Here is a 288,358-nt window from a genome sequence, read left to right as displayed (position 1 = left end):
ACACGATAAGAACCACACAGAATCAGAAGGAAACAAAGTCATGACTCAGCACTTTTCCCCCCTCCTACCCGACGGCCGGAGGGAGTTTCCTGTTTGACCTGAGGATATCTGTGGGGTCTGGGACGCCTGCCCAGTGTCTGCTTGAAGATCTAATATCGTGTGGGCTCAGGGTGGGCAGCCACTGAGATTCAGAAAAATAGTAGCTAGCCTCTGTGTCCCAGCCCCCCTCCGGCCCTCTGGGTACCTAAAGCTGATGAGCAGATCTACCTTCCAAACTTAATTACAGTGCCAGCTTCTCCTTCCTGAATTCCAAGTAGTTTGGCAAAGGGAGGGAACCTAAAGTATACTGAGCATTTGTACATAGGTCTATGTACAAATATAGATGTGTATCAGATTAGCCTCTTTATCTCCCTGTGAGATAAGAAATATTAATCTATTTTATAATGCCATTTGCAGCAACATGGATGCAACTAGAGATGGCCATACTAAGTGAAGAAAGTCAAAAAGAGAAAGGCAAATATCGTATGACATCACTTATATGTGGAATCTAAAATATGACACAAATGAACCAATCTACAAAACAGAAACAGACCCACAGACACAGAGAACAGACTTGTGGTTACCAAGGTGGGAGGGGGGTGGGGAGGGATGGAGTGGGAGGTTGAGGTCAGCAGATGTAAACTTTTGTATACAGAATGGATAAACAACAAGGTCCTACTGTATAGCACAGGGAACTATATTCAATAGTCTATGACATACAGAGTGAAGTAAGTCAGAAAGAGAAAAATAAATACCGTATGCTAACACATATATATGGAATCTAAAAAAAAAAATTGGTTCTGAAGAACCTAGGGGCAGGACAGAAATAAAGACGCAGACATAGAGAATGGACTTGAGGACACGGGGAGGGGGAAGGGGAAGCTGGGACGAAGTGAGAGAGTGACATGGACTTATATATACACTACCAAATGTAAAATAGATACCTAGTGGGAAGCAGCCGCATAGCACAGGGAGATCAGCTCGGTGCTTTGTGACCACCTAGAGGGGTGGGATAGGGAGGGTGGGAGGGAGAGGCAAGAGGGAGGAGATGTGGGGATATATGTACATGTATAGCTGATTCACTGTTATAAAGCAGAAACTAAACTAACACACCATTGTAAAGCAATTATACTCCAACAAAGATGTTAAAAAAACAGTCTATGACAAACCATAATGTAAAAGAATATTTAAAAAAAAGATTGTCAGGACTTCCCTGGCGGTCCAGTGGTTAAGAGTCCACGCTTCCACTGTAGGGTGCCCGGGTTCAATCCCTGGTCGGGAAACTAAGATCCCACAAGCCTCACAGCACGGCCAAAATAAAAAATAATAAAAATTAAAAAACAAACAAAAAAACTCTCCATGGAACACTCAGAAAAATGTCACGCCCCAAACCCACACCCCGCATCACCTTCCTTGTCACTGACCTGCCTCTCCAGCAGGGGAATGATGATGTGAGTGAAGCACCGTCAGGGCACAAAATACAGTCATTTCCCAGAGACACCAAAAAACTTAGTAATTAAGATAAATAACATCTTATTGAAATATTTTTAAATAAAAATGAATACCAAAAGAGCCATGAGTCTTTGGCCCTTCGTATTTGGGCCACAGCTAGCCAGGGAGAAGAGCTACCTGTCCCCGCCTCTTCAGTGTAAGTGGAGCCCCCGTGACAGAACGCCGAACTCCATTCTTGAGATAAAGGAACTACCGTTTTTCCCACGACATTATTACTATCAAGCTGTTACCAATAGTCAGCAAGTCTGGGCTGAATGCTGGCTGTCTTGCACATGTGGTCCTGGGTGCAGAGGGCTCAGTAATGAACAGGGGAGGTGAGGCCGGCCGGCTGCAGGGGAACAGAAGTGGGAGTAACAGTCCACGGGGCTCGGCTACAAGCAGCCACGTGCAAAGGAGGGGGGATGGCGGGTGCCCGTGGAAGACACCTAGCCCGCCCAAAGGCATCAGGAAAGGCGTCCGGGGAAAGTGACATCTCAGTTACCAAATGGCAGGGGCAGTAACATGCCTCCTCTGGCACCAGGCAGACGAGGACCGTGTGTCCAGAGAGGCTGCTGTTTACTGAGTACTTATATTAGTTGACAAATCACAAGCATCGCGGCACTGAAAGCTCAGGCCATCCCACAAGACAGCTGTGCTTCTCTCTCGAACACTCCCATCTAATCCATCAACAAATTCTGCTTGTTCTACCTTCAAAATACATAGTCCAACCACCTCTTGAAAGGTCCATCCCGACACCCAGGCTGAGCCCCCAAATGGCCACCTGGCGTTCTCCTTTGCCCCCTTACTCATCTCTCAGGACTGGTTCCAGAGCCGTCCTGCCAAAGCGTAAATCTCATCACGCCCAAACCTTCCAACTGCTTCTCGCTCTTACTCAGAGTAAAGTCCAGTAAGTCAGTACTTCTGCTGGCATGACTTACAGGAACTCAGGAGACCCACAGAGAATTATTTCCAGACAATACCCAACCCTCATTTCTGCACCATCTTGGTTCCTAGTAGACACCCCTATAAAAATACCACTGTCATCCACTCCAATTTACTGACTAACAGAGGCTGGGACCACGCCCCCTCAAGTAGTCTCATGGCACTTAGTGAAGGCTACTGCCTCCCAGGGTCCGAGCAGTAGGGTGAGGCCAGCCTGCAGTACTGACCCCAACCATGCCCCCCAGGGCCCTGGATCCAACGAGCTGAACAAATCTCACAAACCATCAGGGTCTGCCTTAGAGAAATCCAAGTGGGTTTTTCCTTAACTTTCTGTGTTGCTCTTTCAACTTGGCCCAAGGCATTAATCCAGGTACAGAAGGAGGATGTCTAGGGCATTCTATCAGCCATAACAACCCTGACCAATGAGTTTAGACCGACCTAACTGGCTTTCAAGGATGAGGTCGTATCACTGACTGCTTCAGCTAAAATCAGGGGCAGATTCCACACCACCTTTTCTAATCGGATGCTTTCCACTGTAGGAGAAACTGCTCACAGGGGCACATAAATAAGAAGCCAACATCCCTCCATGGCGCTCCCTTGAGAACCAAGGTACCGCCGCCTTGGGGGAGGGCTCCACAGCTGTCCGAGTGTTATGTGATCTCCGGATAGTATTTTCTTAAATACTTGCAGGCCTCCCAGGACCACTCCTAGGGGTCAGGTCCCTGTGTCTTCCTAAGAAAGGCAGATTAACCCCTGGCTTCCAGACTAGACATACAGTACTGGGAGCACACGCCATGCCCCTGGAGAGAAGTTCACGATTGTTGGGGCCATTCAATGAGACCCACACCCCGAGTTTCTGTGACAAGACGGACAACGCCAATGACGCAGCATCTGAGCCAGCTGGTAGGTCTGTGGGTCCCAGTTCAGTCTGAAAAATTGAGTCCAGTCCTTGCTTTTAGGAAGGGCATCCCCTGCAACCTGTCCTGTTTGGATACACCACCCAAGCAGCGGTATCCATTCAGCCGGCAAAACAGTGGAGCCGTGGCTACGGAGAGGGCGGGGGTGGGGTCATCCAGTGGCGTCAGCAGGATGCTTTTGTTTCTGCATGTGAGGGCCCCCCACTGCCGCTTCCAGTAGGTTTCTCAGTAAAGAGTGAGCACTCATGGTCAAAGTCACCTGGAGGAGGATGGCAGACCCAATCAGTCTCAAATTTGATTCCCTCCCGACAGTGTAAAGGAGCTGCACTAGGCCATTTTCCTTTTTGAGAAAGGCTCCGAAAACGATCATTGATGTCCCTCAAGCCCCCGCAAGTCCTGAAGTCCACGGTCCCCGCCCCAGGTGCCTGGGAGGTGCTGTCCCTCTACTGGCGCAAAATCGGTGTGGCCGGCCTGGCACCTATAACTTCACCTCTGGTCTAAATGTTCCCCTCCTCTCACCAAGACCTTTCTCTGGGAGGGTCAAGTGCAAGACGAACAGGGCATGTTTTTATGTTCTTTTTAATTAAATTATTTTATTTATTTATTTTTGGCTGCGTTGGGTCTTCGTTGCTGTGAGTGGGCTTTCTCTAGTTGCGGCGAGCAGGGGCTACGTTTCGTTGTGGTGCGCGGGCTTCTCATTGAGGTGGCTTCTCTTGTTGCGGAGCACGGGCTCTAGGCACGCAGGCTTCAGTAGCTGTGGCACGTGGGCTCGGTAGCTGTGGCTCGTGGGCTCTAGAGTGCAGGCTCAGTAGTTGTGGCGCACGGGCTTAGTTGCTCCGCGGCATGCGGGACCTTCCCAGACCAGGGCTCGAACTCGTGTCCCCTGCATTGGCAGGAGGATTCCTAACCACTGCGCCACCAGGGAAGTCCAGGGCATGTTTATAAAATGGACAGCGAACACATTTATTAGCATGAGCTGCCGTAAAAAAATACCACAGACTGGGGGGCTTATACAACAGACATTTATTTTCTCCTAGTTCTGGAAGCTGGGAAGTCAGATCAAGATGCCAGGGTTGGTTTCTAGCGAGGCCTCTCTTCTAGGCTTGCAGACAGATGCCTTTTCAATATGTCTTTACATGGCCTTTCCTCTGTGCTTGTGCAGAGAGAGAGAGAGGTCTGGTGTCTCTTCCTCTTCTTATAAGACATCAGTCCTATTGGATTAGGACCCACCCTTATGACCTCATTTACCTCATTCAACTCCCTCAAGGCCATATCTAAAAATATATTGACACCAGGGGTTAGAACTTCAGCATATGAACCGTGGGGAGGAGGACACCATTCAGTCCACCACAGCCCTTAGTCCCCAGACAGGCCACGGTAGGAGTAATTGGGAAAAAGGGTCCTCAAGCATGTGGTCATTATCTTCATGATCTAGGGCCACGTTAACCCAAAGAGAGAATCCACGTGGCTGAACCAGAAGGAAGTTCAAGGCCTCCCTTTGCCTGGGCTTCCCCCAGAGAGTGCACCTCCAGGCCAGCCAAAGCTACCTTTAGGTGAAAGAAAGGAGCATCATACCCAGCTTTCATAAGGGCAGAATCCCCAAATGTTCAAAATAGGTCTCAATACCTACTGAGACACAGTCCCCTGGGGTGCTTTGCTACATGCCTTATGAGCAAAGGCACTGGCTCTCTGTTTTAGACCCTTCTTCCAGAAGGTCTGTCCAGCAAACAGCCTTGGAGGGTAGAGGCAATCTCTCGCTCCAGATCCAGGGGCAGCTGTGTTAACTTTTCGGGGTAATAACATTTCCCTCCAGGGCAAGAGGCACGCAGGCTTGTTGTCCACTATTAAAGATTCGGGGCTCCTTAAACTTGGGGTTCCTTTCACGGATGCGACCCCTACACGCACAGCTTCCACCCGCCCCTCACCACGCTGCTCTGTGGGGAAGGCTCGCGGGACTCTGACCAACCGCTACTGCCATGAGTGGCCATGTCCTTGGTCTCTGACCCAGCGGGTTCATGCCTTCTGCCAGCATCACTAAAACGATGGAGGCTAAGTCCTCAGTTTGCAAGTAGGAGAACCCCTTCCCAGGTCTTAATGATCACCCCACCTTGTTCATCCTGATCATTGCCCTGGAGGCCGCCGAGAGAAGACAGTTCCTTCCTGGGGACTGCCTGATCCAGCGACCGGACCCTCTCCCTCAGGCATGTGGGCCAGGAACAGGTGAGGGCGTAGAGTCCCATATTGTTTCCAGTCAATTTTGCAGGAAGCTGTTTCCATGCTTAGCCACACTGGATGCCTGTGAGTGGCGTAGAGCTCGAAGTTCCATCAAATACTTGACTGTCAGTGCCTTTTGCGATAAAAGGCTCACCATTGTCAGGATGCAAATGGTCCAGAAAGCCAAACACAGACGCAGGGCTGTCTCACGGGCTGTGGGGCGCTGGCAGAGGCCGCGCTCAGAATCGGATGACATCGTAACCCAAAAATGTGTCAATGGCACTGACAGCCCTGAGAGGTTCCAGGGTGCAGCGTGGTCCATCTGCCAGGGGCGATCAAGAGCCGTGTCCCACGTGCTGTGGTCCCTGTTTTGTGAGGACGGTTGAAGTCTGGGAGACTGAAGGATAGCTCTGGAAAAGGTTCAGCGAGGCTGACAGGGAGTCCTCGCACCAAAGGGGCCCATCCCAGGCATCCCAGGCACAGGCCTTAGAACCCCTGGGAGCAGCCCCGGGCAGCGTGTCCCCTGTGTGATGCGGAGGTGGGGTCAGAGGTCAGCCGACGGAGCTGGGTCCCACCACACTCTGCAAGAAACCCTACGAGGTGTGTCCTCATGGTTCCCCCACCAGCTGTGATTAACAAGGATTCCAGAGTAAATCACATTAATGAGGAACAAAGGGACTAAGATTCTGAAAGAGAAGAATGGAACAGCAAAAATAAAGCGTACATTCAATACGTATGTACGTACTGTGAATACATGACAGGGAAAGGACTACACAGCGTGCCACAGAGTGTCGCATCTGTAATGTGAAAATATTTATACTTTAAAAAGACTCTAGGAGGACCTAAAAGCCATCTTTTAAGCCCTGCAGAGAAAGCCATGCTAATCTGTATATAAGTTTTTTCGGTGTGATTTACCATATTTTTATTTTCTCCATAACCAAAAGCAGCCTGAGGGACTTCTTTTCTGTCTGTGGGACTCAGATGAGTAGGAGGAGGGAGTAGGGGAGCCCCCTCCCCTTGTCACAGGCCAGTGGGAAAAGGCCTCTCTTTGGCGGCCTGGGTTCAGGATGTGAGAGGAGGAGAAAGGGGGGCGTGGGGTGCAGCAGGCCCAGAGCCAGCAGCTACATCACAACGTCTCATCACCTACCTACCTACCTACCTACCTACACGTCAATTCTTCTAAAGATGGATTCGGATATAATTTACCCCCATGTGAAATATACATGGTGTTAGTTTATTCACAGAGCTATGGTCTGAGTTTAGGATAATCCCATCTCTCCAAATATCAAAACCCATTAGCAGTCTTTTCTCCAACTAGTCACTGATCCAGCCTGAGAAAACCACCAGTTTACCTTCTTTCTCTAGACCTGCCCATTTTGGACAGTGCACATAATGAGATCACGCAGTACGTGGCCTTTTGTGCCCAGCTTCACTCACGCAGCTCGGCGCGTTCGTGGTTCATCCATGGTGTAGGGCAGTGGTCCCCAACATTTTCGGCACCAGGGACCGGTTTGTGGAAGACAATTTTTCCACCGACAGGGGACGGGGGGATGGTTCAGGCAGTAATGCGAGCGGTGGGGAGCGGAGTGGGGGCGGCAGATGAAGCTTCACTCGCGCGCGCCCGCCGCTCATCTCCTGCTGTGCGGCCCGGCTCCTAACAGGCCGAGGATCGGTACCGGTCTGCGGCCCAGGGGCTGGCGACCCCTGGTGTAGGAGGTATCAGCACGTCATTCTGTTTTATGGCCAAATAATATCCACTGTACACCACACTTGGATACACCACGTGGTGTGTATCCATTCATTAATTAATGCACACTTGGGTTGTTTTCATGTTTCGGCTATTATGAATAATGCTGCTGTGTACCTTTGTGTACAAGTTTATGTATGGATGTGTGCTTTCAATTTTCTTGGGCACGTACAAGAGGAAACATATAGTAACTCTGTTTAATATCTTGATGAACTGTCAAACTGCTTTTCTTACCAGCTGCACCAGTTTACATTCCCACTAGCAATCTAGGAGGGTTCCATTTTTTCCATCTCTTGGCCAACACTTGTTATTGTTGTCTTTTGGTTATAGTTATCCTAGTGGGTTTGAAGTGGTATTCCTTTGTGGGTTTTTTTTTTTTTTGGCCTTGCGGCATGGCACGTGAAGTCTTAGTTCCATGACCAGGGATCGAACCCACGGCCCCTGCAGTGGAAGCGCCGAGTCTTAACCACTAGATCGCCAGGGAAGTCCCTTTCTTTGTGGTTTTGATTCGCTTTTCCCTAATGGGATGCTAATGATGTCCAACATCTTTTCACGTGCTTATTGGCCATTTGTATATCTTCTCTAGAGAAATAGCTATTCAAATCCTTTGCCCATTTAAAAAATTCTGTCCATTTAAAAAATTCTGTAACACCTCTTTGTTGACTTGGAAGAGTTCTTTATATATTCTGGATACCACTTTCCCATCAGATATGTGATTTCTAAATGCTTTCTCCCATTTTGTGGGTTATCTTCTCACTTTCTTGGTATATCATTTGCAGCACAAAAGTTTAAATGTTGATATAGTCAAATTCACCTATTTTTTCTTTGGTTGCTTATGCTTTTGGTGTCATATCTGAAGAGCCACTGACTAATCCAAGGTCACAGAAATTTACTCTCATGTTTTCTTCTAAAACTGTAATAGCTTTAGCTCTGACATTTAGGCCTATGATCTATTTTGAGTTAGTTTTGTGTGATATAAGGAAGGGGTTGGATTTCACTCTTCGGCATGTGGATATCCATTTTTCCGGCACCATTCGTTGAAAAGACCCTTCTCACCCTAGTCTCACCCTATTGAACTCTATGTCAATTTTGAGCAAAAATAATCCTGTTTCTCTCTGACCACAGCCTGAGGGGAGGACAGTCAGGCTCATTAACGCAGTCCCCTCATATTCCAGAATTTCTAGTACCTGGTATTTTGTGAGACAAACCTCCTCCAAACGCATTTGTTGACTAAACTAACACAAGATGCATACTTAACCTTGCTGAACTACCTAAGAACTTGAACTGCTTCTGCTTGCTATTAATACTCAGTGCTGTGAAGGAGGCTACTGGTTTCTATTGAAACTCGATCCTGGAGTATTTGTCTGGGAAGCGGGGGGACTGATTTTCCTGTTTTACCCATGACCTCTCCCAATAAATGCATTTATTAATTTCCATGAATTGTTGTGGCTGCTGGGAGGTGAGGAGCAGCTGCCAGTGGTGGCTCAAAAGCCCAGGCTGCCAGCAGAGGCCACAGAGACCCTGGACTCACTGCTTCCCGACTCTGGCATGGCCTTGGCCCCTCCAGTTCATGCCCTAACTCAGCCTTCCATCCGACTTGCAGAGAGAATCGTGGGCACATTTTAAGTTCTCCTGGCCAGTCCTATGACAGCACCTCAAAAATATCACATGAAGTTTTGGCCCTCAAGGTGGACCAGCTCAAGCTACTTGGCCCACTGGAGGCACTCAAACCGTATTGTAGAAGATATTCAAGATTTAATGCAGAGCCTACGTTTGTTTGTTCCACGGGACTCCAGAAAAAAATCACTATTGAAGTGGTCTTCAAGGAGCCCAGAAACAACCTCAAATAAGGGGTTGTAATTACTTCAGAGAAGTCAAGCTCTAATTCAACATGAGTGTCCTTTCAGGCTGGTGTTCCTCCTTCTAATAGGTGCACCACCGTCAGAGCCACGGTGTTCCAGGGAAAAGCACATGCATGGGAACATTCTCAAGTCCTGGCGGGACCCAGAAGAATGGGGTTCAGCCTCCTCACCCGCCAGCATGACCAACATGTCTGCTCCTCTGCTAGGAAGAGATATGGAAAGGCCTGGAATCCCAGGATCTTTTTCTTTTTTTAATGAATTTATTTATTTTTATTGAAGTATAGTTGATTTACAATGCTGTGTTAGTTTCAGGTGTACACCACAGTGATTCAGTTCTACATACATTTTTTTTCCAGATTCTTTTCCCTTATAGGTTATTACAAACTACTGAGTACAGTTCCGTGTGTTATACAGTAGGTCCTTGTTGGTTATCTATTTTATATATAATAGTCTAGAATCCCAGGATCTTAACAGGAAGAGGCCTTCAAGATGCATGACTCTCTCTTATTTACAGATGAGGGAACCGAGACCCAGAAAATCAAGGGATTTGGCCTGTGTCACGCAGGGAACTGAGGCTTCAGAGAAAGACTGTAAAGTACTGGCACGTGGTAATGTTCTGGGTCCAGGATCACTGGTGTAAGACAGTTTTCCATTCAAAATCTGACGCTTCAGACACGTCACTCTCTTGCCCAAACTATTAAGCTGAGATGTGGATAATTAACAGCAAGTGTTGGCTAAAAGATGGAGGTGGAGGCGGGCAGTTACTAGAGCCTCAAAGAAACCCAATCTAAATATAATTCCCCACTGCAGCACTGGGACACAAAACACATCCTCTTGTACCTTTTTCTCTGCATGAAATGTGTTACAATGAGAGGTCAGCTGACCTTTGTTCCTTGGATTATGTTGAGATTGTACAAAGAGCCTCCCAGTTTGTATTTCACAGGGCCCAGGTGCTGGCCATCCCTGAACCCGGGTCCCCAGACCTTACTGTCCAATGCAGCAATTATGTTCTCTCTCTCTGCAGCTGCACTCGGAAGAGTGCTTTTGTGGCCCACCAGGAATTTCCTGTGATAGAATATCAGAAAGTCACTGGTGGCTCGGAGGAGGTGACCTCACAGGGCAAAAGCTCCCTGTTTTCTACAATAAACATTCTCAGCGTGGCCATGCCGGAGACTTCCTACACAGACCCCACACCTACGAGCCACTTGTCATCTTGACACCAAACAGCCGGAGAAAGAAATAGAACCATTTCTAAGAGATTATCTTTTTGGAAAGTGAACTGGCCTCTGGGTTCCGAGTACATCAGCAGCATCATAAAAACCAGTGACAAAAAAGCTTAAAATCCAGAAAGGATTTTAAGAGAACATAGGGTTTTTAAAATTTATTTATTTTTGGCTGCGTTGGGTCTTCGTTGCTGCACGCAGGCTTTCTCTAGTTGCGGCGAGCGGGGGCTGCTCTTCACTGCAGTGCGCGGGCTTCTCCTTGCGGTGGCTTCTCTTGTTGCAGAGCACGGGCTCTAGGCACGCAGGCTTCAGTAGTTGTAGCTCACGGGCTCAGTAGTTGTGGCTCGTGGGCTCTAGAGCGCAGGCTCAGTATTTGTAGCGCACGGGCTTAGTTGCTCCGCGGCACATGGGATCTTCCCGGACCAGGGCTCGAACCTGTGTCCCCAGCATTGGCAGGTGGATTCTTAACCACTGTGCCACCAGGGAAGTCCGAACAAAGGGCTTTTATAAAGCAAATAGTTTGCGGTCCGTCAAATGACTCTAAGCTCCTTTAGCATCTTAAGGGAGAGGAGCAGGGCCGCTTGCTGTGCTCCACGGGAGACCTGGGAGCATGGTGTGGGGGGAGGCCGAGGCCTCTGTACACGAGGCTTTATGTCTCCAGCCCTATCTCAACAGCCAGCATGCAGAAGAGTCACTAAGAATGAAGCCAGGACCACGAGGGGATGAACCATCAGGGCGGGCATCCACGGAAGACACAGGCCATCCTCTACGGATTGGGAGACAGTGGTCCAGGGCAGGGGCAGCCAGCATACTTGCTGCAGCTTCCTCTGTGGTCCAGACGCCTACCACCAACGGAGGCGGCACCGCAGGCCAGAGGGTGGTGTTTCCTCTTCTCTCTTCCAAAGACTGCTCTCCTCACCTCGATTAGCCTTTGTGTGTGAAAGTGTCATGGATCCTCATCCGCAAAACCTCACGCTTAGAGGCTGCGCGGAGCGCCGTTTGTAAGTAAGGAAACCGCGACGCACTGACTAGTTGTCTAGCACGAGAGAAGAGGGACCCGTCAACGCTGAAGGTTAGCTTCAGCCCTTCTGAGGGTCTTTGTAATGAGCCACGCGCTTGGCAAGGACTCCTGAGAACACACCTGCCTGTCCCTCCCCCTAGCTTGTAGCTTGGACTCCCGCTACCACTTGCTTCCAGTGGTTAATGTTTCCCATCCGTACAGTTAATCCCCTCGGTAGCTAATAAGCTCCTGTCCTTCTTGTAAAATAGGACTTGATGGTTCGATTAGGCTTGTGTTTTCCTGGTCTCTGTGGCTCGCTCTCCCTCTCTCTCTCTCTCTCTCTCTCTCACACACACACACACACACACACACACACACCCAGAGTCCTTCCCGTCTTTCCGTAAGAAGGTGACAGCATCTGGGGCAGCTGTCCTCACCCGCGTCCTGGAGCTCCTGTCCAGAGCATCCCCCGAACCCAGGCCCCTCAGGTCAAGTGGGAAGCCAGTGTGGCCAACGGCAAGCACGGGCACGAATCTTTACTGCACCCCTTTGTCTTGGTGTGGCTGCGTGCTCACAGTCCTCCTAAAGGGTCCCAGGTGTCAGACAAGAGCTCCGAGCCCCTCTCTTCTCCTCCTTCGGTGTGACTGGAATTACAGGCAGGCCATTGTAGCAAAGGGTGGGCCCCTCACACACCTTGTCTGAGGCACGATGCAGTTTGCCTTTGACGTCACTTCCGCTGACCCCATCTGAGGACTGGACGCACGACTCCTTTCCAGACCACAGTGTGGGTGACCCGGGCTCCCCGCCCCCCTAGTCCAGCGTGCTCTGGTCAAGCTTCCATTTTTTGCAGGGGGGCACACCCGCCCGAGGAAGGTGGTTCCAGGGACCTGGTCTAGGGAAAGGATGTTGCAGGTACCATACAGGAAGGGATTTCATTTAGTTATTTATATTTTAGACCGCGCTGCGAGGCATGCGGGATCTTAGTTCCCTGACCGACGGGGGATCGAACCCGCGCCCACTGCAGCGGGAGTGCGAAGTCTTAACCACTGGACCGCCAGGGAAGGCCCCGGGAGGGGATTTCAGGTTCCAGCCTTATCCAAACAGGCGCTGAATCAGAGATGTCTTAGAGCTGGGTCCCTGCATCCAGCAACGCCCCGTCACTCCCCACCGCCGGCCCAGACAGCACGGTCCCTGCTGAAGGAGCAAAGCGCATATTCTGAGGCTTGGGGAACGGGGTAAAGAGGTACGCCTGGCTCCCCGCTCCTGAGGAGCTACTGCGGCCACGTGTGGCGGCAGCTTCCGCAGCCCGGGCTGCGTTTTCTTGTTACTCAGTATCACTCCACGCGGGATGCCTGGGCTCCCCCTCGACTCGCCCACTGTTCAGCTTCCTCCTCGTCAATCCCCAACCCACGGCTGAACCACCGCAAAATACCGTTTACAGACACATTTGTGTAGCTGTAATAAATTGGCGCTGACTTCTTCTCTATAGAATATTCAGGAAGGACGTATACAGTGGGTCCCAGACAGAGACCCAGGCCTGGCGGACGGCACTACGAACTGGGAACGAAGACGTCTGGGTCCCGGCGCTGCCAGCCCCTCCCCCGTGGTGACGGAGAACGGGGCGCATCCTCTCCCCGGACCTCCACCTGCTCCTGCATCTGTACACCAGCACTATATGATCAGAGGGCCTCAGAGGCCCTCAGGCTCTGAAATTTCAGCTCAGTAATATGGTTTCTGAGCGCTTACCTGGTACCAGGCCTAAGACAGCCCAAACCCCTATGCCCGTGACCTTAGCCTAATGGGGAAGCCAGACAGCAAACGCATAAATACAAACAATAAACTTACAAGTGTCTGCATCACTACAGAGGAACACTCAGAGTGCTCTCAAGGTACACAGTCCGGTCTGGGTACCGTGATGGCAGGAACTTTTGCGAACACCCAATGGCATCCAGCTACTCGTGAAGAGAAGGTACAGAAAACGCAAGGGTTGCATTTCAGCGGGGAAATACGGGAGGCCGGAGGGCATCACCAAGAGGCAGAACTTGAAGAAGAAAAGACAAATGCAAAGGAGCCCGTTTAGCCCAGTTCTCACTCCCTGTGCCCTCAGGGTCCGGTCAGTCCTGGTGAATCCACAGCAGCCGCCATTTCAAGGCGTTTCCATCAGCAAGAGAAGCTGACCCGGGCGGATGCCGGCAGAGACGTGTGCAGTGAACCGCTCAGTGGAGACCCGGGTTCAGAAAACGGCAGGAACAAAGGCAAGCCGGGCAGCAGGAGGCAAACCAAAACCACAGCCAAGACCCACACCCCGCGGCGCGGGGGGCTGCCCAGAGGCGGCCTGTTTTGTCCACATCTTAGCAGCAACCGGCTGTGCAGCCTTGAGCATGTCGCTTAACCTCTCTGCGCCTCAGTTCCTCGTATGTGAAATCAACCTAAAACACCGTATTTCAACAAGCCTAAAATGTTGTCAACTGTAAGATGTGCTATTTTACGAGCCACTAAGAAGGAGAAAAACGCTGCCGGTTAAACTATAATGCAGCGCTTTCTCACCACTCCAATTTTTTATTTTACATTTGGTAAAAAATCCTTCTTAGATCTTCTCAGATGCAGGTTTTTACCATGGCAGTCTTATACGTACATAAAAAGGAAAAATAATTTAGGATACTTCCAGACCTTTCTCAATTTGGAGCCCAGATCTCCTTCCGAACGGCCTGTTGGTCTGGTCATTGTCACCCCAGGCACCAGCCACCGGCAGCATTTCTGCAAAGCGTTTCTTTTTTTGTTGTTTTTGGGGTTTTTTTTGGTTTTTAAGTAGTTAGTTATTTATTTTTTGGCTGCATGGGTCTTCGTTGCTGTGCGCGGGCTTTCTCTAGTTGCATTGAGCGGGGGCTACTCTCCGTTGCGGTGCACTGGCCTCTCACCGCAGTGGCTTCTCTTGTTGCGGAGCATAGGCTCTAGGCATGCGGGCTTCAGTAGTTGTGGTACGTGGGCTCAGTAGTTGTGGTACGTGGGCTCAGTAGTTGTGGCTCACGGGCTCTAGAGTGCAGGCACAATAGTTGTGGCACATGGGATTAGTTCCTCCGTGGCATGTGGGATCTTCCCGGACCGGGGATGGAACCCGTGTCCCCTGCACGGGCAGGTGGATTCCTAAGCACTGCGCCACCAGGGAAGCCCCTCTGCAAAGCATTTCTGCACCATCTTCTCCTGGACTTGCGTCAAGCCTCAGACACCCCTCCTCCGAGTGTTGCTTTCTTGACCTCCCCCGGGGGTGCTGAGCTTTCAGGGCACAGACACGGTCCTTTCCAAGTGACCCTCAACACGTTTGTTGCCTGAGACAGCGAGGTTTGTGTACCCTCCACACCACCAGGAAGACAAGCAAGCGTGTGCAGCAAGACAGGCCTGGTGACCACGCCGGATTCCAGACGCTGGGCGGGCTGTGCCTCAGGTCCCAGGAAGGACAGACGTTCCTGCCTGGGGCCCAGCAGGTGGTCACGACCTGGAGTTCATTTCTATAGGGAACCTAGTTGCAGTACATTGTCAGCACTCAATAAACATCAGTTCTTTTCTGCTTTGAATAAACACTTGTAGCCATAGGGAACTATACTCAATATTTTGTAATAACCTCTAAGGAAAAAGAATCTGAAAAAGAATTGTATATATATATATACACACACACACATATAACTGACTCACTTTGCTGTACACCTGAAACTAACACAACATTGTAAATCAACTATATTTCAATTTTAAAAAAAAGAAATGCTTGTAGCAAATTATGAATGCTTTACAAAGATGAGCCTTTTCCTCTGAGTTTTGCAGGTTGAGCAGTGTGGCCGGAAGACAAGGTACGATGAGCTGACTGCTCTACCATTTGCGTGCTTTCAAAGAAATCTGAGATCGGGGTGGGAGCTACCAGGAGACGGACGGGGAAGTGAACCTGGTTTCCTCAGCCCTGCAGGTAGCCCGTGTCCTCGGGATGAAGCTCAACGTGCATGACCGGCAGCCAGCACTCAGAACGGCTCAAAGAAGCCCCAGCAAGGAAGGGACGTTCCTTGTGGTTCAGTGCAGGTGCCTAAATAACTGTTTTTTCCTACTTTTTCCATCTCTAATTATTTAAGCTTAACTCGGTGATTACCCCGTGTTCTTGGGAGCCCAGAACGGCCTCGCTGGTTCTCTTTTGTGTGATGTCGGGGCTTGGGAACACTGAATTCTATCTCGGACCGTGACAGCTCACACACCTTTCCCACGTGTGAGAGTGGGGCGGGGGATGGGAAGGGCTCTCCCCGGGGAGGGGCCGTCGGAGGAGCGAGTGGAACAAAGGCCAGTCCCCACTGCATGAATGACCGGGGCGGGGGGGGCGGCGGGAGGCAGCTGATGGGTTGCTCTGCCCAACTGGAAAGGCCTTTATTTCACAATCCTTCGTGAAAAATATAAGACCTTTAACCCTTCACCACCATCGGTCCCTCCCCCTTGCGTTTGCTTCGGTGTTTCTAAGGGAAATACCTGAAGAATATGTGAAATCCTGACTTGGCAAGTCATCGGCTACAGGGACCAAAGCTCTTCGGGTTTTACCTGTAAGAGGAGAATAAGCAGCGCTGGCAGGCGCCCAGGAAAAGGAAGCGGAGGAGGGGCACTTGCCTTCCCTCTGCATTTGCAGGCCAGGATGTCAGGCTTCTAGTGTTCCAGCACCATTTCTGGCTTACAGTGTGGCTTTGAGCCTAAAAATACGCGTATTTTGTATTTTGACAAATACCATCCAGCTGCACCCTCAAAGGCTGTGTCCAAATGCAGTCCCATTAAGGAGGAAAAGAGGCTCACCGGCCCCGGATCCTTTGGCTTTTATCTCATCATTGGTGAGGTGGTGCAGATTTCACGCGCTTATGAACTACTTCTCTGAATTTCTTGTTTCTCTGTCAGGTTGTTTGAGCCGTCCTCATCTGTATCTTACAACAGCAGCTTAGAGGGGGAGTATCTGCTGGGATGGAAGGGGGACCAGGCACTGGTAGAAAAGGTCCCCTGAATTCTCCAGTGCAGTCGGGCCCCACAGAAACTGGGAAACTCTCTCCAAGGATCCCGCTCCTGAAACCTGGAGGTGGAGAAGCCAGAGCTCCGAGGAGCTACCACAGGTCTCACCCTCCCCAAAGGGCTGAGCTGCCAGTGCTGGCAGAGCTCCCCGTAGCTGGTAAGGCTGGAGTCTGAATTTATAGATTTCTTTGTTTATTCTAAAGAAAAGAAGCAGGAAGTTCATTTTTACCAGTGACCTTGACTAGAAGTCTTTGATGATGAGGTTTCACGGGTTAAAGGTTCATCATGGCTTATTTATGTCACTTCTTTAATGGATGGACTTCTTGAAATAAACTACGCATACACAGGCGCGCGCGCCTGTAGTTCAAAGCCAAAGTTCTTCAATTTAATATACCTATTTTTATTGTAGCTCCATCCCAAGCTATAATACAAATAATGTCATATCACTTTCAAATATTTGCCTGGACTTTTAGAACAATCATTGTTCTAGTCTTTCTAAAATATTTTAGACCTTAATAGAGAAATTTAAAGATATTCCTTCTCCACAATCATTCATCAAATACAACTTTATACGTTGTATATAACATTTTTTGTTATGTTCTTTGTTTTCTCTTTGTTTAAAGAGCAAAATGTTATTCCAGGGGAGGAAAAGAACTTTATTGCAAAAAACGATTTACAGCTGTGGTTCTAAATGCACCCTGAAGTATAAGAAACCTGGGGGAATGGCTCCACCTAGTGCCCTAGGTGCGGTACTGCAACACGCAAGCTCCATAAACGGTACCAGTGCTTCTCAAACTTGACCGTGTACAGAAATTATCCGTGACCTTGTTAAAACGCAGATTCTTACTCAGGTGAGAGGTGAGGACTGAAACTCTGTATTGCTAACAAGCTCCCTGGGGATACAAATGCTGCTCGGGTCATGGAATTTCCATGAATTTGATGATAAGTCTAGTTGTCTAAATAGAAGGTTGTAATTAGATGTAAAGACCCTTTTAGATGTTAAAAGTTCGTAAGTCAGACTTGTTTTCCCCCTTTTCTACAAGGGGCACTATATTAGTTGGGCTGGTGATGTTGATTACTAATTGCAGAAAAACCAATTGCCCTACGTGAATTCCCTTTAATGTTCAACCCTTATTTTGTAAGTACAACATCTAAGAACATGCTCACGTATTCCCTTGCCCACTACCTTACTGTGAACAGTTCTAAGAGCAGCCTTTCCATGTCCTATTTCATCTCCCTGGCAGCTGGCACTGGCTAAATTACAGCAGGTGCCCAGCCCGCTGGTCTAGGGAGGTGAGTTCTCCAGGTGAGAGACTGAAGCAGGTGGGCATGCAATGACAGGTGGCAGACGCAGGGAGCCCCGGCTGTGTGTGCTCCGAGATTCTGCTGCATGAGGAGAGAAATCTGTGTTATGGGGACCCTCTTCCCTGAAGCCGTCCATGCAATCTCTTCACACAATAACAAGTGCTCCCGCTTCTTGGACCCCCATTGTGCCCAGACTTGCCGATGACGTACACCTTCCCTCTCACACCCAGCACCACAGCCATCTGAGGAGGGACCTTGCCATCTCACAAGATGGACCTTGCCATCTCACAAGAGAAGCTGCTGAAGCTTTGAGCTTTAACAGCCCTCCTGGGTCAGCAGCCCACTCAGGACACACACGCAGGACCATCTCATTCAAAATCTCTTCCTTTAAACCACTTTGCCACCACAGGTAATGCTAGTTCCTGAGCGCACACCTCCTGGGGCGTCTCTTTCTTAAATAGTCTGCAGCTGGTTTTCAAATGTGTATGTTAATATAAAGTCTCAGAAAGTGAGAGTTTATCTCTTCTGTGTCCTTAACACGCTAGGCGGTGCTATTAATGTGCTATAAATGTCGTTTTTGGAAACCTGGCAAGCCACTTCACAGGTTTCTGGGGGAGCTAAGTGTAAATCAGTGTAAAACCATTGTTACTACTTTGGCTTTGATTTCCTCCTCCTCCTCCTGTCACCGGCGGCCACCAAGGAAGAACTTGGGTTTGCCGTGCCCAGAGGCAGCTTCCGCTTCCTTTAAAATTAAAGGTGAACTAAAGTCTTGGGAGCAGGTTACCTGCAGCACCTACTGCTCTGGGATTCAGTTTCTCCTTCACTTGCTTCCCCATTCCCTTCTACTGGTGCGTGTAAGGTGATCACTCTGCCTTTCTGACTTTAGTAGCCCCAGTGCCTGGTGTTGGGCCTGCTGTGTGAGCACTTCGGGTTTGCTGAATTTATAAACCATGAATAATTAACAATCCTAATTAAGTGGGACCAAGATCACACCTGGAAATTCCCACGAAGTGCTCACATGTGGTCAGTAGGTGGCAGTCTTGCCTCATTTCTGATGGCTAAGGGGCGCGCGCATGCGTGTGTGTGTGTGTGTGTGTGTGTGTGTGTCTCTAGTTGAAAGCCTGTGCTTCCTCACTTGTAGAAAAAAGGAGAATTCTCTTTCCAATTCTTTATAGAGTTGGAAAGAGTCTTCTGCAGGTCCCTCACTCCATTTGTCAAAGCAGAGGACCTGGGCTTCCCTGGTGGCGCAGTGGTTAAGAATCCGTCGGCCAATGCAGGGGACATAGGTTCAAGCCCTGGTCTGGGAAGATCCCACATGCCACAGAGCAACTAAGCCCATGCACCACAACTATCGAGCCCGTGTGCTGCAACTCCTGAAGCCCGTGCACCTAGAGCCAGTGCTCCGCAACAAGAAAAGCCACTGCAATGAGAAGCCCGTGCACTGCAAGGAAGAGTAGCCCCCGCTCGCCGCAACTAGAGAAAGTCCACATGCAGCAAAGAAGGCCCAACGCAGCCAAAAACAAATAAATAAAATTAAAATTTAAATAAATAAATATGCACCCAACATAGGAGCACCGCAATACATAAGGCAAATGCTAACAGCTATAAAAAAGGAAACCGAAAGTAACACAACAATACTGGGGGACTTTAACACCTCACTTACACCAATGGACAGATCATCCAGACAGAAAATTAACAAGGAAACGCAAGCTTTAAATGACACAATAGACCAGACAGATTTAATTGATATTTATAGGACAGTCCATCTGAAAACAGCAGATTACACTTTCTTCTCAAGTGCACACGGCGCAGTGGTTGAGAATCTGCCTGCCGATGCAGGGGACACGGGTTTGTGCCCCGGTCCGGGAAGATCCCACATGCCGCGGAGCGGCTGGGCCCGTGAGCCATGGCCGCTGAGCCTGCGCGTCCGGAGCCTGTGCTCCACAATGGGAGAGGCCACAACAGTGAGAGGCCCGCGTACCGCAAAAAAAAAAAAAAAAAATTACAGACCAATATCACTGATAACCATAGATGCAGAAATCCTCAACAAAATACTAGCAAACAGAATCCAACAGCACATTAAAAGGATCGTACACCATGATCAAGTGGGATTTATCCCAGGGATGCAAGGATATATGCAAATCAATCAATGTGATACACCATATTAACAAACTGAAGGATAAAAACCATATGATCATCTCAAAATGTCCTTTCTCAGCAGATCCTGATTAAAATAATAAAGTTTAGCATGCCTTTCTTTTCATCGACAAGATACTGACCACAGACTGTATGAAAATCTTAAGGCGGAAAGGAAATAACATTTATGGAACAGCCACCACATACTAGGTGGACCACATAAGATGCTTAATTCACGAACACTCAGTGGCACTTCTGTGTCAGGCGCAGTGGTAAGTGCTTCACAGATACTGAAGTCTTTCAATCCCCATCATCACTGGATGCGTTAGGATCTGTCATTATCCCCCTTTTTTCAGATGGTGAAACCGAGGCTCTGAGAGGTTAAATAACGGTCACACAGCTAGTACCGGCCTCTGAGCCCAGGGGAACTCTCCTGGCAATTCTGCAAATTGGCCTCCGTGCCTGGAGCCTCTCCCTGGTAACCCAGTGAGCCCCCAACCACAGGAGAGGGTGTTGCAGTTAAAGGATGCACCCCAGGTCATCCGGCTGCCATCGGGGCCTGAAGCAGCACTGAAGTTTACACGTGCAAGACCATGCCACGCCTGGCACACTGTTTGCAGCAAAGCCTCCCAGACGCGGCCACCAGAATCTGCACTAACTAAAGTCTGGGAGCATGCTTCGTTCTCTGACACACGCGGAGCTGGGTCCCTCTGCTGCTGGCTGGCGTTTTCTCCGCCCTCGCAGAGACGCTCCACGTTCCAAAGAATAAAGTAACATTCAAAAAGGAAAATAAACCGAGGAAATCCAGTTACTACTTCCAGGCATGAAAAGATCTTTCCCAATGCATATCAACTCAAGCTTCTCTGGTCTTGGACCCACACAGGCCACGTACACTGAAAACAGGCTGAAGCCACACACCAGGAAAGGACTGGAATCCAGACGGAGGGCGTCTGGCTTTTCTACTTTGATCTCCAGGTGATGTGAACTCTTCATCCTTGGAAATGACCAGCAGCACCGGGCACTGTTACATGATTCAGCTTGAGTCTCCCTGCTATGCAGTGATTTTAGGACTGGCTTCATAAAGCAGAATGGACGGATTCTGTGGAACGTGCCTGTTTTGGCCAAGAATGATCTGCACGCTTATTCGATTCAGCCCAGGATACAGCTGTTTGTGACTAAGGCCCTGCGCCCTGAGGGTGACACGTCACCAGGCAGCTGCTTCCTGTTTTCACTCTTCCCTTTATCATTCTATCCGGACTTCCTTTCACCTGCAGGCCCCCAAGACGACCAACTTCAGCGAGTCTGACGTCTGCCATCTCCCACCTCCTTTTCCACCCTCACTGCTCCTCAGGGTAGCTGAGTCATTTACGTGGCACGGGGACCCTCGTAAGGGCCTCACGAGTACATCCTGGGACTGCAAGGCGAGGAGACCCCGTCATCCACCTTCACGCAACTAACTGCCCCCTCATTTCCCGTGAAGAACTGTCTGTCGAGGTGACCCCGGCCCCTCCAACACAACTGCAAAGTGAACCACAAAGCAGAACCTCTAGCAGCACGTCCGGGGGGCAGTAACCCACCCAGAGCGAGGCTGGCACTCTGCACAGAAAATGAGCGGTCTCTCAGGCTTGTCTCCTGCTTCAGGCCGGACACAGGACAGGATGTGTTTAAATGTAAGGAAGTTCATTTCTGTGCAAATAGGTTGAGGTCAAAGCAGCTTTCCTCAGCACCAAGGCAACACCTCAATCGTCATGGTATTTGAGCTTGTAATATACAAAGATTATGGGTCACTGCACTTTACAGTTGGGAAAGGTGAAGTGACTTGCCTAATGGATCCTATAGCAATGGCTTAAGAATAGGGCGTAGTTTTCCCTAACGGAAAGTGCCTTTGAAACAGTATTAGATGTAACAATAAGAAGTAAGGTCACTGCCTTTATTTGCAATCTATGCCTTTTTTTTTTTTTTTAATTTATTTTACTTATTTTTGGCTGAGTTGGGTCTTCGTTGCTGCGCGTGGGTTTTCTCTAGTTGCGGCGAGCGGGGGCTACTCTTCGTTGTGGTGTGCAGGCTTCTCACTGCAGTGGCTTCTCTTGTGGAGCACAGGCTCTATGCACGCAGGCTTCAGCAGTTGTGGCACGTGGGCTCAGTAGTTGCGGCACGTGGGCTCAGCAGTGGTGGCTCGTGGGCTCAGTAGTTGTGGCTTGCGGGCTCTAGAGTGCAGGCTCGGTAGTTGTGGCACATGGGCTTAGTTGCTCCATGGCATGTGGGATCTTCCCGGACCAGGGCTCGAACCCGTGTCCCCTGCACTGGTAGGTGGATTCTTCACCACTGCGCCACCAGGGAAGCCCCCCGCAGGCTATGCCTTTTTGATTCAAAAAAAGAAAAGAGACTCCAAACAAACTAAACAGTGGTAGTAGGTCAGGGATGGGCAACAGTAAGAGAACATGGACTTCTACTTTTTAGACTTCAATATTACATAACTTCAAAACAAGCATGGACTACTTTTATAATGATAGAAAGTTTTTTGGGACTTTTCCCCGTGATTTTAAAAAATGAAAATGTATTCTATTCCTGAGTCTTAGTCACTGTAATCGTCAATAAAAACACGTTTTCTCTGCACCTTGGAATTCTTCTTTGCTACCATCTCTCTTCTTCTATATACAATATTCAAATAAAACTTTTTAGATACCTAGCATAGGAAATGTAAGATGGCTTTATGGCCAAAATGTTTAGAAAAAGAGGCACAGAAAAAAGTAGATGGTTTCTGGTGCTTTATCATCACTCTCCCTCAAAAACACCTGTCACTTGTGTCTCTGAAAAATAAAAACATGTTTTTAAACTGTTGCCCATCCTCTGAAATTCACAGGTGACTATCCGAGAAGATAGGGCTAGTAGTGATTCTTATAAGTTCTGGGTACTAAGAAATGGTTTAATAACAAGCCAAACTAAATAATCCTGGATAAAAACTGAAATACACTCTTCGTACTTAAATTACTTTATAAACGGAATCTTAGCTCAGCTATATTTGCGGTAGATAAGGTAACAAAATAATGCACTGTTTAGGTTTTTAAATTTTTTTATTTTCATAAAATAAACAAGCAGGAATCATTTTATTTCTACTGTTGAAGAATTATCATGAATTATTCAAGATTTAATTGCATCAGGATAAACTAAGCTTTCACGTGCTTAGATACAACAGACTTACTGACCGCTGAACCGTTAAAATTAACTGAGTTTAACTGTCACATGACCAGTTGTTTTATGGCTTATATAATCACTGACCATTTTTCCAAAAGCATTTAAAATGACTGAAAAACAGAGGTTTCCAAAGTCTATCAGCAAAATCATATCAATTGGAATTAGGACATTTACCTTCTTCGAGGAAAAAGTGATACTGGCTTGACCCTTTCTGTCCTCTGGGTTGAGAAAGTGGATTCCCTCGGAGTTCTGGTCTCAGTTCTGCAAACATTGAACTGCTCAGCACCTACTCACCAGTCTTAACCCTTCAACTCACGCCGCGCATCTCAAGCACCCCAAGCCGTAGGCTTGCTGTCTTGACACTGGGCAGCAGTGCCCCCTCGCGGCTACCGCGTAAGAGGCTCACCAGTCCACTAGCAGCCCTCTGACCCTGACCGAGCAGCCAACAAAGCAATCCCATCCCACTTGCACGTTCACTCTGATTTGCAACAGTGAGACAAGACCTGGATGGGAAGATGATGGAAGACTCAGCCGGAAACTGACTAAGAGTTACACTCTTCCTTGGGCAGAGAACCAGGGAGCTCAGAACGGAGACAGAAGCACACAGAGCCACCAGATCCTCTATGCAGTCCTTGCTTACTGTATTTTTATTTTCATTTAGATAAGAGAGAGAGAGACGATTACACAGAAAACACCAACATCTGCAGAATTACAAATTAAGCAAATGCAACGGGAAACACACGTGTTTCGGTCCCTTTCTGGTGCTCTTTTACCATCTGCTCTCTTGGAAGGAACTCAGGAGCTGTAGTACTTGAGGAGATTCTCATCCGTAGGTTTGAGGATTTTCTTATCTGCCATATTCACTACCCACCCCGGAGCAAGACCAAAGAAAATCTGCCTTGGATCTTTCCGAGTGCTGAGCATTTGGAAGAGTTCGTCTTTCGTGATATCAGGTAAGATATAACCATACTTCTTGGCGAGCTCCAGTCTCGCTTCAGGAAATTCAGCAGGATCCGCCAAGTAACCACGATTCCTTGCATCAGTGTAATAGGTTACCAGTGCCTCAGGGGGGAGCATTCGCTTGGGAATGGGTTGTCCACGGAGAAAGAATGGAATAGGTTTGCACAGTATTTCTAAAAAAAATGTTTAAATAGAAAGAGAGAGATGCAAATACTGCCTATATACATAATGATTTTCTCTTAATAATGGTGTTCTTTTAATTATTAATTTTTAAATATTTCCAAGAGGAAAACTTAATTCCCAAAACTTTTTTTTTTTATTAAACAGGTTTGTCTCAAGTAAGCAAATGGAAACACTTGACTTTCAAAAGTCTGCATCTTGAAAGTCAAAGTTACTCCTGCATCACCAACAGCGAGTGAATTTCTAAACGTGGGAAATAGCATACTGAAGCCCCATGTTTTAAATAACAAAACCTTTTTATGACACACTGGCTGAGGTGTATGAGAAGGCGGAGCGCCACCAGCCACACCAGTAGTAGAAACCCCTCAAACAGGAAGCCAAGGGGGCTGCAGAGCAAGTCAAACCCTAGTGTGGCAGTCAGCACGCGACCCCGAGGCAACAAGCTTACCCAGGCTTCGAGGGTCGTAGAAGGCCGTCGTGACGACACCCCCGTTCTTCTCGATCGCAGCGATGGCCAGCTCTGAAGCCAGCTGTACTTCAATATTAACTTTTGCCTTAAAGGTGTCAGCACCCTGTCACCCGTCAAAACAAGGTCTGTGAGGAGACGGCTTGGCTACAAGTGAATTAATTACATGAGCTTCCCTTCTACACTGTGTTTTCTCCTCTAAAGGGCCTGCAACGTGACAGCTATTCCTACTTTAAATACCGCTGCTTTGAGGTCCTATCAAACACCAAATTCTTCCACGTTTTTTTAGGCCAACTTGTTTTACCAATTTTCATTCCCTATGAGCAGGGATGACTAGAATTCCATTTTATGCATTTGGCGGGCACCAACATAAATACACATTCCCATTACTTCAGTAACAGCAGATTGTTTAATCCTCAAGACAACTCTAAACCAACAGAATCACTGCCACACCAATGTCATAGACGGCAACACACAGACGGAAACACAGAGAGGTTGAGCAACTTGCCCAAGATCACAAAGCCAGGGGGAGTCTAGTCCCAGCGCCCTCGTTCCTAACCACATTATGCCGCGTGACACAGATAAAAACTTACCTTCCTGACCCATAAGTAAGCAAGAGGCCAAGAGCTGGTTAAAGAGGGGGGCAAGAGGGCTCGAGCCAGCAAAAGAACAAAGTATCTGAGCTTGGGAGGGGCCCCTCTAGGGAAAGGGGCAGAGACAACAACAAAAATAAAAATAGTACTCAACTTTTTAAAGTCCTGTCTGGGCACTTCCATTAGGATGTGCTACATTTTACTCTAATTTCAGAACAGATTCTGACAAAATAAAAAGATGGTGGCACTACCATTCTTTTTGCAGTAATAAAAGTTTTTTTTGCTATTCTGGTGTGGCGAAACAAGCTGGCTCCCAATTGCAAAATATTCCATCAATTCTAGGACACATTTTCTCACATTCTTCCCATCTATGATACTGGTAGGCATTTTTACAGTCAATGGCACCCTTGACTCAATGAAACAAAGTCTTGCCATATTATTTGAGAATTCTAATTACTATTCCACAGATTGCTTAACCACTTCCCCATCCTTGGGCATTGGGGTTAGTTCCAGCATTTTCAATGTTATAAGAAGAATATTTAGCATTTCATTGTATCAATCAGGTTTCTTTTATTGTGTTTTTCCTTAGGACTTCTGTTCCCAGATTGGTAATGTGCTGAAAGAGCAGAAGAGTCTTATTATCCACTATTTACTACAAACCTGAAATCCAGAAAAGGGCAAGCAGTTTACAGAGCTGTAAATAATGTATAACTGTACTTATTCAACCAATGTGCTGCTGTAGATTTCAGAATGATTTTTGCTAGTTTAATAGACACATGCCTGAAAGCCACTGGGATGTGCGTTAACGTCTGGTGAGGTCATGGGTTTTTCCATATGTTAATCTACAATTGTGTTCCCTTATACGCCTCAAGTAGAATACTGAGGTTTAATGGTGTATTTGATATTCTCTCTTCGAATCATTTTATTTGGAAAACTTTTATCCACAAGTGTACTTTTTCAAAGGAATCTAAAAGGTTTTCCCATAAACAATGCTCCCCTCTAGTGGACACTAAGTTACTTACACAGCAATATCGTATTACTGACATGCAAGAAACAGGTAGTTGATTAACAATCTACAAGTTTATTTGCTTATGAAACTCCTGGCCAACTTCTACAAATAGAAAACCGCTTCCCTACAATTAGAACTGGATTTGATTCATTTCTGTCCTCCATAAATACTGAGTGACTATCACAAGCCAATATTTCCAATGTTGTAAATACAGCAATGTATCAAAGTACCTGCTCTCAAAGAACTGACATCACAATGAGGAAAAACAATGAAAAATAAATGCATTACTTGGTAATAAGTGTCAGGTGTTCATACACTCAAAGAAAAATCCTTTGGGCAGAATAAGGCAGACGGTCAGGTATAAGGGTATGAATGTTCCTTTATAAAGAATGTCAAAAACATCTTCCTACTAGGATGACATTTGAACAGAGAACCAAACAGAGTGAGGGAGAAGTACGAATGGGTACACAGGAGAAGAACATCCCAGGACCAGGGAACAGAGCCGCCCCTGCCTCCCACCACCAACAGCATGCAGCTTTCTAAAACCACAAGTATAACACGATCGCCACTACATAATGTTTATGACAACTCAAAAGGGATAAAAATAAAGCAGGCAGGGTGTCGATTATGTGGAAATCAGAAATAGCCATCTATGTAACTCCAAAAACAATCTAATTCAGACTTACCTCCTCTACCAGCTGGACACCATAATCCCTTTTAGATGGCTGGATGGTCACGCCTCTCCCATTGACAAGCTGGGTTAAATCAATAGGTTGTGTAGGATCAACTCGACCCAAATCAATAAGGTACTGCAGCCTGTTGAGACTCAAAGGCTGATACTGGCGTCTGAAGCTACACAAGAAAGTAACAGTAGTTGGAAAACTCAGCCAGACTTACCTTCCAGCAAGATCTCCAGATCAACTCAGAGTTTTGTCCTGGGTTTTCCTCCATCAATTTATATGGTTTAACAAAATAAAACCCCTGAGTATGGCATAAACATGTAATATTCCTTGATTTGGGGGCAATGAAACAAAACCAGTAAGTACTTACTTTGTTTCACCAAATTATTTGCCTAGGCATCTACTTCACTCATTTAGACAAATAAATAAATATTTAACCCACTGTAAATTATACATTAATGGAACTCAAAGTAATGGTGATTACCATTTATTGGGTGACGACAATGAGTCAGATTTTATATACGTAATCGCCCTAAACCTCGCGAGCAGGCACCATTATCTCCATTTTGCAAGTCAGTGCAATGTCTGGCTTTTTCCCCAATTCAGGCTAAACTTCATTACCAAAAATGGTTCAGAGAAACAGCAATGAAAGTTTGCCTCAAAGTGGATTTAAATTTCTACCAACCTAGTTTTAGGTAACTCTCAGTGAGAATTAAGTATTTTACACTAAGAAGAAAAGCGAACTTACCTATGTCCTTCATTAAACCCATATTTTGGGATTCGAAGGTAAAATGGAGTCTGGCCTCCCTCAAAGCCCAGCCGGGGCCGGGTTCCTCTCTGTCGTTCTCCCTTGTGGCCTCTGCCACATTTCCTACCTCTTCTCTGACCTCTTGGTCGTCTTCCCTGTAAGGAAAGAAGAATGTTTTATGATCTACAGATGCACTTTTAAAAATTGCATTTCACCTTTGCACTGTATCTTTTGGTTACGTCCTTCATTCATCCAACCAAGCAGGACTAGCCAAGCCCACTACATGCCAGGCACCATCCTAGCTGCTCTGAAGTCCAAACACTCCACATGAGCAACTCTGCCTCCGAAGATGTAGCTAATTCTTGCAACCAAACTCCAAGTTGTGTTTCAAAGGGAAAGTTCCAAGAATGAGATGAAGAAAAGGAGACTGTGACAGGTTGGAACTGAAAAAAATTGTAGAATTAAACATCCACAACAAGCAAAGTTTGCATGATACGCAAGCGCATTTATTTTGGAATTAATTGTCAATATGCCATTGTTACCCATATATAGCGTTTTATTTAAATACCAACTTATAAGAAAAATATTTTTCTTACTTTACATCCTGTCACTTCAGGAAAGCAACAAATTGATTTTTAAAGTGACAGTATGTCCATGACAGCTTTTCTAGCTATATTCAATGATTTGCAGAAGAGACATCAAATGTAATAAATCTTTCCCATGAAGATATGGTATGATGGAAAAGCACTCCATGTTAAACCCAATTTTAAATGAGACAATCATTTGTACTTCCTGCGACCTCGCTCCCCCGCCCCAATTAACGTAATTAAGCCTCTAAACCTGAACCTTACAGAGAACTGGGACCACGTGGGCAGGTTTTCCCGCGTCACCTAAGCAGAGGGGCTCAGGGGCCCCTGGTTCCCCCAGCGCCTCTGGACCCGCGACCCCGAGGGCCCCCGCGCCGCCCGCAGCCTTACCGGTTTCCTGGAGCCCGGGTTCGGCCTCAGGTTAGCCAGGCTCACACGAGGAAGGGCCCGCAGCAGGTCCAAGGCCTGGGGCCCTCCGCCCCTCACCGGGCCGGCCATGACCGGCGCGCCCGCCAAACCGCAAGGACGCCGGACCGCCAGCGCACGTAATTTCCGGCACTGCTTTACGGCCGAGGCCCCGCCCCTGTCGTGCTGCAGGCGCGCCGCGCCGCCAGCCGCGGGGCATGCCGGGAGCCGGGTGCTTTCGCGGTGGCGGCAGGTGTACGAGGGTGTAACCTTCGTGGTGCGCCGGCTTTATGTTTAGTTCGTTGGGGATGGGATCCTATTTTGAGAGGTCGTGCCTTGACCTTGGTTCGGAATGTGCTGCGTTCTCTTTCGCCGCACAAAGCACGCGTTGAAAACGGTGTGTGCGTTAGAGGGCTTGGAGTCACTGGCCTGATATGTCTCCCAGCCTGGTCCTTAGAGGCGCAGGGTCTTCTCCGAGCTCCACGTGGGGCCCAGAATAAGATACCCTGGGCGCCGAAGTACCGGCTTGGAGCTGAGCCAATTATACGCCCTGTCCTCTGAAAAGAATTGCACAACGGAGAGTTGTGGGTTAATTGTTATTTGGGGCAAGGTGAGGGCTATAGCATGGGAGATAGCCCCTCAGCTCCGAGGAACTGCTCCGGAGAAGGTCAGTATATGTGTGATTTACGTGAAGGGAGGTAGTGTCATCAAGCACCCATGATGGCAGAGGCTTGCTGCTGGTTAATGATTCTAGTGCCCTTCTAGATACAAGGAGATGCCAGAATTTGGGCTCATAAAATCTTCTGAAAATGCCTATCTGAAAACCTGTTCTGCCAGTTTTCCCAGAGCAAAGTGCGCCTTACTCCTGATCTCAGCCCTCAAGTCTTTTCAAGGGGTGTCGGAGGTCAGCGGCTGCAGTGGCTACCGACTTCATCCTTGTAGAGGCAGATGGCAAGTTCCGACTTTTAGCTGGCAACCCTGAGATTCGAAAATAATACTCAGGGTCGAGCTATTACAGTGTCTGGCTGGTACCAACCCGTGAATAGGACGCAAACTCTGCATCCTGTCCGAGTGCGTCTGTGTTGCTTTGACCAAGTCACAGACATGCTAACTTCACTTGCTGTTAATACGGAAGGAGCCACGCTGAGCGCTTGGCTATGTGTCAGTCGCGTGCTGAGTCACCCTCATTCGATTCATCAACTGAACAACCCCTCGTGGGGTAGATGTTACTACCTTTCGGACTTGACAAGGGTGGTAGCTTGAACGACGTCTCATAGCAAGCAGCAGAGCCAGGATTCACACTTTGCCTCCTATTACATAAGTAGTATTTTTTATAATATAAAGTTGAATATCTGCAGCACAAAATACATAACAATATTTTCACTCAAAAGTATCGGCTTCCCTATTTTTGTCTTAAGTGAGTATAATATGGACCATGCTCTTTTCTTTAACTTTCTTTTATTGTTCTTTTTATGTTTCACTGTCTTGCTGGGGGGTTGTTCTGCTCATCCCTACTGGTGATCACAAATAGTGAAGGTGGAAATAAATTTTTGGAGGGCAACTACTCTGTTTAAACATTTTTGAAGTTATTTTAAATCAAGTGTGAAAAACTACAGAGGGGACTTCCTGGTGGTCCAGTAGTTAGGACTCTGTGCTTTCACTGCTGGGGCCGAGTTCTATCCCTGGTCATGGAACTAAGATCCCACAAGCCCCGTGACCTGGCAAAAAAACCCACAAAAAACACAGAAAGAAAAAGTTGCATTCATTCCTTTATTTGAGCAATATTTATGAGCGAGACACTGAACTTGTTACTGAAAAATATACATGGATGAAGTCAAACAGGATCTTCTCCCAGATTGTTTGAAATCTAGTAGGGGAGATTTTCCAAGAATTATTATTATTATTTTGGCTGCACCACGCACTTGTGGGATCTTAGTTCCCCGACCAGGGATCAAACCCGGGCCCTTGGCAATGAAAGCGTGGAGTCCTAACCGCTGGACCACCAGGGAATTCCCCAAGAATGAGTATTTTTGAAAAGTTAAAAAAAAAAATCAGGCCTTTTGTAGAACAAATAGCACTACAAGAGAAATACAAATATGTGAGTTCTATAAAACAATATGAAGATAAAAGTCCATACTATTTAGAAGTGTAAAAAGAAATATAGTGAAAAAAATAGAAGCTAGTTCCTGCCTTTAAGGGTTTTCAATTCAATATATTTAATCATCTTTCTGTTAGAAATTTCATACTTCTGGGAAGAAAATTGCAAAATAATGTGTCCTAATCTACAGAAAGATACATAGTTTTCCCCCTATCTAGAAAATCATTGTTTTCACTAAGTAATGAGCTCTAGGTGAGTGTTAGTTCCAATAATATTTTTTATCATCGAAAAAAACTTTTATTGAATAAATGAGATACAGGAAATATAAAACAGTGTGCAGGGCTTCCCTGGTGGCGCAGTGGTTGAGCGTCCGCCTGCCGATGCAGGGGACACGGGTCCGTGCCCCGGTCCGGGAAGATCCCACATGCCGCGGAGCGGCTGGGCCCGTGAGCCATGGCCGCTGAGCCTGCGCGTCCGGAGCCTGTGCTCCACAACGGGAGAGGCCACAGCAGTGAGAGGCCCTGCACTTCTGTGAAGTAGATGCTTTTTGTTGTATACGTTATGTAATGTTATTGGTGGACATCAGTTAATGATAGTGGAAGTAATCATTGTAGGCTACATATTTGTTTAGCCCATATGCAACATGTTGACCAAGCATATAAAACAGTTAAAATAATTTGAGGAGTCTCATCTGTGTTGTAAGAATGTAAATTAAGGGCGTATGGTGAATAAGTCACCGATCTTTAAGCCTACAGAAGTTTTACATCATCATTATCATTGCAGGATTATATTTATTAAGCACCCACATGCTTGGGGTGTTGTCCTAGACCCTGTTTAAATCACATTAAGGAGACCTTGTAATAAGAAAACATCTCAGCAACTATTTAAGAGTCATCCTGACTCCAGCCCTGGTCAATAGTGACTACTGAGTCATTATATGAAAGAATGAAGTGAACCCTATAAAGATGCTATAATTTGAAGTCCATTGGGAAGGCCCTCCTTCTCATACACTCCCAAATAATCTTCCTCCACCTATCCCAGTGCTTTGACAGTCTGTCAATATAGATTGATTCCTTTTAGCTAATTAATTAAAATAAAACTTTTCAAGGATGTAAGAATGGGAGTTGGGGATGAAAATAAAAGGGGATAAATTCATCACACAAGGTACTGTGTATGAACCATAATGATAATACACTATGAAATGAAGAGTCACATCAGGACTTCCCTGGTGGTGCAGTGGTTGAGAGTCCACCTGCCAATACAGGGGACATGGGTTCAAACCCTGGTCGGGGAAGATCCCACATGCCGCGGAGCAACTAAGCCCGCGTGCCACAACTATTGAGCCTGCGCTCTAGGGCCCCGCGAGCCACAACTACTGAAAGCCGTGCTCCACAACAAGAGAAGCCACTGCAGTGAGAAGCCCGCACACCGCAAGAAAGAGTAGCCCATGCTCTGTGCAACTGGAGAAAGCCTGCACGTAGCAACGAAGACCGAACTCAGCCAAAAATAAATAAATAAAACAATAATAAATTTTAAAAAATATCAACTCAACTGTTTCTGATTAAAAAACAACAAGACAAAAGCATGCACATAAAAGTCTCCCATCTCATCTCCCTAAATGAGGTCACACATTAAATAATATTCTGGCAGGGATGGGAACAGGAGGAGGAAAGGAATTTCAGTGATTCAGTTATTACTGACAAGTCATTTTTAGAATGGGACCAAGAATAGGCTAATTTTGTGAAGATCACAGTTGAGTAAAAAAAACTGGAGATGTGATTTTTCTTAGTGAAGGAAGGAAGGAAGTCAAGGGCGGGAAAGAAGTGAATGGCTTTGATACTGGGAAACAACAAATATTGAGAGAGAAGAGAGCATGAAAAGGGTTGAAAATAAATGTCACCTTCAAAAAAATTACCTAGTTTTATCAAAGGTTGGTCCTGACTCAAAGGTCTTCATTCACACCTAGATAATTTTTGTTTTGATTTTATCATAGTACATAATGCATTCATTTGTTATGAAAAAAATGCAGTTGTACAAAAGCGCCTACACTGAGAAGCAGGAGATCTTCATAGGCAATCACTTTTAACTTTCTGTTTTCATTTCTTCTGGTGATTGCCTCCATATTTACAAATTAAAATTTCCCTACACTAATTGTTTTTTTTATCAACTTTTGACATTGTATATTCATTCACTTGTTTTATGATAGCTGAAGATCTATATTAAACTACTTCTTTCTAGTATTTTCTCTCATGGTAAACTGTGATTTAAATAATATAAGAACTTTAAATAATATAAGAACTACTTCTTGGATGGTCAAGTTTCAGAAGTATATATGAGCTCCTTCCTCTAAGATGAAGATACTGACAAGCCTCCCCTGTCACTCCTTTGCCCCTTCTCATTTCCAACTTCTGTTAGCTGTCTATTTACTAACAATTTACTGACAATTTAATCCATTGTCATGGATTATCAATATACCTGTACACTTTCAATCATCATTTAGTGTAAATAAGAAGCTACAATTACTGTATTTGCTCTTTCTAGACCAGTTTTCAGTATTTCCCTCTTTTCAGGCCCCAGAGAACTGGCTTTCAGGTTGATAGACTTTCTTTAAATTCATGGCCATAAACCTTAAATTGGTCATCCTACCTCAGTGTTCTAGAAAACTTACTTTTTCACTCTCAATGATGACTATTTTGTATCTACTTTCCCTCTCTCTCTCTGTCAATGATTTTCCTTTATACTTTAGAAAAAGGAGTCATGAGATGGAGAATTTCTTCCATATCCCACCAGTAAATGTACAGTCCTTCCCTAGAACAGCATTCATCCTCTATATCCCATTAAAGAGAAGGAAGTGGCTTTTCTCCTGCTAATGGTCAGTCTTTCCACCTGTGATCTGGACTCCTCCCACCTGCTTAAGAATTTTGTAGTTTTCATATCCCCTTTCTTTCCTACATTATCAATCTCTCCTTGTACTGCTAATCAGAATATAAAAATGTAAAATGGTGGGGCTCCCCTGGTGGCGCAGTGGTTGAGAGTTCGCCTGCCGATGCAGGGGACACGGGTTCGTGCCCCGGTCCGGGAAGATCCCACATGCCACGGAGCGGCTGGGCCTGTGAGCCATGGCCGCTGAGTCTGCGCGTCCGGAGCCTGTGCTCCGCAACGGGAGAGGCCACAATAGTGAGAGGCCCGCGTACCGCAAAAAAAAAAAAAAGTAAAATGGTGCAGCCTCTTTGGAAAACAGTATGGAGGTGCCTCAAAAAGGTAAAAATAGGGGACTTCCCTGGCAGTCCAGTGGTTAAGACTCTGCACTTCCACTGCAGGGGGCGTGGGTTCAATCCCTGGGGGGGGAACTAAGAGCCTGTGTGCCACACAGTGCAGCCAAAAACAATTTTTTAATTAAAAAAAAATTTTTTTTAAATAGAGCTACGTTATCCGGCAAGCCCACTCCTGGGTATATATTCAAAAGAACTGAAATTAGGATCTCGAAGAGATATTTGCACTTCCATGTTTACTGCAGCATTATTCACAGTAGCCAAGACATGGAAACAACCCATGTGCATCGACAGACAAATGGATAAAGAAAATAAGGGATAGACCTAAAATTAAATATTATTCCAATTTAAAATTTAAGGAAATTGTACCATTTGTGACAACATGGATAGACATGGAAGATGTTATGCTGAATGAAATGTCAGTCACAGAAAGACAAGTGCTGCTTGATTCCACCTATATCATGTATCAAATAGTCAAACTCATGTAAGTAGAAAATAAATTGGTGATTGCTAGGGATTAGGAGTGGGGTAAATGGAGAGTTGTTGGTGACTGGGTGTAAAGTTCCAGGTATGCAGAGTGAATGCTATCTAGGGATCTATATGATCTAGGGATCTATAAGGTCTAGAGATCTATAACATTACAACATTGTGCCTATAGTTAGCAATGTGGTGTGTGCTTAAAAACTTAAGAAGGTAAATCTTTTTTAAAAATATATTTATTTATTTATTGGCTGCGTCAGGTCTTAGCTGCGGCATGCGGAATCTTTGATGGAGCATGCGGGATCTTTTGTTGTGGCATGCAGCCTCTCTAGTTGTGGCTCGTGGGCTCAGTAGTTGTGGCTCGCGGGCTTAGTTGCCCCGAGGCATGTGGGATCCTAGTTCCCCGACCAGGGATCAAACCCACATCCCCTGCATCGGCAGGCAGATTCTTAACCACTGGACCACCAGGGAAGTCCCAAGATGATAAATTTTATGTTAAACGTTCTTATCACAAGAAACAAAGCAAGGGGACACAAGAAATCTTTAAGAGGTGATGGAATGTTTATTACCATGATCGTGGTGATGGTATCACAAGTGTAAGCATATGTCCAAACTCATTAAATATGTACAATTTGTATATATTAATTATACCTCAATAAAGCTAAAAAATAGAAATTATCTTCTAAAGTGAGTTCTTAGCAGCACTCAAAGCAGTTGGCCACCCCCACTTGAAATATTTTCCTTGTTCGATTTCCGGATAGCCCACATTTCTGGTTTCTTTCTTCCATCCTGGCTGACCTCTCTCACTTTTACTGTCTCCTCCTACACTATCTGACCTCTAAATGTTGAAATTTATTGTTTCTATGCAGATGTTCTCCCAAGGTGATCTTAAATGGTTTATAAATTCTCAGATTTATACCCGCGTCCCAAATCAGAGCCAATCTGTATAGAGGGAAGACTGTGAAGACATGGGGAGAAGACAGTCACCTACAAGTCACGGAGAGCGGCCTCAGAGGAAACCAGCCCTGCCGACTCCTCGATCTTAGACACCTCACCTCCAGAACTGTGAACAAATTAATTTGTCTGTTAATCCACCCAGTCTGTGGTCCTTTGTCATGGTAGCCCTAGCAAACTAATAGAGATTTTGGTACCAGGAATTGGGGCACTGCTCTAACAAACATCTAAAATTGTGGAAGTGACTTTAGAACTGGTTAATGGGTAGAGGCTGGGAGAGTTTTGAGGGGCATGTTAGAAAAAGGAACGAAAAGAGATTTGGAAATTTCTCAGCCTTTCTATATTACAAAAAATGAGAAGGAGTATTCTGGAGGGAACATCAAGGGTGTGACTGGACAATCATTCACTACAGGGGCACAACAGTAAGTTTGAACTGAAAGATGGAAGAGTCAGAGAACTTAAATACAGATTGATGGAGGTTACGCAATCTGAGGAACAGAGGAAAAGAATGAAGAAGACTGAGCAGGGCCTTACAGAATTGTGGGACACCATTAGGCATACCAGCATTTGTGTAATGGAAGTAACTGAAGGAAAGGAGGGAGGGGAGCAGAAAAATATCGACTATATAGTGGTTGAAAACTTCCCAAACACTATGAGAAACATTACGTATCCAAGAGGCTCAATAAACTCTTAGCATGACTGAAAGGAGGTCTACACCCAGACACATCATGGTCAAATGCTGAAAGCTGATGGTATATGTCCAAAGGAACTGAAAGCAGGAAGTCAAACAGATATTTGTATGCCAATGTTCATTGAAGCATTATTCACAAAAACCAAAAGGTGGAAACAACCCAAGTGTCCCTCAACAGACGAATGGATAAACAAAAAGTAGTGTACACCTGCAAAGGTATTTTATTCAATCATAAAAGGGAATGAAGATATGATACATGCCACAACATGGAAGAACCTTGAAAACATTATGCTAAATGAAATAAGTGAGATACAAAAGGACAAATATTGTATGAATCCACTTACATAAAATATCTGGAATAAACAAATTCATAGAGACAGAAAGATTAGACATTACAAAGGGTTAGGGAGAGGGTGGAATGCAGAGTGTTGCTTAACAGTTACAGAGTTTCTGTTTGGAGTGATGAAAAAGTTTTGGAAACAGTGGTGAAGTTTGCACAACATTTTAAATGCAATTAATGCTACTGAATTATACACTTTAAAATGGCAAATTTTATGTTAAATACATTTCACTACGATTACAAAATTAATGATGTAATGTACCAAAAATCATTGAATTGTACACTTTAATGGATGAATTGTATGATTTGTAAATTATATCTCAATAAAGCTGTCAAAGTAAAAGGATGGAAAAAGATAAACAGCAACAATAAGAGAGCTGGAGCAGCTATGCTAATATCCGAAAAAATGGATTTTAAGATAAAAATTGTTAACAGGAAGCAAAAACTGACAGAATCTAAAGAAAACAATAGACAATTCAACAATAAGAGTTGGGGACTTGAATTCCCCTCATTCAAAAATTGACAGAATAAATAGGCAGAAGACGGATGAAGTTATAGAACACTTGAATGACATTAAAAACTAGCTGGACATAATAGACATCTATCAAACACTCTGCCCAACAACAGCAGAATACATATTCTTCTCAAATGCACATGGAACAGTCTCCAAAATAGACCATATGCTGTGACATAAAACCTGTCTCAATAGAACTGAAAATCTGAAGTCATACAAAGTATGTTTTCTGACCACAATGGAACTTGTGAAAGAAATTTGGGAGATACATGGAAATTATTTTCAAGTATATAATTGCCTAAAAATCCACCCAAAAAAAAAAGCTACTAAAACTTAAGTGAGTATAGCAAGATTTCAGATACAAGGCCAGTATGCAAAAATTAAATTCCTGTATCTAGCAATAAATAATTAAATTGAAATTTGAAATACCATTTACAATTGGATAAAATATGGATTTTCTAGGCATAAATTTGACAAAAGGTATTCCAGCCTATACAATGAAAAGTATAAAACATTACTAACAGAGGGCTTCCCTGGTGGCACAGAGGTTAAGAATCCGCCTGCCAATGAAGAGGATACGGGTTCAGGCCCTGGTCCGGGAAGATGCCACATGCCGTGAAGCAACTAAGCCCGTGCGCCACAACTACTGATCCTGAGCTCTAGAGCCCGTGAACCACAACTACTGACGCCCGTGCGCCTAGAGCCCGTGCTCTGCAACAAGAGAAGCCACCGCAGTGAGAAGCCCACGAACCACAACGAAGAGTAACCCCCACTTGCCACAAATAGAGAAAGCCCACGCACATCAACGAAGACCCAACGCAGCCATAAATAAATAAAAATTTATAAAAACAAAGAAACACTTTAAAAATAAATAAAAAAAACATTACTGATAGAAATCCAAGATTACCTAAAAATTCACACTAGTTCTTGGATTAGAAGACTCAGTTGTCAGATGTCCTCAAATTGGTCTGTAGCTTCATGAGAATCTCAATGAAAATCCCAATAGCCTTTTTATTTTGGAGAAATCAGCACCAACTCAACATTTTTGAGAGCCCACAAAATTATCAGCACTCAGATCCAGTATAAGAATGATTGGGGAAAAAATAAAAGAGAGTATGAATAAGACCCCCAAACTTCAAGCATTCTGGCTATCATATAATTAAAGTGGAGATTTTGTTGTTTTGTTTCTGTTTTTAAGATCTTTGTTCACTAGCTTCCCCCTCCCTTACACTGGACTCCCTAAGGATTGTTAAAAAACAAAACTCAACAGAATAAATAAAAAAATCTAATTGGCTTTATGCAGCGATTCATGAATGGGGCAGCACCCCATCCAGCAAGTAGAGAGGAGCTCCGGGGAGCCGCACAAACAGAAGACTTTTAAAGGCAGAAAGAGGGTGGCAACGAGGAAAGAGCAGATTACTTCACTTTTCTTTGGGGGATGGAAGGGGTCTAGACAGGCTGATTAACTCACTAGCGCTGACTAGGAAATTCCAGACTGACTTTAAGGTTACATCCTGCCAGAGATTGAAACTGGAATAAGTTTAGGTAGTAAGTTTCAGTTTGGGGATGATGTGGGCTTAGCACAAGTGACTCCATTTTGGGCCTGTTGTCCTCCTTTTAACAGACTGTATATATCCTCTAAGTTTCTCCACTAGATTGTGACAACTAAAAACTGTCGTTTGCCACCTGGTTCTACAAGGGTGAAGTCAGTAGCCACTGCAGTCGCTGACCTTCAACACCTCCAGAAAGGAGTTCAGGGCTGAGATCAGGATGAGGTACCCTGTGCTCTGGGGAAAACTGGCAGAACAGGACTTCAGATAATTAGATACTTGCAGGTGAAAATTTTTATGAACCCAAACTCTTGCATCTTCCCACATTCAGAAAGGCACTAAAACCATTAAATCTCTTCTGACTAGCAGCAACCTTCTAGGGAGACACGTGCTTGACTGCATGCACACTTGGACCAAAATCATCTACCCACTGACCTCGCCCCCCGCCCCACCTTTTCAGAGCACGTCCTCAGCGCTGAGAGGAGGTGTCCCTGGGCATAGCCCTCAGTGAGTCCCCAAATAAAACGGAACCACAGCTCTCACTGTGTGTTTTCTCCAGCGGTCAACTGTAACCCTCCGAAGGTCAGGGCATTTTGCCTTTAGGTGTGTCCATCTCCGCCCCTCCCAGATCCTACCAGGTATTTGATGGGCATCGGGCCACCGCTGTAGAATGGGGTCATGTGTTCTGGGGCCAAAATCAGTAGGACCTCCAGAGCCACCAATCAGCAAATTGTGGAAACTCGGTGACAACTGAGTGCTTCCCTCTCCAGTTGCAGTTTAAAGGAGGCGAGGCGCGGGCCCCCAAACTACACACCTGTGCAGCCCCCAGTGGAAATACCGCAGAAGCTGCTCCCCAAGTCCAGTCCTTCCCGACCTTTGCAAATGAGTGGGGTCGGGAGGGACCGCGCGGCCCCGCCCCCCAGATCGGCCGCCCGCACTGAGCACGCGCGGCCCGCGGACCGGAGGTCAGCTCGGGCCGCCCTCTGCCGCGGCCAGCGCGGCGTCGGGCGGCCAGGCACTGACGCGCGGGGCGACCGGCGGGGCGGGGCGGGGCGGGGCGGGGCGGGGCGCGGCGCGGTGCGGGCGCGCACGCGCCTGAGCGCGCGCCCGTGGGCGGGCCGGACTCGGCGCATGCACCCCCTTGGGCAGCGGCCAGGCGCCCGCTCCGCCTTCCGCTTCCGACGCGCGGTCGGTGGAGCTGGTGTATGTGCGGCAATAACATGTCGGCTCCGCTGCCCGCCATCGTGCCCGCCGTCCGGAAGGCCACCGCCGTGGTGAGTACGGCGCTGGGGCCCTCGCGAGGGGTCGCGTCGCGGGCCGGTGGGCGGCGGGCCGGGGCTGGGACGGGGCGTGCGGTCCGGGGGGTCGGGCGCGGTGGTGGGCGCCGCCCGGCCGGGCTGTGTGCGGAAGGGGGCGGGGTCGCGGCGGGCGGGCGGCTCCGAGGCCCAGCGCCCCCGGCCCCGCATCCCCCGGGCCCTGCGCGCGGATCCGCCCCGGGACCCCGGAGGCACCCGCTTGAGTGGACGGCGCCCCAACTCCAGGTGGCTCTGGAGCACGTTGCTGCCTTGTCTGTGCATGAGGGAGATGCCTTGATTGTGTCACCTTGCACCCCTGTCCTCAGTTAAAGAAGTTTGAAGATTTAGTGTCCTTTTCGATCAGAGGTGCTGTTCCTTAGGAAACTTGTGCGTGAGGATCTCAAACTTACTTTTAGCCGCCGGAAAGCTCCCTTTTGGGATGGAGAAATTCTACTGTACGCGTGAGAACTTTCATGGTTTGACCTGAAAGGGACAAAACGATTTTTCTTGGAATGTGATCATTTGCCCAGAAGCCTGTCTAACTGGGACCTCTTTAAGTGCTAAAATGCCACGTTAATTATCTTAGGAGCTGCACCGAGAGACGTTAAGTGCTTTTGCCCCTTACGCGAGGTCTGTAGAGATTGATTAACTTGCTGAAGGTAGTGTTCTGTGATTCCGGCCTCCACCTTAACTGGGGCGCTGGAGTGTGTAACATTCCGCTGGGTTTATTTAGGCATTGCTTACTCATTGTTCCTCTTCCGTTCTAGGTGATTTTCCTTCATGGATTGGGAGACACAGGGTAGGTACCATTGTTAGTACCCTAATGAAACGGGTCATGCCACTCTACATGAGCAAAGAATTCTAGGATTGTATAAAAATAGATTGATAGTCATATTTCGTACAGTCCAGTCATGAGATAGAATCCTTTCTTTTTTTGAAAACCCCCAGAATTTTCCCCTCAACCTCTTGTTTTGTGATTCTTCACCTCCTCTGTCTGGAACATATTAAAACTGCAAACTCCTCCTTGAGTTGCCATGGGTAGTGGATACCAGAGATGGATGGTATGTTTGTAGAGATGCAAGTGACAGCTTTCCGGAGGAGGTAAAATTTCAGGGCACGTTGAGAAGAACTAGTTGATTTTGATAAGTGAGATAATAGCAATGTGAACATTCTGAATGAGAGCTCCGATGTTCCCTTAAAAGAAAAACATCAGCTGAAGGGCAGGGAATGCAGCTCAAAGATTTGTTTGGAGGCTTATCAAACACATTCTGTTGTGCTAACTGTAGCCACATGGTTTATCTTTCACTCAGTCTCTTTCTATATTGAGATCTTTTTAAAATTTAAATCAGTTGTTATCTGTTTGCAACTTCGATCAAATTATTGTTATAACATTGTTACAAAATTGAAGAATTAGAGGAAAAGTGAAGATAAATTTTGATAAGATAGCCAAGAAACTATTAAATCTTTGCAAGGAGGCACTGGGCCAGATTAATTCTTGAAAGTGATTCCTAATATCCTTTTATGCCTCCCAAGTAGAGGTACATGACACATGCCTTGCATGGAGTTATGGGAAAGGTTATAGGACTGTTTCTGGCCATCAGGTAGTCCTATGAAAAGGACAGACTTACTTTACTATTTATTTATTTTTCTAAACAGAGGTTTTAGAGGAGCTCTGTTTTATCACCAAACCCTTCTTGATGCTGAGACCCAGGGAGGATCTAGCTCACCTGTAACTTTCCCAATAAAGAGAGCTTCAGGGTCTGAAGAATCAGTCCAGGGGGTAAAATCTTCAGTTGTAGACAGATTCTCTGTGGACCCCAGTTTAGCCAGATTCTTTAGACCAAAGTTAAGAGTGAAAGTGATGAAAAAAATGAACAATGTGAGATTAAAAACACCAAGAGCAGCCATGACATCTTGACTAAGAACTAAGTTTATATAGAGAATTAGAGGTCTCCAGTTCTGACAGTATTTACTTTGGGGGATGGCACCAAAGAAAGCTGACGCTAGATTGCTTCCATGAGCACATGACGAAATTCAGAACCAGCCGATCTGACAAGTGGCAATTCAATGTTTGAGTTACTTTTTGGAGCACTGAAGTTCTTTTGTCAGGTTACCGTAGAGGATGATAGGGATTAAGCGACTCAGCTATGAAAATGGGCAGCTTTGCCTTTCTTGGTTAAGGTTCTTTTTTTGCAGGACCAGCCAAGGTGTGCTGTCTGGGAACTTGGGTCTTGCAGTCTGTGTTCTCATGAAAAGTCTCTGATGGCCAAATAAGATTGGGGGACCCTGTATAATTCTATATTTTCTCAATTCTAATATGTCATTTCCCCCACATTTTTATGTTACTGAGATGGGTATTCATCTTACGATATGTGTGTTTATTGTGGTGGTGATTTTTTTTTTTATATATAAAAGGCTTTTTGTCAGTGGTGCCACTTAGATTTTATCTTAGTGTCTAGGAAATATGATACGCCATATTCTCCTCTAGAAGATTTACTGGGTATGCACTAGCATGTTTAAAGCTCTGGAAAGTTCTGCAGGAAACACATCTGACCACAAAATTGTTTCTATGCATAACATGTATAATAAAATGTGTTAGTGCAAACTATATTGCATAAGATCAGTTTTCCTTCCAAAATAAAAACAGCTTGTCTTATGATTATGAAAATGTTACATTTGTCTTGTAAAAAAAAATTCAAATACAAATATGCTTGAGAAGAGAGTGAAAAACAGTTGAACAACCCAGAGATACATATTTATTTTTGATAGCCTTTTAAAACTGTTTTATTTTGAAATGCTTTCAAATTTATAGAAGGGTTGCAAGAATAAAACAGATTCCTTAAAACCTTCTACTCAGATTCACTGATCTCTATCGAATATGCTACTGTGTTTGCCAAAACTTGGGAGAATAAATTGCCGATGCCATGATTCTTTATTTCCAGACTTCAACATGTATCTCCTCAGAACAAGCAGAGTCTCTTACATAACCACAGAAAATTACCAAATTCAGGAGATTCAGCGCCATTTAACATTGTTATCCGGTCTAGTCTGTCGTCTAACAGACCTTGGCAGCTGCCCCAGTCGTGTCCTTTGCAGTAATCCCGTCCGCCTGCACTTCCATCCCAGCCGCACTGCGCTGAGCTGCTGTAGCTCTTCAGTCTCTTTTAATCTGGAACAGTCCCTCGGCTCTTCTTTGGCCTTCGTGACATGGACGTTTCTGCAGGGATCAGGCTGGTCTCTCCATTTAGGTTTATTTGACATTTCCTCACGATGACGTTCAGCTTGTGCATTTTTGGTACGAACACCATATATATGGTACGGCCTGTTCATTGCATCACGTCAGGAGGCAGGTGGGACCGTCCCTTCCATTACTGATGCCGACCTGGATCACGTGATAAAGGTGGTCTCTTTCTTCCTCTGGGTCTCTCTACGGCACCTATTCTCCCTGTGTAGGTAGAGTGAGTCGTGGGGAGATGCAAATCGTACATCAGACTTTCACCTGATATTTTTCGCGTCTGTGGATGATTCTTGCTGGAGTAGGTTGTTACTGTGATGTGATTTTCTAATCCTGCCACTCCTTTGATGTCTATTAGCTTTTGCCCCTCCCCACTTGTGTAGTTTGGACTCATAGATTTACTTCGAGGGTTACATTCCCTCGGTGTGTTGTCATGTAAAATTTTTAACTACTTCTTTTAAAACAACTTCAAATTTACATGAAAGTTGCAGAAATATTATTTAGAGGTCCTTCTACCTGTCACTCAGATTACGCAGTTGTTAACATTTCTCACACGCTTGAGAATAAGTTGCAAACATGTTGCCTCATGACTCCATAGAGCTTCAGTGTGTATTTTGTAAGTACAAGGACATGGCCACGTAGCCATGGTGTAACCGTCAATCAGGCCGTTAACACTGATCTGAAGCTACCATCACATCCACCAGCCCCACTTGCGTTTCCCTGGGTTGACCCAGTGGTGTCCTTTATGGGTCAGGATCTCAAGTTAGATTGAGCTGTCACGTCTCCTGAGGCTCCTTCAGTCCTGAGCAGTCCATTTTCTTGTCTTTGGTGACCTTGACACTCTTCCCCTATGGGCCAGTTCCTAGGTAGGATGTCCCTCAGTTTGGGTTTATATGACGTCTCCCTTTCGGCAGGGACACTGCAGAGGTTGCCGTGGTGGTCCTGGGACCACACTGTGTTGATTTCTGTGCTTTGCTGATGATACTGTGTTTCATTATCTGGTTAAGGTAGTGTCTGCCAGGTTTCTCCACAGTAAAATTAATAAATATAATTGCACTTAAAAAGTGTTTTGTGGGGAGATACTTGGATTTTATGAAAATATCTGTTTCTCACCAATTTTTCACCTGTGGATTTAGCACCCATTAACGATTGCTGTCTGGATCTATTATTGTGATGGTTGCCAAATAATGCTCTTTTAAAAAATTCCTTCATTTGGTATTTATTTGCTGGCAGTCTACAGTATTATTTTCAATCCTCTCCTTATTTGACCTCTCAGTAAGATCTGACCCACTTAACCACTTCTGCCTTTGAAACTCTGTTTTGTAAACTTTCACAATGCGGCCTAGAAAAATCTCACACAGATGGGCAATACAGACCAGCGACGCCTGGAATATACGGAGGGGAGGGAGGGGTTTCCATGAAGAGGGCCTGGCTTTCTCCTTCCCCGCTCCCCTTCGTCAGAGCTGTGCTTTCCGGTGTCACGGTCAGCTGTGAGGGGAGGGGGTGTTCCCACGCAAGAAACATGACTATGGGTGGGGCACCTGTGGGGAGGCAGGTCCCAACCTGCACTGCTGGCCCAGAGCTGCCAGAGCTGAAGCCAGCTTTCTCGTGGAATTACGAATACGGGGAGGGGGACGACTAGGAAAAACCCTGTGGTGTTGGGCTGGAATCGAGGAACCAGTGTACTCAGACTTTTTAACAAGTTCCCAGACGGCACCACATTTTCGAAAACCACTGGACTGAATGAACTGTTTGAGGCCACACTTCTAGATAGAGACAGAGTTGGGGCTAGAACCCAAGATTCCTACTCGTTTATTACTTACTAAAGTATTTTCCTTTGTTGCTTGTGCTTTTGTCTTCACGTCTAAAAAACCATTGCCACGTCCAAGGTCACAAAGATTTTCGCATGTTTTCTTCTGGGAGTTTTATAGTTTGATCTCCTACGTTTAGGTCTTTGCTATATTCTGAGTTAATTTTTGTATGTGGTGTGAGGTAGGAGTCTAGCTTCATCCTGTTGCACGTGGGTTTCCACTTATTCCAGTTACTTTTGTTGAAAAGACTATTCCTTCCCCATTGATTTGTTTCGGCACCCTGTTCAGAAATAAACTGACCATAAATGTGAGGGTTTATTTCTGTATTCTCAAATCTATTTCATTGATTTGTATGTCTTTTCAGTGTCACAATCTTTATTACTGTTGCTTTGTAGTAACTTGAAATTGGGAAGTGTGAGTCCTCCAACAATATTTTTTTTTCAAGATCAGCTATTCTGGGTCTCTTGAGTGTCCAAATGAATTTTAGAGTTAGCTTGTCAGTTTCTGCAAAGCCAGCTGTGGTTCTCGTAGAGATTGCATTGACTGTGGTCCATTTGGGGAGCACTTCCATCTGAAGAATATTAAGTCTTCCAGAGCGCAGGATGTCCATTATATGGATCTTCTTTCATTTCTTTCAACATGTTTTGTACTTTTCACACTAAAGTCTCACATACACACACACACGAACCCACATGGAAACACACATGCGCACATGCATGCACCCATATATGACTTATAGAATAGTGCCTGACTCAGAGCAGTGTTACATAAGTGTTAATGTTCAAAATGTTATTAATTTTTCTGTATTTCCTTAACACTTTGGGGGAAGGCGGATTAGAATAGAGAAGTAGTTAATAGAGAAGCATTTAACATTTATTTCAAAACTACTTAATCCAAAAAGGTCTTAAGTTACCTTTATTTTACCCTCTAATAGAGGTAATATGTGGAAAGTATCAGGTGTAATGTCAAGTGTAAAGACACAGGGAGCTGTATGTATGTATAGTATGATCCCATTCTTGTGAAATCTGTATCTATTTCTCAAGTGATATGCATGGAAAAAGTTGGAAGGAAATATGTAGAAAGATTAACTGTTTATTTCTGGCCAGAAGGATTTTGATGACGTCTCATATTCTGTTTTGAACATATATATGTACATATATGCATAAGGAGAGAATGTTAATTAAAGTTATTTTTTCAACTTTTTTTGGCTGCGTTAGGTCTTCGTTGCTGTGCGCGGGCTTTCTCTAGTTGTGGCGAGCGGGGGCTATTCTTCCTTGCGGTGTGTGGGTTTCTCATTGCGGTGGCTTCTCTTGTTGTGGAGCATGGCCTCCAGGCGTGCTGGGCTTCAGTAGTTGCGGCACGTGGGCTCAGTAGTTGTGGCTCGCGGGCTCTAGAGCACAGGCTCAGTAGTTGTGGCGCACGGGCTTAGTTGTTCCGTGGCATGTGGGATCTTCCCGGACCAGGGCTTGAACCCGCGTCCCCTGCATTGGCAGGCAGATTCTTCACCACTGCGCCACCAGGGAAGCCCCATAAGGTTGTTATTTTTAATGGTGTAGTAAGCATGGAGAAATATCAGACAGCTGCTTTACTTTACTCCTCTGAGAATTTTTTCTTCATATAAAATGAATTATATCATCTGTCTTGCCTACTTTGTTAGGCACATTGTTGGGAAGTTATAAAGAGATTAAAAAATGTATTTTATAAATTATAAAGCCCAGTGAAGTATATGCAAGAGAAAACACTGCTCTTCAGGAATCACGAGAGATCGTTTTTATCCGCAGGTGAAGCTGAAATCATAAGCTTTGGGTTGTTTCTAGGTTGGTAGTGGTCTTTTAAGGGGTTGAAATTTACCCTCACAGATTTACTCTTCTGTTATTAACTTACTGGAATTTAAAGCAATATCTAATGGCGTTATTCATATGGTTTCTCCACCAGGCATGGGTGGGCAGAAGCCTTTGCGGCTATCAGAAGCGCCCACATCAAATATATCTGCCCGCACGCGTAAGTATTTTCAGTTTTCAGGCTTGGGATTCAGAGTCTGGAGAGGAACAATCGTGATAGCTTTACTTTTCCAGCAAAGCATTTGAATATAATTAATTTTTATCTTTTAAATGTTCAGCTTCAAAATAAAGATTAGTAAGTTCCGTGAAACTAAAATGTGTCCTGGTTACGTTGAATTTTTTTCTTATCTTTTTTGTTGAGAAATTTAAAATAATGCTCTCTTGGAGATCAGTTGAACTCACAGCCAGAAAAATTTTTGTAGAGGTACAAGTGCCTGTTAAGTTCTCAGGACATCCATGAGCTGTCTCTGAAGGGGATTTACCTATCAGGTTCGGGAGAAATCTCTACTACCTTGAAAACACGCCTAAATTTGATCAGTTAGAGGCAATGTGATGCAGCGTGGAAAGAGCACAGACTCTGGAGACTGTTAGGTTTGGTTTTGAATTCTGAAGACATTTGTTTGTGTCAGAAAGAAACTAGTAAGTTTTGAGCAAACTCAGAAAATCACTAAGATGAACAAGTCTTAGGTCAAAGTGTGCTGAGAAGCAGTAGCCATGGAGAAACAGGTGGGGTGAGATACATGCTGATAGCTTAGTAATTCATCCTTGGAAGTGGTCGTAGCAGCAGAGTCGATAAATGTGAAAGAGGAAAAATACGAGATTATGTAAGAAAACATCCCCCCTCTTTTTATCCTGAAGGGGTTGCGGTGTCCTTATTAATCTGACTCATGCCAGAGACAGAATTCTTTTTTTTTTTTTGTCTTTATTGGAGTATAATTGCTTTAAAATGGTGTGTTAGTTTCTGCTTTATAACAAAGTGAATCAGCTATACGTATACATATGTCCCCATATCCCCTCCCTCTTGCGTCTCCCTCCCACCCTCCCTATCCCACCCCTCTAGGTGGTGACAAAGCACCGAGCTGATCTCCCTGTGCTATGCGGCTGCTTCCCGCTAGCTATCTATTTTACATTTGGTAGTGTATATATGTCCATGCCACTCTCTCACTATGTCCCAGCCTCCCCTTCCCACCTGTGTCCTCAAGTCTGTTCTCTGTGTCTGCAAGACAGAATTCTTGATGGTGTTGGAATTTCTGCTACACTGTTATTGGCTCCAAGATTGAATTTAGTTTAAGGCTATTTCCCAACCTAGGGAAGTTTATGTTTTCATGGAAATTTTGCTAAGATTTTGTGACCTCTAAGGTAAACTTGTTTCATGAGTCAGGAGGATGGTGGTGAGATGTAGTTAGAGTGTATTTGTTTTTCTTTCCTTTTGTACCTAGCTGCATTCAGGTTGTCCAGCAAGTTTTTCATCACAGAATTGAGTTGGGTATAATGGACACTTAGGCAAGACTTATATTTCCCTTATTTATTTAGAGGTCTCTTAAACAAGCAGGTACATAGCTAAGAACTAGAAAATAAGCAAAAATGTAATTTGAGCCTATGGGAATTGATGCCACCATTCCTGTGCAGTAAGTTGCTTGTATCCTTAGGCCCTTAGTCAGAGTCTCAGAAATTTCCATCTGTCTTGGTTACTGTTTTCCTTCTCGTGTCTGGTTTGAAAGTATCAAATAAAGATGTTGAAGAAGGAAGATGTTGTTTATTCGCCAAGCTTAGTCCCTTCCAGCTGCGGCTCTGTCTTGAGAACCATTTGGAGGGCGTGGAGAACAGAATTGTGCAGGTGTACGTGCAGTGAAGCAGCTCATCTATTCAAATTGTAGCATTCAACTTTGTGAGAGCCTCAAGTAATCATCTTCAGTTGATGGAATTTATCAGGTTTTGTACTTTGGTATACTATACTTATTTTTCCTTTTCTTTTTCTTCCCCGTGTAGACCGGTTATGCCTGTAACATTAAATATGAACATGGCCATGCCTTCTTGGTAAGTAAGACTTCACTTATTCAATAAGAACTTCGTACTTATACTTTTTTTTAAAATCAGAAGTGCTTTTGCATATAGCAATTTTTAATTATTTTTAAGTTGCATAAATTTAACCTTTATTCGACTATTTCAGGCTTTATATGTTAGATTTGGGGTAAATCTTAAGGAGCTTAAGGAGCTGCACCAACAGGTAGAGAAACAGGAGAGAGTGGGTGGATAGAGATACCGCAGAGAGCACCTCTCACTGCTCGATAAACCTTTGTTGATTTCAGTACCCAAACGTGTTCGTGCGCCCGTGTGGCATCCACCCTGGTGAAGCCGCGGCCTCTCCACCTCCCACCTTCTTGCCTTCCTGGAGAGCTGGCCAGTTTTTAAGGAAAGCAATTCCTGTTGAGCCCTCTTAAGACATTCATGATGTCAGGCATTCCCTGTATGCTTTACAGTCGGTTCTTTGTTCTCTGAGCCACTTACAGACCATGCTTTCTTCCTGCTGCTCTGAGACTCTGCCGTCAGGTCTGTTCAAAACTGATGACTTTGACACCTGATTCCTATTTCCCTTTCCCCTCTAGCTCCTGCCACCGTCTTACCTTTCAGGTGACTATGGCATCCAATGTCAGTGACCCATTCACAAGCCTTGACCGGCTTGTCACTTCCTGGACTCTTCTCTTTCCGCTGACGTTTTCCTCTCTCAGCTTCAGGCACCCACAGCATCCCCTGGGCTTTGTCGTCTGGAACTGTTCCATCTCTGAAGGCGCTTACTTCAGACCTGACTGTCGAGCGTAGTTGTTCCCCCTGTGAGTTTGCTCCCCCGTCTCTGCACTGCCTGTTGAGGCCTCGTGGGGACTCCAGCCTGTCGCCACCTTGTCCTCTGCTTGTTCCCACTCACCTCTGACCCACCCTGCACCTTCGATTTTATCTGCTGGACATTGCTTGGCAACTTTTACAGGTTCCTGCCTACCTTGACCTTTGATTCTTCCACCTTCCCTCTCTGGCAGAATTCCTATCCAGAAGCAAAGTTTCTACCTCACGTTGCTCGAGACCATAGTGGAAGCACCGAGCGGGTAGCGAGGTAGTCGGGGCCAAAGGAGGGCCGCCCAGCCTCCTGTTTGAGGTCGCTGCAGTGCGTGGTGACGGGTTTTGCAGAATGTGGATGGAGGTGGCCTGTGTGCAGTAGGTGTGGGCCGTGCGTGCGCAGGTGCCGTGGTGAAGTAGCTCTTTCCGGATGGCTGACTTACGATGCACTAGGAGGGAAGTGAGGGGCTGGAGTTTATTCCAAAGATCTTAGGGCTGTGGTTTGAGACTCCTGTCAGGTGTCAGGTTGGACTAGGTCATTCTCCAGGTGTTTCTACCTTAAAATTATGTGGTACTGTGACTTTTTAATACAATCTGTATCTAGTTGGTGTGAGGGAAACTTACAGGATGTCACATTCACGCATTTAAGTTGACCGTTTGGCCTCCAGAGACAGTTTTTTTGTTTTTTGTTTTTAATATTTATTTATTTTGGCCGCGCCGGGTCTTAGTTGTGGCATGTGGAATCTTTTAGAATTTTGCCTTATTTTCCAGGTTTGACATCATTGGGCTCTCACCGGATTCACAGGAAGATGAAACTGGAGTTAAACAGGCAGCAGAACGTGGTAAGTAAGGGAAGTTTTATAGTAGATTCAGTCGTGCTATTGTTGTTGATGAAATAGTACATACTATCTAAACGCAGGTGGTGCTGTCCTTCCTTTCTGATGGCTCACTGTCTTGTTTGACTCGTTAATTATGGCCCGTGAAGGTGAGGCGTGTGGGGAGGAACGGCACTTGTCAGGCTTGAGTGCTGTCGGATGCGTCGTTTTGCTTTGATTGACATAGGCCAGTGGAGAAATTCGCAGCATGTTTGATGGCTGTGGCCAGTTATGGTCATTAAAGAGATTTGAAATAAGGACATAGATAAGGCTACAAATGATGTCATGATATATAATGAAAATTATGGTAATGGTTAGTTTTAGTGAGGGGCCCCTGCTCGAACACTACTGGACCTGCCAGGCGATTCCTATAAATCATCTCACTGGGCACTCCTGTAATGGTATGAGCTCTGCTTTGCAGGGTCTCCAGTCATGTCCTCGCTTATGAACATGGTAACCCCGCTTACTTGTGGGGTGAAAGCATAAAGAACACTAACTTATCGGGAGAGGTCTGGTTTTAGCCCATGCCCAGAAGCACGTGTGTCTTTGACTCGTATGTACTGCAACATTGACAAGTAGACAGCGTGGTGGCCAGGCCGGCCTCCCTCATGACCTGGGTGATGACGTGGTGGCCTCGATGCAACAGGCCTGGCTGTGAGGTGTTCGTTACAGACGTGAGGTGATAGGTACTCAGGGAACCCTGCACGGTCTTCCTATTTTTACATTTGTTGGAAATTTTCAAAACTCGTTTAAAAACCAAAACCGGTAGGTAGGTTCCTTTTTAAAAATCTTTTTATTTTTTAGAAGAACTCTTAACTTTAAAACAGGGAAGATGCATTCAAAACATATTGGATATTAAGGAATGTCAAACCAAGGACACTGACTTTTAGGACCATCGAAAAGTGGATCAAAGCTACACTCCTAGAGCTAGGGTTTTGTCAACATATAATAGAGCTCATGTCGGGTCTGGGGGTGGGTTGTCAGACCCCGGGAACATAGGGAGGGTGGGCCTTGTGGAGCAGACGGCCAGGCCCAGTGGGTTGCAGGGTGAAAGTCCCTTCCCCGGGTAGGGTTGGCCCATGGCATTCTTCGTGTCTGACGTGATGTCTGATTGGAGAGAATCGGGTTGAGACCCAGAGTTAGGAATGAGGGGTGTCTCCATTTGGGGCCGGGAAGATGTGCCCGTGAACAAAGAAGAAAGAGCTTGGGGTGCGTCCAGGGCTTGGAATCAGGACCCGTCACTCCACAGCTGACTGCGGTCACCATACCTGGTTTAACTTTATCTCAGCGCTTGGTGTAACCAGAGGAGTGAAGCCATTTGAAACGGAGGGAAAGTGGCCCCAGCTCCCTGCCCCTCCCCAGCGCAGGGCTGCTGCTGCCCACCTGCGTCTCCTTTCCCGCCCAGGCCCTGCGGTTCCCCCTCAATAAAGCCTCAGGCTTCTCAACAAGGCTTTCACCTCTCTACTCCTCTCCTCTACTCTAGCCCGTTTTCCACACACTCATCAGGGTACCCCTTGCTTTTCAGCCTATTCTAACTAAGAACTAAATTTATACAAAAAGAAAAAAACGTTTAATTTGGACTTTGGGGTTTTTGCAGTGTTCTAATAAAAGCAGGTTTTTGGTAAAAAGGAAATATAGAGTTGGCAAGTTTCATCTTAAGAAGATGAAACTTACACATATGTCAAAAATGAGAGGAGATAAATTTATAAAAGGTGCAGTTATCAAAAACATAGTATTATAAAGAAAAAGGAAATTCTAGGAGTTAATCAAGTAAAACAGTTAATGATGCACGTCAGAGTATTTTGCAGAAACAAAAGAATTCATTTGATTTTTCTCCCGCATTGTTTATTGGCTATAGGGAAAAGTATACTGTGTCTTTTTTTCTTTTTTTTTAAATAATATAGTGAACTGTTTAAACACCGTCAGTCACAAACCATGTAAACTACTTAACTACCTACGATTTTAAAATAACAGCTTTTAGGTACAAATGCCTATGGTTCATTGAAGAGAAAGAACTGTAAAATGTATATGAGCAGAATGGACCATGGATAAAGGACTATCCGTATCCATCTGTTGATGAGAGAAAAAACTTGTTTACAGATTATGCAACAAATAATTGAACAGTTTAAGTAACAGCTACAAAATCTGAGTTTTTGAAAATCCATTCTAGTTTTGTATTTTAATAGAGTGCTCCAAGTTTTTCACTTGTTTTGACCTTTAATGTACTTTGTGCTTTTCTGTTATTAATTTTTTTCCTATTTAAATTATATCAGTGGGCTTAACTTGGAAAGTATTGGTGATTTAACCTTTATGTTATTTTTAGTAAAAGCTTTGATAGACCAAGAGGTGAAGAATGGCATTCCTTCTAACAGAATTATTTTGGGAGGATTTTCTCAGGTAAGATAAAAGTTTGGGTGATATGTCAGCGTCATCAGTATATTTATCTAGAAGTCTGTAGTTTCAGTTGTTTTTCTATGGAGGAGTCCTGTTTTTAGAAGATGTTATAGAATCTGATACATTGCTTACTGTTAATGCTGAATTAAGTTTGAATGGACCAGAAATAATGATTGATTAACTAGAGAGTATGTCATGCTCTTTTCCTTTTACAGTTTTCTCTCTTCGGTGATAGCCTTCACCCTATAGATTATGTCTTGAAAGTCAATTTTTTAAGGAAACTGATTGGAACCTGGAATGTATTTTTCTAAAGTAACTAGTACACATCAGTTAGGCCTGAGTTAACACTCTGTACCTCTCTGAACGAAACTCTGCCTAAACGCAGGTGTAAGTCCCCTTCCCAGGAGCAGATGAGCAATGGAATAAAAAGGTCGAAGACAGGAGAATTCCTTCCCTCTGTTTGTCACAGATTCCCAGTGGTCGAGCCCTGCAGACTTCCCTGTAATCCCGGTGGGGTGAGATCAGGGTAGGGACTCCCACAAAGCGACCCCAGCACAGGGGCTGTGCCGGCCGCTTCCTGACCGCCACTGCATCTGTCCTGGTCCCTGGGTCGGGGGTGCTTCAGCCTCACCCCATGTTCAAGGATCCCTCAGTGGTTCCCGTTCTTGAGTAGACGGTGGGGTCGTCCTTGGGAGGGGAGCAGAGTCAGTCTTGGTAACAGCACGGGTCAGAGGGCACGCAGGCCCCAGCATACGGGTGTTGTGAGCCGGCGGCCAGTGCTCCAGAGGTGTCCGCCGCGGGCTTCTTCTCGTGAGTTCTTGTTTTGGAAAGTAATACCAGTTTAAGACCAGATTTTGGTCCTGCGTGTTTGCTGAGGAGCAGATAGTTACTCTAGGGGACTTCCCTTGTGGTCCACTGCTTAAGACTCCGCGCTCCCACTGCAGGGGGTGTGGGTTGGATCCCCGGTTGGGGAACTAAGATCCCACATGATGCATGGTGCAGCCAAAACAAAGAAAATAGTAACTACAAGTTCGGAACTTCCGTACGGCATTGTCAGGGCAGCAGCGGGCTCTGCTGTTGGCTGGTTGGGCAGTCGCTGTGGTCTCACGACGGTCTTCACCGTGGAGAGTCAGGTCCTGTGGACGCGGCGGGGCGTGCATGTATTTCTACCAGTTTGCCTATTGTATTGGGCATCAGCCACCCGCTTCAATTTTTTTATGAATGGTGTTGATAACAAGAATCAGTCCCGTTGCTGCCGGCAGAAGTTGTGTCCCGCTGACTTTCCGTGTTGTCTTTCCAGGGAGGAGCTTTATCTCTGTACACGGCACTGACCACACAGCAGAAGCTGGCCGGCGTCACCGCTCTCAGCTGCTGGCTGCCCCTGCGGGCTTCCTTTCCACAGGTGCCTGACCCACGCCTGCAGCGCGGCATCACTGAGCTGAGGGATGGCAGATGATGTTCAGGACACCGTCACGTTATGATTATTAATAAATTTAATTTTTTTAAAGCAGTTTCAGGTTCACAACAAATTGAGCAGCAAGTACAGAAGGTGTCCATATACCTGCGTCCCTGTCCACGCACAGCTCCCCCATCAGCATCCCACAGCACAGGAGGCATTTGTTATAACCAGTGAACCTACCGTGACACGTCAGTGTCACTCAAGGCCTGTAGTCTACATCAGTCATCCGTTTTTAAAAAGAACTGCCCTAGACTTCTGTGATGTACTATCGCTAGGCTTTACCTGTATACCGCACTGTCTCTACCGTGGGTTGCATGGAATAGAATAAGAAATGAGCCCTTAAAAAGAGAAAGGAAGAAAGGGAGGGAGAGGGAAGGAGGAAGCAAGTCCTTACTGTCGTAAATTCTGTATTTGAAGTCTTTGGTACATTTTAAGATACATATCAAAATTAGGGCTATTCTTTACACATAGAAATGATGTTTTTGAATGCCCAGTATGTTCATTGCTTGGTGGCAGAATTCTAGTGTAGAATATAATTTCTAAATACTCAACAGTATAAAGCAATATATAGTACACATGGGGGATGCGGGCATTATTTTATTTTCAAATTCATCCTTAAACCTAGGGGGTTTTTCTTATCACTATATAGTAACCCTTTGGTGTCTTGCACATAGTAAGTGCTGTTTATTAACTTTCTTATTCAAATCAAATAAGAGGGACTTCCCTGGTGGCGCAGTGGTTAAGAATCCGCCTGCCAATGCAGGGGACACGGGTTCAGTCCCTGGTCCAGGAAGATCCCACGTGCCGCGGAGCAGCTAAGCCCGTGCGCTCGCTGCAACTAGAGAAAGCCCGCATGCAGCAGCGAACACCCAACGCGGACAAAAATAAAAATTAATTAATTAAGTAAGTAATTAAATACACATTCTTAAAAAAAAATAAAATGAAAGAATCAAATAAGAGCTGCAAAGAACATGACTCAGCTAAAACATACTTCTTGTGTCCAGCCACCCGAACATATGATTAGGATACGATGTGTTTCAAGGAACTGATTCATTAGGAAAACATACAGTACAAGGCAGGGTAATCATATGACCTATAAAAGTCTAAATAAAGAGATGGGGGGGTATAAGGATGGGAGGAATTTTATTTCTGTGGCCAAAGATAACCTATCGCGTGAGCAAAAGCACCTGTATGTGCCGAGCATAACGCGCCACACGCTTGGATAAATGACCCTATAGTCCTGTTCTGTTCTCTGCAGGGTCCTATCAGTGGCGTGAATAGAGACATTTCTATTCTTCAGTGCCATGGAGATTCGGATCCTTTAGTTCCCCTAATGTTTGGTTCTCTTACTGCTGAAAGGCTAAAGACATTGGTAAATCCAGCCAATGTAACCTTCAAAACCTATGGAGGCATGATGCACAGTTCATGTCAACAGGTAAGTGTTTGGAAGCAGTGCTTATCGGGACACGTCTGCAACTGTTTGCATGTGATATTTTTAAGATAAATAACATTTGACTGCTTGGGGATTTAAAGAAGTTAATTAATGAATTCACATTGAACCATAGGTTAGTAGGACTTAGATCAAAGTTTATGCAACTTAATTCAACAGACATTCACTAATTTCTTATGACATGTAAACACTGTAAATAATTCAAGGACAAATAAAATCATTTCTTTGTTAAAATCTAAAGTAGTTTACTTAAAATGAAAATTTTGAATAGGGAGAAGGATATCTATCCAAGTAACTATTTAGAAAGCAGAATGTGATATGTGTTATATTAGAAGTTTTTTAAAAATGCTCTGAAAAACTGAGACGGGTGATTGTAAGAATGAGGGTTGTCAGGATAGGTTTGGAGGCTTGAAAAGGACTAGAATAAAAATCAATTGCTAAGCATTGAGACAGTCCAAGTTAACATTTTTTGCACCTGTCAGCCTGGCGAAATCATTTGCTTTGGGACAGAGAAGGCAGGTAGTAATATGACTTATCCAGAAAGACGGGGAACCTGGGATTCTAGGCATTACTGAGAACATAGTTGAGCCCCTGATGATGCATTGAATCCAGAAAGGGTGACACGCCGGGTACCAGGAGGGAGGGGCTGAAGGTCCAGAGCAGTGATTTTCAAAGCACCCCGCCCCCGCCCCCCGGAGCTTAACAAACACACAGATGCCAGGACTCCAGACTCGGTGCCTCTGAGTCAGCACATTGAGGCTTCAAGGGGCAGACGCAGGCGGCTGTGTGTGTGTGGATGAGACTGTTCACCACACTGGAGAACACTGGACGGACGGTTCGGGGCAGGAAGGGACAGGAGATGGGGCTGGAGGAGGTGGGGTCGCAGTGGGGGCCACACGGCGGGTGAGACAGGCCACCGCCGTGCCGTGCCTTCTTTCCCGAGTGAGGAGGCGATGCGGGTGAAGGTTCCTGCGTGCTCCTGTGTGGGTCTAGCGGTGGCAGCAGGAGATGTGTTTGAGGGAAGTGAGAAAGCTGGGCCACACGCGGGAGGTGTCGAGCAGTTTCCTCTGTGGTGGATTCACCTCTGCGTCTCTCCAGGCCTGCCCTGGGGACCTGCTCCCCTCAGCCTCAGCTGGCTGGTTGTGTGTGAATCCTTTGGAAAGGCACAAAGCATCTGGTACTGTTGATTTCGCATCTCATTCTAATGAGGGAGTGTTAGAAGCTGGGCACGGACACTTGGTTGATGGCAGTTGTGTACATACCAAGTCTTCTCTGTGTAGTTATTGTCACTTTTAGACCCCCTTCCTCTCCCCCCGCCACCCCCAGTGCTTTATTTTGTTCAAGCAGTGCAAATGCAGACCATTTTCATAGGACTTCATAATACGTGAGAGTGATCATTGAATTACGATAATAATCATCGTGGGAAATGTTTTCTAATTTCTGTCGGTGCCTCATTTCTTTTTCACCACTTTTTATATAATTGTAGTAAAAATGTGGTTTTAGTTAGTGGTATTTAATTTCTGATTTGTGTAACTGCATATTAATAATCCCTTTATTCCAAACAGGAAATGATGGATATCAAGCAGTTCATCGATAAACTCCTACCTCCTATTGATTGACGTCACTAAGAGGCCTTGTGGAGCAGCGCACACCAGCATCATTGTCATAGAGTATAAAGTTTTTTCTGTGCCCGATCTTGAAACCTCTGATGTTTGCAGTGTTAAAATGTTTTGCAAATACACACCAATGACACAGACTAAATAAATCTCCTCATGGGAAATTTACGATCTTTTAAGTTTCTATGTATGTATTTGTATAACATGATCCAGAATATATTAGTATTAAAATAGGTGAAGCAGCTAGCTTCTTTCTCTCATATGTAATTCAGCAAAATAATAAAATACCGTAACCAGATTTTTTATTACATCACTTGAAAATTATTAGTATGCTTAATGAAAACCTGTTCAGGTATAAATGAGCAGTTAAGACATAAAAAGTCTATGCGTGCTGTGACTTAAGACTCTGGACTTATTCCCAAATTACCTAGTCACCATGCAGTATCTGTATTTTTATATATGTGTTCATATGTACTTAATGATTATAATGCATAATAAGAATGAGGTGTTATTACATTATTCCTAATAATAGGGATAATGCTTCTAAGTGTCAATAAAAAGAAATATTGCTGTCTTCAATTAATGGCCCTCTTATTTTGGGGACCAGGTTTCTCTTTCCTCAATATAATTTCTATTTAATACTCTTTTTTCCTCTCTAGAAGAGAAAAGTGTTCTTTCTTCTTTTTTATCCTTCATAACAGACCAAGTATTGCCTACTTGCCATGGACGTCTGCTGTCAGTACGTGCTGTAATTTGACATTCTGAATCACAGACGTGATGGCACTGAAAGTGTATTCATACTTGTAGAAAGAAGCCAGGCATCCCTTCAAAGTTTCTACACTACTTCTTAAACTGGACCTTTGTCTGCAGCTTAGGCCTGCAGAGTTACAGGTAACGAGGATAATTCTGTGGTTGTATTTTTCTGTAATTAACTGAAAGAGTTATTAGGTCACATTCTAGTATGTTCCGAAATATTTAAGACTGATCTTACGAACCGTAATTTCCAAGGTGATTTGCTCTAAGAGGATTCTCCTCAGCGTAGAGTTTTAGTTTACTTATTTTGCACATATGTTTGAAACCAATCGCTGTAGGAAATGAACAATCCATTTGAAAAATTTGCTTTACTTTTATCTGCCAGTGGACTTATTTGCAATTTTCACTGTAGTCAGAGAGGATCTTTTTAAGTTAGTTTCTGTGCAAACATGAAAGTAGCAATTATTTGATTTTAAATAGATTTTTCAGATTATTGGTTAACATTATTTGAAAACAAGTTTATGGGTAATAAAAGTTAGTCAGAACTCAGTACATATGGTGTAGTTACCACCCAGTTTAACATGTAGCAAAAATGTACGCCCGATATTTCTGGACTGTTGTTAATTTTTCTGCTGTATTCCAACCGACTAGAACACCGTTAGGAGCGCATCTTTATAAACGGGTGCTACTTGATGATGGAAATGATTTCGTATGGACAGTGTAGGACGTTAATAATGAAGCCATACGTTTGTGTCTGGATTTACAGTTTTTAAACAATCATTTACTAAGTCATTTTGCTTTTATCTTGAAGAATGTAAACTGTTGTTTCACTTACACAAATCAGCAAGATCTAATTTATGGCAAGAAATATATTCCGTTGAAATGTGCTGTAACGTGGGAAGATGTAAATCTTTTTCACAGTTTCTATCAATGTGAAATAAAATGTAATTCTGACTTTTCTGTGACTGGCTCTTTGGAATATGATTTTTAACATCTGCGTTTCCTTGGAATGGCTGTCTGTAAGGAAAAGGAGGAAAGCGACCGTGTAATCCCAGGAACACACATTGAGAGGGAAGTTTGATGGTGGTGTGGCCCCCGCCTGGCTCTCTCCAGGCGGGGCCCAGGCTTCCTATTCCTCAGTGTTATTAACAGGCTGAACAAATCTTCAGTTTGATTTTCAGTGTTCCTAACCTATTTAAGAAGTTTGGTGTTTCGCTCTGTCTTTTCCTTCCATGTAGTATTCATGGGATTTTTAAAAATTCGTGTCATAAATCAGTTATCCAAGTAGTTTCTTCTCCTTTTATCTCACTGCTGATTTCTAACTCTTCCCAGGAAGGAGTCCCGTCTGTTCTGCCTCTTAAGCAGTCCTTCAGCTTCTGCTTTTGAATAAAGTGGCAGCTCCCCTTTTTGTGAGGCTGCTTGTTCCATTTTGGGGTAGCCCTCGTGGTAAGAGAGTTCTGTACTGTAATGCTCTCGTCAGCTTCAGCTCTTTTTTACATTCATCCTTCTTTACAGCAGCATCATATTTCACGTGATAATCTTTGATTTCATCATCCTTTTGAAACTCTTGGTTCACAATCAGATGCGGTCAGAGCATGGTATTGTTTACGTCTCGACAGGTAACGACGGTGTCTATGTATGTGAGTCATTGGGAGGTTTGCCTACTGCTGAAGTCCTTATTGCTCCTTTTTAGAAGTAGATACACGACGCCCTCCTAACAACATACCATTTTATTCGTAAAGTTTACTAAAAAGTGAAAATTTGTTTATTCGTTAAGTACTTAATATATTCCAGGCAGGCACTGTACTGTCCTTTACTCATATAACCTTCACATCAACCTTAGCTTCATTTTACAGAAGAGGAAACTGATCCCTGGAGAGATGAACTGTTTGCCTGTGGTCACAGAGCTATTATGTGTAAGAGCCAGGGTTCAAAATGATGTGCCTTAATTACTCTGTGGTCCCCTGCCTTGCCCTGTGCCCCTGTGAGGTAATTTAAATGCTTCTAAACATAAATAAATGAATAACTAAATAAATACAGCACAAACTTATGTTTCATATAATTCAAAACACCTAGAAATGCTAAATAAACTAGGGTAAAAATCAGCTTGCCCTAAAGAAATTGCATCCTGCGGTACCTAGAGGGAACTCAAAAGGGACCTAAAACCCACACGGCACACTTGACTTGGGGTCTCAGAAATAACTCACCGTTATGAAGCTAGCACCCTTTTAAGGGCTGCGCTCTTTGTCGTATGAACTGGAAAAAAGTCTGACTGCCAGGAAGCGATGGGAAAGCTTGTCTATTTTGGCTTGGGCTCGGAATGAGAGAGAAGGGAGTTCTTCACTTGAATTTGTTTAACCAGAAGCTTGTCCTCGTAGATATTTGGATTTTGAATGTGTACTATTAATGTGGCCTGGAAACACATAAGCTTCTAAGTTAATATCAACAATTTCCTTGGGGACTTCCCTGGCAGTGCAGTGGTTAGGCCTCGGCACTTTCACTGCTGGGCTTGGGTTCGATCCCTGATCGGGGAATTAAGATCCAGCATGCTGCAAGACGAGGCAAAAAAAAAAAAAAAAAAGAATTTCCTCAGACTGGCTCTGACCCTCGGGCACCTGGAAGAGGCAAACAGATTCTTTTTATTTGTTTATTTATTTATTTAGGCAGGCTTCTCATTGCGGTGACTTATCTCGCTGCATGGGCTCTAGGCATGTGGGCTCCGTAGTTGTGGCGTGTGGGCTCAGTAGTTGTGGCTCACGGGCTCTAGAGCGCAGGCTCAGTAGTTGTGGCACACAGGCTTAGTTGCTCCGTGGCATGTGGGATCTTCCCGGACCAGGGCTCTCGAACCCGTGTCCCCTGCCTTGGCAGGTGGATTCTTAACCACTGTGCCACCAGGGAAGTCCCCAAACAGATTCTTTATGGAGAGTGACATTCTCAACCCAGGCTGGTTAATTTAGCCCTGCCAAAAGTGAGCTCAGCACCCCCAAAGGATGAAGCCTATGAGAGAACTGCCTACACGGGAACACGAGATGACACAAGAGGTAAAGGGATCGTTGGGCTCTCAGGAACTTTAAAAGGATAGATGCTATGAGAGAGTTAACCAGCCAGAGAAAAGAGCAGACAAGTGAGAAGGACACAGTATCAGAAAATGCAGCTTTGGGGACTTCCCTGCTGGCGCAGTGGTTAAGAATCCGCCTGCCCATGCAGGGGACTCGGGTTCGAGCCCTGGTCCGGGAAGATCCCACATGCCACGGAGCAACTAAGCCCGTGCGCCACAGCTATTGAGCCCACGTGCCACAACTACTGAAGCCCGCGTGCCTAGAGCCCGCGCTCCGCCACAAGAGAAGCCACCGCAATGAGAAGCCCGCGCACCGCAACCAAGAGTAGCTCCCGCTCGCCGCAACTAGAGAAAGCCCGCCCGCAGCAATGAAGACCCAACACAGCCAAAAATAAATAAATAAATATATAAAAAAGAAGAAGAAAGAAAGAAAATGCAGCTTTGAAAAAGAAAACGTCTAGAAGTGAAAAATAACCACTCAAGTGAAAAATCTTAATGGAGAAGCATTATTTATGATGGTAAAATATTTGAAACAACCCAACGTGGGATAAAAGTGGACCAGCTAAATAAACTACCCTCCGCCTACACAATGGATTGTTACACTGCTATAAAAAAAGAATTAATACAGAGGATGCTCTGTATTAATTTGGGAAGGATTCAGAATACATTATTGATGAAGAAATAAGGTAAAAAACAAAGGGGAGGAAATAAGACCATATATTTGACTTGGCTAGACTTTGCATTAAAAGAAAACCTCAGATGCGAGAAGGATGCAAAGAAGAACCTAATAAAAGTGGTTATGGATGGGGGAGAGGATGAGGCAGGTAAGGAAAGGAGGGGAGAAGGCCAACCTTGGATGTGTTTTTTTTTTTTTTGCGGTACGCAGGCCTCTCACTGCTGTGGCCTCTCCCGTTGCGGAGGACAGGCTCCAGACGCGCAGGCTCAGCGGCCATGACTCACGGGCCCAGCCGCTCCGTGGCATGTGGGATCTTCCCGGATCGGGGCACGAACCCGCGTCCCCTGCATCGGCAGGTGGATTCTCAACCACTGCGCCACCAGGGAAGCCCGGATGTGCTTTTTTTATTCTTCAGATTTTTTACTGTGGTAAAATATAACAAAATTTACAGTTTTAACTACTTTAAAATTATACAGTTCAGTGGCATTCATTACATCCACACTGTTGTGCAACGGTCACCACCATCCACCTCCAGAACTTTATCAACTTCCCAAGCTGAAACCCCATACTCCTTGTTCTTCAGATTTTGAGTTGTAATATCTGACCTACAAAAAATATTCAAATGGATGAATTAAACTGCATACTAGGGACTTCCCTGGTGGTCCAGGGGTTAAGACTCCACACTCCCACTATGGGGGCCTGGGTTCGATCTCTGGTCAGGGAATTAGATCCCACATGCTGCAACTAAAGATCCCGCATGCCGCAGCTAAGACGTGGCACAGTCAAATAAATAAATATTTTAAAAAAACCCTGCATATTAGACACAACAGACGTGTGTGTATGTGAAATTGTGTATGAAAGAAAGCTCTGAGGAATTTACTCAGGAGAAATCCCAGCAAGCAAAAGGGAAGGGTAAGAGACTAGAAAAGTAAAATTAAGAGGTCCAATATAAAGTTTAATGGAAGTTGCAGGAGAGAGGAGAATGGGAGAGAAGCAATACATGAAGATAAAATGACTGACATTTTTCCAGACTTCAGGAAAGGTAAGAAATCTCAAACTCAGGAAGAAAAATGTTACTAACAGTATAAATAAACTACTAAGTCTCTAAAGAGACATTTCATGGTGCAAAGCAAAACTGAATACCATAGAAAAAGATCTTAATAGCAACCAGAGAGAGCCTGCTTTCACTGTCACACAGAACACTTAAGAAAAACACCACCATAGGTCAGAAGGTAATGGAATAACATCAAAGTGGGAGAGAAAAGGACAATTGGGAACTTCTACAGAGGTCAACTCATTTCACAGTGAGGGCAAAAGAAAACCACTTTGACATAGAAAGTGTATGAGAAAAAGAATACTGACAGAACTGTTAAAAGGTGTTCTTTCAGAAGAAAAATGAGCCAGAGGAAAGGAGAGATGCAAAGAATGGGGAAAGAGTGGTAAACATTTGGGTAACTAAACAAAACCGACTGCGTGAAACTAATACTAACTTGGGAGCTGAAACACGATAAAAATGAAGTACCTGCCCAAATCAGTTGTACTTTATATACTAGCAACGAACATGTGAAACCCAAAATATAAAATACAGTACTACTTATAATTGCCCCAAAGGAAAAAAGAGTACCTAAGTGTAAACCTAAGAAATGTTCAGGATTTGGAGGCCGACAACTATAAAATGTTGATGAAAGACATCAAAGAAGATGTAAATAAATGGAGACAAACATCGTGTTCATGGATTGGAGGACTCAATATAGTAAAGATGTTACTTCTCCCCAAATGGATAGAAAAGTTAATGCAATACCTCTCAGCATCCCAGCAAGATTCTTGTAGCTATACACAAGATTTTCTAAAATTTATATGGAAAGGCAAAGGAACCAGAATAGATTAAACAGTATTGAAAAAGAAGAAAGTGGAAGAAACCCATTGGATTTCAAGACTTACTATACAGTGACAGAAATCGAAACTATGTGTTATTGGCAGAGAGAGACACATAGATGAACAAAATAAAGCAGAAATAGCCCCACACAAGCACAGCCAAATGGTTTTGGACAAAGGTACAAAAGCAATTAAATGAAGGAATGATAGTCTTTCAACAAATGGTGCTGAAGCAATTGGACATCCAAAGCCAAAGAAGTGAACCTTGAACTAAACCTTATACCTTATACAGAAGTTAATTTAAAATGAATCATAGACTTAAACATCAAATACAAAACTTATAGAAGAAAACCCAGTAGAAAATCTTCAGGATCTAGGGCTTGAAGTGTTTCTAAATAAGACAGCAAAAGTATAATACCTCAAAGAAAAAAATTAATTGGACTTCCTCAAAATCTAAAACTTTGGCTCTTTCAAAGACCCTGTTAAGAGGATGAAAAGACAAATTAAGACTGGGAGAAAATATCTACAAACCACATACCCACATATCCAGTACCTATAATATATTAAGAACTCTCAAAACTCAACAGTTAAAAAAAATCCAATTAGAAAATAGGCAAAAAAACATGAAGAGATACTCACTGAAGAGGCTACACGGATGGTAATCGAGCAGATGAAAATACATTCAACATCGCTAAACCATTAGGGAAGTGAAAAAACCAAAATGAAATATCACTATATACTTATTAGAACAGCTAAAATAAAAAATAATGTCAATGCCAAATGCTAGTGAGGATGCAGAAAAATTGAGCTTTATTTCATCCCCACCCCTACAAGTTTGGAAGCTACATATCGTTGTATTCTTTTTTAGTTAGCCTTACGTTGTGAATATTTAAATGGAATGACTATTTCTCATCTACTTTCCGAAAATAGGAGAACCATAGAATATTTCAACTTCTATCATCCCTACCATTGTATATAAGAAACCCACAACTTTTCTTTTGAAGCATTCATAGATTGACAGGGAATTATGAAGATAGTACAGAAAGGTCCTGTGTACACTTCACCCAGTTTTCTCCAATGGTTACATCTTACATATGTAAGATGAACAGAGCCTAAGAGAACTGTGGGAACCCATCACGTATATGGAGTCCTAGGAGAGAAGAGAGAGGCAGCAAGAATATTTGAAGGAACGATGGCAAATCTCTCCCCCCACCCAAATTTTGATGCCATTCCCACCAGATTTGTACTACGGTTCCACTATCTCCACATCCTTGTCAACACTTGTTTTTATCCATACTTTTATTCTAACCATCCTAGTGAATGTGAAATGGTATCTCGTGCAGCTTTAATTTGCATTTCCCTATTAACTGATTGTGTTGAGAATATTTTAATGTGCTTGTTGGCCATTTATACATCTGGAGAAATGTCTAGTCCTTCGCCCAACTTTTAACCAGGTTGTCTTTTTGTTGTTGAGTTTTAAGACTGCTTTATATGTCCAGGACACTAGGTTCTTATCAGATATGATTTGCAAATATTGTTTCCCATTTGGTGGGCTGTCTTTTCTCCTCTTGATAGCAATCTTTGATGTGCAAACCTATTTAATTTTATCAAAGTCCAGTTTATCTGTTTCCTTTTGTTGCTTGTACTTTTGGTGTCATACCTATAAAACCATTGCGAAATCCAAGGTCATGAAGATTTATCATTGCCATTTTAACAAAATTAAGTGTTTCCAGGTTGCCTTTTGTAAGCTCTATAAAACTAACCCTTGCCCCCAACACCCCTGGAAAAGTGCACCACTGCTTGTGAGGCAAGGTACTCCCCAATCCATGGATTGTTTTCCTTTGGATAAAGCACATCAGATTCATCACTAAATTGTTTCAGTTTTGTCATTTGACAATGTTATGTGTATTTTACCACAGTGAAAGTATAGTAAGCTGATTCTTTGGAAAAAAACAAAAATGACAATTATTAGAGTAAATGTACAAATCTACAAACATAAATGGCGATTTGTACATACTCATTATTAACTGATGCATCAAGTGGACAACAAACTGAGGTATAAGTATTTGAACAATAAAATTAATTTCGGGCTAATTGGCCCATATAGAACTTCACATCTGCCGTTATAGAATACACATTCTTTTTCAGGACACATAGAATATTTCTAAAAATTGATAAGACAAATCTCAATAAATACCTTAGAACCAGTAACTCTGCAATCGTATATTTTTACTGCAATTTAAGTTGGGAATCAATAATAAAAAGACAATTTTAAGATGAAAAGAAATAAATGAAATAAAGAAAAAGGGACATGGTTCAAGTTACTCTTTCCCCCAAATAACTGAGGTAGAACAAAACCTTACATCATAGTATAGAAAAAACATTATTAGGTGGTGAATTTTGACTAATGATGGTTAAATTGGGTGTGGGGATAGGTCAGCAAACTGCACGAGATGGTAGTCAAGGGCGTTAATTGGGCAAAGACCTATTGAAGGAGCCTATACTCTCCAGTACTGATAACTTCAATTTTCTACCTTGGCTTTATGTTGTTAGTCATAACTCTTTAGGACGTCAACTTCCTCACTGACCTTCAGAGCAGGCGAGATGCCTTTATTAACTTCTTTGATGAGAACGTTCCTGTCAACTATTATTCAACTGTATTCAAGGTACTGCGTCCAACATTCTGAGTCAGGAAACAAACAAGATTGGGTCTCCGGCTTTACGGCGCTTACAAACGACTTTAAAGAGGAAGCGCTTACAATGGTCACATTCCTACGATAAAGGTCTATTTAGGGGGATGGGGAATCTGATTTCCAGGCAGCCGTCGACGGCGGGGAAAATGCTGGGGTTCCGACTGACTGCAAAAGCCGCCCATGTTCCAGCGTCCAAAGCCGCCGGGCTCGGCGCCCCGGGGCTCTCTGCGGGCGCCACAGCCCGGGGAAGGGGGACCGGGGGACTGGGGACAGGGGGTGGGGGCTGCTGGGGGGGCTGGGCGGGGCTAGAGGGAGCGCGCGCAAAGCTCGGCCGCGCCGCCCGCCCACTTTCACGACAGCCGGCGAAGCCCTGCGGCCCGGAGGACTCGTTGCCCAGCTGGTCCGCTGTCGATTGGAGGCCCCTGCTCGGCGCGCGCGGAGCTCGATTGGCTCTGCCTGCGGGGGAGGAGCGCCGCCTCCTCAGCCGCTGCCGCCGCTGCCGCGGGCTCCGTGAGTGAGGAAGCGCCTCGGTCAGGCCTGCTGAGGGCCCTCGCCGACGCCTGGGCTCACCCGCCGCCCCGCCAGCTCCGCTCGCTTCCCGTCCCCCGCGGCCCGGCGCGGGGCAGGGCTGCCGGAGCCATGGAGGACGAGGTGGTCCGCATTGCCAAGAAGATGGACAAGATGGTGCAGAAGAAGAACGCGGTGAGCGCGGCGGGCGGCGCGGGCCGGAGGGAGGCCGGGCGGCGGGCGGGGGCCAGTCGGCCTGAGGGGGCTCCCGGCCCGCGGTGAGCGCGGCGGGGGCCGCGTGACGGCGGCGAGGCCCGCGCTCTGGGGAGAGGGTCCTGGGCGGGGGGCTTCGTGTCCCGCGGCCGCGTCCCGGGCAGGGGTTCTTGGGGGGCGTCCTGTCCCGCGGCCGCGTCCCGGGCAGGGGTTCTGGGGGGGCGTCCTGTCCCGCGGCCGCGTCCCGGGCAGGGGTTCTTGGGGGGCGTCCTGTCCCACTGCTGCGTCCCGGGCAGGGGTTCTGTTGGGGGGGGGCGTCCTGTCTCGCGGCCGCGTCCCGGGCAGGGGTTCTGGGGGGGCGTCCTGTCCCGCGGCCGCGTCCCGGGCAGGGGTCCTGGGGGGCCCCCGGGGAGGGCGTCCGGTCCCGCGGCCACCGGCGCTGGGACCCGCCCTGGGCGCCCGAGGCCCCTCGTGATCAGCGCAGCCTGGTAAACTCCATCGAGGCAATAATGCTCCTCATTATTTTAAACGTCACGGTGGTAAAGCCTCGTCGGTTTAGCTGAAGAGTGCAGAGAGCCCTCCCTGTTGGAAAGAACTCGTTCTCTCTTCCGGGCTCATTGGCCAGCATCGAGAAACCAACATCGGACGGAGGTTTGTGATCAGTTTTAGACGCGAAACTGTTAAAGCAGCATGTGAATCTCCTGGATCTTTTCCTGAAGAAGGCTGAACATTCCCTTGATTGTCTCAGACACCCTGCATGTTTGCTTAGCAATTAAAAGAAGGTAAACTATGCCAGTGTGCTTGGCCAGTTGCTAAACTTTTTTGACCGAGTGGATCTTGGTAGGCCGCGGCGTGCGAGGAGCTGTGTTGAAGGCACTCGCGCTGGCGAGGCTGTGCTGCCGGCTGGATTTGGACCCACGTCGTTGCTGGTCCTCTCTCAGTGGTTTACGGTTGATACCAGCGGCGTTTTCTGTGACTGATAACGTGTTCTCTTGGGGTTTGTATGAGGTGCTCCAGTTCCTGCATTTCTGTCCACCTGTGTGGGCCACTTGCAGTCCCTTGCTTCCGAGTCGTCTATTTTCGGCTAAACTTCTGGAATTCTAAGTCAAACCAATGTGAAGGAGAAAAGGGCCGCTCTGATTTGCACAGCACTTTGGAGTTACAAAGCATCTGTGCAGAGTTCTTTGGGGACTCACGACAGCTGTGTTGCATTCATTTTACAGAATAAGAAACTGAATCAGACGAAGCAGTTCACCTCCTTAAATGAAGTGTGCATTGTGGATTAAGCCGGGACCCGAGTTTTCTGCTGGGCAGCATGCAGAAGTCGTGTTAAACACTGAATTCTTAAGACTTCAGACGTAGGCGGCTCCTCTTTTCCTTTAGCAGGTGCATTGCCCAGCATGTAATTTCATACCCTGTTAATCAGTATTTGCAATTTTGGCTTTTTTAAGTATTTCCTGTTTGTTTTCTGTTCCAGACGTTGCCTGTGCCATTTATTTTTTCTGTTGATACAGGCCTTTCATTCCTCACTACAAGTGATGAGTTCTGTGTATTTGATTGGCTGAACGTTTCTGTTATTCCGGTTAAGCTGGCAAGTTTTTTTTCTTTGCCTAGAGAACCCTGGACTCCCCTAGTAGAAGCTGGCTCCTAGGGAAAAAGGCTGTTACTTGGGTAATTTTTTTCTCGAACTCAGGCTATAAAACGTGTACCTTTTAATCATATAGTGCACTAGGTATTTTTGTTTGTTTCCTTTCCTTGAAATAGATGTTTCCTAGAAATGAGGAATTCCTTAGTGAGCAAGTATGGAGAAGACCACTTTGTATTTGTGTGCAGTTCTCAAATTATAAACACATAATGCGCCCGCAGGAGAATGAGGATAAGCTCCAAGATAGTCCTCCAGGCTCATTGTTCTTCTCAAATCTTACGTTTCTAGGAGTGCAAAACTTCAATGTAAAAACTTGCCCCCCCAAGAGAAAGGGAAAATTGACTGGCTCTTTTACTTTTTATTCCTTCTCTCTTTTCCTGTCTTACAGAAATTCATATAGGCAAATGAGATAGAGAAAGGGAAATGGTCTGAATGACTCTCCCTCCCTGCCCTCCAGAGCACATCAGCAGCCCATAAATAGCTTTTTAAGTGTTCAGTAATTTAACAGAAGTCATTCTGGGCATTTTAGGATTATGGCAGATTTGTTTCTCTTTTTTGTGTGTGTGGTTTCCAGATTTTCTCTGAGTTAATTTTTATATTATTTTGATACTGTGAAAAAGTAAACTTTGCTTGAAAAGTAATAGTTGTCCTATGAATTGAAGTTTAAGTGCTGTTATTAGATACTGTTTTAATAAAACCGTAGGTGTCACTTTTAAGTAATAATAAAACAGCTACCATTTATTGAGCTATTACTCTGAGCTAGGCATTCTACTAAGTTACCTACCTTATCTCATTTATTCCTGACAGTTTATTGAGATAAGCATTATCTCCATTCTAAAAATGAGGAAATGCAGTATTTAGAAAGTTAATTGTCTTAAGCCTAATAGCTACAAAGAGGCCAAATGAAGATGTGAATCTAAATCTATTTTGCTTCAAAGCCAGTACTACTCTGTTCAACTACAGCATCTCTAGAAGACCTTGCATCTGTATCTGAACCTTCTCTGGGTACAACTGTACGACCAGGGCACTTGCTGTCGTGGGGCAGACGGGTTTCCCTAAATACCCCAACAATATCTTGACCTGGTACTGCCCAGGGTGTTGCCCCACGTGTGTACTTGATCTTAAACAGTACACGTTTTGAGGCCATGATGAACCATGTGAATTAGTGCCAAATTTTCAGATATTAGCTTTTTTTTTTAAATAATGTTTTTTTAAAAATTTATTTATTCATTTTTGGCTGCGTTGGGTCTTTGTTGCTGCACGCGGGCTTTCTCTAGTTGCGGCGAGCGGGGGCTGTTCTTCGTTGCGGTGTGTGGGCTTCTCACTACAGTGGCTTCTTTTGTTGCGGAGCACAGGCTCTAGGCATGTGGGCTTCAGTACTTGTGGCTCGCGGGCTATAGAGCACAGGCTCAGTAGTTGTGGTTTGCGGGCTCAGTAGTTGTGGCTTGCAGGCTCTAGAGCACAGGCTCAGTAGTTGTGGCTTGTGGGCTCCAGAGTGCAGGCTCAGTAGTTGTGGCGCATGGGCTTAGTTGCTCCGCGGCATGTGAGATCCTCCCGGACCAGGATCGAACCCGTGTCCCCTGCATTGGCAGGTGGATTCTTAACCACTGCGCCACCAGGGAAGCCCCAGGGTGTTAGCTGTTTTTTACATAGCTTTTTTCTTGTCATTTTGACTTTATCAATAAGCAAGTCTTTGACTCCTAATCTTGGTTCAAATCCTGGCTCTTCTGAACTTTAGCTGAGTGGTCTTAGGCAAGTTTCTTAACATCTCTAAAATGTTTTTCTTGGTAGTGAATTGGAGATAGTTTAGTAAAGATTAGATGAATATGAAATTCTTGGCAGTGCCTAGGATATGGTAAAGGCTAAAAAACCTTCTGGGTTATCTTTGTAAAGGATTTATAGCACTAGTCTGTAGAAAGAGGAGTCAGGTGAGAGCGTAGAATTTTCAAGCTCACAGACACATTTTGTGGGGTGTTGAGGTTTGTGTATTTTTTCTGCACTGAAGGCTTAGGGCTGAGTAGAATTAAATTGCAGAGAAAGAAACTGAAACTAGGTGTTAGAATTTCCTAGGAGCAGGGATACCTGAAATATGTACATTTCTAAGTCTTTATTACCTGGGTTAGAAAGAAAACTTTGGTTTCCATATCAGGGTTAGCTTAATTAGCATAAATCGAAATTTAGAATGACTGCACAATCTTTTATAACAGCTTTATTTAGCTGTACATTACAGTTCACCCATTTAAAGTACACAATTCAGTGGTTTTTAATATATTTGCAGATTTGTGCAGCTATCACCACTATCTAATTTTAGAACATCTTCATCACTCCAGATAGAAACTGTCCATTAAGTAACCCATTATGTCGTCACCATATCAACCCCAACCACTAATATACTTTAATAAAATAAAAATAAAAGCTTTTATTTTAAAATTTTTATTCATTTTTTGGCCACGCTGCGTGGCTTGCAGGATCTTCATTCCCTCACCAGGGATTGAACCCAGGCCACTGCAGTGAAAGCACTGAGTCTTAACCACTGGACTGCCAGGGAATTCCCACAAGCTTTTAATTTTTATGAAGTTGATTTTATATATTTTTTTCTTTCGTTGCTTGTGCTTTTGGTGTAGAATAACTACAAATTTGAGGCGACATAGTAAATTTATATTTCCTAGTTTATAGTGATGTTGCTGAGCTGTAACTCAAATATTTATAATTTGTTTCCTTTTTAAAAAAATAAGTAGCATCTTAATTTTTTAGACCTTAAAATCTCATCATAATTCTTAGTAAGAATTGTTTTTGAGTTGATTGAGCTTAAATAATGCTCTCTTAAAATGCTGGCTTTATGGCTTTTTGAGAATATTGTTATGGTAGAAACAGATAATTTTTTGTATCTTTTATACCTCTTATCAACCATCTCCTTTGTCTTAGGCACTCTAATTTGATACTTCATATGTGTTACATTACCTCATTTGACCATTTTAACTACTCAGGGTTGGCGTATTATGCTCATGTACATATAAAGAAGCTGAAGCTTGAGAAGGCCAAGTAACAGTTCCAATATCTTATAATTTGGAAATGACAGAACATGGATTTGAATCTAGATCAACCATATATGTATAGCCCGTGTTCTTAACTGTATATTCCATGTTGCTCCTTCTCTCTTACATCTCTTTGAAGAGAAGTTTTGTATCCTGTACAGTCTTGTATATGCTGGGTTTTCAGTATACCATATTTTATAAAAGTACTTCTTTCTGATAACAAGTAGAAGTACCACCTATGTAACATGGTAGTGTGGTGGCTATTTATTTTTTAGCCAGTACTATGAACTAAATTTGACTCTGGAAGTTAAGGTAGGATCTTTCTTTCTCTTGCATCATTGTCTGTAGGAGATGCTGCAATCTAGTAGACTTGACCTTTAGAGGCAGGTGATGATTGGGGACTGTTTGATAATGCTGTTCATCGGAGTCGGAGTTCACAGAGCGGAACTGCCACGGGGGTTGGGGGAGGGGTTATGGAATGGAAAGAGCAGTGGTGTAAGGGTCAGGAAACTGGATTCTTGTCCCTTTACATTACCCATCAGTGTGGCCTTGGGCAAGTCACTTACCTTCTCTGAGTTTAAGGTTTTTTTCTTGTGTAATTGAGGGTTTGAAGTAGATGCTCAAAGGTTTCTGCCTATTTTTGAATTCGCTGAGGTCAGAAAGGGTTTCTGTTGTGCACATTGCTGTGTCCTCAACACAGAGCAGAGCTTGGCATATGGTGCTAGTTGGGTGTTTGTTGAGAGGCAATAAGTGTCCTTTGACAGAATGGGGTAAATCTCACCTTTTCAAGTTAGTAATCATGTGACCTTGTGCAAGTTTCTTAACTTACCTGGGCTTTAATTTCCTCTGTAAAACGGGGACGATAAGATTCCCTTCTTCCGTAGGGCTTACTGTAAAGATGAAATGAGATACTGCATGTAAAGTGTTTAACACAGCGCTTGGCACACAGTGACACTCAAAAGCTTTTGTCACCGAATTAATATACGATCATCTCTTTTTTGCGCTTTTCACTCACACAGATCATCATAGTTGTTTATTTCTTTTTTTATAAATTTATTTATTTGTTTATTTTTGGCTGCGTTGGGTCTTCATTGCTGCGCGTGGGCTTTCTCTAGTTCCGGCGAGCGGGGGCTACTCTTCGTTTCTGTGCGCGGGCTTCCCGTTGCGGTGGCTTCTCTTGTTGTGGAGCACGGGCTCTAGGCACGTGGGCTCAGTAGTTGTGGCTCGCGGGCTCTAGAGCGCAGGCTCAGTAGTTGTGGCGCATGGGCTTGGTTGCTCTGCGGCATGTGGGATCTTCCCGGACCAGGGCTCGAACCTGTGTCCCCTGTGTTGGCAGGCAGATTCTTAACCACAGCGCCACCAGGGAAGTCCTGTCTTCCTTTTTAATTGATCCTAGGTCAGAAATCGTTCAGAAAGACCATGGAGACATGGGTAGAAGAAAAACATCTATGGTAGATAAGGATACAGGCCCACAATCTCGCAATCAAAACCTTTAGAGTCTGATATATTTGAGAATTCCAAATTTTTCAGGTTTATAAAGATGATATAGTACAAACATCATATATTTCATAATATCCTCAATGAGATCTGGGAAGTTCCCAGTAATCAGATATTAGCATTTCTGTAGTGAAATGCAGCATTTTCGCATTAAGTGGGATAAGTAGAACATAAATAGCTTTATGCAACTGTTGAGATGTTGCTGCCAAGTGAGTTTACTGAAAATCTGTGAGAAATGAGAAGTCTTTTGGTTTTCAAAGGATTTTGGTTTGGAGATGTGCAGATACGGGATTGAAGATGCTCGCTCACAAAAATGTCATGCCTATAGAAATTCGTAATTAATAGTAAATTTAAAGTCAGTGTTTTATTTTTTAACAACTCTAATGTTTTACTATTTTTAGTTGCCTCTAAAGAAAAATTATAGAATTTTATGATCAGAAGGAATCTGTAAGCAGTGGATCATTAACATCCTTCATAATAGTCTGTTTCGTAATTTCTTTTGAACTTAAGTTTTTATTTATGAGGTACTGGGTTAAATTAAAATGATGTCTCTGTTTGTGGCCAGAAGAAGAGTCAGTACTGTTTTATTCTCTACAGCCAAGTCTGTCGACTTTAAATGGAAAAGTTATCTGACTGGAAACCTCTGCTTGATTTTAAATTTAAGAAATATACTGATACCATGAGGTTCCATGCTTGTTTCTTCCTTTAGGGTGCATATGAGGGATGTGTTGCAGGGCTTTCTGTTTTCCCTGGGTGTGCTGTGTTTCACGGGTTTGTAGGGTGCTAGTTTTCATATTTTAACATTTCAGAAAGCAGAATGAGTTACACATGTTGCTGGCCAGGTGGCCGTTGGGATGTACTTTCACAGGCAGAGCATCAAACCCAGCATCGACATTTGCGGAACGGGTGTCAGTGGCTTGGAAGCAAATCTGAGAAAGTAGTGGAGTGCTCTTCGACCCTCGAGGGACCAAATGGTAGCAGAGAAGCGGGGGCGAAGGCAGTGAGCCCCGCGTGCACCTCAGTGCCCACAGAGAGCTAGTGGCTCTGAGCTCTTTTATGGATTCTTGTGTGAAGTGTTGCGTTACTAGTGTTTTGATAACAACTCCTTGTGGGCTAAAGACAGATATTATTGAATCTGAGTCAGTGAACAGTTTATAAGCATTAGACTCTGAGTGAGACATAGTTTTAGAACCGCCTTAGCCAATTTTGATTATATTTTTCTTTTTCTGTATGTAAACGGTGATACATGATAAAAATTCCAAGTCTGAATGAATTGTGAAAGTAAAAAGAGGTGATAAAAAAGTTTACCGTAGTTTAATAGTTTTTTTGTTAGTAGTATGTAGAATAATGATTTGTCCAAATATAGTACATTAAGTCACTATTAGACTAAACGAAATATGACTGATTAAGTGGGTGTATTAGAGGAGCTGAAATATGGCCGATGGGAGTGAATATCAGATTGGAACGTTGGCCACAAGCTGCAGGTGGCGCTGTTGCTTCTCCCCTTTTAACCTTAGCGCTCTCCATAAAGCTTCCAGGTTTGTTCCGTCTTCCTCAGCTACGTGGGAGCCTTTGATTCTAGGTGGCACCTGGCAGTGGACAGGCCTGCGAGCTTAACGCAGATATTAACTGTGGATTTCCTTTTAGAATTTGCTTTTCACTGCTTTGCAAGAATCAGGTAGACAGCAGTGTTCTTGTGACTGAGCAGCGAGGTACAGGGGCCTCGTGAGAATTCCAGGGAAGTGATGCCCCTCGGGAATGCTGGAGGTGCTGCGGCATTTTGGGGACCCTCCCCACTGCCGCCATTCCCACGTCCCCAGGCAGCTGCCCTCCATGAATTTTGGGGTGTGTTGTACCACCACAGTAAGAAACGTTTTATATTTGTAATTGGGGCACATATAGACAAATACTGGTGAAAGTAAACTTTCACAAAACAACACTTAGGTGTGGGTTATAACCCAGTAAATGCATTTTTATGATCCTCTAGTGAGTTGCAACCCCTGTTTGGAAAACTCTTTCTCTCTCTCATCTATATATCTATATACCATTCTCCTCACATGAATAAGTGAGCCGTAGTGAATTGTGGATAGGAAAATATAAATTTAGATCTGTAGTTACTCCTTGCTTTACTATCTGGGAAATTCAGTTTGAAATTATTTTATTTTACAGGCTGGAGCATTGGATTTACTGAAGGAGCTTAAGAATATTCCCATGACCTTGGAATTATTACAGGTATGTGTTAATATGTATCATAATTTTTGAATAGGTATTTTTGTATTTTCCTGTTATGGTGAAACATTATTAACTTGTTTTTTTGAGATGGTAACGTAAATCAGTAGTCTACTAAGTTACCATTATAGAAAAATGTTGCCTTTCTCAGGAAGAATAAAACATACCCTCCGAGGTTGATAGTGGGAGTGAAACTCACTATGAAAGGAAGTTGGACTCTTGGCCCTGACTTGATCTCCCCAGATTTCCCTTTCTGGATCTGCGGTCGCCAGCTGTGCTGTGTGAAGCTGGCCTGAGGGTGAGGGTGCAAGGGTCGCTCGCTCTTCTCCCTCTCTCAGCGCCGGCCTGCCCTGTGCACAGTCGGGTGTCTGGTCGTCATTGTGTAGAGTCATTACTCAAGTCTTAATGTTGCAGCAGGACTAAAACATAAAAATACAACTTTAACACAAGTCACAATGTTAAAAAGGAAGCTGAATTGTGAGATGAATCTGGCTATTTTCTACTACACATTTCTTATTATCCATGAGTGCCGCCTTTGATATTTCCATTCCATTAAGTCAGAATTTAGGGAAGGGTGACAGGGGTGTGTACGTGGTTGAGGAAAAAAAATCATGTATTTTCACTAATATCTAACTGAAATTGAGCATTTCTTTCAATTATGAAGGCAGTAAACCACAGTTGAATTAGTATTTATGACTAACTGAAAGAAATCACAGATATTTTAACCTCAGATATACTGAGGCGTGTTTTTGCCCGTTATCATGGTAGCTCTTATATGTTACGCTAGATCTTATTTAAATGTTTCAATAAAGGAGCGCATATATTACTGTATCACATTTAAGAAAACATTTTGTAACTTTATATAACTGCTTTTCTTTGTAATCCTATGTATTTTATTTAATCCATTTAAAAAGCATTCTGAGGGGGAGTCCTTAAGCTTCAGTTTACCAAAGGGATCCATGGTGGGAAAAAGGTTAAGAATGCCTCCTCTAAGAATAGAACCAAGAAGGAGAAGGGAAGCAAGTCATTAAGTCCTGTCTTCTCAGTTCAGATATCCTGTCCAAGGATCAGCAGCTCTGGCAAATCAGCTCTGAGAATAACCTTGAGTTTGTGTCCGTACCTTACCACCTAGATGTGGCCTTATCCCAGCAGTTCTGTGTGGGGATAGCCACATGGAAAACAACAGTAACCTCAGCGTTTGTTTAAGAGATGGGTAGTTTTATAGAGGCTGTGGAGTTTGGGTAGGATTATCATTTATAACACACTTTGGATTTTTTTATATGCTTCATTCCTTGGAAAGTTTATGTATTTATATAACAAACATTTGAGTTTTTATTAGGATTAGAAATTGTGTTGGGGTTATAAAGATGAATAAAATATGGTCTTTCCCCCTCATTGAGCTTCAAGTCTAGTAGAGGAAAACTGCCATGTAAACAAACAGAAAGGTATAGTTGCCCAGATAGACGTCTGTATAGGATTTACAGTAAGTCCCCTACATACGAACGAGTTCTGTTCCAAGAGCTCATTCATAAGTGTAATTTGTTTGTAAGTCCCACAGAGTCAGCCTAGGTCCCCAACCAATACAATCGGCTATATCGTACTGTACGGTAATAGGTTTATAATACTTTTCACACAAATAATACATTAAAAAACAAACAAAAAATAAAGAAAACATTTTTAATCTTACAGTACAGTACCTTGGAAAGTACAGTAGCACGGTATAACAGCTGGCATCCAGGGGCTGGCATCGAGTGAACAGGCAGGAAGAGTTACTGACTGGAGGAAGGAGAGGAGGCGGGCGATGGTAGAGCTGAAGGATCCTCAGCAATAGCAGACGGAGGGCGACCTGCCATTTCACTCATGCCTGATGCTGATGGCACAGGTTCTGGTTCCTTGCTGGATTCGAGTCTATCTACCCTCTTGAAAAAACGGTCCAGTGGTGTCTGGGTAGTAGCTCTTTTTTTCTCATCATAGATGACATGGTAGCACTGGATTGCATTCTGAACGGCCTCTGCAACCTTCGTGTACCATTCTGCGTTTGGGTCCTGTGCCTCAAAAACTAACAGTGCCTCCTCAAATAGAACTAACTTATGTGATTGGACATGCGAACACCCGTTCGCATCTTTGCAAGTTCGCAACTTGAAGGTTTGTATGTGGGGGATTTATTGTGTTTGTTATAGGTAGGGCAAGAAAGAAGCACAAAGAAGTTTACTTCTTAATCTGATTCCTTAACCTGGGAGGCTCAGGAAAGCCTTCATATGGTGATAAAGTGTAAACTGAGTCTCAAAACATGAATAGGTTCTCCCTAGGCAGATAGGACCGGGAAGGGTATTCCAGCAGAGAAAGCAGGATGTGGAAGCAGTGCGACCTGTTCAGGTGGAGGAAGTCTGATGCAGGGTTGAAGACACAGGCTGGCTGGCATGCAGGCTGCAGCTGCGGTCTTGAGAGCATCCTGCCCGGCGGCAGGGGGCGGGGGAGTGCGTGCCCAGGTTTGCAGGGAGGAAGAATCAGGAAGCTTGTTGACTGACGCAGGTGCTCAGGGAGCAGTGATGAGGGCCTGAACTAAGGGCGTAGCAGTAGGAGCGGAGAGAAGGGGTACTTGTTATTGAGGGACAACCTACAAGAATTGGTAGCCAACCAGATGGGGGGGTGAAGGAGAAGGTGGAGTTTAGGATGACTGAGGTGTCTGCCGTGGTGACTGGGTAGATGGTGCCATTTTACAGTAAAGCAAAATTCCGGAAAACCTAATGTGGTGAGGTTGGGATGAGAAGGAAATAAAGGTGGAAGGGTAAAGAGATAAAGGATAATTTTGGATCCATTGGGTTTTGAGATGCCTGTGAAACAGATGTAGATTCTGCTGTGTAGCTGAGTTTATATCCTAGAGCAGTGTTGTCGGATAGCTTCATAGGCCTTTCCTCTTTCTACTTTCTTCTGCTCTTCCCAAAATACCTCCTAAAAGGAAGAAACAAACTTACTCAAATAATCTTAGTGTTTCACTCTACCTCCACAGCCTCGTTTCTCATTATTCTTGACTGGACAATCCCTCCCTTAGGTGAGCATGTTTATTACAGATCCCTGTGTTCTCCTTATGGGTTTTCTTAGGTTTTAAGCAGAGCTTAGGTTTGGTCTCTTTAGTGATCAGAACGTTCTGTGATAATTAAAAAGCAGTCACTCTACAGCACACGGTTTGTTCATAATCTCCTTATACCTTTGCTCGCCTCTGACCACCTCCTAAAGTCCCATTTTCTTTGCCAATCCATGTTGATCCCAAGCTCCAGAACTGTATTAGTGACTCAAGTTATTTCCTCCACTCATGCCAAAATTGGGTTTTCTTCTAGGCAGGGGTCAGGCGCTGTCGAAGGAGGGGTGCCACAGGCATCGGGGCGGTAGCAGTCAGCACGTTCGCAGCATCCTGTGGGGCAGCTCAGAGACCACGAGACTGAGCTGTGCCGCCTGCCTCTGGAAGGTTTTCTACATTGAAGTGCCTGCCACACCAGCTAACAAAGTAGTGCTTTAGAGAAGTTCTAAAACATTCTAAAGTTCTAAAAGTCTTTTCTTCACTGTAAGGAGTTCTAAGAACATATTATTTTCTACAAGAAAGAAGCCACTTTCTGTGGGAAAAAAAATCCCCAAAACACTAATCTCAAATCATCTTGGAGTTTTAGAGTCATGAGTCCCCTGTCTCTCTGCTGTGGCACCTTCATCCGCCTTGCTCAGCTCTCCAAGAGAGAGCACAGAGCACTCCAGCCAGACACATATTCTAGACTCTTGAGCCACTGTCCCGATTCTCTTTGTTGAGTACTTTGAATAATTTAAAAGGAGATCTTAAGGACCCATTTATTTCTCGGCCTTAAAGTTTATAGCAGGGGTTCCCTTCTCTTTTTATTTTCTCACTAACTATTTTGTTCTTCCATATCCATATTTTGAAAGATTGTCTACTTTCTACAACCTGAACTTACTAAATTTACCATTTTTTTTTTTTTTTATAAATTTATTTATTTTTGGCTGTGTTGGGTCTTCGTTTCTGTGGGAGGGCTTTCTCTAGTTGCGGCGAGCGGGGGCCACTCTTCGTCGCGGTGCGCGGGCCTCTCGCTGTCGCGACCTTCTGTTGTTGAGGAGCACAGGCTCCAGACGCGCAGGCTCAGTGGCTGTGGCACACGGGCTTAGTTGCTCCGTGGCATGTGGGATCTTCCCAGACCAGGGCTCGAACCCATGTCCCCTGCATTGGCAGGCAGATTCTCAACCACTCTGCCACCAGGGAAGCCCCTAAATTTACCATTTTTAATTTATCATCCATAATTGGCCTGTCATTGCCTTTGTGTTCTTTTAAGTACAATTTGAAATTTTGAAAACCGTTGATGTGTTGGAAAGAGCATGGACTTTGGAGGTAACAGACCTGGATTAAAATCCAGTTTTGCCAGTTAGTAGTGGTGTGATGCTGGGCAGTTATTTATTGATACTTCTAGTCTGTTCATCTTTAAAAATAGGGATAATGATCTCGACTTTAAAGGGCTGTTAGGAAGGGTAATGAATATGGACGCTCCCAGCATAACCCTGGGCATGTAGTGTTGCCACAGTCAAATTATCTGTGTTCTGTGACATCCATTCTTAATATCTGTGATTATGTGCTGGTGTTTAGACCTCTATGGGTGGTGGTATTTGTTTGGGGGTCCTTACAAGTTGCAACAGGCAGTGTACAGAGTAATCTGTAGGAGAATGTAGAGAAGCAAAGTGCGTGTGTTAGCCGTGGTTGCATCAGCCTGCCTTGTGTACAAACACAGACACTTTATCTTCTGTTCTTCTCTTGTGGGAAAGACTGATTTCGTTGTGCTAGTTAACCAGCCTTACTTTAGTAGCAGGTTACATGCTTGCAGGTCTCAGTGATGAGAACCTTGATGCATCTAATGTTTGAGTTGAAGACGTCTGTGTCTTAAGTCTACAGTCTGCCACTAAAAGAATTCAGATAATTGATTTTTTTTCTGTTCTAAAACGGAAACAGGCATCTGGGAAAGAAGAAAAGGAAACAATGAATTGCCTGAAATAAAATCGCTTATACGTATTTTTTTGTCATTGCCTTGCAGTCCACAAGAATCGGAATGTCAGTGAATGCTATTCGCAAGCAGAGCACAGATGAAGAAGTTACATCTTTAGCAAAGTCCCTCATCAAATCCTGGAAAAAGTTATTAGGTATAATCGATCTTCCATTACATACATTTATGATGTTCTGGTTTCTTCAGACATTGGGTGGTTGTATTTTTTTTCTCTTAATGAATATAGATGTTTCGAAATCAGTGCCTTATAATATGGGAGGCGGCTTTAGTCTGACTTCCTTGAGGGTTTTACTTTTTAAACTAGTCAGATTTAGCTTTCTTGTTTTTCAACATTTACAACTGAATTGCCTCTTTAAGAAGAAAATTTTCCTCCAGGGGGAAGGTGTGACACTTACGGAAAAGGTTTTTGAAATAGTTTTCTAACTTACAGAAAATTTGCAAGAATAATAAAAATAACTCAACGTGTCCTTTTTCTAGATCATTAATTTTTAACATTTGCCATATTTGTCTTGTCATATTCTCTCTCCTCTGTATGTATATACTCTCACACATATTTTTTCTGAACCATTTGTGAATAGGTTGCCTCTGTCATGCTTTACTTACTCTTTAATACTTAAGTGTGTGTGTTCTTGGAACAAGTTTATTTTCTTATGTAATCATAATACAGGAGATTCAGGAAATTTAACATTGGTGCAGTACGTTACTCTGCAGTGCATGTTGCAGTTTTGTCAGTTGTCCCAGTAATGACCCTTCCAGCTTTTCTCTCCTCCAGAACAGGACCCAGTCCAGGGCCATGTAATCTAGTCTGCCAATGTGGAATAGTTCTTCTGGTACATTGACTTTTGAAGAACGCATGCCCCTCCCCCCTCCCCCCTTTGTTGTTGTGTGTGGGTTTTTGTTTCTTTGTTTGTTTTGTTTTTTGGGGCTGCACAGCACAGCTTGTGAGATCTTAGTTCCCTGACCAGGGATTGAACCCGAGCCCATGGCAGTGAAATTGCGGAGTCCTAACCACTGGACCGCCAGCGAATTCCCTGCTTTGTTTTTAATAACATGTCCTTATTTGGGGTTTATCTGGCATTTTCTCATGACTAGATCTGGTTGCACATCCACAGTTGAGGTACTGCATACGTGTGTTGTGTCCTTCCCAGGTATCACGTGCAGAGGCAGGGTGGTGTTAAGGTTGAGACCCAGCCGAGGTGTGCACTGCATCGTTTATGATTTTTCCTCTTGTGTCTAGTAGGAGTTCTGTGGTGGTCACTTTAAGACCCTGAAACCGTCTTGTTCCCCATCGGACCCCCAGCCCCGGTTAGTACCCACTGATTGTTGCCGTAACCACCCTTTACAGTGACAGTTGCAAAGTTATGATTTTCTAGCTTTTCTACTTCTTCAGTATTTATACGTTATCATTCTATAAGAAAGAACCCTCCTTTTACCTCCCAGTTCTTTTTCTATTATTAGTGTGGGCACGTGGATTCTTATTCTATATAATGGATTATAATCCATTACTGTTCATATTTATTTTGGTATTTATATTGTCCCAGCTTTGACCAGTGGGCACCCCTTCAAACTGGTTCCTGTGTCCCTTTGACAAGCTCCCTTCAGTTGTGTGTGTTTTTTTTTTTTTTTTAATCTCTTTCTGACATTCTGGCATCACAAAATATGTTGGACTTATCTAACCCAGCCCTGGAATGAGCCATTTCCCTAGCAGTTATCAGCCTTATATGGAAGAGAAAATAGAAAAAGCGAAGCTTTTAAAATTTCATAGACAGCAATAGTAATAATAAAAGACTTGTTACTTACAAGAACTTGGAAACTAGGAACCAAAAATTGTAAAGCCTATAAAATTTAGAAAGTCTAATCTTAAGAAAACTAATGTAATATATGATCCTGTATTGGATTCCTAACCAGAAGGAAACATTGCTATAAAGATCGTTATTGGGATAATTGGCGGAATTTTATAAGGTCAGTGGGTAGGTAAACAATCTTGTATCATTGCTGGATCTACTTACTGTGGTTATATACATGAATTTCTTTATTCTTAGGGAATTCATAGTGAAGTATTCAGGGATAAGGGAGCATAGTATCTGCTACTCATTTTCCAGTGGTTCAAAAGAGATGTGTCTTTGTGCACACAGTGGTGCATGTGAGTGTGTATGTGTCTGCCCTTATTGTCTTTTTAGTGGAATTTTTTTGTATTTTTCCATCATCATAGCTCATTTTTATTGGCTTTAGAATAATCTACTGGGTGATGAATCTCTCTCTGCTTAAAACTTTTTCTTTAGATTGTTAGCTAGATTTCTGGAAGAGCTACTGCTTCCAGGTAGCACAGTTTTGAATACTTAAGATATGCCAAGCATTGGGCTTCCCTGGTGGCGCAGTGGTTGAGAGTCCGCCTGCTGATGCAGGGGACACGGGTTCGTGCCCCGGTCCGGGAAGATCCCACATGCCGTGGAGCGGCTGGGCCCGTGATCCATGGCCCGCTGAGCCTGCGCGTCCGGAGCCTGTGCTCTGCAACAGGAGAGGCCACAACGGTGAGAGGCCTGCGTACCGCAAAAAAAAAAAAAAAAAAAAAAGATATGCCAAGCATTGACCTGTATTAGTGCGTTTAGTTCTCCTGATGATCCGGTGTGCTCGGTGCTATTGTAACCTGCATTTTGTGATGAGGCAGCCGAGGCACTGAGAGATAGGCACCTTGTGCGCAGCTGGATTGGTAGTGAGTAGCCAGGGTGGGATGTGATCTGCAGACAGTCTGAGCCCAGCGCTGGAGCACTTCCCCGGGGTTCTGCTCTATTACCCACGGCACTCTGTTCGCAGAGTAGGAATGTTTTTAAGACTGGTCATACCTCTACTATCCTGCCTTCTCAGAGGACTACCCCAGTACACACTGCACTAGAGCTGCTTTACTGCTCCCCCACCATCACTGGACGCTTGTTAGACAGTATCGCCTGGTTATATCACCTTTACGAAGCTTTCTACCTGTTAACTTTGGGAATACGTCTTAGTCCTTGCTATATTCTGTAATGTCATTATTGATCTTTGTTTTTTACCTCACAATACTGTAGCATCTTTAGGCCTTCCAGGGGAATTATAGAATAAAGGGGGCAATAAAATTGGTGTATGAGAACTGATGTGTGTCATAGGGACTTGAATTGTGTTTCAGGTTTGGTCACCCTAACATTTACAAGTGAAGTTCTAGAATTGTGATTGGGACCATTCTCGGTCAGTCACTGTCATCCAGGTTGGTGTTTTAGGTCATCTGGTGACGCTCATGCCTCACCGCCAGAGATTTGGATGGAATGGTTTAGGATGGGAGCTTGAGCACGAGGGCATGCTTAGAGTTGCCTAGGTGGTCCTGCCACACAGTGGGATGTTTGTTCTTCTGTATTCTATACAGAGGGATGTGGAGAATGGAATTATTTATGTAGTTCTTATTTATGTAGCTCATGTAGGGATCAAAATGTAGATCAAAGTGGGTTACACAGTAGATCCAAACATTTTCTGAACCTAGCTTCAAGGCTGTTTTGGTTGATTTAAACATGAATGTTTCTTTTCAGTGCTGAAGTATTGCCTTGACCCAGCCTATTTTACGTACTTTATTTCCCCATGCCTAATTGCTCACTTCCTTAAGTCTTAAAGCTTTGTGCTCTATTAGTATTAATAATCTGTATTAGTTTACAGATTCTTTAAGGTAGAGGAGGTGCTGGGTAGGCCTAACTAATAATCCTGAAGTATATTCTATGAAAATGTTCTTTGTTTACTATCCCTGAAATATTTATTTGTATTTTGAGTACCACCTCAAATTTTTTGACTTCATGAAAAATTATCAAAACGATATAGCTGTATATGCTTTGCACTTTCAGTATTTTAAATGACAGTGCTAATGTTTTGCCATATTCCTTCCTTCCCTTGTTCTGAATAATTTTCTCCCTTTTATGTTACCACTGGCGTATGAATTTATGGTTCCCACCAGATGAAGGAGTTTATTTGGGAATGCCGACTGAGCACCCATGTACATATGCTAATAGAGTAGCTTGCATAAACTTCATTTACTTGTTAAAAACTTAGGATTTTAGTGGGGATTTTTTTGGTTGCATAAATAGCTTGATAACATGTAGCAGTCCCATGTTTTGTTTTGTCTTGTTTTGTTTAAACAAGTGCTAACAACTTAGGAATTTCATAAATTTTCAGATGGACCATCAACAGATAAAGACTCTGAAGAAAAGAAAAAAGATACTGCAGTTACATCACAGAATAGCCCTGAAGCAAGAGAAGAAAGGTATTTCACTTTATGGAAACTCATTTATGTTGAAGGTCATAGTTTTATTTGACTGTCACTTCCTCCATGGTCTTCTGATCCCATGTCGGTACTCCTCTTTCTTTTTTCCAATCACACGGAATCAGTATAAATGTATATAGCCAAATATCTAAGGTTTCTTATAAGATTTCTTGGAAATTTAAAAGAGAGTTAGAAGATACTACATAAAAGAGAAATGATTTACATTGCACTTGGCGAGTGTAGTTGGGTGGGCCCTGGGGTGGCACTGGGAGAGGTGGTAGTGGGGGGACTGACTAGGTGACTAGGGTTCATGTGGTTACTTCATTTGCCACATTTCTGTTTTAGATATTTTTGTCCCTGAATCTGTTTCTCCTCTTCATGGTTCTGTTTTCCTTCCCAATTTAGCTGTTTGTTGTAAGAACTTAAAACGTGTTCAGTAATGAAGAGTTCAAGTTATTCCTTTGCCACTTAAGAGGCCTTTGCATTTATTCTTTCCTGTGACATGCAGTGAACTGTGCCGTGTCCCCATGCTGACGTGATCAGGGATGTGCCTAGTATTCAGTAGATTAAATACATACCCTCTGTTCTTGGGAGGCTTGACTTTGACTTAGAGCAGTACTTCTCAAAGGGTGGTCCCCAGGAGCAAACCTGGCAGCTTTGTGAAAAGCAGATTCTTGGGCTCTACCCTGGAATTACAGAACCAGGGTTTCTGGTGGTGGTGTCAGCCACGTGTTTTAACAAGCCCTTCAGGTGATTCTCACACACGCACATTTTAGGCCACCTACTTTAACTCCATTTACTTCTCAATATTTTCCCCAGATTGGTAATGTACTCCTCATTTTTTATTAATCAGCTGTGATTAATATCCCCTACACTATTTTTTTATGTAGAAGTACTAACTAACTTGATGATAAAAAAAGGTAAGCTAAAGATAGAGTTAAACACCAGTTGTTAATAAAATTTATTCAGTTTTTTTCTAACTATTTTGAGATAATTTTGGGCTTTTAGAAAATGGTATGAATAGTTCAGAGAACTCTGAAATTGCCCCAGTGATATTTATATATGTATTTGCATATGTGTGTATAAATGAATATACACACGAGTTTTATTTTGAACCAGACAAGAATACTTTACAGACATTATGCCCTTTATACCCCTAAATGCTAAATACATCAATGTGTCTTTTCTAAGAACAAGGACATTTTCTCACAGATAGACACAATATAGATATCAATATCTGAACATTAACATTAATATGATACTTTTTACTGATCTGCAGACCTTATTCATATTTTACCATGTGTCCCAATAATATCTTTTGTTGCAAAGGAAAAATAATTTCCCAAAATATCATCTCGGGTCACATTGCATTTGGTTATCATATCTGGCTCCTTTAATCTAGAGTAATACTTCAGTCTGTCATTGTCTTTCATGACCTTGATATTTTTGAAAAGTACAAGCCATAATTTATGGATTTTTTAACACATGCTTTCAGTTGTGTTACATTCAAAGTAATGAATGATTTAATGCCTTGAATATAATATATAAAGGTATAGACAAATATTTTAAATAGACATTGAAGGAGGCGTAAGTTCTTAGTATATTTTCATCAGTTTTAAGTAATTGAAGTTTAGGGATAGAGCCTTTCTACAAAAGCATAGGATTATTTTGTACAAAGTCTGACGAGGTAAGTGATTGGTATCTCCATACACACACACACACACACACACACACACACACACACACACTCTCACTCATTCAAACAGTGAAGAAAAATTGTAAAATATTGGAGAAATGAGTCTGAGGTATCATCTAAAGGAAGATAGAAGGTTAGATCTAAGTGAGTTGCAGGTGAGAAGGGTTTTACGCCTTGGTGTAAGGATTTAAGGAGAAAGTGGTGCGGTTAGCTGCTTAGAATGTCAGAAGTGGCACCAGAGGTGGTGACGTGAGGGGAGAGAAGGCCCATCGTCCTCCTGGCAGCTCCCAGGGGTGAGCGAGGCATTGGGCCACGGGTACAGAGTGAGCTCGTCCTTGAAGGAGCCGAGAGTGGCGTTTGTAAACCGGGCGTGCTCATTGGTGTGCGCTGAAAGCTGGGTGCTGTGCCCCGGGGCACAGAGAGGAGTGAACTGAGTGAATGCTCACCTTTGCCCGTGAGAAGCTCGGGCTGGTGGCGGGAGACACAGACCTGTGTGTAGACGGCACTCTGGGAGACGGGCCGCAGGACTCTGAAGGCCTGCAGAGCGGCCGCCCTGCCCACGTGGGCTGTCTGCGAGCGCGGCCACTCACATCCGTGGGGTGGAGGGCTGGCTTCATCTGGAAAGGTTTGTGGCAGAAATCTGCACTGGGATAAAGTTAGCTGAAACCAGTCAGCAAGGTATTTTGCTAAGAATCTAATGTAAGAAGTTAATCAGAAGTAGTGGAAATGATTAGGTTGACTGGAAAAATTGCTCAACTGTCCTGATTGAATTGATGTTTCTGGGGAGAAATTAAGAGACATTGTTGTATTTTCACAACTACTTCTCACTACACGTGGTTTTTATCCTGAAGTGGGTGTTGTATGTGTAAACCTCCCTGGTTGTCTAGTTGCAACAGGGTTTTTCAAGCATTTTCCCCTCTGTTTTTGGTCGAGAGCGGTCATATTTTCTGGTGCCATCCCCTTACCCCTGTTATAACCAAGATCCTTGCTTTGCAGTTGTTGTATTGAGCTGTAATGTGTATTTTCTGTATGAAAAATATTGTTTAATGTTTAAAAAGATGATCAAGGTTAAAAAAAATAAAAGACATGAGATTTGTGTCATCTTTACTAAAATTTTAACTTCTTTTTAATCTATATGCAGGCAATTTTTTTTTCATGTAAGTCACTGAAATACAGTTTCATATATTTATGCCCCCAATTTTTGTTTTTAGAGAGTGATAGTAACGATGTTCACTTTAAGAGAGTTTTCCTGACTTCTTTTTGGTGTGTGTGTGTGCGTGTACGTGTACTTCAGTAGCTCCAGTGGCAACGTAAGCAGCAGAAAGGATGAGACAAATGCCCGAGACACTTACGTTTCATCTTTTCCTCGGGCACCAAGCACTTCTGATTCTGTGCGGTTAAAGTGTAGGGAGATGCTCGCTGCGGCTCTCCGAACGGGAGGTGAGTTTTGCGTACGTCTCGTGAGTTTCGGTGGTCAGTCATTTGACCGCTGCCACTGCCGCCCTGTCCACCTCCTTGTTTCTGTCCTCCCGGTGGGATCCTGATGATAGCTGCTCGCCAATGCCCAGCTCAGGGAGGGCTTGCTGTGATGGGAGTTACTGATGGCAGAGAGGAGGGTGCAAACTGGACCTCTGCTTATTACTGTGTATTTCTGAGAAATAGGTTCCTTCTAATATGTGGATGTTTCCCCTGATTTGTAGTAATTTAAGCTTTTCTTCGCAATCTTTTTTCTCCTCACGTTTAATCTGCAAACTAAGTACTCTACCCTCAAGATTGGGAGTTAACAATACTGTATTTGGGTCCCATTGTTAAATGTTAGTATGACATATAGTAAGTTTTATATTCATAATTTCATTTCCTACTTTTTTTAAAGTGGAAGAGAGATCTTGAGGTGTATATGGGAGCTTTAATTTAACATGGAGGTACTCATTCTTATGTAAAATTTTGCTTTTAAAAGTTTCATGTATAGAAATATTTACCCTTCTATACAAATTCATCCCTTCTCTTTTCTATCGTACTGAACCACAGTTAGTATGACCTAGTTTTCTCCTTATTCTGCCCTTTCTACTCTGATTCCTTTACTGTCTCTTTATATATTTTTTCTTTTTTTTCCTAGTTTCTTTTTATTTCCTTCTATCCCTTTTAATATTTGCATAGGAGTCTTCTGATTTTGTCCATATATGTGACTGGCAGATGAAATGAATGGTTTCTTGGCATTGAAGCCTGAGTCACAGGAGACAAGACAGTTCTTTATAACTTTCTCTACTCTCTGCTGGAGCAACGAGAATTTATGGAGTTGTGAAGTGAGGAGTTGCCTGCTGGATGTGTTACTTCCCCACTCCTGAGGGATAAGGAGTCATCCATGCAGGAGCCCTTTGGACATTAGGTGAATCCAGAGGAGGAGCATAGTGGGTAGTAGAGAGACAAGACTCTAATGAAACTAAACTGAAAGGATTCTTTGTACAGGGCAAGTGGGGTTGAAGAAATAGGAATACAGTTTAACTGACCCTGTATTGAAATTTTCTTTTAATGTGTTATAATCACTTTTTCATGACAATTCTCTGTGCCTGTGTTTAGATGACTACATTGCTATTGGAGCTGATGAGGAAGAATTAGGATCTCAAATCGAGGAAGATATCCTTTGCGTGTATATTCATAATTGTTTTAAGAAATCCGCTAGATTATTTTTTCTTCCTGTAAAGAATTCAAAGTTTTATTCTTCAGTTTCTATCTTGATTGTTTTGATGGGAAAGGGGAGGGCTATCCATGTCATTTTATTATTCTTGTTTTCCTGTCATTCAAAAGTAAAACACATAGTACTGATAGTATTTTTATTTTTCTGCCTTGCAAATTGAGAACGTAGCATCTCAGTTGAAGTGCAGAAGGGCATGGAAAACACACATGCTAGTAAATGGGAAGTAGGGTTTCATCTTTGGGGGTACTCAGCAAAGCGTATACAATCCCCTGAGCTCATTATCCTGGACAGGAGTGTGTTCATGCTGGGGGCCTTGGGAAGGGCTCTGGGAGAGGGAGGGGTCTTACGCGTGGGTCCAGAGAACAGGGAATATCTAGGTGACAGTGTGACTGCGGAACTGTCCTGGTTGAGGAAATGGCCTTGTTAGAAAGGGAGCTGCTCTGGAGCCGGGCCCCTGCTGTTGCCTGTTCTCTTGAGAAAGCCACCTGCTAAACTAGCTTCTTGCTGAGCCAAGGAGGAAATGATCCCTCAGGGCTACTGTGAAAGATTTTCTCTCAGAAGGCCCTCCAGGGTGCTGTGTAGCCTTTTTTTTTTTGATTTGATTTGATTTTTTAAATAAATTTATTTATTTTTATTTTTGGCTGTGTTGGGTCTTCGTTGCGGTGCACAGGCTTCTCATTGCGGTGGCTTCTCTTGGTGCGGAGCATGGGCTCTAGGTGCCGTGGGCTTCAGTAGTTGTGGCTCGCGGGCTCTAGAGCACAGGCTCTAGTTGTGGCTCACGGGCTTAGTTGCTCCGTGACATGTGGGATCTTCCCGGGCCAGGGATCGAATCTGTGTCCCCTGACTTGGCAGGCGGATTCTTAACCACTGTGCCGCCAGGGAAGCCCTTACTTATTTATTTTTGACTGCGTTGGGTCTTCATTGCTGCGCGTGGGCTTTCTCTAGTTGCGGCGAGCGGGGGCTACTCTTCGTTGCAGCGTGCAGGCTTCTCATTGCAGTGGCTTCTCTTGTTGCGGAGCATGGGCTCTAGGTGCGCAGGCTTCAGTAGTTGTGGCACACGGGCTCAGTAGTTGTGGCTCGCGGGCTCTAGAGCGCACGTGCAGTAGTTGTGGCTCACGGGCTTAGTTGCTCCACGGCATGTGGGATCGTCCTGGGCCAGGGATCGAACCCATGTCCCCTGACTTGGCAGGCAGATTCTTAACCACTGTGCCAACCGGGGAAGTCCCTGTGTAGTCTTCTTGAGACTTTTAGGATCCTTGGTAGAATGCAGATTTGGGCAAGGGAAAGCATGTGTAAGTTCAAGCTCTTAATTCTCAAGTTTTCTCACTCAGATTGCATATCTGAGTTACATTTTGAAACCCTTTTACTTTGTGTCTTGCTTGGCTTTAAACATTGAGAAAGTATTGCTCATTCATAGCATGAAAGTATGATCACTATTTTTTGCCAGTTACAGATCAAGAAATCAGGCAGAAACAGTGCCTTATTGTTAACTTAATCTAAATTGGAAACACTGCTTAGAAATTTCAGGAATTCTCATTGGGGCAGAATAGGAAAAAGTTATCTTACCTTTATAACTTAACCTTTTTTTCCTTAATGGCCTAGTACCTATCTATCAAGAAATAAGGAATACGGACATGAAATACAAAAATAGAGTACGAAGTAGGATATCAAATCTTAAGGATGCTAAGAATCCAAATTTAAGGAAAAATGTGCTGTGTGGGAATATTCCTCCTGACTTATTTGCTAGAATGACGGCAGAGGTGAGTATATTTGTACATTTCTATGACAGTATTCCATGATATCAAGTGTAAAGTCTATTTAAATCATAAAGTACTGTATAAATACTACATATTAATAAATTGTTATTAGCTATTCTAATATACTTATATATACAGTATACCAGACAAATACTTAAGGTGATTGAATCTGTTGGCCTCAGTATTTTGTTCCTTTCACAACTGTGCCGTGATCTTTGGGTGATTGCCTTAATCAATTATTGTCTAAAAACAAAAGTGCTTTTTACTTATTGTAGATCCATTTAGAATCAAAGGGTCAAATCTCTAATTGCAAACAGACTTTGTAACCTCTAAGCTCTTTTCATGGTTAAATACTATAAAGTTGGTTATATCTTATTGACTATTCCTTATATTTATTTAGAAAATGGTGGAGAAAATGGAATTCATTGTCTGCTATTTATAGATGTAGCTGTTCGTAGATAATAGCTGCAGTGTGTCTGCAGTCTCACTATCTGACTAAGCATCCAAGACAGTGAATTTGTCTTTCTATATAGCTAATAAAAATTGTTATATTTTTAAAATTCATTTTTTAAAACCTCATTAAAATAATTTAAAACTGTCGCAAAGTAGAGAACAAAGTATAATGAAATCCTATATATCCATCACCTAAGGTTCAAGTATTTTCAATAACTAGTCACCTTCTTCATCTATCCCTTTTTTTGTTTTCTTTCTTTTCCCCTGAATTATTATTATCACTATTATTTTTTTAGAAATGACATCCAGGATTTATTGATTTATTTTTAATAAATTTATTTATTTTTGGCTATGTTGGGTCTTCGTTTCTGCACAGGCTTTCTCTAGTTGGGGAGAGCAGGGGCTACTCTTCATTGCGGTGCGCGGGCTTCTCATTGTTGTGGCTTCTCTTGCTGCAGAGCACGGGCTCTAGGCACGTGGGCTTCAGTAGTTGCGGCACATGGGCTCAGTAGTTGTGGCTCATGGGCTCTAGAGTACAGGCTCAGTAGTTGTGGCGCATGGGCTTAGTTGCTCCACGGCATGTGGGATCTTTCTGGACCAGGGCTCGAACCCGTGTCCCCTGCTTTGGCAGGTGGATTCTCAACCACTGCGCCATCAGGGAAGCCCTCCCCTGAATTATTTTCAAGCAAATTCCAGACATTATATCCTTTTACCTTTCTGTCCTTGAGAGATATCTTTAAAAATATGATACTTTTCTTATGTAACTACACTGTCATCATGACATGTAACAAATCTAATGATAATTCCTTGGTATATCTGATACCTAGTTCATGTTCATATTATGTTCGATTGTTCATTTATTTTGTATCAGGATCCAAAGTCTAGATGTTACCTTAAGTTTGGTCTCTTAAGATTTTGTGTGTACATATTTAATTCTAAAGCATTTTCTTCTCCTGCCCCCTATTTTTCATAACATTAACCTGTTGAAGAGACCAGTTTTTCTCTTGTATATCTCACAGTATGAATTGCCTGTTTCTTCCTCATGATGTTATTTAACTTTTCTGTCCCCTTCATTTTCTGTGAACTGGAAGCTAGTTCTATAGGCTTGGTTACATGCAGGTTTAACTTTTCCTGCATAAATATTTCATCAGTGGTCCTTCTTATTTCATATTGCATCACATCAGGAGACACATGTCTTGTTGCTCTACTCTTAGGGTGCGGAAATTGATCAGGGGTTTGTGTACTGACAGTCTGATCCCTCCGTTGTAAAGTTCTCCATCAGCCTTTCATCTGTGTGTTCATCCACTGAATTGGTGATTTCATCAGGAGTTGCAAAATAGAGATTTCTGAAATTGTGTCATTCCTTTCACATTTATTAGCTAGATTTCTTTGATAAGCACTTTCCCTGAGTTGAAGGCTCTTGGTTACACTGTTGGTTAGAACAGGAAAGGCAGGGTGAATGTGTAATTCTTTCCTTTTGGCTAACAGTTATCAGAAGGAGGAGTTGGCGCCCTACTAACTGCCAGTGGGGGGCTTTTGTTGCCATTCTTGCAAACGTTTGTGCTCTCTTTTTTTAAGTGTCGTCACGGACTTGTGACTTCTTATTTATCCAGTGGGGATTGGTCTTTTCCGTAAGTCATATTGTTGGCTGAAGAAATCATCCTCTCTGGCCAGTGGGAGCTCCTGCATGTAGCTCCTCTGTCCGTGTGACTCACTCAAAGTAGTCAGGTAGTTTCCGTGCTTTCTGGCACAAGATGACTCTGACTTATCTTGTGCTTTTCTTGACTCAGAACTGGAACGAGACATTCCTCCAGAGGCCTCTGGTTCCTTTGTCGGTAGTTGGGGGGTGGGTGCAATAGTAGAGACCATAGTCTGGATACTAGAGGTGCTCATTGCTACAGGCTTACATTGTTTATAAGCCTTTGAGCAGTAATTAAATCCAGTTTTCACATGCAGACTTATAAGTATTTGAAAAAATTTTAAGAGTAAGCAAACTCTTATGAGTTCTTTGAGGAAAAATATTAATTTTTCACTTTTAAGACTTTAAAAGTTGATTTTGATCTTGTTAGTATTAAACTAAGGGAGTGTAAAAAGCATTCCGCATATGTATAGAAGATGCCCGTAACTGAGTGGTATTGCCACCTTCCGAACAGGAGATGGCCAGTGATGAGCTCAAAGAGATGCGGAAAAACTTGACCAAAGAAGCCATCAGAGAGCATCAGATGGCCAAGACAGGTGGGACCCAGACGGACTTGTTCACATGTGGCAAATGCAAGAAGAAGAACTGCACTTACACACAGGTTTGTGATTGTTTATAGATTCTTATTTTCATACTAAGAATGCTTGCAACTCCTATTTCAAAACAAGTAGTAAAGATAATTACCAGTGTTTTGATATTTTTTGAGAGGAGATATCTCTTAAGTATAACAGTGCATTCTTAATACTAGCAGATTCCAGTTAATTGAAAATAAGTTGAAATAGTTACACTTCCATAGGAATTGTTACTGTGAAAGCTGTACAAACCGAAATTGATTAAATATTATAGAATTTAATAAAATGGCCATGTTTTTTTCTCTAAGCTAAAAAGCAATGGATTATTGGTTAGTGTCTAAACAGGCTACAATTCTTTTTATTTGGCAGGATCATGTAGTTTAGGGAAAGTTCTTTGCTCTCCCTCACTCGGAGCCTGGGTACTTTTAGCTTGACTGGTTTCCAGATATTTATTCCTTTTTTGCAACATATTGATGGCTTTTATCTTCATTTATCACATCATATATGATGTGACTGACTTTCCTTTTTGTTCTCGAACCGCTGAAAAGAGCTGTGTTATAGTTGTTTTGATTGTATGTGCATATGTGAAAAAACTTTTTCTCACTGTCATTAATTTCATTTGCTAAATAGGCTGTGCTATGTCTGTAATCCGCTAAATTCAAAATTTTCCCTTTAAAGAACAACTAATTGTTTCCGGTTACTAGAGAGACTTAGGGGGTTGCATTTTTTGATTGACAGAAAAGTAAGCACTTTATAAAAATAATGTTTAGTTTATTTGTTATTCTGTAAGTATACCTATTTATAGAAAATTTTGAAAATACAGAAAAGTATGAACAAGAAATTTAAAATCACTCATTAATCTGCCGTCCAGAGAGGGCAATGATCTATATTTTGGTGCTTGTAGTATTTTGTGGATTTTTTAAAAACCTAGTTGCAGCTAAATACTGTAAACTGTTTTATATACTTTTCCTCACTTTGTGTAAGCATTTTCCTTTGTTTGTTTTTTTAAACCTTTATAAACATCTTAATAGCTGTATAATATTCCATCAGATGGGTAGACTCTAACTTACCTCATTATTTCCCTATTGGATGCTCAGGTTGTTTCCAGTGTTTGTGTTATTACACAATTTATACTCTTCAAACATCCTTGTACAGAGATCTCCCCTCCCAACTTTATTGAAAAATAATTGACAAATATAATTGTATTTATTTAAAGTGTACAATATGATGCTTTGATATACGCATACGTCATGGAATGCTTACCAAGATCAAGATAATTAACACATCCATCACCTCACATTTTCTTTCTTTCTTTCTTTTTTTTTTTTTTTTTTGGTGAGAATGCTTAAGATCTACACTAACAAAATAGTCCCCATGCTGTATGTTAGATCCTCAGAACTTATTCTTCTTATAACTGAAAGTTTATACCCTTTGATCTACATCTTCCCATGTCCTCCCATCTATTCTGTTTCTGTGAATTCAGCTTTTTTTTTTAAGATGCCACATATAAGTGATGTCATACAGTATTTGTCTCTCTGTTTGGCATATTTCATTTAACATAATGCCTTCCAGGTTTATCGATGTTGTCTCAAATGGCAGGATTTCCTTCTTTTTTATGGCTGAATAATATTCCATCGTGAATTTATGCCATTTTTTCTTTATCCGTTTATCTGTTGAAGGACATTTAGGTTGTTTCCATGTCTTGGCTATTGTGAATAATTCTGCAGAGAACATGGGTGTAGGTAATCTCTTTGATATACTGATTTCATTTCCTTCAGCTGTGTACCAAGATGCAGAATTGCTGGATTGTATGGTAGCTCTGTTTTTAATTTTTTGAGCAACCTCCACACCATTTTCCACAGCGGCCACACCAACTTACATTCTCACCAGCAGTGCACAAGGGTTCCCTTTTCTCCACACCCTTGACAACTTGCTTTTTCTTGTCTTTTTGATAATAGCCATTCTAACAGGTGTGAGGTGATACTTTCTTGTGGTTTTAATTTGCATTTCCCCAGTGATTAGTGATGTTGAGCTGCAGGCAGATCTTCATTTGTGTTTCTAATTACCATCTCATGATAGATCAGATACCAAGTTCCTAGGTCACAGAAGATGGGTATCTAAGGCTCTTGTTGCTGCCTGACTTAGAAAGGTTGGTGGCAGTTTATATTTGTCATAATGAAATATTTTTGTAATTTTTACATCCTTGCTAATTTGTAAGAGAAAATTGATATGTCTTTTAATTAACATTTCTGTGCTTCTTAGTTATGATGAAAAATTTTCATATTTATTAGCCATTTATCAGTAGTGTAATGTGTGCCTTTAGATGAACAGATAAAAGATGAGAAGACAAGGACTTAGAAAAATGAAGTTTGGAAACGTGTGTTTGTTTGACATTATTTCGCTTATCTGAGCTTGTTTCGAGCTCTTATACATTTTACTGTGGTACCGTTCTTAATTAGGTTGGACTTTTTGTAGTATTGTGAAAAGTAGTATTTTTCACCCAACTTTGCTGCAGGTCCAAACGCGGAGTGCTGATGAACCGATGACAACGTTTGTTGTCTGCAACGAGTGTGGAAACCGGTGGAAGGTACATGCTTCCTGGGGTTCCCGTCTCACCTGTTTACATGGGGTGGTTCTCCATGGGCTGGTCTCTTCGGGTCTGCTTCGGGGGCTGCCTGGATGCCCCGGCGTGTGCACGTGCTAACGCTGCCCAGTGCTGGGCAAGGCCGTGGCTGGCGTCTGTCGTGGAACGTACTGTTCGCCGTCCTACTAGAAATAAAGAGGTTGACTTAATTTGCCAACCTTCATGTCGTCTTGCTGCAGAAATGACAGGATTGAATCTTAACTGTGCATTACAGCGTCACAGTCCTGTATCTACTGTATCCAGCCAGCTGCTTCCACTCTTGTTCTTCCGGAAAACCTGCACAAGTGTATGGCTTGTCTTTATAGACTTTGGTTCTGGAAAAACTACTCTGCCTTGCTGAAATCCAGCCCGATGGTTTTAGTGTTTATTTTAGGAAATCCAGATGAGCACCGCCGTGGTTTCGTAGGCTTTCCACTAAGCCTTCCTTTGTACGGCCTGTGTTCTCTTGAATTAGCCCCACACAGGCAAGTTAGGTTATTTGAATGATTCATTCTTGAGTGATTTTTGTGAGCCACAGAAATATAAGTTAAAATTGAGAGAAGAATTACACATCATACCTGAGACAGAGGTGGGGATACTAGGAGTGTGGGACTCGGGGGGCTCACACGGTAGGAAGATATTCCCTGGAGCCAAACAGGCTTTGAACTGCTTTGCCACTTAGTGTTACCAAACCGTGATGTTCTCATGACCCACGTTACAGGGTGTGGTGAGTGGTAGAAATAATATATTTAAAGTGCCTGGTCATTGTTGGTGCACCAAAAATGCTGGCTGTTTTTATTAGCTTTTGTGAAATTTGTGTAAGATTCTTTTCTTTTTTAAGTTATACTTACATTAGACTTTTTAGTCTAATGCTTATTTTGAATTATTCATATAGTTTAAAGCATTTTCTGAAAATCAGAAGTGAATTAAAAGGCAGACAATGGGAGAATATCCTTCACGAGTATAGTGTGAGACTTTGGCTCTCGGCACTCTCTCTGGGCTTGAGGACAGTACACATTTTATTACAAAGATTCGTTCTGGGCCGGGAGATTAATGGTATTGAGAGTGTCTTCATGGCTTGAAACAGTGTCTCCCTTCCTGAGTTGGCAGGTTTTTTAATTGGTCTAAGAGAGGGATGTTCATTTTTCTCAGTCCTGTTGGGCAAATCTGGCTTTTCCAGAGGGCTCTTGGATTTGTTTACATGATGCCTCGTGATGATAAAGATGATGATGATGATGACGACTGGGTATATTGCAGTTTGTATTGAATACAGGCAATTGGCTGCTTAAGTGCTGACAGTTCTGTTGGATTTAAGAAAAGTCAATTTAATGTAGAAAGCTGATGCCTTCGGTGGCTTACTCTAGAAGTTCAAATTTGGAATTAATTTTTTTAACCTGAAATTAAGGAGAGAGGTACTTAAGAAAATATTTTATACTGTTTCTTTATTTATGTATTCCTAGTAATTCTAAGTTGGAAGAGCCAAACACTTAATATAGGTGACTATTCATGTCTGGAAAACACAGCATCTTTTTTAGAAATGCCTCCTTCTTTAGCAATTTAAGGTGTATGCTGTGTTAAATGTGGGAAGGGATACACCCCATTGTCTGTATTTAAAGGTCTCACAAAATATTTCTTCTTTTTTGACAGTTCTGTTGAGTTGGAAGAATTGGCAAAACACCTGGACCATTAAGAAAATGGATTTTGTAATTAGCTTTAAGACTAGGCCAACCAACTAGTTTTCCTGCAAATCAGATTTTTAAAGTAACATATATCCCTTGGGTTAGTCTCTGTTTTTGACATAGGATCCCTTCCTTAAATGCCTTCTGTAGTTTCAGAGCAGTAAGGAGACCACATGATAATTGTATGGTATCTGTTTCAAAACTTTTTTTTTCCACTTTTATAAGTAAGTTGATATTAAACTTTTGGCAGTTTATTTTTACCTTTTTTTTTTCCTTCTTAAAGGAAAATGTATCTTAACTTTTTTACAGTCTGAAACATACACAGTAAAAATGTTATTCTTCTCAGTTAATACACAAATGGAAATTACATTTTTTCCCTATATTGGCATGTACCTGCAAATATTAAAAGAGGAGAAGAGGTAATGTAATTATAAGTTTATCAAACATGGTGTGTATTCAGATAATACTTGACCAGCTTATCTAAATTGTACATAATATTTCAACTAGCATATGAAATTGATTTTAATTATTATGTTCACAAGTCTGGGATAATTAGTTATTATTTTGCATTTGTAACTAACTGTGATCCTCATTTCTTGTAATTTCTTGTACATGTTTATTACTTGTTCGTAATAGATTTTACTTTTGGAAACATGACTTGACTTTGTTGAAATCAGTTGGGTTTGTTGTTTATTTACCTGTTTGACTTTGTAGTGTATTTTACTTTTGCAGAACATTGTTGTAGTCTAGTAGGCTTTTCCTAAATCCCAGCTCAGGCAAAGAATGAAAACTTTTGACCGTTTTTTCGTTTTGTAGGAAGACATACTGGGAAGAAAACATTAGCATTTTAGGATAGTGTTGTTCTTATAAACAGTTCATGACTTAACTTTGATTTGGAAATCTGTGCTGACCGAGGACTTTAAGGTTTATATAAGTCATTAACGCTGTGGCCTTTCCGTATGGAGACTAATGGAGCACATTTCTGTCCTGACTCTCTTTCTGTCACACAAGAATGAGGTTGTGGAACAGACTAATACGTGGGCTGTAATGCAGCTTATTTGCAGGAAGGACCTTACAGTTAAGTGTGTGCCATCTGTTTTGTTAGGAATAAGAAAAAATGATTTTCACACTTGGTCTAGCACATCTTAAGGCCACTGTTACAAAGTCCACATTTCATTGTGCTCTGTCTGCGCTCTCAAACCTCTGTAGAGAGGTCTGAGTACCTGCTTTGCACTCCCCTTCGCTCCCTCTTCTCCACTGCTTACTGCAGGTCAGTTTGATATAATAGAGAAAACAACATCTAAAAGTCCATGTTCAGACCCCACATAGAGGAATTGGCCCAGTGGTACCATCCCACCTCTACTTCGTCAGGTCACAGAGTAACCTTTTATCATTTGAAAAATGACGTGCATTTTTGAAAGAATGAATTTAATAAGGATAAAATTAAAATAGTCCCACTTTTAAATTAAGTGATCCATTTTTAAATTTGTTAATTCAATAAAGTTTCTTGTTATTAATCATGTATCACATTTTGTTATTTTTATTTAGATATTGATGCTTGCTTTACTTTTTGTTTAAAAAGTTCTACTTTCCCAACTATTAAGGTGATTTTAAAGTCCAGTTTTCATTAAGTGATGGCTGCCTGGTTGTAAGTATTCAGGGACTAGTATTGAGCAGTAGTGCAGAGCACGTTTGTCTTCTTTCCTGGACCCCTGGTGAGGGATGCAGGCTGGTTCTGAGCAGAGCACGTGAGTGCATCCCTTGTGTGCACTTAACGTAATATGAGAGGCCAAATAGTGAACCTTATATTGGAAAATGCCAGCCAGTTATAAAGTAACTGGAAGTGAATGTTCTCAAGGGTAATATTTGCTAGCGTCTATTTCCAGGACAGAGTCACTGTGTTAAATGAACACATACAAGAAGTCAGTTAGAAAGGTGTAGTGGCAGTTAGCGAAGCACTGTCCCAGGAAAGCAGAAAAGGGCCACCCTTGGTTTTCCTGTTCACCTGAGGGTGATGGGCGTTGGTATGAACATTGAGAAGCCATGGCGGGAGTTCTGAAATGCTTACATACACACAGACGTCAAATCTGTGTATGCCTCACAGATGGAAGAATGTTTAAAGTATTAACAAGACTAGACTTTGACAGTGATTGTCTACAGATCAGAGTGAATTTCGGGGATTTGAGTTGAATTATCAAAATAAAAACTAGAGTTAAAGTGATGAAATTTAAGGAGTTTTCATCAACAGTTCCTCTTTCCTGCCCCTGGCGGGCCCCACCTCCACCCCATTTAGCTGGAGCAAATTAGCCGTTTGAGAATTGAATATCCCACTGGGAAATGTAATGTGAATAGTCACTGACATAAAATCCACATATTTCTGTAAGCTTCAAAAATAAGCAGTGTCAATACCAACATTGAAGGTGCTATTACCTCACAGTGAGTAAGACAGAGTTACTGCCTCATGAGTTCCTAGGTAGTAATGGAAGAATTAGGCTGAAGGAAGCTGAAGTGAAATCAGTCCAGAGCAGTAGACAAGTGTGCTTGGAAGTCTCCCCATGTGGCTGTGCTGTGGCCAATAGCTGTAACTTAGGAAAGGTGGAGTCCATACGTTTTTATGGGAAACTTGTTCACTGCTGTATTTAGCCCCTAGAAGAATGGGTGTCACATAGGAGGTGCGTGTGAAGTAGTTTTTCTTGGTTGTGTTTGTGTTACATTGCTTGACTGTGTGGGAGCTGGGACCTGAAGACTTCCACGATTGAGGACCTGCGGGAGGAGGGTAGGTAAATAGTGTTGGCGATGTTTTAGACTCCAACTCCAGAGGAAGAAGTAACAAGCTCGAGTCTCGGGAGGTTTCTTTTGGTACTGAAGTTCTGCAAAGTGATGCGACAGTTTTATTATTAATTAAAAAATGTTCGGATCGGACCAGTGTACTCTGGTACTTGTTTATCCGGGTGAGGGATGGAAAATGAAAGCACAGGTGACTACTTCCAATGACTTGTTCTGCTTCCTCTCCCCAGTGCTGTAAAAAGACAGCTAATTATGATTATTTTTTCTTTAATGGCCCTGACTGCAGAGAGGAACAACATTTCATGTGTGATGTGCCCTACAGTCCGGTTAAATTAGCCCAAGTGTTTTCATAATTGGAAGGTTGAGCTGCTTTGACATAAAAAGGCTTTTTCACTCTTATATGTAGTTTACAGTGTGTATCCACGTTATTTTTGTAATAATGCCATTGGAAAGTATAACTGATAATAAAAAGGCAAAATTGTGAGAATACTGGCAAGGGAGGGGCATAACTGTTATCTTTCGATTTTTTGGCACTAGCTCCCAAATATCTTTTCTGATTCATTTAGGGGACACCTTGCCTCCATGTGACCCTGGTGGGTCTGTCATTCAGCGTCCCACCCCACCCCATGCTCCTTCCCTGGGGTTACTTTATGAAAGATGGGAGAAGCAGTGTTTCTCCTGGACGAGCTAAGCCAGCAGGAGCTGCCCCTGGGGCTCCCTGTACCATTTTACCAACAGTGTGCAGAGACCCTGTGTGTGTGATGAGCCTGGGGGAGGCTGAAATGGGGAGAAGGTCTGGGTCCAGCCACGTGGGTGTTGGAACTACCCTGGACTTCTTGCTAATGAAAGCCAGTCAGTTTCCTTTGTATTTAAATTCGATTTAGATTTCTATAACAAGCAACGGAAAAAAGATGGTTTCATCCTAAATTGTTTTGGATGAATATTTAAGTAAATGTATGATTCTAAATGAAAGTACTGATAGCAGAACATCAAAACCTATGGAAACACTACTAAGATTTCCAGTTAACTGCAGAAGCATTTTTGATCCACAAGGAGCATTAAAGTCACAGGTCAGTATCAGGCTGATTTATCTCGGGATTGTTTCACTGATGGGTCCATCCCTGCCCCCTTAATAATTGCAGCCTTCATCCTTTTTTTTTTTTTTTTTTGCAGTACGCGGGCCTCTCACTGTTGTGGCCTCTCCCGTTGCGGAGCACAGGCTCCGGACGCGCAGGCTCAGCGGCCATGGCTCACGGACCCAGCCGCTCCGCGGCATGTGGGATCTTCCCGGACCGGGGCATGAACCTGCATCCCCTGCATCGGCAGGTGGACTCTCAACCACTGCGCCACCAGGGAAGCCCCCTCTTTTTAAATTCATATTTAAAAACATATCCATAAGATCAAATGCTCATTAATCCTCTCCCCATTAAAAACTTTAAAAATTGAGGTACACAGTTGACCCTTGAACAACACGGGTTTCAACTGCCTGGGTCCACTTATTTGTGGATTTTTTGATACGTACTGTGGTGCCATAGGACCCACGGTTGGTTAAATCCACAGATGCAGAACCTAGGATATGAGGGCCAACTTTTTAACCTGGTGGAGGGTTGGCTCCCCTAACCCCCCATGTAGTTCAAGGGTCAGCTGTAATTGACATATAACACTATTAGTTTTAGGTGTACAACATAATGATTTGACCTATGTGTATACTGCAAGGTGATTGTCACAATATATCCATCACCACATCTAGTTTACGATTTTTTAATTAATTAATTTGGTTGTGCTGGGTCAGTTGCAGCAGGCGGGCTCCTTAGTTGTGGCATGCGTGTGGGATCTAGTTCCCTGAGCAGGGATGGAACCCAGGGCCCCTGCATGGGGAGCGTGGAGTCCTAACCACTGCGCCACTAGCGAAGTCTAGTTTACAATTTTTTTTCTTGTGATGAGAACTTTTAAGATCTGCTCCCTTAGCAGCTTTCAAATATACAGTACAGTATTTTTTAAAATAGATCTCTATTGGAGTATAATTGCTTCACAACACTGTGTTAGTTTCTGTTGCACAACAAAGCGATACAGTGTGTTACCTATAGTCGCCATCCTTTTAATTTTAAAAACTTTTTGTGTTTTTTAAGTAGATAATTATTTTTTTATTCAGACTTCCCATTCTGAGGCTAATCAAGTTTTAACTGCTAGTTTTCTTATAGTTAATATTTTGATTATTCGCCTTTCCAGAATGTTCCACTGGGACAGTTAATTCAGGTGGATGGATTATAATGTCAAGGCCACAATTTCATCCCCTGTGAGATTAAGTTGGCATTACTCAGGAAAAACCCTGTTTGATGACTGCTGTACTTCAGATGATTCAAAATTGAAATTTTTTGATTACACATGTCAGGAAAGCGTAATGGTTTAGCTCCAAATTTGGTAACTAACAGAAAAAAAAAAAAAAACCTGACTGACTTGTGTAAGACAGTATCATCTTTATATATGAAGAATGATTTTTTTTTTAAGATGTTTATTTTGTCATGTTCAATGAGAAAAACTGGCCGCCTGGGCCTTTGTGAGTTCTAAAAACAGAGAGGCCTGCTGGACGGCTGCTCAAATACCAGCCCGGGAGACTGGCTGGATTACCTTCATCTTCTATGTCAAAGTCGTGAACTAGAGAAAATGATCTCCCTGGCTCTGTAGTTTCTCTGTTACATCGGCGTGTGTGTACATGCTCATACCGGGCTATCTAGTCCTCTTTTCCTTGGAAATGGGCCCTGCATAGCGGTTAAGAGCGTGGGCTTCTGGTCTGCTCAGGTTCAAACCCAGCTGCCATGTACCAGCTGTGAGACTGACCAAGTACTTCACCCCTCTCCCTGCTCGTCTGTAAAGATGAGCATCCTACCATAGAGGGTTGTAAGGACTAAACGGTAATTTATAGCAGTAAGACTTTGGAACAGTATCCAGTTCCACTGGTGAGAAGAATCTTGGGGAATGGCCATTATTAACGTTATAAATGGACACATTTTACATACCCTACAGTTTGCTGTTTTAGCTTAGAACACTCGCTGCCAGTGCATGGAGGTGTATGCCAGTCCCCTTCACCGTAGGGCAAGCAGTCTGCGGGTATATACCATTCCCTTGAAAACCTGTTCCCCTGTGGGTAGATTGTGATGTTTTGTCGGGTGGATTCAGCTAGTTGACATGTGCATGCAGAATGATACTGCCAGATTGCTTTCCAAAAAGTCAGACTAGTTCACCCACCTGCCAACAGCATAGGAATGCCCATTTCCTGACACCTTGCTAATGCTGGATGTGAGCTATCCTTGTGACTTTCGCAAACCTAGGGGGAAACGGTAACGACTGTCATCTCGTTCTGAGTTCACGATTTACCATTTTGTGTATGTTGTATTCATATTTTCTTGTTTTCTGGCCAGTTGATTTTTTCCATTAATGGTTTATATTGTGGTTTTCCTTTTCTGTCTATAGAGTTGTCTAATTTGTAGACACTCCTTATACATTCTGCATAGTAATCTTGAGTGTGTCTTATAGCGTAATATTTGTGTTTGCATTCTTTTATGTTTTTATGTTGTACAGAATTTAAATTTTTACATAATCCAATCTCAGTGTTTCTTTTATGGTTTCTAGATTTTACGTTTTGCTTAGATGATTTCCATCTGAAGTTACAAAAATGTTGCCTACATTTTCTTCCAATATTCTTACAATATTCTTCTAGACCTTTAAACCATTTGGAATTTATATTTGTTTATATATACTTTTTCCAAATGCAGTGCCATCCATCCCAACAAGATCAGCCTGTCAGATTTTACATAAAATTTTTTTAAACCTTGGAGTTGCATTGAAGTGGAGTCCAAAGAAGCTTCCAGTGTGGAAAGAAGTCAAGGGGGATGGAATCTAAGAGCTGAGTCTAGGCAGCACCCACTCCGGGGGCTGCTGCGTCCCCAGAGGCACCCCCCCGGCCCTCCTTGCGCCGGTATGGGGACGATGAGCTCCTCGAACTGTCCTTCGGGAGCGCTGGCTTCTCTGTCCACCTGGCAGGGATGTGCGCTCAGCCCTGCTCAGGCTGTAACCCTCCCGCCAGTCCCTGTGTTGACAAACCCCCCGTCAATACTCCAGCCTAAAGCCTAGGCCCCCGACTCCAGCTTCTCTTCCACGTGTTTTGCATCTCCACTCACCTCCTACTTGACAGGCCGGAACTGGACCATTTGGGGTTTGCTCCAAGTATCAACGCCTTCCCTACACCTCCGCCCCCCCCACACACTCTTGTTCTGTAGGTTGTAGCTCTGGTGTCACCTCCGCCCCCAAAGCTTCCCGTAGCCTCCAGGGCGTTGAGAGCTCAGCTGTTCTCTGGATCGGTACTCCCCACTGCTGTCGCCACTGTCCCACACGTCTGTCATCCTTACTTGGATGTAAGCAGCTGGAGGGCAGCATTGATGCCTTGATCCCAGTGACCTCCTCTTTGTCTAGGAAGAAATGGGGCCCTAGAACATGGGAGTCAGAATTCAGATGCAAACTCTGATACAGAGGATGGATAAACAGCAGGGTCTTGGTGCACGGCACAGGGAATTCTGTTCAGTATCTTGGGATAAACCGTAATGGAAAAGAATAGGAAAAAGAATCTATATACGTGTAACTGAATCACTTTGCTGTACAGCAGAGATTAACCCAACATTGTAAATCAACTCTACTTCAATAAAATTAGAAAAAAACCAGAAGTACATGAGGCGTTGACACCTTGAAAAGGAGGAAAGAGCACCTTCTCTGGGACTGGGCTGTGAAGGTGGGCATAGACCTTGATCCACGCGGATTTATAGGTCATGTGAGAAGGTGCAGGGTTAGCGGCACGATTTTCACAGTAATGGGGGAGGTGAGGTGTTTTGCTGAGAAAGAGGATGAGGGCTTAGGGTTGAAGAGCATATGAAGGAATCATCAGGCTGAAGGGCCAGGGAGGGAGGTGGCCAGGAGGAGGGCCATCCCATTAGGGCCTCGCGTAAATCACGTTCCAACCCACTACTCAAACTCCTCCGGGTTCTGGATGCCTTTCTTTTCCACTCATCCTAGTGATGGGTTTCTTCGGGATGGTTTAGGCCTACAAACCCGTATTTTTACTGTGAGCTATGAAGTTGTCCTATTCACCTGTGATAAAAATAGTGGAATCGAAAAAGAAAATCCTAGTCTGGGGGCTAGAACAGAATCTTGCGTGTGTCCCCACTTACTTAATCTTATATTTCCCAAATAGTGACATGTGAAAAAAAGATTGAGATAAAACTCTTGTGCTTTATTTTTTTAGAGTGAAAATGCCCATATTTCTTTCAATAGTAAAAATGGAGATATGCTTAATTTGAACGTTTTGTGATGAACACCACCTACGTGAAATTTCATTCTTCAGGTTGGCAGATTCTGGTAATAAAGGTAACTTTTCAACAAAAGCATTTTCTAGGCAGTACTTCTCTTGTCAAACATTTGAGGCTGATCCACTTCAGAGCCCAGGGCTTTACATTAACCATGTAAGATACACACGCACATAATATGCATCTACATACATGTATCCTAAGATAAAGTAGAATACCAGTTTTACAGGTAGCGGTCACATCTTTATAAAAGGGGAACTTGGGTCCTGTGCCCATGGCTGTACACGCTGCAGGCAGTGTGGTGTCTTCTTGTGTATCCTTTGTCACTGAGAAAGTGCTACTACTGTCATTGTAGGTGTAAATATCCTACCTTTCTACACAGCCATACCCCATTTCCCCAGAAGTATCACAAAGGGTGGCTGCAGTTCACTTGGTGAATATACAGCCTTCTGCAGAAGGAAGAGTCTGTTATTAAAATAACCCGAGTGTGACCCAGCAGAAGACACTACTGCCTCTAAATTCCCTGTCCTACACGGAGTCCAGGAGTTCTTTGTTTTATTAATAATAAATATTTTGAACATCCTAGGCTTCCACTGCTTTCTCAGATAAGGAGCGAAGCAGGTCTTTGTAGAGAGCAGAGTTCATGAACCGGGGATACGAGTCCCTGTGCATCAAGGTGTAGATCTGCAGCTGGGCGTCATCGAAGATGTGAGGGGACGGCTCGGCCATGCTTCTGTTGATGGTCTCCCTCACGCGGGAGTCCAGGCTGACCTGCCGGCGGGGACACATCGGGCTGTGTCAGACAAGGGCTTCTTTGGACATACACCCCAACTCCCATACCTTGTTTGGTTTTTTAAAAATCCCAGACCCAACAAGGTCATCCCCAAACCTAAGCTGTTGAAAGAGGAACTGAACACAATGAACAGTGGTCCCAAACTTCAGAGGCAACAGAAGCCCCTGGAAGGCTCGTTAAAAAAGAGTGCGGGGGGCCCCCCCAGAGATTCTGACCCAGTGGATCTGGGGGCGGCTGACAGTTTGTATTTCTCATGAGTTCTCTCGGTGATGCTGGTGGGGATCGCACTGCTTTAGAAAACCACAACGCTGCTCTACTTCTTTAAAATGAGGGGACTGTGGCCGCAAGGAAGAAAGGTAGCACACATTGACTTACCCCTGGCGAATTGCCTAAGAACACTAGGGCTAAAACCTGGAGCTCCAGGCTGGGGTCAGGCAGAAGTGACCCGAAGCACCGTGGAAGGGTCAGTGCCACGGGCTTGGGCTTAACTCCCGGCTCTGTTGCTGTTTGGCTGTGGGACCTCAGGCAAAGTGAACTGTGCCCTGAAGAACTGCTCCCTAGGGACCTACCCGGCGGTCCAGTGGTTAAGACTCCGAGCTCCCAGCGCAGGGGGCGTGGGTTCGAGCCTTGGTCGGGGAACTAAGATCCCGCATGCCGCGGGGTGCGGCAAAAAACCCCAAACAACCTGCTCCATAAAGTAGGGGTGACGAAGGTGGTAGCTGGTCAGGGCTTAATGAGAATGAATTCAAAGTATGGGGAGTCCACGACGTCCCGGGAGATGCTGCCTCCTTGCACTCTGATGTCTGCTTGTCCTGGACGAAGCGCGTCCCAGACCAGAGTGGCCCGCGGGAGCCAGACAGCCGAGAACAGGACAGGGGCTCAGACGCCTTCCCTGCCGCGTGAGGAACCTCGGCTGGACCATCTCTGCACCAGGGGGCAGGACAGATATGCAACGCATGTGCTGTTGTTTAATGTAAAACTGAAAGTGTGCTTATCTAAGTCACTGAGCATGGGCTTCAGTGATCTGTCTTTCCAGATGCATCTATCCACCTCCTCCTGGGAAGGCTGGGGGCGCTTATCCCCCGCAAGTCAGGGTCCTGCTCACCCTCTTCCTCCCTCTGGCTCTGTAATGGGCACAAAGCCCTGCTGACGCCGCCTCTTTGACGCGGCTCGAATCCGGCCACCTCCCCCCGCCTCTCTGCCATGACCCTCGTGGAGGTCAGCCACCACCTCGACGGCATTTGTTCACCAGCCTCCTGACTGGCCTTGGGCCTCTCCGCACCACCCCCGGACCCAGCACTCGGCTTCGGACCTTGTGCTGGTGTCGGTGGCTCAGGATCAAGCGCAGAGCTTGCAAGTTCCAAGTTTAAACTTAGGAGGCCCTTTATGACCTGCTCCCACTGGCTCCCCGGCTCCGCCTCACTATTCCACTCAAGAATTCAAGGAACTTGGCATTCGCCTGGGATTTAAAGGAAGAAGGAGCGAGAACTAGCTTGTCTTTGTTCTAGGAGGCTGTCTAGGGGAACTGTCTAGAATGGCCTGACTACGTGTACTTCTCGGTCAGGTCTTGGTTTCCACGTCTCTCCCCGGTCCTGGGAAGCCTCCCAGCCACCCTGAGCTGATCCCCACGGCTGCCCTCACCACCAGGCCATGCCCTCCTAGAAGCTTTCGGAGTGTGAGGGCCCAGGTCTTAGGAGCTCAGCTCCTGCCAGAGGGGGGACTCGACACTCATTGTGGGCTGAGAGGAGAAAGCCTCCTGCTTGCTCTTGTTAGAAGATTCCTTTGCACAGCAAAGGAAACCATAAACAAGACCAAAAGACAACCCTCAGAATGGGAGAAAATATTTGCAAATGAAGTAACTGACAAAGGATTAATCTCCAAAATTTACAAGCAGCTCATGCAGCTCAATAACAAAAAAACAAACAACCCAATCCAAAAATGGGCAGAAGACCTAAATAGACATTTCTCCAAAGAAGATATACAGATTGCCAGCAAACACATGAAAGGATGCTCAACATCATTAATCATTAGAGAAATGCAAATCAAAACTACAATGAGGTATCACCTCACACCAGTCAGAATGGCCATCATCAAAAAATCTACAAACAATAAATGCTGGTGAGGGGGTGGAGAACAGGGAACCCTCTTGCACTGTTGGTGGGAATGTGAATTGGTACAGCCACTATGGAGAACAGTATGGAGGTTCCTTAAAAAACTACAAAGAGAACTACCATATGACCCAGCAATCCCACTACTGGGCATATACCCTGAGAAAACCATAATTCAAAGAGTCATGTACCAAAATGTTCATTGCAGCTCTATTTACAATAGCCCAGAGATGGAAACAACCTAAGTGTCCATCATCGGATGAATGGATAAAGAAGATGTGGCACATACATACAATGGAATATTACTTGGCCACAAAAAGAAACAAAATTGGGCTATTTGTAATGACGTGGATGGAGCTAGTGTCTGTCATACAGAGTGAAGACAGAAAGAGAAAGACAATTACCGTGTGCTAACACATATATGGAATTTAAGGGAAAAAACATGTCATGAAGAACCTAGGGGTAAGACAGGAATAAAGACACAGACCTACGAGAGAATGGACTTGAGGACACGGGGAGGGGGAAGGGTAAGCTGTGACAAAGCGAGAGAGTGGCATGGACATACATACACTACCAAACGTAAAATAGGTAGTGGGAAGCAGCTGCATAGCACAGGGAGATCAGCTCGGTGCTTTGTGACCACCTAGAGGGAGGGGATAGGGAGGGTGGGAGGGAGGGAAGAGATATGGGAACATATGTATATGTATAACTGATTCACTTTGTTATAAAGCAGAGACTAGCACACCATTGTAAAGCAATTATACTCCAATAAAGATGTGAAAAAAAAAACCCAAAACACTAGTGCTTAGGAAATCTAATGGAGGCAGAAGCAGTAAAGGGTACTTTTATGGGAATAACATCACAGTTTTCTGTAGAACACACAGATTTTGACTGGTTAGAAAGTCAAGGAGGAATGCTTTTGTTCTGAAGATATAAACCCTCTTCTAAATTGAGCTGTTATTGGAAGTTAGAAATTTTTTGTTGCTGTTGTATTGCTTTGTGTTTTCATGAGTATTCTGCTTGCATCTCCCTCGTTAAACCTTTGATTTGGGGAAGAGTACCATTACTGGAAATGAGTTTACAGAATTATTCTCAAAAACAAGGAAATGGTTCTCACCTAAATATTAAGAAATAATCTCTATAGTGGTGTACTAACAGAATTATGATTCAGGGATAATCTATGAAATGTAATTAAACACAATATATATATTTTTTCTTTTAAATTTCCATTGTTAATTTTTAAAAGTACAATTATAATTCAAGTTCTTTGTAACAAGTGAAATTTTAAAAATTTAAAGTAAAAGAAAAAAAAAGAAAATTAGACTAAGCGTGGGACTTCCTGGGCGGTCCAATGGTTAAGACTTCTCCTTCCAAAGCAGGGGGTGCGGGTTTGATCCCTGCTTGGGGAGGTAAGATCCCACATGCCTGGCAGCCAAAAAAACCAAAACATAAAACAGAAGCAGTATTGTAACAAATTCAATAAAGACTTTAAAAATGGTCCACATCAAAAAAAAGTCTTTCAAAAAAAAAGAAAGAAAATTAGACTAAGCGTTACTGCAGAAAACATCAAAAAATATTCTAGGGGACTTCCCTGGTGGTGCAGTGGTTAAGAATCCACTTGCCAATGCAGGGGACATGGGTTCGAGCCCTGGTCCGGGAAGATCCCACATGCCACGGAGCAACTAAGCCTGTGCGCTACAACTACTGAGCCTGAGCTCTAGAGCCCACGAGCCACAACTACTGAGCCTGTGCTCTAGAGCCCACGAGCCACAACTACTGAGCCTGCGCTCTAGAGCTTGCGAGCCACAACTACTGAGCCTGCGAGCCACAACTACTGAGCCTGAACGCCTAGAGCCCGTGCTCCTCAACAAGAGAAACCACCGCAATGAGAAGCCCGCGCACCGCAGTGAAGAGTAGCCCCCCGCTCACCACAACTAGAGAAAGCCTGTGCGCAGGAACAAAGACCCAATGCAGCCAAAAATAAATTTAAAAATACATTCTAGTTCACAAACAGTTAAGGCGCAAATGGAACTGTTTCATTCTCTACAACCTCCATCTGAAGACTGTCCCTCAAGTGCTGGTGGGGACAGGGTCTGCTTAGGATGGGAAATGGACACAGGGTTTGCTGAGGGTTGTCACCCGGGGTGAGCCCGCTCTGCCCGGCGTGGGCAGGACTTCACATCGTCCCCTTGTCACTTTTCCCAAATGTTCAGGCAAGTGCGGACCTCCCCTTCCTACACAGGAAGGAACCGAGGTGCAGAGGCTCAGAAACACACCTGAGGTCATGCAGCTATTAAATGAGAGAACTGGGGCTCAAACCCCAGTGCATCTGACCCCAAGGTCTACGCTTTTAAACTTTTCAAGCTTTTACATTTCAAGTAATAGATGCTTATATTTGGGAGGAAAGGGTCGTCTTTCTATATCATCTTTGCTTTACAAATTTGCCAAGTTTTCTGGTTGTATAATGCTTTGAAAGACAGTGATGAAAAACCTTGCCTTAAAAAATAAAAAGGAAAGTCATGACAAAATAAAAATATGTCGAAGCCATACATTAAAGGACAAAAATTCTCTTGCTTTTTGTTAACCCCAAATTGAAAGAACTTTCTGAACTTCGTATCCGTACATCTGTCAATGGAATATCTCCAACTTACTGCAAACTTAAGGAAGCGAAATTGAGTCCCACTGTCTTTCTCCCAAGCATGGTCCCCACCCTGTCTGCCTAAACCAGACGTGCAGTCATTCCAGACTCAGATCAAAGCCATCCTCTCTGGCTTCTCTTCAGCTGGCCTGGTTGGACCATCGTCATGTCTGGGTTGGAATTCGTCCTCTAAGTGGCCTCTGCCTCTGGTCTTCTTTTCGTAATCTATCATGTGGTCTTCAAAAATCCAAGTTTGGTGATATTACCAGGCTAAAATCCAAGCTCTTCCCGGATAAACCTCAGCTCAGCCTGGTCCGCAAACCTCTCCGTGCTCTCGGACCATCCTCTTTTCCTAAACGTTCCTCCTGCTGTTGGCCACCGGCCCCAGTTGTTTGGTAAGCACTGTGCCCTTCAGCCACCCACCTTCGGACGCTTTCACTGTTCCTGTGACCCCATGCTCTTACCCCTGGCCCATCTAGTCCTGTCCCGTGGGATGCCTTCAGCCCACTGCGTTTCTGGTAATTTCCTCCTCATTATCCTTGGCCCATCCATGGCCTCTCCAGGTACCTCTTCCTCATGCCCCCCGCCCCCCAGTGACGGCTCGTCCCCCAGCCCGTCATGACCCCAAGATGTCGCATGTCGCACCCGGGGCTCCATGTCTGCTGCCCCCTTGTCTGTGAGCTCCCTGACAGGAGAGGTCCTGTTTTATTAGCTTTACATTCTGAGCAGCACATGTGGGATTTTACCATCGGAGCTACAAGGCACTTAGGTTTGAGGCCAACGTAACCTCCTAGATTTTAGATTTGGAAGAATGAAAACTGAGAGGTGGAAACCTGATGATTTCACTCCTCTCATCATTTCTCTGATGTCACAAAGGGCCACTCTGGGGCGAACCTCTGCAGCATCAGCATCATGTAAGTGATGCTCTTTCCACCTAAAGTCAGGATACCTGTAAATGAGACTTTGCTCAGATTAAAAGGATAATTTTATTTAAAGGAACGCTTATAGGCTGTCATTTAAAAACAGCGTTTACAGCAAAATGCATAGACGCCTACTTCTAGAGAATCGGATGAAAGTTATAGATACTTTTCCCAGGAAAATGCACACAATCTTTGCCTGATTTCGGGGGGCACTTGGCCCCCGTTGGTGGGACCACCCCGCAAGCCGTTTGAACACTATGAATGGTGGAAGCAGCCCTGACCAGGCCGGGTGACCAGACACCGAAGGGGTTCCTTTCACCCGCGGCCTCCTGGGGGACGTTTCTGGTGGGTACGTACCTCTTTAGGAGAAAGAATAGAAACGTAGTCTTCATATATTATTCGTGCTTTCTCTTCAATCATGGTTTTATTAGCTTCTTTTTTCAGTTCCTCACATGCCATCCAGAAGAGCATGTTTTCCTCACTGAACTCCGTTCGGAGAAACTCCCGGAACGCGTTCCTCCCCGCAGGCGTGAGCATGAGTTTGTCGAAGGACTGGGCCCAGGCGCTGGCCTCCTCCAGGCTGGGACCCGGGCTGGGCGGGGGGCGGGAGAAAGGGGCGAAGGGAGCAGAGGTATTGGTGGCTGATGTGAATTGCATCCCGAGAAACGTGTCTTTTCGCTCTGAGAATGAAAATGTGCCCTTAGGCCCTTTTAGGCAGAGAAAGGGCTGTTCTCATTTCCTCACGCCTTCGGCAGAAACACGTGTGGCACTTTCCAACTGTCTAGCTGGACGGCACCACTGCTGCCAAAGGGCTTGCAAACCAAACTGCTGGAATAACTGCTAAGAACAAGCCCGTATATCTAGGCACATCCTGGCAAAGGTTTTAAATTATAAAAGTAAAACAAAAAATTCTTAACGACCATCTGACCACAAACTCCCCAGGCGGCTGTGATAGACCCAAGTCAGACCTGACCACCTGGCTTCCAGGACAGTCATGGGGCAGTGTCTGCCCAGGGTTCTGAAAGATTCAAAAGAGAATGTTAAAGAGAAAAAGGAAAGAAGATAAGTTTTGTCCAGTAACTGCAAGTGATGAACAGCGATGACGAACTGAGCACTTACGGATTCACCTTTTACCTGGAGACCTAGGCCATCCGCAGCAGTGCACTCACCTGGGTGCTAGGTCCACACACTGCCCTCTGGACGCCCCCCTCCATCCCCGATGGAACTGCTCTTCTTGATTTTGGGGCTTACCCTGTTTTAGTTTATTTTTACTTACATTTTCATTATATTGAGGCCAGAAAACACAATCTGTTTAACAATGATCCTTATTAATTTCTTTTCCCTTACCCTTTTTCTTTTCATAGTTTTTATGTATGGATGTATCCCTGAAGAATATGTTCTTTAGTTTTTTTTTTAAAAGACTCTGCTTTTATTTTTATTTTATTATTAATTCATTTATTTACTTATTTATTTATTGGCCGAGCCTCGAGGCTTGTGGGATCTTAGCTCCCTGACCAGGGATTGAACCCATGCCCCCTGCAATGGAAGCGCAGAGTCCTAACCACTGGACTGCCAGGGAATTTCCCTTCCTGGACAATTCTGATAGTTGAATTCAGCCTACTCATTTTTGTGATTCCATGTTTAATTGGTTTAAACATTTCAGAGACCATTACTTTATATTTGATTGCAGGTAATTCTAACATCTGAAGTCTTTTGGCCTCTAAATCCAAGTGTTGTTTCTACTGACTCTCATTTGTGGTAGGTTGTGTCCTTCTAGTTTTGTAATTTTTGGTTGGTCTTAATCTTTGGGAAACTGAGAGTCACATTTGATGATATTCCCTTTCCTCCAGAGAGGATGTGTGTGTGCTTCCTACTGACTGGGGACCACTTCTGCTCCTTTCGTGGACCAGGGCTGAATCGTGGAATCCTGGCTTTAAGCTCCTTGCCCTACCCACTCTGCACTGGCTCTGAGAGAAAACCCTCCTGTCCTGTGCTTAGCAGTCACTGCTCAGGGCTTTGCTTACTTTTTATTTGGTTTTGCTTTTCAGGTGCTTTGTCCTTTTCCTTACTTTCTGTGAGCCCAGTGTTGCAAAAACTTTTAGACTTATGCAAAATCTGTTCTTCTCTCTTGGGAAGGCCCCCAGATGATCTAATCTGCCACACTGCCAAAGGCTCTCTCTCCATTTAGTTTTGGGGGGTAAACTGTACCGCCAAGAATTTGATATGTAGCAAACTAGTCCTAATTATATGATGATGATAGAAAAAACTCTCTCCCATATGCAAAGTTTACAATGTAAATTCTATGTCCTTTTCCTATCTTTAAGACGGATTATAAGTGACCCAGCAGAGAAACATCAGTGAAAAGCTGAAGACCGGAGAGTTCCCTGGTGCTTCAGTGGTTAGGATTCCGGGCTTTCACTGCCATGGCCCGGGTTCAATCCCTGGGTGGGGAACTGAGATCCCATAAGCCACGCTGCACGGCCAAAAAAAATAAAAAAGCTGAAGACCAGGCAAAATGGGTCATAGAAAGCGAGTAGTCAGCTGAGCCAGCAGTGAGACACAGACAGATAAACAGTCATTTCAAGTTTAGTTTCAAAGTTAGATTCAGTGTGTATAGACGAATCCTATGTAAGTACAACTGTGTGGAAGTGCATAGATAGTTCCTTTGAGGATACGTAAAAAAACTGTTGATGGTTTATATTTGGAGATTGGGACAAGGTCTGGAGTAAGAGGACAACTGAGCTTTTATTGTAAAACTTTTGTATTGTCTGATTTCTGTTTTTTATAACAGGTGTTTAAGCTTTTCATCACGAAAAGAGTATTCTGTATGAAAGCATAAATCTCTATCATAACCAGTAAAATTAGTTTTGAAAGAAATATATATATACATGTTTTTTGGCTATGTGGCTTGTGGGATCTCAGTTACCCCACCAGGGATTGAACCCAGGCCACAGCAGTGAAAGCCCAGAATCCTAACCACTGAACCACCAGGGAACTCCCTGAAAGAAATATTTTAAAAGATGCTTAAAAGATAACTTAAAAATAGTAACTTAAAGCAATCTACATAAAAATACCAGATTCGGGGCTTCCCTGGTGGCGCAGTGGTTGAGAGTCCGCCTGCCGATGCAGGGGACACAGGTTCGTGCCCCGGTCCGGGAAGATCCCACATGCTGCAGAGCGGCTGGGCCTGTGAGCCATGGCCACTGAGCCTGCGCTCTGCAACGGGAGAGGCCACAACAGTGAGAGGCCCGTGTACCGCAAAAAAAAAAAAAAAAAAAATACCAGATTCTTTTTAGGTAGGTTAATTAAATTGGCAAGGCTTAGTAAAGAATGCTAAATTAAAAAAAAAAGAATGCTAAGTTATGTTCCTTAAATATGGGGATTCAAAATATATCTTCTTACTCCTTTTAATTTAAGAAATACATATAAAAGAATGACTGAAAAACTTAAGGGTAATCAGTAGTACCCTTTAAAAAGAGAGAGAGAGAGAGAGAGAGAGAGAGAGAGAAAACATATCTTTTCCATAGTACCAAAGAACCTAGAAGCAAAGAAAGCACAGTTCATACAGTAAAAAAAAAAAAAAAAAAAAAGGAAATAATTAGGGTGTATTGTAAATAGATAGTCAACAAACATTCTAGAAGATTAAACATATCCGTAATCATCAAGACAACTGACCCAATGTAATTGGATTTTAATTCCCAGTTGAGTGACAGAGACTCAAACTGGGCAAAAATCCAACATAATGCTATTTTCGGGAAGCATACAAAATACTACCAAAAATTACAAACAAATAGGCAAAGATATGTGAGGGAAATACAGATGAATACGATTAATATCTAAATAGAAATGGAAGCAAAAGGCATCGAATTGGATAAACAGTCATTTTATATTATTGGATATGATTGAGAACAAATAATGGCCGGTATACACGGAATCGTTCCCTCTTGCCTGGCTCTGTTCTCAGTGCTTTACTGGTTACTCAAGGCTCACGACAACCCTTCTTTGGCTGAGTCACAATACACTGTTATTATCCCCATTTTACACACAGGGAAACTGAGGCAGGATGTGGCTGCTAAGTGCCCAAGGTCATACAGGCAGGATGGACAGAGCCAGGACCCGATGAGGGCTTTCTGGTTCCAGACAGTACTCAAAGCCTCAAGCCTCGGCGCAGAATACAGTATACTGAACGATATAAGAGAAAAGCTGTTTTTAACAGACTCATGAATTGTGGAAGATTTTAATATGCATCCTAGACGCTGAAATATCTGGGTAAAAATAAATAAAGAATGAAGAAAAATATTTTAAGTAAACTTTTAGGTTACTTGTTTTTTTCCCCCCTCAAAAATAAATAATTTAGGGCTTCCCTGGTGGCGCAGTGGTTGAGAGTCCGCCTGCCAATGCAGGGGACGCGGGTTCGTGCCCTGGTCCGGGAAGATCCCACATGCCGCGGAGCGGCTGGGCCCGTGAGCCATGGCCGCTGGGCCTGCGCGTCCGGAGCCTGTGCTCCGCGGCGGGAGAGGCCACAGCATTGAGAGGCCCGCGTAACGCAAAAAAAAAAAAAAAATAATAAATAAATAAATAATTTAAGACAAGACCTATTTGAACAATGCTTTTAGGATATTTGTCTGTTGCCTGCAGTTATATTGGCATAACACAAAGAAAAGGAATAAGAATGGGTAAGTGGAAGTAAATCCATAGATAATACAGGCAGGAAAAAAGACAATTTTAAAATTTGACATTATGGAAAGTAATTTGTGTGTTTTTCCAACTTTTTTCTCAAAATACTTAAAAATAATACATTTACTAAAGTATATTTATAGTTAAGAAAAAAAAATGGACCTTAAAAATTTTCCTGAAACCCTAACTTGTGTATTTCATTATGTTCTTTTATTTTAAAAAGTAAATCACATAAAAATAAAATGACATCATATGTTTTGCCAAGAAGCATCAATTTCTATTTGTGATTAACAGGCATTAGATTAACAGTGGAACTGATTTTTCTCCCTGTCACACAATGAATTAAAAGGAATTCTGCAGGGACTTCCAGGCGGTCCAGTGGTTAAGACTCTGAGCTCCCAGCGCAGGGGGCCTGGGTTCAATCCCTGTTTGGGGAACTAAGATCTTGCATGCCTCACGGCATGACCACAAAATAAATAAATAAATACCTTTTAAAAAAAAAAGAATTCTGCAGTGAAAATGTGATGCAACATTATGATTTGATATTATTAAATTGCAGTTAGAGAAACTGTGTGTTCTATTGAAACAAAAATACAAAAAAAAATCTGGTTGAGAATCTACGAAAGGATGGACGTTCACTAAACTTATTTTGATCATCATTTCATGCCGTATACAAGTCAAATCATTATGCTGTTCTCCTTAGGCTTACACGGTGCTGAATGTCAATTATATCTCAATAAAACTGGAAGGAAAAAATAATAAGGTTGGCATTTCTGTCGATTTAGTGAGCTAAACACTTTGAGATTTTACCTTTCTTCACAGATGGGAAGGTCCTCTGTTCTGAGTTCATAGGAAGCACTCCTGAGTCTCTGTTCCTCTTGGTTTCTAACAGTGAGACTGCAAGAAATAAGACAAACACGTGTTAGTTGAGATCATTCTGTATCAAGGAAAGATTTACAAATATTTCAGAGAACTTCAGCTTACAAAGTTGAATTAATTTCTTTTCTTGATAAAAGTGACAATTCTTTGTTTTCTTAAGAAAACCAAAAGTATGACAATAAGCTATTAGCAAAATTAATTCTATTTATAATACTATGGTCTACACTCATTGAGAGAGTTTACATTTAGAATAATATTTCTTTTCATAAAACATGTCCATTAGAAAGTAGTAGAAAGATCAGATTTTCAGGAATGTTTTCGGTTTTCATTTTGTTTCCTGAACCTTGAAAAAAGGTATACATTCTCCAGACTTTGTTTCCCAGTGAAAATGGAGATTTTATGTATTTACAGGCACACATATGAAAGTATGAAAGAAAGCCAGGAAAGCGTACAATCAAAATCTCTATTGTATCTTTCAAGGGAGTTTGTTTCCTTATACACGTTTTGTACCTTCATTTGTAAATTTATTCCAGGTATTTCTGTTGTTACAGTAAATGGAATTTTCACTTCCATCTCATCTTCTAACTTTATTGTTTGTACGTTTGAAGGTAATTTGTTACTAGCTTTACTGAACCATCATTTTTACGTCATAAAGTTGCCTCTTTAAAGTGTACAACTCAGTGTTTTTTAGCATAATCACAAGGTTGTATGACCCTCACTATCTAATTTCACAACATTTTCATTACCCCGAAAGGAAGCCCCAGACCTGTTGGCAGCCACTGCTCATGACACACTACCTCTGACCTACACCAGCCCTCAACATACACAATCTGCTTCCTGTCTCTAGAGATATGTGTATTCTTTTTCACTGAATGAAAGATTCTTTAAATTCTACAGTGCTTTACAATTTTCAGAAGTTTCACACACATGATTTCATACAATCCCATAGTAACCCTTTTCTCCACCACCCCTCTACTATGGCCGCTTCCCCTTCCCTCCCCCCAGTGGTAACCACTAGTTTGTTCTCTAAGACATGTCTATTCTGGATCACACCATATGTGGCCCTTGGTGGCTGGCTCCTTTCACTTGGCATACTGGTTTAAGGTTCATTCATGCTGTAGCATGTTTCACTACGTTATTCCTTTTTGTGCCTGAGTAATATTCCGTTGCCTGTGTGTATCACAATTTGTTATCCATTCATCAGCTGATGAACAGTTAGGCTGTTTGCACGTCGGGGCTATCTGTAAATAATTCCACTATGAACAGTCACGTACAAGGTTTTGTGTGGCTGTCTGTTTTTTTTTTTTTTTTGGCTGTCTGTTTTTATTTCTGCTGTGTAGATACGCAGGAGTGGAAATGCTGTCACGTCGTAACTCTATTGTTAACATTTTGAGGAAGGCCCAAACTGTTCTCCAAAGCAGCTGCACCATCTCACAGGCCCACCAGCAATGTTGGAGGGAGCCAATTCCTCCACACCCTTGCCAACACTTACTGTTGTCTGTCTTTCTTATTCTAGCCATTTAGGTGGTTATGAAGTGGTATCACATGGTGCTTTTGATTTGCATTTTGCTAATGACTCATGACATTTGAGCATCTTTACAAGTATTTATCATCTAGCTGTACATCTTCTTTGGAGACATATCTATTCAGATCCTTCACCCATTTTTAAATTGGTTTGTCTTTTTCTTTTTGACTTGTAAGAGTTCTTTACATTCTGAAAGCTATCATTTTTTGTTAAGTTGATTTCTCTCTTTTGTGTTTGTGTCAGCGTAGCAACAATTCCCCTGGCATTCTCAAGGGAATTCTCTTATCATCAGCAAACAGGGAGCTTTTCCTCTTCTTTCCCAATTCTTAGGCCTCCAGTTGTTTTTTCTTGTCTGATCCCTAAAGCACAGTGTTGAATAGTACGGAAGATCCTGGACAGCCTTGCCTTGTTCTTTTTTTAAAAAATTAATTAATTTATTTATTTTTGACTGCGTTGGGTCTTCGTTGCTGTGCACGGGCTTTCTCTAGTTGCGGCAAGTGGGGGCTACTCTTCGTTGCGGTGCGTGGGCTTCTCACTGCGGTGGCTTCTCTTGTTGCAGAGCACGGGCTCTAGGCGCGCAGGCTTCAGTAGTTGTGGCACGCGGGCTTGGTAGTTGTGGCTCATGGGCTCTAGAGCGCAGGCTTAGTAGTTGGGGCACATGGGTTTAGTTGCTCTGCGGCATGTGGGATTTTCCTGGACCAGGGCTCGATCCCATGTCCCCTGACTTGGCAGGTGGATTCTTAACCACTGTGCCACCAGGGAAGTCCCCCTTGCCTTGTTCTTGATTTTAGCAGGAATGCTTTTAGTTTCCCATTAATATCAAAATGGATTTTTATCATTGATTAGTTGAGTTTGCTTTATCTTACTATTGCCTCTGTACTGTCTTTTCTATTCTTTTATTATGCCTTTCCTTAACATTCTTTACACCATTTTATAAGTCTTTTATTCTATTTTCAGGCATTTATGAATTTTCAGTAATTGTGTGTTTGTGTGTAGCTCTATTTTTCTTTAAGTGCAGTCATTAGACATGCAGGAACTCCTTTTTCTTGTTGCTTTCATGATGCCAGGGCTAACAGTTTCAGTAAATGATGGTTTCTTAAAACAAAAACAAAAACGAATTTGAAAGGCATCTGGGTGGTACTCTCTCTGCAGGAGTATTAATACTGCCCCACGTCATAGACTTCTTTCGTAAGAGAAAATAGTACTACACAGTGGGTATGAAAAAGCAAAGAGGAAAAGGAAGGATGAATTTGACACAAGATTCTTAAAAGAACTGTAAGTTGTATTATGAATAAATAATGCAATATGTACTTAAGCTTTGGCATTTTTTCCATGTCTCATTCTTTTTTTTTTTTTTTTGTCGTACGTGGGCCTCTCATTGTTGTGGCCTCTCCCGTTGCAAAGCACAGGCTCCGGACGCGCAGGCTCAGCGGCCATGGCTCACGGGCCCAGCCGCTCCGCAGCATGTGGGATCTTCCCGGACCAGGGCACGAACCCGCGTCCCCTGCATCAGCAGGCGGACTCTCAACCACTGTGTCACCAGGGAAGCCCCATGTCTCATTCTTTTAAAAGTAGGAATATTTCTTAGGAGACAATGTGTTCTTGAAAAACAGTAATATATTTTGTGCCCACTTTTTGAACCTGGATTTATTTTTATTGTTAAAGTAGAATAAGAAAATGTTGATAGAAGCCAAAATAGTTGCTCACCACTTTGAAGAAATATTCAATAAAAGAAGAGCCCTGCTTAGGTCTCTTTTGGTAAAGTTTAGAGTTGTTATAAAGAGGAAAAAATTCTTCAGTCTTCTAGAAAGGAAAAAAGTTTATTTTCAAGACATCAAGACTCTGCATGACTCCTTTTATAAAATGAAACGCCTGAAGGCCAGAAAGCAGGATTCTGAGAAAGATAATACAAGGGCTTAGAAAACTAATAGCCATTTACCTTTCTTAAAAATGGACTCTGGTAAACGAATTAAAAAATCACTCTGAAAAAAAAAATGGACTCACTGTGTACTCTCAACATGGATAAATCTCAAATGCACGTTGTGAAAAAAATCTAGGAAATCAGCTGAAGTTTTCCACGCACTTTTTTCCCAACCTATTACCCCCTTTCTTCTCCTGAGATAACCAGCACACTTATTTTTTTGTTTCTTATCATTACCATTCACAGTTACCCTACCCTCTCTAAAAATGTATAAATAAATAAATAAAAATATATAGATATGCACATATTTCCAAACTTTGTAAATATGCATTGCTTTACAGGTTGCTTTTTCTCCTTTAAAAGCACGTGCATTTAAAAGCCGGATGGTGTCACATTACGTAACTACAGCACGAAGCATCTCTCCGGATATTTTCAGTTCTTCTCAGTCAGATGAACGCTGCTGTGACCCTCTCACAGGATGAACCGTGATGCAATGAATGTTCATGTACAAGCCTTTGGATGAAATGTGTTTTTAGTTTTCCTGCTAGCACATTTTAGTATTTTAATGTAGCCAGATTTATGAATCTCTTCCTTTTACAGATTTTCCTTTTTCTTTTTAAAAGTAATTCTTCCCAACACCAAGATCATAAAGATATTATCTTGTGTCTTCCTCTTGGATATTCACGTTTAGGCTTTTAAGCCATCTGGAGTTGATCTTGGGAGATTAATTTTTTACATGATGCAATATAGGAATATAAATCTGTTTCTATGGATTTGGATACCAGGTAGGGTGACCGACCTTCCCAGTTTGTCTGGGGCTCATGGGTTTGCTGGGACATAGGACTTTCAATGCTGAAACCAACCAGGCAACTGGGATGAGCTGGTCACTTAATGCCAGGAATCTGGGTATTTATAGAATAGCTCATTCTTTCTTTTGCTAAAGCCACCTTTGCTATATGCTGATAAAGTTTTCAGTATTTTTTTTTAATTTTTAAAAATTAAAAATTTTTTTTGGCTGCAGGCTTTCTCTAGTTGTGGTGAGCGGGGGCTACTGTTTGTTGCGGTGCGTGGGCTTCTCTTGTTGCGGAGCATGGGCTCTAGGCATGTGGGCTTCAGTAGTTGTGGCATGCGGGCTCTAGAGCACAGGCTCAGTAGTTGTAGCACACGGGCTCAGTAGTTGTGGCACGCGGGCTTCAGTAGTTGTGGCTCGTGGGCTCTAGAGTGCAGGCTCAGTAGTTGTAGCACGTGGGCTCAGTAGTTGTGGCTCGCGGGCTCTAGAGCGCAGGCTCAGTAGTTTTGCCCTGGTTGACGTTAGTAGGAGGAGGCTGCTCTGGGACCCATCACCACCTGTCGCCCATACACCATCAGTCCCAGACATCGTTCAGGCCATGGTCCCCACCTCCTGTGCCATCCCAAGGCACCAGAGCAGGGAAGGGGGGATGGGGTAAATGCCAGGCGGCATCCCTCCTGCACAGGGACACCTTTGCACGCCTCTCAGGCACCATCTCACTGAGCCTGATGAGCAGAGTGAAAGGGTGGCAAAGGGGCCTCAGTGCAGTCTCTTCACCCCTGGTAGGTCCCCTCCCCGACTACCGGGGGTCCTGGACACCTCGATGCGTCAGAGGTGCCAACGCGCCCTCTCCTCCCGTCTCCTGCCGGGTCCTCTAGACCCCTTGTCAGGGATGAAGGCTCACTTTAAACTCTGGGCTGCTAGGTTCTGGTCAGCCACTCCCCCCCCATATTCCCACTTGAGTCTGCGGTTCCGTCCCGAATGGACAGACCTCCCAGCATCAGGGTAACATCCATCCTCAGAGGCACCGGCCTGGAACTTTATGGAAATTAACACCAGCCCGAGGCAAGCAGGAACAGCCCAAACCGTCCTGGACTTTTCACCTTCAGCCTGCAGCCCACCCACCCCCAGTTCTAATGGTTCTACTTCCCTGATCAATCACAGTTTTCCTTCTTCTCCACGGGATAGTGAGGTCTGGTCTAACTTACAGTCAAGCCCAAATAAATTTACAATCATTGAATTGCCTAAAGCTACGCACACGTTTGGCTGTCACGAAGCACGTTTCATATCCAAGATTTCCGAAATGCAACCTAACGTTCCTGTGATTTCTGGGTGTAAATCAGCCCCGTTTCTCCAGATCTTCAACACTGACTCAAACGCTCAAGTTGTATCTCTTTTTTTAAAGCAGTGATTGTGTATCTTCCACTACTAGTAAGTGAGTCTATATTTTTAGATTTTCCTCTCTCTGTCAAGCTTCGTTTTTGACATTTTTCTTTATTCAAAAACAATATTAATAAAACAGAAGCAGCGGAATATAAACTGCAGGCTCATTCTCCTTCATAACGCTAGACCTGAAGACCCAGATTAAATTCTAAGTCCTCCATGAAGCCTTTGTTACCGACTGGAGGGCCTTGAGTTCACTCCTTTCTGCCCAGATATTAATATTCAATCGTCAGCTGCCTTAGGTTGTTCTTTAGATATACATTAGTTAGCCTGATTTCAGGGATTTGCATAGGTCTCTCCGGAGCTAGGATGCAGCCTCCTCTTGGGTTTGTTTGTTTGTTTTTGTTGTCGTCCTTTACAGAACCCACATCAGAGGCAGGCATATAGCGGTTGCTTAAAAGCACTTACTGCATTCATCGCAAACTGGCACCATTCAGGGTACCGTTCTCCTACCGGGAGCGCGATCATGAAAAGCCGCAAACCTTACCAAGAGCAGCTACAGCAGCAGCACCAGCAGAAGCAGCAAGCGTTGGGCCCCCGGTTCCCCACTCCGCGCGGGCCTGGGGCGGAGGCTGCGGGCCCCTGGGCGGCGCACACCTGCCGCTTTCGCATCTCCACGCGTTCTGATCCCATCGGCTGCAACAGGGAAAGTGAAAGGGGGGCGGGGGCAGACTTAGCACCACGTAAGCTGGAGATTCCGATTCCGTTGTCGTTTGGATCATTGAGAAGATGCAGCGTGACTCTCTCCAGATCATTTCTGCTAATTCTGGTAAAATTTGGTGCTTACAATCCGTTCATTGACCAAACATTTATTCCCTGTCTGGAAGCACTGTGATAAATTTTAGGACTGAAACCACAAATGGGGGCTCCCTGTGCTAAGGCGCTCACAGTTGCGTCAAGGAGACAGACACTGGCATCACATCCCTCAGACATCGTGGTGAGGACCTACCACAGGTGCGTTTCAGAGCTCGAGTCCCCCCCACCCCGGCCCCTGCTGGACCATCGTGAGGACGGGGGCAGTTACGGGGGCAGTTATAGGGGCAGCTGGATCGCAGCTGCAAAGCCCTTGGAGCCGCGCCCGTGTGCAGTTCTGCTCAGGGGTGCCCAGGACGCGAGCCCTGCTCAGGACAGTGACCCACACCCATCCTGCCACCTGCAGGGACGGTGCCCTGGCCTTCCTCCCTGGGCACTGCGCGGTCGGAAACCGCTTCATCCCTCGCCTTGCCTGAGAACTGCAGGAATGGTTGAAGGAGAGAAATATAAACGCAGCATAAGAAACGAGAAATTGCTGTGTCCGTTTTAATTTCTGATACAATGGTTTGAGTTGTTGGTAGGGTAAAAAAAAAAAAAATCCAATCTGTGTTAGAGAACCTTAAATAGATCCTTGGAATCAAATTCTGAATTTGATATTCTATTCCAACATTAGATTTATCTATTCCTACTATTACTTATCTTTATATGCTGTTGGACTTTAATTATCACACTTTTATTGTATGTTCATATTGGGTAAGTTAAATTCTCTTCATGAATTAAAACCAGGGAGTTCCCTGGTGGCCTACTGGTTAGGATTCTGGGCTTTCACTGCTGTAGCCCAGGTTCAATTCCTGGCCGGGGAACTGAGATCCCACAAGCTGCCATGGCACAGCCAGGGGGGAAAAATGAATTAAAACCAAAAAACCTTTTTGGCTATTCTTGCCTGTTTGTGTTCCAGTGGAATTTTGGGATCAGCTCATCAATACCATGTGGGAATCTGATTAGGATCACACTGGATTTACGAGATATTTGCGAGAAAGGACATCTGTTTCAGTACCTATCAGGGATGACTGTGTAATAGGGAAGAACCATTGCTCTATTACAAGTTCATCACTAAAGGGATGTTGCCTATAAGCTTAAATGATACATAACAGCCCATCTCTGAGAATCCTGCCTCCCAGGTAATGAGCATTAAGCTAAAATACCCTTGTTTAGCTCACAAGAAACATCCTGACCAGGCCCACCTGTGGATGGCTGCAGGAAAAAAGAAACTCACACAGCCCCGTCCGGAGGCGGGCTAGAACCAGGAAGTGCTCGACTTTACTCCCTCCCCTTTGAGTATAAAAGAAGCCTGAACTCTGATTTGCGGAAGATGGCTCTTTGAGACCTTAGTCCACCAGCTTCTTGGTCTGCTGGCTCTCCGAAGTTGTTCCCTGCCTCACCAGCCCGTCTCTTCATTTATTGGCCTGTCCTGCACTGAGCACAGGAGCTTGGACCGTAACTACTCCTCAGGATTGGCCCTTGTCTTTTAATCATCCTGGGATGTAAGTTCCGAGACAGAACGAGAGACCCATCAGAGGGATTTACTGTCCCTTCCTCCACAGCCAGAACAATGCTTACAACACCGTCCACAGCGCCCAGCCTGGGTGGTCCAGCCTCCTGAGTGGACCCCTTTGAATGGCCCTGGGGGAGAAGCTGGGCTCCTCTGGCATCACGTTCTCACCGCATCCGTGGCATTTCAGTGGAGCCAGAGACTGACGATGGTTTCACTTCATTCAGGACACGGAGAGGCAAGGACATGCCAGCACAGTCTTCAAACAAAGATGCTTTCAGCCAAAGATGCTCCAGGTAACTTATTTTCTGAGATGCTGATGCACCTTGCCTCGTTAAAAACAAAATCCCTATTGCTTCTCAAAAGAAGGAAGGATTGTGACGTGGTCATGTCAGTGGGTTTCAACGTCTTTGCGAGACTGGGTCTCCACAGTCGGTCATGAAATAGCTATTCATTTAAACCCTGTCTTATGTACGGTTCAAGAGTTGTCCTCAAACAGGTTCTGCATATTTTTGATACTTTTTTTCCCTGAATGTTTTAGAGGTCAATTTTTGCTGCTGTTGTAAATATTCCCCCCCACCCCACCGCCGGCCCCATGTTTCTAAATAGTTACTTCAGAGTCTAGGAAGGCTAATGACACTCTACCTGACCTATTGACTTCTCTTAGTTTTACGAGTCTTCCTGTTAATTCTCTTGTTAGAATCTCTTGTTTCCTAGTTAGATACTGTCTATAAATAATCACACTTTACTTTCTGTCCCTTTCCAAGGTATATACCTCTTTCCTCTCCTTGCTCTTACTTCACTGGCCAGGAAGTTCAGTAAATATTGAAAAGTAGAAATACTGTCAGGCACTTTTGTTTTCTTCATGACTTTAATAAGAAGACTGACAGTATTTTCCCTGTATGTGTGATGTGTGTCGGAGGTTTCTGGGAGAAGGTAACTTTACCAAGTTAAGCAAGTTTTCTTATATTGCTTTTACACGGTATAAAATAAGTTGTACCAGCCTATCTTAATAGTTAACATATTTTATTTGTTCGTACACACCTATTTCTTTGTAAATACAGTTGTCCCTCAACACCCATGGGGGACTGGTTCCAGGACCCCCAGGATGCCAAGTTCACAGATGCTCAAGTCCCTTACATAAAATGATGTGGTATTTGCACATAACCTGTGCACATCTTCCTGGACACTTTAAATGATCTCTAGATTACCTGTAATACCTAATACAATGTAAAGGCCATGCGATTAGTTGCCAGTGCAAGGCAAAATTCAAGTTTTGATTTTTGGAACTTTCTGGAGTTTTTCCCAGTATTTTTGATCTGAGGTTGTTTGAATCCACGGATGCAGAACCTGGGAATAAAGACTGCCCGCTTGCCTGGAAGAATCTTGATTTAGTGAGTAAACTCTTAGAGAACTTCACAAGATTGCTCATGACTGAGTATAGCCTTGAGAAAGCAGAGGCAAATCTCATCAAAGTCTGTTCTTATACACTTTTCTTTTTTTTTGTGGTACGCGGGCCTCTCCCTGTTGTGGCCTCTCCCGTTGCAGAGCACAGGCTCTGGACGCGCAGGCTCAGCGGCCATGGCTCACAGGCCCAGCCGCTCTGCGGCATGTGGGATCTTCCCGGACCGGGGCACGAACCCGCGTCCCCTGCATCGGCAGGCAGACTCTCAACCGCTGCGCCACCAGGGAAGCCCTGTTCTTATACACTTTTGAAAACAGCTTTATTGAGGTCTAACAGACATGCAATAAATGGCACATGTTTATTGATGTTTTGACATGTATATACTTGTGACACCACGACCACAATCAAGACCACATCGTCAAGCTCGAGAGTTTCTTCACATCACTTGGGATCCCTCCCTCTTGTACCTGCCGGCCCCAGTCACTGATCTGCTTTTTCTTACTATATATTAATTTGCATTTACTAGAATTTTATATAAATGGAATCATACGACATCTACTCGTTTTTATCTGGCTTTCTTCATTCAACATAGTTATTTTGTGATTGTTGTATTGTTCATTCCTTTGTATTTCTGAGCAGTATTCCATCGTATAGATGTGCCACAATTTCCTTATCCACTCACGCACTGATGGACTTATACCTTTTTGATAGTTGCTGGAAAGGTTATAGATCTATATCTCATCGTCTTCTTTTGAACGTGAAAGTCTTTCATCAGACAAAATGAGAGGTGTATGTTGCTGAGACTGTGTTAAAAGGTTTACAGTTTACAGTTTGTAACGTGTTTCTCCAGTGTCTTCTTCCACATTGACTAATGCTTGCTGGTTATGTTCTTTTGGCATTTGTATTGGATTAGTCCTGGGATGTTAACCATTTTCCTAATTTATAATCCCTCATTTCTTTTCTCAGGGTTCCATGTCTCAGTTCATCTTTGCAGAGTCTCAACTTGGTCTCAGAATCTATTTAATTTTTCCTCTGAAGGTAATTACAGTTTCTTGTATGGTTTCTTGGAATTCTTATACATGGTTCAGTAATTCTGACAACTTAAATCATTTAAAGCTTTAAATACACAAGTACACAGAAACATATGCCATTCCTATAAAATTTACAAACAAGCTATCATCTCTCAGTTCCTCAAAATTCTAAATTAATAGGCGTGGTTTTCACTCAGTAACTAGCTGTTGGAATGTTCAGTGGCAGAAGTGGTCGTGATACCCAGGCCCTGTTGAGCAGTCGTGAAATATGACAGCCTGAGCGGAAGCTAAAAATGTTAATAAAACATGATAAAGATAAGCAAAATGTTGATAATTGTTGAAGTTGTGTCATTGACCATGGCATTTGTTATACTAGCCTCACTACATTTATGTATGTTTGAAAATTTTCCTTAATGAAGTTTCCAAAATGTCAAATTCTATCGCATTAAAAAAAGATCTTTTGAGATGATCATATGAATTTCCTCCTTTGAATAGTTAATGAAATGAATCACATTAATGCATCTTTTTTTTTTTTTTGGCCGCGCTGGGTGGCATGTGGGATCTTAGTTCCCTGACCAGGCATCGAACCTGAGCCCCCTGCAGTGGAAGCACAGAGACCTGACCACTGGACCGCCAGGCGAGCCCCAAATGCATTTCTTTTTTTCTTTTTAATTAAATTAATTAATTAATTAGGCTGCGTTGGGTCTCCGTTGCTGCGCGCGGGCTTTCTCTAGTTGCGGCGAGCGGGGGCTACTCTTTGTTGCAGTGCGCGGGCTTCTCATTGCGGTGGCTTCTCTTGTTGCGGAGCACGGGCTCTAGGCGCGCGGGCTTCAGTAGTTGTGGCACGCGGGCTCTAGAGTGTAGGCTCAGTAGTTGTGGTGCACGGGCTTAGTTGCTTCGTGGCATGTGGGATCTTCCTGGACCAGGGCTCTAACCCGTGACCCCTGTGTTGGCAGGCGGATTGTTAACCACTGTGCCACCAGGGAAGCCCCCCAAATGCGTTTCTTTTTTTTTTCCAAATGCATTTCTTAATGTTGAATCACACTTACCTTACTAAGTAAACTCTTGTTGGGTCTAAAAGATGGTTATTCTTTTATTATACTGCTGAAATTGATTTGGTAATATTTTTTAGGGAGTTTTAAAATCTATTTATCTTTGTTTTTTGCTAAGAGAATTATTTTTTCCCTGAAGACATGTAGAATCTGCCGGTAAAATGACTAGAACCTTTCAGGCGTGGCTTGCTGACGATGTTTTCAATTTACTCTTTGATTTCTGTTCTTTTCATAGTTTCTTCCTGGCTTCGAGTCAATATGGTATTTTTCATTTCCTGAAAAAAATCCATCCCTTTCATCTAGTTTTCAAATTTACTGGAACTTTTCATTATTAGTCATCTTAATTGTCAGATCGAGATGCTTTAAATTACAGCAGGCTTGTTCAAAATGCAAATAGGTTGTTGCTTATGGGAGAGTTGCATATTTAGTGTCACTAAATATTTGTAGAGAATTAATTTTTTTTAGCATCTTTATTGGAGTGTAATTGCTTTACAGTGGTGTGTTAGTTTCTGCTTTATAACAAAGTGAACCAGTTATACATATACATATGTCTGAGAATTACTTTTTAAAATGTCATAGCTAGTTAATATGAAGACTAACAACATATATTAAATGAATGCTGCCTATTTACAAGATTTAAAAAATATGCCATTGTCAATTATGTTAGTTCGGTTCATCCTTTCAGATGTTGATATGTGGTCTGATTAGCCAAACTAGCTTGCATCTTTTTCTTCGCCTCCATCATATGTGTGGGAGAACTCCACACACATTTCATTTCCATTTGCTTTTTCTAAGGAACATGGGATCAGTGCTCCTTTGATATTGCTGTTCTATTCTTCCCCTGGTGTGTGTCTGGCACAGACTGCTGGCCTTCATTTCAGTGTCTGTTGGGATGACCCAAGCGTGCCACATACACGAGGCCCCAGTAACTGGCTGCCTTTGCTTGAGGATCCCAAGGCTCAAAAGTTAGATGAATGTAAAACCAATGTCAGTGACCTCAGAAACATTTTCTATAATTTATGGCAGCCTGAGGAAATGGGAAGAACAGGTTGGCAGTTTATTAACTATTCGGATCTTAGCTAAGAGATAATCCTACTCACTCATTGCTTTTCCAGTCCTAGGAACCCAGCATTCAAGAGAACTCTTTCAAAGTTCAAGCAAAAGCCAAGGTAAATAAGGTAAATTCTTTTTTTTTTTTTTTTTTTTGGCTGCACTGGGTCTTCGTTGTGGTGTGGTGGCTTCTCACTGTGGTGGCTTCTCTTCTTGCGGAGCACGGGCTCTAGGCGTGCAGGCTTCAGTAGTTGCGGTGCCTGGGCTCAGTAGTTGTGGCTCGCGGGCTCTAGAGCGCAGGCTCAGGAGTTGTGGCGCACGGGCTTAGCTGCTCCGTGGCGTGTGGGATCTTCCAGACTAGGGCTCGAACCCATGTCCCCTGCGTTGGTAGGTGGATTCTTAACCACTGCGCCACCAGGGAATTTCCCCAAGGTAAATTCTTAATCTTGATCGCAATCTTCTGGTAATTTGGAGTTGAAAGCGGTAACTAGTTAGAAAAAATTTTAACCAGACCATGATTAGCTCAGAAAAGTTATTTCTTATTTTCTGGTAAGCTTGAACTTGCTGGTTGGATTCCACGAATAGCTATTTATTTTCATTATGGTTTCCAAATTCTAAAAATAGCCATTTTTGAATTACGCATTGGGAATATGATGAAACATCAAGTATTGTGTGAAAAAAATCTTATCTCTTAGAAGGGCCTGGGACCTGAGTCCATGTTCCATGAGGTGTAGAATCATAGACAAGATCCTGATGAAGGAGAAACAAGAATCTTAAAGGACATACATTCAAAACCACCCTCAACGACCTTTAGAAACATAATCTTATCATCAGTAGGACATGATGGGCTCTGAAAGAGTTAAGCCAGAACATAAGGAAATTTGAGAGAAGAAATTCCACTGTGTGTCCCAAGCTCTCTCTCTTTATAAAGACATCCTAATCCAGAATGACCTCATCTTCACTTGATTACATCTGCAAAAGCCTTTCTTCCAAATAAGGCCACATTTACAAGTACCAGGGTTAGGACTCTGTCTTAGTCCGTTCGGGCTGCCATAACAGAAGACCACAGACTCAGGGCTTATAAACAATAGATATTTACTTCTCACAGTTCTGGAGGCTGGAAGTCTGAGATCAGGGAGCCAGCAGGTCACAATCTGGCGAGGGCACTCTTCCTGGTGGTTCAGAGCTGGCACCTTCCTGCTCTGTCCTCACAAGGAGAAGGGGACTAGGGATCTCTCTGGAGCCTCTTTTATGAGAGCATTCGTCCCACTCATGAGGGATCCCAAGGGCTCCACCGACTATTACCATCATCTTTAGGGGTTAGGATTTCAACCTATGAATTTTGTTGCTGGGGGACACGAACATTCAGCCATATTAGACTTCAACATATTTTGTGGGGGATACAATTTAACCCACGACAATGTCTAACATAGTCAGGTGCTCCTGTGAAGCCATTTTAATGCTTCTTTCCAGAATGAATCATCCCTATTCGCGTCTTTAATCTAGAGCTGAGCTGATGAAACAAGGTGACACTTTACTAATGATGTTATATTAAAAGTCATTTTAAAAATGAAAATAACACACGCCCATGGTAGGAAAAACCAGACAATACTGAAGGATTTGCTATGAAAACTCCTAAAGGAAAACATCATTATCTGTTTTTTGTACGTCCTTCCAGATAGCTACACACATTTATACACTTTTAAGAAAATGGGAGCATAGTATACACACCACCCCGTGCCTCTCTTTTTCACCTGACAAAGCACTGAGGTTCTTTTCACATTAGGACACGTGGTCTACTGCCCACACCGGTGTGAATTAGGTTTCTCCAACTTAAGTGTCTCAGAAAAGACAAAGGCACGACCCAAATGCTTTGCTTCTCGAGTAATGATTTGTTTCTATTGTGTTTGGGTATACCCAGATTATTTGTCCATTTATGCGAGAAATGAAAACGGGTAGAAAAGCAGAGTCTAATACCATCTTGAGGGATTCTCTTATCCCTTCTATGGGTGGGTTCAGTCATCACACTGAAGGAGCACAGTAGGGCTGGAACCTCTGTGCTTAGAAGAGTGGATGGTAAGAAGAGGCTGGCTGAATGAAGGAACACTTCAAACAAAAACAGATGCTTTGTTTGACATCATACCTCATATAAAATAATGACTGTACTTCTGTTGTGCTGAAGAGCTTTACTGTACCATATATAGAAAAAGTCGTTCCATTAACATCCCACCTGAAAGGTCTGATTGGTTGAGCGGCATTCAAGGCTAATTAAGAGAATAATGCCCGTATTTTTGTGGGGTTTTACAGATTACAGGAGACTTTTATACGTATCACCTAATTTCTTCCTTCCCACAATTTCGTTAGCCAGGAAAGACAGTTATTAATTCCTCTTTTCAGTAAAGAAACCAAGGCTTAAAGAGGCTTAACTCACCCCCTGAGGTGACACAGATGACCTGTAGCCCAGGTCACCGAGCCCTCAGCCAATGCTCTTTCTTCGTACCAGCCTGTCAGTCCAAGGGACTCTTTCAGAAATTTGATAGCTCAGTGCAGACACGTGCATTTTAAAATACACTGATGTGATAATAGTTCCAGTTATGATGCTTACTTTTACCTGAACATGATCTAATCTATTTAATTTTTAGGCCAAAGGAGCTAAAGTGACTTGTCCACAGACACATGGCTAGTTGATAGCATATGTGGGATTAGAATTCACAAACACACACAGTCATTCTTTCTCTCCAATGCATTATGCTGTTTCCCTTGAGACTGCACATATTTTTATTTTTTTATCTTTTACTTAAAAAAAAATTTAAACCATTTTTAAAAACTGAAGTATAGTTAATTTACAATGTTGTGTTAGTTTCAAGTGTACAGCAAAGTCATTCAGATATATATATATTTCAGATTCTTTTCCGTTATAGGTATTACAAGATATTGACTAGAGCTCCCTGTGCTATACAGTAGGTCCTTGTTGGTTATCTATTTTATATATAGTAGTGTGTATATGTTGATCCCAAACTCCTAATTTATCTCACCCTGGTAACCATAAGTTTGTTTTCCACGTCTGTGAGTCTATTTCTATTTTGTAAATAAGTTCATTTGTATCACTTCTTTTTAGATTCCACATATAAGTGACATCATATGATATTTGTCTAACTTACTTCACTTAATATATTTTTAGAAATGTTGACATGCACTTAGGTCTTTAGACATTCCAATCAGTTTTTTCATTTCTTTTGGCCCAAAACGCAGAAACCATTTGCAAATGAAATTGCAGGTATAAGATTTCATCAAAGGCAAAATATTAATTTAAACCTGAGCTTGAAAATAATAAAACTAATTTTTAAAAAACAAACAAAAATCCCCAACAAAACATGAATACATGCTGGTGAACATTCAACTAGGCTTCTATCCGGAACACAGAGGTACACAGAGAAATCACAGCTCCTCTGAACTTTCCAATCCTCTTCCCACCCCCAGAAATAACCAGTTTTAAGGTTTGATGTGATTCTTTCCAGGACCACTTCTATGAAATTAAGAACGTGTAATTAACTTTAGTTTAAAACATAGTTTTAGTATGTTTATCTAAATGGCCTTGGATGCTATGTGTGACTCTGTGCTGTATATTTTTTACTTTAAAAATGTCTCAGAAATCTTCCTGGAGAGTACACGTAGCTCCATCTCATTCATTCAATAGTTGGCTAATATCTCATAGTTTAGATGCCTAGATGTATCATAATGTAACTACTGTTCCCCCCAGAGACCACAAAAGATTGGCAGATTTGATTATGTAAAAATGCTAAACTTCAGAGCCATGAGCAAATATAAACAAGGCTGCCCCCTGCCAAGTATGAGAAAGTTTAAGTATCAATACAAATATTAACTGCAGTGAACTGAAACATCATATGTATGTACATCCGTGATTTCATAGTGATACTAAAACACTCACTGTTGCTTTTAGAAAATGTTAGGGAACCAACTGGTTTTGAAACCTGGTAAATAAGGACAGAGAATCAAGTTTTTATTCTGCCTTTTCCTACACAAACATTACTTCAGGGTACTCCAAGAGTTGATAAGAAGTCTCTCTTTAGAAAAGTTTACTATCTAGTAAATGAAGGAGAATCTCCCTCCTGGACCTCAAGTATCCAACCTCCTCTCACGGCACCGTGCTAGGGCGGTCGTTTTACCTTATTTCTTCAGTCTCGCCCTGTAAAGACCCCTCCCGATATATTCTGGAGCCTGTTCGAACGACCGGGTCTTTGTTGCTGCCCTGTATTAGGAACAAAGCTCCTTTCCTCCGGAGCCACGTCTGTTCATGTTTCTTTTGCTGTTTTCTGAGCTTCCCTTGACTGGTACCAACGTGCATCAAAAGAACGAACGCTCTTCCAGGAACACCCTCTGCACAGCATCCTCCAGAGACACTCTCACTTCCTTGTTCTCTGCAGTCATGTTTCCGAGCATTTGGCCCCATTTGCTCCTAATTTTAGCCTCCTTTTGGTCTTTCTACCTTCTAAGTTTTCCCAGCCTAGGGAAGCTTTTTCTAACATACTTCCCCTCTGGATGCAAAAGATGATGTTTCACAGATTCACGTTAGTTAGAGGCTCTGCACTGACCCTGCCTGCAGGGCGAGCACATCCAGGGTGTGCTCGGTGGTGGTGGTGACATGGTGGAGGGTCGGGTGGGCCTCCTGCAGGTTCTCCTTGGGGTCTGGTGCTCACCCCGGGGGTGGGGTTGGAGGAAGCTATGATCCAGGTCCCTCTCAGCCCAAGCTCCTCACCCCTGGTAGGACTGGAAGAAATCCAGGGCACAGGCTGGGGAAGGGACTGTTAAAAGGGACTTGTTCGTGAGGGAGGAGGGCCAATCTGGTGTGCTGAGCGCGAGGCTTCCAGAACCCAGATGGGAGCTATTGCTGAGGATGAGGGGCTTTGAGGCTGATTAATCCGACAGGGAGTCTTTTTTGGCTGTTGATTCTCTTTCATTCAAGAATCTACACAATGGGGGCTTCCCTGGTGGCGCAGTGGTTGAGAGTCCGCCTGCCGATGCAGGGGACGCGGGTTCGTGACCCGGTCCGGGAAGATCCCACATGCCGCAGAGTGGCTGGGCCCGTGAGCCATGGCCGCTGAGCCTGCGCGTCCGGAGCCTGTGATCTGCAACAGGAGAGGCCACAGCAGTGAGAGGCCCGCGTACCGCAAAAAAAAAAAGAATCTACACAATGGGGACTTCCCTGGCGGTCCAGTGGGTAAGACTCCATGCTTCCAATGCAGGGGGTGCGGGTTCAATCCCTGGTCAGGGAACTAAGATCCCACATGCTGCACGGCATGGCCAAAAAAAAAAGAATCTACACAATGGATGAACAACAAGGTCCTACTGTAGAGCACAGAGAACTCTATTCAATATCCTCTGATAAACCATAATGGAAAAGAATATGAAAAAGAATATATATCTGTATAACTGAATCACTTTGCTGTACAGCAGAAATTAACACAGCATCGTAAATCAACTCTACTTCAATAAAATTAAAAAAGAATCTACACAATGGAGTTTGAAAAACAGACCAACCGACAGCAGCAGGGATTTCACTGCTGAACTCCCTGGGTTTAGCCACCTGCCCCCAAAACAGCCACAGGTGAATACATCTTTCTCTGAATCCCAGGCTCCAGGCATAAACACCGACCACCGGAAGCCAATTAAGTCACAAACAGGCCCTCCGCCTGCTCTAGACTCCCACCTGTTATTAGCAGCTGGGAAACGAAACGAAACGAATCCAGTCAATGGCAATGTTTCTACCGTTTCTGGGATCTTGCAATCAACGGGTTTTAAGTTTGAGAATGCCGGCAGCTTATCCCGTGGCACACTCGTCACCAGAAGAACTCCAACTCACTCTGGCTCGGGAAGTATTAAGGACGAGCTGGAATTGCCTGCATTAACTTCAGCACAGGTAGACCAAACATCAAGTCAAAGCCGTGTCTCCCACGTCACACGACACAGAGAGCTAACAACTGGTAGTAGCTATAGTGGGTTTTAGAGGGAGAGAGCTTAACTCTTCCGCTGTGCAAAACTATGAGTTCTCAAAATTTTCTCTTTTGGTTTTATTGTCTGAGTAATTTCGGGACTATTTTGAGAAATAGCTGGTTCACTGTTCTAGTAAGGGAAATCAACCGAAAGCCTAATAATAACAATAGACTTTTTAGAATTATGATTACTCCCAGATGGATGCTTACACATGTCCTGAGCTTTTAAAAAACTACTGACGTATGTGACCATCTGTTTTTAAGTGACTTTGAATGGAAATCTTTACTATTTTGTTGATCTCGCTGTCGCCAAGTTTGTAACTTGAACCACCAAAGGTTTTAAGACTATGACAGTAATGTCTTTTTCTTCTGTTGTTACTAAATGAACATACTGTACGACTCAACTTTTACAACTGCCTTCGGGAATTATTAGAAATAATAAGAAAGTATGATTGGAAGGAAATTAATAAATTATGCATGCTTTTACTTGTTCTCTCTTAATACCAACCAACAATTACAGGGTATTTTGCCAAGTAGTGATTGAAATCTTGACCATGGGCTTTCCGTACCCCAGGAGGCCATGGGAGTTTCTCAAGGAGACTGTAGGTGGCTGCCTTCCCGACGACCGCTTAGCCCAGGGCACCTTCGAAAGAACTGCACTCATTAAATCTTTGCTGTGGGGCTGTTTCAGGCAATTTTCAAGTCGCTAAAGAGTGAGAATTCTCAGGTTTGGGTGAGAATTTCTGCTAGCTTTTTAGTATTTCAAGGAAATAAATTAAAGCAAGGAATAGGTTCTCTAAGAAGAATTTCTGAGCCATCATTGCAAATTACAGAAAAAACAGGACAAAATATCTGCAACATAGAAAAATTAATGTCTAAGATGGAACTTATCATTCCTCGGGCAAACCCACCCACCCTCTCCCGCCTTCTACCTTGGTGAGCAGCGTTACTATCTGTCTAGTTGAAGTTACCCTCAACTTCCAACTCACAGCAAAACCGGAGGAAATCTATCTCCTGGATGTCCTTCTCGTTGCCCCCTGTTCTCTCTCCACGTGCCACAGCCCAGATCCACATCGCGGGGCCTTGGATTAGGAAGGAAGGCTCCGTATCAATCACCCTGCCTCTGCTTGCCCCGGGTCACTAGAAAACGGGTTAAATTGTGCAAGGATGTCCTTTCTCCCGCTGAGGTTTTTCTTTTTCACTCTGCCTTCTGAAGCATCATTGTAGGTGGTAAGACTTGTCAGGGAGGAAGTTGACCTTTGGATGAATGTGCTTTGGCTTGGGAAATACATTTTCATTTTGGACGGCTGAGAAGCGAAGGCTGAGGGACAGAGGGACAGGCTGCCTGGTGCTGCTCTGGCTTGGGCTCTGAAGCATGGAGACGGCCAGGTTGTCAGCCTGGGTCATCGGGTTACAGACCTTGCCAACATCACAGGCAGAAGCCAGTCGGGAATATGGTTTGCTTCTCGCAGTTCCTTGTGTGCTATGGCTCAGGGACCTAACCGTTGTGGAAGGTGGCTTGCTGGAGTGCAGATGTAGCCAAGGTTAAAATGATACCCTGTATACTCTCTATATAGTTACAGAGAATAGAGACCCTGGCAAAGCTGTTCTCTGCTTTTGGGAAGTCAGAAGAGTGCTTGCCTTGAGGAGGGAGTTCGGGGAGCTGGTAACGTGCTGTCGTACAGTGCGAACAGGGCGTTTGTTACGCAGGCGTGTTTGGTTTGTGAAAATGTACCAAACCATATGTACGCTTTTCTATTTGTAGGGCATCATTTTAAAGAAATCTAAAAACGCAATTGGGAAAGTCTAGCAGGAGACAGGGTAATGGAAGAAGGGGAGGGGACCCCGCTCTTATAACCACCGGGATACCTGTCCCTGGCCAGGGCACTGACCGCATGAGCCTCACAACGACCACGGGGTAGTGAACACGGGCCCGGGAAGCCCTCCCACTCGAAGCGTGCACGACGGACTCCAGATGCCTGCTTGCCCCCTCTCCTATTCAGGTGTTCTTTCGTGATTTTCCTCCGCTGCAAGGTGTTTTCCTTGTCGTCCCAGTGTTTTTGACCCTTGTGTCACAGAACTGGAAAGCATTATGAGGAGGAAGCTTTCAAAGAAAAATAATGACTGAGGTGGTGTCCGTTTGATGCAGAAATCCTACCCAGTTCTTTGCCTAAATCTGGTGTCCAGTAGGCACAATCACGCTTATTGCAAAGGACTTTAGTATTGTCCAGCATCCTGGGATACTGTCAGCAAGACATCAGGAGAAATGGTAGAGGGGATCCCTTCTAAACATCCTTCCTGGCTGCTCCATTTCATGGTTTCCCAAATGTGTGAAAACATGCCAAGTCTTTGTTTGATGGCTTCTCAGGAGGTTCAGGTAAAGAGCGACCCAGTTATAAATCTAGCGTAAAGAGGTTAAAAATAGGACTTGCGTTTGTTTTCAAAGTGTTCTCCTGTTGAACTGATCACAAACGTGTACTGAGCACCCCCTGTATGCATCAGCGCTGCAGGCGCTGGACCATGGGGGTGAACTCGACTGTTTCTGCCAAGGGTTCCAGTGAGAGAAACAGACACAAGCCATGAAAACAAATAGGTTGGAGAACTCCGGGTCCGAGAAGTGTTGCCAAGATGGGAAATGGTTGAGACCCTAGAGCATGACGGGGGGACGACAGTCACAGTCAGGGCCTCGGGGTGTCTCTGAAAAGTGGGGGGGTCTCTGAGGAGAGGGCACCTGAGGAGAGGACTGTGACATGGCATGTGGGGCTTGAGGCTTCTAAGAAGGAACTGCAACCACAAATGAGATGGGCATGTCCCTGGATCACACAGGAAGTGCGGAGGAGGAGGAAGGATGGAGGCTGCTGAGGACAGGTGAGGACAGGTGAGCACAGGTGAGCAAAGGTGAGGGCCAGGGAGGGGGGAATGGGCCGGAGGCCTCAGAGACCAGGGAGCTTGTGGAGGAAAGGATCAGAGCGGGCGAGTGTGCAGGAAGGGTGGTGCAGTCATGGTGTGGGGATGGGGTCTGAGGATGAGGTTTCCCAGGAGGTGCGGGCGGTCATCGCCGACTCCAGGGATGGCTGAGGTGGGGGCTGACATGGGGGAGGGCAGTAGACTTCTGGGGTCGAGAAATCAAGGCGCTGGGAGACCAGAGTACAGCACAGGTCATTGACAAGGATGCTGAAGAAATAGAATGATGACAGGAATGGCGCTGGAGAGGAAATGATGGCCACACACTGGAGTCTTCTACGTGAGGGGCAGGGATCAGAGGGTGAACAGATGCTGGAGGGAGCGGTGCTGGGGGTTCGGTCTAGGACATGCATTCAGGAGAAGTGTTTTCGTTATGGTGGTAAATGCACGTGGCAGAAAACACACCACTTTAACCATTTTTAGGTGTGCGGCTCGGTGGTGCTAAGCGCGTTCACTGTTTTCCAACCCTCACCTCCATCCACCTGCAGAGCTCTTCTTCCTCCCAAATTGAAACTCTGTCCCCATTGATCACGGACTTCCCCCCTCCCCAAGCCCCTGGCACCCACTGTTCTACTCCCTGTCTCTGTGAATGTGACTCTTCTAGGTTCCTCAGATAAGAAGAATCGTAAAATATGTCTTTTTGTGACTGGCCTACGTCACTTAGCATAACGTCTTCAAGGTTCCTCATGTTGTGTCCCGTGTCAGACCTAAGAGGGAGGGTTTTGGGGGAAGACAGTGAGGAAGTGTCTTGGGAATGCAACGGGAGCACAGAGACACCCATCTGACTTCTAGGAGTGGCCATAAATGGTGCAATTTCAGCAGAGAAATGTCCCCGATTACCAGGGCCGTGGGAGAAGCGCTGTCCTCGGAAGAGTTGGCACACTTCAGGGAGAGACAAGAGGGGAGGGACATTGGGGGACAATGTGGAGAACTAGCGGCGTCTTGCTGATGACTGACTGGGTCCCAGGGAGCACAGTGGGCGTGGTGGAGGGGCACCTGATGAGGTCAGATCACGGGACAAGCAGCCCTGCGCTGACCAGGATCAGAGAGGCCCAAGGGGGTTTAGCTGGGGGCTCCTGCATGTCTCGGGCGCCCAGCCCACAGCTGGCATTTCCAGAAGGATCGCTGGGAAACATGAGTGATCGATCAAGAATTTTAAACGTCGTGTAGCGGGAACGTAGGAAAAGCCATCGTGGGCTTTCAAGTCAGAGGTCCTTCCAGTCTGACCTTTGCACTTGTGAGGCCTGGACCAAGTTCCCTCACCTTTCTAAGCCCCCCACCTCCTCATCTGTATGATATGAGCTACACTGAGATTTGATAAAAGTAGTAAATGAGAGAAGGTACACGAAAGGTCTCTGAAACCATGAAGTGCTAATCCAATGCCATAATTATTCCTCTGACTTAGTAATTAGTGATGACATTTAACGTAGAAGACTATGGTAAGTCCTTAAATTGTGTTCTAAGCTCATAAACAAGTTGATCCTATGCCTTTGGGTCTATATTTGGTGGAGTCAGCTAGCGAGGCCCCTCCCTGTTCGCTCGCAGACATCTGGCACCTTGACCATTCACCAGCCTACGAGCAACCTCAACCGCCTCTGAGGGAGGGCAAGCTGTGAGCAAAGCAGCTGAAACAAGCCAAGGACGGGAGGACTGGAGAAGGGGGTGTAAACCTGCTGGCCTGTCGATCAGAGCGAAGGAGCTCTTTTGTGCTGTCACTGGGGAAGCCCGAGTACGGCCCGCTGCGGACGGAGGAGGAAGGGACGGAGGAGGAAGAGGCGTGGGCCCAGCCCTGGCTTTCCCACCATCAGGCTTTGTGACCTCAGCCATCGGCCACCTTCCTGGGCCTCGGCTTTCTCACCTGCAAATTGAAGGAGGAAGGTGCTCACTAAGCTCTTATTATTCTACGATGCTGTCATTCCCTGGGCGAGCTATGCAGACATTACCAAATGAAAAAAGCCAGATATGAAAGGCCACATACTGGGCTTCCCTGGGGGCGCAGTGGTTGACAGTCCGCCTGCCGATGCAGGGGATGTGGGTTCGTGCCCCGGTCCGGGAAGATCCCACATGCCGCGGAGCGGCTGGGCCCGTGAGCCATGGCCGCTGAGCCTGCGCATCCGGAGCCTGTGCTCCGCAACGGGAGAGGCCACAACAGTGAGAGGCCCATGTACCGCAAAAAAAAAAAAAAAAAAACGCCACATATTATATGATTCTATTTATATGAAATGTCCAGAACAGGCAAATCTGTAGAAACAAAAAGTAGATCAGTGGTTGCCAGGGGCTGCAGGAGAAGGAGACTCGGTGAGTGACAATTGCCTGCGGTAGGTTTCTTCTTAGAATGATGGAAATGTTCTGAAGTGGATATTACGGTGATAGTTACACACTGTGAATATACTAAGAGCCCTTGAACTCTGCATGTCTCATGGGTGTGACCTTACATAAATCACTTGCCTGAGTTGAGCTGTTGGCCAGGTCATTCCCACTTTCTGTTTCATGAAGGGCATGTGAGTCAGGTACAGTAGCTAATTGGGCATTGTTCATTTCACTGGGTATCACAGTGGCATTCCGTGACTGACAGCTGAGACACATCAGAAGAGGAAAGAAAAACACCCAAGGAAGAAGGGAGAGAGAAGACAGCGGGGACTGGCGGCCATGCTGTGCTGGTGTACCTCGGCACAGAGATGACGCTGGGGAGACAGGGATGAGAGCATCCCACAGCGCTGGGGCATGGTCCATACGGGGACCAGTGCCGGGCTCCGGAGGGAATGCTACATCATAGCCCAGAACCACGGTACTTATCAGAAATCCTAAAGTGTGTATTTGGGGGGAAAGTGCCGCGGAAATCCTTTCCCTGCACGCCACAGTGCAGGTTCTGCACAATTGGAGCTCTCGTGGGCGTCTCAGACTCCAGCGTCTAAACGGACTCAAGTCCCATCCCCTGCCCCCGCTGTTTCCTCCCCTGTCTGCTTCAAGTCCATCCACGGTGCACCATCCACTCACATCCCAGGAGTCACCTAGACTTCTCTTTTCACCTCACTCATTGGTAAGCTTGTGCCCTTCCCTCCAAACCCACTGCACACCCTCCAAAATGCATCTCCCTCTGCTCTATCCCCCAGATTTTTGGCTACAGTGGCAGAGATGAGTAGTTGCAATAGAGACCACATGGCCCTCGAGGCCTAAAATAGTTACTGTTTTAAAATAGAATCCAGACTTTGTTAGTCCCCTCCTGTGGCCGTCAATGGTAATGCATGACACCAGAATAAAAGCTCTTTATCAGAGGCTGCTTTTTCCCCTAACAATCTCCAACGAATGCACAACTTCCCCTCGGTCTAAATGAGCAAAGGTAGCAGTCACCACACCTTACTCCATTTACTCTGTGGAGCTGTCCCCGCGCAGACTCAAATCCGCGCCGTCTGGCTCCAGGCCCGGGTCCCTCTCAACACGCGCACAGCCTCACCCTTCGCACCACAGCTGTGCACAGGCTACAGTCAGACAGACTGGGGTTGTTTTTGGACGCCCATCGGCGGTCTGCTGCTGCTGAGAACGGGCTAAGGGATACGCCAGCACACGGTCACCTTGGTTCCATAGTGCCTTCGTGTTCCCAAGACAGTTCCCGGCGGCCGGGCCGATGGGACGTTTTTGTCTGCTGTTCCTAGGGGGTGTGTGACAGGATCTCTGTTCCTCAAGGTTTTGGTTTTCTACAATTTGCACCAAATTATCTCCTGAATTTTAGGTCCCCACGCCCTCGGCATGAAGTGTTCGATGGCTAGTGCGCTGAACAAGCAGACCTAAAGTTGAGATGGATCGAAATGTTTAACGGTTGTGGATTGTGGACTCTGTACGGAACCACAGCCACGCAATTCTCCTTTTGTGAGACCACATAAGGCAGTCAGACGCGGGGATTTAGGAATAAAACCTCCACCCTAAGGGATGCATCAAAAAGCTCATAAAGGACCGATTTCCATTAAAAAAGAATCTCTATGTAGTCTCCTGATTCTCAGACTACTTTTGATATATTTTAACAAATATGTGCTCTATCTAACTTAGAATTTATAGTTTTATTTCCTTCATGATTTGGAACAGATCATTAGAAGATAAGGGAAAAAATAATATGTCTTTTGGGGGTTAGTTTATGAGATGTGTTTACCACACACAGGTTAGTTATGCATGTTATTACATTTTGCATACTTTTTTCATACCTCTTTGTGCCATTGTATTCACCCTCCTTTAACCCACATTTACTCCACCTGGTCTGGTATGCTGTTCAGTTGTTTTTGTTAATAAGTACTTCATTTTGCCAAAAGAACAGTACAGAACTTCCAAGTCATTTAAAGGTCTAGAAATAACTTACTTGCTTTAGCGGAAACTTAGCTCTAATGAGAATTTGATAAATTCTAGCTTGTTGTAAACTAGACCCCATACTTCTTTTTTTTTTTTTTGGCCTCGCTGCATGGCATGCAGGATTCTTAATTCCCTGACCAGGGTCGAACCCGTGCCCCCTGCAGTGGAAATGCGGAGCCCTAACCACTGGACCGCCAGGGAGGTCCCAAGACCCCATAATTCTTGTGCCTTGATTTAAATCTGTGTACAGATTGTAAAGAGTGCAGTCAGATGCTAGACCCGCAAAGCCGGCTCTTATCACGCTATAGAACGAAACACAGATGCATCTTGGGCCTCAGGGATGTAGGCCGGGATGCAGGCGGGAACGCTGTCGCACTGGCTGGGGAGGGGGCGGGCGTTCCGGAGAGGCCTGATACTCCAGAGCCATCCAACTGCCCCCAGGACTACTACTTCCATTCTAAATTTAGAGGAGAACTTAATTGTTCCCATATATTAGTGAGGTCTTTTTTTTTAAAAGAAACAAATGCTGAAGTCAAAATAAAAGAGCAGAGGGGTAAGAGGAAATTTAATATAAAAATTAATTATATTTAAATAACGTGGAGATAACATTAAAATTACTCACAGACCCCACAGACTCTCCTCTGCAAAGATCAACAACCAGCTGTCCTTTCCAGAAAATACTGTTAGCCTTTTCTTCATATTTCCTAATATGGTCTTGTTGTTGCCAACGTCTTATAATAAACCCTAGCGGATATAACACCAAGTAGCTAGACGTGAATTTTGCTGTGGAGAGCAGACTGCTTTGGATGTCATTCTTCCTGCCACTAAAATTTATTTATTTATGTACTTGGATTTATTTGGTCTAAAAAGAGAAGGATTTTGGCAAAATATGAATGCATAAACTTAGTAATATTTTCATAGATATTAAGTTATAGGTATAGGCATTTCATATCAAAGAACTTTTTTCAGCACCCTGTTTGAATGGTAAAAGTTTCAGAATCTGTACCAGATATAAATATATCAAAATATGTGTTTAAAATCAGATTATCCATGTTCAGGGGCCTAAAATAATGATGGATAAATATTAGAGGAATAATGATAACAGCTACCACTTAACTGAATACTCTCGTGAATCCTCTACTGTACATTTCTTGTTATAAAGTAAGTGTAATTATCCCCGTTGTACATCTTTGGAATCTGAGGCTCACAGAACTAGCAAGAAAGTCAAAATTCAAACCCAGTTCTCTTTCGTTCCAGTGCTCATGCTTTTTACATCACACAGCTGCAACCTGAAGCAGGAAGAGCTGCAGGGATTATAATGTACTTCTTTTCCTACTAACATTTTTTTTTTTTTTTTTTTTTTTTGCGGTACGCGGGCCTCTCACCGCCGTGGCCTCTCCCGCTGCGGAGCACAGGCTCCGGACGCGCAGGCTCAGCGGCCATGGCTCACGGGCCCAGCCGCTCAGCGGCATGTGGGATCTTCCCGGACCGGGGCACGAACCCGTGTCCCCTGCATTGGCAGGTGGACTCTCAACCACTGTGCCACCAGGGAAGCCCCCTACTAACATTTTTAAACTCACAAAACATGTATTGCACTTTATATTCATACACGGCAAAATTTTTAATGTTCGTTTTCTAAATTGCATTGGAAACAAATGATACTATAGAAAGACAAAAAATGTGATTCAAAGATAGAAGAAAAAGAAACTTAATTCAAGAAAAATGGTAATAGGTCAGCTCCTGAGCAACAACTAAAAATGTTAGATGGATAACTGAAATCCCATTTCTAAAGACATCAAAGAGCTGTGGAGGCAAAAAGGCTGAATTAACTAAAGTGTCTGAGGGAGAGCTCCTCCTCAGAAAGCAGTCTGTCACCAAGTGTCTCCTTCCCTGAGGGCGTATGTGGACTCAGGGCATGGGCTGAGGCTAGAGTCTCAGATGGGAGAGCTCGTCTCCCTTCAATAACAAGGTCTCCCTCAGACACATGGCTGCCCTCTTCGTGACCTTTACCAGACTGTGGAAGCCACCTGTGGAAGGCGGGGGCAGAAAGAAGCCTCTGAAGGTGAGACCGAGTCTCCTGGTCTTTCAAGACTGAGGAGATTTAGGTTTCAGCCTAACTGAAACCCATTAGGCTCTAAATCCAGAAGCCCAGGAGAAAACACCTGAAGAATGGGAAGTAACCGAGATTATGTAAGTCTTAAGTAAGTCTTACTAAAATTGCAACCCGTCCCAACCCATTTCAATACCAGTTAGGACTGAAGTCATCAGCTACTCATTCTCACAGAGCAAATCACTCCAAGGGAGATTCCTTGTTGGTGGAAGATGTAATCCAAACCTACACAGTTTCTTTATATATGATGTCTACATACAACAAAAATTACTAGATACGTGAAGAGACAGAAAAATGTGATCAATGATTAAAAAACAAACAACAGGTACAGGCTCATAAAAACCTCAACACTGGATTTAGTAGGCAAGAATTAGATGGAAAAACTGATGAAAACATGGAGAATTTCATCAGAAAACTGAAATGTATTAACAAGCATCCAAGGGACATACTACGTTTAGAATAAAACAGTTTTTGAAATTAATGATCACTAGATGGTTTAACAGAAGACTGGGCACAGCAGAAGACAGGTCACGTGAACTAAAACACACGTTAAAAGAAAGTATTCAAGTTGAAGGAGAGACAAAAAAATGGACAAAACTTAGGATCGAATAAAAGACATATGTGATTTGAGTCTCAGAGCAGGAGAGAAAGGGAGAAAACTGCTAAGAAGCAATATCTGAAGAGATATTGAGTGAAAAATTTCCAAAGCTGATGAAAGAGATCAGTTCACAGATACAAGGAGCCCAATGAATCCAAAGCAGGACAAATATAAAACCACACCTAGGGAACTTCCCTGGTGGCGCAGTGGTTGAGAATCTGCCTGCCGATGCAGGGGACACGGGTTCGAGCCCTGGTCCGGGAAGATCCCACATGCCGCGGAACGACTAAGCCCGTGCGCCACAACTACTGAGCCTGCGCACCTAGAGCCCATGCTCTGCAACAGGAGAGGCCACCGCAATGAGAAGCCCGTGCGCTGCAACGAAGACCCAACGCAGTCAATAAATAAAAAAAAAAAACCACACCTAGGCACATTGTGTTCAAACAGTGGCAAGCCAAAAACAAAGAGAAAAATTTTAAATGAGCCAGAGAAAGAAGACATGTCACCTTCATAGAAGTATGACTTTTCAGCAGAAACTACAGAAGTCGAAAGGTAATGGAATGAGAGTGTAAAGGCAAGACACAGATTGGGATTTGCGATACACACACAGATAGATAAACAGAGACACACACACACATTTTTGACAATAACTTATATCCAGCATATATTAAAAACTCTTACAAATCAATAAGAAAAACACAGAGCATACAACAGAAAAATAGGTCAAAAACTTGTAGAGGCAGTTTACAAGAGAAGATATACAAATGGCTGAAAAAAGACGCTCAGCATCATTAGTAATCAGGGAAATACAAATTGAAACCACAACGCTAAACCTCTATGGACACCAGAATGACTACAATTAAATCCGTGTACAATACTAAGTGCTGGTGAGGATGTGAAGTAATATATGTTGCTGGTAGGGGTGTAAGTTGGTTTGGCGTGTAAAAACTGCCAGTATCTAATAAAGCTAAACATATCCTGGATCTATTACCCAGCAATTTCATTCCTGAGCATCCGATGGAAATCAGGGCTTAATGTTTATCAAAAGACATGAATAAGAATGTTCACATTAGCATTATTCACAGCGGAAGCAACTCAGATGTCCTTTAGGAGTGGAAGGGAGGGACTTCCCTGGTGGCGTAGTGGTTAAGGATCCGCCTGCCAAGGCAGGGGACACGGGTTCGAGACCTGGTCCGGGAAGATCCCACATGCCGCGGAGCAACTAAGCCTGCGAGCCACAACTACCGAACCCGTGAGCCACAAATACTGTAAGCCCGCATGCCTAGAGCTCGTGCTTTGCAACGAGAGAAGCCCGCACACCACAAGGAAGAGCAGCCTCCGCTCTCCGCAGCTAGAGAAAGCCCGCGCACAGCAATGAAGACCCAACATAGCCAAAAATAAATAAATTAAAAAAAAAAAAAGAGTGGAATGGATACGTGAACTGGGGTGTATTCACACAAAGGAACACTTCATTGAAAAATAACAATATATGCAACAACAGTGAATGAACAAGAGGGGATCTTACGGGTACAGATTGAGAATATCCTGTATCTTGATCTAGAGCAGTGGTGAGTCCCCAGGGCACATTTGGCGATGCCTAGGGACATTTTTGGTTGTCATTTCCAGGGAGGGGATGCTACTGGCATCCAGCGGTAGAGGACAGGAATGCTGTTAAACATCCTGCAAGGCACAGTTCAGCCTCCCACTGGGAGGGAGTCAACCCAAAATGTCCACAGTGCTGAGGCTGAGAAGTCCTGATCCAGACAGTGGTAACACGAGGGTAACTGAGAACGTGTACATTTTACTATAAATTATAACAAACGAAGCTAAAAAAAACAGGACACTCACAAAAATAGCTACAGTTCCTCACTGAAATTTAGAAAACGTACATGAAACTTTGTTTCCATTTTATAAATAGTCTAAGTTATTAAAGAGTCCTAACCACCTGAACTTGCCAGGAATTGCATTAAGCCTGGAAGAACTAGACTCTTTGTGCGCAGTCCCTATTAAATGGAAAAAAGTATCTACACCTTTCTATAGAGCAGGAGATGCACAAATTAGAATCTGGGTTATCACAGAAATGGATATTTGTAGAAACACAATACGGGTATATGGTAAAGTCCATACATCTGGGTTTCTCTTGCATCCACTACAATACAAATAGAGAAAAACATACATGTACTTTTAAAAACAGTAATAGTCTCATAACCTTGATTCCAAGGATAATAACTTCTTGCCATTATTTATCAACAAGACTTTTACATAAATTTAGGAATCTACTGGTCCCTTAAACCTTATTATCACCGCACCCTGAGACATAAAAGTCACTTAGAAGTGTTGGGTAGGGCATGGGTTGCACAATTCTTTCCAGTGTCTTGCAGAAACGGAACAGCTATACAAGCCTGTGTGGATCTAGCCAAACAGCCCCAAAGGGCTGGAAGTGCTGGGTGTGTCGCAGCCTTAGAACGACGGGCACCACAAACTCTGGAGCAAACACCGTCCAGTTAACATCAGAGGTGACAGGGGCACAAACAGAGACAAACCAGAGAAAAAGATGCTTCCCTCCGCTTCACCGTTGGGCTGAGGTGCACGTGGTCAACCCAGGACCTCAGGAAGTCCAACTGCTGGGTGACTTTGCATGAGATGCTGTTGTCTAAAATCCAACCACTGATATGTACTTGAGAAGGATTTTACAATGTAAAGTGAAATTAATTAATAACTAGAAATCGAGCGTTCCCAAACCATCAAGGTCAACTGGCTGTAATAATCATTGAAATAACTCGAGTGAAATATCACTGCTGGGCAACAGAGCACATTACTCATTCTTCACAGATGACTCCCCATGCAAATAGCTGGAATCTAATCAGCTGGATTCTATGAATTCATAATCACGGAATATCACCTTGGGCACTCAGGCATATCAGGCTTTGCCGTGAAGAGCTGCTGCAGAAGCCCATTCAGTCGTACCGGGAACGGACTCACCCCGTGCAGCGCTGTCTAAACTCTTGAACTGGCTGCTCAAGGTAACATTCAGGGATCATCTCAGAAGTGTCGGGTAGTCAGTGACTCATTTGTACTGTACTAAATGCTAGGCTCCGACTCGGCGTGAACCCCATCAGTTGCTGCTGACACTATAGGTATTTGAACAGAAGCTCACGCTGTGAGTCACCTGGTTGCTGTACAGAAAACGAATCAGCAATATTCCCAGTTGAACAGTGATTCACGTTATAAGCATAATGGGACCTGACTTGATACATGTGATTTCAAAACTCAGTTCTGCTGGACTGGCTTGGGAACCTGCTAGAAAGTCACTCCCTGCTTAATGCCCTGGATTTCTGTCTAAGAACATGTGTCCAGAGAGGCAAAATCAAGGGTAAGACATCACGCTCACGACTGGAGAGAACCATGGTTTCCTTCTTCAAGGACGCAGGCACAGTTCCTAGAGTGCCTTCCCTGGCAGACACAGCATTCCTGTAAATAACTGCAAGGCCAGACACTCACGTGAAAAGCTCTGCCATGTAATTTCTAAACCGCTTATGTGAGGTCTGGACCTTTAAGCCACCAGCTGCGTCTGTTCGTGAAAGGTGAACGTCATTAGACGGACACATGCAGAAATGAAAAAAACAGCAGAACTTTCGGAACTGGTGTTCAAGTGTCTGGAACGAAACCAGTCACCTGGCAATTGCATTAAAATAAGAAAGCTTTTTTTCCTTTTTCACGCATGCTTGTCTACAAAATCTGGAATAATAAAACCTCCTGGTATGTAATCCTGAAAGACTTTCCTAAAAAGCTCTCTTACAGGAAAGACCTTCAAAGCCATCAGGAAGGAGATTTTTAAACATTTAAGAAAAGCTCAAAACTGATTTCTAATGTAAAACCGCTGCAAGGGATTAACAGAATATGCAGCCGAATGTGGGACCTTAAATTCTAATGCTGGCTCGACCTCTTGCTTGATCTGGGACCTTCCCATAACTCAAGCAAGTCATGTGGTCGTATCTTCTGATGTGAGGGACCATGATATAAAGTGGTCGGCCAGCAGTAGCCACATTACTGCCCCGCCTTTCTTATGTCGCTGATAACACATGCTTGTATATTTTTTCCTTATATCATACCTTCTGGTTTCCTATTTGTTAAAGGTTCATAAATCTGCAGTAAACAGGAAATCACCCGTGTGGTGTGTAAGAGGCCTGGGCAGAGCCCGAAGACCTAATTCTAACCCCATGTCGGCCTCTATTTAGCTGCAGATATCTGACCTTTAACCTCTCTGAATGTTTCCTCACCTGTAAAGTGAAGGAGATAAATAAATAATCTGACTTTTATCATTCTATATTTTTGATATCAAGGGCATTTTGGCTAAAATGTTTACAATGATCTTAGAGAAGTTAGCATGTCTAGCTCCTAAGTTTCCACACTCTCTTAAGTAAAACTGACTCCGGGCAATATTTTAATGCAGACATTGGATTTTCTGTATATATCATGACCTAATACATAGTTTTAATGCATATCTGTTTTACAAGGTGAAATATTTTGAAGGTTAGAGATAATTTTCTTAAAATGCTATTTGAATCATTGCATATAAATACTTCATAATTATTTGAAATAAGAGGGCCCAGATGATACAGAAATGTATTGTTTTTAAATTTAGATACTGACATAGAAAACATTTTCTAAACATTTTCTATTTTTCTAATTTTGACGGACATCTTCTATTTCATCACGTATACTCCTTATAACAAACAAAATGTGCATTTTGTTCCATCTTTTCATATTTTGAAGTCTACTTAGCCAATTTAGCACCAATACAATAACAATAGTAACTTTTGTTTCGTGTGTGTCAGAGCTCTGCTGTATTAATTTACTGAATGCTGGCAGCCAACCTGTGAGGCAGGTATTTTTCTTATCCCCATTTTACAGATGATAAAACTACGGCACCGAGAGGTTAAGCAACTTGCCCGAGGTCACACCGCTAGGCTGAGATTTGAATCTAGACAGTTACTGAGTCCAGGGCTCTTACCCATTAGGCAATACTGCCCCTCACATGCGATACTGATACTGATACAAAAGACGCCACTTAAGGAACAGGAGATAAGCCGGAAGAAGCCCAGTAGAAAATCAGGTTGTGAGCAAAAAACTAAGAGTTTACAGATAGAGTCTTTCCATGACACATCTCCTTTGCCAAGTCGGGGGAGGAATTCACACCATTTCGTGAACTCGGAACCCTGTTTGGTCAATTCCACAATCTGGAACCACCATTAGTGAAAGAAACCAAGCCACGCAGCGGCCCTGCGACCTGCGCTCTAGAGGAGGGGGGGCTGACCCAGGACGGTAACGAGACGGTGCAGAAGCTCCCCGCCTCCGGGGCCACCGCGAGCGCCCGCGGGCGCGTGACTGCTGCTGCCCGCCCACGCTGCGGGCACCGGCTGCGGTCGCCCCAACCCGCGCCCTCCGGCCGATCGGCTGGGCGGGGGCGGACAAAGAGCGCTCGGCCTCGGCCGGATTCTCCCAAGGAAGGGATGTGGGAGCGAGTTCCCTCGGAGCGCCCGCCCCCTCCCGGCCAGAAACTCGGCCTCTGCGCTCACTCCTCCACCCAGCCCGCCTCGGGGGGCGCGGAGGGCTGAGCTGCTGGCGGGGCCGCGTCCCCCGCCCTTCGCCGCCGCCGGGCTCGCTCCGCGCCGCTGCCACCCGCCCGGGCTCTCCTCGGACGCTGGCGACTCCCAGGGGCTCGCAAGCCGATCGGGTCCCCGCGCGCTGCTCCTCCCCACACCCCTCCCTCGCCGCCCCCCTCCCCGGCTGCCCATCCCTTCCCTCCCACTCCCCCCGCCGCGGGAGGGCCCCGGGCGCACCAGCCAAGCCCGCCGGAAGCCCGCTGCCTCCGCGACCCCTCCCCCGCCCACTCCGCCCACCCTCGGGGGAGGGGAGTCGCCGCGCCCGCCGACCCCCCGAAGCCCCAGTCCCTGCCGCGCGCCGCCGTCCCGGAGGTCCCCGCAGCCCAGGCGCCAGACTCGTTCCAACTTCTGAGCGTAGCACCGAGAGCGCTGAAGACTCAATCGCCGGGTTCCTGCAAGAAAAATACCCGCGGCGCCCGCCTCCCCCCCCCCCCGCCCCCCTCGCCTCGGGACGGTTCTGTCCATTCGGTTTTCCGAGCTTCAGTGGCGACACCGAGTCAGGCCCCCGGGGTCCGCGGCGGGCGCCCGCTTCCCGCCCGGTTCCTCGGGTCCCCGCCGTAGTGGCGCGTCTCCGCTGCGATTCCGGGAGCGTCTCCGCTTCCTTCCCACCTGCGCTCAGACCGCCCGCCTCCGGCGCGCGGGGTTTCCCAGGTCTGCTTCGGGTGTCAGTAGCCCACCCACTCGCTGACGCCGAGCCACAGAGGTCGAACCGTGCGGACGCCCCGGCGGAGCCCCTTGAGACACGGTCACACCCCAAGCCCCGCACGCCCTGCACACTGACCCGCTCCCGCCACCGTGGTCCAGCCGAGCGTGCGCGCCCCGCCCGGCCCCGGCCACCTCGCGGCCCGAGGCCACAAGGCGAGTCCGGGAGGGAGAAGGGGGCGTTGAGGAAGTGGGTACTCACGCTTCCACCGTCTGCCCCGCGAGCCCGAGGGGGAGCTGCGGCCCGCGCGCCTCCGTCGGCCGTGCGCATGCGTCCCGCGAGTGCCTTATTTTTATGATAATTCTAGGTGCTGCCCTCGCTACGCCCGCGATCGCTCTCCCTGGCTTTCCTCTGCCTCTGGCTCTCCGTCTTTCCTGTCGCCTTCTTCTCCCCCCCCCCACCTCGCCTCTGCCTCTCCCCGCCCCTCCCTCCCCCCTCCCCGGCCGGGCCACCCAGGGCTCGCTTCCCTCCCACGGCGGCGCGCTCCTCTGCGGCGGGGCGGGGGCGGGGGTCCCCATCCATGCCGGGACTGTGGTTCCCTTCTTCAGCCCCGGGTTAGGAAGTACCGAGAGTGTGGGCCCCGCAGAGCCCCCTCGCAGGGCCCCGTGCTTGGGCGCGCGGGAGCCGAGCGGGACCCCGGCGTGCTGGAGAGCGCGCTGGGTTCTTGTGAATGGAGCGGGCGGGGGAGGCACCCGTGTGTGCGCGCGGGGTGCGCGGCGCGCCGGGGTGCTCGTACCCGGAGGGTCCGGCCGTGGACTCTCCGCCTCTGGAGGCCGGTCCCCATCATCTCCCTTTCCCCGGGGTGCTTCTCCAGCCCTATCCCCGCCCCACCCGGCTGCAGCCTCCGCCTCCGGAGGTACCAAACTGGAAAGGGGTTCCTCGCCCCCTCCCCGCTTGCCGGAGCCGCAGGTCCCACCTGGCCGGGTGGCGGGGGGCGGTGGCTAACTCCCAACTCCCGAGTCCGGGGAAGGGGGGGGACCCGGAGGGTGGCGGGAACCCCGCCGCCGACCAGCTCTGCGGGCACGGAGCCCTGGAGCCCCCGGTGTGCCTTCGGGAGACGCGGCCCGACCTCCGGGCCGTGCGCCCGAGATCGGCGGGGTAAACTGAAGCTGGAAGCCGACCTGACACTAAAATAACATCACGTCATTTCCTCCCTGGCCTCCCGAGCGCGCCGTAGCCGGGGGCTGGGGAGTGGGAGCGCGAGGAGGGGGCGGAGGTTCGTCCGGGGGAGGCTTGGAGGAGGGGCAGGAGAGCGACGCGTGAGTTCGGGAAGCGGCTTCGGATGGGGGCTCCCCCCCCTCTTCCGTAGGCTCTGGGAGGAAGTGGCCCGAGAAGAGTAGCTTCGAGGGTCTCCTGGGGGGAGGGGTGTCCGGCGAGCCGCCGGCGCCTTTTCTGTGAGCGTTCTCGGCCGTGTCTCGACCTTCCCACCCGCCCCCCTCCCCTTCTCTCCTTGCTGGCCCCACGTGGAGTGGGTCAGTCGGGGTTAGGGAGGAACCCGGGAAACTGGCGTCCCGCTGAGGCCGCGGATTGGGCGGCGGAGAGCACAGTACTCACGGGCCTGGGCGGGCTCTGCCCGGCGTCGGCGTCCTCTTCCCGGGGCAGGCGTCCCTCTGGGGGTCGGCCGGGCAGTGCCAGAGCTGCCCTGAGCAGGAGCGAGAGGCGGCCCGGCCGCTCCTCCTGCCGCGGCGCGAGCCCAGCGGCTGGCAGGACGGGGAGCAGAAGAGAGAAGTCCGGGCGCCGCAGGGGAGCCCCAGGAAGGGGTCGCTGGAGAAGGTGAGCGAAGAAGCGCGCGAGGCCGGAGAGCGTGCCGGAGAGGAGGCCGAGCAGCTTCGGGGCAGCGGGCGAGCCTGGGAGCTGTGCAGGGCCGGCGGCGGGCAGGGCGAGAGGAGGGGGAGGAGAGAAACAAAATCACACACCATCACTGTTGGGTCCCGCTACAGACTGAAGAAAAGGTGCAGAGTGCCAGTTACCGCGGCATTTCGAGGCATTACTTTCGGGGTGCAAGAGAAGGTCGGTGAGAGCAAAAGAAAAGGCCTCTGCGTAGCAGGGGAGATCCCCTTTTCTCCTTCCTTCCCTCTCTTCCCTGCTTACCCTCCCTCCCATTCTCCCCCCATCCCTTTCAAACTCCTTGCTACTCAGAGTGTGGTCCCTGGGCCAGCAGCTTGGATAATACCCAGGAGCTTGTTGGGAATGCAGAACCTCAGACCCTATCCTGACCTACCGCAGGAGAATCGGAATGTTAACATTCCCAGGGAATTCGTAGGCACCTTCACTGTGAGGTGCCGTGTACAGGAGCGTCTGTGTTCACCTCTCTTGGTTCTTTCGACTTCGGATGAAGATCTCCCAGTTCACTTCTACAGCTCTGGCTCTGGCTCTGCCTCCTCTTTCCCCCTGTCCTTTCCCACCTTCCAAAGTGCCCAGAGCTCTACCAGAAGTTGGTATGAGGTTACTAGGTCCTTGTGATAGGTGTCCATGGGAGGCTTGGATACAGGCAGAAGATGAGGTGTCCTCAGGCTGGCGGAAGAGGGACTGGCCATGTGACTTTGGTGGTGCTGGGTGCGGGGGTCAGGGGAGACCAGGACTTAAGAGCAGAGTCTGCAGGCCTCCTTTCCACACTCGCTGTGTCCATCTTATTTCCCCGAACACAGGCCTTTCCACCCTCCACTTGTTGCTTGGGAGAGCTAAGCGGCCGAGGTTAAGATAAAAGTATTATTTTCTTGGAAGGCATAGGGAAACATTAATTTAGAAGTCAGAGGCCCAGGGGTCTAGACTCATCCTCGAAATGAACTCCATTGGCAAACCTTGGGAGATTCTTTATTCTTTGAGTTGGTCTGATTCATTTACGAAGTAAAGGATTGAACTCAGTGGCTTATTAATTAATTTATTTATGGCTGTGTTGGGTCTTCGTTGCTGCGCCCGGGCTTTCCCTAGGTGTGGCAAGCGGAGGCTACTCTTTGTTGTGGAGCGTGGGCTTCTCATTGCAGTGCCTTCTCTTTTGCGGAGCACGGGCTCTAGGTGCGGGGGCTTCAGTAGTTGTGGCGCGCAGACTCCGTAGTTGTGGCTCGCGGGCTCTAGAGTGCAGGCTCAGTAGTTGTGGCTCGCGGGCTTAGTTGCTCCGCGGCACGTGGGATCTTCCCGGACCAGGGCTCGAATCCGTGTCCCCTGCACTGGCAGGCAGATTCTTAACCACTGCGCCACCAGGGAAGTCCCTCAGTGGTTTTTTAAGGTCACCCGCCTCGTTCAGGCTCTCGTTTTGCAGCTCTCAGGGCTTCTTGGTCCACTAATACTTAGTGAAGTTACAAACCGGAACCTAACTCAGCCAATCCAAACAGCCCCCTCAAGAAAAACAAAAAGGCAATTTAATCTGTTGGTGAAGAGCGAGAGAAGTGGGTGCCAAGAAAAATGAAGGGGGAGGCGGGAAGCCGCGAAGGCGAGGGACTGGGCGGCGAGGCGCGGGTCCCCGGGGCGCGGCTGCCGCTCTCCAGGGTCCTGAGGGCGGGAGCGGCCTCGGGGGTTTGGCGCGGTCCTCCCCGCTCTGCCGTGGCTGGGCCCGGCCCGCTTTCTTCCGCCGGTGGATGTCTTGGGGGAAGCGGGTGTCGGAGGGAACGAGGAAACCTAGCAACCCATTCTCATGCATGAGGCTCTTCCTGGGCGGCCGCCGCCGGCCGCGTCGGCTGATTCGTCGTTCCCTCGTTTGTATGCGCCTGGCGAGAGTGGAGCTCGCTTTGCATTTCCGAGTAAGTTCACACTCTTTCGCTTCCTCTCATTACCTTTTCCTAGAGAACGGGGTCGTTCTCCCGGTATTTTCTTTCTCCGCGTGCACACGGGCCTCTCCCCTCCCCCGCTCTGTGGACAGGCGCCGCGTTTATTTCAGGGGTTGGAGCTGGGAGCCCGGGAGGCTCCTGGATAAGCGCCAGAAGCTCGCTCGAGGGGGAAATGAGCGATTCGGAAAACGCTCGGAGCGGGACTCGGCGCCCAGCGTCTGTCTTTTGGGGAGGGCCGCAGGCGTCTCGCCCCTGGCCGGGGTGGGTGGGAAGGGGGGCTCGGCCGCGGCGGCGCCCCTGGACGCTGGCGGGCCGCTGCTGACCCCGTGCGCACCTGCGGGGAGTGTGGGCCGTCGGCCGCGTCCGCTCCAGCGCGGTGCCCGTGGCCGCAGGCACTCCAGCGGACGCGGCCCCGTGCCGGAAGGACCGTATGCTAAGGATGCCCAGAGAGAAGCGCCGCGGTCCCCGGCGGCCCGGAACATGACGGCTCCGCCCGCGGCCTTTCCGACCGCCTTCAGGCACGTGCTAGAGCGGGGCGGAGAGCGCACGCCCGGCTGCCGGGCCCCGAAGGGCACGCCCCTGGCCTTGCGTGGGTCCCGACATTTGCGTCTCCAGCTCAGGTTTCAGAATGGTTTCCCGAGAACGTGTGAACCTGTAACCTGACTCTCCTCCTCCCGCCCCAGCCCAGCTTCCCGAGCCGCTTGACGCCCCTTGCTGGGCACGCTTCATTAGGCATTCCGCTGCGCTCCGAGACAGACGCTTGGGAGGGAAGCAGGGGAAATGTTCCGGCAGAAGGGAAGTCCCTGACTCAGCCCCAGAAACGCCAAGCCCGGCTCCTGTGCGTCTCCGGAGAACTTCACCTTTTCCTCTTCCCTGGCGTGGTCTTTTCCCTCCGGATGAAGCAGCCGGCTGCCCAGTTCTGTCTCCTGTCTTTGCGAGGGACGGAGGCTTCTCTGACTGGCGGGGCTGTGAAGCATGACAGGTGTCGGGTGCTGAAACGCGTCCACTTCCTTCGGTCGTTCTAGCAAAGTCAGAGCACGGAGTGTCAATGTAGCCACAAAATTCGATCTGAGAACCGTTATCTGAGGAGAGGACTTCAGCCGCCGGCGGTACTGATCACTCCAAAAAGCCCTGTCTTCCTTTCAGGCCAGATTCTAGATGACGGTCTGAAAGTTTCAAAAACTTAGCCGCCAAAGGGAATCATCTTGGCATCCGTATTCCTGAAAGCACTGCTCCTTAGAGATCCGGAAGACTTAGGGAGTACCTTATTCTGATCGAGTATCCACTCGCCTAATTGATCATGTTGGTTATTGAACCATGCAGAGGAGAAAATCACCACACCCCAATCAATACCAACAAAGTCTCACCCCTTTAAAAGGCAAATTGAAAAATTTTCATTCACCCCTAAATAGTACCCTTTCATAAAGGAAACCTCCATGGCAGAATTAACCCACTTTATTACCAAAACCTTCTGAGAACTTTATAATTAAAAATCACAGTCAGAATGGAAATTGAAATTAGATTTAATTTTATGAGATGACCTATTTTTTTCCTGAACTTTATTTTAAAAAATTCTATTTTGCTGTGGTTTAGCCGTACTATGCATTTTAATTTTCTATTGTTTGGAGAAGTCATTTTTCCACTTGGATCTAAGAATCTAATTCAGAGTGATTGAAAACTATAGAGGCAACTCTTTGCGTGTGCTGACTGTAAATCATGCAGATTGGAAAAGCAACAATAAATTAGACAAACAGACCATGGATACTAGAGTCACAGATTAATATTAATTTGAGGGCAACTGAACAATTAATCAAATGTTTCTATTAAGGTTCACTTAGAATTTTAATGTTGCTAGTGAAAGTACAGCTGTTAAAAAGAGTACCTCTGCAGCTCTTAATTACTCTGACTTCATTCTCTTAATAACTTTCTAAGGCTTATGGGGAGGTGTCATGAGATGTGGAATGATGGAACAAAGGTAATGAGGAAGGTGGGCCATGAACAGAAGTGGAGTGCACCAGAAGTGAGGGCCACTTAGGTGACGTGTGTGTGTGTGTGTATGTGTGTGCGTGCGTGCAGGGAAGGGAAACACTCCCAGGCTCTATCTCCTCTGTTTTCGCTGAGATAACAGGGCCTTCTGCCACCCTGCCGGTATTCCAAACCAAGTGAGGAGCTTGGGACAAGAGGTGGGTCTTTATTTGAATGTATCCATATATTTATTTGAGTTATATCCCAAACTGAACTCTGATTTTCCCCTCCAAACTTTCTCCTCCTGCAATCTTCACCGTCTCAGTAAATGGCAACTTGATTATTTTAATTCAGGTCAAAAACATTGGAGTATCCCTGACTCCTTTCTTTCCTTCATACTCTTCAGTCAAATCCAACTGCTTCTCATATTGTCTTTTTTTTAAAATCTAATTAAAAAATAAATATATTTATTTCTTTTGGGCTGTGTTTGGTCTTCGTTGCTGTGCGCAGGCTTTCTCTAGTTGCGGCGAGTGGGGTCTACTCTTGGTTGTGGTGCGCGGGCTTCTCATTGCGGTGGCTTCTCTTGTTGTGGAGCACGGGCTCTAGGCACGTGGGCTTCAGTAGTTGTGGCACGCGGGCTCAGTAGTTGTGGCACACGGGCTTAGTTGCTCTGCGGCATGTGGGATCTTCCCGGACCAGGGCTCGAACCTGTGTCCCCTGCACTGGCAGGTGGATTCTTAACCACTATGCCACCAGGGAAGTCCTGCTTCTCATGTTCTCTTAACACAGCTGTCACTCTGTGTTATAGGCTGAATTGGGTCTCCCTCAAATTTGTCTGTTGAAGTCCTAACCCCCAAGACCTCAGAATATCACCTTATTTCGAAATAAGGTTGCTGCAGGTGTAATTAGTTAAGATGAGATCTTGCTGGAGTAGGATGAGTCCCTAATCCAGTATGACTGGTGTCCTTATAAAAAGGGAAAGTTTGGACACAGACAGGTACCTAGGAAGAACGTCATGTGAAAGTGAAGGCAGAGATCAGGTGATGCATCTACAGGCAAAGGAATGCCGAAGGTTGCCGGCAAACCACCAGGATCGAGGAAGAGGCACGGAACAGAGTTTCCCTTAGAAGGAATTTGGCCACAAGACTGAAACATAGAAACCGTCCTTGAGTTTCCAGCCTGCTTGGACTGCCCTGTGGATTTCAGACCAAGACTGAAGCATTAACTCATACCTGAATTTCCAACTCTTAGCTGAATTTCCAATCTGTAGGGCTGGCTTGCCCTGCATATTTCAGACTTGCCAACCTCCACAATCATGTGAATTCAATTCTTTAGAATCCCTCTCTCTCTCCTTCATTTATCTATCTATCTATCTATCTATCACATATATATCCTATTGGTTCTGATTCTCTGGAGAACCTTGACAAATCCATCTGCTACAGGTCTTCTCATCTTTCACCTGCACTATTGGAATAGCCCCTAAGTGGTATTTTTACTTCCCTTTTGCCTCATTTTCCCTCATAGTCTAATCTCAATACTGAAACCAGATATATCCTTTACAATGTAGGTCAGTTTATGTCACCCTGTAACCCTAACCTTAACCCTAACCCGAACTCCAAACTTCCTATTGGCCACTTTTTTCAGAGTAAAATCCAAAGTCCTTGCACTCCCTCTCAAGGCCCTACATGAATGTTGCCACCCTACCTCTGGGATATCCTCTTCCTATACACCTGTCCCTGTAATACTGGTTTTCCATAGAACCTATTACCATCTGACATACTACATGTTCACTTGTTTATTAGTACCATGTAAGTAGTTAACTTTTCCCCTTTTGTTCTTGGCAATATCCATAGTGCCTAGAATAGTTCTTGGCCCTTAACAAAGTGCTTGATAAATATTTGTTGGACAAATGAATTAAAAAGCAAACAGATATTACGCAGCCATGAAAAGAAATGAAATTCTTATTTTTATTTGAATTTTATTTTATTTATTTTTATATAGCAGATTTCTTATTAGTTATGTTTTATACATATTAGTGTATATATGTCAATCCCAATCTCCCAATTCATCCCAACCTCCCCCCCCGACCGCTTTCCCCCCTTGACGTCCATATGTTTGTTCTCTGCATCTGTCTGTATTTCTTGCTTGCAAACCAGTTCATCTGTACCGTTTTTCTATATTCCACATATATGTGTTAATATACTATATTTGTTTTTATTTTTCTGACTGACTTCACTCTGTGTGACAGTCTCTAAGTCCATCCATGTCTCTACAAATGACCCAATTTCGTTCCTTTTTATGGCTGAGTAATATTCCATGGCATGTATGTACCACATCTTTTTTATGCATTCCTCTGTCAGTGGGCCTTTAGGCTGCTTCCATGACCTGGCTATTGTAAATAGTGCTGCAGTGCATATTGGGGTGCATGTGTCTTTTTGAATTATGGTTTTCTCAGGGTATATGCCCAGTAGTGGGATTGCTGGCTCATATGGTAATTCTATTTTTAGTTTTTCATGGAACCTCCATACTGTTCTCCATAGTGGCTGTATCAATTTACAGTCCCACCAACAGTGCAAGAGGGTTCCCTTTTCTCCACACCCTCTCCAGCATTTGTTGTCTGTATATTTTCTGATGATGCCCATTCTAACAGGTGTGAGGTGATACCTCATTGTAGTTTTGATTCACATTTCTCTAATAATTAGTGATGTTGAGCAGCTTTTCATGTGCCTCTTGGCCACCTGTATGTCTTCTTTGGAGAAATGTCTATTTAGGTCTTCTGCCCATTTTTGGATTGGGTTGTTTGTTTTTTTAATATTGAGCTGCATGAGCTATTTATATATTTTGGAGATTAATTCTTTGTCCATTGATTCGTTTGCAAGTATTTTCTCCCATTCTGAGGATTGTCTTTTTGTCTTGTTTATAGTTTCCTTTGCTGTGTAAAAACTTTTAAATTTCATGAGGTCCCATTTGTTTATTTTTGTTTGTATTTCCATTATTCTAGGAGGTGGGTCAGAAAAGATCTTGCTGTGATTTATGTCAAAGAGTGTTCTTCCTATGTTTTTCTCTAAGAGTTTTATAGTGTCCAGTCTTACATTTAGGTCTTTAATCCATTTTGAGTTTATTTTTGTGCATAGTGTTAGGGAGTGTTCTAATTTCATTCTTTTACATGTAGCTGTCCAGTTTTCCCAGCACCACTTACTGAAGAGACTGTCTTTTCTCCATTATATACCCTCACCTCCTTTGTCATAAATTAGTTGACCATATGTGTGTGGGTTTATGTCTGGGCTTTCTATCCTGTTCCATTGATGTATATTTCTGTTTTTGTGCCAGTACCATATTATCTTGATTACAGTAGCTTTGTAGTATAGTCTGAAGTCAGGGAGTCTGATTCCTCCAGCTCCATTTTTTTCTCTCAATATTGCTTTGGCTATTCGGGGTCTTTTGTGTCTCCCTACAAATTTTAAGATTTTTGTTCTAGTTCTGTAAAAAATGCCACTGGTAATTTGACCGGAATTGCATTGAATCTGTAGATTGCTTTGGGTACTGTAGTCATTTTCATAATATTGATTCTTCCAATCCAAGAACATGGTATATCTCTCCATCTGTTTGTGTCATCTTTGATTTCTTTCATCAATGTCTTACAGTTTTCTGAGTACAGGTCTTTTATCTCCTTAAGTAGGTTTATTCCTAGGTATTTTATTCTTTTTGTTGCAATGCTGAATGGGATTGTTTCCTTAATTTCCCTTTATAATCTTTCATTGTTAGTGTATAGGAATGCAAGAGATTTCTGCATGCCAGAAGGGGGTGGCAGGATATATTTATAGTAACGAAAGGGAAGAAACTACAACAAAGATTACTCAACCCGGCAAGGATCTCATTCAGATTCGTTGGAGAAATCCAAAGCTTTACAGACAAGCAAAAGCTAAGAGAATTCATACCACCAAACCAGCTCTACAACAAACGCAAAAGCAACTCTAAGTGCAAAACACAAGAGAAGAAAAGAACATACAAAAACAAACTCAAAACTATTCAGAAAATGGTAATAGGAACATACATATCGATAGTTACCTGAAATGTGAACGGATTAAATGCTCTAACCAAAAGATACAGACTCACTGAATGGAAACAGAAACAAGACCCATATATATGCTGTCAACAAGATACCCACTTCAGACCTAGGGACACATACAGACTGAAAGTCAGGGGATGGAAAAAAGATATTCATGCAAATGGAAATCAAAAGAAAGCTGGAGTAGCAATACTCATATCAGATAACGTAGACTTTAAAATAAAGAATGTTACAAGAGACAAGGAAGGACATGACATAATGATCAAGGGATCAATCCAAGGAGAAGGTATAACAATTATAAATATCCATGCACCGGGCTTCCCTGGTGGTGCAGTGGTTGAGAGTCCGCCTGCCGATGCAGGCGGGTTCGTGCCCTGGTCTGGGAAGATCCCACATGCCGAGGAGCGGCTGGGCCCGTGAGCCATGGCCTCTGAGCCTGCATGTCCGGAGCCTGTGCTCCGCAACGGGAGAGGCCACAACAGTGAGAGGCCCGCGTATCACACACACACACACACACAAAAATCTATGCACCCAACATAGGAGCACCTCAATACATAAGGCAACTGCTAACAGCTACAAAAGGGGAAATCAACAGTAACACAATAATAGTGGAGGACTTTAACACCTCACTTACACCAATGGACAGATCATCCAGACAGAAAATTAATAAGGAAACACAAGCTTTAAATGACACAATAGACCAGACAGATTTAATTGACATTTATAGGACATTCCATCTGAAAGCAACAGATTACACTTTCTTAACATTCTCCAGGATAGATCACACCTTGGGTCACAAATCAAGCCTCAGTAAATTTAAGATAATTGAAATCATATCAAGCATCTTTTCCGACCACAATGCTATGAGATTAGAAAACAGTTACAGGGAAAAAAGTGTAAAAACCACAAACACATGGAGGCTAAACGATTCATTACTAAATAACTAAATGATCATTGAAGAAATCCAAGAGGAAATCAAAAAATACCTAGAGACAAATGACAATGAAAACACAATGATCCAAAACCTATGGGATGCAGCAAAAGCAGTTCTAAGAGGGAAGTGTATAACAATACAATCCTATCTCAAGAAACAAGAAAAGGGGCTTCCCTGGTGGCACAGTGGTTAATAATCCGCCTGCCAACACAGGGGACATGGGGTCGAGCCGTGGTCTGGGAGGATCACATATGCCGCAGAACAACTAAGCCCGTGCGCCACAGCTACTGAGCCTGCGCTCTGGAGCCTGCCGGCCAAAAATGTTGAAGCCTGTATGCCTAGAGCCTGTGCTCCACAACAAGAGAGACCATTGCAGTGAGAAGCCCTTGCACCGCAATGAAGGGCGGCTCCTGCTGGCCACACCTGGAGAAAACCCGCACAGCAAGAAAGACCCAATGCAGCCAAAAATAAATAAATAAATAAATAAAATTAATCTATATATAAAAAAAGAAAGAAACAAGAAAAATCTCAAATAAACAACCTAACTTTACACCTAAAGGAACTAGAAAAAGAAGAACAAACAAAACACAAAATTAGGAGAAGGAAAGAAATCATAAAGATCAGAGCAGAAATAAACGAAATAGAAACAAAGAAAACAATAGCAAAGATCAATAAAACTAAAAGGTGGTTCTTTGAGAAGATAAACAAAATTGATAAACCTTTAGCCAGACTCATCAAGAAAAAGAGAGAGAGGACTCAAATCAATAAAATTAGAAAGGAAAAAGAAGTTATAACAGACCCTGCAGAAATACAAAGCATCATGAGAGACTACTACAAGCAACTCTATGCCAATAAAATGGACTACCTGGAAGAAGTGGACAAATTCCTAGAAAGGTATAACCTTCCAAGACTGAACCAGGAAGAAATAGAAAATATGAACAGACCAATCATAAGTAATGAAATTGAAACTGTGATTAAACATCTTCCAAAAAACAAAAGTCCAGGATCAGATGGCTTCACAGGTGAATTCTATTAAACATTCAGAGAAGAGTTAACACCCACCCTTCTCAAACTCTTCCAAAAAATTGCAGAGGAAGGAACACTCCGAAACTCATTCTATGAGGCCACCATCACCCTGATACCAAAACCAGACAAAGATACTACAAAAAAAGAAAATTACAGACCAATATCACTGATGAACATAGATGCAAAAATCCTCAACAAAATACTAGCAAACAGAATTCAACAACACATTAAAAGGATCATACAGCATGATCAAGTGGGATTTATCCCAGGGATGCAAGGATTCTTCAATATAGGCAAGTCAATCAACGTGATACACCATATTAACAAATTGAAGAATAAAAACCGTATAATTATCTCAATAGATTCAGAAAAAGCTTTTGACAAAATTCAACACCGATTTATGATAAAAACTCTCCAGAAAGTGGGCATGAAGGGAACCTACCTCAACATAATAAAGGCCATATATGACAAACCTACAGCAAACATCATTCTCAATGGTGAAAAACTGAAACCATTTCCTTTAAGATCAGGAACAAGACAAGGATGTCCACTCTCACCACTGTTATTCAACATAGTTTTGGAAGTCCTAGCCACGGCAATCAGAGAAGAAAAAGAAATAAAAGAAATACAAATTGGGAAAGAAGTAAAACTGTCACTGTTTGCAGATGACATGATACTATACATAGAGAATGGTAAAGATGCCACCAGAAAACTATTAGAGGTAATCAATGAATTTGGTAAAGTTGCAGGGTACAAAATGAATGCAAGAGTTTCTGCTGAGAAATCAGCTGTTAACCTTATGGGAGTTCCCTTGTATGTTATTTGTCGTTTTTCCCTTGTTGCTTTCAATAATTTTTCTTTGCCTTTATTTTTTGTCAATTTGATTACTGTGTGTCTCGTTGTGTTTCTGCTTGGCTTTATCCTCCCTGGGACTCTCTGCGCTTCCTGGACTTGGGTGGCTATTTCCTTTCCCAAGTTAGCGAAGTTTTCAACTATAATCTCTTCAAATATTTTCTCGGGTCCCTTCTCTCTCTCCTCCTTCTGGGACCCCTATAATGCAAATGTTGGTGCGTTTAACGTAGTCCCAGGGGTCTCTTAGGCTGTCTTCATTTCTTTTCATTCTTTCTTCTTTATTCTGTTCCACGGCAGTGAATTCCACCATCCTGTCTTCCAGGTCACTTATCCGTTCTTCTGCCTCAGTTATTCTGCTATTGATTCCTTCTAATGGATTTTTCATTTCAGTTATTGTATTGTTCATCTCTGTTTGTTTGTTCTTTCATTCTTCTAGGTGTTTGTGCTTTAATTTTTTTAGGTCTTTGTTAAACATTTCTTGCATCTTCTCGATCTTTGCCTCCATTCTTTTTCCGAGGTCCTGGATCATCTTCACTATCATTATTCTGTATACATTTTCTGGAAGGTCGCCTATCTCCACTTCATTTAGTTGTTTTTCTGGGGTTTTATCTTGTTCCTTCATCTGGTACATAGCCCTCTACCTTTTCATCTTGTCTGTCTTTCTGTGAATGTGGTTTTTGTTCCACAGGCTGCAGGACTGTAGTTCTTGCTTCTGCTATCTGCCTTCTGGTGGGTGAGGCTATCTAAGAGGCTTGTGCCAGCTTCCTGATGGGAGGGACTGGTGGTGGGTAGAGCTGGGTGTTGCTCAGGTGGGCAGAGCTTAGTAAAACTCTAATCCGCTTGTCTGCTGATGGGTGGGGTTGTGTCCCCTCCCTGTCGGTTGTTTGGCCTGAGGGAACCCAGCACTGGCGCCTGCAGGCTCTTTGGTGGTGCCAATGGTGGACTCTGGGAGGGCTCACGCCAAGGAGTACTTCCAGAAGTTCTGCTGCCAGTGTCCTTGTCCCCACGGTGAGCCACAGCCACACCCCCGCCTCTGCAGGAGACCCTCCAGCACTAGCAGGTAGGTCTGATTCAGTCTCCCCCGGGGTCACTGCTCCTTCCCCTGGGTCCCGATGCCCACACTACTTTGTGTGTGCCCTCCACGAGCGGAGTCTCTGTTTCCCCCGGTCCTGTTGAAATTCTGCAATCAAATCCCGCCAGCCTTCAAAGTCTGATTCTCTGGGAATTCCTCCTCCCGTTGCCGGACCCCCAGGTTGGGAAGCCTGATGTGGGGCTCAGAACCTTCACTCTAGTGGGTGGACTTCTGTGGTATAAGTGTTCTCCAGTCTGTTAGTCACCCACCCAGTGGTTATGGGATTTGATTTTACTGTGATTGCGCCCCTCCTGCCGTCTCCTTGCGGCTTCTCCTTTGTCTTAGATGTGGGGCATCTCTTTTGGTGAGTTCCAGTGTCTTCCTGTCGATGACTGTCCAACAGTTGGTTGTGATTCCGGTGCTCTTGCACGAGGGAGTGAGAGCACGTCCTTCTACTCCACCGTCTTGAACCGATCTCCAGAAATAGAACTCTGACACAGGTTACAAAATGGATGAACCTTGAAAACCCTATGCTAAGTGAAGGAAGCTGAACACAAAAGGACAAATACTGAATGAGTCCATTGATACGAGATACCAAAAATAGGCAAACATACAGGTAGAAAGTAGAAGAGAGGTTACTTGGGGCGGGGGGGAGAAGAGTTATTGTTTAGTGGGTCCAGAGTGTTTGGGCTGATGAAAACCTCTGGAAATAGATCGTAATAATGGTTCCATAACCTTGTGAATGTATTTAATGCTACTGCATTATACACTTTAAAATGGTTAAAATGGTAAATTTTACGTTATTTATATTTTAGCACAATTGAAAAAACACTCAGAACTCTTCACGATGTGAGCGGAGAGGAGCCTGAGAAAGCCCACCAGGGCTCAGGGTGCGGGCAGCTGAGTTAATCAATCGTGGTTCTGCCGTAGAGTTGTCACCCGGCTCTTGGGGTTCTCTCATCTTGATTTCTGCTGCCAGATAGACATTGCCAACTCTCACCCTATTCCTAGCATTTAGTGTAGCCTAGGTTGTGATTTGGGAAAGTAGGAAAGGAATAGCAGACGCAGGGATTAGACCAAGAAGGGTCTTGTAAGCCACGCATTTATTCATTCTTTCAACAAACATTAATTACCTGCTTATTATATTCTTAAGTTCCAGGCAATGCCTTAGATGCTCTGGATTCAAGGTGAGTGGGGAAGAAAACGACCTTCTCTTGTATGTACTGAATGAGGGGGTGTAAGAGTCTAGGTAGACTGAATAGGGCCAGCAAGTCATAGTAAGGATTCTGGATTTTATTTTATTTTATTTTATTTTCTGGCCACACCATGTGACATGGGGAATCTTAGTTCCCCAACCAGGGATTGAACCTGGGATCAAACCCATGCCCCCCTGCACTGGGAGTGCAGAGTCCTAACCACTAGACTGCAGGGAAGTCCCTGGATTTTATTTTAAAAGCAAAGATAATCACTGAAAGGTTTTAAGCAGGAGAGTGACATCATGTGATTTATATATTTTAAAGACTCTTTTTTTTTTTTTTTTGCAGTACACGGGCCTCTCACTGCTGTGGCCTCTCCCCTTGCGGAGCACAGGCTCCGGACGCACAGGCTCAGCGGCCATGGCTCACAGGTCTAGCCGCTCCGCGGCATGTGGGATCCTCCCGGACCGGGGCATGAACCCACGTCCCCTGCATCAGCAGGTGGACCCCCAACCACTGCACCACCAGGGAAGCCCCTAAAGATTCCTTTGACTGCTTTGCATAAGAGTGAATTGGAAGAGGGCAAGCATGGGAACAGTGAAGCAGGAGGCTTTGCACTGGTGCAGGTGAGAGAGGGGGATGGCCTGGGCAGGTAATGGGAATAAAATAGAGAGAAGTGGACAGATACGGGATACATTTTAGAATTAATGGGAGTCAGGTGGATTCAAGGTACAGGCTGAGAAAAAGGGACTCAAGGAAAATTCCTAGGTTTTCTGCCTTGAGCAGTTGGGTGACTTGCTGAAATGAGGACTGCGGGGAGGAAAATCAGGAGTCCAGGTAAACACACGTTTTGGGTGCCTGTGAGTCACTCAGTTGAAGACGTTCCAAAGGCTGTTGTGAAAGAGCCTGAAGCTCAGGGTAGAGGTGGGAACCTTGGAGATGTAAATTTAGGAATCATTAGCATAAAATGTTATTGAAAGCTATTGGGATTGGGTAAGATCCCTAGAAAGAGATGAAAAGATAGAACAAGACTGAAGCCGCTTAAGGAGTTTGACACGTCCAGATGGAAGTGGGGAGCCACGGACAAAGTTGAATCGGGGGTTTAACACAGTCAGGTTTGTGTTTTAGGAAGATTTCTGACTTCCAGTGTCACTTAGAGGCAGGCATGACTCGAAAGAGGAGACCAGAGAAGAGGCTGCTGTGATACATTTTTTTGGGAGATGATAGTAACTTTATCCAGGAAAGTGTTAAAAGGGATGGAGATAACTAAATAAACGGATCAAGAGATAATTTTGAATAGTGTGGACAAAACTTGAAGACTGATTAGGGGTATGAAATGACGATAAGATTAAGGTCAAGGGTTATGCCTCTAAATTTCTAGTTCAAAACCGGGCAGATCATGGTACCCTTTCACCATCATGAAAAAGTTTGGGGAACGGTAAAGACAGATTGCTAATTTTGACATGCCTAGACATTTCAGGCTACGTGGTGAGTAAACATTTGTACATTCCTGTGTGGACTGCAGGAGAGAGAGCTGAATCATCACCCGTAAGCTGTCTCAAAGCTGTCGACGCAGCCAAGATTAGCCAGGGAGAACAAGTTGAGTGAGAAAAAGGCCTAGGATGAAAACCTAGGGAATTTCCAATATGTCAGAGTCAATAGAGGGAGAGGGATTTGCAGAAGAGGCTGAAAAAGAGCAGCCGGCGAAGTAGGAGGAAAGCAAGGTAAAAGGGACGTTGTGTTCGACACGTCGTTTATTCCTTGTCCCAGTCCGGCAAGCAGGTGTGTCTCATCTCCATGTAACAGAAGGCTGCATTGAGACTCAGAAAGCTGAAATGGCCTCACCAAAGACTCTTATCTAGAAAACAGAGCAAGTGTGAAGGAATTTAAGCAAACCCTGGGCTATCTGGTCTCCATCCTTTGGTCTTTAGTAAAAGGAATGATGTGTGTGTGTGTGTGTGTGTTTACATGTTTTTATATACATAAGACCATCTCTGCAGGATACGTAGAAGCTGGTAAGAGTGGAGAGCGTTTGCCTTTGTGGGGGAATGGAGGCTGCTGACTGGCCAGATGGAGACTTGCTGTGTATTGTATGCACCTCTGGGCTCTGTATTAGTGTAACAGAGAGTGGGTAATGAAGAGTTTGACTTCGTTTTTAATGCCTGGCTGCTGACAGCTTCCAGGTCCCATCACTGTCCCCCTTCTGTCTCACATCTGGGCGGCTGATACAGGACACCAGGTGCCCTCTCCCTTGGCTGCCGCGGGAAGGTCCAACCAGGAAAGCCCTGGCCCTTGCCAAGCAGAACCCTCGGCCCGGCTCGGCCATGGAAACGCCAAGCAGATCCCCTTTCTCTGCTCTCTCAAGCCGTTTCTGGACCTGCTTCCATCCTGCCCTCCTCAGAGGCTGCATCGTGTGAGTAATAAACCTTTCTATGCTCTCTGGTGTGCGTGTGACCTCACTGGTCTGGACGTCAGAACCATATCTTGGGCAGGTGCCGGGCAGGGGGTCCATCCTGCCTATGTGGGGTGACCACAGCAATCATGTCCGTTCACAGCTGTGGGGTTGCACGATTCTCATTTCGAATATTTTAATTAAAAACGTAAATTAACGAAAACATTTTGAAATGGTAAGAATAAAAAAGATCCATGGGGCTTCCCTGGTGGCGCAGTGGTTGAGAGTCCGCCTGCCGATGCAGGGCACACAGGTTCGTGCCCCGGTCCGGGAAGATCCCACATGCCGCGGAGCGGCTGGGCCCGTGAGCTATGGCTGCTGAGCCCGCGCGTCCGGAGCCTGTGCTCCGCGACGGGAGAGGCCACGACAGTGAGAGGCCCGCAAGTATAAGGTTGACAAGTGCAGGGGACAGAGGCGTCCACAGTTATCAGTCTTCCCTTTCTTCAGTTGTGTACATGTATGTAAAAGCTGCTAACACCGCTGTCGTTTGAATCCTAAGCACACGTACACCAGCCCCAAGCCCAAACCTTGGCCCTGCCTTGAAGTGGAGACCCAGAGCAGAATCCACAGAGAAAGCTCTAGAGCGCCCCAGGCGTGCACTTCAGCGTCCCGGCTGGACTGGCTGGCTCGTTTATTACACTGCAGCCGACTCCTCCACAGGCCCCGCCTTGGCGTCTACACCGCGCCTCTGTCTAGTCTAATCCGTTCCCCACCCTGCAGAACGGGTGACCTTTCTAAGAGGCAGACGTGATGGTGTTACTTCCCTCCCTCTAACCGTTCGGCGGCCCCTCACGTGTCTACGGGACTCAATGTGGCATAAAAGACCTTTTGTGATTTGCTGACACTCCATTCACTCGCCCAGCTTTCTCACTGTTCTTTTGTACTCCAGGCTGCAATCACATTAAGCACCCTTCGGGTCCTAAAATCCCCTTGTTCATTTGCGTTCCCGCTCTCTGTGTAAACTGTTCCCTCTGCCGGCATCGCGCCCCTTTCCCAGTCTGGGCCTCCTCTTCTCCCTGGGTGATCTCCCACTTAGCCTTCAAGGCTCAACTTCGTTTGATGCCGTTTCCCTGGGGATCTCACTGAGGCTGGGTCAGCTGCCCGTCTCCTTTCTCTGACCACAGCACTTCCTGCCCTCGGTGGTGACAGTGACAGGCCGTTTCCCTGTGTGGCTCCAAGCCCAGTATGTGTCAGGACTGTGCCTTATTCAGACCCATGCCTGAAAAGCCTGAAGCAGTCCTGGGACATAACGTGTATTCAATCAGGATTTGTTAAATGAATGAACTTAGAAATGACGTGACCTGGATTTGATGACTGTGCCGGCTGTGTAAGGGGTACCTAGGGTTTTAGCATGCTGTTTTTCTCTGCTTTTGTGTATATTCGACATTTTCTGTCATGAAAAGATTTTTTAAAAGTCATGGTTTTTAACTTCTAGATGATGTGTCTCACGTCTTGTTAAATTGCAAAAGACAAGAAACAGTGGGACAGAATCTGCCCCAGCTGCGTACACATGCCTTGAGGGTATGAGTTTATTAAAATGGGTGTTCCGAGAAGGCCTGACACCGAAGGGGACACCTGCACTCCATTTGTCCCCATCGTTGGGCCGGATCCACCAGTGTCACATTGGAGGAGCACAAAAATCAACAAAACAGGATGGTAAGAACAAGGGGAGCCATTGTTCTGTCCAAAGCAGACAGCCTGTGACAGGCCGGGAGGGCTGCGTGGGCTCTGTGCGAGTCTCACCGAGCTGCCCGAGAACTTGTCAGAGGACCCTGATTTCTTCGAGCTGGGCTTGGCTGAATTGGATGGCTTTGCCCGGCATTTTATTATCATTATTGTATTATTATTAGTTTTTTAAATTTTGGGCTGCGTTGGGTCTTCATTACTGCATGCGGGCTTTCTCTAGTTGCGGCGAGCGGGGGCTACTCTTCCTTGCGGTGCACGAGTGTCTCACTGCGGTGGCTTCTCTTGTTGCAGAGCACAGGCTCTAGGCACGCGGGCTTCAGTAGTTGTGGCTCGTGGGCTCGCAGTTGTGGCTCGCGGGCTCTAGAGCGCAGGCTCAGTAATTGTGGCGCACGGGCTCAGTAGTTGTGACTTGCAGGCTCTAGAGCACAGGCTCAGTAGTTGTGGCACACAGGCTTAGTTGCTCCGCGGCATGTGGGATCTTCCCCGACCAGGGCTTGAACCCATGTCCCCTGCATTGGCAGGCGGACTCTCAACCACTGCGCCACCAGGGAAGCCCACGTTGTTTTTTAATATTCAAAGTGTCTGATAAAAAAAACCCAACCAAATGAAATTATATGTGACAGGTATAACTGTTGTGATTTCATAGAGGATAAAACCAAGACTCAGAGAATCAAACCCAACGTGGACCTGCATTCAAAGCCCATGCTTGCCATTCCAGAGAGATTGCTTTGTGTCATCACACTGCCTGGTGGCAGTTTGGACCTGGGCAGGCCGGAAGGATGCGCGTAACTGAACTCCTGTAGTTGGGATAAAGGACGTCTTCGAGTCATCAGACTTTGATTAGTTACAGCCCAGCCTCAAGTTTTACTGGTTTGAAAGCCTGCAGTGCTTGCATTTCCACCAGATGTCAGCGTTTACCGTCCCTCACTCCCTCCAGTCTTTTTTTTTTTTTTGCGGTAGGCGGGCCTCTCACCGTTGTGGCCTCTCCCGTTGCGGAGCACAGGCTCCGGACGCGCAGGCTCAGCGGCCATGGCTCACGGGCCCAGCCGCTCCACGGCATGTGGGATCTTCCCAGACCAGGGCACGAACCCGTGTCCCCTGCATCGGCAGGCGGACTCTCAACCACTGCGCCACCAGGGAAGCCCTCCCTCCAGTCTTTTAAAGAACAAGGGAGCACTGCGTTGCTCTTGGGATCGTCAGCATGGTGATTGCATCTGTGCCTGAGATGGAGGGTTGTGTGGCAAGAAAGCCGCTGGGCGCTGAATCTTGACTCAGCGAGGAGGAATTTGAAAATGTAGTCAGCCTTCCACTTCCCCGATTTCCTACAATCCAAAGGCATTCTTTTTTTTTTCTCTCCCCCTTGTGATTTCATGTCTGTAAAAAACAGCCCATTTCTGATGGATGAGCCAAGCGGAGTTGTCTGGCCTTTGGCCGAGACTGCATCGGACAGAGGAGGTTCTGGGGTGAAGGGAGGACACAGGGATGATGCAGGGCAGCCGCAGTAGAAGCCCCGGCCAGATGGGGCTGGGGCGGGACCAGGCCGCCAAACACCGGGTCAGAGTTTATTCGCCCCCGATTACACTCTTGGAAGAGTTCATGCTCGGGGATCTAATACTAGCATTCCCTGCAGATTTTGTGAGCAGGAACGATACATTAGTTCATTTACATCTAAGTGCCAAATGAACGTGAACTTCCTTTGTTTCCTAATGGGAGAAACCAGGCCAGAAGGTGTGGGTGGGCGCAGAGGGAGGAGGGCCAGAATGAGAGGCTGAGATGCCCAGGGTATGCCTGGGGGTACTGGGGAAGGTGTGCGTGGGGGCAGAGGGAGGAGGGCCAGAATGAGAGGCTGAGATGCCCAGGGTATGCCTGGGGATACTGGGGAAGGTGTGCGTGGGGGCAGAGGGAGGAGGGCCAGAATGAGAGGCTGAGATGCCCAGGGTATGCCTGGGGATACTGGGGAAGGTGTGCATGGGGGCAGAGGAAGGAGAACTTCTCATGTCCCGGTTGGACCCAGGCTGATGGCTGTGGTGCCGGGGAGACCTTCTTTGCTTCCTTCCCTCGTAACTTGCCTCTCTCAATGTTGTCAGAATATACATGGGGCAATGACGGGCCCCCAGAGCCTGGGCTCCCCGAGGGGCCAACAAATGACGGACATGCCTGGCTTTCTTCTCTGAGACAGAAACTCTGGGAAAGGGGAGCCCTACAGATTTTGCTGACACTAGTGAGTTGTTAAAAACAGTCACTTTGCAGCTATTTTTAGGAAAAGACATAAACAGAGAAAAGGCAGTGATAGGACCTGGCTCTTGTTTGCTGATCGTATGCTTATTTGTCAATCCAGCAAACTTGTTCTGCAGCAAACGTGTCCATATAATTAAGTATAGGATGGTGCTGACGGAACAACGCTCTCTCTTCCACTGAAAACTTCAAAAAAGACATCCTTCAGAACATGTGACCTTCTGGGCAAATGGTCGCAGATCAGAGTCTCAAATAAACAGGACTAAATCTAACTTGCAGAAGCAGAGAGCAGATTTATTACAGAACTGGGAAATGTGGAGCGAAATTGGTAACATCAGATGCTTTTGATCGTTTCTTTCTCGCCATGTTTTATTCATTCCATTTGGCCGTGTTTTGCTCAACGATTTTGTACATAACCTCAAGTAACCTTTCCTGATAACTTATAGGTAAAAATAGTCATGCCCCCATGTGTCTGAGTTATCAGGTGACCCACACTGGATCCATCCGGTCTGACTCAAGAGAGCAGAGAGGGTCACACAAAAATTTCAGCGTCCACCCATGTCCGCTCGGGGAGGGGATGTATGGGGACAGCTGTTGAGGGCCTATCCACGGATCTTTGCTAATTAGGGATAAACAGAGGAGAAGGATGGATTTATCTCTGAGATGTGATCAGAAAGCCCTTGAGCGATAGCTGTCAAGATGCCCGAACTCAAACATCGAAGTCGGGGCTCTCTCCTTTGAGTACGTGGTAGCCTTCGGAGGTCCACACGCTGCTTCAAAGTTGCAGTCTCTCAAAACTCGTGCTGGACAGCTACTTAAGGCTGTCTCACAGCCGACGGAATGGCCAGGGCTGTTGACCCAGGCGTAGGCACCAGACCCCCCTGGGTCGGACTCTCTCTCCTGGGCACTGGCAGTGAGGCCGTGGAGAGGCGGCGACAGCCGAGTCTTGGTCTGAGCCTTTTCCACCACCTTCCACAGACCCCCGGGGTCAGGTTTCTGAGCTGCTCAGCTCCTGCCTCCCTGCTGTGTACTTTTCTCCTGTAGTCAGGTGCGGTTTGAATGGGCAGCTACAAAAATGTGTTGAGACCATGCTTACGGTATTTAAGTCATTCTCAGTCTGTTTTCGAATGACGGTCCTTAGAATGGTCTGTCACTTGAAAATGAATCCTTGTAATTTGTAGTGTTGAGAATTCAAAATCACCTCAGCAAAATAGATTCTTACGGAAAAACGTATTTGGTTACATCATCGACGTCAAATTGAATTGCTTACGTAGTCTGCAATTTGGGCTTTACTCTTGAATATGTGAATATATGCCAGTTGTCACTGCGTAGTTTAAACTGTTATCTTTCAACACAGTTGCTTCATTTTAAAACTACTCATTTCAGTCATTTAAAATGCAGTAACTATAAAACCATTTTGCAGAGGTTTCTAAAAGAAGCTCTCAAATGATACAAGCCTAATCTGAATTGCTTTATGCACGGAATGGAAATCAACGGTTCGTATTGAACCTAGAACACAAGATTACTATCTAAGATGCCTGATACATTTCATCTACGTCTGTACCCTGCAAGAAGGCAAAACTTTAAATATTCTAACATGTTTGCAGTGGTTTTATGGTTTGGTGAAGGCTGGCTTGATTTTGGCAGGAAAGCCAACAACGTGATGTTATGAGATCTTTTGCACAATGGAAATGAGACAGATATATTTCTTCCTAACCATAAATTTAAAATCTGAGAGCGATAAAATTTATGAATAAAAGTCTAAACAGCACGCCAAGGCCAACAAGGATTTTTTACAGTATACTTTTTAGACTTCCGGACAGGATCTTTTGCCATTTAAATTGTTTTCTGAAAGGTTAAGTCAATCGTGCTATCCAGTGAAAGTCTAAAGCATATCCTAGCTGCTCCCACTCTGGTATATAAATAGAATATGGAAAGCTGTATTTATGTATTTATTTAATTTGTTATTTAATTTTACAGGGTAAATTCTAAGCTCTAGTCTTCGTGATTTTTAACAAAAATGTTTTTATTATGTTTTCAAAATTAAAAAAAATAATAAACTGAGCAAATATACTGACAAACCCTCATACCCATCACTGTTTCAACAGTTATCAGCATATTGCCAGTTGTGCTTTGCCTCGTATCTGCCCTAACTTCCTCTCCTCCTGGATTATCTTAAAGCAAGTTGAAAGTCGCAGTCATTTGTTCTGCAAACACTTCCGCGTGCCTCTTGGGACTTTCTAAAAAGCATAACTGCAGTCCCATTTGAGCTGGACATTCTTTAGACAGTCAAGGGGACATCACTGCCTTTCCCTTTGCAGGCATCTGGCTCCACCCCCTCAAAGGCGCCCCTCCCTCCGCTTTAGAGATGCTGTCCAGGCAGAATGCTTCCAACTTTCTTCCACCAGACACGAGGAGTGAGGCCCGATGTCTCCTCCCTCCCTTGCTCTGCCAGTTAATCTGGAGAGGTAAGCCTCTTCCCTCATTCTTTTCCCCTTTCTTTTTATGATATAACCAGACTTCTAAAGAATAGTCACACTTTACAGTCACTTTTTACCTCTATTAGTTCCATCTGATTAACTGTTTCAATAGTTACCACCAATCCCTCCGAACTGTGACTCTCATTCGTGGGTTCTCATTTTGCCCTATCTTTTGTTGCTCCGACAAGAATTTTCATGTGATTATACAGGAAGTGCAGTTGTGTCATGTGTCATCCACATCCTGGCATATCTTAAAATATCTTCCTCTTGTGTTAAGGCATGAATGACACCTGGCTATGAATAAGTCTTGAGACACAGTTTTTTTCATTTTTTTTTTGAAAGCTCTCTAGTTATAAGTCTATTGTTTTCAGTTATTTACTGCTTCAGAGAATTATAAGGTAAAGTTTCTTTTTTGTTTCCTTGTACGTAATCTCATTTTCCCCCTTTTGGATATTTATAGAAATAGTGTCTTAATTTTTGAAATTTGAACATTCTATGAAGATATTACTAGACTTAGTTTTTATTGTCTGACGGAATACAATATGTATTCTCAAATTATTATATGAAATCTTTATTTATATCTGGAATATAAAGTTGTATTTTTTTAAAAAATTGATTATTGCTATTTCACTGCTCAGATCCCCTTTTAATCTGTTCCTTTTATCTATCCCTAAGGTGAATTTTGAAGATCTGTCCTCCGTATCCCGTATTTCCTCTCCTCCCTCATAATTTTAATTTATCTTTCTTCTCTGTGTTCTGATAGACTTTTTCAAATATTTCTTTATTTTTATATTTCCTACTTGGATAATTTTAATTTTTGTGGTGTCCAATCTGCTATTAAAAGTCTCCCTCCTTTTCAAAATTGATAACAGAATGTCTTACCTCCATGCAAAACTTCCTTTTCTACAGTTTTTGGTGATGTCTCACTCATTTCAAAAATGCAGCATCTGCTTGAATATTATAATGAATGTAACACGGGCACGAGTTATTAAGACGTGTCTTCTGTGTCCTGTGTGCGTATGCCGTGGTGGTTCGGTCAGTGTCAACCGACAACAAAGCTACCAGTGGCAGCAGAAAGCACCTGGCTCCTTAGGCTGAATTTCCAGGCAGCGATGCTGGTGGGGCTGCAGAGAAGCCCTGTGTGGCTCTTGTCACACACCCTGGAAATCAAGCCGAGTGTGAGAATCCAGAGACACCGAAGAATAAGAGGCTTCTTACCATGTGCCCTGAGCCTGGTGTGACTGGTAACATACACGAAGCACTTCAGAGCCACCACTTGTAGAAATACTGCCGTTCGTTTGTGTGTCCAGAAACTCTAGGTTTACAGTCTCAAGAACAAAAGCTAAGGGATTCCCTGGTGGTGCAGTGGTTAAGAATCTGCCTGCCAGTGCAGGGGACACGGGTTCGAGCTCTGGTCCGGGAAGATCCCACATGCCGCGGAGCAACTAAGCCCGTGTGCCACAACTACTGAAGCCTGTGCTCTAGAGCCTGCAAGCCACAACTGCTGAGCCCACGAGCCACAGCTACTGAGCCCGTGCTCCACAACAGAAGCCACCGCAATGAGAAGCCCGCACACCGCAACAAAGAGTAACCCCTGCTCGTTGCAACTGGAGAAAGCCCACGCGCAGCAACGGAGACCCACCACAGCCAAAAATAAATAAATATATTCATTAAAAAAAAAAAAGAAAGAAGAAAAGCTAAGTTTCAAACTCAAGCTAAGTTAGAAAACTACCTAATGCTCTATATCCTCTAACCCATTCTCATTCAGAAAAACTTCAGACGAGCAAAGAAGCCCATAAAAATAGTCTACCTTTGCTCAGCCAAATTATTTGGTGGCGCTGGTGGAGATGTTTGCCTCTAAAAATATAATCCAGTGGCGAAGACCCAATCTTTAATGTAAAACCCTGAAAGACAATTATTTAAATGTTAAAGAAGTTGGTAAACATGATCAAACCTTGTATTTAAAAGTTTTCATCTAAAACTTTGAAGAATAGGACTGATGTGGATCTTTTTTGTATAGTTATTTTCAGAGTAGAAAAATCTTGTGGAGAATGAAGACGCTCACACTGGGTTTTACACGATATTCCCACGGGCGGGAAGAATCACATTTTCCCAGAAACCCCTGAGTCTGGAGCCTGGTGAGCCCTCCTGCCTTTGCTCACCTGGAAACACCTGCAGTAGGAACCCAAGGATTCCCGGCTAACCCGTGCGCGCCAAGGACGGAAGATGTAACCACGACAGACTTCCAGATGAGCCTTTCCCTAAGCAGGCTTGTGAGCCTCTCAGGTGTTAGGCAAATTAGTACAGAATTCTTTTCAGAGGGTCTTCGGAAAGGTAAGAACCACCTTTGTCCTTCTCAGCGAACTTACCCTTTCACAACTGGAGGCAGGACAGAACAATTTTGTCTTCTGAGTACGTTAATGTGAAGGTGCTGGACACTAGAAGCATAATTCCTTTCTCACTAAGGTATTTTTTCCTCTCTTCTTTCTTCTATCGTTTTTGCCACACAAAGCTCCGCTGTCTTCGTAGGTGCCCTTTGGGGCCTTGGAATTGGTTTCTCTCCTTTGAGTGTGTAATGTCTCAAAACAAGTGCTTTGATCAGACGCTCAAGGGGTCACACATCTGGAACAGGAGAGCACTTAGGAGTCTGTACTCTTAGAGGGGCATCGACATTGAAATGATACGAACAGTAATTTTGTGTAGAACACTTTCTTGTCTAAGCTCTGCCCACTTTTATTACTGGGAAGGAATGCACACACGTATGCGTATATATCTGTATTGATGGATGGATGGGTCGATGACTTGACTTATTGCCAGTGTGGCTGGAAAGTTTCCTCTCTCTCTCTCACGTTTACTATTAGAAAGAGTGACTGGTCCGGGGAGCACCCCACCTCCCGCTTGTACTTTGTGCCCTGAATGGAAGGAAGCAAAAATCCTTGTAGAGAAAAAAGAATTCTGACGAAGCCAAGTTCGTGAGTGTGTGTGTGTGTGTGTGTGGTGTGTGTGCGTGTGTATGCTTGGGGAATATTAATTTATTTTGTAGTAAATTAGTGGCCGTGTTGGGCTGCTTTGGGCAGAATGCACAGAGAAATCACTGTTGAGGCTACTGGCTTCAAGCCCACGAGATTCTAGCCTGCTTCTAAAGCACTGCCAGAATCTATCGAATTAGTAATGAAATCAGTGTCAGAAAAACCTAGGTTCAAATCACCACTCAGCTGACTTCACACATGGAACCAAAAGTTTTTCCAAACTTGTTTTTTCATCTCTAAAACAGGTCTAATGACGTCAGTGCTACTGACCTAATGAAATTGGTTAAGAATTCAAATAAAAAGAACAACAGGAAGAACCACAGTAAATGTAGGCAACACATTTATGCAACACATAAATGTATTGTTATTTTCAGTCTAACCTGCCTTTGGAGGGCTTTTACTTTTTTTTCTTTAATTTTGAAATAATTATAGATTCACCGGAAGTTCCAGAAAAGGATCTACACAATGGTCCCAGGCACTCTTCATCCAGTTTCGCCCAATGGGAACTTCATAAGTCGTACAACATCAAAACCAGGAGACTGACATTGGTACAATTCTAAGAGCTTACTCAGATTTCACAAGTGTGTGTGTGAGTGTAGTTCTATGCAATTTTATCACATGTGTAGGTTTGTGTAACCACCGAAATCAAGATAAAGAAGTATTTCATCCCTGCAAAGCTCCCTCAAACCACCCCTTTGCAGCTGCATCCACCACCCTCGCCATTCTAGTCTTTGGTAATCACTAATCTATTCTCCATTTCTCTAATTTTATTTTAACAATGTTATATAAATGGCATCATACAGAATGTGACCTTTTGGGATTGGCTTTTTTCACTCAGCCTCATTCCCTGGAGACTGATCCCAGGGGCAGCGTTAGTAGTTCATCCCTTTTGTGTATCAGTAGTTGATTCCTCTTAGTTGGTTCATCGTGTTCCATGGCATGGATGTACCACAGTTTATTTAATCGTTCATCCCTTGAAGGACTTTTGGGTTGTTTCTAGTTTTTGGCTATTATGAGTAAAGCTGCTGTGAACATTAGCATATGGAGTCTGTGTGAACATAGGTTTTCATTTCTCTGGGATAAACGCCCAGTAGTGAAATTGCTGGACCGTACGATAGTTGCATGTTTAGTTTTGTAAGAAACAGCCAAATTGTTTTCCACACTGCCTGTACCATTTTGCCGTCCTACCAGCAATCTTTGCGTGATCTAGCATCTCTGCATCCTTGCCAGAAATCGGTTTCGTCACTATGTTTCATTTTAGCCATTCTGATAGGTGAGTAGTGATATTTCATTGTGTTTTTAGCTTGCATTTCCCTAGTGGTAACGATGCTGACTATCTTTTCATGTGTTTATTTGCCATCTGTGTATGCTGTTTGATGAAATGCCTGTTCACGTCTTTTGCCCATATCCTACTTGGAATGTTTGGGTTTTTTATTCTTGAGTTTTGAGAGTTCTTTATATTTCTAATTACAAGGTCTTTGTCAGATATGGGGTTTGCAAATATTTTCTCCAAGTCTGTAACTTGTCTCTACATCCTCTTAAATAGGGTCTTTGGCGGAGCAAAGGTTTTTATTTTTGATGGGATCCAATTTATCAATTTTTCTTCCATGAACTATGCTTTTGCTATATAAGAACTCTACCTGGGCTTCCCTGGTGGCACAGTGGTTGAGAGTCCGCCTGCCGATGCAGGGGACACGGGTTCGTGCCCCGGTCCGGGAGGATCCCACATGCCGCGGAGCGACTGGGCCCGTGAGCCGTGGCCGCTGAGCCTGCGCGTCCGGAGCCTGTGCTCCTCAACGGGAGAGGCCACAGCAGTGAGAGGCCTGCATACAGCAAAAAGAAAAAAAAAAAAAAAGAACTCTGCCTGCCTTAGGTTATAAAGATTTCCTATCATTTTTTCCTAAAAGTTTTACAGTTTTACAGATAGTTGTGCATTTAAAACCGTGGCCTCTGGGCATCCAGACACATTTCAGCCCATGTTTTGCTTACTTCTCTCCATTTCTAGATATTATCTCATGTCTACCTTAAATGTCACCTTTTCCACTCTTTCATTAGGCCTTTTTCAGTTGTTTTACTCCATATCAATCGTATTCCATCTCAGTGTCTTACTGATTGAAAGAGTGTAATCACATAGATAACCCCTAGTATTGACAGGACTCATGCTGGTAGGATGCAATTTTGATAATACTGTGAGTCTGTAGAGAGGAAGGACAAAATCTTTCTCTTTCTCAAAACTTAGCCCAAGGTTTTGCAGATAGTAGGGACTCAGTGATATTTGTAGAATTAAATGCATTGAGTTCTACCATCCTGATCCTTGCTAGATGAGGGACATGGCCGCCTAAATGTGCATCTATGTTCAGACGCAATAGAAAAAGGCAGCACTGAGTGGAGAGGCCAGTAGCATCCCAACTGGATCACTCCTGACTGCTTGCACCTGCTGCGGCACAGGCTGGGACCTGATTACCTGGGTTAATGAGGTCAGGATGGCAGCTCGGAGGGCCCAGCGCCCCAGGGCTGTCGATTCCAGGACGCTGTCGGAATATGTACTGCACATTCATAGATACTTTCCAATCCTTTGCCTATGACTCTGCTTAAAGCATACTCTCCAAGGCAGTTAGATCTTTGAAATTATATGTGTGTATGCACATATTATATATATACATACATGTATATTATATACATATACACACGACATATACTGTTAATGCCGCCTGCTTCCTCAGAGTTGTCTCCAAATTCTACCTTTTAGAAATCTCTTTTGTGTGTGTTGCCTTCATTTAGATGCCCATTAATTAAGGACTTCTGGCCATTCTATCCCATTTCATTCTAGTTTCCTAAAGACCTAGTGTTTCGGTGATAGGAGGAGGTGTGGAAATTCATGTATTATTTGTCTGAAAGCTCGAAAGTAAAGGTCAATACATTCTTACAGAAAAAGGTTCCTAATAACTAAAAAAACCCACAATTTTTCTTCTCCTTGTGCCAGTCGGTTAATATAACATTGGGGAACGGGCAGATCCAGATACTTAGAGTCTACAAATAAATAATGATTATTATGAGGATATGAGCACAGGGACAGATAGATTTTCTAGTACTACAGGATTTGGACAGGTTTGCTGTCGTAGGATTTGCAGCGTTTAATTCTGAGTTCTGATCATTATTTGTCAGAGGTATTAACACGTGCCCATCTCCCTCCACACGAATAACCTTTTAAGAGGTGGTTCTATTTATAGTTAAGAGGATTTACAGACTTAAACTGTACTTTCTGCAAAGATACACACAATACCGAGCAGGAAAATGGTTACTCTTTAGGGAAATCGTGTTATCTAGTGGCAGAAGTTCACGCTTAGGAAATTCACCTAGGAAACTATGACTTTAGGAAAAAAAACCCTAAGCCCCTTAATGTTCTTATGTGCCTGTATTAGTTTATCAGTTTGTTTTCTCGAGCAATTTTTGTAGAAAGCTTTTCAGTACTATATGGGATATAATTTTTATATCAGAGAAAAATACCTAAGGGTTAATATCAAGAACAACAAAAATCTATGTCTAGGTTTTTTGCTTTTTAAAACATTACCTCCTGAAACATGCAAACAAACAAAATGTGATTGTTTGCCTTGGTAAAGGGAAGTTTAGATTGGAGAAAACTGGAAGGATCAGGTAATTATTATCAAGGTTCTAGTTTTTCTCTTGGGTTTGGTTTGGAAGCATTTTTGATAAATCATCAATAAGATAAAGTGATCACTGGCACTAAAGCTTGCTTGCGGTTTTATATTCTTTCTGGATAAACCCTTTCCTTGTCAAGAAAGGCCACGGACTGTGGAGACGGTCTTACCTTGACATTGTGCCTGGCTATGGTGCCTCCTTCATTTTCCACTGTTTGATGAATGTTCGCATTATATTCCTCAGCCCTGGGCGGGAGCAGAAATTGTATCGGCATTGATGGTCTGGAGAAGTGTTTCTGGAGTTCTTCTTGGTTGTCTGGGGAAAGCCTAGGCATGTTTTTACAATAAAGTCTCCAAATGCGTCCTGTAGCTTGATTTTAACACCACCAGCCCAGGGTCCGCTCTGTTTCTCTTCCTTTGACTGGTGCTGGTCTGTCGCTCAGTCTGCTGGGCTCCTCCCTGCAAAGTTACATCAACTGAAGCAAAAGGATTATCTGTGTTGTGGGTCAGCAGTTTATCCACAGACCGTTAGCTCTATTCCAGGATGAGCCTCTGATTTTGAGCATCCAGGTATGTTATGACTGCCCTCTACAGGTAGCAGCGTATTCCTAATTCAAATTGAATGCTAAATCAAAACTGAAAGACATGAGTCAAGTGATATGTTGCTTAGTATATCATGATAAAGGAAATAGATTGCGTGGCCAAGTTCTGTGTTCGTAGTGTGTGATACTTGACAGTTTGGGGCTATACACTCAAGAGGCAGAGGAGCCACCTGGTCTATCTAGGTCTCTTAAAAGGTCACTTTAGTAGCAGTCAGCTTTGTGGATGGAAATGTGTGCTAAACTCATACCCAAACTTAAGCCCAAGGATTATTACACTTTTTACTTAGGTCATATAGAATTAATTGAAGTGATTTTCTTAGGTGGTAACTAGTCCTCTAATGATTAAGCCAAGACTTGGCTTCTACATCATACTTCCTATTTGTAAAGTGCTTTATAAATATAAGATTATTAAACAGAGTGCAAATAGATAGACCGTAATACCTTTTTCTCAAATGGTATCTAATGCCCAAGTAGCCTCTGCTGGCTCTGGGGGTGCACAGAGGTAAGGATCCCAGGTATGTATTGCTGGGGACTACAAACTGGAGAAGTTTCCTTTATAAAATGATCCCAGGCCCCCAAAACTGACATACAAAACTAACACAATCCCCAGCAACATCCCAGCTCCCTTTTTTGCAGAAATTGACCAAGCTGATTCTAAAGTTTATATGACATTGTAAGGGACCCAGAATATCCAAAACAATCTAAAAAATAAGAACAGAGTTAGAGAATTCACACTTCTCAATTTGAAAATTTACTACAAAGCTACAGTAACTAAGACTGGGCTGCTGGCATAAGGATAGACACATATATCAACGTTTTGAGAGTCCAGAAATGAACCCATACATTTACGGTCAGTTGATTTTTGACGAAGGTGCCAAGACAATTCAATTGGGAAAGAACTGTATTTTCTGAAAATGGTGCTGGAACAACGGGACAGCCTCAGCCATAAAAATTAAGTTGAACCTCACACCACATTAAAAACTGAACTTGGACTTCCCTGGTGGCGCAGTGGTTAAGAATCTGCCTGCCAATGCAGGGCACATGGGTTCGAGCCCTGGTCTGGGATGATCCTACGTGCTGCAGAGTAACTAAGCCTGTGCGCCACGACTACTGAGCCTGTGCTCTAGAGCCCGCAAGCCACAACTACTGAAGCCCGTGTGCCACAACTACTGAGCCCACGTGCCACAATTACTGAAGCCCATGCGCCTAGAGCCCGTGCTCCACAACAAGTGAAGCCACCGCAATGAGAAGCCCGCACACCGCAACGAAGAGTAGCCCCCGCTCGCCGCAGCTAGAGAAAACCTGCGTGCAGCAACGAAGACCCAATGCAGCCAAAAATAAACAAATAAATTTATTTAAAAAAAAACCTCAAAATGAATCATAGACCAAAATATAAGAGTTAAGACTATAACACTCTTGAACGAAAACATAGGAGAAAATATTTGTGACCTTGCCTAAAATATTAGGCAAAGCCTTCTTAGGTTCAATACCAAAAGCGCAAGTGACAAGAAGAAAATAGGTATACTTGACTTCATCAAAATAAGAAACGTTTGCTCTTCAAAGGACATCATGAAGAACGTGAAAAGACACCCACAAAATAGGGGAAAATATGGCAAATCATACATAATAAGGGACTTGTATCCAGAATATAAAAAGAGCTCTTAAAAAAAAACTAGAAATGAGTGAATGGTCTAAATAGACATTTCTCAAAAGAAGACATGCAAATGGCCAAAAAGCATATGAAAAGATGCTCAACATCTTTAGCCACTGGGGAAATGCAAGTCAAAATCACTAATGGATACCACATCACACCCAACAGGTTGGCTTTAGTAAAAAAGACAGACCATCACAAGTGATAGTGAGGATGCAGAGCGACTGGGACTCTCACACGCTTCTGGTGAGAGCATAGAATGACGCAGCCACTTTGGGGAACAGTCTGGCGGCAGCAATTCCCTTGTAGATATGCACTGAACCAAGAGAAGTAAAACATATGTTCACCAAAGACACACAGATGTCCAGTAATTGGAATCCACCCACATGCCCATCAACTGGTGAGCAGATAGACAAAGTGAGGTATATCCACACAATGGAATATTATTCAGCCATAAAAAGGAATGAAGCACTGATACGTACCGCCACATGAACGAACCTGGAACATTATGTTAAGTGGGAAGAGCCAGTCACAAAAGACCATATATTGTATAACTCCATGTATAAGAAAATGTCCAGAACAGGCAAATCTATAGATACAGAACGTACTGATACATTAGTGGTTGCCTAGGGTAGGAGGGTCTGGGGAGAGATGGAGAATGATGGCTAATGAGTAAGAGGTTTCTCTTAGGGGAGATGAAGAATGTTATTACACTGATTGCAGTGATGGTTGCCCAACCCTGGGAATAAACTGAAAATCTGAGGGTCTCAGGACCTGGTGTTTGGCTCTCGATTCTCAGAACGAAAGTGGAATAGGTGGTATCAGTAGACTCAGATTGACCTGTGTGATTTCCGGAGCTGGAAGGGACCATCAAGAGTGTCTTGTCCTCCTTCCCATCATCTTCTTCATTTTGTGGATGGGGAAACACGCATGGGATATCAGGTGATGTGTCCAAGGGCTACATGTGATAGTACAGTTGGGACCAGCCTCTACATCTCCATACCCTGTCGCCGGAAACCATGGCTCTGCACCACCCTGCAAACCAAATCGTTTGCGTTTCTCTTTAAGGATGTCATTTGGGTCCACCAGCCTTTTCCTCACTTCCCCACTCTCATTTCTGCATCTTCTATTCTGGTGTCAAACATTGGAGGAAACATTTCCTTCGAACATTTGTTAATTTCTCTTAGCACTTTCCCGACACTTGTAAACATTCTCCCTCTCAGAAACTTCTTTCTACTTAATAGTTATTTGTATGAACGTTCTTTCATCTTCTTAAGTTTAATTTGTTAATGATTTTTATCTAAGTAAGTCTCCTAATAAAACATTGCACACACAGTGCTTCTGAGATCCTAGTAAACATTTTTTCATATTTGAGGGTGTGTGTGTGCGTGTGTGTGTGTGTGTACACATCTAGTGGAACTGCAGCATTGACTGGCATTCCCTGGAATTCTCTGTAAAGCAAGTGTCCTGGAGATTGCAGGAAGGAGAGTTTGTATGAGAAAAGAACTTTACAATTTGTTGAAGGTGAGTAAAGTACTTACTGACAAATGTGTATTTATTTTGCTTTATTCCGAAGTATAAGGACATTTCCTAAAGGGTCAGTGTAACAGGCAGGATGGAGAGACTTGCATCTAAGAGCATAAACATCTCAGAGTGCGTGGAAGCTGATGGATGTTCCATGCAACTCCTAGAGGAAGCTGAGGAAGGCAAGGAGATGGATCCTCCTCCAGAGCTTGGGGAGTGGCATGGAGGACTCAGCCCAGCCAGACATCCGCAGCCCAGTGACACCCACGTCAGACTTCTGCCCTAGAGAACTGTAAGATAATACATTTGTGTTGCTTTAGGCCAGTAAATCTGTGGCAATTCGTTACAGCAGCAATAGAAAAAGAATGCAAGATTATATACTATTGCTACGGTGTTTATTTGTAATCAGTGTATAATATTAGTTTTGTTTTCAAAACTTGACCTAAATTTAACATTTGTAGGAGAAATGTATTGGTTATACCTACAAATCTCTTTCAGCAGTTATCAAAAACAATATGCTATTATATTATACCCGCTCACTAGTTGCAGTGTAGCGTTACTCATTACTGTCTTAAGACAAAGAGGGAAGCTGAGGCCTGGACTGGGGAAAACTTCGGCTCAAAACGGGGTTTTCAGAAAAATACAGGGTGCTATTACATTTGAATTTTAATTAAACAGGAATAGTTTTGTTTTTTTAGTACAATTGCAGCTGTGGCATGGAACATCCACTGTTCGCTAAATCTGCAGCCCTAGGGCAAGATAACTTTTGTGACCCATGTCTCAGCATCAGTTTCATATTGAGACTCTGAATAAGAACGCCTGCTTCACTGACTTGTCAAACCCAAATGAAAGTCAACCGATTTCAAGGCACTAAATTAAACTTTTCAGAGTGACGGTTGAGCTAGATGAGTTTCGGCCCGGCTCTCCCCCTCGGACTCCGTCCCCGGGGCCGCCGGGTCTCGGGGTGCGGGATCCCCGCGTGTCCGCCCCGCCCCCAGCCCCGCGTTCAGAGAAACGCTCTCGCGCGGAGGGCGCTCCTCTGGCTGTTTTGGGCCCTCCCGGCCTCCGCCTTCCGGGCGGTCACGTGCCTCGGCTCACGTGACCTGCGCTCCTGTTGTTCCACTGCGGCCGCTGCGGCTTCCTCCTGCCTGTAAGGCCCTTCACGTCCGCTCGGTGCCGAATCGCGCTCGCTTTCTGGCGCTGCGTCCCCGCCGCCGCTCAGGCCTGCGGACTCGGCAGGAGGCCCGACTCGGCGCCCCAGCACGGCGGCGGTCCCGACTCCGGACCGCCGCATCTTCCCGCCGCCTTGGGGTGAGTTGGAGGGTCCCGCGGGTTCGCTGGGTGAGGCCGCGCTCGGGTCGTGCCGTCAGCGGCCCCGGCCCCGGTCCCCGACTCCTACCCCGACCCCGGCGAGGCGAGGCGAGCTTGCGGTTTCTCCGCTTCCCTGGAGCGCGCTGGGTTCTGCCGCCCAGGCGCCGCCTGCCTTCCTCCGGACCCGGTTCCCCGATTTCTTGCCTTCCGGGCCTCAGCGGGGTTTTCGAAACTGCGGAGTTTTCCCCGCAGAGAAGGGCAGGGGAGAGAGGGTGGACGGGTGAAAGGTGTGCTTTCCCCAGGATTGGGCCGGCTGCGGGTTTGAGTTGTTCAGGGACCTAGGTGACCGCCCTGAGGCACCTTCAGCCGCCGCAGGAGGGGCCGCTGGGGCTGAGCCCGCTTGATTCCAGGTTCCAGCTTGGCCCGGACGGAGTCTGTTTTCACCTGGGCCCAGCCAGTCCGCGTTGCCCGTGTGTGTGCACGCGGCACCTCCTCAGATGTAGAGGTTACTTCCAAACTGACTAAGGTCATTGGGATCCTGGAATAGAATTCGGGGTGTGGTTTAAGCTTCTTTGTGGTCATAACGATTAGCTTATATTTTGTAAACCGGAACTTATATTTTGTGTCGTGATAAAATCAGGCTTAAGCTTCTATCTTTAAGTTTAGGAGTGAGAATTACTTAAAAGCTCATTTTGTAGGATCATATTATCAGACCAGTCTCTCATTGTTGGCTGAGCCTAAACTGTAATCTTTATTTGTTTCAAAAAATTCTCCCAATATTGACTTTGAAGCTGCTATAAATTTTGATTGAAAAAAGAAAGCTCTGTCTTCTAAGATACTGCATTCCCACTTTGGGTGTTTTAATTTGAGTAAATAATGTTAGAAAGAACATGTAGGTTTTTCATATGCCACTTTAAAATGAGGCTTAGTAAATGTAAATAAAATAATTGGTCCTATCTGTACTATGCAGGTTCTTATTTTTTCTCTGTCAGAAGAGGAAAGTTGATCTCAACTGTATACATTTAAAATATTTTCCTATTTTGTATGCCTATTCTAAGCGTGGTTTCTTAATTCAGGATCTTACATGGTTACTTTAAAAATCTTACTGCGATATTGGTGCCAATAATTAGAAAACCTTACGTGGAAAAGTAAAAACCTATAGAGAACACTTCTGTGGAACAGCGCATGACGGGACAGGATTTGAAATATAATGGCATAGCTATTTAATATTTAGGATATTTAGTATTTGAGTTGAATGCTTGTAGAGATTCAGGTGATAGTGACGCTATCACTAATAATAATAGTAGTAGTTGTTAAAAAAACAAACACACCTTGTATTCTGGTTTTCCCTTGCATCAAAATTGAAGGTCCGCAGAAGAACATTCAAGATCATAAATTTAGACCAAGATGGACATCCGGGGCGCCGTGGATGCAGCCGTTCCAACCAACATCATTGCTGCCAAGGCTGCAGAAGTTCGTGCCAACAAAGTGAACTGGCAGTCCTACCTTCAGTAAGTGCTGCTTTGCTGTGAATCATGGGTAATCATGTGCCTTTGCTTCAGACTTTTTCACGGTCATGCTTCTGTGAGAGAAATACTGGAAAAATACTAATAAATGTGGAAGAAAACACTTCCTCCTTAGAAGAATTAGCTGTCCCAGGGAGACAGCTTAGTGTGATGGAAACAACTTGGGGCTCTGGTTGGGAGGCAGCAGTGGCCACAGCACTTCTGAGCTTCTCTGCCTGGAAAGTGGTACTGTTTGGATGAACAGGAAGCACAGGAGGAGTGTTCAGGCCCTGGAGGGAGGAAGAGGATGACTGGCAGAGCCTGCCCGACTCCCCCCCACCCCGTATGCCGTGGTGATCAGTGTGGGGACGGGTGGTGTTGCAGAAGGGCTCAGACAACTAGCAAAGAGCAGGCGATTGAGTTTCAAGACTTGAGTTTGAATTCTGGTTCTTGTGTCTACCAGTTTGCTGATCTTCGGCAAATTCCTTAACTCCTCTGAGGTTCACTAAAGTAAATGTGAAATGGGGATACATATCCCATGGGAGCGTTGCTGAAATCGTGTATTTAAAGCATTAGCACGGTTGAATACGCGCACTGGTGAGTTGAACACATTCAATAAATTTTAGTTCTTTCCCCCTCCTTGTGTGTGTTAAGATTTAGCATGTGGGTGTTCTGTACTTATCTTAAAGTGAGTGTTCATTTATCCTTGATCATACTTTATCATGTTGACTTTACTTCATATCTGTTTATTTTGGTATATTCATAACGGTGAGTTATTAAGGAAATTCAGTTAAGATTTGCATGCATATTTTGAAAAACAAATTGGGAAAGCTTTAGTTTTATATTTAGCAGTTTGCTTTGTTCTAAGAGGTATATGCAGTGTACAAAAATGATCCCATTTATTTCTGTTAATTTAGTTACTCCTCACACATTTAATAACCACCTGCCGAGTTTGAGGCATTATTTCCAGACTTTGGGGCTACGAAAAGGTAAACTCGTAATCTAGCAAGGAAGTCAGATATATAAACTGATCATTTGGAGATCAGTTGACCATAGGTTTAGGGGTCTATCTCTGGGCCCTAGGAACACAGTTTTAAATTCACTGTTGGAGGAATTAGAAATAACTGATAGTTCTATGCAGGAGTTAGATAATCACATTTGCCTTTTGGTTGGATTGTTCTTCCCTCAGTGTAGAGGGTAGATTTGTGGATAGTAAGCCTGGACCTAGGGACAGGTTAGAGCAGTATTTGGGTTGTGGGAATGGCTAGAATTGGAGAGACTGGAGAAAATCTTAGTGATCAGTTTGATGTATGAGGGTGAAAAAGTATCTAGGATGAGTTCTGGTTTCCCGGTCTAAGTGAGTGGATCATGGTGAGGCCACAGATTCAAGGGCAGGAGCGAGAGGGACTTTCTGATGTTTCCTCTGGTCATCTGTATCTGTGTAATTGTTTACGTCCCCTGTGAAATGAGGGTTTTGAGCTCTGTTTCCTAATCTTAGTCCAGAGTGTGTTTAGACTAGAAGACAAGGAGTTTCATGTTTATAAAGCCCGACTGTTTATAACCTAAATAGAATAACATTGAACTTGATCATAAAGCACTGGCTGACGGGCAGGCATTCCCTCGCATTGGCATTTGGAACGTTCGTAGTTACAGGGAGATTTTTAATTGCTTTCTCTGCTGTTCTTCCTGTTCCATGGCCTCCCCACTACATAAATCATAGTCTCCCTTTTTTCCTACTTCTGTCCTTTATTCTGTTGTCCAGCTCGTGGGTTTCCTTTATAGAAGCCATCTACTCTGTACGTCTGTACACAGATGCTCCCCACGTGTCAGCCGTGTGCCCCTGTTGAGCTGGCTGTGGGGACACTAGTGGGAGTGAGATGTCCTCCCCCCAGCCCCAGAGCACTCACAGCTTGTTGGGGGCTGGACGGGACCCGTGAGTTATCAGTGAATCTGATGCCACATTGTTTTCTGATAGAGTAAAACCAGTGGGAGAATCGCCCAGTGTCAAAGTCCAGTATCTCTCACACATTAACATGTTACTATGGAAGTCCTGTGCCTTAAAGTGTGTTTCCATGTGATTAAACTTCTTAATCATTCAGGTAGGCAGTCCATAAACGAATGGGCGTGGCTATTCCTGTCAAACTGGAATCCAGTAAAACTGTCCTGAGGATGCGAGAGTTAGAATAATGTCTTTCCTCCCGAGTTTAAAGTTCAATGGGGAGGCAAACCTTTAACTGAAAAATTAAATAATGCGTTGTGGTGAGCATTAAAATGGAGACATATGTCAAGTTTTCCCAGATAACAAAAGGAGGGAGTGACTCATCACCCAGCAGCACTGGGGACGTCCTCAGGGAGCACGTGAAGATACCTGTGGGAGTCACGGGCAGAGGGGCTGGAGCTGCCGAGAGGGAAGGAGCCTCCGGGCAGGGACTGGAGACTCAGAAGGACGCGCAGGGCTCGGGGAGCTTCAGGTCGGCTGGTGGAGCCCCGCCCAGGCTGCTGCAGGCCGGAGTGTGGCACCCACACGTGCCAGCTCTGTAGGCCAGACACCTAGGAGTCGTTTCCTCTCTTCTTGTCCCCGACAGTCCACATCCCGTCCAGGCCCAGGTCCGCACATCCAGGCCCCGTCCCCAGTCTGACCGCCTCTCTCCAGCTGCCCTGCTGCTGCCTGGTGCAGGCTGCCCGCGTCTCACACGTGCCCGCGGGTCCTGGCCGGGGGTCTCTGCTGGCACTGTTCCCCGGAGGTACAATTTTAACAGGGCAGTGAGAGTCATTTCAGACAATGTGGGTCAGACCCACACGGACCTGCTGTGTAGCACAGGGAACTATGCTCCATATTTTGTAGTAACCTGTAAGGGAAAAGGAGCTGAAAAAGAATCTCTCTCTCTCTCTATATATATAGATAGATAGAGATTTTACTCTCTCTCTCTATATATATATAGATTTAGATTTTATATGTATATATCTGAGTCACTTTGCTGTACACCTGAAACTAACATGACATTGTGAATCAACTCTGCTTCAACTAAGAAACAGCGCAGGTCAGATCGTGCCCCGGTGCCCCCAGCCCTGCAGCTGCTCTGCGTTCCTGCTCTTTCCCACACAGCCAGCTCCCTGCTGCCCCCGCGTCCTTGGACTCACACTTCTGTCTGTGGAAGTTCCTCCTGGATCACTTGGTTCATTAACTCCCTTCATTCAGGTGTCTGTGCAGGTGACCTCAGGAAGGTCTTCTCTAATCCAGCTAAAATATGTCCTTTCCTCCCTACCTAGCTTTAGTTTTTTGTTTAATAAACTTTTAGAATCCTGGCATTATGATATGCGTGTGTATATTTTTTTAAAAAGTATTTGCTTTTGTGCTTGTGTATTTTCTGGTTTCTGCTCTGGAATGAGAGCTCACGGAGGGAGGGATGTCTAGTTCACTGCTGTGTGGCCTGTTCGTTACGGTGTATGGCGCATAGCTGGCTGGCAGCTAATACTGGCTGATTAGATCATGAATGAGCAGAGGACTTGGAGGGGTGCCGTGGAGACAAGCTTTTGGGAAAAGAAGTAACGTACTTGGTAAGTCACATATTGTTTCATGGTAATTTCATAGCAATTCTGTGAAATAAGTTTTCTATTCTCATTTTATTTATTTATTTATATTTTTGCGGTACACGGGCCTCTCACTGCTGTGGCCTCTCCCGTTGCGGAGCACAGGCTCTGTACGCGCAGGCTCAGCGACCATGGCTCACGGGGCCCAGCCGCTCCGCGGCATGTGGGATCTTCCCGGACCGGGGCACGAACCCGTGTCCCCTGCATGGGCAGGCGGACTCTCAACCACTGCGCCACCAGGGAAGCCCTATCCTCATTTTAAAGATGAGTAGACAGCTGCTTACGTAGGTTAAGTAACATGGACGTGCTCATATAGGTTTTAATGAGTCACTGAAGAAGTTTTTGTTGAAAGCCTCTGCCTAGGTGCTAGGTAGAACTGCCTTTCAAATTCACAGTCTGACCAAATGAAAGGAGTAAAACAGTTGGGGGGGCATGTTTGACAAAGCTGCCTGGCAGTGTAGGTCAGGGGGCTGTGGAGGAGGGTTGGATTGGAAGCAGGAAACCCGCTGGACCGGGGCCATCGGGCTGAGCCACCCCAGCGGTGGGGAAGTGGGGAGGAGAGTGATGTCAGGGGGACGAATTGTGAGGACGGGGCCCGACCAGCCTTGGCTCATCACAGAAGGGGCTGGAGTCCATGGCCTGTTAGATTGTGGGACTGTCAGAGGAAGATTACAGGTGAAATAATTTAAAAACAGAAAGCAAAAAAAGGTTCCTTGGGACAAATGCAAGGAAGTTAGACTTCAGAAGGAATGGCTTGCCAAGTAAAAATACAAAAGAAAGCTGCAGAATTTCCAGATTACCGAGTATAACCTTCATAGTACACTTTCTCAGTGGTAGAAAAACTGCATCTCTTTCCTGTGATTATCCTATTTAAAAAGGTATGGCATGCTTTTACATGTCAGCATAGCCAAATTTGGGGGTCAAATTGTTTGAGCTAGGGAGTTCAGGTTTATGAAAAAAGACTTCATTTATTTTGGGACTGGAACCAGGCAGGTGGGCGTCATTATCTTGGTCTAGCCTGGGGTGCAGAGTGCGCTTTCTCCTGACCAACTGTGATAGGTGAAGTGCTTAGTCTTAATGGAAACAGGGCACAGTGTCTGTTTTTGCTTCCATCGTCCCATCAGCCTGGCTGGGGGATAGAGTGTGTGTGGGGTATATATTCGTGACCTCAGTTCTGCCCCTGTAAGATGTGGAGTGCCTGTGTCATATGTGTGATCTGTGAGTGGGGCTGGGAGAGGTCGGCCTGGAGTTCAGATCACAAGTTAGCACTGCGGAGTGGGGAAGAAGATGGAGTGCGGGCTGATTGCTGGGAGGATGGGGGTGTTTTCAGAGAGGGTTTGGTCACATTTTTCTGGGTCTGAAAGGAAAGAATATGCTGGAGGACAAGATTGCAGAAAGTTGTATACAGGGGTTTTGTCTTGATAACTTAGATGGCCAAGTAAATTGGCTTGGGGTGGAGATAGGCTGAGACTTGGATAAGGCCCAGAGGTGGCATTTTAGTGAGTGTTTCCTGTGGACCAGGCCCTGTGCTAACCACCTCATGTGAATTATTTCATCCTCAATTCCGCCCCTTAAAGGCATGTGGTTCTTGTTCCCATTTTGCAGGTAAATTAGGTCCGGTCAGGGCCTGGGAGGCCCATGAGTAGTAGGTGGTGCGGCTGGACTCAGACGGCAGGGCCGTGGGACACCAGGGTCTGGTGTCAGCCCTCACAGAGAGAGGAGAGACGCAGGGCATCCTGTATCACTTGGTCCCAGTGGCTCTTCAACTCTTGCTGAACGAAAACCGTGTTCTTTCTTTCTAGGGGGCAGATGATTTCTTCCGAAGACTGCGAATTCATTAAAAGATTTGAAAAGAAAAGAAGTCCTGAGGAGAAGCAGGAGATGCTTCAGACTGAAGGCAGTCAGGTGATCAGTTCAGATATTAGACCATGAACACTGCCCCGTGTCATTAGACATTCTAGAAGTTTTCTCAATGACCATGTGATAGTCCACTGTAGGTAGGCATCATAATTTAACTAAAGACTCTTTTTTATTGGAAGACGTTTGAGGGATCTCTAGTTTTCTTTGTTAATTTTGGAAAAAATGTCCTATTGAGTATGTTTATTCCTCCATCCTTTCCTGCATTTCTGAAAAATTTTTTCGAATTAGACTAGATTCCTAGCATGGAAATTACTGTTTCAGAGTATACAGTATTTTCAAAGTTGCTTAACTTTTCTGTTTTTTAAGGAATTTTTTTTCTACTTTCTATTCTCACTAGAATAACATCTAACTCCGCTGTCCATCAGATTTTCTGATACGGTGCCCTGATTGGCCGAAGGAGCCCGTATACGATGCAGCCTGATTCTCACAACAATCTTGGGAAATTTGGGAGGAAACATTATCGTGGGTGCCAGTTTTGTTGAATTCTAGAGACTCTGTGACATAGGTGTTAAATCATAGGATGGAGACTGGTCAGAGCCTTCTGATTCCAGTGCCTGTACTGAATTCCTGTACTTGTGCTGCTCTGGTATTCTGTTTCCTAGTAAAAGCAAAAAAACCCCCCAAACCAAAAACACAAACAAAAAAACCCCAAAACGAATGATAATATTAGATTTGTCTATGTAACTTAGTCTTTACGGTATCAAGAGTTGATAGTGGTGAGGTCTGTCTATTTAAAAATAGTAAACTTTTTTTTTTTTTTGTGGTACGCGGGCCTCTCACTGTTGTGGCCTCTCCTGTTGCGGAGCACAGGCTCTGGACGTGCAGGCTCAGCGGCCATGGCTCACGGGCCCAGCTGCTCCGTGGCATGTGGGATCTTCCCGGACTGGGGCACGAACCCGTGTCCCCTGCATCGGCAGGCGGACTCTCAACCACTGCGCCACCAGGGAAGCCCAAAAATTTTGACGTCACTAGAAATTATTAAAAAACTGATGCAAGCCCTAGTCTGGTCCTCCCATACTTCATCACAGTATTTGCAAAAGGCAGGCATTTTCTATAACTGCATCCTAACTTAGGCAAGAGAAATAATTTTTTAATGAAATTCCATTAAAATGTTGTGTTTGCACGTTTGAAAACAGTGGTTAACGTTCATTTCATTTTTTTCTAGTGTGCTAAGACATTTATAAATCTGATGACTCACATCTCCAAAGAGCAGACAGTTCAGTACATACTCACCATGGTTGATGACACGCTGCAGGTGGGTGTGTTCTTCACCTGACACGTTTGGTCCTCACCTTTTTGTGCTCTCCCAGTAACAGCACTTCTGTAAGCTTTCACCTAGAGCACTGGTTCCCTTCCAGAGTGTGATAGTATATTTTTCTTCATTGTGTGAGTTGTAATTTGCTAATGGTGGTAAAGATGGGACGCCCACACACTGGCTATTGTGTTGTTTTTAGGATGTCGGGGAATCAGTATGTCTTTTTTCTGTATTTCCTCAGAGTTCTGTGTTGGACAACAGCAGTGCTCGGTGCATCCCTTGAGGCTTTCCGGATGCTCTGCCTACTCACAGATGATGTGGCTCTCTTCTTTCAGTCATCCAGCAGATTTCAGCGCCCTGTGTCCCGGGCCAGGGCCGGGCCCTGGGGGTTTAGTGCTGACTGTAGTCAAGATGCTTGCCCTCAAAATCATGGTGTTTTTGGAGAGCGTTTTGGCTATCATCTGAGACTTTTCCAGTGACGTGAAGTTTCTGTTTACTGCTTTGTTGTCCGTAAACACAGAGGGCCTCCCTTATTCACAATATTGTTTTTGTTTTTTTTGCGGTACGTGGGCGTCTCACTGCTGTGGCCTCTCCCGTTGCAGAGCACAGGCTCCGGACGCGCAGGCTCAGCGGCCATGGCTCACGGGCCTAGCTGCTCCGCGGCATGCGGGATCTTCCCGGACCGGGGCACGAACCCGCGTCCCTTGCATCGGCAGGCGGACTCCCAACCACTGCGCCATCAGGGAAGCCCCCACAATAATGTATTTTATACTCGAGTATAATCTAGGTTTAGATTGTTGGTATTGAGAGCAGTCTTTCTGAAACAGGCCAACTGGCTGCAAAATCCAAGGCCTGTCTGCATGTCTCAGGGAAAAGAGTCTTGACGACTCAAGAGTCTGCCTGTCTCTTGAAGAAAAGAGTCAGTCTGGCTGCTTGGAGGGCGTCCGTCTGTCGTTTTACAAGGAAGAGCATTTATCTCTGGCCTACTGTGTGCAACCACTGGGCGAACTGTTCCCGAGGACCCGGAGGTTAGGAGGAAGGGTGCCGCCCATTTAGGGGCCATCGTATCACTTACAGGGATGTTGTGATTTAATCATCTCAGGATGGCTGTCCAGCCTGGACTGATGCAAGCCCGTCTGAGAATGATCTCCGTCTTTCTTGGCACTTTTTCCTTTAGGAAAGTAAGGTCAGGATAAATGGGGAGTGTTGTGGTCTGCCTTGGTAACCCTTGTTACTATGATTGGACTAGAATGAGGAGGCCGTGAGCTGGCCTGCAGACCCTGGTGTTACTGATATGTACACACCCACCCACCCACACTCACACATGCACAGATTCCCTCGATTTTTATACACATTTACAAACCCGTAAATTTACAAACCTGTAAAAAAAAACCGTGAGTTCACACAGAGCATCTCCAGTTTGTGCCCTCCACCACCCCACCCCCGAGTTCGTGCCAGCCCCCCGTTCCATGCTGGATTGTCTTCTCTGCCGGCGAGTGGGCAGTCATCTCGTCCTCTGTTACTCACTTGTTCCACCTGTGATACAGAGGAAGTCGGCTCAGAATTGCTGACCCGCATACCCGAAAAAAAGCCCTTTGCCTGGAGTTCAGTATTTGTCTGCAGTACTTTGTCTTTAAACGAGGTTGTGTAGAGTATTGTGTTCAGGTTTGTTTTAGTGTGGTTATATTATTTTTCCAGAAATAGTCAGCTTCATTGATTTTTGTTTGTAATCTACTTCAGTTTTTTTTTTCATCCCTGTTGGTTTTTACTATTTTTTATTATGTAAAACGTTTACATGCTTCCAGAAGTCGAAACTGTACAGAAAGGTGTGTCCCCAGTCCCCCTTGCCCACACTCCCACCCACCTCTTGTAGGTCATAATGTCGTAGACTTCTGTTTGTCCTTCCTGTTTTTCTTATTGCATACAGGTACACATGTATTTTCTTATTTCCCTCTCTTTCTTACACAGAAATGCATACTAGACGTAGTCTGTTGTATTTTGTTTGTTTCACTTAACAATATGCCAGAAATCATTCCATTTCAGTTCAATCTCCCATATTTTTTTTGACAGCTACAGAGGACATTAGTAGATATACCATATTTTACTCAATCGGCCTCTGATGTAATAGCCATTGAGGTTGGTTCAGGTACACATATATTGGGTTTAAAAAAGTTTTATTTTTCAAAATGGGCAGTTGGTGGGACCACTCATGCATCTTCCCAGCAGCTGGGGCATCTCCACCTCTGGTGTTTCTCGTGTAAGTTACTTGAGCTGTTTTAAAAGCCATCACTAGGTCTTTTCCTGTGGAGCTCCTGACGGGCTGGCCTGGCCAGGGAAGCATGAATCTTCCTGTCTCTCAGAGGCGACAGCTGGGGTTGCGAGCTTCCTACCGAGTTGGCCGCGTGTGGCCTTGTTACGAAGACCAGGTTCCTGAGCCTGTCCCGAATTCTGCCTTTGGACCACTTCTTCTTTTTGGCTTTGCCCTTAGATCGTTCTCCGGGTCTTTGTCCTTAGTGGCCGACTTTCTGGCATCTTTCTCTTTGGGGGCATCTCAAGCTTGGAGGGCAGCTGCTACCACTGAGGCCTCGCTAAGATGTCGGGCAAAAAGCAGTTACGGTATTTTGTAATTAGAAATAATGAAGATGATAACCTTATGCAAATGTATTTTCCTATTGTTGGGAGTGTACCTCATGGTAAATCCTTAGAAGTGGGATTTCTGGATAAAAGAGAACCACGTATGCAGTTTTGTTAAGATATTGCCAAATATTCCATTTTGTATTGCCACCAACGTGTGAGAATGCCTGTTTCCCTACAGCTTTGCCAACAGAAGGCACTGTCAGGTTTTTACATTTTTGCCAATCAAGGTGGTGTCCGAAGTAGGACATCTTCAAGTGTATAGTTTCATTTGTTCTTGTTGACCTGTGTTAATGAAAGATATGTGGAGAGATTTAGACGTAGGTAGCTGCCATTATCCTTAGCTACTGATTAAACGTATTCTGACGATTGATTTTATTGGTAAAATTTTGGTTACATTGAGAAATTTGCGCACACTTTTACCACGTGAGTCTGTGTGCCATTTAAAGAATATTGTTACACATTTCCAATCCAGTCTTTTTATTCTTAGCACATCTGAATGGAATACTTTGGGGGAAGAATTGCTTGTTTTTCCTCACATGTTTAGTTTTTAGCACATAATTTTGAAGATTAAAATGTTTTCTGTGCTCGCATATTAGTATCAGTTGCTCAGTGCCTCTGAGAGGGCTTTATCCTTATTCTGTTAAAGATGTGGATTTGGGTGCTTGGAGCAGCAGTGGCTGGAGGTGCGTTTTTAAGCAGGAATCAAATCCATGAAGGACTTGTTGAGGAAGATGGGTTTTAACCTTAGTTAAACGTGTGACAGTTTCTGCTCTTCCTGTGTGTAGGGGACTTTGTTAATTTACATGTACAATGAGAATTACAATTTTAGCTTTGAAAATAGTCCACCAGTGGAGTTAATGAAGACCTACCTGAACTTCGAGTTCTTTGATGAACTCGTTATCATAACTATTTCAGTTGTTAGTCTAGACTATAATGATTTGTTACTTAAAGAGATAGTAGTCTACTCCTCAAATAGGTAACTGCTAGCACAGACCAAAGTTAAAACCACTGTATTTAAAAAGATTTAAATGTTGATCTGAGAGCTAAAATTATTGTTTATGTGGTTATTTGTGCTGTTTACCAAATATTGCTACTTAACCACCATGTTCACTTAGTGAACCAGATGGTGGATTTCGGCCAGCGATATGCAGAGAAAATTTCGGTGACAGGTAGAGTTTGCATGGTTTCAACTAAGAAGTAATTGTTCCTCTGATCTACCTGCTGGTATGCTATGCTGTTTTTTGCTGTCGTTATGTGCCCCGATTCTCCTGTCACAGTGTGTAAGGGTAACCCAGACGTCCGAGGTTTCTCTGATGCCCTGTTTCCCTGGCCTGTCTGTGAGTAGCTTGAAGTGCTTCCTGCTGGTCCTCCCATTGAGAGCTGAATTGGGATCTCCCTGCCCTTCCCGATTTTGTTTGTGTGGAAGGAGGGTGGAGGTGTCCAGACAGCACTGAGGGGCAGGCTGAGGAGAGATGTAACTCGGGTGCTACACCTGCGGTGGGTCTGTTATCGTGGCTCACCTGATTTAAACTAATCATAATAATTAAAGGTGATTTTACTGAAAACTATCTCCCCCTGCCCCCATCGTCACCCCCTGCCCCATTGTAATAATAACAGGGAGACAAATCTCATACCGACTGGAAAGAGAAAACATGGATTGAGGGGACATAAAATGAAAGGCTGAGAAGCAGTGTATAATCGTTACATTCTTTAGGAAAATGCATTCTCATCAGTGATGTTTATTTCTTTCCATTTTTTTTTTTTCTTTCTCTCTTTTAGGAAAATCACCAGCGCGTTAGCATTTTCTTTGACTATGCTAAACGTAGCAAGAACACTGCCTGGTCCTACTTTCTGCCCATGTTGAATCGCCAGGATCTCTTTACTGTTCATATGGTAAGTTTTGAATTGGTCACATTTCTGATTCAGGGAAGAAATGCACCCGGGCCGGTTGTGACTTGGTAACGTCCCAGTACCCAGAGGAGTGACTGCTCTGACGTTGACTTTTCAAAGCAGCGCTTCCTTACTGGATGTTAGTAATGTGGGGTGTTGGAAGGTCAGAGGAGGCAGGGTTGCTTTGACACAGTTCAAGTTTATAGAGCATTTGATGAGCTTATTGAGATAAAAGCCTTTGGTAGGGCTTCCCTGGTGGCGCAGTGGTTACGAACCTCCTGCCAGTGCAGGGGACATGGGTTCGAGCCCTAGTCCAGGAAGATCCCACATGCTGCGGAGCAGCTAAGCCCATGCGCCACAACTACTGAGCCTATGCTCTAGAGCCCACAAGCCACAACTACTGAAGCCTGCGTGCCTAGAGCCCGTGCTCCTCAACAAGAGAAGCCACTGCAATGAGAAGCTCGCGCACCTCAACGAAGAGTATAGCCCCTGCTCACCGCAACTAGAGAAAGCCCGCACACAGCAATGAAGACCCAACGCAGCCATAAACAAACAAACAACAAACAAACAAATAAATAAAAATTTAAAAATAAAGTCTGTGGTAAATTCACATGTGCAAACAGCTTTAGGTGGTCTGTGACAGAACTGCATTTTACTATAGAAATTAAATTTTGCTTTGAAGCAGCTGTTGTGTTTAATTTTTATTTTAATTAAGTAGTTAATTAATTGCTTTTTAATATCATAGATACACTCCTGTTTTAAACTTAGCCTGAAAGGCTATCTTTTGAAATGTTGACACTGAGCAGAAGGTCTGAGACGACGATCAGAGAATCAGTCCTTGTACAGGCCTTTTCTGTTCCTAGCGTATTGTGGGCTGCAGGGGGCGCTCCTGAGGCTGCATTTCATAGATGTCTGCATTTTCGCAGCAAGATCCACTGTCAGTGAAACAGTTTTGAGCACACGCTTTCTCTTTCTCTCCATATATATCTATATTCATTTATGTACTAGTATGTTCATATATTGTATGAAACATTCGTAAAAAGAAAAAGGATGACCCATGAAATAAACTATCTTAAAGAGTACTTAAAAAAGAACAGTAATATATTTTCTTCTTTCAAATTGTGTAGAGGCTTGTTTTCACTGTCTGGAAACATGATTTAAACATTTTCCTAATTTTGATGGTCTTATAATAAAATTGACAAATGTGTTAAAGGCCAAATACACATTTAGGGTAAGATTCATCGTTATTCATGGTGTAGCCAAGTTTGTGTTTCCATTTCTTTATGATTTCAGTTACTTTTGGCTAATCTTTCACATTTTGAGGGTCAGATGCTCATTGGTTTACCCCGTGCTGATGAAGAGCTTGTGCTCGGAGAGGAAACGCCAGGCCTCGTGTTCCTCTGTCTTTGCCCCTTAGCTTGGGCTTACACTGCTGATCATCTTTTCAATTTCCTTACAGGGATCCTTTCGTGTCACTTATCTGTTTTGTGACAGGTCAGTTTAAGTTAGATAGCGTGTCTGTGAACTCACTTAGCGAGGCACGTGAAGACGACCTCATGTCACTGCAAAGCGAGGGCGTCGGGGTGCTGGGCTCTGCCCCACCTCCCCCGTGGTGCAGGCTCCCGAATATGCCACGGCACACGCTGCCCTCTGTCACCTCGCTCGCTGTGTGCAAGTCTGGGAACAGACCTCAGTGTATTTTTGGCTTAGCTAATCAGCCTTCACGGTCTCTACTAGGATTAACTCTTGCTGAATGATGAGAGCTTTGAAACACTGACTTGCTTATAGAAAGAACTCAAAGAATATTTATTAAATTGGGTTTGTGGGTGGAGAAGTAGTATTTTATACTGCTTTTCCCCCCTCCCCCTGGTATATCTATATCTATATATTTCCAGATTTATTGGGGTGTAATTGACAAAATTATAAGATATTTAAAGTGTACAACATGATGATTTGATAAAATACACTTATACTGCCTATTTAATAAAAAAATTCTTGATGCATTTTTTAACATCTTTATTGGAGTATAATTGCTTTACAATGGTGTTAGTTTCTGCTGTATAACAGAGTGAATCAGCTATACGTATACATCTATCCCCATATCTCCGCCCTCTTGCATCTCCCTCCCACCCTCCCTTCGTGATTCATTTTATAGCTTGAAGAAAATTGAGAAGTTTTTGAGTGAGGAGAAAAGGGTGTTTGCTTCTACTGAGAGAGATGACTGTCAATACCCAGGATATATTTTATACCAATACCCAGGATATACCAATACCCAGGATATATTTTGTACCGAGACACAGGTTTGGAACCGAGAGCTCGCAGGGGCTTGAGTGATACCCAGGATATATTTTATACCGAGACACAGGTTTGAAACCGAGAGCTCGCAAGGGCCTGAGTGGCCGAGGCAGCGGCTGGCCGTTTGTTGGAGCCATTGCTCAGAACTCTGGCAACTGATTCGGTGAAAGTCACAAAGAAGGATTTTTGTGTTCTTTGATTTTTGCTGGTCTTACAATGAATCCTAATCTTACTTTTGAAACTCAGAATAATGCAGGGAATATCGTGAAATTCTTAAAACACAACTGGTTTTGGTTCACATTAACGGAACTATTTAAAACTACATTTGACCATATTAGAAATATTTTTAAAAATGAAATATCTATTATCTTTGGAGGAGTTGAGTGCTAAAAGAAATCCTGCAGCAAAATGGTTATGAGTCCTGTTTCTTAGGGTCTATGGCCTGATTTTTAGAATCAGGATAATATTCAAATGTATTCCTTATTTTTCAGGCAGCAAGAATTATTGCCAAGTTAGCAGCTTGGGGAAAAGAACTGATGGAAGGCAGTGACTTAAATTACTATTTCAATTGGATAAAGACTCAGCTGAGTTCACAGGTAAAAGACATTCCTCTTAATATCTTTGAAAAGAACATAACGTCCATGTTCTCTAAAGCTATTTATGGTAATTATGTGAAATTACAAAAACTCTATGTTAAAAAAGAGGCATTCTGAGTTTGATGAGTCAGCCATGCTGCTTGCAGGTCTGGTAGGGGCTTCACCTTTTCTGCCTGTAACTGTCTTCAGCTCAGAGCTTCCTGTCTCTTCTGCCACTTGGGATTTTCCCTTCATGCATTTCAGCAGGTAGGGAGGATTTCCCTTCCAGGAAGGTGGCTGCCGAGATCACATGGGTTGGAGGATTGGAAGGACGCACACAACTCCAAGGGTACACTCGTGTGAGGCTCACGAGAGAGGAGAGACAGTGCGATGGGCGAGCATCTCTGCCCTGGGACCCTGGACCACCCAGATTGGTGCCAGGAGTCTTGGTTTGGGGAGAGTTCTTTGAAAGTGTGCAGCGGGTCCTTTATGCCCTCTGGTCACATACCTAGGCCAAACTGTCTGGCCAGTCACACCAATAAATAAACTGGCCCTGGCTGCTGCCAGGAGGGCTTCAGACTGCAGACAGCACAGGACAGCTCATTAGGCAGCCCGCCTCTAGTCCTGGCCAGGAGGCCGTCCCAGGCACCACTGGGTGGCCTGGGGCTGCTCTCTCCAGCCCGAGAGGATGTCTCCCTCAGTGACTCCCACTTAGGATTTCACCGTGTCCTCGTGGGGTTGCCTTTAAGCCCAAAGGGAAACACGAAGCCTGCTTGCTGTGGTCTCACTGCTGTCAGGGCCCTCGAGCCCGTTTCTTCGTGGAGGAGGACAGCTTTCGGGGTGACGGCTGGCAGATGACGAGTTTTCCCTTTTGTCTTCTCGGTTCCCCGGCGCAGGGCGGATGGCCGGACACTCCTGACAGCTCAGTGGAGGGTTGCTTTTCCTTTAGGTGTGTGGTGACCAAGTGAGAGGTGGTGAGGGTGCTTGGAGGGAGCGAGCTGACCTGGGTGGGGAGGGCGGCGTATCTGTATCCGGAAGGAAAAGCAGGAGGGGGCGAGCTTTGGTGTGGGCGGGACATGGAGGATGGGCCAGGAGAAGCCGTGCTGGGAGGCCTGGTGGCCTCAGGGCTAGATGACAAGTAAGGGCCTATTTGAAATGAAGGTTTGGAAAGTTGTAATTTAGGTTGCTGGTGACTTTATGATTTTAGTAGATTTTAATTTGAAGTATGAGAGAGACACCATGACATTTTGCTTCGATTTATTTTTTGTCTTATCGTTGCCTGCCTTTTTGCGGGGGGAGCCTACTAACCTTTTCTGTTTGGATAGGGAGATTTTGAAGTGTCTTGAACAAAATCAGTTATTTTTTCTGTCATCAGCATACACTTTAACACTCTTTTGGGCTTAGTTTTTTAAAGTACTTTTACAAGAGTCACAAGTTTTGCAGATTTTACTGAGTTTGTGAGATCTTTCAAAAAGAAGATACTTAGAACATGAAAAATACTATGTGAAGATGAGATATATTTATTTCTACATGTGCATCATTTGGGATCAGAACGCTTAGTTAAAGAGGTAACCCGCCCCCCCCCCCCCTTTCTTTTTTCCTCTTATGAGATTAGTTCTCCCTTTGAAGAAACTTCATTCTGCTTTAGTGTTAGGCATGGTCTGGTGGTAATAAGGCTCTATGCTAGCTGGACTCATAAAATGAGATCCGGTAGCAAAGAATGCACGCTGCAGTGTGCCGCTAACATTTTGGGTTGTTTCATCTTAGACTTTTCCCCGTAGGAGTAACATTTATGCTCTGCCTCACAGATAATTGGTTAGTTTTAGAATGATTAGCTGTGGTTGTAACCATGTCCAGCAACTGGGGGGATATTTCTCCGGTCACTAGTGGAAGCAGAGATTTCAGTGTCTGGAACACTTTTCATTAGACTTGGTGTGAGACAGACGCTCTTAAAGACCTTTCTGTATCTTTCCAGCGCGCTTGCTCTTTTTATCGCCGAGTCTTTGGCCTTGTTCAGTTACTGTCTGGCGTTGCTGCTTTGCACGTCCTGCCCCAGGAAGAGGCTTCAGGCCCGTCCAGCCGTGCCTCAGAGTCTGGTCACTGCTTCCGCTGGGCTCTGGCTGGCTACCACCCTTGCTGTGGGCAGACACTTGTCCACAGCCTTTGATCAGGGTGTAGTGACAGGCATGAAGCAGAGGCTTGTTCGGGCTTTTATTTTCTACTTTGCTTAAATGCCATGTGATAGCACTGTATCTGCAAGGTCTCTTTTTCTCTATCGTAAGCGTTTTCTCCCTCATAAAAAGGACCACATTTTCATGATTCTGATAGAAGTAGACTTTCAAAAGTCTGAATTAGGTGCCAATTTGGATATTTTGTTCTTTGACTTTATAGAGACATTTAGGAGCCTTTTTCCCAATAGTTTAACCGTTATACTTGGGTTATAGGGGCTTATGCCTGGCACTTAGTAGATAAGTTATTGAATAAAACAAAATACAAATTTCCTTTCAGAAATTCATTATCACTTTTCTCTTGCATATTCAGCTTCTGACTTTCTACCTTAAATTTTCTTTGGTCATTTCTGTGTAGCAGGTGAGGTTCTGATTGTCATTATAATGTGTTAGCATTGCCGTGGATAACCTAATTTTTTAAGCTCCATGTAGTATCTTCCCATCATCAGGCACCTGTTTTGAAAGCTTTGCCACAGAATACAGTGTAGATAGTTCAGCTTAAGACAGTTGTCTCATTGGAAAAATGACTCAGGAAGTAAATCCTGAGACTTGGAAATTTGCACTCGCTTCACTTATGAAATGTAATTGGAACTTAGTATTCAGTTTATTATTGTTCCTTTTAAAATAATTTATTGATTAAGAGATTATCCGGAAGAGTGTAACGACGTTTAGAATATTTCGTTATCATCCCCACGTTTTTTATTAGTTGATACTCCATTCAGTAGGATTAGGAAAACAGTGATAAAATTTGCTTAGCTCTCTTTCGTAAGCTGATGAAGTAGGATAAAATTAAAAACAAAACTAAGTAATAAGTTATTTATTTCGTAATAGAAACTGCGTGGTAGCGGTGTCGCTGTTGAAACAGGAACAGTCTCTTCAAGCGATGTAAGTACATTCCTTGTTCGTTCACTGGCCTCCTAACACCCTGAATTTAAGTTATTTTGAGTCACAGACATTTAACGTTTTGAAGATGTTCCCTAGTCCCCCAGATGTAAATCCGTGGATTTGGTGTCACCTCCAGTTGGGCTAATGGTGTTGTGAAAGCTGTGTGTAGGCCTTTCTGGGCTGTGTGGTTGCTTTCTGCTGTTGGTGGATGTGGGGCTTCCTCTTCCTGTTGCTCTTCTCTTCAGTTGGCTTTATCTCAGGCCTGAGAATCAGAGCAAGTCTGGACTCAGATGCACAAATCGAGTGAGTAACCGGAGCTCCTCTCTTAACACTTTAGCTGTCTCACAGACGCTAACATCTGACAGATCCACGGACGCTGCGCCAGGCAGCTGAAAACAGTTCCGTTCCCCACTGGTACGAAAACCCACTACTTGCCTGAGTTGCTCAGGGTTTAATGGGGGCCTACGTGGTGGCCAGACTCTCCCTCCCCCTTTTTCAGGCCAGTCCTGCCCCACATTTATGTAGAGCCAAAAGATTAAAGGTTAAAACTAATCATGTTCCCCCAGTTCCTTTCCTGGTTAGGGTTATCCCCCCCGGTTGGGAGTGGTTTAACTTTGCTGTCTTCAGACTAGTTCAAGAATTGCCAATAGATTTGGACAAGTATGGGTTGGCATGGTTAGCGCCAGCTGAGAGCGAGGTCGGGGAAGAGTTAAAAAGGTAGGTGAGGCGTATTCAGCTTCCTTTGCTGGAAATATCTCTGGGAAACCGGAAAGCACCTTCCGAGGATGGTGTCTCCCACCGGCCTGTGCTAGACCTCAGCGAAGCTGTGTGGGGGCCACGCAGGGTCCGTGTGCATAACCCGCAGGCCACACCCCTGTGTGTGTGCTCGTAGACTAGAGAGGGCGACGCAGTCCATCTCAAAGCCAGGAGTGGGGCTTCTCTTGGGGCACGGGTCGAGGGACTTGACAAACAGTGTGTCAAGCTGGAAAATGGCCACGCGTCTTCTGAAATCAGAGCAGGGTATAGAACTAAGTGAGCTGTCTTGGGGCCAGGGTGGGGGAAGGAGGCGGTAGGTTCGAAGTCTAGATATTCAGCCATAAGCAGATGTTTAAATTGGGAGTCCTTATTTTATATGACTTGAGTTTCTTTCCACCGGTTTGAAATTTTGAAAAATTGTTTGATTTGAAAAATTGTCTAATTAAGACTTATTTGTAAAAATTTTAAAAGGTGTTTTCGGAATAAACTTAAGTGGTTATTAAAGTGTTTGGAAGTTAGTAGAGCTCACGCAGTGAGGTGCGAGCTCTGGTGACGTGACATTCTTCTTTTGCTCTTTTCTGTCCAGCGTGTGGGAAAAACAGCGCTGATCTATTGAATTGGCAGTGGTTAGTCAAAGTGGTTTATCTGGTCGACTCAGACACGTACATCCCAAACGGTATTAGCATCAGGGGTGATTCTGAGTGAAGAAAAGCTGGCTTTTGATGTGCCCCTCTCTTCCCTTTAGTGCTTCACACCTGAACATACTCCCTGTCTCTTGCTGGAGGTTCCTACTTTTTCAGAAGGCTGACAACTTGGAAGGCAGACTTAAAGAAGTTGACAGAGAGGTGTTAGCACTTCCTTTGTTTCAGTAGGGGGATCAGAATTGGTAGCTGGTATGTATGGAGCTCTTCCTGTGTGCCTGGCAGTGTTTTAGTCGTTTTGAATTTACATCTCCTTGAATATTCACACCCCGTCTTTGACATTGGTCTTACCATAAGCCACGTTTTAGGGATGAGCAGCGAGGCTGGAAAGGCACACCGGCTTGCCCAAGGTCATCCGCTCATGGTGGCAGAACCCCCAAGGAGACGAATTCCTTACCGAGAGGATTCTGAGGCACCTGGACTGGACTTGGAGCTTTAGGCATTCTCCAAGTTGCCTCACCTACTCAGACTTGTAAAGAATATCGACATTATATCTTAAAATCCCTTTAGGTTTTCAGACAGCATAGAAAAGGTTTGGTAAACTGCATTCTGCGCTGCTGCCACTTGATGTCAGTATAAAACAAACAGAACAAAGCTTTACACAGCAAAATGAGAAATCGGCAGGATGCAACAGTCTTGACTTTTAAAATGGCACAGAAGCGTCATCGTAGGTTAGGAGTGGATCATCACAGACACTTTCATTTAAATGACATTATATCAATGAAATTTTCTAAAAATGATTTGTGTTGTTTTTACCTAAATGTAAAAATAATAAACTCCATCACTGACATGTACTTACCCTAACTTACCTTCAGCCGTCCGTTCAGTTCTTTGTTGGCTCTTGCACGGGAATTACCAATCTTCTACTTTTCCGAGGACGTCGCCCAGGCTTAGATGTTGATCGCTGGGCCGCTGCCCTGACAAAAAGAGGAACACCGTGATCTCTCCCAGCCTTTGGAGGAGTCAGGAGAATCTGGGCATTCTTTTCCCTCTCTCCAGCCTCTTTCATACCTGTGTGCAGTGGACCGTGGTAACTCTCGTTCCGCGTCCTGTTCCCTGTTGTAGACCTGGTCCGGCCCCGCTTATTGCTGGATGGACGTGGTTTCGTTGGTAGTAAGTAACGTGACTAAGTTGCCAGGCTCTCCATATTGCTCATTTTATCTTGCCTTTTAATGTTCTGGAGCAGTTCTGTCCAGTAGAACTCTCTGGGGTGATGGCAGCGTTCTTTATATCTGTGGTGTCCACCCTGGTAGCCCCACGTGGCTCTTGACTACCTGGAAACCTGGCACGTGTGAGCGAGCAAGTTAACTTGCAGTTTTTTGTAGGCTTTTTGGTTTGTTTGTTTACACCTTTATTGAAATCTGTTTCTCATACCATAAAAGCTTTCCATTTGCTATTGGTTTTAGTATATTTACAGAGTTGGGCAACCATTGCCACCATCTGATTTTGTAGCGCTTTCCACACCCCAGAAAGAAACCGTGTCCACCGAAACAGTCACCCCCGTTCCTAACCCCTCGCCTAAACTCTGGCAACCCCTCACTTACTTTCCGTCTCTGCATTCACCTCTTCTGGCCACTCTCTGTACAGAAGTCACGTAATATGTGGTCGTCCGTGACCGGCTTCTCTCACTTGGCGTATGTTTTCAGGATTCATCCATGTTTTAGCATGTAATAACAGCATTTTAGAATGAAAGCGGAAAAAAAAAAGCTTAGCTTTTTTGGCTTTTGGCCATATTCCTTAAATTGTTTTCTCTGACAGTTCTAATATCCTTGTTAATGTGAAGGTAGTGTTAACTGCTTTGACTCTTTTAAGGCTCTGTTTTTAATTTAAGACTTTTCAGTCTTTCAGAAGAGTTGGAGGACTTTAAGGATTTGGTTCTTCACTGTTTGTCCATAAGTGTATCAGAAGTGCTCCCCGAGTAGCAGACATGAGGGGCTGCATCAGGAATTCGCAGAGTGCAGGCCTCTTGTTTAACTCTGGTCCCCTCTAGCCTGTGATTTGTAAAGTCTGTGAGGACCCAGAGACGTTCACAGTCAGTTACGTGTCCTGGTGCCGGTTTCCAGAGCGTTTGCTCTTCACCTGCAGCAATGTTTGGGTGATCTTCATTGTATCCTCTTATCACAAGATTAGTACGTTTTAAACGTTGTGGATCATTAAAATATATGCGAAGAATAAATGTTAAGAAAAGGAGAACAGATAAGAACCTGTCAGTTTTGCTTTTCTGATCAGATATTTGGAAGGATTGCATATATTCCGACAATGCAAAGGAAAATTAAATGGTAAAGTATTTCAGTACCAGACTTTCTTTTACATATCATTTTCAAACTATAGCATCAGTAACAATAATAAGGTAACCTAATATTGTACATTGGATGTGTTCTTGGAAGTTGCATACAAAGCAGTGATTTATAAAGTAAATCGTATTTCTTAAGTCTGCAATAATTTTTCCTACAATAAAGAATCCCAGTAGTCATGTAATTAAATTATACGCCTAAGAAAATTAGATTGAAAGTAGTACTTGAAGGAGATTTATAAATTTGTAAATTAACAGTGAAATTACTTTCTTGGTTAAGACTTAAGTCTAAGATGAAATTATCTTAAGTTAATTTAGGTATTAATTTAATATAGGTATTTTATGAGTATTGACTAGAGGGTCTCTCTTAATAAGGCAACTTCAAGAGAATTCTTGCACTATATTTGTTCTAGTTCCTGAATATGAAGTAATAATAACAAGAATAATAATGATAATGTACCTTACAGTTGTTTTGTGTTTAACTGATGTGAGTTCAGATTTGAGTAGCAGAGGTTTTTTTTTTTTTTTTTTTGCGGTACGCGGGCCTCTCACTGTTGTGGCTTCTCCCGTTGCGGAGCACAGGCTCCGGACGCGCAGGCTCAGCGGCCATGGCTCACGGGCCCAGCCGCTCTGCGGCATGTGGGATCTTCCCGGACCGGGGCACGAACCTGTGTCCCCTGCATCGGCAGGCGGACTCTCAACCACTGCGCCACCAGGGAAGCCCCGTAGCAGAGGTTTTTGATTTTGTTTTGTTTTTTAATTTAGGACTATTTTTAAAAAATTGGGCTGGTATTACTTTCCTTTATTGATGAGACAACAATTTTGAAGAGTTTAAAGGGATTTGCCAAAGGTAAATTGGCAGAACTTCTGACTGACAAAACCTCTCTCCCTCTTTGCCTCCCTTCCTTTCTTTGGTCACTTATTTTTATGTTACAGCTTTGTTGGGGAGGAAAAAATTATGCTCTGCTCCTTCTGGGTTCTTCTGTCTGGCCAAGGAATTAAATTGACGTGAGACAGATTAACAGGAGAAAACCAGATATAATTACGTATGTACAGGGGCCCCGTAATATGAGGCCGCAGATGTGGCGCCTGAGAGAAGGAGAAGGGGGTGCGGGGGGGGGACTTCAGCGGGGAGAAGGCAGTTCACACGGAGGTGGAAAAGCAGATGTTTGGTGACAGATGCTTGCTGGGCCCCAGGGACAGTGGGACACACAGAGGACTCTGGTCTCCCGGCCCTGTGCAGCTCCCCCCAGCGCCGACCCGTGTTCTTTGTAGATCTCCGGTGACAGTGCCCTTCCTGGACCAGGGCCTTTGTCTGAGTTCTTTAGGCAGTTGAGGGGCAGGTAAAAAGACAGACTTCTTGAATCCTTTGCTTTCAAAAAAATAACCACCCTAAAAGAATCCTCGTGCCAAAGGGACCCATTTAAAGTGGCAAATTTTGTTCCCCTACAGCTTACAGAGTGAAATAGACAGATTTTTAAATGTTCAGCTGAGTGCATTTATACATCACGTGTCCTACTCAGTACTTTCCTTCGCCTCGGCTCCCACAAAGGGTTTCGTTACTATGCATCAGTGTTGCCTGACCTTGAACTCCATGAAAGTGGGATCATACACAGTGTGAACTCTTGTGTGTCCGAATTCTTGTGCAGTGTTGTGTCAGTGAGAGTCACGTTGCACTTGGCAGTAGTTCATCTCTTTATTGCCATGTAGTAATGTATTAAATGTATATTATCCATACTCTTATTGATGGACATTTGAGTTAGTTCTGGTTCTTGGCTGTTGTGAATATCTTGCTATGAACATCCTTGTACATGGCCTTTGGTAGATGTAACCACTTACGCCTGGAGCACTTCTAGAATGGAGTTGCTGGGGTACAGGTTACATGTGAATTTAGGTCCAGCAGTCCAGTCACTTTTCTAAACCAGTTTACACATCGCCAACAAAGTAGGAGAGTTCCAGTTGTTCCACACATAAGATGGGCACACTCACTTTTTAGTTCTATGAGAAAAGATTCATTTAATAGTCATGACACATTGAATACTTTGGGGATTGGTTAATCACCAGTCCTGGAGGATTTCATGTAAAACTGGCTTCTGGGGTTTATTTTGGTCGATGGTGTGTTCTACAAACTCAGCTTTGTGCTTCGCTGATACCACTGGACACACGTGTGTTTCCACTGCATCTGAGACAGGTGCCCTTCTCTGCACTGCAGACGTCCTTTTTTTTTTTAAGCACCCTTGATTCCAAAATTTAGAGGAATATTATCTTTACTTTTTCTCATTTAGTTTGTACTTAAATCCCAGCATTATGGAGATAGATATTGAAAACTGGTCTGTAAACATTGTTATAGCATGAGTTTTACTTTGGTACAATGTGGCTGCAGTTTTTATGTTTATCTTTCGTTACCTACTTGCTTTGTAATTCCTCACTTCTTGAATTACTTTGGAATTCTGCAGAATATGGATCTGGGAGACCCTCTTCACCAGGAAGGTGAATTCTGTCAGTTGCTGTTTTCCTTATTTGATTATTCCACCATACTATAGGAGAATTTGCATTTTCCGCAATATTAGAAAATTTATCTAATGATGTTCTCTTCATGTGTTGAGAAGTAAAGTTAGTTTTTCTCTACGAGGGAGGTTTGTGTGTTTGAGAGTACACATTGTAGCTGGTTCTCAGCCCAGTCTGTCATATATTAGCTAATGAGATTATCCCCACACCCCATGGGATGTGCCCTGTTATCCCTATTTTATAGGTGGGAGGCTCATTCAAGGGCACACGGCTTGGAAGTGGCTGAGCATGGCAGGCTGGTTCCAGAGCCTTTGTTCGTAACTGTTAGGCTACATTACTGCCTTTCTTTCATGGTGGTGGAGTTAACATTGGAGCCGTGAGTCAGTTCAGCTGGAGAAAGGAGGGGCGAGAGCTTTCCCGGAAGCAGCTGGAGGTAGAGGTCTGGTTCTCTGGGGGAGAGTAACTGTTGGACCTGGCACTTTAAGGTCACTGCTGGTCCTGGCATTTGCCGTGTTGGTGGAGTGATAAGGTATCAGAGAGGTAAGAACCTGGTGATAATTATGTCGAGAAAACTTCGTGCTTTGGGAGGAAGAAAGATGCTGAGATTGGTACAAGGTTTAGGGATAATTTTAAGACGGGAAAAATTGAGTATATTTAGGGGCTGAGGAGAGGAAACCTGTCAAACAGATCGGAGCTACAGGGAGGGGTCGGACTGATGCGATGCTGTGTGGGAGGAGTGGGACACGGGCCTTGCTGGGGCCGTGGGTCCTGGACAGGAAGAGCTGTCTGCCTCTGCTCGGCGAGAGGGAGGTGAGAAGGGCCGTCAGGGAAGTTCAGTTGGGGGCGCGATGTTGGCAGCTCAGTGACTCGCTAGCTGATGGTCTCCGTTTTTTCTCTCAGTGCTGAGGTGAGGGAAGAGAGCGGGACAGGAGGGTAGAGGTGAAGGTGTGAGCGTGGCTCTGGGGGTGGCGGCGAGAGCAGAGCTTCCTGATGGCTCTGCGTGGCTGTGCGGTCTTCTCCAGCAGTGTTTGAATGACCTCTGTGTGGGGGAAGAGTCGGTGGCTCGCTGGGTTGATTGAAGGCTGACTATTTTCTTCTAAAAAAAATCATTGGATAAATTTGTACATGAGACTAACAGGACAATGTGAGAGAAAGGTAAGGCAGTGATACAATTTACTTTAATTGAAGGCAGTACCTCAGTCATTTATCAGTGTTGCCTTCACTGTGTACTTTGAAAATAATTTCTGGACTGGAATTGGACTGCCTCATGGTGCATCACAGGAGAGAGTGAAGTTGTAGAAGCAGCATCTTTTTAAAAATTTTTTAGTAGATCTTTATTGGAGTACAATTGCTTCACAATACCGTGTTAGTTTCTGTTACACGACAAAGCAAATGGCCATATGCACACACGCGTCCCCATATCCCCTCCCTCTTGAGCCTCCCTCCCACCCTCCCTGTCCCACCCCTCTAGGTGGTCACAAAGCACCAGCTGATCTCCCTGTGCTATGCAGCTGCTTCCCACTAGCTAGGTATTTTACATTCGGTAGTGTGTATATGGCGATGCTACTCTCACTTCGCCCCAGCTTCCCCCGCCCACCCCAAGTCCTCAAGTCCATTTTCTGTGTCTACCTCTTTATTCCTGCCCCGCAGCTAGGTTCATCAGTACCATTAGAAGCAGCATCTTTTAAAAAATTTTTAATAGATCTTTATTGGAGTATAATTGCTTTGCAATAGTGCGTTAGTTTCTGCTTTATAACAAAGTGAATCAGCTATACGTATACATCTATCCTCACATCTCCTCCCTCTTGCGTCTCCCTCCCTCCCACCCTCCCTATCCCACCCCTCTAGGTGGTCACAAAGCACCGAGCTGATCTCCCTGTGCTATGCGGCTGCTTCCCACTAGCTATCTATTTTACATTTGGTAGTGTATGTATGTCCATGCCACTCTCTCACTTCGTCCCAGCTTACCCTTCCCCCTCCCCGTGTCCTCAAGTCCATTCTCTACGTCTGCATCTTTATTCCTGTCCTGCCCCTAGGTTCTTGAGAACCTTTTTATTTTTAAGATTCCATATATATATGTGTTAGCATTCAGTATTTGTTTTTCTCTTTCTGAGTTACTTCACTTTGTATGACAGACTCCAGGTCCATCCACCTCACTACAAATAACCCAATTTCATTTCTTTTTATGGCTGAGTAATATTCCATTGTATATATGTGCCACATCTTCTTTATCCATTCGTCTGTCGATGGACACTTAGGTTGCTTCCATGTCCTGGCTATTGTAAACAGTGCTGAAGCAGCATCTTTTATATGCTCATTTATACGTGAGTCCTGAAGCTGTAACTAGCAACGAAGAATCCATTTTTTAAATGTGTCATGTATTTCAACATAGTAGGGTAAGTGGACACAGGTAAGAAAAAGACTTAACAGCGAACCAAGAAATTCTCATGTTGAGAGGAAATCGATGACAAGTGGAAGAGGAGAGAGTGCCCTAGGCTGCCTTCTATTCACTATTGTAGAAACCTTGCTTAGGCTGTCTCTCTAAACAAGGAAGATGGAATTCTCCTTTTCACAAAGGGTTACTTAGCTGCTGACCTAATTGGAAAAATACATATATATATTTTTCCCATTATGGAAGATTGTTTTCGAGCTGAAAATTCACTTTTTTTTTTTGTCATTAATTTCTGCGAATGTTTTGAGTTTTCAGGCAAATTAAGTTACTGGATATAGTGTGCTTTTGGGCAACTGTGTTCACTCCTTTCTAGGTAAAATCTAAGGTAACCTTTTCATGATAACTTTTGATTATTCCTCCAAATATATCATTGTGTTTTTGTATTTGAGTGCCTGGAATTCTTTGAAGTGTTCGGTTTTAACAAACTTAGTTTAAGTTAAAACATAGAGCTGAAGTGGCATCATGTATATTAGGTTTTGTGAACTTATATGACATCCACGATCCTCTCCTTTCTTTCTTTTTGTTAGCATGTTCTTTAAGGCTGGGGTCTGAAATTTCCCCTTGTCCCTCCATTTCTTATAGGTGTAAGGCTCATGGTAGGTATTTAGGGAGGCGCCCAGGCCAGGTGTCGCTACCAGCTTTCCTAACATGGAGGAGCGCGCAGCTTCTCGGGGATATTTGTTCTCTTTATTTCAAGCTTCAGATTTAACCTCAATTTCTCTAACATAGTGCCTGTTGAACTGATAGTTTAAAAAAAAATCAGTCTTTTTCAAGTGTTTAAGTAGACTTCTTATGTGCTGTATAGTTTTTTTTTTAAGTTCTTATTTATTGAGTTTCTGTGACATGTCTAGCTCTGTGCTAAATGAATTACTTTACTTAATACTAAGAGGACCCTTTCAGGGTGCTTGGGGGCATGATCCTCGTTAAGGATGAAGAAATTGAGCATTGACAAGGTTCGGAAACTTGCTCACGGTCACTCAGATATGGGCCTGTCTCAAAGCATACACTTTGATCTCTTTCATTTTATTGTTGTTCTTTGATACTTGTGTAATTATGACGAGCAGTGTTCTCTGTATCGTGCCTCTATTCAGGGTTAAGTGAAACATTGCAAGGTAATAAGCTGTTTATCAAACCGTATCAAAGGCATAATTACTTTGTTCCTTGATTTCCCTGACTGGATGTGTTCAGTGGGCTTGAGCCGTGTAGGCTTAATTTGGCAAAAGAAGTCAGCTTCGTTTCTAGGAGGACGAGAGTAGAGCAACAAGGATTGACTTTTGAAGAACTATTTGAGACTTACGGACTTTTCAGATGATAAGAAACTCTAGGAAAAACCACTCCAGAATTTGGTATCTGCATGACCTTGTGACTTGAAGTGCTTTCCGGTTTTAAACGCTGTGCTTCTCCCCGCACAGAGCTCTCAGTACGTGCAGTGTGTGGCCGGGTGTCTGCAGCTGATGCTCCGAGTCAACGAGTACCGCTTTGCCTGGGTGGAAGCAGACGGGGTGAACTGGTGAGCGCTCTTTATTTTGACTGTGGAGTAACGTTTAAAAGCATCTCTTCTCTCCTTGACAATTTCAAAGAAATGAATACATTTAATCATCTAAAAGAAGGTTTTTTTAAAAAAAAGTCGTGTCAGGTTTCTGTGCAGGAGACTCTCTAGCGACTCAGGGCCCCCGGTTTCCCTGGAGGTGTGTCACGTCGGCTCCCTCTACCTCGTATGGAACGTTCCAGGCTCCAGCAGGAGAGCAGGCGCTCAGCACAAGCACAGGCATCTTGTTTGTGCACACAGTTTAGTTTTCCCTGTCATTTCGGAGAACTTTGGTTTCCGTGTAGGGAGCGGATTACCAGTCAAATTCCCGCAAGTCAGCCAAGGGCCAGCTTTGCAGGCAGCCCTTTCTGAGGATAGCTGTCTCCGGACCATGAGGTTAACCCTTTTCCGCACAGACACTTAAAGGTGGACTACACAGATGGTGTTTCTAGTCTTTTTACTTTCTTAAAAGTGATGCAATATTTTGGGCAATACAATAAGAAAGGTTAATTATTTCTTTCACTATTATATCGTCTTCCTAGGTGATTCCGTCATTCTCCAATTTTCTTATAATTTAGTCTTTAATATATATTAGCATAGTTGAGAATAATGGATGAATAATGATGAAATAAGATCTAGGATGATGAAATAGTGTGATTCTTCAAATTATAGTTAACAAACTCACCAAGATCACATAGTGGATCTTAGGTTTATAAATAGGTCCAATGGACCTGTATTGTAATTGCAAGATAAGTTGAATTTTATTCTATTAAACAAAAAATAGATTTTCTTTTTTGTTCTTTGGAAGACCTATAAGAGAGAATAAAAGTCATGAAACAGCAGTTTATACAAATAGTTATAATTGCTCAAAAGATAAACTTAAATACTAGAATTTGGTCCAGTGGACTGAGGCTAATGAAATGCTGCTGTTCAAAATATTGTTGGCACTAATATTTTGGAGGATGGTAAGCGGTATTAACTATTCAGTTTAGCAACAAGAGCAGGCATAAATACAATCTAGAATATTCCATGTTCAGCCTACACACTTTGATATGCTAATGCCCACTAACAAGGTTAGTAGTAATCAAATTAATACAGAGACTTTTAGGTTGAGAACAGGCATTAATAAAGGTAGAATATGTTAACTTGCTGAGAGTAGGGCAATTTGGAAAAATCATTGAATTTTTTCACTTTTTTTTTTTTTTAAGTGAAAGCTTTGCTTATCTGCTGTGCCTGACTTACGTCCTCCCCTATGTGACAGGATGTCACAAGCCTGCGTCTGACATTAATTAATTAATTTATTTTTGCTGTGTTGGGTCTTCGTTTCTGTGCAAGGGCTTTCTCTAGTTGTGGCAAGCGGGGGCCACTCTTCATCACGGTGCCCGGGCCTCCCACTATCGCAGCCTCTCTTGTTGCGAAGCACGGGCTCCAGATGCACAGGCTCAGTAGTTGTGGCTCACGGGCCTAGTTGCTCCGCGGCACGTGGGATACTCCCAGACCAGGGCTCGAACCCGTGTCCCCTGCATTAGCAGGCAGATTCTCAACCACTGCGCCACCAGGGAAGCCCCTTTTTTCGCTTTTTAAGAAAGAAAACACGTACTTTTTACTCTGCCATTTCTTTTGTTTAGGGTCGAAAGTTTTCTTTTTTTCCTTTTTGGTGCTCCTCAAATCACAAGCAGGGATCCTGAGAGGAGAAAAAATTGTAAGCATACCCTGTTTGAGGAGAGTGGAAGAGGACTGATGGTTTAAGACCCCAGGACCTTTTTATCTCTGCATAGTTTCTTTTCTTTCCTTCTTGGTTATTACATGAATGACACACACTCTTTCTGAATGTTTCTGGACCCGTGTAAGATCAAGAGTATGCTTTGACTTCACTAGAAAGTCTGAAGATTAGCACTGATTTTTTAAATACTGGAGCTAAAAGGGGGCTTTTGCTGGGGTAATTGCTTCCCCAAATCCAACGGCCATTTATGAACATTTATATCCTGACATTTGAAGTATTTTGAAAGTATAAAGTAGTATATAAATGAAAGGTAAGATTAAAAAAAATATATCGCATGGTGAGGTGTGAGGGGCCCATGGGTCTGACGAACAGCAGGAAGTGTGCATGTCAGCCAGTGGTCAGCTGTTTGTCTCCCTAGTCCCTGCGTTGGCATGATTTAAAAAGAAAAATCATCATTAAAAAAGCAGAGTGCACACACACACAAAAAAGCAGAGCACAAAATAGTTATTTTGGCGTCATGGACCTTAACCTCCTTTCTGATCTTGGATTTGACAGTTTGTGTTTTTTGCGCGCTCTGCGTGATGTTATACCATATATTATGGGGAGTAAAGGAAACATATGTGGTCCTTTCCTTTAAGAGATATACAGCCTAGCTGGAAAGTATGAAACACCTAACAAAGGTAGCACATAGGATGCCACAGCATCTTTTAGTAACTTTTACAGTGACTTTAAAAGTAACACTAAACTCAGCAGTTTGCGAGGGAGAGCAGAGACCTACGTGGTAATTAGCACCCACTGGTTCTTCAGGCCCAGCTCGAGGGCCACGGCCTCTGGGAATCCTCCCTCCCCCTGCACTGGGCTCTCAAGGAACGTGGACAGTGTCTTGTTTTTGCCCATTTGATCCCCGTGCCTTGCGCTGTACCTGCCGCATAGACCCTCAACAGATACTTGTTAAATGACTGTGTTTGGGTTTCTGTTGGGCCTTTGTGTCCTTTGTCCCCCTTAGCTCACTCTTCCTGCCTCACTGGATTCAGAGTTGGGTTCTTGCCCCTAAGGGAATCCCTGCCTTATTTCAATGAGCAGGGGCCTTATTTTGCTTCATTAGGGCGTTTCTGTGGTTGATATTTGGGTATAGAAGACCACCTAGTCTCTGCAATAGAATCCCATCTATTGTGGGCACACTTTTACTCTGTTCAGCTTCTCTGCGGTGTCCGCATCGCTGAGCACGCCTCCCCTTGAGACCTTCCGTCTGGATCTCAGCACCAGTGTATTGGCCTTGAGCTCTTCGCCCCTCTCACCATTAAAAATTTTTCCTTTTAACAGAGAGAATTTAATGTGAAGAAATTAAATTCTCCCTAGGTATAAACTAGGTATAAATTTGTGAACTGGGTTTCTGAAAACAGGTAAATAAAGGGACTCTCAAGTGTCAGGGATCCTACTACCCCTAAAGCGGGGAGCAAAGGGTAAGAGGTTGGACTTGCCAGGATTCACAGGCTGCAGGAGGGGCTGCATGAAGTGAAGTTCAGGCCTGGAGGGGACAGTACAGCTCAGCTGGGGCTGGGTCCCCACCCTCGAGGTTGGGGGCCCAGACGGCAGGTGCTGGTGTCTCGAGGGTGCAGGGACGCTCGTTCTGCCAGAACCCGTGCAGGATGAATTCAGCTGCTGCCGCGGGTGAAGAAGCGTGCTGAAGTGATGCTGGCAGGAACAGGAGGTGGACAGGAGAGGTCCCTTCTTCCTCCATCCCTGAGTCAGCCGCGCGCACCTCCTGTCGCCGAGCCAGCGGGGAAAGCGGAAGTGGGGAACGCGGAAAGTGAATTGTCAGCCACAGCATCCCAGAGTGTAGCAGGCTGACCTTAACAAGTGGAACAGTCAGAGCGCAAAGGAAGCCAGGTACCAGGGTGCTGATAGTGTAAAATGCTGTGCTTTGACCGCTGTTGAATGCTGACATCAACGTTAAATAAAAGCAGGCCTTACATACCAACCAAAAGTAGAACAGGTTCAAGGGAGAAATCATGCATGAGAAAATTAAGGGCAATTCAGCGAATTTATAAGTGTATACAAATCACAAAAATGGGGAAATGGCACAAATATAAGCCTTCCACTAAGTTAGTAGTTGTAAATCGCAAAATTAGATTTAAAATGTATTTAATTTTGTTAACAGACTTTTATTTTTTAGAGCAGTTTTAGGTTTACAGAACAATTGGAAGCACAGAGAGTGCCCATATGTGCCTGCGCTCCCACGGTCTTCCCTGTTACTAGCAGCTGGTGTTAGTGTGATACCTTTGTTTCAGTTGATGAACCAATATTGATATGTTCTTACTGACTAAGTTTATATTAGCGCTCGCTCTGCGTTGTACGTTCTGTGGATTTTGAGTTCTCTTTAACCCCTCTGGTCGCTGTTTAACCGTCTGATTTGATGGTTTCTGTCCCTTGTGTGAATGTAGGCATGCCCCAGGGAAATTTCCTTAGCACTTTCCTTGGTGTAACCTGTCATTTTCACACCGCTTTCCCAGTTTCCTTAACAGTAAGACGGGAGGCTGAACTAGAAGCTTCTGAGGTTCTGACCCCAAATTTGATGATTGGCTGTGTGTCAAATTCAGACTCATGAAAGGCTTTTTCCAAACTCATTTCCTCTTTTCTCTGTCGAGTTTCCTAAATATTTTTAAAGCTCTAAATGATCCTCTTGGATCATTTTCAGTCCAGACTGAAAATCTTGATTATACCGTCTGGCTTCACTGAGATGTGCATCCGCTGTGTCACCATGTCCTGAGGCTTTTACTTCTTGAATGTCCATCAGGGTCCTCCTACTGTTCCCTCTGTGGGCCGTGCTCCCTGCAGCGAGGGCGGTGGTGTCCTTGAGACTCTGGAGAGAGGCTTACGTGACGCCGTGCAGGACTGGCCCTCTGTTTCTTGAGACTCTGGAGAGAGGCTTACGTGACGCCGTGCAGGACTGGCCCTCTGTTCCTTGAGACTCTGGAGAGAGGCTTACGTGACGCCGTGCAGGACTGGCCCTCTGTTCCTTGAGACTCTGGAGAGGGGCTTACGTGACGCCGTGCAGGACTGGCCCTCTGTTCCTTGAGACTCTGGAGAGAGGCTTACGTGACGCTGTGCAGGACTGGCCCTCTGTGAGCAGGGGTCTGGCTTGCTCGTTCCTTCGGGGGGAAAAAGAGGACGTGATTAAGAGAGCCTGATCCATCAGTGCAAAAAGAACAATCAGTTATTTCTTCTCTCCTCTTGTGCCGTCGTGTTAAATGTTTTCTCAACGTGTGTTCCTTTTCAGCATCATGGGAGTTCTGAGTAACAAGTGTGGCTTTCAGCTCCAGTATCAGATGATTTTTTCTATATGGCTCCTGGCGTTCAGTCCTCAGATGTGTGAACACCTGCGACGCTACAACATCATTCCTGTTCTGTCCGACATCCTGCAAGAATCGGTCAAAGAGAAAGTGACAAGAATCATTCTTGCAGCATTCCGGGTATGTGTTGTGTGTGTGTGTGTGTGTGTGTGTGTGTGTGTGTGTGTAAGGCATTTTTTTTTTTACTGTGGAGTATATTTCAGGGCTTTTAGCAGGTGGGAAAAAGTTGCTTGTTCTCCATGTAGTTATGGAAGTGTGGCATCTTGGTGAGCTTGGAGTAAAATATCCCAGTTTGTACTCATGGCAGGGGGAGTGGACAGGTGGGGGGAAGCCATCTAAATGGATGACACGTAAGAGTGGCTGGGAGATGATAGACCTACAGATCCAAGCTATTGGCTTTAGAATTTGTGTTTTTAACCATTGTTTGTTCTTACGCTTTCTTTAAACAAAACAACAACAAATCAAAAATAAAAGGTTGTGCAGATGTATTGCAAAACCGTAAATGGCATAGACACCACATTTGCCAAATATAGTCACTAACATCTTTCAGATTTTTCTAAGCAAATAGAGATAAATGTATAAATAGGTGTCTAATTTTGTTTTGTATTTAAAAATAAGAGTGGTGTCAGGCTATAAATACTGTTCTATAACTTTATTCTTAACAATATATAATAAATGTGTTTTCATTTTCCTGTACTAGATCTTCAGCGTTCTTTTCAGTGGCTATATTCTACTGTGTTGATGTAAAGTGGTTTATTTAATCAGTGCCCTATTGATGGAAACGTGAGGTGTTTCCAGTTTCTTTTATGTATGTTTTCCCACTTTGATGAGTATTTCGGTTGGGTAAGTTCCAGAGATGGAATTGCTGAGTCAAGAATATACTTTTTACCAGTTCTTATAGATAATGTCAAATCACCTTTCAAAAATGGGCAAATTGGGCTTCCCTGGTGGCGCAGTGGTTGAGAGTCCGCCTGCCAATGCAGGGGACGCGGGTTCGAGCCCCGGTCTGGGAAGATCCCACATGCCGCGGAGCGGCTGGGCCCGTGAGCTGTGGCCGCTGAGCCTGCGCGTCCGGAGCCTGTGCTCCGCAATGGGAGAGGCCACGACAGTGAGATGCCTGCGTACTGCAAAAAAAAAAAGTGCAAATTTATGTTTCCAGTAATTATATATTGGGCAAGAATACAGAGAGTCCCTACTTTCTCTTAGTGCGTGGACTTTTTTCTAAATTGGAAGCTGTTCATGAAGTTGGCGTGAAAACTCTTTTTAAAAAATAGATTTTCTTAATTGGTGAACTGTTAGGAAAGATAGTCATCCTTGATTCAATATCTTTGCAATTAGATTATCCTAGAAAGATGTTTTGGATTATTATTTTTTTTCCCTTTGTCTGACTTTCACTTCTGGGAAATAGAAAGATCAGCAGTTACCTGAGTGATAAACATGGAAGTGAATCGTATTTTTTCAGCTCATATCTACCTACCCTTTTCTGTATGTTAGTTACATATTCTTTACGTTAAAATATCTATCTTTCCAAATGTTGAAGATTGTAAACATTTAGCACAAAATTATTACTTTTGATAATTTGTTAATAAGGTGACTTGTTTAAGGTGAAGTATAGGTGTGGGAAGAACTGCTGTAGAACTCAGGGTCTTACTTCAGCTGTTCTCTTGTTTCATAGACTACATCTCTACACTTGTATCTTTCCCCCTCGGTTTTGATAAACTTACATGTTTCTTGTTGTTGTTGCGGTACGCGGGCCTCTCACTGCTGTGGCCTCTCCCGTTGCGGAGCACAGGCTCCGGATGCGCAGGCTCAGCGGCCATGGCTCACGGGCCCAGCCGCTCCGCGGCATGTGGGATCTTCCCGGACTGGGGCATGAACCCGTGTCCCCTGCATCAGCAGGCAGACTCTCAACCACTGCGCCACCAGAGAAGCCCCCTTACATGGTTTTTTATAAGTGTCATTTAGATAATATAGTGAGTGCTGTGAGTTTTAGGAAGAAATCAGATACTAATAATTTATAGTAATGGATTGAGATTTAATCTAAAGCTCAGCATAAGATGCTTTTGTTTTTGTTTTAAATAAATTTATTTATTTATGTATTTTGGCTGCGTTGGGTCTTTGTTGCTGTGTGGGCTTTCTCTAGTTGTGGTGAGTGGGGGCTACTCTTCCTTGTAGTGCGCGGGCTTCTCATTGCGGTGGCTTCTCTTGTTGTGGAGCACGGGCTCGGTAGTTGTGGTTCGCGGGCTCTAGAGCACAGGCTCAGTAGTCGTGGCTCACGGGCCCAGCTGCTCCACAGCATGTGGGATCTTCCCGGACCAGGGCTCGAACACGTGTCCCCTGCGTTGGCAGGCGGATGCTTAACCACTGCACCACCAGGGAAGTCCGTTTTTGGGTTTTTTTTGAGACAAGCCATTTGTCCTATCAAATCATTTATTTATTTATTATCTCAGTTGATTTATAATATTACATTAGTTTCAGGCATATAACGTTGATTCAGTATTTTTATAGAGTATACTCCATTGAAAGTTATTACACAACAATGGCTGTCGTTCCCTGTGCCGTACAGTATGTCCTTGCTGCTCATCTATTTCACACACAGTAGCTCATATCTGTTAACCCTGACCCCTGTCTTGTCCCTCCCTCTACAACCCCCAGCATAAACTGCTTTGCCCATAATGTATGTGGCAGCTGTTCTAGCTGAGCTTCCCACAGACCTTGCTTAGTATTTTGTCCCTTCTCTAGTTCCTCCTCCCATTGATTTTCATGTTAAGTCATTATTATGTTAGATAAAAGGGTCATTGGAAGCAGGTACCTCTAATATGGGTACATGGTAGGTGAGAGGTGTTTGTTGATATTAGCTGGATCCTACCTTTGAGCTGTTCCCTCCCCCTCTCCCTCCCTCCCCCTTACCTATCCTATCCTATCTTTTTCCTGTTCCTCCCCCCATCCCCCATTTCATGGATTATCTATCCACCTCTCAATGCATCAGATGTTTATTGAACACCAATTATGGAAGGATGAATATGACAAGATACTTTTTCTTAGGGACTTTGTATTTTGTGTGAATCTGTTTCTGATGGAGAGACTTCATGAAGTCACCATGATGAATGTTTACGGTATACAAAGTTCAAAAAGTCACAAGAAGTATAAAGCCAGACTGAGATTCTTAGTTTTCTTTTGACCTGATTTGGGAGCTCTCCAGATTGATTATCTGCTTTTTATGAAAATTTGAGAGGTACAATAGCATAACCCTTTTCTAATTTTCCTTTCCACGTGGTGTGTTAGCAAGAGTGTAGGCTCTGGAGTAGACACGCCTAGGGGTAAATCCCAGCACTAGGTTGCTGGGAGAGTGGTTTGAACTCTCAGAGCTGATTTCTCCACTTGTGAAAGGTGGTTAGTGATACTTAACTCACTTCAAGATTGAGTAAGAATTCAACGAAATAACAGACGATGGCTGGCAATAGTAAATATACAATCTGTATTTATTTTCCTGCCTTTTCGGTCCATAAAAGCATAAAATACTAGCAATTTGCCTCTTTAACGCCCACCTGTAGAAATTGCGTTCTAACTTAATGTGGAACCTAGGCAAAGATGAAGTGCTGTTCTGTTTGATTTAGAAAAGACAGCATGAATATTTTACTAATGTTTATTTAGCAAGATTTTAAAATGTTATTTATACTTCATTTGCAGTTTCAATTTTTTACCCACAATGTGTCGAACTTATGCTAATTTCTTGGCTTCTATTGTCTGATTTGGATTTCAGGTTATTTAAAATACACGCAACCTATTGACAGGTATATTAGTTTTTTGGACTCTCCTTGATAAATTGGGATAAATCATTGCATGGTTATACTGAAAACTGAATATCAGAAGAACATCTTTAGACATCCCGAACTTTGATGTACACAACTGAGTTAAAATCGAGCCATTAGTAAGGACATAGTAAAGCCATTTGATTTAGACCATAGAATAGGTGTAAAAAATGACATGTTCTTTTTTTTCTTTGTTATTCTCAAATTCCTGTAACCTTTAATAGAGATTTCACCGATGAGGTTGTTTGAGGATTGTCTGATTATGCACTTTTCCCCACATCCTGAAACTCAGGAGGGGAATTTTTGTGCTTTTGGAAGCTTGCTGAGCTGCTGTGAGCTGAAGAAATCTAGCAGCTGTTAATTTTTTTTTCTTTCCATTTGGCTGGGTGAATTTACTTTTGAAAATGTCTGTCTCAGTTATTCATAGCAGGTGCTGAACTCCAGGTCTCCATGAATGTTATTCCATTGGTTAACTTGATATGTCAATCTTTTGTTTCTAAAATAAATGAGAATGTTTTTTGAGGCTGTGACTGAGAAAGACATTCAAGACCATATTTGCTGTGTAGAGTTTTTCTTTTTGGCTCTGTTTAGTCAAGAGCCTCCGTAATAGGTCAGATAATAAGATAAATTGTATTTTACAACTGCATGGTTTTCAGCATAAAAGCTTAGAAAGAAATACCACCAAACTGAATTTGGATTTACATTAGCTGTACTAACCATGATGTTTAACTCACACCCACACGCATATGCACACACAGATACAGACAAACACAGACTACATCTTCCTCTGCAGACAGTTCACAGTCATAACCCCTTCAGAGACACCTGCTCTGGTTTGGGTGTATGGGAACTCTTTTGCCCACTGCTTTGTCATAGAAGTGTTGCTATCAAGAAATTTTATTCCTAGATCCATCCCTCATTCCTTATTTCAGGAATTTATCTCTCTTATTTATTATATACCAGGTTTGGAAGAGGTTTGGTAAGACTGAGACATTTTTAATCTTGGGCTGAGTCCCATAATAACAGCGCTGCTTCGGTGCCGTTTTGTCAGCTGTTGGCTAGCAGCCGGCAAGGGATAAGTACAGAAAGTGAGAGCAAGCATTTAGAAACTTACAGTAATTTGACATGTCTGTCAAATTTAATAATATAAGATTTGAGCTTGTATTTTGCATGTCTTTTAAAGTTCATTTTCCTAGAAATGCATTTTTATTGTATTTTTTACTAAAAGTATTTGTTCCTGACTGATTGGAAATTGAAAATCAAACAGAACTGGTCTTCACCGCAGATGGTTTGAAAAGCGCTGCTTTAACATGTATGTTACAAGGTTAGCAGTTTTGGTGAAGGAAGGATCTGAATGGTCACTTGGTTCCACTTTGTTCTTAGTGAAGTCAAGGTTGCTCTGCACCGTTACTTGGACACAGGCCAAAATGATATTTACGCTTTTGATTTTGTTGAGGTGAAGATGCCATTGAGTTTAGCGACTTTAAAGGGTGCGCTGCTGCCGGATGATCTAGGTTTGTTTCTGGTAAATTCATTTTCCAAATATTTTTCACAACCTTTTTATTCTTTGTAGTGAGATGGAGAGATGAAATTAAAACATGTTTCGAGGGAAAAACAAGTAAGGTTTATTGATTGATTTGACATAGGCTTGAAGGAAAGGGGAGCGTCAAACATGACTAAATTTCGAAGTGCTGTTGTCTTAGAGAATCGAGAGGAGAGATGGTTTCAGAAGAGCGCCATCGGGCTGTTCTTTACCAGTTACACTGACTGGGTTGAGGTTATAGTTGAAACTGTTAGTTATGATAATATCTTAAATATGAAGTGTAACTCTCCTGGCAACAAATGTGTAGGACCATATGAACAGAAGAGTTTTGATATGTTTCTAAATTTAGGAGAGATAGTAGTAAGAAGAGTAACTGGAAAAGGTAACAGAGAAAACTAAGTAGACTAACAAGTAAAATCTCACAGAAGCGAGGGGTGAAGGGAGGAGTTTCATAAAGGGAGATGTTATCAGAATTCAAGGCACCCTACAGTTTAAGGTCTTTATTTGAATTCCATTATGGTCAGAGAACATGTTCTATATGGTTCCAATTCTTTGAAATTTGTCTTATGCTCATCTTACGGTCTGTCACGGTGAATGTAGCATGTGTACTTGAAAAGAATGCATGTTTTGCAGATGTATCACATTCTGTAAATGTCAGTTAAATCAGGGTGGTTCATAGTATCGTTTGGATCATCTCTGTACTGATTCTGTTGTCTAGTGGTTCTATCAGTGATCAATTGCTAAGAGAGAGAGTTGTTAAAATTTCCAGCTGTTAGTGTGGATTTGTTTGTTTCTCCTTTCAGTTCAGCCAGTTATTGTTTCATGTATTTTGAAGCTCTTTTTTTTTTTTAACTTTTTATTTTTTTAAATTTATTTATATTTATGTATTTTTGGCTGCATTGGGTCTTTGTTGCTGCGCCTGGTCTTTCTCTAGTTGTGGCGAGCGGGGGCTACTCCTTGTCGTGGTGCACGGGCTTCTCATTGCAGTGGCTTCTCTTGTTGCGGAGCATGGTCTCTAGGCGCGTGGGCTTCAGTAGTTGTGGCACGTGGGCTCAGTAGTTGTGGCTCGCAGGTTCTAGAGCGCAGGCTCAGTAGTCGTGGCTCACGGGCTTAGTTGCTCCGTGGCATGTGAGATCTTCCCGGGCCAGGGCTCGAACCCATGTCCCCTGTGTTGGCAGGTGGATTCTTTTTTTTTTTTTTTTTTTTTTTTTGCTGTGCGCGGGCCTCTCACTGTTGTGGCCTCTCCCGTTGTGGAGCACAGGCTCCAGACACACAAGCCCAGCGGCCATGGCTCACGGGCCCAGCCGCTCCGCGGCATGTGGGATCCTCCCGGACCGGGGCACGAACCCGTGTCCCCTGCATCGGCAGGCGGACTCTCAACCACTGCGCCACCAGGGAAGCCCGGCAGGTGGATTCTTAACCACTGTGCCACCAGGGAAGTCCCAGTGCTCTTGGTCTTGATATCTACTTTACTTGAAATTAATATAGACATGCCAGCTTTCTTCCACTTATGGTTTTCCATCTTTTAGTTTCAACCTATCTGTGTCTTATATTTAAAATTTGTCTCTTTGAGACAACATATACTTGGGTCTTGAATTTTTATCTGTTCTAATAATCTCTGCTTCTTAATTGGAGTGTTTAGTTCACTGACATTTAGAGTAATTATTGGTGTGGTTGGATTTAGGTCTACCATTTTATTATTTTCTTCTGTTTGTTTCATCTGTTTTTTGTTCTGTCTTCCATTCCTGCCTTCTCTTACGTTAACTGAGTTCTTTTTAGAATTTCAGTTTAATTTTTCTATTGGCTTTTTAACTGTGCTGCTTTGTAGTATTTTATTTCTTATAGGTTGTTTTGGTGTCACAATATTTATCCTTAACCTTTTCCATTATACTTGAAGTTAATATTACGTTCTCACCAGTAGTGCACAAGTGTTCTCTTATCTCCACAATCTGGACAACACTGGCTGTCTTGTTTTTTGATAGTAGCTGTCCTAACAAGTGCAAAGTGATATTTAATTGTGGTTTTGACTTGATTTTCCCTGATGATCAGTGATGTTGAGCACTGTTTCATGATCTGTTGGCCATGTTTATGTCTTCTTTGGGAGAATGTCTATATAGATCCGCTGCCCATTTTTTAATTGGCTTGTGCTGTTTTGTTGTTGTTGTTGCTAGTGAGTTAAATGAGTTCTTTATACATCTTAGATATTGCCCTCCTATCAGATGTATGTTTTGCAAATGTTTTCTCCCATTTTGTAGGATGCCTTTTCATTTTGCTTTTTTTGTTTCTTTGGCTGTGCGGAAGCTTTTTAGTTTGATATAGTCCCAGTTGTTGATTTTTACTTTTGTTGTGCTTTTGGTGTCATATCCAAAAAATCATTCCCAAGGCTAATGTCAAGGAGATTTTACCCTGTGTTTTCTTCTATGAGTCTGACAGTTTCCGGTCTTATGTTTAAATCTTTAATCCCTCTTGAGTTAGTTTTTGTGACTGGTATAAGATACGGGTCCAATTTCATTTTTTTGCGTGTGGTTATCCAGTTTCCCTGCTGACATTATTGAAGAGACTATCCTTTCCCCAATAGGTTTTCTTGGTTCCCTTGTCAAATATTAGTTGACTGAATATGTACGGGCTTATTTCTGGGCTCTCTATTCTGTTCCATTGAACTCTGTGTCTGTTTTATGCCATTACCGTACTGTTTTGATCATTGTAGCCTTGTAGTTTAGTTTGAAATCAGTACGTGTGACTTCTCTAGCTTTATTCTTCTTTCTCAGGATTGTTTTGGATATTTGGAGTCTTTTATATTTCTATACAAGTTTTAGCATTGCTTTTCCTATTTCTGTGAAAATTGGAATTTTGGTAGGGATCTGTCTCACTAATTTCCATATGCTAAGCTAAATCTCTCTCTGCATTTATTTAGCATAATTATTAGAAATATAACTTCCTTGGAAAAATAAATTTAAAATTTTGGTACAGTTGATTTAGAATTGTTATTCCAGGATTTTTTTGAGTGTGGGAGATTTGACAGGCCTTCTTTACCAACTTTGTGAAGGTGACTTTCTTGAGAGCTTGTTTGTCCTTGTTCTAGACCTCAGCATGAGCATGGTTTTGCTCTGAAATATTGGTTAATTTAGTGAACAGTTTATCTTCAGAAATACTTAGATTCCTTTGCTGATTTCATCAGTACTCTTAAAAATCGCAGAAGAAAACTGAGGAATTTGCTTGAATGTCACAAAACTTTTCTGATAATTACTGAAGCAAGAGAGTTCTTTTAATTGCCGTCCTTTGTGCACTTACAGGTTGATTGGACGGAGAAAAAGGTCAGTGACTGGGAACTAGAGAGAGACTTGAGGAAACAGTCTTTCTTAGCATCCTAAGGGCTCCATGTGGCCAAGAAATGGAGTGTTCATGGTGGTGACCTCAAGAGCAGGGCTGTAAGGAAGGATGGTGATGGACCTCACTGTAAATGTGTTCAATGTTTTGAGGCTTGTCTAGGTCAATAATTTAAAATGTTTAGTAAGCCAGTAAGTAATGAAGGAATCAGAAGGATGCTCCTGATGTGGGACAGATGCTTAGGAAAGAAGTCAGGATTTGTGATCCAGTCATCCACTTAAGGTGATAGTTAACCTGAGAACAGGGAGGGGAGAGAGGATGTGAAAGCAGGTGCAGAGAACATCACATAACAAATTATATCATTTCTCATTGTGTCTTTGTCTAACCCAGAACTTCTTAGAAAAATCAACTGAAAGAGAAACTCGGCAAGAGTATGCTCTGGCTATGATTCAGTGCAAAGTTCTGAAACAGTTGGAGAACTTGGAACAGCAGAAGTATGATGACGAAGATATCAGTGAAGATATAAAATTTCTCTTGGAGAAACTTGGTGAGAGTGTCCAGGATCTTAGGTATGTTATTCTTTTTAATTCTCACAGGCTGGGTATATTGGGCCTTGTTTGACTTGCTTCATATTTTAAGGAAATTTAAATTTGTTATGAACTATAAACTCAAAAGATTGCACTAAAACATCATGTCTTCTATTGAAAATTGAGGGGTATGGAAACACTGGCTCACCATCATGGCAACCATTGGTCAGAGCTGTGTGTTATTTCTCCTCTTTCGTGTAGATCCCCACTGTTATCTGTTGTCTAAAATCTGACCTGGTGTTCTACCACGGGTTGTGGGTGCCACCCTTTGAGAATCTCCCCCTGGTTTAAAATCTTTTTTAAGCAGCAGTCATTGTTAATTTGTGGAGGAGGTTTGCTTAGATATGGAAAGAGTATTTTTTCCTGCTTTTTTTTTTTTTTTTTTTTTTCCCCGGTATGCGGACCTCTCACTGCCGTGGCCTCTCCCGTTGCGGAGCACAGGCTCCGGACGCGCAGGCTCAGTGGCCATGGCTCATGGGCCCAGCCACTCCGCAGCATGTGGGATCCTCCCGGACTGGGGCACGAACCCATGTCCCCTGCATCGGCAGGCGGACTTTCAACCACTGCACCACCAGGGAAGCCCTCCTGCTTTTGTGAAGTCCCTATTGGTTTTATTTATTTTTTATATTAAAAATTATGCAAGTGATGTACATGCAGTAAAGAAAAAATATCCCTTTTTTTATACAGTACAGAATACAGAACACAGTACACTACAGAATACAATACAGTACAGAAGGGACAACAACCAGTACCCCCATCTTCCCCACCTACTTCCCCCTGCCCCTCTGGTTTCGTGTTCATTCCCAAAAAACCTAGCCCCCCTCCCCCTAGCATGCATGCATGTGCGTGCTCACACACACACACAGACACACACAAATAGGGTTCTGTGTATTCTTCTGGTCCTGGTTCTTTTTTGTTTAATAATAGCTTGATGATTTTTCCCATTAACCCATGCATTCTTTGTTTTTGAACTATTGATACATTTTAAAAAGAGAGTTACTCACTAGAAGTAGATTGGGTTTGGGAGCCAGGATGACTCCAGTTTGAATTGTTTGGCCACTTTGTCCACATGTGGCCTTGAACAAGCCTCTTGACATTTTAAAGTCTCAATTTTCCTTTTGGTAAAATAGTGATAAAAATTCTAACTTTGTAGGATTTTCCATGAGGTGTCCAGCAAGTGCCTTTAGTATAGTACGTGTTCCAAAAATGTATTTACCAGATAATTCAGTGCAGCCCATAAGCTCAAGGCCCAAAAGCTTTTATAGAGATGGGAGCTGTCACCCATATCAGTGGTTTGTATGGAGCTTTGTGGAGGAAGGCAGATGATTTTTGTCTTTTTATAATTTCAAATATGAATAAGTTGTTTGTAATATAATAGGCTAGCAATAGGCTTGCAGTTTATACAAATTCTATTTTATTATGTTTATTTAAAAAATTATCATTAGTTCTTCTGTAATAATGATTTGAGACCCTTTTAAAAAAATAAATAAGGTTAGTGATAGCTTTCTAAGTTATTTAATCCATGCTAGCCAATTGTTATTATTTACTGATTTTTCATGTTGAATTTGGTAATGTGAAAAATATTGCTGTTTACATACAGCTAACATGGTGATGGGAGCAGTTGAAATAGGTTTGTCTCTTTATATTATTACAGGTTTAGCATATTAGTTAAACAATATTGTTTAACAATATTAGTTAAACAATATTACTTATACTAAATAGCCTTTCATTAAATTACTACTTTATTTAACAGGTTACTCTGATCAACTTAACCAGTGAATCTTTGTTATACTGAATTATCAATCAGTATTAAATAGCTACTTCTTTTTGAAAATTTTACTTGAAAGAAAATATAAGCATGTCTTGTCACTTTGTTCACTGGCTAACCACATTAAAGCAGTTTTATATTATGAAGATTTGAATGATTGTTGCTTGATACATAGTGAATAATTTTTGAATTAAAGTGCATTTTAGTTTGTTACATGTACAGAGGTTTTTGTTTTTAATTAATCTGTAATGGGCTAATTCAGTTAATGAATTACCTCTGCATTGTTGGTAGTCACATTTAAAAATATTGTACTGAGGTATGTGTTTTTATTTTTATACTGCAGTATCATGGTTTGTCATTTAAAGTATAATAGAATATACTATTTTATTTTGTGTTAAAGTAATATACTTTTACATAAATTTATCTTTATGTATCTAGTGGTCTGGCAAATACAGTGTTTTAAGAGGCAAGGTAGAAACAATGCTAGATTATCAGATATTTAATTTATTTTTATTTATTTATTTATTTGTGGCTGCATTAGGTCCTTGTTGCGCACGGGCTTTCTCTCGTTGTGGCGAGCGGGGACTGCTCTTCATTGCTGTGTGCGGGCTTCTCACTGCGGTGGCTTCTGTTGTTGCAGAGCATGGGTTCTAGGCGTGGGGGCTTCAGTAGTTGTGGCACGCAGGCTCAGTAGTTGTGGTGCACAGGCTTAGTTGCTCTGCGGCATGTCAGATCTTCCCGGACCAGGGCTTGAACCCGTGTCCCCTGCGTTGGCAGGTGGATTCTTAACCACTGTGCCACCAGGGAAGTCCCTATCAGATATTTTAGTGATGTACATACATTTATGTGTATATTAAGGTTAGAATTTTGAAAGCAAGTGCTCCTTTTAATATCTCATGGTGAACATTCAAATTTGACAGGAGTACTGGACCTTAGTACCCTGAATAAGTTTCACATGATTTATTGAAAATTAAGCCATTTAAACTTGTTTAGAGGTAATTTTTGAATGTACAAAGTATGATCAGTCTTTGTAGTTAAATAATTAGTGAAGATGTTTTATTTTATTAAATTTTGGAGTATCTCTCAGATTCTTATAAACTTTGAAATCTTTTTACAGCTCATTTGATGAATATAGTTCAGAACTTAAATCTGGAAGATTGGAATGGAGTCCTGTGCACAAATCTGAGAAATTTTGGAGAGAAAATGCTGTGAGATTAAATGAGAAGAATTATGAGCTCTTGAAGTAAGTTTTAAATGCCAGTTTACACTCTGAAAAACCCCCATCCTTACACATACTCATGGACACATTTTTATCCCTCTTAAAATTTTTAGATATTCCGTGGTTTTAATTTCTATTTTCTTCCTTACTCATGTGGTTGAATACCTTTTCGTGTGCTTATTGGCCATTTGGATATCTTTTTTCCCAGGAGAAGTGCCTGTTCAAGTTTTTGTTTTTGTAGGAATTCTATAGGTTTCTTGGTCATATGTATTCATCACAGCTCTTCTTCTACCACGTCAAATTCCACTAACTCTTTACTTTTGATGTAGCTCAGTTTATTGTTTATGGCTAGTGCTTTCTTGTGTCTGGTTAAGAAGTTTTTGCCTACCCAAGGTCCTGAAGATATACTCCTTTGTTATCTGCTAGAAGCTTTATCGTTTAACCTCTCACACTTAGATTTCCATTCCGTGTGGAATTGGTTTTTGGGTAAGGTAGGTCAAGATTTATTTCTTTCATTACATGGATATCTAATTGAACTAGCAACATTTATTGAAAATAACATACATTTTCCCCACTGCTTTGCACGGTTCCCTTTGTTATAATAAAGATGACCTAATATGTGCAAGTGTCTTTCTTTTTTACTGAGATATAAGTCACATACCACACAATTCACCCATTTAAAGTGTATAAATCAGTATATTCACGGGGTTGTGTAACCATCGACACAGTCAATTATAGAACATTTTCCATCACTTCAAAAAGAAACCCTGTATCCTTTAGCTGTCACTTCTCTGTCCAACCCATGCCCTCAGCCCTAAGCTTTTACTTTCTGTCTCTATGGATTTGCCTATTAGGAAAATTTCATGTAAATGTAATCATATAATATTTGTTCTTTTGTGACCAGCTTCTTTCATTTACTATAATGTGTTCAAGGTTCATTCATGTTGTAGCATTTAGCAGTACTTTGTTCCTTTTTATGGTCATATAATATTCCATCATAAGGACATATTACATTTTATTTATCCACTCATTAGGTGATGGGCATTTGGGTTATTATGAAAAATACTGGTAATAAACATTTGTGTACAAGTTTTTATGTGGACGTACGTTTTTATTTCTCTTCCTTGGGTAGACATCTATGAATAGAATTGCTGAATCATATGGTAACTCTGTTTAACCATTTTAGGAACTACTCGACTATTTTCCAAAGTGGCTGTACAATTTCATATTCCCACCAGCAGTGTATGAGGGTTCTGATTTCTCCATCTCTGTGTCAGCACTTACTGTTGTCTGACTTCTTGATTCTAGCAGTTTTAGTGAGTGTGAAGTGATAGCTCATCATGGTTTTGATTTGTATTTCCTTGATGGCTAACGAGTCAGGCATCTTTTCATGTCCTTATTGGCCATTTTATATCTTTGGAGAAATGTCTGTTCAGATTCTTAGTTCATTTTTTAAATGGGTTCTCTTTTTAGTATTTAGTTGTAAGAGTTTTTTAATGTATTTTGGATGTAAATCCCTGATCAGATAATATGCTTTGCAAATATTATCTCCCCTTTTTGGGTCATCTTCTCAGTTTCTTGATAGAATTACTACCTATATACCTTACTATAACTGTTAAAATTAATAGAATTTAATTTTTAGAATAATTTTAGGTTTACAGAAAAATTGAAGGGAGTACAGAGAGTACTCATATACCCTCTCTTCTTCCACCAGGCACAGTTTCCCCTATTTTTAATGTCTTGCCTAAGTGTGGCACGTTTGTTAGTTGATGAACCAATATTTATACATTATTTTAACTGAAGTCCATAGTTTACGTTCAGGTTCATGCCTTTCTGTTGTACAGTTCCTGCTGTGTCACAGTATCACACAGAATAGTTTCACTGCCCTAAAAACTCCCTGTGTTTTCCCTTCTTCCCTTTCCCTGGTATTGTGGGAATTGTGGGTGGTGGACGTTGTGAATCTGAAAGTGACCTGTTAATGTGTGTATAAAGGTTTGAAAGCTGCTAACTTACCTGCAGTAAATCATGTGTAGTGTATCGTGTGTAGCAGTGAAACCTGTAGAAAATAGTTATATTTGTAAATGTTTATTTTCAGGAAAGTCTCAGCATTATACCTTTGCTCTGTTGTGCTCTAGAAAAGAATTAGAAATCAATCTCTCTTTGTATTAAATTTATTTCAGGATTTTGACCAAACTTCTGGAGGTGTCCGATGACCCACAAGTCTTAGCTGTTGCTGCCCATGACGTTGGCGAGTACGTTCGGCATTACCCGCGAGGCAAGCGGTAAGTGAGGAGCCTTGGTTTCCTCGGGGTGTCCCGAGACATTCCGCATAGAGGTCCTAGTTTATATACTCCTGTAAAGTAGACTCGCTCAGCCGAGGAGCTGACGGAGCGAGCAGAACCAAGATGACCATAGTACTGGGAATCGTGATAAATGATAAACCTAACTGAAGACGGGAAGTATGAAAACGTAAGCACACGTGTACAGTACTGTCGCACAATAGCCAGCAGAGATCGCACCAGCAGCTTCACGTTCAGGGTTTTCTTTGGTTTGTATGATTTAATTCAAAAGCCATTTTGTTAGCACTGGTGATTTTTCAATTATTATTTGTGGTTATATTGTTATTGACCTGAGTAGGTTCCAAATATAAAAGGAAATATAACACGTGTAAGAAAAGTCACAGTAGATATATAGTAATGGAAGGATGTGTTTCCAAGTACTGAAGAGTGAGGAATTCCCTCTGGGAGGAGACAGGTAAGGCTTTGCAGAGGAGGTGAGGCTGGCTTGGTAATGTGAAATCACTTAGGTACGCTAACAGTGAAAGGATAGGAGTTGAGGGAGAAAGCATTAAATGAGACTGAGGCTGTTGTATGCTGTTTGGAGAAGCTTGTTACATACCTGGCACGTATCAAGCACTCATAAAGTTTGGGTATAATTATACTGCATTATTTTTCTCAATTCAGTACATTTTTTTAAAAAAGATAATTTAAAAAATAAAATATAAAAAGGCGTACAGATAAAGCCTCTCCCTCACCCCTGACCCCATGTGCTCATCTGCGAGGTTGTCTTAAACCACCAGAAGCCCTACTGCACTAAGGTGCCACTTGGCACGGACTGTGTGGTGGCGATGTCACTCACCAGGCAGCACCGACCGCAGCTCCCACACTCCCAGGCTGGGGTTAAAGACACTCGCCGGCTCTTTGCACGCCCCCGCTCCCCCCCAGAGGAGCAGAGAACCTCCTTCCATTCGTGAGGCAAATAACCATTTTCACTTTGCTTTTGTGTCTGTAGTAGCTGGATTTTTCAGGGGGTTGAGGGGGCAGTGACAGAAAGCAGTGCTGGTTGTCAGTCTTCCTGGTGTTCTTGACAACAGGAATTTTCTCATTTGTTTCACTGCCCAGCAGGTCATGTGGCATGTTCATGTTCCATCATTACAGGAAAGGGCAGATATCTTCACAAGTCAAGTTTTCTCAGGAAATTAACATGGCTCCTACGGAGTGCTTTTTAACCTCGTGTTCTCTGCTGTCTGCATCTGAGCCGTATCTGGTTCACAGCACGGCAACTGCTGGGCTTAGTATTGATCTGATGTTACTTCAGACATAAGGTGGTATTCAGTATCCTGGTTTTTAAGCAAGCCACAAATCCTGGTGATAAAGAAGTTACTACTCAACTGCCTATAGAACACTGTAACCTAGACTACTGCAGCAGTCCAGGTTGATGACATTTGCCCAGACTAGGAAATGAGAGTAACAGTTGGATTTATCACTAGGGATTCAAGAGAAAATATATAAAAACTTTAAGTCTGTGATTTGGAGAAAATGATATTTTAAAAAAGACACGTGTGTTGGTTTACTTACCTGTATGGTAACTTCTCTTTGTAAAACCACTGGGCAGTTCGGAGTTGGGGCTTTCTGCTAACAGCTTGCATTTGAAAGTAACTGCAGCGTCTTCACCACGTGGCTTCTGGCCCCCAGGGTCATCGAGCAGCTCGGCGGGAAGCAGCTGGTGATGAACCACATGCACCACGAGGACCAGCAGGTGCGCTACAATGCCCTCCTGGCCGTGCAGAAGCTCATGGTGCACAACTGGTAGGTGCCACCCACCCCCTGCTGCTCTGTTGGGCCTCACGTTCCTGTCCAGAAGTTCTTGTGGAAAGGCTCCGATGAGTGGTGGCTTTTAAAGCAGTGATTTTGATTAATACCTAGAATTACATTTTAGCCGTTCAGAGCAGTGATGTGATAATTTAGAAAAAACAGCTGCATTAATGTTCTGAAGAAATGTATATTCAAAGTACTAGTATCAGAAGCAACTCCAGAAGTAACTAAAAGGACCATTACGACATCGGTGAGTAAGTTTTTCGAGAGTTGAATGGAATTCATCTCAACTACTGATGAGAGACGCTACAATCTTGCAGGGTTTAACTGTTCAGCGTACGGTTAACCTGAATGGATTTTTACCAGTTCACGTGAAAACAGTAAAAGCCGATTGATCAGTTAAGATTCAGCTCTCACATTTCATCCGTTATAGCCTTTGAAATAGTAGCCAGAGTCATGTTTTTCCTCTTGCTTTTATTTTTTAAGTCAAAATTATTGACCTTTTTGTACTCAAAACAAGGTAAGTTAGAGTGACTACTTAGATGCAATGGTGAACCATCTGTGTCCGTGAGCGGACACCCCTGGACTCTCTCGGCCGTGGCTGTTTTAGCAGTAGGTTGGCTGTTCTGTGCTCTTCTGAGCTCAGATGCCTCTCTATTCCCCATCCTTGGGAAAGATGCGCTAACTGACGGTCATGCTACTGATAATTCCAAAGGACAGATTTGGAAATGCAAATGCTCACGTGTGAAAGATGCAGGCAGATACAGGATAGCAGAGGATCCAGGATTGCCACCGTGACATCATGTATTAAATATTAGGATCCTGCCACTTAAGCACTTTTCTCATGAATACTGATATTTATGCATTCTTCCAGCAGGTGCTCTTTGAGCACTTAATTTGTACCCTGTTACGCTAGGCTCCAGGCGACAGATGTGATGGAAGTGGGTGATGAGAGATGGCCTTCCTGAGTGGTACCAGCAGCCAGGCTGAGACAGTGATGGAAAGGAACCAGTCACCCACCTCCAGTGTTGGGGGTTGGATTTCAGGTGGAGGGAACGGGAGGGGAAAGGACCAGGAAGCAGGAGGGAGCTTGGCTTCTTTAAGAGCAACGCCTGGAGACATGTTTGGATGTGGCAGCTGGGGTCTGGGGGGTGGTGCTAATGGCAGCTGGTGGGTCGAGGCCAGGGATGCTGTTCAGCATCCTGCATTGCGCCAGTCGCCACCACAGGGAACTGTCAGCAGTGCTGGGCTTCGAGGGCAAGTTGAAGGAGTGGGTGAGGCCAGAAGGAAAGGAGGTGGGCGAGGCGAGGTGGCCAGGATCTGATCACGGAGGGAGGGTCTGGTGGGTCCTTCTGTTGGATGAGTTGAAAGTCATGGTTAAAGGTTTTAACAGGGGAGTGACAGGATTTGATTTGTACTTTGAAAGGTCTCACAGGCTCCTCTGTGGAGAGTGGATGGTTGGGGGGTGAGTGTGGCAGCAGGAAGACCGTTTCATAGTTTCTCATTGTGGCCATGGGTAGGGATGGCTCGTGCCATGGACTAGAATGGTAACAGTTGGTACCAAGCAGTAGATGGACTAGGGATAGATTTCAGAGCTGGTGCGCGTGGTGCTTGAGGGACTGAAAATGTTTTTGCTCTTTTCATATCGTCTGTGCAAAAAGAATGGGATTCAAGGCAGAGGGCACTCAAAAATGGTTTTTTATCTACTATTAAGCAGAGAAAAATCTTTCAAGTCTGTCAGGAAACTAGAGAATACTACACTGGATTCCCTCCTTCTTTTACTTTACCCTGAGCCACATTTTTCAACGTAAATTAATTATTTAGTAATTTTCTTTCTCTTGGTTTGTTTCTGTTTCTTTCATGAAGTTCATTTACAGAATGTTGGCATTTAATAGAGTTGGAGGCTGTTGCAATCAGTGAGCTTTTATTGACAGATATTTTCCTGAAGTTTCCATTAAATACAGTTTTATTTTCCCCTTTTGTTGAAAGTAGGGCTGTTGAAGCATAATTCTTCTTTTGTTAATAAAAAACAACTTCATTTTAATAGTTCTTTCTCTTGAAGAATTTACTGTTAGTTTTTTTTTTAATTAATTAATTTTTGGCTGCCTTGTGTCTTCGTTGCTGCGCGTGGGCTTTCTCTTGTTGCGGCGAGTGGGGGCTATTCTTTGTTGCCGTGCACGGGCTTCTCATTGCAGTGGCTTCTCTTGTTGCAGGGCACGGGCTCTAGGCATGCAGGCTTCAGTAGTTGTGGCACGTGGGCTCAGTAGTTGTGGCTTGCAGGCTCAGTAGTTGTGGCTCGCAGGCTCTAGAGCTCAGGCTCAGTAGTCGTGGCGCACGGGCTTAGTTGCTCCACGGCATGTGGGATCTTCCTGGACCAGGGCTTGAACCCACGTCCCCTGCATTGGCAGGCGGATTCTTAACCACTGCGCCCTCAGGGAAGCCCCCCGCTTTTTTTTGTAATGTATATTTCTAATGTGGAAAAAAAGCTGGGTATGGAATAGGATGTTGACTGGGAATTTTCCCTTTGCCAGTGGAGAAAATTTTTTGGTTAAGAATTTTTATTGTGCAAATGATCATGAATTAAAGATGAAACATTTAAAATTTGAAAACTTTTTCTTGAATTTAGGAATCTGATTTGGTCTCAGTAAATTTTTTGATGTACGATTACAAAAGGAAAAGTAAATTGTCTTTATAGCCAGAAACTGGTTTATTTGCTCTTTGTCATTGACTAGCTGATGAGAGAATATCCTCTTCCCCCCTCCTCTCTAGTTATGTACCAAGCTATTTTAGCTTTAATGTTTTAGTTATGATAAATCCCCTTTAATGGAGAAGCTTAGTGTCAGCATTTTCCTATGCTTTCTTTGAGAAAGGAGTTTTCATATGCAGATTCTGTGTCTTTCGTTGTGACAAACGCATTTCTCTGGCACTTGGTGCCAGAGAGTGAAAATTGCTCAAGTAATAGCAATTTATTTCAACATCAGATTAGTGTGAGACCAAATAGAATGCCATTGGAAAGTAAATCTTCAGCAGAGTTTTCCCCAAATGTAAAAGGATTTTGAATCAGTATCTTTATGCACATAACCAAGTTGCCTTTAGTAAATCATGCTGGTAAAGTCTGCCTTTCTACTTTCCTAAAATAGAGGCTTTTTAACCTAAACCATGGGACTGGTGTCCGAAAGATGTTTCATACCAAATAAAACCTGAAAACACAGTTGACTTGGTTTCCTCTCAACATTTTGTTTGTTTTGATTTAATTAAAACAAAATGTTAGGGGCTTCCCTGGTGGCGCAGTGGTTGAGAGTCCGCCTGCCGATGCAGGGGACACGGGTTCGTGCCCCGGTTCGGGAAGATCCCACGTGCCGCGAAGTGGCTGGGTCCATGAGCCATGGCCGCTGAGCCTGCGCGTCCGGAGCCTGTGCTCCGCAATGGGAGAGGCCACAGCGGTGAGAGGCCTGCGTACCGCAAAAAAAAAAAAAACAAAATTTTAGAAAGGGTATATTTTAGTACAACACAGTGAATGAATTAGTTGAAGATAATGAAAATACACCCATGGGTAAAAGTAGAATGAAAGTCTGTCTGAATGGCAGCAGCAGCTTTTCCTGACAGTTTTGCACATTTTCTCTGTTGTTGTTTTTCTCCGAGGCCCTCCCTGGCTGTTTCCAGATTTCCGGTGCACTCTTGATTTTTTTAATTTTTTCTACCGTAAATGATTTTTAGATTTTTGGCATTGCATCTTTACCAGTTTCTGTTGATTAGACTAAATCGTAATTTTGGATATAGTAAAGTTGACATTTCTTTTTTACTGAGGGGAATTTTTTTTTGGTTTTAAGTTAAAAATTACATTTTAAGTATAAATTGGATATTGGATACTCACAATATCATGGAACTGCGTTGTCTCTGGTTCTTGATTTAGACTCTGCTCTAGGGAGTTAAATATTACTTTTCTTGATAATGTAGAGAAGGACTTATCCCTGATTTATAGAACATGGAGCATAGAGTTGTATATCATGTGAAAATGTTACTTAATTCTTTTTCACGATTTTATGACTGATTGCAGAATTATTTCCGTGAACTGTTTCTTCCCTCCACTTAACACCTGTGTTTACGTGGAATGACGGGTGGGTTACATGTAACCCTGACTGCTGTGGGTGGCATGGGAGGCCGAATGGAGTTGCTGGGGTGTGCGTTGGGCACACACCAGGGTCTCCTCCGTCCAGGGGGCCTCGAGCGGGTCAGTCCTATCCACAGCTCTGTAAGTGGCACGTGCAGGCTCTGATCTTCCCGTCCCCATGTGCAGTTCCTGGTATGTCCCTTGTTCTTTTGAGCAGGGCTGGATTTTTATATTCTTAAATTTGGCAAAATATGTAAACAGTGACAGCTTACTTTAGAGAACTTTTATATAGACCCTCAGTTTATACATTATAATTTAGCATCATAAAATGTCATCATTTTTCTCCTACCGAATGATTTTAAATGTCATCAGCCTCTAATTCAGAAGCAGCAGTATGTGCATACGGACAGCTCAGGACCTCAGGAAAGGAACACTGAATTTTGTAGGTAGAGGATTTCCTGTAGAATTTTCTCCTTGTTTCTAGCTTCTTTTTCAACCTATTTTCAGGCAGAATAATAAGTTATGAGTGTCACCCTCTCTCGGTCTTTCATGTGTACGTAAATAGAGAGGAACGCAGCAAGCCGAGGGTGTGGGTGATACTACTTTCTTCTCGGACCTTTACCTCTGCTTAGTATATTTCAGTTCTGTAAATAGTACGTAGCCATAAATGCAGTGATTAAAACAGTTACTTATGAACAGAATTGAAGGAAAAAAACCCTTATGTAAGTTTTAACTTTTTAGCATTAATAATCATGTTAAAAAACATTCCATGTGATTTTAAATAAACATATGACATTTCTGGGTTTAATATTTTCCAAAACTAATTTAGAAAATTGTGGTCTCTCTTTGGGTACCTGGAGTTTTCCACATTATTATTATGATATTTTTAGTGGAGGAATTCTCGTGTAAGAATCTTACATTCTAAATATAATTAAAGAAAAAGGAGTCTGTAAGAAGCGCTAAACGTGGACTTTGCTTATTGCATACTATCTTCTTAAGAGTCCTTCTAACAGCACAGACATTCCTCCCACACAGCACATTACATTAACCAGATTTGCACATACTGTGGTCATTTAGGGGCATACTCTGCATTGTGCAGATTGCTTTTTGTTGTAACTACTTGCTGATCTGGAACCAGCATTCAAAATGAAACGGAGGGACTTCTGGTTTCCAGTTATGCATGTAAGGAGTTTGGAAGTTGCCAGTACATCTGAACAACAAGTAAATAGCTGAACAGACTGAAAAAACCAACAATCCTTCTTGGATCCATAGGGGAGAAGGTAGGATGAGACTGGAGAGGCAGGTGAATACAGGGAGTTGTGGCTTACCTGAGCAGGACTCACACGTGGAGACCAGCGGGGGACCAGTGCCTGGCAGGAGAGCTGGGCCGTGCTTGGTGAATTGCAGGAGGCTCAGTGTGCACAGTCTGAGGATTAAAAACTCGAGGCGATCCAGTCATGGGGGGCCCCCACCATATGGGGAGATTTCTCTCCAGAAGCCAGACCAGGTTCCCACAATAAATATCTGAGAAAAATTCCATTGGGCTTCTGGCAGGGGGAGGGGAAAGGAACCATTTTGAAATAGTTCCAACTGTTGTTCCGTTCTAACAAGGCCTGCACGCAGGGGAAACTAGTTAACCAGAGCCCAGCCTGCTGGGGGGCCATCAGAGTCTGACTGACCTGGGGAAGGGAAATAACCAACTCTAGCTGGCTCTAATCGTGCTGTCTCACCCAGCGGGGTAGGAAAAGTCCTGAGGCGCACTCATGAAGTTCAGTCCCGAGGCCCAGGTTCAAGAAAGACTGAGACCCAATCAGAGGACTCCAGAAAGCTTCCTCTCCCTCACCTCACCACCACCTTACACAAGGTTCATTTACAGCAGTTTCTTTTACCTAGCACACCATGTCTAGCTATCAAGAAAATACTACGAGGCATACCAAAAAGAAAAAAAAAAAGAAGAGACATAGGAAGCATCAGAACCAGCCATGGCAGTAACGTTGGAAGATCAGACTGGGAACTTTAAACAACTAGGATTAATATGCTGAGGGCTCTAGTGGATAAAGTAGGCAGCAGGCAAGAACAGATGGGCAAGTTACGCAGAGAGATAGAAATCCTAAGAAAGAACCGAAAAGAAATGGTAGAGCTCAAAAACACTGTAAAAGAAATGAAGAATGCCTTTGATGGACTTATAAGTTAGACTGGACACGGATGAGGAAAGACTCTCTGAGCTTGAGGATATATCAGTAGAAACCTCCAAAACTGAGAAGCAGAGAGAACCAAAGACTAAAAAAACGGAACAAAATATCCAAGGACTATGGGACAACTACAAAAGAGGTAAAATACATGTGGTGGGAATACCAGAAAAAGAAAGAGAGAAAGGAACAGAAGAAATACTTGAAACAGCAATGACTGAGGATTTCCCAAGTTAATGTCAGACACCAAACCACAGATCCAGAAAGCTCAGAGAACACCAAGCAGGATAAACACCAAAAAAACTACACCTGGACATGGAATTTTCAAATTACACAAAATCAAAGGTGAAAAAAAAAAAATCCTGAAAGAAGCCAGGGGGAAAAAACACCTTACCTACAGAGGAACAAAGGTAAGAATTACATCTGACTTCTCAGAAACCATGTCAGCAAGAAGAGGGTGGAGTGAAATATTTAACATGTTGAGAGAAAAAAGCTCACCAAATTCTGTACCCTGTGAAGTTATCCTTCAAAAGTGAAGGAGGAATAAAGATTTCCTCAAAGAAACAAAAACTGAGGGAGTTTGTTGCCAGTAGACCTGCCATACAGGGAATATGAAAAAAGTTCTTTAGAGAGAAGGAAAATAATAGAGATCAGAAACTCAGATCTACATAAAGAAAGGAAGAGCATCAAAGAAGGAACAACTGAAGGTAAAATAAAAACTTTTATTTTTCTTATTCTTAACTGATGTAACATAGAAGTTTGTTCAAAAAACTAATAGCAACAATATCCTTGAGTATGTACGCTTTTATGTATTTTATACACGTTGCTTATGTATGTTTATATATAAGTGAAATAAGTGGCAACAATGATTCAAGGGACGGGAGGAAGGAATTAAGATTATTTGGTTATTACAAGCTACTCACACTATCCGTGAAGTGGTATAGTGCTATTTGAAAGTATACATGGATTAATTGTAAATTAATATATTGCAAACTCTAGGGCAGCCACTAAAAAAAGTAGAAAAAGAAGTATAACTGACGTGCTGAGTAGGAAAGGAGAGAAAATAGAATCATATAAAATGCTGAATTAAAACCACAAAAGGCAGAAAAAGAGTGGAAGACAAAAATAGGAGCGAAAGAGCTTCCCTGGTGGCGCAGTGGTTGAGAGTCCACCTGCCGATGCAGGGGACACGGGTTCGTGCCCTGGTCCGGGAAGATCCCACGTGCCGCAGAGCGGCTAGGCCTGTGAGCCATGGCCGCTAAGCCTGTGCGTCCGGAGCCTGTGCTCCGCAACGGGAGAGGCCACAACAGTGAGAGGCCCGCGTACCACAAAAAAAAAAAAAAAAAAGGCGGAGAAAAAAGGGCAACAAATAGGAAACAGAAATGAATATGGTACATATTAATCCAGCTGTATCAGTAATCACTCTGAATGTCAGTGGTCTAACTGCACCAAGCAAAAGATAGATCATCAGAGCAGATCGAAAAGCATGACCCAACTATGTGTAGCCTATAAGAAACCCACTTTAAATACAAAGACACATAGAGATTAGAAGTAAATGAATGGAGAAAAAGATACCATGCTAACACTCATCAAAAGAAAGAAGAAGTAGCTGTATTGCTTTCAGACAAAGCAGACTTATAAGTAAGGAAAGTTTATCAGGGATAAGAAAGGTCATTCTGTAAAGATAAAGGGGTTAGTTCTCCAAAAGGACATAATAATTCTTAACATGTATATGCCTAACAACAGCGCATCGAACTATGTGGGGCAGAAACTGATAGAACTGTAAGGAGAAATAGATGAATTCTATCATAGTTGAAGATTTCAGCACCCCCCTTTCAGAAATGGACAGATCCAGCAGGCAGAAAATCAATAAGGACACAGTTAAGTCAACAGCACCATCAGTCACCTGAATAGAAGTGACATCTATAGACTACCTCGTCGAGTACCAGCAGGATACACATTTCTCTCAGGCTCACGTGGAACATTCACCAAGACATTCTGGGCCATAAAACCCACCTTAACACATTAAAAAAAACAGGAATCATGCAGTGTCAGCTGTCAGACCACAGTGGAATTAAAGTAGAAATCAATAACAGGAAGATAACTGGAAAATCCCCAAATATGTGGGGATTAAACAACACTTCTAAATAACACAGAGGTCAAAGAAGAAAACTCAAGAGAAATTTAAAAGTATTTTGAACTAAGTGACAATGAAAATACAGCTTTTCAGAATTTGTGAGATGCAGTGCAGGCAGTGCTTAGAGGGAAATTTATAACACCGAATGCATATATTAGAAAAGAAGAAAGCTCAAGAGTCGGTAATCTGAGTTTCCAGCTTAGGAAATGAGAAGAAAAGAGCAAAATTAAAGTAAGCAGAAGAAAAGAAGTAAGAATAAAAAAACAAGGAAATTGAAAATAGGACATTGGTGGAGAAAATCAAGGAAACCAAAAGCTGTTTTTTTGAAAAAATTAATGATACTGATAAGCCTATAGCCAGACTAACTAAGGAAAAAGGAGAAGGCACAAATTAACTAGTGTCACAAATGAAAAAGGGAACATGACTACAGATCCCATGGAAAGTAAAAGGATAATAAAGGGATACTATGATCCCCTCTCACAACTCCTTTGTACTGGAAGTTCTAGCTAACGCATTAAGACAAGAAAAGAAAATAAATGGTATACAGATTGGGAAGGAGGACATAAAACTGCCTTTGCTTTCAGATGACATGATCATGTACATAGAAAATCCTAAAGATTTGACAAAAACAAACAAACAAACAAATGTCCTGGAACTAATAAGCGATTACAGCAGGTTGTAGGATATGATATTAATACAGAAAAATCAATCACTTTCCTATATACCAGCAATGAACAGGTGGAATTTGAAATTGAAAACACAATACCATTTACATTAGCACTTCCCCAAAATGAAATATTTAGGTATAAATTCAACAAATTATGTATAAGATCTACATGAGGAAAACTTTTAAACTCTATGAATGAAATCATGGAAGAATTAAGTAAATGGAGAGAGATTCCATGTTCATGGATAGGAAGATTCAGTATTGTCAAGATGTTAGTTCTCAACTTGATCTGTTGATATAAATTTAATGCAATCCCAATCAAAATCCCAGCAAGTTATTTTTTTTTTTTGGACATCGACAATCTGATACTAAAGTTTGTATGGAGAAGCAAAAGACGCAGCATAGCCAACACAATATTGAAGGAGAAGAACAAAGTTGGAAAACCCACACCACCTGACTTGAAGACTTATTATAAAGCTAAGTAATCAAGATCGTGGGGGTGTGGGTGAAAGAGTGGACAAATGGATCAATGGAACAGGACAGAGAGCCCAGAAAGAGGGCCCCATAAGTATAGTCAGCTGATCTTTGCCAAAGGAGTAAAGGCAATACAAGGGAGCAAAGGTAGTCTCTTCAACAAATGGTGCTGGAACAACTGGACATCCACAAAAACTGACTCAAAATGGATCATGAACCTAAATGTAAAACACAGAACTCCTAGAAGAAAACACAGGAGAAAATCCAGATGACCTTGGAGCCCTGTGATTTTTACGTGGTTCGTGGTTTTACATAGGAAAATCGTTCATAGAAACAAAATTTGTTTTGCGTGTAATACTCAGAATCATGATAAAAGCTGGAGGAATCACTCAGCTTTAAACTATGTGGCATCTGAGAGAGGAGAAGGGGGTGCGGTGGGGGGACTTCAGCGGGGAGAAGGCAGTTCACACGGAGGTGGGAAGGAAAGCAGATGCTTGATGACAGATGCTTGCTGGGCCCGCGGGGACAGTGGGACACACAGAGGACTCTGGTCTCCCGGCCCTGTGCAGCTCCCCCCAGCGCCGACCCGTGTGCTTTGTAGATCTCCGGTGACAGTGCCCTTCCTGGACCAGGGCCTTTGTCTGAGTTCTTTAGGCAGTTAAGGGGCAGGTAAGAAGCGAACTTGCCAAGGCTTTTGTTTTTTTAAAAATAATCAGCCTAAAATAATCCTCATGTTGAAGAGACACACATTGGGTACAAATTCTGTTCCCCTGCAAAGTCATGGATGAAGTTCAAAGAGAAGAGAATATTACACTTCTCCAATTTTGCTTCTTAGGTAGTAGAAGCAAAGAATTAATGTCCAGCTCCTGTAGGTTGCTGGTACAAATCGGATACCCTTTGAGTGAATTATGCGTTGAATTTTTACTGTATTGATCTTCGTGTTTAGCGAGACTGACTCAATACTCAGGTTAACTCACTTAAGTAACTCTTCCGGCGTCCTCTTAGAGATGCATTGTCATCCCCTGAAGAAAAGTCCGTAGTCACTTTTTCTCTTGCCTGACAGTGACGTAACCTTAACCTGAAGAAATTATTCACACCTGTTATTATTTCCTACTATAAAGATAGGCGCAGTGTCTGCTTTCTGCACCTTTCTGGCCTCTTTCTGGAGGCCGCGCAGCCTCACAGTAGAGAGGAGTGGACCTGAGCCCCAGCCCGTGCACCTGCCCGCTTTGCTCCTGAGCAGGTGATTGCAGCTTTCCCTCCCCTGTCGATGGAGATGAGAATGCCCACTCCCAGGATGCTGCAGAGGTGAGAGGATAAGGGTGGGCACACCTGTACTCAGGTTTCCACGGTGGCCGGTAACAAAGTGCAGACGTAGCCACCTTTGTATGTTCCCAGCCCCAGGCTACTGGTGTCCGGACTGCCCTGTGCCTGGGGTCACACAGGACTCAGAGGCAGCTTGGATGAATCTCGGGAGTGTTTTAATTGACCACATTTGATGTCAGGACAGCAGACCACAACCCTTTACGAGCCAAACCCAGGAGTAGATTTTCTCCAAAGCTTCGCGCAGGCTGGGTCCTCTCTCTGTAGGACAGGATCGTTTTCAGTTGCGCCTTGGTTCAGCTCCCTCTGAGTTTAACAACCCACATGCCATAGCAAACAACAATTTCAGGAAAGCCTGAGGAGGAAATTTGATTCTTCTGTCCGCGGGTCCTATCTGGGCTCTTCTCCCAGTAGACTTGGTGTCCTGTGACCTACCTCAAGTAGGGCTCGCAGAGTTCCATCTGGGATTCTTGATGTGCGGGTTTTCAGTTGAACCCTTTACATCTATGTGTGTTCTTGTCCTTCGCTTAAATCCTAGCTTGCATAAACCCTACTTAGCAGACAAGGAAAGGGGGCCCTGGTTTTCGTACTCACCGAGCAGTAAGGTTGTGAGGCAGGGATGCCCCGTGGCCACCTTGTATGCAGGGAAAAAATGAGAGTGTAGTGGATGGAGCATTATTATTTATCTGTAATAAAGACCTTTGACCAGGAAAACAAGAACAGAAGACATCGGGGAGGAAGCTATGACTGGGCGTGTTTTTAGATTTTTGTTTAAAAAAAATTTTTTTTTTAAGGTGGACCATTTTTAAAGTCTTTATTGAATTTGTTACAATATCGCTTCTGTTTTATGTTTTGGTTTTTTGGCCGAGAGGCAGGTGGGATCTTAGCTCCCCGACCAGGGATCAAACCTGCGTCCCCTGCATTGGAAGGTGGTGTCTTAACCACTGCACCGCCACGGAATCCCCCTGGGTGTGTTTTTAAATTCTCTGCTGGAACAACTCTTCTTCCCTCTGTTTTAATCCTCCTGCTGTGACCCTACTTCAGCAACGCCTCTTAAGTGAGGAGATCAGTTATCTTCCCCACGTCCCGGTATTCACTGTTGTCCCCTGAGTATTAGTTGGGTCCTGGCATGGGAGATGAACCACAGCCCTAAGGGACTAGATCCACCTGGTGGTTCACAGCGTGAGCTCTGGGCAGCTTTGCCAGGCTCCGGCATGTAAACCCAGTCCTTATTCCAAAACTCAAGCTTTTCCCTTTTTATAGGAGGGGATCTTTTAAATATTCTTAAAAGATCTCTTTTTCTGGTCCTTATTAGGTAGTTCAAAAATGAAAGTTTAGGCAAATCCTTCATAGGAAAATAGGGAAAAGATTGTTTTCTGTCCTGGAATCAACAGTGTTGTCTGTATGCAATTTTGAGTGAAGTATACACAGACCATTCAAGTAATCTTCTGAAGTAGAACGTCACTGAAACATTTGGAGACCACTGCTCTAAGCCACAGCTGCCCTGTCTGTAAAATGAGGATACTGCTTCTCGGCTCTGGTGATGGTTCTGTGGATTCAGTAGGACCATCTTGGTGAAGGTTTCAGACTCTGCCAGTGCAGAGTAAGTGCTTGGCAACTAGTAGCTCTGATTAAGTGTCGTGATTCTGGATGTTATTTTCAGTGATCGTTTTCATGTGCTCTTGTGTAAATCCTTAGAGATAAACACTTGTACTTTCTAACATCAGGAAATGTGTTTCTCATGTATCAGGCCACTTACTTGGAATCATACGTATGTTGACTTTGAACTTGTTAGATTGCAGAAGTGGTGGCAGCAGACACAACTCTCTAAACAGGAAAGCAGACGTTGCCGGTGACCAGATGCGGAATCACTTGTTTGTGTGTGTCATGCCTTGTTTGTCTGTGGTTCATGGGGTGTTTAAAATTCATACAGTACAGGTACTTTTGAAATTTGGACACGATTAGTTTTCTGGGGCTATTTTACTAGTTTTTAGCTGTTAAAGTAGGCATAGACGACAGTGTATATTGTCCTTCAATTTTGAAAGAGATTCTTCGTCGTTTCAGTTCTAATCTCCCTTGCTATCTCCTTCCTGTGTTTCAGGGAATATCTTGGTAAACAGCTCCAGTCTGAGCAACCGCAGACTGCAGCTGCCCGGAGCTGAATGGGCGCTCAGCCGCGGGGTCTCCAGCGCCCCTTTGCCTGGGGCAGAAGACCCGGAGTGTGAGTCTCAGTGATTAGAACAAACAGTTTCTCATTTTACGTGTCATTTTCTTCTGTTGTGTAGCTTTCCCCAGTGCTGATTTCAACACGAGTGTTTGCCCGTTACTTTGTATTAAGGTAGGTGCTCTCTGTATCTAAGGAAAACATTACTGTTACATATACAGCTTGTAATTTCTGTATTTATTGTTCTCTGGGAATGAATATAGAATTATTAAAGGATTCTCACTCCAAATATGTTTTTGTCTTTCCTTGTTCCTGACTTGGCCTTTAACACAAATACCTCTTGTCCCAACCAAATTGGGAGAATTGTATTTGCAAAATAGTGAATGGTAAATAAATGTTTTGAAATTATATGTGTGTCTGTCTTCCATCCGCCCGTCCATCCACATCCATCCGTCCGTCCATCCACACTGCGGCAATCCTCTGCTAATATCCAGAGAACTTTAAAATGTTAAATTAACTGGACGTGATGCTGTGGTCTAGAAGATTTGCTTATGGAGCACAGTGAGGAATTTTAGCTTTAGATTATTTTCATTGATTTCCTGTACTTTTATTCTTGGATTTTGGTACCTCAAGTCTATTTTCTTTTAATACGCTTTGGTTTAAATGTTGCCAGTAGATATTTTATCCCACCCCCAGCCCCTTATTCTGGAACGCCAGGCCTTCAGCGGGACATCCATGGCCTCTACGTTCACGTCCCCCAGATCTGAGCCTTTTGTTTTTAACCTTATGGCCTGGTCTCTCTGAATCTCATTTTTCATTTATTTTCATTTTATTTTCACTCTTCATTCCTAGCAGTTCTCTGAATGTTGAGTTGTTGAGTAAAGGTTGTAAGGCTAATAGACAGTTTATTTGATAAGTTTTTCTTCTACAGAGAGACACTCATAGGATCCATCTCCTATTTAAGGATGAAGGATTGTCTCATTTTCAACGTAGAGATCTTGTGGGAAGAGTTAGTTGAAATAATGGTCGTCGGTGGGTTCATGTGACTCAGTGATTTTTCTTAGAGTTGACTTCCTATTTTCCAAGAAAATGGGTAGTCTGAGCAAACCGATTTTTTTCTTGACTGAAAGTTCTAAATTTTTTAAACTGCTTAGACCCAGACATTTTTACTTCTTAAACATGGAAGAATACTAGCCAGTGGAATTATAGATTCTGCATTAGCAAAAGATCAGTTTTCATGTTAAGGTATTAATGGTCTGCAAAGTTATTAGGTTCTTAAGACACTCAATTTCTAGAAGTTCTGGTAACCAGAAACAGTGAAATCTTCTGAATTTCATAAGAACACGTTGATTCTCTGATGTCGTACTTTCTGATTTTAGTTTCATTTTGCGTAGCCCTGTAGTTACAAAGTAGACAGTCGTCCTGGTGGAAATCATTGGTGCTCTAATCCCTGAGAAGTGATTTTGTACATGGGGGGCAATACTCCCATGCCCATGTTTTAATTATTATCCCAAATATTAAAATTAACTCTCTCTAGGCACTTTTTTCCTTGTAAATCTTCACACTCAGCTTATAGAACGTATAACAATTACAAAACAATCACTTTCATATTTTTCTGTGCTTAATGTTTTTAACGTTCAGTGATTAAATCCTCCTATAAATATAATGCCACTTTCACTTTCAAGTAAACTTCAAACACTAACAGAGTGGAGTTCTAAGTCTGACAAAATCTAAGTAGGTAACCCTTTTTTTAAAAAAAGACCAGCTAATATTCTGTCCGTTGACAAGCTATAAGCCATATTTGGGTACCCAAGTGTCAAATTCCAAATCTGTTCTGAGAATCACCTCTTTTTTTCTTTTCCTTCCAGTTTCATTGAGATATAACTGACATGTAGCACTGCGTAAGTCTCAGGCGTGCAGTACACTGATCTGACTTAACGTGTCATGGAATGATCTAGTAGGTTTAATGAACATCTGTCATCTCATATAGATGCAAGATTAAAGAAGTAGAAAAAATACTTTTTCCCTATGATGAGAGCTCCTTAGGATTTACCCTCTTAACAACTTTCATATATAACATACAGCGGTGTTAGTTATATTTATCATATTGTGTATTATATCCTAGTGCTTATTTATCTTATAGCTGGAAGTTTGTACCTTTGACCACCTTCATCCAACCCCTCTCCTTCCACCCCCTACCTCTGGTGACCAGACGTCTGATCTCTTTTTATATGAGCTTGTTTGTCTTGAAGTACAGTTGACCTACGACACTGTGTTAGTTTCTGTTACACAACATAGTGATTTGATATTTCCATACATTTCAAAGTGATCGCCACAATAAGTCTAGTTACCATCTGTCACCATATAAAGATATTACATAGGGCTTCCCTGGTGGCTCAGTGGTTGAGAGTCGCCTGCCGATGCAGGGGACACGGGTTCGTGTCCCGGTCCGGGAAGATCCCACATGCCGCGGAGCGGCTGGGCCCGTGAGTCATGGCCGCTGAGCCTGCGTGTCCGGAGCCTGTGCTCCGCGGCGGGAGAGGCCACAGCACTGAGAGGCCCGCGTACCGCAAAAAAAAAAAAAAAAAATTACATGATCATTGACTCTATTCCCCACACTGTACACATACTTGTGGCTCACTTATTTTGCACCTGGAAGCTTGTACCTCTCTCACCTGTTTCTCTCCTCCCTCATCCCCTCCCCTCTGGCAACCACCTGTTGGTTCTCTCTATCTATGACTCTTGTTTCTATTTTGTTACATTTATTTGTTATTTTTTAGATTCCACATATAAGTGAAATAATACAACAGTATTTGTCTTTCTCTGACTTATCTCACTTAGCATAGTACTCTCTAGGTCTATCTATGTTGTCACAAATGGCAAGGTGTTCTTTTTTTATGGATGAGTAATATTCCACTGTATATATATACCACATCTTAATCCATTTGGTTGCTTCTATATCTTGGCAATTGTAAATAGTGCCGCTGTGAACACTGGGGTGCAGGTATCTTTTTGAATTAATGTTTTCATGTCCTTTGGTTAAATACCCAGAAGTGAAATTGCTGGATTGTATGGCAGTTCTGTTGCTAACTTTTTGAGGAAACTCTGTACTGTTTCCCTTAGTGGCCACACCTATTTATACTCCCACCAGCAGTGCATAGCATAGGGTTCTCTTTTTCTCCACGTTCTCACCAGCACTTGTTTTCTCTTGTCTTACTGATAATAGCCATTCTAGCAGGTGTGAAGTAATAGCTCATTGTGGTTGTGATTTGCGTTTACTTGATGATTAGTGATGTTGAGCATCTTTTCCTGTGTCTCTTGGCCATCTGTGTGTCTTCTCTGGAAAAATATCTATTCAAGTCCTCTACCCATTTAAAAATTATTTTTAACTTGTTTTATTGTTTAAAAAAAATTTATTTTGGAAAACTTCTTTTTTGGGTTTTATTGACCCTTATATTTTAAAAGATGTGTGAAAGGGACATCTCACTGGCAGGTAAAGCTTGTTCCCTCACATTGTACCTGGACAGTCACAAATACCAGATTTATAGAACATATCCAATTGAAAAAAATCTTCACACTTCCTGTTTAGCCACATCGGAGTAATTGAGGTTAGTTTTTATATAGTTAAAATGTAAATAATTTTGTACCTTCTAGGTGTCAAATCTTGGAAAGCACAGAGCCAAGTTTTGATGCTTTTGATTTTATTGATAATTGCTTAAAAGGTGCTCCATTCTCATCCTTTGCCTTTGAAAGTAGAGAATATTTGAGACTAAAATTGGAAAACATTCAAAGTTAGTAGGTGTCAGTCACTTTCCAAATCTGAACCTTGTGATGAAATCACTTTTGAGCTTGAAATTTCTCCCTTATTTTGCTGTACACAGTGTTCGTTCTGGTTAAGAGATGTGGCTCCTTTAACTTTCTGAACAAGTTTCCAGTGGAAAAGTCAGTTGGAAAGAAGACTGACTTTTACTGCAAATGTTATGTTACTTCAACATTCATGCAAATCCGACACTGAGGACACATTCTCTTCCAATTCTTAGAAGAGAAAGAGTTGATTACTCTTCCAAAAATAGAAAAAAAGTGGAAGAAACATTTCTATGATTGAAGGAACGCTGGTTCTAAGATGCTTTACCTTCTGGTACCTGTTTGTGCCTTTGTCTCTTTCCCTTCTCAAAGGAAGAAAGAAAATATCAGGGAACTTAGCTGAAAGAACCAATGTACAAAAACTATTGAATAACCATGTATCAGGTAGAAATAACATATTTGTGACAATATCACAAAGGTTGCAAGGAGGAGGAAATAGAATTATACTCTCATGAGGTTTTTACATGATACATGAAGGGGTATAACATGTAGACTGTGATGAATTAAGGATGCACATTTAATTCCCTAGAGCAGCCATTAAAACAATAAACTAGGAGGTCCAGCCAAAGAACCATTAGCGAAGATAAAATGGAACACTAGAAATACTTGATTAACCTGAAGAGAGGGTGGGGGCAACAGAAACAAAGAAGAGAGGGGCCACATAGAAAACAAATTGCAAGAAAATAGATGTAACCCAACAGTAACAATAACTACGTTACAGAAGGGGTCTGAGAATCCCACTGTTACGCATCCAGAATTTTAACTTCAGGACACCCGTTGGCTCCAGTTCCTGAGACTGGGGAAGAGGGGGTGGGTGATCTGGAGTGCTAAGTGACTCGCTTCTATCACCTTCCCCCCGCCTACCCCTTGGCAGGCTGTTATTAAAGGAGAAAAGCAGAAAGCTGTTATTAAAGGAGAAAAGCAGAAACCTAAGTCAGTTGCCATTTGTTCATCTGCTCTCCTGTATTTGCTGTCATCTCTCTTGTTCTCTTTGTCTTTGTGGGTTTATTCCTTTTGATTTGTTTTTATTTCTTTTTTTATCCATTGGAGCATTTGAGTGGGGTTGGGTAGGAAGCCGAGAGAAATGAATGTGTTTAGTTCACCATGTTTAACCTGAACTCCCAAAATTTAATCAAAGTTGACATGTAAGATCCATATTAGAATAAGCCTAGATTAACCCTGGGAGTAAGGGGGCAGATGTGCCAGTGTGTATGGCCTCAGAGTTGGAGGGATTTTTGAGTCTGTCCATTCTAACAATGTTTAAGATTTGAGGTTGTGCGAACTAAAATTAGTACGTGTAAAGGAGTGAGAACAGATTGTAATCATTACATGTGACTATTTTATGTAGCATGATAGACAGATATCCTGCCTCTTCTCAATGTATACCAGTGACAGGCTACCTGTTTTATTGCAAACAGCTCTAGTTAAGAGTGTTTTCTTGCTTTGAGACAGTATCGGTTTCTAGTAAATTTCAACATTTGGGGCAAGGTCTACCTTTGGAATAACAGAACAAGTCCTATCCTTAAGATTCTATTTTCTTCTAAAACGTTTCTTCTACAGTAATTATTCTTGGCATTTAAAATGTCTCTGTTTGAATGCTGAACATCTGAGACCAGATTCCGATGGAGTAAAAGGTGAAGCAAACGCGCCGTGTGATGTGTTAGTGGGTGAGGCTGAGACCCTCCCCCTGGGCGGCACAGACATCAGGAGAAACTGTCGGGAGCAAAGATTGAAAAAGTGAGGTTTTTTGCTCTGAAGAGAGCAGCCGTGCCCGTAATCCCCCCAGAGCAGTGGTCCTGCCTGGGGCTTTGTGCAAGGATGCTGCCTTGGTGGCGCCCTGCAACCCTCTGCACCTGCACAGCTGACGGCTCGGAATGGGGACCTGACCCAAAGGCAGCAAATCAGGAGACGGCCATGGCCGGGCCGGGGTGCGGTCCAGTCTGGGTGCGGGCCCGGGAGGACAGTCATGCTGACCCAGACCTCTCCTTTGAGGTGTTGGCATGAGGCTCAGACGAAAGTAATAGGCAGTGAGATGATACACACGGGAGAATACCTAGAAAACCCTCAGCAGAAATCCCTGAGGCAGAGAGGAGAGGGGGGAGGTGAGCTGGGTGACAGCGGGGCAGGAAGAGTGGGGCCATTGGTGCCCATCATCAGCCTGGCAGAAGGCCAGCATCCCTGAGGCCCAGGTGTGTGGTCCTGGGTGATCACAGGACATAAGGTCCATATGTAAACACACATTTCTCTGTGCTGGCAACCAACAACAGGAAACTGAAATTGAAAATAGTGTAAAAACAGTAATTGGCAATATTAAAGACTGTGGCTAATCTGCTATCCCGTGTCCCTTAGTGAGTGCTCTGAGCAGAGACCTCTTCTAATCCTTGAAGACGTGAAAACAAGAAATAAATATTTGTTATTTAAAAAAAAAAGGAAATAATGTAAAAACACTTCAGAAATTTAACAGAATATGTGTAAGATCTGTGCACTAAAAGCTGTAACATTGCTGAGGCAAGTGAAAGAGGATGAACTTTATGAGGAGATATATCATGATCATGGATGTGGAGATGCAGTGGGGTAATGGTGTCAGTTCTCCCCAGTTGGTCCACAGATTCCATACAATCCCAACAGCAATACCAGCAGGCTTTGTTGTAGAAATAGACAAACCGATTTTAAAGTTTACGTGGAAATGCAAAAGACCTAGAAGAGCTGAAACAATTTTGAAAGAATTGAAAGTTGGAGGCATTAACAGTACTTGGCTTTCGATAGAGCCAGGGTGGTACTGGCATAAAAATCAGTGTATAAACCAGGGACAGAATAGAGTCTGGAAACAGAGCTTGCTGGAATAAAACTAAACAAATGAGGCCTAATTTGGGAGATTAAAAAGAAACAAGGTAGAACGAAAATATTGCACGTAATAGAACGTGACTTGTGAGGTTCGTGGTCTGAGTTTGTGTCCTTGCTTTACTTGGGAGGAGGGAAAAGGTATTGCTTAAATTTCAAGTTTTATAAGTTAAATATTTGTGGTGATATATTTAGGGTAACTCATGTTACTGGAGCAACTGGATATCCGTGCACAAAACAGTAAACTTTATACCTTGCACCGTATAAAAAGGTGATTGCAAACTGGATCATAGACCGAAATGTAAAACCTAAGCTCCAGAGCTTATGTCCCTGAGTGGCTGGTGTCTGTGAGTTGAAGGGAGGGACACAGATCTCAAGGGGAGTGAATCCAGCTCAGGTGTGACCTGCACTAGACAACAGGCATTGTCTTCAAGCAGCTTACAGTTAGTTTAGTGAGAGAGGAGAGCCAGCACTAGGTGAAGATGTTCGCTAGCTTTGCTAGTGCTAGAGGGAAGTGAAAGGGAGCATTTCCTGCACACTCCCCCCATCCCACACATGCCCTCTGTCTCGTGACCTGCCCTTACACGCAGAGGGCTCCAGCATGTAACCTACCCAGCCTCTCGGGTCCCTCCCTCACTTGGTCCAGCAGAGGGAGTGATTGAGCTCATGGTGAGTTTGGGAGGAGGAACTTGGCCCGTGGATCACGTTCCTTCATCTCCACCTCCCCAGGGCGTGAGCTGCCTGCAGGAGCGTCTGCCCCTGTTGGGAGGAGCCTGGCTGGTGCCCACCCCTGCCGTGACGGGGGTGGAGGGTGAGTCTGCCGAGATTTGGGGTTCAGTATGGTGGAACTTACTTGCTTGAAGCCTCCAGAGGCAGCTGTATTAGTCACAAGGATTCCACTGGGCCTTATGCTCAGTGGGTTCACGTTCAGGTGGGGAAAAAGAATAGCATTTATCAAGGTCCTCAAAGATAGCTATGGTAAGAATAGATAGATTAGGGGCACAGATTGGGTCCCAGTTTAGGACCCCTAACCTAGCCTGGGGCTTCAGGGAAGACGTCTTAAAGGAGATGATCCTAGAGCTGAATGTCGAAGGCTGAGTAGAGGTTCACCAGCCGGCAGGAGAGGAGAGGGTGTGAAGACTGTCGTTACCTGCGAGAGCACTGTTGTGAAAAGGCCTGGACTCAAGAAACAGCGCTATTTGTTTGAGGAACAAACACAGCACGATTTCTAGAGGGCAAGGTGGACACGGGAGTGAGGGAAGTATGAGGAGTGGGCTTGGTTTTCCGATGTAACTGTTGTCCCTTTCTTTAAAAAAAAAAAAATTTCTTTATCTATTTTGACTGCACCGGGTCTTAGTTGTGGCATGCATGCGGGATGTAGCTCCCTGACCAGGGATCGAACCCGGGCCCCCTGCATTGGGAGTGCAGAGTCTTACCCACTGGACCACCAGGGAAGTCCCTATAACTACTGTCACCTTTGAGACTCATAGTCCAGAAAATCCCAATTCCTTAAGTAGCCAGGCAGGTGCATCTTGACAGATGTGTATACAGGCTCGGGGCTTCCACGAAGAACATTCCTGCTATGGGTCCACAGGCCACGTGGCCGTCAACCCTAGTGCCGTCTGCATTCCCTTACAGCAGTAGAGCATGTGTGACGAGGGAGGTGGGCAGCCCTGGGATGCTGGCGTGGGGATAGCTAGAGCATCGTGCTCAGGCTTGGGCATCACGGTTTGTGAGAAGCAGTGGAAAACCAGAGAACATCCCGTGATGTGTGGGCTGCACTTCAAAGTAGGCCATACAGAAACGCACTGAAGAAACGGGTATGTCGGACCCATCCTGCGTTGTCTGGTGATAGATCTTTGGCTCTGGATAAAGAAGGAACTTTCTATTAGACTTGTGTAGAATAAAATGTTGCTGAGAGGTAGTGATTCTAAAATCAGTGAGTGTGCCATGAGGGTGCCTACTTTGTGGGAGGCCTGTGCTAAGTGCTTTAAATGCTTTACCTCTCCTGAAGCTTAGGACAGCCCTCTTATGAGGCTACGACTGTTACCCCTCTTTTAGAGAAGAGGAGGCCCTGAGGGAGGTTAAGTGACTTACCCAAGCTTATGGGATTTGCACTCAGCTTTAACAACTACTTGGTTGAGACATGGAAAATCAGGGGTAGCCACCTATCAAAGATATTCTAAAGTCAAAACGAGCCCCAGATTTTACTGGATAAGCAACTAGATGGCCATGCAGTAGAACCCTATTTAAAATGAGTGGAACCCCACTATTTATCATGGATAAGAGTGGACTTGCTCTGTATTAAAGTGGAGATACATCGGCACACCTTCCCCGTGTTAATGCAAGTCCATGTGCCTGACACACAGTGAGGTCAGACAAACTGGAACATAGGAATTTGGAGCAGAGAAAGGTTTACTGCAGGGCCATGCAAGGAGACGAGGTGGCTCATGCCCTAAAAAGCCCCGAGCTCCCCAAAGGGTTTTGGCAAAGCACTTTTAAAAGCCAGGTGAGGCAGCAATCAGAAATGAAAAAGAAATAAAAGGAATCCAAATTGGCAAAGAAGAAGTAAAACTGTCACTGTTTGCAGATGACATGACACTATACATAGAGAATCCTAAAGATGCTGCCAGAAAACTACTAGAGCTAATCAATGAATTTAGTAAAGTAGCAGTATTCAAAATTAATGCACAGAAATCTCTTGCATTCCTATACACCAATGATGAAAAATCTGGAAGAGAAATTAAGGAAACACTCCCATTTACCATTGCAACAAAAAGAATAAAATACCTAGGAATAAACCCACCTAAGGAGACAAAAGACCGGTATGCAGAAAACTATAAGACACTGATGAAAGAAATTAAAGATGATACCAACAGATGGAGAGATATACCATGTTCTTGGATTGGAAGAATCAAAGTTGTGAAAATGACTATACTACCCAAAGCAATCTACAGATTCAATGCAATCCCCATCAAACTACCAATGGCATTTTTCACAGAACTAAAACAAAAAATTTCACAATTTGTATGGAAACACAAAAGACCCTGAATAGCCAAAGCAATCTTGGGAAACAAAAACGGAGCTGGAGGAATCAGGCTCCCTGACTTCAGACTATACTACAAAGCTACAGTAATCAAGACAGTATGTATGGTTCTGGCACAAAAACAGAAATATAGATCAGTGGAACAGGACAGAAAGCCCAGAGATAAACCCACGCACATATGTTCACGTTATTTTTGATAAAGGAGGCAAGAATATGCAGTGGAGAAAGACAGCCTCTTCAATAAGTGGTGCTGGGAAAACTGGACAGCTACATGTAAAAGAATGAAATTAGAACACTCCCTAACACCATACACAAAAATAAACTCAAAGTGGATTAAAGACCTAAATGTAAGGCCAGACACTGTCAAACTCTTAGAGGAAAACATAGGCGAACACTCTATGACATAAATCACAGCAAGATCCTCTTTGACCTATCTCCTAGAGAAATGGAAATAAAAACAAAAATAAACGAATGGGGGCGTAATGAAACTTAAAAGCTTTTTTGCACAGCAAAGGAAACCACAAACAAGCCGAAAAGACAACCCTCAGAATGGGGGAAAATATTTGCAAATGAAGCAACTGACAAAGGATTAATTTCCAAAATTTACATGCAGCTCAATTTCAAAAAAACAAACAACCCAGTCCAAAAATGGGCAGAAGACCTAAACAGACATTTCTCCAAAGAAGATATACAGACTGCCAACAAACACATGAAAGGATGCTCAACATCACTAATCATTAGAGAAATGCAAATCAAAACTACAATGCAGTATCATCTCACATCATTCAGAATGGCCATCATCAAAAAATCTAGAAACAATAAATGCTGGAGAGGGTGTGGAGAAAAGGGAACCCTCTTGTACTGTTGGTGGGAATGTAAATTGATACAGCCACTATGGAGAACAGTATGGAGGGTCCTTAAAAAACTAAAAATAGAACCACCATATGACCCAGCAATCCCACTACTGGGCATATACCCTGAGAAAACAATAATTCAAAAAGAGTCATGTGCCACAATGTTCATTGCAGCTCTATTTACAATAGCCAGGACATGGAAGCCACCTAAGTGTCCTTTGACAGACGAATGGATAAAGAAGATGTGGGACATATATACAATGGAATATTACTCAGCCATAAACAGAAACGAAATTGAATTATTTGTAGTGAGGTGGATGGACCTAGAGTCTGTCATACAGAGTGAAGCTAGTCAGAAAGAGAAAAACAAATACCGTATGCTAACACATATATATGGTATCTAAAAATTTAAAAAAATGTTTCTGAAGAACCTAGGGGCAGGACAGGAATAAAGATGCAGACATAGAGAATGGACTTGAGGATACAGGGAGGGGGAAGTATAAACTGGGACGAAGTGAGAGAGTGGCATGGACATATATACACTACCAAATGTAAAATAGATAGCTAGTGGGAAGCAGCCGCATAGCACAGGGAGACCAGCTTGGGGTTTTGTGACCACCTAGAGGGGTGGGATAGTGCGGGTGGGAGGGAGAGGCAAGAGGGAGGAGATACGGGGGTATAAGTATATGTATAGCTGATTCACTTTGTTATACAGCAGAAACTAACACACCAGTGTAAAGCAATTATGCTCCAATAAAGACACTAAAAAAGAAGAAAAAGCTGCTGTGTGCAAGACTGACCTAAGTACTTATTGTGTCCAGGTGTGTGTGTGTGTGTGTGTGTATAAAAGAATGTGTAAGAGATGCTACTTTCTATCTTTGAAGAGTTTGTAATACAGGAAGAGAGGAATCATAGCTTTAATATAAGGCAGATGTGATGAATCCTGTAAGAAAAATTAAAAACGTTTCATGTGGTTGCCAGGAGTGATGTATTGCTTTGGTTTGGAGAAATGGGGAAAAGAATCACAGAGGAAAAGACGAGACTCGAGGTCTGTGTAGCTTTTCCACAGGGCCTTTTCTCAGTCTTCAGTCACCTGGCGGCCTCCCTCGCTCCCGCCGTGTGATTGCTCTTATCACCTGACTGCCCACATCCCTGTTGCTGGATGGGGCAGGTACCTGTCAGTCCTCACCTAACAGACTTCACAGCATTGGTCATTCTTTTTTTTTTTTTTTTTGTGGTGCACGGGCCTCTCACTGTTGTGGCCTCTCCCGTTGCCGAGCACAGGCTCTGGACGCGCAGGCCCAGCGGCCATGGCTCACGGGCCCAACCGCTCTGCGGCATGTGGGATCTTCCCGGACCGGGACATGAACCCATGTCCCCTGCATCAGCAGGCGGACTCTCAACCACTGCGCCACCAGGGAAGCCCAGCATTGGTCATTCTTAACCAGCCCTGCTCTCTCTGAGGATGACCCGTTCTCTGCTTTGACTGATCCCGGCGGGATGAGACCTTTCCCACCCACTCAGGAGAGAGGGAGCCACCGTGCTCGGGTGGAAGAGCCACCGTGTGGTCTCCCACACCCACCCTCAGGATCATCTTGCAAAGATGCACCTATTAAACATGGCGCCTGGAAAGAATGCATCAACTAGACACGGGCCACCATGGAACCCACAGAGAGGACCACACGGAGCCGGCATCACAGCTGATGACGGGTCACCACCGGTCTGTGGGGAAGGAAGCAGACGGCGGTCTCAGCATCCACCTGCATCTTTTGTGACAGTGCCCTCCACACGGGCCGCACCTTGAGGTCATGCCTCTCCTCACTTCCTCTTTCTCCCACTTCACAAAACAAGAAGAATCTGAGATCTTGGTCTTGGCGAAGCTCTTTTCATCAAAGTTCCATAAACCCATGTGGGGTTTTCTGCGTCTTAACTAGATTGCTGTTGAGTGAATGTGACATTAGAAACAGTATTTTGGTCAATCCTGGGATGTTCTGAATTCAGATACACTGCAGAGTGGGGTAGGGTGAGAATGCCACTTTTTATTTTGTGCCCTCATCTTTCATGTCCTGACCACTGAGAGCAGTGCATCCCTCTTTAGGGAGAGCTCCCTGAGAGCTGGGCTTGGGAGTCTTGTTACAGATTGAGGCCATGGCATTCTATCCATCCAGATACAAGCTCACAGCCAAGCTGCAGGTCTTATTCGAAGTGTCCGCGGAATCAGGTAGTAAAGGTTTGTGAAGAGCATCCTGGGAAGCATCATCCGTTCCCAGACAAACCCTCCACACTTCAGGAACGAGACAGACCCCTCTCATTGGCCCGTTTCGTGGACCATGTTGCAGTTCCCAGGATGGTAGCGTTTCAAGGAGGAAGAGGTGAAAAGATTCGTGTTTACTTCTGGCAGATAAATGCTACATGTTTGCAAAAAAAAGGCATATCCAGCAGATACATAATAGTTTTACATTTTCACAAACTTTTATTCAGACTCAAAGGGCAAAAAACTATTTTCATTCACGCTTGCCAGATTGTTGAAGGCCGGGAGTACGTTGTACTTAATAACAATCACTGATACGTCTTTTGTAAGCTCCATACCTGCTAGCCACACAGTAGAATCTCTTCTTTTTGCTGTTTATTTCCAAAGAGAAGATTATCTTACACTGTTACAAGCAGAGAATTTTAAGCATGAATAGAGATGAAATATCCCCCATACCCAATCAATACCCTGAAGGTCAGAAAACCAGTTTAATTTACTTAACAGTTAATTCGTGATATAGTTAAAGTCTTGGCCTGCTGTTGTCATCCTGTCAAATTCATGATTCTAAATTTAACCATTTAAAATTATTAACTATTGTTCATTTATTTCTATACAGTAATTCGTATTTTCTCTACATGAGTCATGTCTTCTTAAGGCAGACAGCACAACCAAGAATATTGAAATTTAGTATGAAGCTGTATGTTTTAGTTTATAGTCAATGGGAAAAATCCTAAAATATTCAATATTCAGTTTTATACATTTTGTTTTCACTCCAGTCGTATTTCAACTTGGTAAACTAGGTATTTCTAAGTTAAAGACGATCAAGTTTAATGAGCAGCATTTGGAAGTCTAGGAAGAGCCTTTTTTTTTTTTTTTCTGGCTGCGCCACGCAGCTTGTGAAATCTTAGTTCCCCAACCAGGGACTGAACCCAGGCCCTCGGCAGTGAGAGCGCCGGGTCTTAACCACTGTACCGCCAGGGAATTCTGAAAAAGCCTATTTTTGAAATGCCTTCCCCACACTGAGAAAGAGGATTGACTTGGTAACAAATCAAAGTCAAATTGATTTTCACATCTTTGCTGTCAACATGACTGAAACAGGACCTAAGTGAATTGTCAGCCAATAGATCGTTTAAAATAGTTTTTTCAAGCTAAGTCAGTGTGTGCTTTTTTTGAGGGGGCATATAAGTCAGGAGCAGTTCAAACAATTCAGTGACAGTGCTATAACAAAACTCCTTCCTTTCCCATGTACTCATTATGGGCACAGTTACTTCTTAACACTGAGGGCCATGTGAATGACAAACAGGTGTACAATTAAAACTTACCCCTGTCTTATTTTAGCAATCAATAATCTTCATGAATGGATACATGAAAAGACCCAACCTTTAGCCCCATTAATATAATAAAAATTTACCCGTTCCTGTTTAGTAATTATTAAAATTTGTAAGACATTGATGTGAATAACTCAATCCAGGAGACATTGCTTTTTTATATTTGGAAAACAAGACTGCGAAGAAATTAGAAAGAATATCTATCCATTTATCTTTATCTATCTTGCAGAAAACTGATCGCTAAAAACTTTTAGGCATAAGAATATATTTAAATAGGGTACATTTCTGTGGAGGGAAAGACTGTAAATGTGCATTTCAGAGGGAAAAGAATGATATAAATTTTCTGTTAAATAATAGGACTTGTTTTCCGTAAGTTCCTTTCGTACGTAAACAAAGAAAGCTTGTGTGTGATTCTGGCTTCTCAGTATATTCTTCTGCTTCTTCAATAAGACCTACACCAAGGGAACCATTTAGGGATTATTTTAATATTTGTATGCAGACTGTGGACAGGCACAGATCCTTCCTGAATTTTAAAGCTAGGATTCTGGTTCCTAGCCTTCCAAATAAAGAGCATTGTCTTTTAGGGTGCTCTCTTAATAAACTCTAGTTTTATCTGGATGAATTGCATGTTATAGTTTTTGTGAGTAGTCTCACCCCATGTTTCCAACAGATAATATTCATACCAACCTCATGGAGTTTCAGGGCAAGTCTTTTATTTTTTTTTGTGGTATGCGGGCCTCTCACTGTCGTGGCCTCTCCCGTTGCGAAGCACAGGCTCCGGACGCGCAGGCTCAGCGGCCATGGCTCACGGGCCCAGCCGCTCCGCGGCATGTGGAATCTTCCCGGACTGGGGCACGAACCCGTGTCCCCTGCATCGGCAGGCGGACTCTCAACCACTGCGCCGCCAGGGAAGCCCAAGTCTTATTTTTATCTCCTTTAATAGTACAAGTGATGACACTAGAGAGAGACATGTTCTCAGTTATGGAAATTCTTAACGTGATTCTCAACTCTAACATATTGTTTATAATTGATAAGTTTTACTTATAGCGTTATATTTTTAACTCTATAATAACCCCAGGGATGGTACAAATCCGAGAACAAAACGTTATCAGGGAAAATGACTTGAAGTTGAGGTCGTTACCCATATGAAAACAGAGAAGTGAGCAGATTAGCCCGCTTTGTCTTCCCTCCGGGGAGGCTGCTTTGCACCAGCATCAAGCCGTCCAGCCCTCCGGGGACCATACCGCTGCCCCTGTACCCAGCCTGGTGCCTCAGGTTGCAGGGGGACCTTGCTGCTTTGACATCTCTGGAGCACAGTATTTTTGTTCTTTCTCAGCTCAGCAAGCTCGAAGTAGGTTTGATTTCTCTGTTCCCTGAGGTGTCAGCTTCTTCAAGGTAATAGGCGTTTAAGCAGCTTATCAAGTTTAAAAATAAAAATTAAACTGTGCAGTTGAAAATAGTTAAGATGGTGAATTTTACATTATATGTATCGTCATAATAAGAAAAATGTAGGTGCTGATCCCTTCTTACATGAGACAGTTGAGTCCTAGTTTTCTGTGTCAAGGCCGCAGAGCCCTGGTGAAGATTGCTCAATCTGTTTGTGAGGTTATGGTTCCTCCCCACTAGGAATCGTTGTGGCTCTGAGCCTGAAGGCCAGTAGCTGCAAGGGGTCCTGTAGGGCAGATAATCCACAGCATCAGAACTGAGCATGTGTCAGAATGGGCTTGACCATAATGTAATTTTTGTTAAATTAATTAATTAATTTATTTATTTTTGGCTGCATTGGGTCTTTGTTGCTGCATGCAGGCTTTCTCTAGTTGTGGCGAGCGGGGGCTACTCTTCGTTGTGGTGCGCTGGCTTCTCATTGCGGTGGCTTCTCTTGTTGTGGAGCACGGGCTCTAGGCACGTGGGCTCAGTAGTTGTGGCTTGAGGGCTTCAGTAGTTGTGGCACATGGGCTCAGTAGTTGTGGCTCGCGGGCTCTAGAGCACAGGCTCAGTAGTTGTGGCGCATGGGCTTAGTTGCTCCGTGGCATGTGGGATCTTCCCGGACCAGGATTCGAACCCGTGTCCCCTGCATCGGCAGGCGGATTCTTAAGCACTGCGCCACCCGGGAAGATCCCGTACTGTAATTTCAGAAGCTCCAAATGAGGTCACTTTGGGCCACTACAACAAACTACCATATTTCTTAGAAACAGTAGAAATGTGTTGTCACAGTTCTGGAGGCTGGAAATCAAGGTCAGGGTGGCAGCGTGGCCAGGTGAGAGCCCTCTTATGGGTTGCCAACTCCTGATCTCTCTCTGTGTCCTCACCTGAAGGAAAGGGCGGGGGAGCTCTGTCTCTTTTATAAGAACACTAATCCCATTCATGGGGGCTCCACCCTCATGACCTAATAACCTCCCAAGGCCCCCCCTCCCAATATCATCACCTCTGGGGCTTGGGATTCAAAAGATGAATTTGGAACTGGGGGACACAAACATTCAGGCCGTAGCAAGATGGAGCCTGGAGTGGGGCTTTCAGAAATAGACTGACCTGAGTCTCCCCACGGCACCCCACAGGCTGTGTGACCTTGGGTTATGGAAATTTATTGGATATTTGTTTTCTCTCCTGTAACTTGTGTCACGGTAATAGTACTTACCTCAGAGGGCGGTTGTGAGAATCAGTGTGCACGCTGCCGTGGTAAGTGGGCCACCACCGTGACCTCAATACTGGGGCCCTTCTGACTGCTCTCTGGCGTTTTGGAACTGCCACCACATTTGGAAATCAACCAGCTTGCAGTGTAGATTGACATTAAGATATCAGTGCTGTGTATGGGACTAAGGCCTGAGAATAGGACGATTATACTAAAGATAATATATGAAATATATTCACTTATTCATTAAAACATTTAGTGAATGTCTGCTAAATGCCAGACTCTGACAGACAATCGAACCACGATCTGTAGATTGAACTCTTGTTGGGTTTTTGGTCTTGTTAACGATGCTGAGAGAAGCATGGTGTAATAAGGTGCATCTCTGAATGAGGAGATAGGATGTATTTGGCGGGCCCCGGGGAGGGTATGAATTCTCTTGCAGAGGGCATGCATTAGGCAGTTATTTTTCCAGTTTTCTTGCTGTGTCATTAAACGTACCTGGGGCAAATCATTTGACATTCTCAGGGTTCACCTTTCTCTCGCACGATGAGAAGCTGATTCAGATTTGGGTTGCTGATTGTTTCACTGTGAGGATGGGACGGGGGTGGTGGTAGGCGAAGAGCTGCGGCACCTAAGGTCACTCGGGGGACACGAACTCAGGGGGCCAGTTCTGCATTTTTGAAAGAACTTGACTTAGTTCCGGCTTGAGACCTTCTGCTGATGGCAGAAAGTTGAATGCAGGCTGAGTCAGCTGATTTAGGCTTTTCTCAGTCAGTTCCAGGTTTCTTTCCTCTTTTTCTCCTCGGAGCTGCAGCTGCCTGGGCAGTGCCCTGGTGTTGGTGTCGGCCCTTGGTCATCTCTGTCTGGCGTGTGCTGGAATGTCCTGTCTCTGTCCAGCATCTCAAACAGCCACGCCGTGTCCCCTTGGTCCTGATGAGAAGGCTGCCCCAGCCTCCGCCCTTGCTGAGTCCAGTGGTGGAGGCCCAGTTTTGGTGCTAATTCATTCTTCACTGCTTCGCACACACCTCCCCTCTTGGGGTGAGAGGGGGGCTGTGAGAAGCTTAGGTGCTTTCCCTACCTCTCGGGGGCTGTGGACGTAGGGACAGGGACCCTCTCTGGCCTCAGCAGTGTCTCCCCTCTCCCCCGCCCTGATTTTTCTTCCGCAAAGTGTGGAATCTTTATTATTTAATCTCTCTTCCTCTGTGATGCCTAAATCTGTTGTTTACCTGCCACACCTAATTTAAGGCAAATCATCACATTTAGTAAAGACAAAGAATTTGTGGCTCTAAATCAGAGCTTTTCAATGTTTTGTGGTTTCAGAGACCCCTGTAAGAATGTCATGAATTCCATGAATCTTCGGACCAGAAAAATGCAAAGAAAATGCACACACTCATGACTGGGTGTTTTGTGGACTTTCTGAAGCTGAGGCTTTCATGTCCTTGATGCCGGCTGCTGGCCTTGCATCAGGCAGAAATTCCATTACCCGAATTTCCAGAACAGAAAAGACTCTCTAAAGTAGAATGTACTAAAAACAGCACATTCGAATCACAGAGCTTAGAACAGAAAGTAATAGGAAAGACTTCAGGTGCCTTTACTTCAACCATGAAGAAACTGGGGCCCCCAGACAATGGGCGACTGGCCCAGGTCACTCAGACGCTGCGGGCGAGGATGCAGATGTGTGAGCTCCTGTCACTGTCACATGTGCTGATGTGTGCTACTGAGCCTCCAGTGGGGAGCAGCCTGGGCTCTGGTCAGACAGTGGGGCTGGACTGTCACGAACTAGGTCACCTGGACTGGGTATGAGCCTAGCCAGCCTGTAGGTTTTCTCTTCTGAGAGAAATACAACTGAAAACAAACCAACCAACTAACCAACATAACTAACTAACCAAATAACTAGCCAACTAACCAACCAACTAGGCAACCAGCTAACTAACTTCCTAACCAACCAAATAACTAGCCAACTAGCCACCAGCTAACTAACCAACCAACTAACTAAATAAGTAGCAATAAGTTTTCAAGATCTTTAAAAATACTTCCCTGGCGGCACAGTGGTTAAGCATCCGCCTGCCAATGAAGGGGACACGGGTTCGAGCCCTGGTCCCGGAAGATCCTACATGCCGCGGAGCAGCTAAGCCCGTGCGCCACAACTGCTGAGCCTGCACTCTAGAGCCTGCGAGCCACAACTACTGAGCCCACGCACCACAACTACTGAAGCCCATGCACCACAACTACTGAGCCCACGAGCCACAACTACCGAAGCCCATGCACCTAGAGCCTGTGCTCAGCCACAAGAGAAGCCACTGCAATGAGAAGCCCGCGCACTGCAATGAAGAGTAGACCCCGCTCGCCGCAACTAGAGAGAGCTTGTGCGTGGCAACGAATACCCAACACTGCCCAAAACAAACAAACAAATAAATATTTTTAAAAATACAGGGCTAAAAGTAAGATATAAAGTTATAAAAGTAATACATATAATAATGTAAAAAAAAAGTATTAAAAAAATACTGACACCCTTGGATTCTGTCACTCCATTTATAGGAGTCTATTTTAAGGAAATCATAACTGATGCTTGCAGAGATTCATCATAGCTCTTCATGGAGTAGCTATTCTAATGGTTTTAAAAAATCTAAATCATTAATGGGGATGTTAATACATCAGTCAGGAGACATCTATGCACTAGGATACCACATAGACACTTGTAACTTGTTGAAGAATTCTTAATGATACAAGGCAACTTTTCATGATATTTTAGGTAAAAAAATAAGAATAAAAATATAGATTATAATTTCAATTATGTGAGTTGATACATGCCTATATACATATATTTATTAAAAAACAAGCTCAGATTTTGCGTTGTATTTAAAATTTGGATCTGCTATGATCACAATTTACTTATATAACTTACGTTACGAAGAAAGAAACCTTACAAATGATTTTTCGTAACTCTAAGAAAGCTTTTACATTTTATACTGTTATTTGGGTCAATTAAAACAAAGCCCATTTTGTCAAAGTTGAATTAGCTACCACATGTTTGGTTAGAAACTTAAGTTTTGGTAACATCCATGCAATAAATAAATAAAATTTCTCACAACAAGTAGAACAGTATTAGTCTCAAGACCAAAGGTTTTTATAACAATTAACCATTTTGATTAGACTATAAGCTCACAGGAGTATTTATTGTCAGTGAGTTACTCCATTTCATGGAAACTCAAAAATACAAAGTAAACCTGACTTCAGAGTCTTCACCTGTCTTGGCCCATCGTGGGAGGATCTACTGCTCTGTCCCCCGGAGCTCTCTCTTCTCTTTAAACTGGGCGGACTGCTCGGCCAGGAAATCCCCAAAGCTATAAAGCGCCCCCTTAATTGCTTCTGGAACTTAAAACATAAACTGGTGCATAGTGGACAGGGGGAATCAGGCAGCACGGGGCAGGAGGTGCTGGAGGTGCTGGAGGTCGGGGCCGGTAGAGCTGGGAGAGATGCACACGCAGGAGGTGGGAAAAGGAGGCTGTTCATTGGCTGGGGCTCAACCTGCTTGGCTCTTCGTGGTGGGTGGTCCTTAGGTGTTGAGGCATTTACAGGCTGAGGTTTTGGTTCGCTTTCCTCTGCTGCTAAGGCACTAGAGCCTCCTTAGTCCGATGGCCTCCTTGTTGAGTTAATTTACAGCTTTTAATGATAGTTTTAATTAAGGCTGAAAAGAGTATTGGAGCGTATACCTCCCTCTGTAGACACATCTGCGTCCCTCCCAACTTTACCTACACACTGCCTCCTGGAACCAGGGCTTCTCTTGACGCCCAAGCCCACCCCCTCGGTCCCATGCAGGGGGAGGCCAGGTGGAGGGGCTGGGAGGCTGCCCCTGCTGCATAGGGGCCAGTCCCAAAGCTGACCTGGCCCCAGCCTGGCCCCCAGAGCTTCCTCCTGGTGCCTCTCTGGCTTCTCTCTGGGCACAATCCTGGTTCCCTCAGTTCTCCTACTAGACTCCTCAGAGTCACAGCATTTCCTCCGAGAGGCCTCCCTGGCCCCAGTCTTGCTGGCCTTTCCCCAAGGCTGCGAGCTCTTGAAAGCAGAGAGGGTGTCTGACTCCCTGCCCTGCACCCAGCCCCTCAGCAGCGCTGGGTAAACTGAGGTGAGCGATTTGCATGTGAACGAGTTACACCAGAAGTGGAGTGACTTTCCCTAAAAGAAGCCCATGGAAGAGTCGATGGCCACGTTCAACAGCATTTACTCTGTTGGTAGAGGGGGGAGGGATTCCTGGACCCAGCTCCTGGCTGAACCTCAGGGAGGTCCTGGCGGGGTTGGTCCCTGTAGAGACGGGGGCTCCAATGTGCAGTGAGGGGCACCGGGCTGTGCCGAGCTGCCTCAGTGGCCCCCAGCCCTTGGCCTTGGAGAACAGGCAGTGTTCAGCTGTCGAATGGCAGAGACTAAGCCTTGAAGGGAAGGGACACTTGGGGGTGAAATCGGCCTCGTTTTTAAGTGTCAAGAGGTCGGCGATGAATTGCTTTCTTCCCTCCTCAGGCAGGAGGGCTGGAGGGCCTGCGGTGGGTGAGCAGACCTCCTACGAAGGATGGTACTTGGTATTGTGCTTCCTGGGGCTGAACACTTTTTGCAGGTGCAGTTTTCCATCAATAGAATGGGGTCAGTAATGCCTATTTGATCGCGTTGTTATGAGGATGAAATGAGATCATGAATTTGGGTTATTACAGGTCCTGACACAGAGTTGGTGCTCAATTGCTAACTCCAATAAGCAATTGTCTCCTTGTAAGAGAGAGGCTCGCCACGTTGGATGACCTTTCACAACTCTCACGTACAATTCAGTTTAGAATCAGGTTTGGGAACCATTGTCTGAAGCGCTCGTGGGTCTGTAACGGTCCATCCTATGCTTGCTTGTGACCTACATTTTCAAGCTGAGTGATTGTTTTCCTAGTTACCTGCGAACATCCGCTTTTTCAGTACCACTTGGCCATTACCGTGGCTACGCTAATTTAGGTGAATAAAACGTAGATGGTTTCTTTTTAAATTTTCCATGAATGCAGATGGGTTTCTGGACTCGAATATCATGGCCTCGTTTTGGTCACTGATTTGTGGGTGGAGGTCGTGAGATGTCATTTCCAGTAGCAGGTTTGTGTTTTTCTGGAAACTTTACCCCGTAGACGAAGTCTCTGCTCTTCCTTTCAGGGAAGGGGACAATGGAAATGACACTCTGTACTCTTGCTTGCTGGCTTTTATGTGCGCATCTGGACAAATTGAAAGAGCAGAAAGCAGCAGTCTCTTACACGTTTCAAAGGTGCGGGGAAGATAAACACCATTTGAATTGTCAACTCACTCTTCACAATAGAGGAAGAGAAATTGTGAGCAGCATAGAAGGAAAACTGGGGCAAACAGACAAAAGAGCGTGGTGAGGCCGGGTCGTGGCCCTGCCCTTCAGGTTTTCACGTGAGAGACGCGAGGACGGACAAAAGTGGAGGGAAAGGCCGCAGGTTCTGGGCTGAATTCCGTGGTTCTGGCTTGGGACTCTTGACTAGTGACGACTCCCTGTTCTTCAGTTTCACAGAGAAGCAAACTCATCAAGACAAATTATTTGTGCTGGTAAATAATACAGATAATCAAGGCCAGTCAGTAAGCACACATTGTATTTTAGTAATAATTTCTAGCGTAAATGAAATTGCGCCATCACACGCATGCTTGGCCCTGGCGGATCCAGCTGGCGGTCCATTTACCTGCTCTCTTAAACAGGGCAAGGGGCTGACCCCAGGCCAGCGGTCGGAGGGCCGGACGTGTGGATTGGTGTGTCCTACCCAGTTCGGTAGGTGCCACTGTAGTTAAGAGATTAGGTAAAGTTGGGGTGTGTGTGGGGCATGGGAGATGGATCACAAAAGCCAGGGAATGGATGGAGTCTAAATGGATCTTTAAAAAAAGGCCAGGGAACTGTGTAGAAAATTCAGCTTTTGAAGCTAATAGTCTGGGAATCAGGGAAGAGAGCCGGGACAGCTGGGATCAGGAATTGCCCCTGGGGTTTGCTGCGGGCTCCCAGCAGCGGGTGGTGAGTGGTTAAAAGGCCACGGTGGAGTCCGGGGTCCTTCCCAGGGCACAGCAGCCGGAAGGCAAAAACTTCTGCAGGCTCACAATCATGGTCTCCTGGCCAGCTGGGTGAGGCTGACCGGCTATGCTGTCCATGCTCTGTGCAGGGGTTTCCTTACTGGTCCCCCAGGGGGCACACTCTGGAGCATTCGTGGGCACCAGTGAGGCATCCTGCTCCCCCCGTTCACGGTCCTACAGCGGCTGGCATTTTACTTGCATCAGCCCCAGTGACGTTGCCCAGAGAGCTGGTTCCCCACCGTCCTTGTCACACCGTGCATCATCACATTGTTTGTTCTTTGTCAGAGTGGGCTGCGGAGCAAGTCAGCTTGGGCCTGAGTCCTGGACCTGCCACTCGCGAGCTCTGTGACCTTGGGCAAGTGACTTAACATCTCTGTGCCACTGTTTCTGCTTCTATACAATGGTGAGAGTAAGGGTACCCAACTCATAGGGCTGTGATTAGGAACATGTGCCATAATATTTACATGACCTCGGATAAAGCTCGTGTTAAATAAATCCCATCCATTAGTGCTTGATGACTCTGCCAGTTTTCCGACTCTCTGAAGTGTAACCAAACACACAACATCCTCAGTAATCCGACACTTGCAGCGCGCATGGCGTGTGAGGGTCCCGGGCTGAAAAATCTGAGGACTTGACCTAGGAGGTAAGACTTTGTTCTTTTTTCATTCAGCCCCATACGACGCAGCGCTGAATTCCCATCAGCCATTGATTTGGTCCTCGGCTTGCTTTCTTTTTTTAAAGTAAGAAAACAATATTCATTCATTCACTCACTCAATGAACATATAAGTGCCTACCATCCGAGGGACGGTATGATCTGGAATCTAAAGTTAAATGATGTAGTCTGTGCCCTCAGGAGTTTTTAAGATAGTCAATAAATAAGTGATTAAAATGCATTGTGCCAAAGGTTAGCAGGAGGCACTCTTAACCTCTGTCATGGAAGGGGTATAAGGCAGGGGATCGGGAAGGGCCTCCGAGAGGAGATGCTGTCTGAATGGGATGCAGGAGAGGTACTGCTGGTACTTCACGATGGCTGCAGTGCCAGTGTGGAAAGATGGGGTGGAGCTGAGCGTGGAGCGTAGAGCAGAGGTCGTGTGAAAGAGCTCTGCCTCTGCTCTGAGACCCATGTCAACCCCCTGAAAGATTTAAGGAAGTCGGTCTCCTGCTTTCAAGCCCACAGCGACAATCTGTCTCCACGAGGGAGATGCCCTGCTTCCTCCCGTGATCGTTCATTCTAATCTCATTGGCTGGCTTGGATTCTCCGCTGCTAGGCAACACTTACTTTCTCTGTGTCCTTTTTGTCCTTCCCATCCAGCTGGGTAGGGAGCTCAGGAGCTCCGCACCCAGCAAAGTTCACAAAGGCAAATAAAAGAGAGAACAGGGAGGGGAGGGGAGTGAGCTGTCCCGGCCCCGCTGGGAGGCTCTGAGCTTCTGACCATCCAGGCAGCAACCCGCTGGGTCAGGCAGCTACCCATCACCCTGGCAATGCCCAGGGCTGTCCAGAGCCCCACTCTGTCCCCACTGCCACCTCCTCTCCTGTCCTGGGACTCCGTGTGAGCCTTCCTGGTGGGGCAGGATGGGCTGGAAGTCCCTAGAATTTGCCCAGTAGAATGTGTGGTAAAGGTCATTTGAAGAGCGTGTAAAAAGCTTTTGGGCCCGGGAGCTGGTGTGGCCTCAGCTCAGCTTGTTTTCTTCCGGTTCTGCCCAAGCTCTGAGCCAGCCCTGCTCCAGGCTGGGCTCCCCAGGCTTCTCCATCTACAGGGGGGCCGGCTCCACCCACCTCCTTCCACAGCATCCGTGGGACTGCTTTCTCTGCAGGAAGAGGCTGCTTGGAGGTTCTAATTCTTCTAACGTTTGTTTTCTGTAAAGCACAGGGGAGGCCCCTATCAGGAGCCACCCAAGGGCACTCCCTCAGCACTCTTTGTTCCTGGCCAGATGGGTTTACACCCCCAGGCTGACCTTATTCACGGAGGGAGCACCGCCTGACCCATCCCACTCAGCTGTGAATCCAGAGGCCAGAAAGGTCCCCTGTCCCACAGCCAAGAGGAGGCACAGGTGTTCTCTGCCTTTCCAGTCATGTGGCTGAAGTTCTGGGAACCAAGGGAACCCCTTTACCTGCCTGGGTCTGGTGTCTGCCTCTCTGTCTCTCTCTTCTGTTGTGGAACTGTAAACAGATTTGTTTTTCAAATATTAGATACTTAAAAAAAATTTACATATACTTTAAAGATACAAGTACTATCACAATAATGATAATAATCACACCACCCGGATACTCGCCACCCCCCACTTCCCCTCCAGCTAAGGAAGGTGCATCACCAGGCCCTTGCAGGACTCCTGAGTCTCCCCGGGGCCCCTCCCCTCCCTCGCCTTTGCAGTGACAGGGATCTTGAATAATATGTTTAGCATCCCTTGCCTTTCTTCCTGGTTTACTTCAGGTGAATCCCTAATCGATATATTCAGTTTTCCACGCTTTTACATTTTATATAGAGTCACATGGTAAGAATTCTCCTGCAACGTATTTTTCAAATGTCAGTCTTTTCCAAAGATTCATCCACGTTGATGAGTATAACCGCTGCGTTCCTTCTTTCTTAGCCTGTGCTATATAAGGACACCCTGGATGAGTGAACCACCATGCGCTTTACCTTTTCTCATTGGTCTTTGGGTCTGGCTACGTTTTCTTGCCCCTTCAGCCAGTGTGGCCACAGACTTACATTTTCTCATTGGTCTTTGGGTTTGGCTATGGTTTCTTGCCCTTTCAGCCAGTGTGGCCATAGACTTTACTTCCAGAACTCGGGTGCACAGGGCAGTAGTTTCCCCAAGGTGGCAGTTCTCAAACTTTATGTTCTAGGACCCTTCACATTCTTAAAAACTATCGATGGAAGGGCTTTTGTTTGGATGGGTTATATCTATTGATGTTTAATATATCAAAAATTAGCAGTGAGGACTTCCCTGGTGGTCCAGTGGTTAAGACTCTGCACTTGCACTGCAAGGGGGCACGGGTTCGATCCCTGGTTGGGGAACTAAGATCCCTCATGCCACATGACGAGGCCAAAAAAAAAAAAAAAAAACAGTGAATGATTTTTTTTAAAAAGTAATTTATTTATTTTTGGCCACGTTGGGTCTTCATTGCTGTGCGCAGGCTTTCTCTAGTTGCGGCGAGCAGGGGCTACTCTTGGTTGCGATGCGCGGGCTTCTCATTGCGGTGGCTTCTCTTGTTGCGGAGCACGGGCTCTAGGCGCGCGGGCTTCAGTAGTTGTGGCATGCAGGCTCAGTAGTTGTGGCTCGCGGGCTTAGTTGCTCTACGGCATGTGGGATTTTCCTGGACCAGGGCTCAAACCCACGTCCCCTGCGTTGGCAGGCGGATTCTCAACCCCTGCACCACCAGGGAAGTCCCAACAGTGAAAGATTTAAAAATCTTAATTCATTTAAAATAGCTATAATATACCTGTTACATGTTAATATGAATAACATTTTAATGAAAATAATTATATATTTTCCACAACAAAAAAGAAGTCTCTGTAAAAGTCCCGGAAGTACAGGGTTGGAGAGCTTCGGGGTTGGTGAACACTCTCACATGCCAGAGGGGTGGTGACCCCAACTCCTCGGGGACAGACTCTCCTGTGCTCGGAGCCCTTTGGGACCTCTGTGTATCTTTTTATGTGGTGGGTCATCCTTCATCATATCCTTTATTATATAATGTACTGGTAAATATAAGCCAGCCTTTCCCTGAGTTCTGTGAGCTGTTCTAGCAAACGATTGACCTTGAAAGAGTAATGGGACCCCTGATTTACACGCAAGTTGGCCAGAAGTGTGGGTAAGCTGGGGACCCCACTGTGTGAGACTGGCATTGAAGTGGGGTGGGAGTCTTGTGGAAGTGAACCCTTAGCCTGTGGGATCTGATGCCATCTCCAGGTAGATAGAGTCAGAATTGAGCTGAACTGTCAGATCCCAGCTGGTGTTGGCAAATGGGTTGGTGTAGGAAAACCCCCACACATTTGATGTGAGAAGTGTTGAGTAAGCGCAGAAGTGCTTTTTCTTTTCACAGAGGCTGCTGGGAAAGTGAGCCAGTACTGTGGACCACCCCCTGTTGCTCAGCCTCTGTGCCGTACGCGTCCTGCTTGGTGGGGCTTTAGGAAGAAGGAATAAGAGGACATGAGGCTATGACATTTGTTTTTATTTAAGGCTGTCACCAATTCTTAGTTGAATGTTGGCTGGGATTTATTTGTAAATGGGCTTCCACGTTGTTGTAGACCTTTCTGACTTATTTAATGCCCTCGGGATTTTATCAGCTGTACTTCATGAAGAAGTGGTGCTGTACGTCTACCCCCTGCATTGGCCGGGTAAGCACGGTTTGTGTGGAAATCACTCGAGGACACTACCCGCCGGGTGGCCCAGAGATCACAGAAGAGAAGGGCTCACAGACCAAATGAAAGTGCTCAAATCACATGGTTTGTTCAATCAATTTAAATCACAGTGAGAAGCAAGGGAAAGAGAAGGGCAAATTAACACACTTATTATGTGTGATATAAGATGTTATGGAAAAACCCGAACGAACTTTGGGGCCAACCCAGTAGGATAGGGTGCACTCTCTGAACACTGGGGTGCTCTGGGTTTCTCTCCTGGGACCAGAATAGTGGGCAGCCAGAGGAAGACCTCACGAATAGTAAGCAGTCATGTGAATTCAGTACTTCCTGAATATCCAGTGACTCTTGTATATTTGTTTTATTAAGAATATTTAGGACCAAAGTACCCCATGGGTGCATCTTGGAACTTGCATGTACTGATGTTTAGCACAAGGTCTACTTACTACTTATAGTTCTGTGTATGTTCAACAGACTTTTTGCTTATAAGCTTCTTATCTGTTTAAAACATCTCAAAGAGTTTTAGCTGTGTTTGCAAACTGCAAATTTCTTCTTCTGATAGAATTGAATGTTCTCAAAGCAAATGCACATGGCCATTTCAGGAATCCTAATTTGTTTGTTTCAAGCAAAAGCAAGAAAAACGAAAACAAAAGCAACATATCTCTGTGTAACTAAGGCACTTAACAGTTGTATCTAAAAATGGAGCACATGTGGAGTCTATGTTATTTTCCGCAATGTTGTAATCAGCCAGATCGGTGTCGTCTGGTAGGTTAGCCGTTGACCCACATGGCTCCTAAGTACTGGAACTGTGGCTGGTCTGAATTGAGATGTGCCTTAAGTGTAAGATATGTACCAATTTCAAAGACTTAGTATGAAAAAAAGCAAAATATCATAATAGTACATAATTTGTATATCAATTATATATTGAAATTATAATATTTGATTACATTGAATTAATTAAAATACTATTAAAATAATTTTGTCTATTTCTTTTTACTTTTTAAAATGTGGCTTCTGAGGACTTCCCTGGCACTCCAGTGGTTAAAACTTCGCCTTCCAATGCAGTGGGTGCGGGTTTGATCCCTGGTTGGGGAGCTAAGATCCCACATGCCTCGCGGCCAAAAAACCAAAACATAAAACAGAAGCAATATTGTAATAAATTCAATAAAGACTTTGAAAATGGTCCACATCAAAAAAAGTCTGTAAAAAAATAAAATGTGGCTTCTAGAAAATTTAAAGTTACATATTTCTACTAGCATTATATTTCTACTGGAAGGCACTCCTCTAGAAAACAGCACCATCTAATTACTTATTAGGATTGGAAACACACCCATTAAAATGGATTAAAAATTCCCCTGTTTGCTTTTCCAGTTTTTCTTAGCTTACTGAGACATTTGACAAAGTTGCCTGCTCAGGGAAGGCCATTCCTGTATGAAAAATCAGTTACACATTTTCAGATTATAAGCCAGTGAGGGCTCTTTCTAAGGTTAAAGCCTCTCAATTATTCAAAATTCATCTAATTTTTTTTGCCCTCTCTCTAACTTTACCAATGTGTACTTGCTCAACACAGATAAAGTGTAAATGTTTCCTTCGGTGGAGTTTATTCATACAAAATCAGAAACAGAGTTGTGGCTTCAACCCAGTTCAAAAACTGCTCAGTTATACTTTATGTGCTCTTCTGTTTGCCATCTGGTGAGGCTCATTGAGGCTTCTTTGGAGTTGTGTTTGAATGCCCCTGCTTTTTTTTTTTTTTTTCTGCCTAGGACTTATCTTGAGATGGGCAAAAAGAGAAATTAAAATCTACAAGTCATAAGTAAATTTGGGAACCATATAACCAAGAGCAGAAGAGGCTGCTCATAAGATTCTTGCCAACATAACCTGGCATTTGGACTTCATTTTTGTCTGCCACTCAGAAGGCGCAGTGGACATTGCTGGGGAGGTTTCTGAAGCTGTGCTGAGCTCACTCACGAAGGCACAGTAGGGACAAGGTGTGCGTTTAAAACGTGACCCTGTTTGCCCTTCCTCTGCAAGCAGTTGTCTCTCAGTTCCTGTGCAGAAAGGCTCACTACCTGTAGTCGGTGGTAGATCAGATGTTTGGAGGCTTTTAGCTCGTCTTTCGGTTTTCAGGATATTATTTCAATTATATACAGCGATTCCTTAAGAAAAGGGCCAGGGAGAGGAAGTGTGTGTAAAACGCTTACATTCATTAATGGAGTCATAGGTTTAAGAAGCTCAAAGAGTACTCATGAAGTTGACGCTATAGGGGATATGGAGCCCTCTTGGTTTTTCGGTGTCTAAGAGTTAAAGGAACCACGTCCAAGCTACAGTAAACCCTCTCAGACTGAAGACACGGCTTTCACCCTCGTGGTTACAGCTGGTGCTTCTTGTCCTGCTGGGGGCTCTCAGCAAGTGTGGGAGCCCAGGTGAGATCATTATCTGTGCTTGTGTACGATCATTGCACACGTCTCAGGCCGATCAGGAGGTGGCTGACGGAGGCCTGTCTGGATGCTTCTGGGACACCACGTGGGCTAGGGCCTCTCTTCTCCTGTCTCTCAGCATGGCTGCTGCATCCAGAAAGTGACTGTTAGGGAATATTGATTTCTTGGAAGAGGACTTGGTGATCCAAGGGAGGACTGTTTTAAACAAGGGCTTGGGCCTTGACCACATTTGTCTTAAACAGGGCAGACGTGGATCTGGGGAGACCAGGAGAGCAGGAAACGTGGATATGATGTGAAGGGGGACCCGTCGGCAAATGAGAAAAAGAGTGAAGCTGTCTCTTCCATTAAATCTGGGATCATTCATCCCCCAATACCTGTCATGTCCTGTTTCAGAGACCTTCCCACATGAAGATTTATCAATCTTCTAGAAGCCGTACGGAGTGTTCCAAGTGATTGCATGGTAACAGTGTGAGGGACATGCCTATTTACTCAGGCATGCAAGGTATGCCCTCTGAAATGCAGGGTTTGTTTCTAATCATTTCTCTTTTTCTCTCCCTTTTCTGTAGTTTCACACCCAGAACCTCCCAATTTAAAGGGACATTGGGTGAGCTGCCCATTATTTAAATCATCCTCTCCACGGCAAAGCCCTTGAGTGATTTGGGGTTGGGAGGAGATAAGACAGAGTCCATCAATTTCTTATTTGCACATAGTGTCTTGACATGTTAATAAACCAACCCAGAATGACTAATCATAATCTTTTCATGTTATAAAGTATATATCTCATGGCTGTAGTCATTAATGCCAAATGAAATGAGGGCTAAATGGGGATTTTAGCCGTAATCCCATTGTAGAGTTCCTCAGGGATATACATTATACTTTAATAAACCAGTAACTTATGAGAATTTGTCATTGTAGTCAATTCTGGTGTAGTATTATTGCTTTAGAGAAAATCCAGTTCTAAAAATCTTATTTCCCATTCACACATCGGCAAATATGTTTAGACTTATTGCTTTTATTCTCAGATTTGGTTATCACATTTTAATTATTACCTTTATTAGCCCTCTCCCTAAAAACGTGTGCTTTATATGTATCTCGGTATCTCTCTCCTTGAACTCTTCAGCCCTTGGGAGTGACCTTCCTCTTTAATATCTAAACAAAATAATTGAGCCTTATCTAACATGACTGCAGCAAGTTCCGTCCTGAAGTCCTAAAGTGTGTCTCTGAAGGTTCTAGGTTATGGTTATGTTTTCTCCTGGTTGTTACTTATTCCCTTTTACTGCAAGTGACTTCTAGCTGTTTGCCTTCCATCTCTGGCCACGCGTGATGTCGCTGTCGCTGTGAATCCCTCAATCTGTTTTATCCACGCCCCAAATGCTGAACTGGTCCCATCCCCTTAGTCCACAAAACAGAGCAGGGGAGTTTAAGGCTGGTGCGAAGGCTGGGAGGTGACAGAGCTCAGTTATAACCTGGAACAGGAGATGGTTTATACCTCTCCTTCCCCACCGACTCCCCCTTCCCTCGAACGCCTCCTCGGGGGTGGCAGGGGTGGGTGGCAAGTCTCCTAACCATGCCATCTCCCCACAGACCACCAGGACCCCAGACTGCCTGATTACAAGCCTGTCAGTGGGAACCCAAAATCTCTCACCTCATAGCCATCCCTCCAGAGATGCAGTCCACCACCACAGAGGTAATTTTTTCCATATTTAATCGTAATAAAATGAACACAGTTGGAAGCATCTGCATTTGGATTACTTCACCAACGTTCAAGACCAGCCCATACCTGTGTGAGCAAAACTGCTTATAAAAATGGTCCCTCCCAGGACAGAGATAAAGTCTCCCCAGGGATAGATTTCAGCTTCCAGCCTGGATCCATAAATGACTGGCGTTTTAAAAGTAGCACATTTTGGAGGGTTATCTACCTGTTTATCCGTCTACTTACCTACCCGTCCACATAGTGAAGCACAGCCATATGTAAGTAGTAGGGATACACCTATAATGGTGGACATCTTTGAAGCACAGCCATATATAAGTAGTAGGGATACACCTATAATGGTGGACATCTTTGAAGCACAGCCATATATAAGTAGAAGGGATACACCTATAATGGTGGACATCTTTGAAGCACAGCCATATATAAGTAGTAGGGATACACCTATAATGGTGGACATCTTTGACGGCAGAGTGTCAGTATCCACTAGCAGTGTGGAATGTATCTTTTGCATATGCCAAGAAGTGTTGCATAAACTACATATGGCTTGGGATTAAAGCTTAAATAGTGAACGTTGAAGTTAACTTGGATAGTAGTGATTTTTTGAAAAATAAAAGGTTTTTTTAAAAAAAAAAATCTAAATCCTCCACTTTTTGGCTCTAAACTATGAATCATCTCACTACTGGACCTCATCTTTTTCATCAACAACCTAAAAGTTGACTTTCTTTTGGAGGTATTTCACAAGGAAATCAAATCTCCCTTCACAAGAGCTACTAAATCTGGTGACTTGCAAAGAACAATGGGACAACACTGAGGTGTCCTCATCTGCCAGGTCCATGCTCCCCAGCTGCTGAATGAATCCTGCAGCCTTGTGGCAATTTAAATCCATGCTTCAAGAAAGATGACAGGTCTCCATTTTTGGATACTCAGGAAACTTTGTTAATAGTTACAGCTGCAAACTTTTCAAGGTGGAAGACCCTTAGTTATTTTTTCTTGCATATAAAATTTATATGAGAATAAAAGTATAATTTGCTATTTTCTCTGGCTCCTTAGCACATTCTTCTAGAATCTTGGTGGGAGAATACATATATACATTCATGTGTGTATACACAGGGAGGAGAGAGAAAGAGAGAGAGAGAGGGACGGAGAGTGAGAGGAAGTGAGAGGGAGGTGGTGGGAACCATTATTTTAAGGAATTGGCTCTGTGATTGCAGAGATTGGCAAGCTCAAAATTCACAGACCTGCTAGAGATTCAGGTAAGAGTTGGTGTTACAGTCTGGAGCCCAAAGGCTACAAACTTCAGCAGGATTTCTCTGTTGCAGTCTGGAGACAGAATTCCCTCTTCGTTAGGGAACCGCTATCTTTTCGTTGAAGACCTTCAACTGATTGGGTGAGGCCCACCATTGTGGAGGTTAATCTGCTTCACTCATCGTCTACTGATGTAAATGTTAATCACATCTAGGGACTTCCCTGGCGCTCCAGTGCAGGGGGCGCGGGTTTGACCCCTGGTCAGGGAGCTAAGATCCCACCTGCCTCGTGGCCAAAAAACCAAAACATAAAACAGAAGCAATACTGTAACAAATTCAATAAAGACTTTAAAAATGGTCCACATCAAAAAAAATCTTTAAAAAAATAGTTAATCACATCTAAAAATACCTTCAAAGCAGCAACTAGATTGATGTTTGCCCAAACCACTTGGCACTGTTGCCTGGGCCAGGTTGACAAACAAAATGAAGCATCACGATGACTTCAGCTCTCTCCATCACAAGCACGTGGACCACTGTTTGTTTCAGAATTTGGTGTCCCAAAGAAGCAGGATCAACAGGATGTCTTCCTGGTGAGGATAGCAGCATGGGCAGTGCCCAGTCCCAAGGATAGCTGTGGCAGGTTCCCAGCAGAGGGTTGCGAGCCTGTTGTGCAGATGGCAGCTGGGCAGGCAGTGGCCATGGGGAGGTGTCCACAGGGACAGTTGGTGGCCTAATTTTGAACTGTTTAGCTGTGTAACCTCAGCCACTGGTTCTCCAGCCCCCAAGAGTTACTTTGAACAACTCAATATCATTTAGTAAATTCCTGCTGAATTAGTCAAAGTTTATTTCTGTAGTTGCCAGCTGATTCAGGAGGTCATACAAAAGTGAGCCTGTAAATTGTGATGTATTGAATTTGCTTCTACGGGTGTCTCTTTGGGTATTGGGCAAGGAAGGCATTTCGGAAGCATCCTGGTGTCTTGGGGAAGAACGCATAGATAAAGACAGATGTGTGAGCTGACAGAGGTGTAGCCGAGGGAGCCACACACAGGGCGTCTGTGCGGTCATGGGGCAGACAGCCCAGGCCGCTGGGAGTGATTGATGATTGAAGTGTAAAAGCAGGAGTCTGGTCTCCCATTCGAGGCACACTCGAGGGTTATACAACTTCTTGATGCAGAACAGACCACCTCCTATACTGAGAGTAAGTTTTGCATTTCAACAGAAGCAGTGGAGAGGAAATTCCAGCATGTAGCAGTTTATGTGGTACTGGCTTCTGCACGAAGCAGATGTGATTTCTGACTGAAAAATCCAGAGGGAGGGAGGGAGGGAGGGAGAGAGAGAGGCTCTTTTAAAATCGATAAGCTAGATGCTTTCAATGCCCTTGAAGCATCCAAGGTCATTCTCTCTTCCTGCAGATACATTTTCTCTTGATTTTGCTCTAGTCACAATAGTCGTTTAGCTACTTGCCTTCAAGTGCTCACGTGGCCCTGATATTCTGACTGAGCTTTTCCATCTTTTGTGAGTTTATCAGAGTTCACAAGGTTAATTATTTCCTCAGAGGCCACAGAGAGGACAACGGGAGACGATACCAGGAGAATAATTGTAATGCTCGGGACGGCGCGGCGCTTTGCGTTTCATGTAACTCTGCGATAAATTTTGCTCCCTCTTCCTCCCGGGTTCTGCAGTGGACTTCATTTTTCTCATGTGGAGTCACCCAGAGAAAGTGCTAGCTGTCTAGCTCTACGTGGTAACATAATCACATATTAAAATGAAAACTTGTCGACCCTGAGCTTGGCTGACGTGTGTCCTGTCTCACATAGGATTCATAATTGACCTAGACAGAATTTAGCTTGTTTCTGTTGGACACAGAAAACATCAAGAAACAGTAAACGCTGATAACCAGATAAGTCAAACTCAGAAGAATGAGAACAACAGGGCTGAAACACAGTATGTCAACGAGGAACCTCCGAGTGGATAGCCAAGCCAGAAGACAGCGTTTGAACCAGTTACTATGAAAACGGGGAAATCACCACCGCCGTGCCAGGCCGTGTTTCAGGTCCAGACGGGGCGGAGGGGCGGTGCTGTCCTGGCAGGTGGACGCAGGGGGCAGCTGTGCTTTTGCTGAGACGTGGCAAGGGATGGAAGCAGTGGGGGGCACACAGCAGAGTGGCTGAAATACGGACACAGAGGGATAAGAAGGAAGCAGGCTGGGAGCGCATTCAGAGACTGGATTAAGTCAAGGGAAGGGGTCAGCAGCCTGGAGCTTGCAGTGGGGCAATCAAGTGGGTGGGCAGGAGATAATGGGAGGAGTACCAGTGCAGGAGAAGCCCACACAGAGCCAGGCATGGTCCAACTTATGGCTTATGGCCAGCGGATGCCGCCAGGGATCACAGCGGCTGCCTACACGTGCACCATGCAGTGATGGTTGACTTTACGTTTACTTAGCCAGGCTGTGGTTCCCAGTTCTTGGTCAAACATCGGTCTAGATGTCACGCGAACTTATTTTTGATGAGACTAACATTTAAATCAGTAGCTTTTGTGTGAAACGGATGACCCTTCATCGCGAGGGCAGGCATCACTCTGTCGGCTGAAGGCCTGAAGAGCAAAGGCAGAGGCCCTGAGGAAGAGGGAATTCTGCCAGCGAATGGCCTTTGGGCTGAGCTACAGCATCATCACTTTCCTGCATCTCCAGCCAGCTGGCCTGCCTTATAGATCTCAGACTTAGATCTTGTGCTCTCCTGAGTCAATTCCTTAAAGCCTCTCTTGCTGTCTCTCTCTGTCCCTCTCTCTTCACACTCGCACACACCCCCACACACACACTCACCTCTCTCTGTACGTAAACCTTTATATATAAATACATCCTATAGTTTCTGTTTTTCTTTGAGACTACTACACATGCTTACTATTTTCCAGTCATTTTTAAAAAATAAATTATTTTATTTATTTTTATTTTTGGCTGTGTTGGGTCTTTGTTGCTGTGCGTGGGCTTTCTCTAGTTGCGGTGAGTGGGGGCTACTCTTCCTTGCGGTGCGCGGGCTTCTCATTGCAGTGGCTTCTCTTGTTGCGAAGCACGGGCTCTAGGTGCGCAGGCTCAGTAGTTGCGGCTCACGGGCTCTAGAGCGCAGGCTCAGTCGTTGCGGCTCACGGGCTCTAGAGCGCAGGCTCAGTCGTTGTGGTGCACAGGCTTAGTTGCTCCGTGGCATGTGGGAACTTCCTGGACTGAGGCTCCAACCTGTGTCCCCGGCATTGGCAGGTGGATTCTTAACCACTGTGCCACCAGGGAAGCCCTTTCCTGTCATTTTTCTAAGAGCTTTTCATTTACTAACTCATCTTACTTTCACAGGGATCTGAAATCTTCCGGGACGGGGGGTGAGTCGGAGGACACAGGCCTCCTTGGAAGGGGTTACGGCATCCTGGGATGAGCTTGCCTCAGATGAATTCCTGGCCTGGGGTTTAGCCACTCAGATTAATCAGAGGTCCAAGTCCCTGGGCAAAAATCAGATTGTGCATCC

General features: G+C 44.1%; 5 protein-coding genes and 1 non-coding gene across 13 annotated transcripts; 3 read left to right on the top strand and 3 right to left on the bottom strand.

The window, feature by feature from the left end:
* Positions 1 to 23,722: 23,722 nt before the first annotated feature.
* On the bottom strand, positions 23,723 to 28,841 carry MRPL15 (mitochondrial ribosomal protein L15). Its single transcript, XM_065895576.1, has 5 exons — positions 28,707 to 28,841; positions 27,730 to 27,884; positions 26,988 to 27,153; positions 24,682 to 24,805; positions 23,723 to 24,226 (listed from the first exon to the last, which is right to left on the bottom strand). The coding sequence occupies exons 1-5, from the start codon at positions 28,812 to 28,814 to the stop codon at positions 23,889 to 23,891; spliced, it is 891 nt and encodes a 296-aa protein (XP_065751648.1). The 5' UTR covers positions 28,815 to 28,841; the 3' UTR covers positions 23,723 to 23,888.
* A 10,984-nt stretch (positions 28,842 to 39,825) lies between these two features.
* Positions 39,826 to 57,428, top strand: LYPLA1 (lysophospholipase 1). Of its 4 annotated transcripts, none has more exons than XM_065895681.1 (9): positions 39,826 to 39,894; positions 40,683 to 40,714; positions 46,897 to 46,962; positions 48,792 to 48,839; positions 50,403 to 50,473; positions 52,830 to 52,903; positions 54,201 to 54,302; positions 55,660 to 55,794; positions 57,375 to 57,428. In XM_065895681.1, the coding sequence occupies exons 1-9, from the start codon at positions 39,826 to 39,828 to the stop codon at positions 57,426 to 57,428; spliced, it is 651 nt and encodes a 216-aa protein (XP_065751753.1). The 4 variants fall into 4 exon arrangements, with proteins under 4 accessions (XP_065751753.1, XP_065751752.1, XP_065751755.1 ...); XM_065895680.1 differs by having other exon boundaries at positions 55,618 to 55,794; XM_065895683.1 differs by lacking the exon at positions 48,792 to 48,839 and having other exon boundaries at positions 55,618 to 55,794.
* A 9,559-nt stretch (positions 57,429 to 66,987) lies between these two features.
* Positions 66,988 to 99,629, top strand: TCEA1 (transcription elongation factor A1). 2 transcript variants are annotated; one of them, XM_065895678.1, is made up of 10 exons: positions 66,988 to 67,182; positions 75,547 to 75,609; positions 80,688 to 80,793; positions 84,846 to 84,933; positions 87,924 to 88,069; positions 89,207 to 89,263; positions 90,930 to 91,084; positions 93,688 to 93,834; positions 96,321 to 96,392; positions 98,076 to 99,629. In XM_065895678.1, the coding sequence occupies exons 1-10, from the start codon at positions 67,120 to 67,122 to the stop codon at positions 98,082 to 98,084; spliced, it is 906 nt and encodes a 301-aa protein (XP_065751750.1). In that variant the 5' UTR covers positions 66,988 to 67,119; the 3' UTR covers positions 98,085 to 99,629. The 2 variants fall into 2 exon arrangements, with proteins under 2 accessions (XP_065751750.1, XP_065751751.1); XM_065895679.1 differs by having other exon boundaries at positions 67,005 to 67,182; positions 87,927 to 88,069; positions 98,076 to 98,775.
* A 7,201-nt stretch (positions 99,630 to 106,830) lies between these two features.
* Positions 106,831 to 183,929, bottom strand: RGS20 (regulator of G protein signaling 20). Of its 3 annotated transcripts, none has more exons than XM_065895504.1 (6): positions 183,757 to 183,929; positions 154,730 to 155,039; positions 124,430 to 124,578; positions 118,195 to 118,281; positions 113,065 to 113,299; positions 106,831 to 107,019 (listed from the first exon to the last, which is right to left on the bottom strand). In XM_065895504.1, exons 1-6 carry the CDS (start codon positions 183,927 to 183,929, stop codon positions 106,831 to 106,833), a joined length of 1,143 nt encoding a protein of 380 aa, XP_065751576.1. The 3 variants fall into 3 exon arrangements, with proteins under 3 accessions (XP_065751576.1, XP_065751577.1, XP_065751578.1); XM_065895505.1 differs by having other exon boundaries at positions 154,730 to 155,029; positions 183,765 to 183,929; XM_065895506.1 differs by lacking the exon at positions 154,730 to 155,039 and having other exon boundaries at positions 183,765 to 183,929.
* Positions 183,930 to 190,050: 6,121 nt separating this feature from the next.
* Positions 190,051 to 252,596, top strand: ATP6V1H (ATPase H+ transporting V1 subunit H). Of its 2 annotated transcripts, XM_065894995.1 has the most exons (13): positions 190,051 to 190,193; positions 195,581 to 195,683; positions 196,864 to 196,953; positions 201,370 to 201,483; positions 204,267 to 204,371; positions 207,410 to 207,463; positions 217,586 to 217,683; positions 222,705 to 222,897; positions 231,850 to 232,028; positions 234,932 to 235,057; positions 237,214 to 237,315; positions 239,008 to 239,121; positions 252,130 to 252,483. In XM_065894995.1, the coding sequence occupies exons 1-13, from the start codon at positions 190,090 to 190,092 to the stop codon at positions 252,188 to 252,190; spliced, it is 1,443 nt and encodes a 480-aa protein (XP_065751067.1). In that variant the 5' UTR covers positions 190,051 to 190,089; the 3' UTR covers positions 252,191 to 252,483. The 2 variants fall into 2 exon arrangements, with proteins under 2 accessions (XP_065751067.1, XP_065751068.1); XM_065894996.1 differs by lacking the exon at positions 207,410 to 207,463 and having other exon boundaries at positions 252,130 to 252,596.
* A 7,682-nt stretch (positions 252,597 to 260,278) lies between these two features.
* On the bottom strand, positions 260,279 to 260,351 carry TRNAG-CCC (transfer RNA glycine (anticodon CCC)). The gene has a single exon. It is a non-coding gene; the product is annotated as a tRNA-Gly (tRNA).
* Positions 260,352 to 288,358: the final 28,007 nt, after the last annotated feature.

This window comes from Phocoena phocoena, chromosome 17, assembly GCF_963924675.1.
Source record: "Phocoena phocoena chromosome 17, mPhoPho1.1, whole genome shotgun sequence".
Lineage (NCBI taxonomy): Eukaryota > Metazoa > Chordata > Mammalia > Artiodactyla > Phocoenidae > Phocoena > Phocoena phocoena.
Note: the sequence above shows the minus strand (reverse complement) of the source record. Positions and strands in the feature narration are given on the sequence as shown.

What these genes read in the sequence shown, in the direction of transcription:
- MRPL15 (XM_065895576.1), bottom strand. Translation starts at nt 28,814, where the DNA reads ATGGCCGGCCCGGTGAGGGGCGGAGGGCCCCAGGCCTTGGACCTGCTG. An exon ending in ACCCGGGCTCCAGGAAACCG is followed by an intron (nt 27,885 to 28,706) that starts GTAAGGCTGCGG and finishes CTTTCCTTACAG; the next exon opens with GGAAGACGACCAAGAGGTCA. An exon ending in GGGTTTAATGAAGGACATAG is followed by an intron (nt 27,154 to 27,729) that starts GTAAGTTCGCTT and finishes TTTCTTGTGTAG; the next exon opens with CTTCAGACGCCAGTATCAGC.
- ATP6V1H (XM_065894995.1), top strand. Translation starts at nt 190,090, where the DNA reads ATGGACATCCGGGGCGCCGTGGATGCAGCCGTTCCAACCAACATCATT. An exon ending in TGGTTGATGACACGCTGCAG is followed by an intron (nt 196,954 to 201,369) that starts GTGGGTGTGTTC and finishes TCTCTCTTTTAG; the next exon opens with GAAAATCACCAGCGCGTTAG. An exon ending in AAGCTCATGGTGCACAACTG is followed by an intron (nt 239,122 to 252,129) that starts GTAGGTGCCACC and finishes CCTGTGTTTCAG; the next exon opens with GGAATATCTTGGTAAACAGC.
- RGS20 (XM_065895504.1), bottom strand. Translation starts at nt 183,929, where the DNA reads ATGCCTAGGCTTTCCCCAGACAACCAAGAAGAACTCCAGAAACACTTC. An exon ending in GGCAGAGCCCGCCCAGGCCC is followed by an intron (nt 124,579 to 154,729) that starts GTGAGTACTGTG and finishes TCCCTGTTGCAG; the next exon opens with CCGATGGGATCAGAACGCGT. An exon ending in CTTCCCATCTGTGAAGAAAG is followed by an intron (nt 113,300 to 118,194) that starts GTAAAATCTCAA and finishes CCCCCCGCCCAG; the next exon opens with CCCGGGTCCCAGCCTGGAGG.
- TCEA1 (XM_065895678.1), top strand. Translation starts at nt 67,120, where the DNA reads ATGGAGGACGAGGTGGTCCGCATTGCCAAGAAGATGGACAAGATGGTG. An exon ending in TGGTGCAGAAGAAGAACGCG is followed by an intron (nt 67,183 to 75,546) that starts GTGAGCGCGGCG and finishes TTTATTTTACAG; the next exon opens with GCTGGAGCATTGGATTTACT. An exon ending in TTGCTAGAATGACGGCAGAG is followed by an intron (nt 91,085 to 93,687) that starts GTGAGTATATTT and finishes CCTTCCGAACAG; the next exon opens with GAGATGGCCAGTGATGAGCT.
- LYPLA1 (XM_065895680.1), top strand. Translation starts at nt 39,826, where the DNA reads ATGTGCGGCAATAACATGTCGGCTCCGCTGCCCGCCATCGTGCCCGCC. An exon ending in AAATATATCTGCCCGCACGC is followed by an intron (nt 46,963 to 48,791) that starts GTAAGTATTTTC and finishes TTCCCCGTGTAG; the next exon opens with ACCGGTTATGCCTGTAACAT. An exon ending in AACATGGCCATGCCTTCTTG is followed by an intron (nt 48,840 to 50,402) that starts GTAAGTAAGACT and finishes CTTATTTTCCAG; the next exon opens with GTTTGACATCATTGGGCTCT.